Source organism: Hermetia illucens, chromosome 2, assembly GCF_905115235.1.
Source record: "Hermetia illucens chromosome 2, iHerIll2.2.curated.20191125, whole genome shotgun sequence".
In the NCBI taxonomy this organism is placed as follows: Eukaryota; Metazoa; Arthropoda; class Insecta; order Diptera; family Stratiomyidae; genus Hermetia; species Hermetia illucens.
The window spans coordinates 157,522,325-157,810,682 of NC_051850.1; the positions used below are offsets into that span (position 1 = coordinate 157,522,325).

At 41.9% G+C, this 288,358-nt stretch overlaps 8 protein-coding genes across 11 annotated transcripts; 6 read left to right on the top strand and 2 right to left on the bottom strand.

The window, feature by feature from the left end:
- Positions 1 to 66,407: 66,407 nt before the first annotated feature.
- Positions 66,408 to 147,328, top strand: LOC119649914. 3 transcript variants are annotated; one of them, XM_038052313.1, is made up of 6 exons: positions 66,408 to 66,494; positions 66,702 to 66,707; positions 110,425 to 110,497; positions 116,584 to 116,673; positions 133,541 to 133,567; positions 146,581 to 147,325. In XM_038052313.1, exons 3-6 carry the CDS (start codon positions 110,449 to 110,451, stop codon positions 147,156 to 147,158), a joined length of 744 nt encoding a protein of 247 aa, XP_037908241.1. In that variant the 5' UTR covers positions 66,408 to 66,494; positions 66,702 to 66,707; positions 110,425 to 110,448; the 3' UTR covers positions 147,159 to 147,325. The 3 variants fall into 3 exon arrangements, with proteins under 3 accessions (XP_037908241.1, XP_037908242.1, XP_037908244.1); XM_038052314.1 differs by lacking the exons at positions 66,408 to 66,494; positions 66,702 to 66,707 and adding an exon at positions 127,088 to 127,136 and having other exon boundaries at positions 110,451 to 110,497; positions 146,581 to 147,328; XM_038052316.1 differs by lacking the exons at positions 66,408 to 66,494; positions 66,702 to 66,707; positions 133,541 to 133,567 and adding an exon at positions 127,088 to 127,136 and having other exon boundaries at positions 110,451 to 110,497; positions 146,581 to 147,328.
- A 10,809-nt stretch (positions 147,329 to 158,137) lies between these two features.
- On the top strand, positions 158,138 to 160,052 carry LOC119648098 (kelch domain-containing protein 4). The gene is made up of 4 exons (XM_038049598.1): positions 158,138 to 158,352; positions 158,411 to 158,716; positions 158,798 to 159,218; positions 159,282 to 160,052. Exons 1-4 carry the CDS (start codon positions 158,239 to 158,241, stop codon positions 159,971 to 159,973), a joined length of 1,533 nt encoding a protein of 510 aa, XP_037905526.1. The 5' UTR covers positions 158,138 to 158,238; the 3' UTR covers positions 159,974 to 160,052.
- A 101-nt stretch (positions 160,053 to 160,153) lies between these two features.
- LOC119648097 (melanotransferrin) lies at positions 160,154 to 178,201 on the top strand. The gene is made up of 9 exons (XM_038049596.1): positions 160,154 to 160,324; positions 168,160 to 168,587; positions 168,652 to 168,785; positions 168,856 to 169,016; positions 169,074 to 169,597; positions 169,680 to 169,844; positions 169,902 to 170,568; positions 177,293 to 177,464; positions 177,530 to 178,201. Exons 1-9 carry the CDS (start codon positions 160,249 to 160,251, stop codon positions 177,762 to 177,764), a joined length of 2,562 nt encoding a protein of 853 aa, XP_037905524.1. The 5' UTR covers positions 160,154 to 160,248; the 3' UTR covers positions 177,765 to 178,201.
- Positions 178,202 to 198,209: 20,008 nt separating this feature from the next.
- On the top strand, positions 198,210 to 216,435 carry LOC119648288 (phosphoacetylglucosamine mutase). Its single transcript, XM_038049944.1, has 3 exons — positions 198,210 to 198,927; positions 214,306 to 215,761; positions 215,825 to 216,435. The coding sequence occupies exons 1-3, from the start codon at positions 198,827 to 198,829 to the stop codon at positions 215,930 to 215,932; spliced, it is 1,665 nt and encodes a 554-aa protein (XP_037905872.1). The 5' UTR covers positions 198,210 to 198,826; the 3' UTR covers positions 215,933 to 216,435.
- An 8,299-nt stretch (positions 216,436 to 224,734) lies between these two features.
- On the top strand, positions 224,735 to 226,858 carry LOC119649206 (eukaryotic translation initiation factor 2 subunit 2). 2 transcript variants are annotated; one of them, XM_038051261.1, is made up of 4 exons: positions 224,735 to 224,894; positions 225,078 to 225,498; positions 225,839 to 225,874; positions 225,945 to 226,858. In XM_038051261.1, exons 1-4 carry the CDS (start codon positions 224,877 to 224,879, stop codon positions 226,466 to 226,468), a joined length of 999 nt encoding a protein of 332 aa, XP_037907189.1. In that variant the 5' UTR covers positions 224,735 to 224,876; the 3' UTR covers positions 226,469 to 226,858. The 2 variants fall into 2 exon arrangements, with proteins under 2 accessions (XP_037907189.1, XP_037907191.1); XM_038051263.1 differs by lacking the exon at positions 225,839 to 225,874.
- A 5,261-nt stretch (positions 226,859 to 232,119) lies between these two features.
- Positions 232,120 to 233,339, bottom strand: LOC119647860. The gene is made up of 3 exons (XM_038049129.1): positions 233,220 to 233,339; positions 233,037 to 233,159; positions 232,120 to 232,981 (listed from the first exon to the last, which is right to left on the bottom strand). Exon 3 carries the CDS (start codon positions 232,967 to 232,969, stop codon positions 232,208 to 232,210), a length of 762 nt encoding a protein of 253 aa, XP_037905057.1. The 5' UTR covers positions 232,970 to 232,981; positions 233,037 to 233,159; positions 233,220 to 233,339; the 3' UTR covers positions 232,120 to 232,207.
- Positions 233,340 to 233,447: 108 nt separating this feature from the next.
- LOC119647858 (putative uncharacterized protein DDB_G0277255) lies at positions 233,448 to 282,619 on the top strand. Its single transcript, XM_038049126.1, has 3 exons — positions 233,448 to 233,580; positions 257,037 to 257,282; positions 278,078 to 282,619. The coding sequence occupies exons 2-3, from the start codon at positions 257,140 to 257,142 to the stop codon at positions 281,619 to 281,621; spliced, it is 3,687 nt and encodes a 1,228-aa protein (XP_037905054.1). The 5' UTR covers positions 233,448 to 233,580; positions 257,037 to 257,139; the 3' UTR covers positions 281,622 to 282,619.
- LOC119647859 (cardiomyopathy-associated protein 5) lies at positions 249,006 to 250,923 on the bottom strand. The gene is made up of 2 exons (XM_038049127.1): positions 250,672 to 250,923; positions 249,006 to 250,221 (listed from the first exon to the last, which is right to left on the bottom strand). Exons 1-2 carry the CDS (start codon positions 250,681 to 250,683, stop codon positions 249,094 to 249,096), a joined length of 1,140 nt encoding a protein of 379 aa, XP_037905055.1. The 5' UTR covers positions 250,684 to 250,923; the 3' UTR covers positions 249,006 to 249,093.
- Positions 282,620 to 288,358: the final 5,739 nt, after the last annotated feature.

A 288,358-nucleotide genomic window follows, 5' to 3' on the forward strand; every position in this document is an offset into this window, starting at 1 on the left:
ACGAAACTTAAATAAAGTGAGTCTACGCTATGCTAACGCAGAGATTGTTGTGTGCTGAAGTGGGTGTTGATCGCTACTTAACAACGGAAGCGACGGAAGGCTCCCCTCAAGGAGGTGTGCTACCGCCATTTCTTTGGAGTATGCTAATCAACTACTGTGCGAACTGCAAAATCTGCCAATAGACGTTGAAGATTATGCGGATGACGTGGCTGTGCTGGCTATCGGTCGAAATCTCGGAATGGTGTGTAGAAATACACAACGCGCCGTTGATTTGAATGACAGTTGGTGCCTCAGGCATGAACTTTCAGTAAATCCAAATAAAACGAAAATGGTATTATTTACAGAAAGGAGGGAACTGAATAGTCTTTGCCTTCCAGAGATGAGGAATACAACTCTTCAACTCCCCGAAGGAATGAAATATCTGGGAATTATCCTAGACAAGAAGATTCTTTGGAACAAATATGTAGAGGTAAAGATGAAACGAGCTCTCACTGCTTATGGGCTGTGTAGGCGCACCTTTGCCTCGACATGGGGACTTAGGCCTCAGGTAGTAATGTGGATATATCTTCTTCTTTTTCTTCAGTCTTTGTTCCGTGGATATGTGTTGCTATCACTACGCCGATGTTCGCTTATGCATCCGTAGTGGGGTGGGTTAAGGTGAAACAAAAGAGTTTCCGCTGAAAACTTGTCACAATGCAACGTACTGTGTGTCTGGGTATCACTGGTGCCATGAGCACGACATCCGGCGCAGCTCTGAATGCACTACTCAATTTGCAGCCCCTGGATATATTTATTCAAAGCACTGCAATGAGAGCAGCTCATGGACTAATTCGATTAGATCTATGGGAAAACAACGGATGTGGGGGGCACAAAGCATTGGAAGAGTCATTGGGAGAACTGAATCTAGTTTTCGCAATGCCTTCCGATTCTCCGATCCCCATACATCTGTTTGGTAGGAGATATGATGTTATCTTGAAACGGAAAGAAAACTGGGACGAACCAGAAGAGTCTACCTCTCGAATAAAAACGAGAAGTGGGTTTTTCTTTGGGATAATCCACAACGGTCTTTCAGGCTGAAGTGTATGTGGTCCTAAGGGCGGCAACCTGGATGATTGACGAGCGTTTGAAGTGCAGGCGCATCGCAATCTGTAGCGATAGTCAAGCTGCATTGAGGGCGTTGAGTAGTACTTTGATCACTTCAAAAATCGTTCAGGAATGTAGAAACCGATTGAATTCTGTTTCAAGATTCAATACAATAGACGAAGGAATCGAGTACAATGGACCACTAAGGTCTGAGTGCTCAGAGACTTTGCCTCTCCTCCACCTCAAACACATACACGTCCCTCAGCTTCTTCATAACAACTCTGGCTTGTCGGTCAGAATCCTTTTAATACGAAGTGAATACGAAAATCGTGGAACTGTGAAGGAAAGTCTTCATATATGGAAGGGAAGTGAAATTTATTTTCGCCAAATTTCGCCATGTGAGATATCAAATGAATGGTCTTGATTAGAGGCAGGCTTTTAATGTTGGCATCCCTTGCAAATAGGGGAAAGGGAGTTGGTAGACCAAAAAAAGGTCACTCAAATTAAGGAAATTAAGGGTTGTAATTTTTTTTTCATCCAATATAGTCATGTGGGGTATCAAATTAAAGGTCTTGGTAGGTACTTTTCGAACCCGATGTTAGTTTTCACATTTCTTGGAAACGTGGGGAGTGCGGGGGGTTGAAAATCATCATTTCTTTAACGAACCCATTCGCAAAAACTACCCAACCGAAAAACCTGAGAAAAATCGGGGGGGCTGCCACTATATAGTGCCTAGGCTCTGAAATACCCTCAGTACCGATACCAGTTCAAATAAAGTTAATAATAGTATGTTACTAAAATTGTCAGTAATTGGCTGCAGGACCCACCTTAAATTCATCCTAGCACCACGAAATTTTACAGAAATGTAGTCTATAATATAGAAATTCAGAAATATAGGCTATAATATATCCTACTAAGTTTGGTGGAAATCGCACTATTAGTAACAAAGTTATAATAGGTTAAAGTTGTCACTTCTTTGGAAATTCAAGATTTTGAATGTCAATATCCGCCGAAAATGGATATTCTCACATAATATCTGCATATATTACGTGTTAGGTACTAATGGGACAAAATCACACTCAAATGTCTTTATAAAAGGAATACACAAAGCCGTAGCGTCCAGCTTCCCGTTTCCCGGCTTGTTCCTCTTAAGCGCCTGCTGATTATTTAGAAGATTTCCCTCTTTTTCACGTACTCGTTTATTTCGCCGTGATTCGATGGTCACTTGGGTCGCTTATAACACTGTTAGCGCAGCGGGGTTCGGCATATCCCTATTATTCTTTTCCTCCATCTGCGATCTATTATAGAGGACTCTAATAGCCCTAACCATATTCTTTATGGCTTGGTGCACGTTGCGCTTGTCCTTGATAAACTCGGGCAGCTCAACCATTTTTGCCCCAAGCTGGGTGAAGATTAATTTCTCCGGATCGGGACTCTACTCCCTATAAGCCCCGGTAGGGTTACTCCTTTTATACGTTCCTTCACTTTTGGCGTTTATTGACCTTGCCTGTACTTTATCCTTCATCGTCTTTTGCATTGGTGGAGATCTCAAAGTTGACTAGCTTCTTTTGAATGGATCCCTTCCTTGTTCCTGGAACACCTCCTGCTGTCGCGCATCCTGAGCATGTGCGGTGGGTGTTGTCATGGTTTTTATCGTCCAAAAATCTACCTTTAGTTCATATTTGCTTTATCTTGTTACTGGTGTTCTGGGTAACGTCGTAATTCGCTTGAACACCTCCTTCTCCAGATCTAAATCTCTTGTAACATTATATGCCAAGGTGATTGTCCACCACCGAAACACTGCGGTCGAGGGATATCGACGACCGGGAGTCCGCTTGCTCACTCCCAAAAGCCGCCAGTACTGGGGTTCCGAGCCCATGCACCGTAAGTTTCCTCCTTCTGACGTCTTCCCTAGTGGTTTTATCTTCTGGGTATCCTTCCCATAGCCATTTCGGTCCACGCACCAGAGATGAGCAAACACTAGCCCATGCACAGTCAGAAAAGAAAAATGCATGAACAAATATTTACACATCGCTAGGTACGCCTCAATCCGCCAGCTGGGGTTGCGCCTGATGGGAGATCTGGCCACTCCTCACAAGTCTGTCTGTCCGTCTGCCACACGCACTTTTCTCAGAAACGGCTATACCGATTGACACGAAATTTGCTGAGAAGGTGGGAACTGTGAACGCCCAGATATGCAGTGACTGGTATCCTTCTACGTTGAGATTTATGGGGGGCCCCATACATGCAATAGGGGGATGCAATTTTTTTTTTACCAAATATAGTCATGTTGGGTATCAAATGAAAAGTCTCGATGAGTATTTTTCGAAGCCGGTGTTAGTTTCAAAATTTTTTAGAAACACGGGGAGTGGGAATGGTGGAAAGTGATGATTTCTTTAACGGACCCATTCTCGGAAACTACCCAACCGAAAAATTTGAAAAAAAAAATCATAAAACAGCCTCTATATGATGTCCACGCCTCGAAATACTCTCCATATCGACATCTGCTCAAATTATGTTAATAATAGTATATTGCTGTATTTTTGGGGAAATCGAGTAAAAACCCCCCTTAAGTTTATCCCAGAGCTATAAAAGTTGGTGTTAGTACAAAATAAGAAAGTTACAGTAGCTCAAAATTGACTTTACCATGTAAATTTACTGCACCTAAATATCAATATCACACTCAAGTGAGTAGTCTGGCATGCATATTTAATTATTTATTTAATTTAATTTAACGAACAATAAACAGATAAAACTCCAATTAATTATTGTCCTCAGGAGGAGGAGAAAGCAAAAAACTTATCCTATGTTTAAAACTACTTAAAGTAGAGAAGTTCAAAGGACCAAGCTCCTCTGCGTTGTAATTTCGGCAAAGCCTAGGAATGGGGGAGTGAAAGTAGACTTCGAACTCTGCGAAGGGCACGTTGAAAATGTCTGCGTTATAAGACGCAAGACCGCAGGTGATCTCGTCAGCGACGGAGCAGTCCATCATACCCGAGGAAAGTTTAAACAAGTCAGGAAACCGGAAGCTAGACGCTTCAGGTATGAAAGGTTTTGTGTATTTCTTTTATAAAGAGATTTGAGTGTACATTTGTCCCATTTTTTTCCTGTCAATTACTAAAAATTATAGTAATGTACTATTATTAACTTTATTTGAACAGGTATCGGTATGGAGGGTATTTCGGAGCCTAGGCACCATATAGTGGCAGCTCCCTGAGTTTTTTTCAGATTTTTCGGTTTAGCAGTTTCTGAGAATGGGTCCGTTAAAAAAAATGACCACTTTCAACCCCCCGCACTCCCCACCTTTTTAGCAAAACTCAAAACTAAGACCGGCTTCGAAAAGTACTAACCGAGACCTTTAATTTGATACCCCACATGACTATATTTGATGAAAAAAAAATGTTCACCCCCCTTTTGCATGTGTGGGAACCCGCCTTAAATTCGTCGTAGAAGGATATAACTCACTATATGCGTGAGCGTTCACAGTTCCCACCTTTCTACCAAATTTGGTGTCAATCGCTATAACCGTCTCCGAGAAAAATGCGTGTGACGGACAGACAGACAGACAGACGGACAGACAGACAGACAGTAAACCGATTTTAATAACGTTTTGTGTTTACACAAAACCTTAAAAATGCACACAGATCGAGATAGGATCTACGCTGTTGTAGGAAGGGAAGGTTCAGAAAGCAATGGCGAGAGGGGTAGTCCACACGGGGGAAACTTTTCTTAAAGAAGACGGAACGGATGAATTTATATTGGCCATTTTCAAGGGCAAGACAATCACCGTTACAGGAGGGAGACCAGATCCGGACCGGAGCAATACTGGAGGGTATTCCTCACGAGGGAATTGAAGAGAGCTGGGGAGGGTTGGATGGAGTCAAACTCAGAGGAGGAGCGAAGTACAAAGCCTGACAATTTTGCAGCTCGGTTGATGACATCGAAGCAATGGGTGTCAAAGCGGAGCTTATTTTCGAAAGTGACTCCGAGGTCTTGAGTAAAATTCAAGCAGGGTAAGGAATGCCCATTAAAAGAGTAGGAGAAAGGAATAGGTGAGGATTTTAGGGAGTAACACAAAGAGTGACACTTTTTGACGTTTAGCGCTAAATTATTAGTCGAGCACCAACGAACCAGAGTGTCCAGGTCAGATTGAAGTGAAACACAATCCATAGGCGACGATATAGCGGAAAACAGCTTAAGGTCGTCTGCATAGAACATACAGGGACAAGTAAGGAAGGGAGAAGTATCTTGTGATTTTGAGTGTCGAAGGCTTTAATGAAATCAGTGTAAATGGTATGTGCCGTGAATTTAGACATTTGGCGACAAAGTTGGTGAAGTCAAGCAGGTTGGAGGTAGTTGGCCTACGTTTAACGAAGCCATGTTGCTGTTTCACTATGTGTTGGCCAAAGTGGACGGACAACCAGTAGCATATACATAACGAGCTACGTACAAATGGGATAGTTCTGCACTCAAATATACTCACAGAAGAAGCAAACAAAACCTTTCATACCTGAAGCGGCGAGCTTCCGGTTTCCCGAATTGTTTTTAGACATATATTGGAGCTGCTAGATTCCTACTAGTTCACCCTCTCGAATATGAATTCTATTTTTTGGACCTTGGCTTTTTAATTTGAACTGAAAAGACTTTAATAGTATTTTGCCTTTTTTTAATTTCCATTCCGGTATTGTAACTAAAAGGGCACATTAGCAATGATAGAGAGTGTAAAGTTAAAATTTATGAAGAAGCCAGATAAAGGTTCAAATGACAAAAACCTATGGAGAGCCTACGGAGAACTCCAACGTAATTTAAAAGGAAATTGCATGGGAATTCCGAAAAAGGTTGCACTAACTTGTCCAATGACGAATTATCTAAAAAATGTTAATGTAACAAATTTCTACTTAACCAGAATACATTTGCTTCTTCAGTGCTTCTTTAAGTGCCGCTGAACACCTAAAGTCCATTACAGTGGTTCTTTATCAAATTAATTGATTTTGTTGTATAATAACTGCGGAAGCAGAAAGCGAAAGTGATGGCATATTTTGGACATCTTGAAAAAACACAAAGTGATACAGACACATGATCGGCGTGTCTTCATTAAAAGCGGTTCTGTAATCAATCATGGCAATCAACTTCCTGGTGATCAAATTCCACAGTGGCGTAATTATTCAACGCCGCGGCAAGAGCAATTAAATGGTAGCCGAGGAGTACATCAACACTATTCTTTGGGATCATTTAGTGGCTTCCACGCATATCATCCGGGACCTCTTTGAATGCGTACGACTACGTAGTATTTGCGGAACGAATCCATTAGCCGCGAAATCTGTCTACTCGAGTTTCGTTTTCAATCATCCAGGCCATAAATTCTCGTCGCATCATGACCAAGTATGGCTGCGAAATGCTGCTGCCTCGGTCATTATAAAGTCTCATGAAGATGGAAAATCATTAATAATCGCATAATCAAACAAGGCATCAAAGGAGACCCCAACCAGGCACTGAGGTTCATAAGCAGGAAAAATTGAACCGCAGCAAAGTTGACCCTCGGGAGTTAGAGCGAATACTCTGAATGGTGAAAAGTTAATAGGGTCCAGATATTTCGGGACATCTTCAGTTCTAATATTGGCTGCATCTAATAATAGAAAGTTATGGCTCATAAGGCTCTAAAGAGGGATGCAAATTATGCACATTCAGCTGTAGATGAAGCAATGATTAAACTTCTCGGGAGAGATGCAAACGACCCAATTAGGAATTTCAATTCAAAACTCCTCAATATTTTCAACCACGGTATAACCCAATGGGTACCTAAGCCACCTTACTCTTTTTCGTGGACCATAATGTTGTGGATGGATGGTCGACTTGGGATCTAAACACGAAACCTACGCACGAAGATCTTCACCAGCGTCCAGGTCCCGGGGCATCTTCTGCTTGTCTTAAGATCTCTCACATCTATAAATCCTAATGATAGTGGGCGTATAAAACTGTTCGCTATAATTAAAAATTTAAATCAAATGGACTTGTCATTTGTTAAAGTTTCTGGATTTGTTGGCTTTTCTTTGTGTTCTTGTCGTATACCGACATCTCGCCAAGGAGTCCTGCAATGCAGAGATGAGAAGAAGTCGTGTGCCACTCAATTTTTTAGGGAGTAGGCTACGCCTGGGGAGATAAATGCTAGGTTGAGTTCTACGGAACCTGACTCTTTTATAATAACTGTTTTAGTTGACCGCGTATGTTAGTGGGCTTCATAGTTTCTGAAGGGAGTTTAGTTATTAGGAAGCTCTCAAAAGCCTCATTTAAGCCCCTCTCGCCCTTATTCTAAAATTTCAGCTCTTTGGGTGCCTAATTAGACGTGTGACTCCAGAACGTTAATCGAATCTACGTACTTGATATAGCTTCCAACCCAATCAAAAGTACTTTTACTGAACTTCAAAACGAGTTTCAAAAATGCGAAATTTTTAACATATTGTAACTCTCCATATCCTTAAAACCCATCCTTACCTCGTCAGTCATTTGTGATTTCCATTTTCATTCTCGTATTGCACAACTCAACATTTTCAACTACGACTGACGAAAAACAACGTAAAAAGCCATCACGCGTATGTACACATTGTGGAAGACGTCTTGGGGCTTAAAATGCACCCCACGGTCTTTGGACCCCCGCAATGATTATGACCGCGCATAAGTCATATTAATTTTGCCGATTTATTTACATAACTAGACAGGATTCGATATCGCTGCGATTAGGTGTTGAAAGGAATATTATGATAATAATATGTTTAGCCATTCATGGGATTCGAACCGGGGACTGGTGCGTTTGTGGAATTTATGATGGTTCAGTCGCAACTAATTGACCCCTTTTATTCAGATTGTGGTGTACGAGGGAAATAGCACCTTCGCACTGATTAGACTGGCAACTATTTAAATTAAAACATTAATTTTTTGATGTGGAGTTTGGGAGTTTGCTAGATGAGACTGGAAACACCCTGTTGTGGTAATTAATGATCAGGGCTTTGATAATTTTGTTTTGAAAATAGTAATTTTTGAGAAAAATTATAGAGTCCGAGATGATTTAGAAAAGCAGGTGAATATATTAACCTAAATTGGTCGTTTTCGAATAAACTGAGACGCCAACGTTAATAGCTTTCGGATTTTTCAGATACAATATAGATAGTAGTTATTAAAAAGCAATTTTTCTTCTTGAATAGAGGCGGATTTCAGTACTTATTTGGACGAAAATATAGACTGCATAGAGTGAACTTTGTTCGGGCGAAGACATTAATTCATAAGGGGCAATGTTTAGGTAGTTTATAATAACTTGGAACAGTTATTCTTCGTTTAAAATTTAGTAAATTATTTTATCGTGGTTCTCATGGATCAACCTACTTTGACCCTTGGTGATAGACCATCATCTAAGACGGTATCTCTATATCTAGACGGGCTCCCGGCCGCAGTGCCACAGTAGTGGAAACCTTAGCTACTGTGGCATCAAATGTCACAAGCGCGATGAATGGAGAATGGAGAACTAATTCTATTGGCGGACCCGTTCAGAAGAAGCTCGATTCTTCGTAGATCCCCACCCTTACAGGCACAAACCCCCACGGATGAAAATGCTACTCCCAAGGGGGAGGGTGTAGCGAGGTACGGGAAGCGGGAAACAATGCCGGATAATTGCTTGAGCGACATAAGTTGCAACAACAAATCAGGAGCTGTCCTCATTGCACTAGGTAATAAAATCCTAGAGGTTTGAGAATTCATCAAGGAATACCGGAGTAGCCATCAAAGTATAAGGGCCATTACTCGAGGAGTCAGGTTAGCGTACAGCAAAGCCCAGGATGAAAGAGTAGTGAAGGCATCGGTTGAAAAAGTGAGCCAGGCAAACATAAAAAAAAAACTCGGGAGAGGAGAAACCGGCATCACGAACGGTTGAACGAGACAACTTTTCAGCAATCCTCTAAGACAAAAAAGGGCTCAACTCTAAAAAAAAGTGGTAAGTAAGGAGGACTACTCAAGCTTCTGGGGAATCTCATATAACCGCAACTTCGGGGAGAGGCTGCGATACCCCTAAAGAAGATGCGGAAGCCTGGAGAAAGGTGGCTCCTCAGAAAAAGAGAGATAAGAGGAGGATACGACCGGAGGTTATCATCATCTCCAAGCGTGGGAAAACGTCATGCGCTGATATTCTCAAGAGAATGAAGACAGACTCCGAACTTACCACTTTAGGAGATAATGTTAGCCGCATTAGACGGTCTCAGACACCTTATGCTGGAGTTCTAAGAAAAGAGTCCAAGGATATAACGGCGAATAAATTCTTGATTCAAATTGAAAAGTCCTTGGGACAGGAAGCCGAAATCAGGGCTAGCAAACCAAAGATCTCTATAGTCTGCAAGGAGGTCACCAAGGAAGAGGGGGTTCTTAAGACTTTGGAAAAAGAGTTCGACCTCATTGGACTTCAAAAGTCAGCTGTAAAAACGCTACGGAAAGCCTACGGTGGGACACAAACCGCATCAATCTACCAGTGAAGGTAGCACTCAAATTATTGGCAGCTGGAGAGTTAAAATAGGCTGGGTTATGTGTCGCAAGCAAGTATCGCTGAAGCGGTGCTTTAGATGCCTTTTCTTTGGTTATATCGCGAAGGCATGTTCCAGGGCCGCTGAGAGGACGAAGCTATGCCGGAAATGCGGAGCGGAAGGTCACATCACCAAAGACTGTGGAGCAATCCCAAATTGCCTACTATGCAAGGGGAAGGAGGGGGTGGACCATCGGCACATTGCGGGGAGCAGCAGATGTCCGGAATACAGAAGAGCCCTCAACGTAAGTCGCAAATGCAAATCAACTTCAACCACTGCAAGGTGGCGCAGGATCTACTCTCGCAAACAATCCGCGAGAAAAATGTCGATGTGGCCATAATTAGTGACCTGACAGACCAAACTGGTCAAGCAGCGCTATCGGCTTCATCAGAGCGAATGTGAAAAGCGTCCACATCCCCTGCTGCTCGAAGTATTCGCGGAGTTACACGTGGTACTGGCGAATGTAGGGGCTCGTACGCTTCGGAAGGGACCTGGGGTATATAGTGAACTTGACATACGTGAGTACCACTTTAGCCAGTATAGTCGCTTGGCATGTCAGTGAGGACTCACAACGACCACTAGGCAATCTGTACGGAAATCAAGGGCGGATCGAGCTCGAAAAAGAGTGCTAGCAGAATGCCTGGTTGGACGCTGAAATCTTTTAGGGGCGACACATTTTCCGCGTCACTCAAATCCGACATATTCCTGAATGATACGGTTAGAGAAAAAGCCACGAAAATCATCCGATGGGTGACGGAAGTATGCGACGCTACTATGCCCAGAAGGGGATTGCTCCCCATCCTCAGTAGGCAACCCGAATACTGATGAAACAAAGAAATCGCAAGTTTGCGAATCGCATGTTTCCGGGCAAGGAGGCTTCGCGAGAAAGCGGTCGAGACGAGGTACAGAGGAGGAGCAAAAAGAACTGCTTCAAACAGTTGGCCATGCCGACATAAACCTTTGGGGCAAGACCTACAGAGTGGTAATGAAAAGGCTGCGGAAATCACTCAAGGTGACCTGCCCCACCTCCTGAAACAGATTGTTACCACTCTCTTCCCGCACCACAAAAATAGGGGAAGGCAAATGGCTTTCCAACTAAATGAGGGCATAATACCTCCAGTAACTGTGGAGGAGCTGCGGGAAATATGTGGTAGGATCGATGACAATGAAGCCCCAGGTTTGGATGGCATCCCCTGCTGAGCTTTGAAACGACTGTGAAGACTAGACTCGACCTTTTAGCCAACATCTTCGAGGCGTGCCTAAAAGAAGGATTATTCCCTGTCTAATGAAAAAAGCAAAAGTTGGTGTTGCTTCCGAAACCTGGCAAGCCTCCTGGAAAATCAGTATCGTATCGTCCTATCTGCCTGCTCGATACAATAGGGGAGAAAGTGAACAGAGTCATCTACAACAGACTCCTACCCATCGTCGAAGCCAGCAATGGCTTGTCGGAACGCCAGTTTGGTTTCCGACGTTTAAAAGGTAGTAAACCTGCCAAAAGATGCACTAATTTCTGACGGCTGCTGTGCCGTGGTGGCGGTAGATGTCAAAAAAGGATTCAACTCGGCCAACTGGAACAGAATTAAAGGGGCGCTGGCTGACATAGGTGCTCCCGGGTATTTAGCGAATTTGGTGGAAAACTACCTGGCACGGGAAGGATGAGGACCCCAAGGAGTACATTGTCGCAGCCGGGGTACCACAGAGATCCGTACTTGGTCCCCTGTTGTGGAGTATCATGTATAATGGGGTGCGTGCTCTTCCCGTCAAGGTTTGCAATGGAGAGGATGAGCTTAAAGTGTTGGACAGGAGCGTGAGCCTGGAGAACTTAGTTGCGGAGATGCTGAGGTGCAAGTAGAGTTGGCTTACGGTTTTTTCCGCAATCGTGCAAATACAGGAGGAGTTGCTGACGCAGGGCAAACCTACCCCGCGAAGTAACACCTAAATGGTGGTCCCGCGGGGCTGAGGCTGGAGGGACCGGGGGTTTTTTTTAGTGGGTGCGAATCCCACAGGCGCCGATTTACTGTGCTGATAGTCTACTAATTGTCGCCTTCTTCAGTGCTTGAGTTCGAATGGAGATGCCAACCTTCAAGGGTCACTCCCAAGAGTCATCACATCAAATTAAGAACGTCGTTCGATTGCATTAAAGTAAGAAATATAGAGAACGGAATCTTATCCCACAATATCACATGCCTTAGATCAAAGCTGAACAACAAGAAGCTTTTCCCTTATTTCTCAACAAACACCAAAGTGAAAAGATGCGAAATTCAAAGCAAAAAGAAACTCCTCGAAAAGAGAGTTAGAACTCTAGAGAGGGAGCAAAACCCGAGGAGATTGCCCGAACCTCGTGCCCACTAAATCGATAATTTCGCAGTCCCTCACGGAGCACCAGTTGAAACTTCTGAACAACAGACTAAATTTTGCCGTCCAAGGTCGAACAATATTCCACTTCCCATCACCGACATAGAGACTGCAATCAATGCCTGTTCCCCGGAATCAGCAGTCATTCCGGAACAAAGAGAATGCATCAGGACAGCAACAGTAGATGCTGTCAAGAAAAATAACATTAATGAGACCTGGAACACTCATAAAGCAAAGAAGATAATCAAGGACCTCAGAAGGTAGTCGGTTTGCTACATCAAAGCAGATAAAAGAAATATACTAATCATATTGGACAAAGAGGACTACATAAGCCGGATGACGGATAAGTTGGAAAATGAACCGTATTGAAGACCCAGGACTGATCCTCTACTGCAACTCGTAAAACAGGTGGACAGCGTTATTAAAAAATGCCTACCTATCAGACACTGTTGCCCTGTGAGCTGGAACCTAAGAATATGCTCAAAATGTTTGCTGCTTGTCGTAACAAACAAATAAAAGGGATGGAAAATTGTGGGGCAGCACCTTCAAATTTTGAAACTTTAATGGTACCGAAACGCCAACAAAGCCTCGGGAAGGGACTGAACTCACGACTTCGTCTTTTGGCTATCGGAAACGGACTATAATTGTTTTCTAGAATATCGCTCCTCGATACCGATGCTCGCTTTCTCCAACTTGAGCAGGAATTCCAGCGATATAGGTTGCACATTCAGGACCTAAGCGAAGTAAGATGGTGGCACTCTGGAGAGTATTCCTTTCCCTTTTGCGGCAATGTGCTTTTGTATTCTGGAATGCTTCTTACGGCAACGCAAGATACACTCGTTTGACCTAGGAACTGGTTTTTGACAGACTTCTAACTGCAAGGTTCCGGTCCAGATTAAGAAGCATCACAATTGTACAATGCTACGCATCAACGGAGACTTCCGATTTGGTGGAGAAGGATGCTTTCTACGAGCAATTGATCGCAGTTCAGGGAAGGCTTCCTAAAGATGACATTGTGATCGTGATGGGTGATTTGAATGTCAAGGTGGGCTCTGACAACGCCTTGTTCGGACATGTGATGAGGAGACACGGTTCTCGCAACTGTAACGACAATGGTGGGAAGTTCATGGATTTCTGCAGCTTCCACCGCCTCGTCATTGGTGGCATATTGTTCGAGCACAGAACCTGTCATAAGGTCAGTTGGGTTTCAACTGACCTACACCGCACGAGCGATCAGATCGACCGCTTTGCAATCAGTAGTAGGTTTAAGAGTTGACTCCTATATGTCCGTAACAACAAAAGTGTTGAAGTTGGCTCCGAAAGGCATCACCATCTGATCGTCGCTTACGTTCGCTTGCGTATTTCGTTCGCCACTTCCCGCACGGTTGGAAAGCTGCGACCTCCCAAGTTCAACATCGATCGCTTATATGATCCAGCTGTCGCTCGACACTGGGAATGCTATCTTGCTAAAAGGACAGGTATATTGAATAACCCAACTGAGATTATCGATAATCATTGGGCCGCCATAAAAATACTCTCTTCTCAGGTGCTACGTAGGTCATTGGCGTCATAAGATCCGACTGAGGACGGACTATTATCAGAGCGACATATGATAGCGCGGAAGTTAACGTGCTGCGCCGAGATAAAATCTTGAAGGATTTTGAGGTCCAAAGCAGAGTTTGCCTGAGTTGCATGTTTTCACCGAGTTATTACTTCATTTTATCGATTCATGCTGACATCTTTCCTCAAGCACCCCGACTACGCTGATGGCATCTGCTTGCTTTTTCATCGGGTCATGGACCTTGGGCGAAGTGGCTTAGCTTTTGGAAAGAGGCAAGTAAAGTTGGACTGAAGATAGACACCAACAAAACCAAGGTTCTTCTCGGGTCGTCGACCTTGACAGCAGCAATTTTGAACTATAATACTTAATCTTTGCTATTTATGTAATTTATATATCTATCTATTCTTTTTATTAAACCGTTCTTTTTTTCTTTTTTCATGTTCGATTTGGATACGATGGCTTTGAATTATGGGAACAGTATGTGAGTATTTCTTTTATTATCAACCATCAACCATCTTTTGCTATAAACTTTGTTTATTTACATTCAAAACTAAGTGCCATTTTAAACCAACATAATAAACTAAAACTATAGTAATGCAGAAGTATTTTCGGGCCATAACAGATTAACGATGTCACCAAATTTACACCCACTTTAAACCATCCTGTGTACCCCTGATCCGCGCTGATAACTAATCGCTCATTTTGGAGGAAGTATCTCCCACATTTTTCGTGCACGGTCTCTCCTTTTGGCAGCACCTAGCTGCTACTTCCAATCATGGTATTCTCAGGGCCGAAGCAAGACACCGTTTTGTCAGAACACAGTTTCTAACGGACACCAGGAGGGAGATCATGTGAGGGTATAACCTGACTGGGTTGACCCTGCATGAAGCGCAACTAGTATTGTTCCAGAATCCGTAATGAAAGAAGGAATTCAAAGTGGGGAAGAGGAGAAGAATTATACGTGACATTAGTCTAAATTAGAAGTATTGGAATGGAAAAGTCTTCATTGATTTCGAATCAAAGATTGGTCTCCTCATTGATATGCATAAACAAGGAGAAGGAAATACGTGCAGATACACCCACGCGCTATGGTTGTCTTCTCGTGGAAAACCTTATTAAAATGAGCTCGATGTCTGTCTGTCTGTCTCAAGGATGGCGGAAGCTACTAGCACAAAATTCAGTGAAAGGATGTATTTGTAGTCTATGAAGTCCTTTGGATGCAAGAGTGATACTAAGTTTAAAGGAAGCTTTCTATACATGCAAAAGAAGGCGTAAATATTTTTTTTGAGAATAGTGGGGTCCTAAATCCGCATCAAATTATTGCCGGACCGGATCAAATAGAGAGCAACTTACTCCCTCTTTTTTTGGTCCATGGAACCCTCGTTTAGGGCTTAGCACCCAAACTTCCAAAATATTAGGCGATAACGTACTTACGGTTTCTGACCAGGGCAGAGGCAAATCGTCAGACGCTGCCTCACCGCAGGAGCCCTAAAGGGGTGGATCAACGTGCGAGACCAGATAAAAGCAGCAGGATCACTTTTAAGACCATTCGACATCAACAACGATCTACGACAAGGGATGCCCTATCATACGTCTTGGGCCTTAAGAAAGTGATCCGTGATGCTGAGGTAAATGCAAGAGGTACGATCCTCTTTAAGTCCACCCAACTACTAACCTATGCTAACGATATCGACATCATGGGAAGAACGACCCGAGACGTACAAACTGCCTTCATCCAGATCGAGCAGGCGGCGTGAGATCTCGGGCTGCACATCAATAAAGGCAAGACAAAATATATGGTGGCAACGTCAGCACCGAAAACCAACCAACCAACAACATCAAACCGCATTGGTCAAACAGGAAGTATAAAGATAGGAGACTACAGCGTTGAGACCGTTGATAATTTCTCCTATCTAGGGTCGAAAATCACAACCAATAACAGCTACAATGATGAAATCCGCCCACGGTTGCTTGCAGCCAACAGAGTCTACAAAAATTGTTTCGCTCGAAACGTCTCATCATAGGGTCGAAGCTCTTGCTGTACAAGACAATGATCTTGCCAGTCCTCATATATTCCTCGCAGACTTGGATTCTTAGCAAGAAAAATTGCGAACTCTTGGCCGCGTTCGAGAGAATAATCCTCCGAAAAATTGTTGGCTCCCTACATGAGGATGGACGATTCCGTAGCCTACACAATGACGAAATCTATGAGCGATATCATGACCGTCAGGTTGCGGATAAAATCCGACTCAATAGATTACGGTGGGCGGGTCGCTTAATCCGTGTGGATGAGGATGATCCAGCCCGGAAAGTTTATAAGGGCAATATCTATGGTAGAAAAAGAAGACGAGGCAGACCCTGCCTGAGATGAAACGATGGCGTAAGTCAGGACGCCAGACAGCTTTTAGGGATATCGAATTGGTGGACCTCGGCGCAAAACCGGGATATCTGGAGTTCCTTATTAAGGGAGGCCTAGACCAGATACCGGTTATTGCGCCGTTGATGATGAAAATGCCAATGACGAAGTAGTTGAATGAATCCCCAAGGATCGGTAAACATGTGCCGATTCGCTTTAATTATCTCAGAGGCTCCGAAATTTTGACTTCCCTGATGCTAACGGCCGTAGTAGAGAGCGGCATGCAAGCATCCTGCTTAAGAAAGAGTGATGGATATAAGTGTATCCGATACTTGGCTGGACAAACTAACGAACGATTGTGTGGCTATTTCTATCATGCAACGCTCGAAATTTTCATGGTATCTGGCAGAGTGAGCAGCGGCAGAAAAATTGCACTTTACTTTGTCGAAAAAGATTCGCCCGTTTATAAAGAATTTTGTACGCTCTCAGTGTCTCCACAATATTTCAATAATCTCCACCAATTTATGAACAGAGAGGAGACAAATTTTATGCAGGATGGAGCTCGAACGCAAAGTTGAACTTTAACAACTTATGAAACGATTTATGAATCCCTCGCGATTATTTGAACAGATGGGCCTGGCAAATGTCCCAACTCCCTATAGAAAATTTATAATCTTTCGAGCCTCAGAGTCCAAGCCCAAAAATAGGCAAGAGTTGATTGCAGGAATTAGCACGAGTGAGACACAATCTCGACAAAGGATCTGAAATTTTCGTGTGAACGGTTCAGACAGCAAATTTTAAGCTCAATAAAAAAATTGAGAAAATCACACTTATTTCCAAATTATGTAACCCAATTCATGTTCTTTATAGCAAAATTATAAAAATCAACTTGTCTCAAACAAAAGATCTAGAAACTCATTCATCACCCTATAATCAACTGGCCCACCCATTAATTGTTTGATATCAGTTATATTTACCCTCACTTCCTTCAAATCCAATCATTCTCAGTTTTGATCACTACCAAGGGTGTCCCAGCCAATCCCTCGATGTTCACGGCCTTCCTCAAATCGTTTTTTTTTTGTGAGCCTCCACCAGCAGAAGCACACGAAAAGTTCAGGTAATTATTATAGGTCTTGGCTCAGGCGAACAAGAATTAAGAAAACCTCAATCGGCTTTTTACCAGCTCTCATCCCCACATCAACCTGCAACCCTCCAGCTAAGCCTCTGGCTCATCCAAACCAATGACTAAACGACCAAACCCCATCCACTTTGTTAGTCCAAATATTATCGTGACACCGATCGCGGTCCTTAGACATAAGAAATCGGTTAGGCTCAATGAAATCCCATCCGTAGTTCGAAACAAGTCGGGAAACCGGAAGCTAGACGCTTCAGGTACGAAAAGTTTTGTGTGTTTTGTGTTTCTTAGGACGTAGCACGTAATATATGCATATATTATGTGAGAGTATCCACTTTCGGGTGATATTGACATTCATAGTCTTGAATTTGCAAAGAAGCGACAACTTTGACGGATTATAACTTTGTTAATAAAAGTGCGACCAACTTGGTAAGATCATGTTCTATGTTATAGCTTATATCACTACGAAATTTCGTGGTGATAGGTTGAACTTAAGGGGGTTTTGCAGCCAATCACTAAAAATTATATTAATATACTATTATTAACGTTTTTTGAATAGATATCGGTGTGGAAGGTATTTCGGAGCCCAGGCACCATATAGTGGAAGCCTCGCAGATTTTTCCGTTAAGTAGTTCTGAGAATGGCCCCTTAAAGAAATAATCACTTTCAACGCTCCTCACTCCCCATCTTTCCAACAAATGTCAAAACTAAGACCGCCTTCGAAAAGTACTAACTGAGACCTTTAATTTGATACCCCCACATGACCATATTTGATGAAAACAAAATTTACACCCTCCTTTTGTATGTATGGGGACCCCCTTTAAATTCAACATAAAAGTATGTAACTCACTGTATGCGTGAGCGTTCACAGTTCCCACCTTTCTACCAAACTTGGTGTCAATCGCTATAACCGTCTCAGAGAAAAATTGGTGTGACGGACAAACAGACAGACAGACAGTAAACTGATTTTAATAAGGTTTTGTTTTACACAAAACCTTAAAAACTGCTCTCGAACATTCCTCAGCATCTTCAGCCACCCTGTTCACTGTGGTCATACCGAAACTAACTTCTCATCCAAATCCTGCAATACGCGGTGCCCGTTTGCACATTTGCACTAAACACATTTCCCGATTCGTATGAATTTTTATCTGGATGTGCGTTGGGAATTTTCCTTAAATTCTCATAAATGTTAGGCAATCATATTCTACGAAAACATGATATTGACACTGGAAATAAGAAACCACATCACAAACCCCATCATTCAAAATCCAGATCCGATTCGAACACTCCCGCATTGGGGTAGCGATGAACTTCTGCCTCCGCATGTACCTTATATTTCAAAGGATTCACACCCCGAAATGGGTGCTTTCAAATCGCTGTATCTAGTCCTAAAATACTGCCCAGGTAACAGCAATCATTTTCTTTTGCACCACTTGTGATGAATCTTAAAAATTTGCTATTTGGCTAGTATTTCATAGACGCGAAATTTATATTAGAAATCCTTCTTCTCACGGAAGTTTGAGCATCTTCTTCTTCTTCTTCAGCCATTCTCGCGTTTAGAAGCGGGGTCGGCTCATCTTGATCAGTTGCGCGATTGTGCTCGGTCAACCCCTAATCTGGATGAAGTCGCGATGATTTTAAATCACTATAATTCGATATTTTGACCAATCTTGGCAACTCAATGACGCCTCTCTCGCAATTTTTCCACGATCAACCGCTTCCGATCGCGTTTCGGATATCATCATGACGTGTCACGCCATTGGTCCAAAATTTTCGTCTTCATTACCGCAAGGCGCCATTCATTGTCCTTCATAGTCAACCAAAACTCAGAATCATAGAAGGCAACACTGCGGAAATTTTTTGATCGACACAATTTTTTGATCGACAATCGTTAATGCGAGGATCACACGGAATGACAGTTATGGAATTCCACTTCATTCAGTTGCGCTGCTACGTGAAGCAATTTCGTAACGCAGTTTACCGTTGGCTAATAGCTTTGATCCAAGATATTTAAATCGGTCAATTCTGGGCAAGTCACTGCCACTGATAATAAAATTGCATGTTTCACTGGGGTCGAGCATGTAAACTTTGTTTTATTCAGGTTCAGCTTTTGACATTTTTATTTCGAAGTTAAGTATCTTTCGTCCCAATTTCTCTCAAAATTAAGCTATTTTGTTACAAGCAGCTTACTAGTCCCTTCCCCATATTCGACTTCATATATTGGTCAGATAGCTCCACCTTTCAAATAGGAGGACTCCAGCTTGGAGGAGAATTTTAAGACAATGCTCTAGATTTCCCTCTGAGGGAGAACTATCAGAGGATATTAGAGACATGAAACTCAAGCATTTTGAAAGATTTTGAGAAGTCTATAGAAATACAGCCAACTATAAAAAATGGTCGTGATCCATGCTATTCTCATTGTCCAAATTACCATAGATCAGCACAGACTGGCAACTTCAATAGGGCATCAATCGATCACCAAAGAATCACAACCCTAGAAAACCGATCTTGAAAATCAAAAGATCCAAGACTTGTAGCGCTCTGTTATCGACTTTTTAGAATTTTCCGCTTGGGCTAATTGATCATTCCTGAATAACCACATTCTTTTATCACTAATAATTTTCCTCTATCCTTTTCCACTAGAAGGCATATCCAGGATGCTAACCTGCGGAAGGACGTACAGTTTATCACCTCTTCAAATTCACTCGATACCACCCAGTCTTTCCCAAAAAAAAACCTGGAAACTAAATTTCTTCAGTTGGCGAAGTAGCTGATATTATCATTCGAATACTTCCCTGCACATATGCTTTCCCCTTTCCCTGAAACTGAATACCCACTTTCGCACTTGATAATTCCACTCAAACAGAAACCACTCAAATTATTCACTTAGTACGCCGTTTACTTTTGTGCAGCTTGCCCTGCGTTGTGGGTGAAAAAGCCCGGAAAATTCCGCCTCTAATGTGATTTACTTTGATGTTCTAACATCTTATATTTCTGCTCGGTCGTCCGTCCATGATCAATAATCACTCACTATTGTTTAAATGATCTTCGAAGGTTATCACTAAATTTCTGACCCACCTGATTACCTTTTCCGGCAAACAAGCAACCTAAATGCCCCACTAAGGAAGGAATAGCTGCCTCAGTGGGTGTTCTAATGCAAAGAAATTCAGTAACGGTGTCACCTCTCCAACAGCACTCACGTTTCTTCCATTTGTCTGGTTGACCATTAACGCTGGAACTATCCTGTGTAGGTTCTGGAAACCTTTCGTGCGCTGCTTATTCACTAAAAGCATCGTCTTGCTTAACAGCACATGTTTTTCACGCCCCCTTCAAAAGAATTACAGCCTCTTAACCGCAATAAATGTCAAGGATGTATTTTATTGTTTTCACTATTTGCATAAGCTTTCCTTGAACAAGTCAGTTCCATAATTATAATGGATTCATCGCTAGATGGGTTCCTGCACGAAACCACTACAAATCATCTATTTGCATCACGCTCCATCCTTGGAGTGGTGAAGTCTATTTCCGGCATCTGCACTGCCCAGTATCTTCCTCATTTCCCAGCACGGTGCCCGAGCAACACGAGTTTCTTTGGATTTCCATCTTTTATGGGGATCTAACTCATCCTAAGATACCGTTTCCCATATCACTCAGATTCGCTCCCATTTCAGCTCACATCCATTTTTCACTTTTTCCAGCAAGCGTGCATAAGTGCAAACGTGTTAACATGAGATTATAATTACCGTCTTAGCAACTACTGTAATTTGTACGTTTGTGGGGTAATGCAAGCCTACGCACTCTACGTATCCAAGCAAATCATAAAGACATAAAAAAAGATAAAATAATGCATTTCAATTGCAACAATTGTGCAGACTGCAGAAGGCTAATAAATGACTCTGTTATTAGCTGCAGTGCCCCCTTGTTTTCTTTGCACATTTCCATTATACTCCTTGGTCGATTTAGATTGTGCACCTACATATGTTTGCGATTTTTTAATGTGAACAAGTGCGGTGGTAACAATGCTGCGTGCATACGTACACCTGATAATTTAATGAAACGCCAATTCCCGGCACGAATGCAGAAGCGCAAATGGAATAAATGAAACTAAATTGTGATTAGTTAGGGACCATGCATCGCGCAATTATTGAAGGCAGAAGAGTTTGAAGGAAGAAACCTGCATGTAATTGGATACCATTCCATGAATTGGCTTTTCATGTTCCTGCAAAATCCCTGAACTCAGGCAGGAATTGCATCTTCGCTCACCTGGCCCCCACTGATGAGCCTCTACTCCTACTAAACTTGATGATTCAACAGACACATGGATCTCAAGTTATGTCCTGGATAAATCACAACCGGACCATTTATCAAAAAATCCCATAAATTACCTGCTCCCATATAAAGCTAATAAACTGGACATTTATTATCTGTAAAATTTCAGATACAATTGAGCACAAAAGAGAAATGCTTGGTACAATGATGCCCCTAACAAATAGCGCACCACAAAGCTCGGAGCCCTGCGGGACGCCAGGCCAAGCGATACATTCGAATAAATGACACAACAGAGTCGATAACAAAAATTATGATAATCCCTTAAATTAATAACTTTCTGCCAGTTAATAAAAACGTTTCCAGACCACACCACCTTCGTTCCCGGGACTCATCTCCGAATTGGGCCCGTTCCCGGAGATCTCCTCAAGATTATTCCACTGGAGAGAGCCTGTCGCAATAAATAAACGCGCCTTTATAAGATCGTTCAATTCTTACAAAAGAATAAGTAGCCCGTAAAAAGGCGGTAATAATGGGATTAAGAGCTATTTATGCTTTGTGATCACACACTGATAGATTTAGATGCTTCGGCAAAGTCGTCTCCCCATCCACTGTTGCGTTCAGTTCCTCCATCTTGCGACCAAAACGTATTGTTTGCCTTAGATTGAAGGACAATGGGATAAGATTAAGGCGAACTGATCGTATCACAGAAGAAGTGAACTCCGCTCCGTAACGTGCTCGGGTTAATCGGCCAAAATCTATATATCATTGAATGCGGTATACCTGTACGTATGCCGGCCGGTCAAACAGATGAATCGAATTATTGTCTAGATGCAAAAGAGATGCCAAGTATCTTATTATATTTATTACAATGTCTCTAAGTGGACGGAACAAACAAGGAAGCACTCGCGAGGCGGGACTTCAAATGAAATTGTTATGGTTAAGTGATGGGAAATTAGTTTCAATGAATGAATGGAGGCAGGGCAATGAATCAATTGTTAAGTCGAAGAAATGGTATTGGATTTCAGAGGGCTGCATTGTATTGAACACATGCATAAGTTATATTCCCATTTAATTGTCACAGCCAGGGTTCAGTGCTGATGTCCCTCTTCATTTCATCCGTGAGCTTCCTATAATTTATATTGATAACTATTTCGGCTTCTCTGCTTGCGAGAATAATTCTTGTGGTATCTTCATATCCAATAAATTCTCCTTTCAAGAACTGCAAAATGCAAAAAAGTTTACGAAAATGCAGTGATCCTAAGTAAGTATCTGCCGGGTAAACCTGAACGCTCAACCCTTTTTGGATTCGCAACTCAACATATTGGGCCACGAACGCACGAACGAGTGGCTTAGACAGTGCTGCTCCTCCTTCAACGATTTGTGAGAGGGTGCGCGTCTGACCCTGAAGAGGGTCTTCGAGCTACCATCGTTTAAAAAATGCTCTCTGGCTTCCAGAAGAGGAGTGTAATGGTGCTGGGGCGCAGCAGAGTTGTTATTTCGACTGACAGATGCCACCACCGGGTAACAGGTCATCAGGACAACCTACGGACCGAAACATTTGTTGGTACTATCGCAAATTCGGCGAAACAGCTACCAGATGTATGTTCCCGTGTAAATTCGCGCCTACCTAAAAAAAAAACTAGGTCCACGGAGGGTCCTGGCAACGGCCACCCAGAACACAGCGCCACGTCGCGTAACAATTTATAACCCTCTCAGCAGGCGCAGTTATCTTGCTGGTACTGGTGCGGAGGTTTCGATTCTTCCCGTATCCCGACACCATCGGCTATTCCGTCAATCTTTAAAACTTCTTTGAAAATTCCTCGCGTATTAACACCTACAGTTACAGGCCAGTGGACGTGATACTAGGCGCAGACTTCTTGTATCACTATGGGTTGCTGGTGAACTTGCAGAACAGGTCCCTTATAGACCCCAAGACTAAACTTAATTCGTCAGGCCGAATCTCATCTCACCCCAACAACAATCTTTCCGTACTTTTGGAGGACATTACTGACTCTCCTGTTCGGGCACTCTTCCAAAAGTTCAATCACATTACTAGCAAATGTAGTCTCTCAAAACCAGTGAAATACAATGTGCATCACCACATTAACACCACTGGTTCCCCGATCTTCTCAAAGGTACGTCACCTACCACCCCGGAAGCTGGCTATTGCACGGAAAGAATTCGAACAACTTATCCAACAGGTTATCTGCAGACCTTCAGACAGCTGTTGGTCTTCCCCACTCCATATGGTCCCTAAGTCAAACGGCGAATGGCGCCCCTGTGGAGATTATGGAAGGCTAAAGGCACAGACTGTTCCGGACCGATATCCCATTCCACTCATCCACGACTTTGCGTACCATCTCGGAAACTGCTGCATCTTTTCGACGGTACTCACTACTACTCACTACTAGGATATCACCAAATCCCTGTAGCTCCAGAAAACATTCCAAAGGCGGCAATATCACACCTTTTGGACTCTTCGGATGACTTGCGGGTTGTGCAATGTGGCGCAAACCTTTCAAAGGTTCATTCACTCGGTCCTGCAAAACCTCGACTTCTGTTTCGTGTACTTGGATGATGTTTTGGTTCCTTCTTCCTCAGAGTCTGAGCACTTAATCCATCTTGAGTACATTTTTCAACGTCTCCTTGAGGCCGATTCAGTCTTAAACGTTGGGAAATGCAAGTGCCTCCAAACACAGATGAGATTCCTCGGCCACTTCATTTTCCCTGACGGAATACAGCCGGGCCCAGACAAGGTGCAAGCGATCCCAAGCTTCCCGCGTCCGAAAACCATGAAGGATTTGCGGAGGTTCTTGAACATGCTAAACATCTATCGTCGTTTCCTGCCCAAGGCCGCCCAACACCAGTCCGTTTTGAGCGCGTACTTGTCTGGCGTCAAAGCAAAAGACACACGAGAGATTGTGTGGTCTGAAGAGGCTGTCCGCGCGTTTGATAAATCCCGACAACAACTGGCTGATGCTACACTCTTGGCATTTCCTCGACAAGATGCACCTCTAGCCACTTTTGTTGATGCCTCTAACATCGCAGTAGGTGCTGCTCTTCACCAAAAGATAAATCAAGTCTGGCAGCCGTTGAGCTTCTTCTCTAGACAGCTAAACCCCGCTCAACGGAACTACAGCACCTACGATCGAAAACTGCCGCGTAATTGAGCATTAAGTAATTCCGCTTCTCCCTAGAAAGCAGGCCGTTCACAGTGTTTACGGACCATAAGCCTCTAGCGTATGCTTTGAAACAAAAGCCCGACAAAGCGTCAGCTTCGACAACTGAGCTTTATAAGCCAGTTCACGTCCGACATACAGCACGTGTCCGACAAGGTTGCTGGCGCTTTGTAACGTGTCTCCGAGGTTAACATCCCCGCCACAATCGACTTCTCGGCTATCGCCAAGGCGCAGGAGGATGACGTAGTACTTCAGAGCCTCAAATCCAACCTCAAATACAAATTTCGCCTTGAACCTCTTTCTCTGCTGCGAATACTCGGAAAAGGGACCCTGGCCATACATTCTGGCCACCTTGCGCAAGGAAGTGTTCCACGCAATTCACGACTTAGCACATCCAGGCATCAGGACAACAAATCGGTTAGTCACCGAGAAATACTTCTGGCCCTCCATGAATAAGGACATCAACTCCTGGGCAAGAGAGTGCATCGCATGCCAAAAGTGTGAAGTCACCAGGCATGTAAGGAGAGAAGTGGGCTTATCCCGCCCCCCCCCCCCTACCAAGCAGTTCCACACCTTACATCTCGACATCGTAGGCCCTTTGCGAGACCCGCACAGTTTCAAGTATTGCCTCACAATCATCGACAGGTTTACGCGGTGGCCTGAAGCAACACCTCTGAAGGATATTACGGCGCAATCTTGTGCCGAAGCCCATTGTCGAGAGTGGATCCCTCGCTTTGGTGTCCCTGCAATGATCGTCACTGACCAGGGAATGCAATTTGAGTCCACCCTTTTCTCGGAGTTAGGCAAACTTCTTAGATTCAAACGCCAGCGGACTACAACATACCACCCAGAATCCAATGGGATGCTAGATCATTGGCACCGAACGCTGAAAGCCACCATTATGGCCCGTGATGATCCGTCCTGGGCTCAGGTCTTTCCTCTCGTCCTACTTGGCCTCCGAACAACCCACCTAGAGGAATTTGCTGTCAGCCCCGCGGACCTGATATACGGGGAGAAGCCAAGGCTCCCAAGTGATCCGGTCTTCGACAAGAGATCGGGTCTCACACATTCGGGATTGCTGGGCCTGCTGAAAGACAACCTTTACCGCATGAAAATCACACCTCCCACCCGACACACATCCGTACCTGCCCGCCCAAGGAACTGGACGCGTGCACGTACGTCCTGGTCAGGACGGATGCTGTCCGGAAGCCGCTGCACCCTTCATACGAAGGCCCGTACCGTATTCTCGAGCGACGAAAGCATTTCCTCCAGCTCGAGATCGGAAGACACAAAAAAGCTGTCTCCTTATCCAGGCTGAAGCCCATGTGCGCCTCAAAATCAACGTCGCTTCGCAAAGTGGTTGTGTGTTCAGATCACATCGTATTACTAAAGTCCTGAATTCCTCGAACAACTTGGCGTCCAAAATAATCTCGACACCTCCACCTGGATGCTATTAATCAGCAAAGCAGGAGGAAAAACCGATAGGCCGGGAACTTTCCTCACTATCGACGCTCCTGAACCGGATATTAAGATGGTTCGGGAACAAACGAGTTACCGGTTCTACTACGGGTTTGGGACCGTCACATTACAAGTGTCGGATACTAAAACCATCGAAGGGGACGTGCAGCCCACGGCATCTTCATCTGAACCGTAGATTTTGTGTCATCTCTCAGATAAATCTGCTGCATTGTAAAGTAGCGGCTGCACTTATCAGTCATCGGATCAATAGCTGCAAGACGTGTATATACCTCATGCAAGAACCATGGGTTGTTGATAAGGATATTAGAGGCTTGAACATTCGACATCTGGCTTGTTGTATGCCAATGGAAATTGTAGATCCCGCTCCTGCATAATGGTTTCAAAACACCTCCTAGCTGTCTTAGTTAACTACCTATCTGGTAGTGACACCACAACACAAATGACCATAAAAAGCCAACAGGGAGATAAGGAGATTCTATGGTGCTCTGCTTATTTGCCTTATGACATAGAAGAAGTTCCCAATGGAACATTCACCGGAGCTAACCAATATACCAAAAGTAAATGCATGAGAATAAAAGCTGAATATGATGCCAACGCCCACCATATATCCTGGGTTAGTTCCAACTTCAACGCGAGAGGATCGAGACTACTGGAGTATTTGGTATGAAACGAATTGCAGATCCTCAAATTGGATAATGAACCTACTTTCTTCAACGTGGTCAGGCAGGAGGTCATTGACATTACGGTGGCATCCCCTGGCATTGCCGTTCCTGTCATCAAACGATATCACGATCTCGGATCACGGGCGCATTGATTTCGTAATGGGCATGGATGCACCTCCACCTACTCCATTTCGGAATCCACGTAAGGCAGATTGGACAACGTACAAAACAAAACTGAGCGCCCGAGTTACGATCCCCGGGAAACCAATCAAATCCATTGCTGGAATTGATAAATCAACCGAGATAATCACAATTAATATGATTATATTAATTTCAAAGAGAGCTGTCCACTCATGATCCCAAAGAAAGGTAAAACCACATGGTGGAATTCGAATTTGACGAAACAAGGCTATTTGTTTTTTGATGATTAAGTCCATACCTTGGTCCCACGAGTAGTCCGGGAAGAATGTCCACCCTGGCTCACCAGAGTAAAGTTCTTATTTGAAACTGAAGGTGCCCAAGGTAAAACCAAGCATCCCATTGGCTACGCAGCCTTCGACGTATGTTGTTCCATTTGCTTGGGACCTTCTTCACTGCAGGGAGGACTATCCTTGGGCTCTTCGGCTCACCGCTCCGCCAGGTCCACTTGCCTCTAACACATGACCGGTAGGCAAACAAGTTAAACAGATCCCCATCTGTTGGATGAACCTCCTCCCAGCCGGACACTCATGGCCCATCCGAAGATGGTTTCAAGCGACCACCATGAGAAGGTCGTGTGAGGACTTCCCCATTTTTAACCTGAAGCATAATCAGACCAGGTCACCCACCGAGTGGTAGAGTCAACCACTTCGAACGCGATATATTTATAGCCACTTGTGGAGAAGTCCTCCAGAATTCGACCACCGGCGAAACCAGTGATTCCATCCTGAAGGTGACATCGGGAATGGTACCTACGCTGTGTGGAACAGTTAGCACAGATCCGATGTTTGGAATTACGAGCCTTCTTTTTAATGTCATTTCGAAAATTGGTTTCCCTATGGATGAAGCATGCTCAATTCACCTGCATTGGCACTGAAGTTACTTGCAAGCAGGACCCGCTTCTCCGTATCCAAAGCAGCGTCTTCCAGAGCATCAATCCTGCGTCACCTCATTTGGTGTTAGATAGAAGTTAAAAATTGTTCTCTCTAAACACCGAACCCAAACAAAGTAATCCATTCGAACTTGACCAAGAACACTAAAGCGGGTGCCGTTTCGAACCCAGATGGCAGCGGTACCAATAAGTCGAGATGCTTTCATGCTGGATTCTTGTTCCGGTGCTGTTCACTGATGAGCATTGGATCAACTTTTACCTCCGCAATGAACTTCAATTGCAATTCATGAGCGGATGCACTTCGATGCATGTTGATTTGTAGGATGCAGATCATGTTAAGGCCCAGCTCTTCCCAATTCCGCTCTGAAGACTGGGCATCGCCCCGAGTTCGCAGTATTTGTAATGCTCTCACCCGACACGTCACGAACCCTGTAGATAACGTAACTATCATTTTGTTTTCAGGTATTCGCTTTGTCGCTTACTTTGTCGCATCTACGGCATGCTGCCCTCCTGTCAGGTCACCGGCTGATTGCAGACTTGTGCCTATAATCTAAGCATTTATAACAGTTGGTGAGGACTACCCGAATTTGTATCCTACCTACTATCCAACCAGGTCTGACTTTCCCTCCATTAAAAAGTTTCTTCGCGTAATGGGCAGCAACTTCGACCAACGCGAGTTTTTGGCCTCGAGAATTGACAGATGTTATACCTGGCCGGACCTCTGGACGTTCGCCCTTCTATCTTTTCTGTGAAACGGTCAAGGTCTTGAATTTCTAGCGAATAGTTGGGTTCTAGACCAAAAAGTGGTTCCTTGACCGCCTCACAGAACATACCTTCCTTTATTGTTTCCGACCTAATTTCACAGGGACACCTCCCCCCTTCCTTTTCCGAAAAGAAGAAACTACGGTCCTACTCGCTTCCGGCTTGATCTTATAGCGAATCTTGCTGATGACTTCCGCAGTTTAATAAGCAATGCTGGAGCTGCGTCCCTACTATCTCATCAGTTTCATAATTTCTATTGCTCCATAAAAATTATAGCAGCGCAAATTGTACAAGGTAGCGGGCTGCAATAGTCAGAAACAAGTCTACTCTCAAGGACAAAGCCCTGACGCCAGTTCCCCGAGGCCTGACTTACGCTTAGATGATCCCTGAACTTACAGACAGATCATCGTTCGCTCAAGTTACACGATCTACCAACTAGGGACCCGAAAGTCCTGGTTCCTGATACACGCAACGACTACCGCTTGGCAGAGCTAGGCCTACATCACCCCATCGACGTTGACAAAGAGTTTTCGGCGGCTCCGGGGACTCCCAGTTTGCCTCGACGTTTATGAATCACTAGCGAATCGCTGTTCACCGAGAAACTTTCTCAAGACTGCTACCTAGAACGTAGTTATAATGGCAACTAGAGGTTTAGAATTACTTGATCGGGCACCTAGATGATTCCCCCCAAATGATAACCGGCCTGTTAAGGATCATTGACTACCCTTGAAGGACGACTACTTTATAAGGAAATCACATTGAATCCCTATCCACCTCGTCGACTAGCTCCTGAAGCAGTGAGCTTTGCTTTTATTTATCACGCTGCAGAGACTCCTTCTAACTACTCTGCTCTCTGTCATTGTTGTGCTCTTTCTGGTCACTTGAACCTAATGGCAAATTGTGGAGCTTATGACACTCTTTCCACAGTTCGGTAATTTCCGCCCTTGAAATATAGCAGGCTTGGAGCGGCCGGGTACTTTCCGGGGCATGAGAGTACCACAGACTGACGTCACCTGGTTCATAACTGGATTCATGACAATGTCAGCTCCAGTCCCTCCTCCCCCCAAAGTGTAGCCTAGCGCGACTCTCTCTTCTAAAAGCTTCGTCAAATCACCGAACTACTTCAAGGGCATTTTAGAAAGCCTTTTGTCCCTTTTGTTCCTTTTACGTATTTGGAGAATTAATTGGTGTCACTTAAAAGTTTTATTTTATCTGCACATATTTCGGGAAGCAGTTATTCTCTTCTCCAGGACGAGACTTTCAGAAGGAAGACCAAGGGTTGAAAATGGGAATATGTTCTGTGATTCGCTGTCAAATTTCGAATATAGGCTTCTAGCAAATGTACTCCATATATCGGACTTGATGAAACATCTGAGAATGTGTAACATTTCGGTATCTGAAAATGTCAATGGATTAATTTCCGGTGAATCCGAAGCCGTATGGGCTTCCTATTCCATTCCAGCTCTTAAAGGGTCCGAGTTAGGAGAGCCACTCCACAGCTTTATGGATCCTTTCATTTCAAACACTAGCCTAATATACCACTATCGATCCTTTCACATTTTTTCACCTTCCGTTGACTTTTTCCACGTAAAATTCATCTAGTGACTGAATCAAAATGAAATTCTTAACTAAAAACAAACAATCGCCTGACATCGTATCGCCAAACAGTTTGCAAAACATTGAATGTCGGATACAAATGGAAAACGAGCGAATGTCGAAACATATATTTATGATGCTATAGAAATGTCCATCGAACAGATATCCTATTTGTTTTCGATCCAATACGCCATGTAACAACAAAACGATCTAAAGGGAGGTGGCGGAACTCCTAAAGGACGTGTTGCCATATTAATGGTGGTGACGATGGCAGGCAAACAAGCAGGCGGGCGCAGGCGAGCAAGTAAGCGAAAAGAAAGACTTTTATTCGATGCGACAAAAACGTTCAACTCTGTGTTGACGTAATGGACGCTTCGATTGGAATGGAACAGGAGTAGCAATGGATATTGTGTGTTTGTCTGTTTGCCTGTCTGCATGAGGACTATATTTACAACCAGCGAAGTTTAGGGTAGAAGGACCGAACGGGAGACATGAGTGATTTCTATCATGCATTCTGGAAAGGACGACCAGGTATGCTTCCTTGAACCGACTTTGGATATATACTTCAGTGGTAATATTCTCCCTTTCTATAGATTCAAAGTATCTAAACTTATGAACGTTAAGCTTAACGTTGCTCCTATGAGCGCTCGTCGAAAAACGCTCCTGAAGCAGCGAGGTATATCGAGTATTTAGAGGGCTGAAAACTGCAGTCAACGAGCTTCCAATGCTCCCAACTCCACGACAGAAGTCAGCATTAGAATGGATTAGCAGTGCCAGAAATTATGCTTCAGGAGGATACTAATAGTTTCTGATACCATCCAAATCCACCACCTTGCCTTTCCCTGGACTCACGGGAATAAAAGGCTGAGAGGCTGGCCAAGAATTCCAAATCGGACAAAGAATTTCTATTGAGCCCATTGAACTAAAGATTCTGCAAATAGCTATTTTCGCACTAAAAATTATCCATATCCACTAAGCAATAAACTATGTATAGAACGGCAACCATCCTTGCCAGCAACAATGGTGAGATAACAATGCAAAAGAGTAGTTCTTTCAACGAAATGTTGTCTCATTGTCGTCGTCGTCGCTGCTGCCGCCACCGTTGTTGTTATATGGAGTCTGACCATCGAGGAACAACCAAACTACACATGTTTCTCCTCATATGGACGCGTGTTTCCATATAGTAGACATCTTCGAGCCACTAAATCAATGTGCTATTTGGTCCCTTGTCACATTTACAATGTCGCGTTTTTGTTTGTCTTCTTACGATGTCGCAGAGGCGAATTTTTCACAACACCTTGCTATATCGAACATGGGACAATAAATATCGAATACTCACTCCTGCTTGAATCGTAGGTGTGGGAAATTTATTTGTCTATATTTTGTTGGAGAAGTCGAGCGCTAAAATGGATGATATTAAATCGACCTTGGATATCATCCCTTCACGGGCGAAAAATTTTTACTCACCTCATTTAAGTGCTAATTCAACCTTTACAAGTAGACAGTGGAGAACCAGCTCAAAATGGGCACAAAATTAATAAATCAAACGAAAAAATGACCCCCAGCTTAGTTTACAATGGAAATTCATTTCAAAGGATATACGTGAATATCTTGCTGTAACAGCATCCTGAAGGACAACAACTAGTCCAACTGTAACCGCAAAACAACGAACAAGACTATCCAAGCTCCCATAAATCCTTGTTGTGATCTAAACCAAGCTACAAATCCGTTGATATGTGATGCGATTAGTTTCTGTGTCCTAGGGGACAGTCAGGAATTTTAAAGCGCTGCAAACTATTACTACACGTGCACGTCCGTGTTGTAGGGGCTCTAACCCCACTAAAATCTAGTGCTTGCTGTTCGTAAGGATGTGGATTAGATGAAGACGTTTTAATCTCCAGAAACATGAACAGAGAATAATTGTGTCTATTGTGAGGTTCACTGTGTGATTTTTGTGAACACTAAAATGCGTGTATCTATTTACATTATTTACCTGCATACTTACGAAGGGGATGATATAAAAAGGACATCATGCTTATTTACCTAATATAATACAATCCGGTCCCTGAATCAATTTATGTCTGTTATAGGCTGAATTATACACAACGAAGCTCTGAATAAGAAAATATTCGCAGAAGAGTAAGCTAAAAAGATTCCGAACAAGGATGTCTATTGTGTCTCTTAATTCTATTGTAAATCTACATCTATCACTGGAGGTGAGAAGCATTAAAATCGCATGTTTGAAATAGCGAATTCTACTCTATACAAACTTACAAACAAAGATTGCATGCATCTTATGTGAACCCACTTTAGGTCCCTTATATCCTGGATTTTGCCAAAGATCTCCACCAGAAATTGTCTTCATTTGTTTGTCAATTTGACAGTGATTAACTCATTGCCAGCATATATGGCAACCTAAGTCCGTATCTATGGCTTGTGTTTGTGCCTAATTTTGTCGACCATTTCGAGAAGATGAGCAGAATCTTTGTTACCTAGGTCCTAACTCATTTTGACCTTCCGTTGAGATGGACTTATACCGCCCAACTCGAAACCGAGAATAGGAATAAAAATAAATGTCTGCATCACGCGTACGTAGCCGTACACTTACCTAACCGGAATAACCGAACAAAGTAAGTTATATCCTCGTTCGATACTCCCTCACTCTCAGATAAAAAGGAAAAACGGCCTTTGGAGCTAGCAATCTTTGTTAGTATCTCATCGCCTTCAAACTTCCGAGATAAGCATAGCAATAATAAATTTTGATGGGATACTACGAAGAGTAGGGATGGGAAAGAAAATTTTATAAGATGGGATAGAAATGAAGCAGCGGGTCGGCTCCTACGTCTGAGTAACCAGCTGATGTCCCGAAAGTTAAAGATGAAATCAATACACAGTGATCAAATCCCAAACCAGGGTCATGTACTTGGGTGATCACAAGAGCCACGAACGCAGAACTGGACACTACGCGACGCCTCGTTTTAACAAACCTTGTTTCGCCAAAAGGGGCTGCGGAAATGGACCTATTTTCCTTAGTAAAACAAAGGCCATGGCAACGAAAAATAAAAGCAAAAATTAAAATTAAACTTCGACCATGACGATCCAACTGTAAGTGAAGGTACAACCGTGAACTCAGCGTTGAAAAACCTCCTCCTTCCACTAATTCAATAGTCCAATCCGGATCGGGTCCCATCTGTTAGCACTTCTGATCTGGGCTTCAGTCGACGGCACATGCTGGGGCCAAAAGTCTTACCCACAGATATCTGTAGGTAGAAAACTACCTCCGAGCAAACCGTGTTCAAGCGGACTGCTTTCGGGCAAACCAGAATGCCTAGTACCACGGTCAAAGGGCAAAGATCGTGTGAGCATCTATTGATAAAAACAATCTGAAGCTGCAGCGATTGTCTAATGAACTCAACTTATAAAGCAGAATGACAGCAACGAAAGCTCGATCGGGGAAGAAGTCAGCAACTGGCTGCCGAAATACGTAAGGGAAATAAACTTAAATCACCATGAGGAAAGTAGAATCAGTTTGCCTATTCGGACAAAGATTCAGTCTTCAAATGCAACCGAGGCTATCGAAGCCAGCGTATGGATCTCATATGACGAAACCAATCCATCCGCTAATGAAAAGTACGAATCGCTCAGGAGACATCATCATCATCAACGGCACAACAACCGGTATTCGGTCTAGGCCTCTCCTTAATAAGGAACTTCAGATATCCCGGTTTTGCGCCGAGGTCCACCAATTCGATATCCCTAAAAGCTGTCTGGCCTCCTGACCTATGCCATCGTTCCATCTTAGACGTTTCGAGCGGAACAGTCTTTGTACGCTGAAATAGGCTCTGTTGGTTGCCAACAACCGTGCGCGGATTTCATCATCGTGGCTGTTATTGGTTGTGATTTTCGACCCTAGACAGGAGAGATCTCAAAGTTGTAGTCTCCTGTCTTTATTCTTTCCATTTGACCAGTGCGGTTTGATGTTGTTGGTTGGTGGGTTTTCGGTGCTCACACTGCGACCATATACTTTGTCTTGCCTTCATTGATGTGCAGCCCAAAATCTCGCACCAATCAGCGCCTGCTTGATCTGGATGAAGGCAGTTTGTACGTCTCGGGTTATCCTTCCCACGAGGCTGATATCGTCAGCATAGCCCAGTAGTGGTGGACTTAAAGAGGATCGTACCCCTCGCATTTACCCCAGCATCATGGATCACTTTAGGATAGGGCATCCCCTTGTCGTAGACCGTTGTTGCTGTCGAATGGTCTGCAGAGTGATCCTGCTACTTTTATCTGGCCTCGCACATTGTTCAGGGTTAGCCTAGTCAGTCTTAAAAATTTCTTCGGGATACAGAATTTTCTCATGACCGTGTACAGTTTTACGCTGGCTGTGCTATCATAGGTGGCTTTAAAGTCGCTAAAAAATGGTGCAACTGTCCATATTCCAACAGTTTTTCTACAACAAATGATGCCTCTTTGCCAGTTGTCAGGCATTGATTCGCTGTCCCACACTTTGAGCACATGTTGAAGAACCACTTGGTGTAACTAGTGGCCTCCATATTTAATCAAATCGTCTGTAATTCCATCGGCTCCTGGCGACTTATTTTTAAGCCGATGAATTGCACGGACTGTTTCTTCTATACTTGGTGGTGGCAGTATTTATTTGTTGGTCGGCTTCAGTTGGCGGACCTCCAACTCGCCGATGTTCTGGTTGTACAGTAGCTCATCTCCACCCATTGCTCCCATTCTGTCGCAAATCAGATTTCCCCCTTTGTCTCGACAGGATGAGCATCGATGTGTGTAAGGCTTCATCCTGCTGACTTGTTGGTAAAACTTCCGCGCCTAGTGCGGTTTCTCCCTGTACTTTTCGAATTCACAGACCTGCTGGTTCTCCCAGGCTTCGTTTTTCCGTCTGTGAAGTCGCTTCTCCGCTCGCCGGAGTTCGTGATAAGTCTCTGCGCGTGCTCGCGTTTGTTTAAAATAGTCCCGTCTGGAGAGGCCCACGTTTGTTTGTGGACCGCTTTCCACGCAAACCAGGTACTTCCAACAACCATTTCGGGTGGCACTGCTAATTGAATAATCCGCAGTCCGTTATGATTTGTGATTTGATGTAAGCTATGTGAGCTAAGGTATCGCCTGAATACGAGCTCCGTCCCTACTTGGCTGTTAAAGTCCCCAAGTATGATTTTGATATCATATCTGGGACAGACTGCGAAGGTTCGTTCTAGTGCCTCATAGAAGGTATCCTTCTCCGATTCTGCAGTCTCCTCTGCAGGGGCGTGAACGTTAATGAGGCTTATATTTCTAAATTCGCCTCGCAAGCGCAGAGTGCATAGCCTTTCGTTTATGTTTTCGAAACCAGTAGCAGCAGATTTCATTTTTGGCTGACTAAGAAACCTATTCCGAGCACATGGTTTACTGGATGACCGCTATAATATATGGTGTAGTGGCTTTTCTCCTGGAGACCGATTCCTGTCCAGCGCATCTCTTGCAGCGCTATTACATCAGCCTTATATTGGAACAGACTATAGACTAGCTGCTTGGCAGCCCCATCTCTGTACAGGTAGCGCACGTTCCATGAGAAAATGCGCAAATCGTTATTCCGTTTTCGTTGCCGGGTTTGTCCTTGTAAAATCCGTGAAGGGTTGTAAGCCCTACCCAACCCCCAACCTGGATGACCATTTTGTACAATTTGTCCCGTTTTTGGACGCGGAGACTCGCCCTCATCCTTCTCCGTCTGCAGCTTTTCGTTAAGAAAGAGCTCCCAGTGGTCACCACGTAGAGGTGGAGATAGGGTTTGGTAGTAAAGCTGTTGGTGTTGGTTCAGCAGGCGTTTCCCAGGTTTTATGCTCCATCGTAGGTACCAATCCACGTTTCGCCCTGGGACCTATACTACTGTTTGTTCAGTAGCCAATTAAGTCTAAACTTTGCGCAGGAAAGTATTTGCGATTGATTCAGGCAGTACAGTACCTTCGTCAACATTTTTTTGAAGAAAAGCTTTGAACGAGTGTTTCAGACATGCGTCTTTAAGAGTAATGTTTGATCTAGCGTAAATCCCAAATATTTGACCTCTGTTTCTGGTTTCACCTCGATGACATGCAACCTGCAATGGTACTATGGTGGCTTTGATTGGATCGATATGCAGTCCGGTCTTCCTGCATCAGACACTAGTGACCTTTGATCCAGTTTGGATTCTATCACATAAGGTATCCTCACATTTGCCCTACGATTAAAACAATGTCGTCCGCGTAACCCTGGACCTTTATTCCAGTGTTTTTAAGCTCGTCCAGAAGTTCTTCTACTACTATACTCGACATAAGCGATGATAGTACCCCGATCCCTTCACAGAATTCCCTGAAACTATTTCGTGCTCCTTCTCTGATCGCGTTGCTATATACAGTCAATGCATTTTTGTACCTCGGCCAATCCCCGGTTTGTTTTGCGCGGTTGAAGAGTTTTCGTACCTCCGTTCTCATTCCGGTTAGGTTCCTATTCCACCAGGATACATCCCTTGATGACTCAACTGTTTTAGCCGGACAGCTGGCCTCATATACGTCAATGACGACTTTTTTGATGTTTGCCACCATTCTAGTTCCACTTCGCTCCTGATGTTGCCGTCCCCTTGAAGGTGACCCATGTTGTTGTTCAGGTGCATTGCAAAGGAATTCCAATCCGTTTTCCTGGAATTCCTTATTATTCCTTTTATTTTGGAGTTGCGCTTAATGTCAAATCTGATTATTCTGCGATCAAACATAAAGGGCTCATCTGAAACTCCAATTTCTGACCAACCCGGTCATTAAGAGTCATTAGAGTTATTTCTAGTAGCTCTTGTCTCGTGTTGGTCACGAATGCTGGAGTGTTCCCCATATTATATATTTCAAACTTATTGGTAAGAATAAATTCGAGAAAGTACTTACCTTTTCGATTGATGTCGCTGTTTCCCCAGACTTCGTGATGGGCGTTTCATCGCAGCGCCCTTTTCTCACAGCACTTCACCAATTTAGCCACTACCTCCGGTGGATCCCGAATGTCGTCTCATGAGAAGTCACCCGATGCCACGACTGCCTCTCGAGTACTCTCCCTGGCTTGCAGTGAGGCTTGGATAACCACAAGGTCCTCCATGAGGAACTCGGAAAGACATATACATTTTAAATTACATTTAAGAATTATGGAAGCTCTTGGTTTTTCGCAGGAAGAGCCCCAAATTACCTTGCAGGCCGCAAATCTGGGTCCAGTACACCCAGGGCTCCTGAACCAGCATTATGTTCTCCTTGGAACTTGCCCTTGCAAATACCGCAGACGCAGCTTTCGCATGGTGGAGGTTTATCTGGGCTATCTTAGTGCTGCCCATTGGTTTCGTTATTGTTTGAAGCTCAGAGTATTGCCCTCCTCCTCCGACACAGCGCTTTCCTGCGCGTCACTGTCCACCCTAAGTCCTAGCAGATTTAGATCTAGGTCGTCCAGCTTCTGCTATTCGCTGGGCAGCAGGTATATTTCCTTGACTAATCCACTCTTTTCCATCTCTATGGCTTACGAGGTTCTTTCGGGGATCTTCGTATGCTTTCCACCCGATGTCTTTTATCGGCTTTTCCTTGTGCACGTGCTATGTTGCCAAATCAATAGTTGATATGGTAACTTCGTCGTTTAATTATCATCTACCGCGATCGTGAGGAGTCTACCCTTACTCTCCACCTAACTTCTGAAGACTCTCCATAATCGCGTATGGAGATCCCATTCTGAGCGATTAGGAAAACCATGAGATCTTCCGTCTCTATTGTTTCGGCTTTCGTGAAAAACACTGTCACCATGAGTGCTCCTGGTATATCATCCCCAGCACATGTTGACAGTTCTACTCCTTCCAAGCAAGGCAATTTAGGAACTATGGTCCTAAGCCACTCTGAAGCGTGTTCATCCGTATATTACCAGTTCGAAAGCGTACCCCGGTGAACACAAGTTTCGTAGTCCATCCCCTGCACATCTGCCTGACGACAAGGTCTTCGATAGTTTCCTGCTCCTCACGAGTGAGTATTTGCTCCGGAAACATTTTTGGTAGTATGGCCAGTCGAATGCCCTTGATCGCACTAGCATAGCTAATGACGGAATTCCTGATTCCTACCTTCATCCCTGACCTACCCAGGTCTTTTCCCCTCTTGAATTCAGGGTTTAATTTTTTGGGAGCATTCTCCCATGCGGACTAGTTCTCGCTGCTCCCCGCTTTCTTGGCTCCGATAAAGATGGCTTAGGTCGGTCCTGAGTTTTCTTAAGGATCTCTTCCAGTTTCATGCCTTCCTTCAGATAACGCTTGTACCATTTAGCACCTGCGCCAATGAGACCAGTCTCCTTCCTAACGTCTCATATATTTGTTTGTTTGTTTTGCTTGTTGTCCTCGCAGTATACCAATGTTGACTTTGGATCTACTGGTTGACGTCCCAGCCTCCGCCTGGTTAACCAGTTTGTGTGTGGTGCGGTGTTACTCATTTGATTCCCATTAGTATGAGGGTTAGAAGGTCCGCCGTGCCATAGCCCCCGTGACACGCTAAGGTCAAGCTTACTCATTAGTGAGGCTTCGTTCGTATACAATCAGTTCCCCCACTGCAAACTATCCAACGGGCACGGTTTGCATGACAACAAAACTCCAATCCAGGGATTTGGGCAGGTGTTTTTCGACTCCCCAGTCTAGATCCGTAGCATGTTGTTAATATTAGGGTTACCTCGTACAAGGTGTGGGAATCATCACTCACTAACGGTCTTGGTAGACGAGAGGATTGGCCCCTGGAAAGCCACACATCACCCTAGAGGAGAGACAACTCACTCTCAAAGAGAGATAGGCAGCTGTATTCCGCGTCAGTCTATCCTGCAGTGCACTGCTTGAACCCCACGGTCTGTTTTTCATTTCGTAGTAATTGGAGCATTTGGTACCCATCCAATTGGCATACAGAACTAAGCGAAATATGTTAATTGCAGGGAGGGAGGTGCCACCTTTTAGTTTTAATGCAAATAAAAATTTCGTCATATCCACATTTTGGAGGTTCACTCCTGCTATTAGTCACCCATTTGTCAATACACCTAAGGCCACTTACAACGAAGCGTAGCAGCTGAGATCTCATGTTTCCAATAATTATTGCATTACCCGATTTTGTCGTCAAGATAAGAGCGCGCTATTACACGAACCGCCATTACAACCCAATTACTAATCCCCGTCATTAAGTTTGTATTTATCGATAATCGATTCCGGCGACAATTGAGTAACTTCGTGTCGAGTTAAGCAATACAAGCCCAAGTAGCGAACTCTACTTGCCCGTCCATATCAGATGGGGGAGCATCCATTAGCAGGCTGTGACTAACTCTGCAATTATCATGCAATGATTTTTTTTCCAACGGGAAACCGTCGCAATGGATGTAGTAATGCCTGCGAAGCGTTTCCAAGTCAGCCTGTGTAGTATGCACTTGCACCACTTGCATAAAAGTGCAGCAGCAAAAGAGTGGTTGTCCATATTGAGAGTTCGATGGCATAGTGCTGCGTGCATGCCTATCAAATTATCACGCAACATAAACTGACCATTCATTTAATGCAAATTGTAGTGCTGCCGCGTTATTTTGTGCCTAATTTTAGATTTCAATTTGTTTTCGATCTCGTAGTTGGCAAAGTTGTAGCTTAACATGCGAGGCTATTTGGTAAAACAGTTTTTCCCTTGGCAAGGTTTATGTGTTAATGGGGGAGAAGTCCATCGGGCGTGGAGTGTCGTTAACTGGAGAACACCTGGAGCCCGTGGATTTCAAGCTAGGAGATGATAGTACGATTCTATCCCGAAAGATATTCGAACAATAAAATTCATCCTCCTATGTCTCTTCCACCCACGGAAGATATCTAAAATTTGTTCTTAGCGTAGTTCTAAGGATTCGCATTAGCCCGTCGCAAGATACAACCAAAACCAGGAACACTATAACATGGCAAATGACTTCTTAGTGTATTTTCGCTGTTTTGCAATTTGTTTGAATTTCACACCCCAGTTTTCCGCATATTTTCACCCCGAAAGCCGTTTGCAGACACACCGAAGCTGAGGGAAACACTCGTCGCCGCGGCATGGCTGATGCTTCGTTACCTTTTTGTTCCTCATTTGGATAATAATGGCCGTGAAAGAAGTAAGTCATAATAACTTTTCAGCAAGCGCAAACGATTATGCTTATTAGGAGCTCTCCTTCCCAAACAACGATGAGTGCTAAGTTCATTAAGAAGCGTTAAAGATGCTTCGCGAAGTAGTATCTCGAGTTGGGATGAAGCCAGCGGAAAGATGCTTTAAGACGGGGTTGGTAGCGTGCGGTCTTGCTAGCGGCTGGTGAGCATTTTCGAATTAAGTACTTTGTAAGTCAGTATATTTCCTTTAATAGGTTGACTGGCGATCTGTGTTTTAAGTAAGCGGATAAGGCAGCCGATGTACACTAATCGGAACAGTCAGCAGTCAACCTGTTAAAGTTATTCTCTCAGATACAGAATGATTGCTACGAAATTAGAAACTGATCCTTTCCAAACATGAATTGAAGTACGTATTATTCGCCTACTCCATACCAAAGACCTTTCAATGAAAACACGGCAGCGCTCCAGGATTAAGAAAGACTTTTCGACCCTCCGACAATATGCAGTCACTGTCGCGTAATATATGAATATACGAAAGCGCGTATGGGGACTCATATGTCTTTGAAACAGTGGCATAATGCTCCCTTCGCTTTCTTTGCACACTTTTAATTAAGATATTAATTACCGGGCAAATATATGGTTAGAAAATATGGCAAGTGTGCGTTTGGCGCCATGCGAGCAAAATGCATGATCCTCTTCTGCGTATTCCGCGGGTGCATCGCGTCATACATGGAGTCGCGTTGTGCCACCGACAGATGTGATTTAATATAATTTCTTTAAGACCCATTCGTGTCACAAACTGCCATTGGAAATTGCTAGTTTGATGCATCTTGGAAGTGTTCTTTTTTCGACCTCATTAGATGGAACGGGAGCAGTTCATCTTCTTTGGAGGTCGTTACGGATGTTGGTGACGTATTTATTAGGGAAGATCCTGGAATTGATTTATATGTGGAGTGCCTACTCGGAGCTTGAGAAACTGCAAAGATTATTTACATTTAGTGATTAAATAATAATCGGTTTCAAAAAAGTAATAAAATACTTTCCTCCTCCAAGGTTATTTTCATACTGACAAATCTGAATCACTATTAATCTTTGGGTTAAGGGAACTATTTAGCTCTTCTAAATTGTACATTCTACGTATGCATAAGAATAAGTTGAAGCTCGATTGTGGACAAATAAGGAACCTGAGATATATGGTTGCCATTTATCCCTTGGTGAGGTATAGTATGAGAACCACACGTCAGCACCATTGCTCGCGGTTACCTGAAATACGCTTCAGCTCACCCCATGACTTGAAGAGACGCCCGCCCTCCTTCCCTACTGTTCTGTGCTAACCCTTGGACCGACCCGCTCGTCGGCCATCTTGGGAGAGTGGATTCTAGGCTTGGCGCCTTCGAATGACAGTTGCAGTCATTTTTCATGTGCTAACACAGAAAGAACACTAGCACGGAACAACCTGAACATAGCAAATCTAGCACTGTTAATGCGTCGGATAACGTCCAGTAGGGCGCCACTGTGGCAGGAAACCACGCTTCCTAGATATACAAATTAATCGACGCCCTCGATGCTCAGCCCGTTAGCGCGAATAAGGTGAATATGATGACTATCCAAACTCAAAACCTTAGTTTTGTTGGTGTTTATCTTCAATTCAATTCCACCTGCCAAAGTCCATAGCCTTGTGAGAGAGCATACAAATGTCATCAGCGTAGTCGAGGTTTCTGTGGAAAGATGTCATAGTCCATTAAATTCTTACAGATCCTCCGGACAACGCAACCGAATCCCGTCACCGATAACAACAAGAAATAATATCGACATTGACAAAATGCGACCTTGGCGGACTCTGCTTTGGACTTCAAAATTCTCTGAGATTTTACCTCGGTGCAGCATGTCACATTTTGCGCCGTCATATGTCATTCTGATAATAGCTATTGGTTTCTCCTGCATGCGCCTTCCTCGTAGAGCACGCCAGATAATCTCCCTGTTCACGCTTCGGAAACTTCCTCGAAATCGATGAAAAGCAGATGCAGCGAAGATCGAAGCTTCTCGCAATGTTCCAAAATCATTCGTAGGGCATTGATTGGTCAAAGTAGGTGGATCCGGAGCGGAAACCAGTCTGCTCTCTGTCGATCCAGCTTTCGTAATATTCCTTGATGCGTTGCATGATTATTTTAGCTATTATCTTTTCGAAAGCAGGGAGCACGTAGATACCCATCCATTTGTCACACTCAAAACAGCTGTCCTTCTTTAGAATCTTAACGATCACCCCCTTCTTCCACTCTTCGAGAATGATCTCGGATACCCAAGATTTCCGTACGATAAATAATTCTGCGGAGAAACTGTCGAGCCGTAGCAGCCGGGAACAGAGCCCAACGGTATTCTAAGCTAGATTACTCATGGTATTTGCCGTCCAATCAGCAAAATATTCCTTCCACACAAACAACAACTTGGGGAGTGGCATCTCTGCAACTTAGTCGGAAGTAGAGGATGCAATTCGTAAGCGACCATCAGACTGGGATCTCTTTCGAGGCCGATGTCAACACCTCTTATTGCGCACATCCAGAAAACAACTCCTAAATATACTGTCGATCGCGAAGTGATTTATCTGATTTCTCGTACCGTGTCGGTCAGGTGAAGTGATTTTATGGCAAGCTCGGTATTCGGACAATATGCCACCAATGGCGAAACGGTAGAAGTTGCAGAAATTCACAAAGCTCCTCCAGGATTACACTCAGATACTTTACATTGGAGGAAAGAACCAATCTTTGTTCATACGGCCGCGGGAGGGGGAATTCAGGTGTCCCTGCCTTGGTGGTGAATAACATCAATTCCTTTTTGGTTTCCCAATGTTCCTTTCATGATGTCAGTCATAATGGAGGACAACACTCCTGACAGTAAAATCGCCAAGTCGCCAGAATACGCCACCACCTTCATCCCGCTCCTGTCCAATATCCATAAAACTTCGTCCATCACTGGGGCGTGCCTGTGCTGACAGTTCTAGTCAAGGGGCTACCTCCAAGATCAGACTGGATTATCCTGGTTCTGGATATTATCCAATGCGTAAGATACACCTACCAGTAGCTCCAGGGTTTCAACTGAAGATTCCGTCCAGGAGCTTTCCAACTTCCTGAGCCTCGCAGATCTGCTTTCAATGTTCTGAAAATAGTCTAACCAGGACTGCCTCTTGAGAGTCTTGATGGCCAACTTGTACTTCTTCAAGCAATCCTTGTATGGCTGCAAATATTTTTGCCTGTAGCAAATATTAAAGATCTCCCTGGTCAGCTCTCTGAGGTTGGACAGATTTTCATTCCACCACGATGACAGTGTCTTCTTGCTGTATTTACCAGGGGACGAGACTTTAAAGCCGGTTCCCAATGCCTTCTCCAGAGCCTCGACTTTTGACTCCCGTTCGTCCTCTAATCTTACCAATTTCGGCACCGGAAAATTTGTTCTTGATAACTTGACCAAACTTCCTCCTGGGGTCTGTGGAAGATTTAGTGACTTCCGTTGCGCGATCTGGACTGAAAAGTATCCAACGCTGATCTGAAAAGAGATTCTCATTGTCAGTGTTAGTAGGGTGATACCAAGGACCTTTTCCCAATCGTCACAGTTCTCCGAGCTGGGAAAATGGAAAACTGGCGTACTATCCCCGTTATACCCGCCGTTTTCGAGCTGGCTTCTATTGGCGTCGCATCTGTCAACAGGTTGGCTTTCTTTGGACGCCAAATGTTGCAACACTCCTAGTGCAGCTGGTCGGTAAATGAGCCATGTAAACCACTCCTGTCTGACCAGCTAGCCCCAGTCCACGACTACGTCGTTGAAACTCGAGGCTGGACACAGAAAAGCGCGCGGATTCTTCCTCACAAGAATACATGGTCTAAGTCTGCCCCGATCAGCGTCTTTTGTGCTGTCGAATAAATTATAATGTTTGCTTTGTAGCCCATTGATGGTTCGGCCGCCTTCTGTTCAGGGCGCCAATGCTAGTGCGTCGTTGTTGTCTTTCTCAGGGAGAGAGACAGCCAAATAATCCGAGGCGCACTTCGAGTGCTGAGATTTATTTGCGCTACCCTCAGGATTTTGAAGGCGTAGGGATGCAATAGCTTGTCCTTATCTATACGAACCTTCGGTAACCAGATACGAGCGACCGGTCTCCTGATCTTAGCACGGAACGAGAAAGTCTCTGAAGAATTGGTCCTCGCATGCTATAACGTGGGCCAATGGACCACCTGGGAGGAATCAAAGCAGGGGATGAATCCCGTGTGTTCGCCGAATCCAAGGCGCTCGATGACCATCTCCAACAGGTTGACCTCAACACTGGTACACAAATCCGGTGCTAGTTTGCTGCTAACGGAATTGCCACGCGCCTGCACCTATTTGCAGAAATCGCTTGGGGTCCGAGCCCTTGCACACCCTACTCCGCTTGTATTTTTGTTCAACCTTGTCTTGACATCGATTGGCCTGGATCAGAGTTTATGCTGCACTCATGTTAATATTCGTATTTCTCTGGTTAATTTTTCTGCCTAAGCTTCTTATTGATAGCTGCCATCACCCTTTCGAGTTCGGTCCATATTCCCTTTGATTTCAACATATGCTCCACTATATTTTCGGGTGTAAGGTGCTCCCCGGTTGTAGCTTCCAATGCAGCCCTTTGAACTGCGAATCTCCGGCAATGAAATGAAACGTGTTCTGCGACCTTTGCAATATTCGGCCACTTTAGGCAATATGGCAAATCATCATGCCTAAATTGATCGAAATATGCTCGATGACCTCCATGTCCCCTCAAGAATCGAGTTAGGTTGAAACCTACCTCGCCGTCACTCGTTCCATTTCCAAATATCCCATATGATTCTGTGAGTCCAGTGGCCTTTTTCTGACTCGTCCCATTTCTCCTGCCATTCTGCGATAGATTCACTTCGTGTGAACTGCCACCGACGGGCCGGACATTTTCCGATGAAATGCGCTCGATCGTAAAGTTGTTTTCTTTCTCTCGCCGTAATCTGAATGCGGATCATTTCTGCTATCATGCAGGCTGCGCAATCCAATATTGTTCTGTAAGCGCAACATGTTCGGAGTGCACTACCGCGATACGCAACTGCAAAAATAGCAATGGGATCCAACTGACCACCCTCGAAATGAAGAGTCCTTGGCCTTGGGTTACCCATATTTGCTCGCAATCAGGCCTTCAATGGTATATGCTTTGGTTTTCCGAATTAAGCAACCATAACCTGAAGCATAATTAGACCGAAACACCAATATATGCAGATTCCGTAACGTTTGTGGGTGAAAAGTAGATTTATTATAAAAGTTCAGTGGTTCTGATACCTTCAGATCATATAGTTTCCAGATGAGACATCGTTTGGACATACTCTGTCTGCTTTAGGATAACGGATATAATAAGTTTGCTCCGCCAGTCACGGAGGTGATTAAACTCACGCCATTCGAATCAACTCCAATTATCGGCGTCATCTGGTCTACATTGAAAAACCATGTCAAGCCAGTTAGTGCCGAGGTGCCACCGGTTTGTGCTTAAACTTGGTCAGTGAAACAAAAAGTTTCTTATGTGGGCGCTAGAATACTTGAACACCGTTGTGAGGGTGATGCTAGTAAACTAGCGGGCGATGACCTGAGTCTACAATAGTGAGACAAAAACTGATTTCTCAAGTTACGCCTACGTATATTCTAAACGGCGAGATCACAATCATCCGCGCATCCAAACGCAGAAAATTGAACTCATACTGGCTAGTGAAGATCCTTTACTCGGCTTCCCGAAATTTGAAAAAAAGATACTCCCAAGAATTTGCACATTCTCCGCATTTCACAAAAAAAAAAAGTTTTTGTGGGACATGACATGACAAGCCCACTTCAACGTTCACTGATTGGTAATGGCAGCAGCCCGTAATATAACGCATGGAAAAGGAGAATGCATCACAATTCAATCCTTTATAAGTTTCCGAAGGATTAAGGTGATTTACTTTATTTGTATCTACTGATTTCAGGTTTCAATCAGGCACATTGATGTAGGGATGATCTACTTCATGTCAATGCAATTCGTCCCTTTGTGAAATGCGATTTTTAAGCCAGGAAGGACGAAAAAACGGGGACTCTCCTTCTATAGTAAAAAGTCCATACTGCATCCATCCTCTACACGATATTCGAAGATCGTAAAATTAGAAATTATGGATCAATCAAACCCTATTAGAACTTGTGATTCATTAGAGCCTGATCAAAATTTCAGTCACACATATCCTAGTACCACCAATAATTGCTCGATAGCCTGCAATGCAATCACCCCATTGATTGCTGGATCGCATGCATTACCGTCGTTAAAACAAATCCCAACTACTTTAAAATGCAACTCTTGAACCAACCGAAAATGTTATTCTCCTTCGATCCTTGCTTCACTAGCCGACCATAAAGAAAAACAGTCGGCACGAGTTTCATGTAAAGACCTCACATTGTACGGCTCGAATGGGGGAAACATGTCGCCAGGGCCTCGATCCCAATTTTATACGAAAGAACTTCTTGAAGCTGAGCTACATACATAAGTGAGAAAGGCAACCATAATCCCATGGTCGGAACTGGCTAACGTCATAAGAACCTGCGAACGTCTTCGGTGGATCGTTTGAATAACAACACGGGAAAGGATCACGCTCGATCACCTACGTTCTCCTCATTAATTTATTGACAAAAATTAAAAGATCCGCCAACGGAGATGTAAGGGACAGCGGACGAGTAATTGTCTGCCCCGCGTTGTGGTGATCTGGTGATCGGCATCGATGATGACAATGACGCGGATGAGGCTGATGATGACGACAGCAGTGATAGCAACGACAATAACGATAGGCATCATGTCAGGCGATTTGAAGTGGATACACTTCTTTCTTGTAAGGGTGGTCAGCGATCAGTCTGGTGGGAATCAATAGATAGTTTCTGATACTTTTTTGAGAAAACAGAGCCGAGTATACTTCTCTTTATTGAAATTTGAATAGTCTTCATTAGAAAATTCAATTTTACATAGTCTAGTAGATATCGATGATTAAGGGTTGAAATTTCGAATTCGTTTGTTGGGCTTAAAATATCCCAATTATTGTGCGTACCTCAATTGCGAATGGGCATCAACAGCGTTGCGTATTTACCTCGGTCTTACCGTAGGGGTCGTCAATATCCTTAGTCAGTCCTTAGTACTTAGTCAGCATCAATTTCCCATCTGAATCAAGAATCGCCCCTTAAAAATGGCATAACTATCTTCTGATTCCTATCGCCTTCTTCGAGTATGTGTGGCGGCAAGAGCTTGAAGAACAGTACAATGTCATTAGATATTCAGGAGAAGTGATCGATCAATTGAGTTCGGGATCATGCGCTGACGTCTTTTATTGTTTCTTAAGTAATTCAAAAGAAAGTCAAAAGAAAATGTCTCTCAACCACCCCCATGTTTTCTCTTGCGCCTATTTAAGAATTGCAGAGGGGTCCGAATTTGTTTCCCTAATTTCAAGGACGATTTTGCGAAGTCAATAAAAATTGGAGATAGGCAGGAAGTCTTAGTTACTTCTCTATTCCAAACAACCCCTAGGTAAGCATATTTAAAATCAAATAGCAAACCACAGGCAAGGACCTTCTCAAATAAACCTCCCTTAAACCGCATTTGAACTACCTTGAAAAGCGTGAACTCGTGCCACTCATTACGATCCTATTAACACACAAAAGCCCTTGTATCTGCCGCCGAAAGTCAATTGTTCTCCTCTATTTACGTGGATATCATTACAATCGGCGGAGAAATCAATCGAAAGTAGAATTTCTGTTTTCGAATACAAATTATCCTCGTGGACTGAACAATTTCGGTTGTCAACGTGTGACATCAGACACGTGGTTTTTACTGTCGCCCAACAAGACGTGATTAGATATTTATTAGTTTTTGACGAGCCTTCGGCGAGGTGTATTGATATTCGAAAAGGATATCCCCTGCTGGCAAGGAATCATTGTGATACGGATATCCGCTTGAATTATGCATTAAGCATTGGCCACCCTCCTGTTACTGGGGTGTGTTTGAAGGATATCCGTGAAGGTAATTAAATATTCCTGTATTGTCTTATCTGAGTAAAGGTCTAATTGCCGAAATTTCGGTTAGAATAGCGTGTGTGATTTTGCTTTGATTTTATCGCAATTCATTTTGATAGTTTGCCCGCATGTTATAACTGATATGAAGGATTTGGATCGGTAAATGATTGATAATGTACCTTCGGGTGACATATTTTGTTTATTCCCCCGTCGAATGCTTATACATTTCATGTCTAAAATAGCGCTGCCCGCAATTCGACCATTCTCTTCCGGAAGACAAAAAGGATATGTGCAAAAGCACTGCATTGATGATTTTTTTAAATGCCGGACTATACTTTCAAAACTTCTAATAATGCAGGGAACATAAAAATGGGAAATTCCCAATAATCCTCGATAGACCTTCTGACCTTCTAAATGCTCATCTGCTGAGGAATTGACAATGAATTCGATGCAGTGTGGAGCCGCTAAGCAGAGATTTGTCCGAGCTCCACACCAAAGTAGCACAACCAAAAAATAAAAAGAATAAACATAATAATGCTGGTGAATTACTTGCTGACGGAGCTCACCTTAGGTGACCGGTCCTCGAGCCAACTGCTACGTGAGAGGAAGCAGTTGGACGGGGATAAGGTTGGGATTGAACTTCTGAAATCCCCAGGCCGTCTTGGCCTGTGAGGACTCCGGATCGTTAGAGATGTTACATTGCTACAAAACACACACAAAACAGACTGTGGACAAAATCCACGAGGACCATGCACGCCCTATGGGAGTCTACGGTCTAAATTTCCGAGCTTTAACAGACGGTGACAATCATCGCGGCGATCCCGCTATCTTTATGGTACGCTTTGGTTAAGTGCAAGTCCTGTAGCTCCAGAAGATATTCCGAAAACAGCAATATGCACCCTTTCGGACTCTTCAAGTTCATACGGATATCTTTTGGTCTATGCAATGTGGTACAAACTTTTCAGATGTTCATCCAAACCACCCGTGATTGCGTGGTTCAAAGACGCCGTCCATGCATTGGAGCTAACCAAACGGCAGCTTACGGACGCTACACTCCTAGCATTCCCTGCATCAGATGTACCCCTCGCCGTATTCGTCGATGCCTCAAACATCGCAGTAAATGCTGCCCTTCACCAAAAGAAATTGAATACAGTTCAATACAACTACAACACCTACGATCATGAGCTATTAGCCGCGTACATGGCAAAAAAATAAAAAAAAATAAATAAATAACCTTCGGCACTTAAACTTCATAAGCCAGTTTGTCCGACAAGGACAATGTAGTTGCAGACACTTTGTCTCGCATTTCAGAGGTGCCACCGTTAATTTTTCGAAAATCGCGGAGGCACAGAAGGATGGCGCAGTGCTTCGGAGCCTCAGGGACAACTCCAAATACAAATTTCGGAAATATCCCCGCTTCGGCTTAACCTCCGAAATACTCTGTGATACCCCTGAAAAGGGTTCTAGGCCATATTTTCGGGTCACTTTTTGGAAGAAAGTATTCCATGCAGCACACGATCGTGCACAACCAGGCATTCAGACAACGAATCGGCTGGTCACAAGCAAATATGACGCTCAATGAATAAGGATTTTAACTCCTGGGCCAGACAGTGCATCGCCTACCAGAAGTGTAAAATCATCAAGCATGTACAGAAAGATGTAGGCTCATTCCCTCCGCCTACAAAGCGTTTTCACACGATCCACATCGGCATCATTGGTCCCTTATGAGATTCGTATGACTTCAAGTATTGCCCCACAATCATCAATAGGTTCACGCGGTGACCTGAAGTAATACTTCTGGCCGACATTTCTACACAACCGTGCCTCGGGACCCTTTGTCGGAAATCAATCCAACGATTTGGATTTGCAGCCGAAGTCATTACTGACTTAGACTGAAGACTTTGGTCCTATTAGTGTTTATCTTCAGTCCGACTCTGCTTGCCTCCTTTTCCAAGTTCGGAGCTTCCGCTTCCTTTTCCTAATCCAAGGCCATGGGTCCTATTAGTATTTATCTTCACTTCGACTCTGCTTGCGTCCTTTTCCAAGTCCGGAGCCATTTGGCCAAAGTCCGGGGTTCAGTGAGAGAGCAAGCAGATGTCATCTGCGTAGTAGATATAGCGAGGAAAGGTAACTTGGTCCATTGAACCCTTCTCCGTGCAGGTACGTGCAGACCTGACGAGAAGTGAATGGATAGGGGGAATCCCTCCTGGGCCCGGAGTTTCATCAGGAGCCCGGGATAGAAATTCTAATGAAAAAAGGGATAATAAAGGAGAGCGCAAATAATGTTCACTCCAGATCTGTATAATTTCCACTCCAACTCTGTTTTTTCGAATAATAATAATCGTTGCCGCAACAATCCATATTGAATCAGGGCCTTGAAGTGTGTTAGCACACTTCATTCAAGGCCGTAACGGTACACTACAGTACACTGTAGGAGGCCATGTGGTCAGCATTCTCGCGCCCGAGATTATTACCCTGAATTGACTGAGGCACTCATTCACAGCTGAGTCGACTGATATTCGACATGCAGTCAAATAACAAACCCCTGCCATCAGTGAAATTTGAACCGCGGCCTTCCGCTACGACAGCCCTGCGCTCTAACCATTGAGCCATCCGGACACACGCAACCTATTTAGCCGGATTTTATCCACAATGAGACGGTCCCATGACCGGTATCGCTCATAAATTTCATCATTATAGAGGCTATGGAATGATCATAATAAGTAACATAAAACTGGCCTGAACACCAAAGTAGACGGAAAAGAACCCAATTGCCTACTGAAATGGCGATAGTGTATCACGATACGATAGACAATGATTTGAAAACTTTACCACTTCAGTTTACAGTAGAACTAGAAAAGCCGCTTCAGACGAGCCAACTTTGCTATCTAAGGCTTCCACGGCTGAACAATGGTGATTGTTTGTTTCATAGGAGTCTCTTCATCATTTCACTAATGTATTCATTTCTTATCCAGTTAGATAGTGTCTTCTTTGTCCTTGAGCACTGTTCGAGAAGTCTCCTATTAGAGTGTGGTTCGCACCCAAGTCCAGCCAAGTATCCAACTTGGCGCGCTTATCCCTTGGGCGCGATGGAATCCTGCTTCTTTTATCCCTCGCTGTCAAGTGAGGCTGTGGAGAGAACTAAATTAGGGTCTTACCAAATTGTTTCTCAAGTTCCAGCGAAACAAAGACACAAACACTCTTTTCGGGTTTCTTGAATATTTTATTTACTTTATCACTAACTTTCTACCTTAAACTTAAATAACCGAAAAATCTCCAAACAGAACTTCCGACCCGACCCGACTCCAACGCGTATGACTCCAACCACGGCTCCACTCCAACACACCTGACTTCTCAACGTATGACTCCAACCACGGCTCCACTCCAACACAGCTGACTTCTAAAAACGTTTCCGCGTTGCTGCAGTTTTTTATATGGAAAGTCCATTAGTAGCAACCCGGAACTTAAGTTTGTTGGAAAAAGTCCAATCAAACAAAAACTGCACACACAACAGTCAACCGTTGGCCGAGGTCGTCAGAATATTTTCCATATGTTATGGTGCTGGTGACGACATCGCCCAGTAGCAAGCCGGAACACGGAATCGCTTGCATTTTGCACATTAGCACATGTGCATGTTGTATGTTAGCACATGGGCAAGGTTGCTGTTGTTTATTATGATATGGAATCAGTCAGCAACGTACGCTGACCTTGCAGCAATCAATACCGATGATTGCTGACGCTGTTGATGTTAACTTACAAGATCGATTGATTGTGGGAAATCGCTTAAACATTCTCCCACCCGAGAAAACTTCCTGCTGAGGCGGAGCATTTTGTTGACGGTCATAATAACTTCGGTTGGTCCTGATGATCTGCTTGTGCCAGATGAGTAATCTGTGGTCGTTGAACTTATTACCTATTATTACAAAAGATTTTCTTCTTACGAATTACATTACGAATTACAAGATGTGTACATTTTGCACTTATTTTCTAATGTTACAAAGTTATTTCTTACGGAATATAGTTTTATCTAGTTTACAAAAAAAATCTTTACATGATGCTTATTAGTTACGGTAATGATTGCTTTAAAAATTTTTTGTTCATTAATAGCTTCCTTACAGTTTTTTTTTTTTTTTAATGGAAGCTACTTTACAGCGTAACAACAGTTTCTATTTAACTTGATTAGTAACTTCCTTACAAGATTTAGATGGAAGTAACTTTACAAAATGTTAATTTAATTGAACTTACTAGTAACTTCCTTACAAATATTTCTTTTTTTTTTTAAAATGGAAGTTACTTTACATTTTTTTTTTTTCGTAATTTTTCTTGATGTAAACATCTACATATAGAAAGAAGTTATACGTTTGTATTGAAAAGAGACTTTCATACTTGACAATGTTAGTTTAGTAAACTATTACTACTGTATTTTTTGTTAATCACCCAATAACAATACTAAAATCATGCATGCATTAAATTAAACACAGTAAGGATCATGAATCTTAGGACGCGGCATGGGTTTTATTTACATTGCCGTGAAAGCTAATTCATGAACCTTAATTCGTAACATGGAATATATTTACATTGCCGTAAAAAAAAACTAGATACTCACTTCAACTACTATATTTACAAATCCAATACATATATACAGTCCACCTTCTTGGTCAATTTTCTTATACAATTGAAGTGGTGATTCCTTCACCCCTGGTGTGTTCCCCTGACTCTCGCCAACTCCCTGGCCTTCTATCTTCCAAGGATAGGTGACTCACAAAGCTAGGTTCTTCTTCCGGTTTTCTACCTCGTTTTTTAATTACCCAAATTAAGCCACCGATAATGATTGCGATTAACGACAAACCTCCCCCAATTAATCCGTGCGGGATGTATTGCCGAAATTCTGATTCCAGTCCAAGTGTTGCTTCTAATTCCTGCCGCAAAATACTAATATCCCTGTCTACAGAAATGTTTGCGGCCACTGTCAACTTATCTAATTGGTGAAATCGCGGAGTCACTGTCTCAAATTTTGCTGTCCAATTCAATACTACGGTATGAGGAGTCCCTGTGATATTGAACATGGCCATATCAAGTGTGCAGTGAGCCAAGTCTATCAAGGACACTGGAAACCGAAGCTCGTAAGAAGTTTCACTACAGATTATTGGAATTTCCTTCACCTGACCCTTAAACACTGCCCCAAGTTGTGGTTTTAAACGTGCCACAAAAGTGCCATTACTCCACCTCCTAAGAGAACACCACTCTCGCGGATTTTTTGTTCCTTTTGCAATTTCACGCGCGCAGGACGGTCCTGATCGAACAAGCTTAGTTTCAAAGAATCCGGGTAGGATCTCCACTGCATCTTCCTCAAAGAAAAATTTGTCATTTTTCCCAGGCCCCATGAATAAACCCCGAAACGGGACAGCCGTCCCCAAATCCCACGTAAGGCTTTGATGATCGGGGGTAGTAATTACTGCTACGTGGGCAAACCGTTCTTTGTAAGCCAGAGGGATTAAAAATTCGATAGTAATTAAATCGTCTTTTACCCATGCAGAAGGAGGATGAATGTCAAAGATGCTCTCCGGATGCTCCAAAATTGGTAAGGTCATCCCTGGAACATCCTTATTTATTCGCTTTATATATTCTGTAAGCTCTCCTATTGGTCTCAGTTTACTCAACTGTTGATGCTTGGCCCATATCCCTGCTATTAGGGATTGTAGTTCCATTGAGTATTCTGATATTTCCTGTTGGAGCATTGCTACTTCCTGTCGCTCCACAACAGCATTAATCTGCCCCTCAACCTGATGATACTCGAGATCCGTGATATTAAGCATCAAGGATGCGATTTTAGCTTGCTGATTCTGCAAGCTCTGTATCTCATTACCGATCATGACATCTCGATAGCCCATGTATACCATTGCCCCCGTGCCGAACACAGCTGGCAAGTACTTAACCCCTAGTTTCACAGCCTCCTTTACCATAAACGGAACCACGCTTGGGGCCCGCTTAGCTCGATTGGGTTTATAAGCGGCAATAAGGTTCTGGTTTACGTCCTTAGCCTGTTGCTCGTTAGCGATTAACAGAGTCCCGCAATGTTCCTGGATGTCCTGTTTGACTTGTCTGGCGCATATTTTTTTAAATTTTTCCATTTGATCTGCTATGACTTCTAGATCGGTGGTTAAATTTACTGAGGTTGCTACCATGTACTTTAACTCGAACACCTTAACTTGAACATCGCCTAAGTGAATACTCTTTGATTCTAACACCGGCTCCACCGATGAGGAGGCCAAACTGCCGGGTAGAAAGAACAAACACAAAATCAAGGCAGCTCGAGCCAGAAAACCTCCTTTAACCTTTACGGCTCCACGGGTTCTAGACGCAGGACCATCGATTGCTGCTTTGTCTCCCGGATTAGGCCTGCTATCTGCCGATAAATCCGGTTGCAGCTTACCATCCTCCGGTAGTAATGGGACAAGCTGATGCACTGCACGGTTCACGTTATCCCGTTCAGTTGTTTTTAATCTTACTTGCCTCACCACACCGTTGGGATCCGGAAACGTCTCAACCACCCGTGCCGCCTTCCAATTCAGGGGACTATGATCCTTTTCCTTTATTAGAACCAAATCCCCCTGTTCTAGCTGGCGCCCTGGATTTTTCCATTTGTATCGTTTCTGTAAATGGCCCAAATAATCTTGTTCAAATTTTACCCAAAACTGATGCTGCAATTCCTGGACCTGCAGCCACCGCCTTGTTGCAGGAAGATCTTCCCTGAGACCTTTCCCCATCGGAGGATTTAATAATCCCCGCTGGATTAAAAAATGTGCGGGTGTCAGCACCTGCAAATCGTGACTATTATCTGATAACGGATATAATGGTCTACTGTTAAGGATGGCTTCCCAAGTACATACAGCAGTATGGAAATCCTCATATGATAGATTAACAACCGCTGGCATCCTTCTCACAAAACGCTTGAAGCTTCCCACTGCAGCTTCAAACAACCCTCCGAAATGACTTGCCCTTGGCGGATTGTGGTGCCAAACTATCCGTTTTTGTGCTAAAGTTTTCCCGACTTCGGCAGATACCTGCTGCCAGGCATTGGTCAATACTTTAGCTGCGCCGACCAAGTTCGTGCCATTATCTGACCGAACCGACCTCGGCTGTCCCCTTCGACTCACAAATCTACGGAAGGAGGCAAGGTAGGCATTGGTGCTGAGATCGGAACAAATCTCAAGATGGAGAGCCTTGGTTGCCATACACACAAACACAACCACGTATACTTTGATTGTTTTTGAATTTCGCAACGGACCACTTTTGATTTGAAATGGGCCACAGAGATCAGTCCCAACGTTTTCAAACACAAATTCAGCTGCTGTCCGTTCTACTGGGAGATCTGCCATCCTGGGGGTAACTGTCAGACCTCTCATACGGATGCATTTGGTACACGTCCTTATCCATTTTTTAACCCTTTGCTGTAGAGCAGGTATATAATAGATTTCTCGAATTATAGTCATGGTGACTCCAACCCCACAATGATCATTGCCCTCATGAACCTGTCTAATGAGGAGATCCACCAAATGACATTTTCCTAAAATGATGGGGTGCCGCTGCTCAAATGGTAATGGAGCGTTGCTCAACCGTCCTCCCACCCTGAGAAGACCACTTCCTTCCTCCAAGAAGGGGTCGAGCGTACTTAGCCAATGATGTCTTTCCACGGGTAGCCCGTGTGTCAACCTCGCAATTTGCTTTCCAAATAGCTCCACGCAACGGTGTTGATCAGTTTAGTCAACGACGAGAACCGGGTGCTAAAATTGATAAAGCCCTTCGATTCCCCATAATCTAAAGAGACGCAACTTATTATTGAATTTTTTATCACAAAGGGAGTGACAGGTAGATCCCCTTGCAAAAAAGGAGGACCTTCAAACCATAGCTTATGGTTTACAAATTTCCGGGGGAGCATTCCTCTTGATGCACAATCAGCCGGGTTTAACTTTGACTGTACATAATGAATTTCGGAAGGAGCGAGAACCTTTCTAATTGATGCGACCCTACGCTTTACAGCCTTATTTTCAATTTCCTTCTGACTTCGGATCCAAGCGAGGGCTACCTCAGAATCAGTGTAGGCTAAGCACTTTAGTGGAATTGCCCCTAAGCTTTTTTTGACATCCCTTAATAATTCGACTAATAATACCACGCTTTCCAGTTCGAGCTTGGGAATGGTACAAAGCCCTTCGGCTTGACCAACCCGGGCCTTCAGAGGCGTAACTCGCCCTCTTGATGCAATAAGACGGACAACGTACCCCCGATGTGTCTTGACTCTGCTATAAATAACGGCAGCGTATCCATCCCCCGAAGCATCACTGAAACCAACTAACTCAGTTACGTGGCTCTCATTACCGTACCCAATCCATCTAGGGATTTGGACCTGATTCAAATCTCCTAATGAAGCAAACACTTTTTCTATTTGTTCTTGGGCAACTCCTGAAATCTCTTCATCCCAGCCATAACCTTCTTGCCACAACTTCTGAATTTCGATTCGTAGCTTCATAATAACGGGCAATAGCCAGCCAATGGGATCAAACAGAGATGCACTCACACTCAGGATGTTTCTTTTAGTGAACATAGTAATTTTTCTTATCTTGATACTATACTGAAAGCAATCCTTTTGAGGATTGTAGTGCAACCCCAGGATCTTTAAGTCACTCTCAGCCTTTTGCAATTCTACAAAGGAATCAATTTGTCGCGATCTATCTATGTTTTCCAAAACTTCGCTATGGTTACTGGACCACTTCGTTAGAGACATCTTCCCCTTCTCCAATGTTACCGAAATTTTTTTAATAATTTCCTTGGCAGCACCAATGCTTGTTGCCCCATACAACAAGTCATCCATGTAGAAGGCGTTTTTTACTACCCATTTTGTCTCCTCATCGGGTGCGTTGTCCTCGGCTACCTGATGAAGTGTCCTAATCGCCTGCCAAGGAGCGCAATCAATCCCATAGGTCACTGTTTTCAGAAAATACTCCTGAATAGGTTCCTTCGGGTTAGATCTCCATAAGATTCTCAGTCTTAACTGGTCCTCTGGTTTCAGCAAAATCTGGCGATACATTTTAGTAATATCACTGGAGAAGACAAACTCAAATTTCCGACTACGGGTAACAATATCAAAGATGTGGGTTTGTAACTTTGGCCCAGGAAGAATTGCTTGATTAAGACTAACGCCATTCGACGTTGGACTGGAGGCGTTAAAAACATTCCTGAGCTTCGATGTGGTAGCATCCTTGCGAATCACACTCAGGTATGGTATGTAATAAACGTCTCCACTAGTATCACCTCGGAGTTCAGTAGGGACCTCTTCCATATGACCCAAGTCCCGATATTCTGACATGAACTCGTCCGATTTCGTTTTGAGTTCGGCGTTCTTTAACCACCGTTTCTCCTGGCCGAGAAAATACTGAACTGCCTTGTTAAATGAGTTTCCCAACTGAATATCCTCCTGACGCCACGGGGTTGGTACAACATACCGACCGTCTTCAGTTCGATAGTGCTGTGATTGGAATAAATGTTCACATCGCTCTTCATCCAATTCAACCCTATCATTTTTGTCAATGGGCATGTCCCAAAAAGACCTTAGGTTTTGCTCAAGTTCCTCCAAGGAAACATATGAGGCCGTAACTTTAGAAGCAGGCAATGCTGCAGAACCAGATACTACCCACCCAAATCGAGTATTTTGAGCTAAAAATCCTTCCACAACTTCCACTCCTTCCAAAAATAATTGAGGAAGGACATTGGAACCTAGAAGAACCGGAACATGCGAAGCGTGATCTGTAACTGGATCTGCCAGCCTCTTGCCTGGGAACAATGAATTTATTCCCCTAGGTGGACGAGGAAGACCCCCTTTGGTAACTCGCTTGACTACCAGCGCCTTCGTTTCCACGTTTGAGCCATCCTCTAAACTAAGAGTCAACCCGACAATTGAAGACACTCTTCCTGCGGATACTCCTCCCACTCCGGATACTTCCACATTGGTTCTCTTCTTAGTTAGTCGCAGCCTTTGAACTAACTCCTCAGTGATATAACTGCTCTGGCTACCCTGGTCGACCAAGCACCGAACTGAAATTACACTTCCATCCTTTGCCTTTATCTTTATTACAGCTGTGGGCAATATAGTTTCGGAATGGGCAAGTTTTGTAGAGTTTTCTGCGTGATGAGAAATACTCCCTTGCATGTATGACCCGCTCGATCGATCTTTGCCGGGATGCAATACTGTTTCATGCTGCCCATGACAAAGCTCACATTTCAAAAACTTACGCCTTTGACATTCCGTACCATTTTTGTACTTATGGGAGGCACAGAAGACACAGATACCATAATGCCGGAGAAGATCCCCTTTGTCCTTGCTGTTTATTAACCGTGGACATTTTAATACCAGATGATCTTCCATACAAATGTAGCATGGAAACCGCTTTATTTTTCCCCCTTGTGCTTTTGCGGCAAGGGAAATTTCCCTATGCGGTTTTTTTCGACCACCTAAGGTCTCTGCCTTCTTAGCAACGGAATGTTCTTCTGCTTGAACCTTCGCGAGTCCGCCCAACCCCTCCCAATTGGGAGACATAACTATGTATCTATTTTCCAGGAATAGATCAATATCATCAATTGTTACGGGAAGTTTTGGCTGTTTTAGCAATGAGTCAAATTCCCGTCGGGTGGAGACATCCATTTTACGGGTAAGGATAAAAGGTATGAAAGGTACACCTTGATCACAATTGAACCCAGCCTTCCTCAGGTTTTGAACCACTGAGCGCATTGTATCAAGTGCCCTTCCAATGGTACTGGGGTCTTGTAATACTATCTGGGGAAGATCTATGAGGGCCTGGATCTCCTTTTCAACCAGCGCCCGAGGATTACTGTAGCGTCGTTCCAGAAGTTCCCAGGCCTTAGCGTAGTTTTCCCCATGCACTCCTAAGTGCTCTACGACTCTCCTCGCATCACCTTTTAATTTGCTCTGCAGCATCATTAGCCTTTCAGCTCGCCCAATATCAGATCCTTCATAGACTGATTGAAAAATACTACGGAAAGACTCAAAGTGACGAAGATCCCCATCAAACGAAGGAATATCAGGGACTGGTGGACAAGGACGAGGTCTATGACCGCGATTCCAATAAGGAATGCCTTCGGTCTCGGAGCTTCTTAGCCCGAAGCCTCTTGACGGCAACGGTATGTCACCAAAAGGTATGTTCAAGTCATCGCGAACCCTGGGAAACCATTCTCTAGAGAACAAGTTTTCCGGTTGTTTTGTCGCGTCCTCCGACTCCCCTTGAGCTTCATTAAGCTCGACTGAAGGTCCGGGGCGTGGACTTGATGTTACCCTTCCACCTGTGATTTCTATATCGACGGGAGAGCCTTCGGGAATGAGATCGCGATGAACACGCCCAATCAGCTCCTTAGTAGCATTGTAAATACCGATCATAACGGATAGTTTATTTTCTCGGAAATAGACTATGTCCTTAGAAGCGTTTTGGCGAAGAAGTTGGCTGTGGCCGGCGAGGAAATCCCAATAAAGCTGTTGCACTTCTTCCCATGCCGCAGCAAAACGCTCTCGCGTCCTTTTTTCTTGCCGGAGTTTGACTAGGGACTCCCGCACACTCTCAAGTTTTGCGACCCTTTCTTGCTGGGCATCAATAATTGCCTGAATCTCCATTCTGGCTAAATTTAAATATCGCGATAATACCAAGCTCCGCGGCGATAGTAACTTTGCGCCTTTAATCTGGGCGCCGCAACGACAATAATTTTGCGCCCTAAGATTTAGGCGCCGCAACAATAATAATTTTGCGCTCTAAATTTGAGCACCGAATCGATAATTTTGCGCTCTTAAGTTTGAGCGCCGCAACGATAATAATTTTGCACTCTTAATTTGAGTGCCGCAACAACAATAATTTTGCGCCCTTAATTTAGGCGCCGCAACAACAATAATTTTGCGCTCTAAATTTGAGCGCCGCAACAACAACTTTGCGCCCTTAATTTAGGCGCCGCAACAACAACTTTGCGCCCTTAATTTAGGCGCCGCAACAACAACAACTTTGCGCCCTAAAATTTAGGCGCCGCAACAACAATAATTTTGCGCTCCTAATTTGAGCGCCGCAGCAACAATAATTTTGCGCCCTTAATTTAGGCGCCGCAACAACAATAATTTTGCGCCCTTAATTTAGGCGCCGCAACAACAATAATTTTGCGCTCCTAATTTGAGCGCCGCAGCAACAATAATTTTGCGCTCTTAATTTGAGCGCCGCAACAACAATAATTTTGCGCTCTTAATTTAGGCGCCGCAACAACAATAATTTTGCGCCCTAAAATTTAGGCGCCGCAACGACAATAATTTTGCGCTCCTAATTTGAGCGCCGCAGCAACAATAATTTTGCGCTCTTAATTTGAGCGCCGCAACAACAATAATTTTGCGCTCTAAATTTGAGCGCCGCAACAACAACTTTGCGCCCTTAATTTAGGCGCCGCAACAACAACAACTTTGCGCCCTAAAATTTAGGCGCCGCAACAACAATAATTAGTGATTTCCACTCCGCAATGGCAATACTCTGAACGGGGCACTGAATACGTGGGAAGCGCAACACTGTAAGGATCTATCCTTTGGTCTGAACGCGCCCACGTAACAACAAAATAGTGCACTGAAAACGTAGGAGACGCAACACTACAAGGATCTTTCCTTTGGTCTGAACGTTCCTATGTTGTTCCAGCACAAACAAAGCACCGATAACTTTACCGATGTACTATATGAACCGTTCAGTATTGTCGCGGCGGAACACTAACACGTTTGTAAACTACGCACTTATTAACAACAATTTGCACAAGAAACTTTATAAAAATTCACTGTTTTATAAATTTTAATTTACAAATACTTACTTGAAGGATCCAGAATCCGGCTCGACGGACCAATTGTTCGAGAAGTCTCCTATTAGAGTGTGGTTCGCACCCAAGTCCAGCCAAGTATCCAACTTGGCGCGCTTATCCCTTGGGCGCGATGGAATCCTGCTTCTTTTATCCCTCGCTGTCAAGTGAGGCTGTGGAGAGAACTAAATTAGGGTCTTACCAAATTGTTTCTCAAGTTCCAGCGAAACAAAGACACAAACACTCTTTTCGGGTTTCTTGAATATTTTATTTACTTTATCACTAACTTTCTACCTTAAACTTAAATAACCGAAAAATCTCCAAACAGAACTTCCGACCCGACCCGACTCCAACGCGTATGACTCCAACCACGGCTCCACTCCAACACACCTGACTTCTCAACGTATGACTCCAACCACGGCTCCACTCCAACACAGCTGACTTCTAAAAACGTTTCCGCGTTGCTGCAGTTTTTTATATGGAAAGTCCATTAGTAGCAACCCGGAACTTAAGTTTGTTGGAAAAAGTCCAATCAAACAAAAACTGCACACACAACAGTCAACCGTTGGCCGAGGTCGTCAGAATATTTTCCATATGTTATGGTGCTGGTGACGACATCGCCCAGTAGCAAGCCGGAACACGGAATCGCTTGCATTTTGCACATTAGCACATGTGCATGTTGTATGTTAGCACATGGGCAAGGTTGCTGTTGTTTATTATGATATGGAATCAGTCAGCAACGTACGCTGACCTTGCAGCAATCAATACCGATGATTGCTGACGCTGTTGATGTTAACTTACAAGATCGATTGATTGTGGGAAATCGCTTAAACAAGCACTTCTTTTGACTATATTTACTCATCCTTGCTTTGAATGTTGTTAATCGGTAGAACCTACCGAAATCTACTGTCCCCTAATACCTGGTATATATTTTCCTCCCACACCGGTGACTATCCTTAGGATCATCCTGTGATAGGGGATCCGAGATTTCATCTCTCTCTACATCACAATGACCAGGTACCCAGAGTAGTTTCACCGTATTGAATCGAAAAACAGAATTCAATCGGTTTCTATATTCCCGCAAGATTTTTTAAATGGTCAAAGCACTGCTCAACGCCCTCAACGCAGCCTATCGCAAACTATCGTTACGGACTGCGATGTGCCTGCCCTTTAACCGCTCGTCAATCATCCAGGTTGTCGCCCTTAGGATCCCATTCAGCCTGAAAGACCGCTGTGTATTGTCCCAAAAGAAAAGCCCAATTCTCGTTTTTATTCGAGAGGTAGACTCTTACTCCACAACCATTTTCTGTCTATGAGCCATCGGTTTAGAAGACGTCAGTATATCCTGACCCGCATTCTTCTGGTTCGTCCCAGTTTTCCCTTCGTTTCAAGATAACATCTACCAAATAGATGTATGGGGATCTGAGAATCGGAAGGCATTGCGAAACCTAGATTCAGTTCTCCAAATTACTCTTCTAATGCTCTGTGCCCCCAGGTCCATTGTTTTCCCATAGATCTAATCGAATTAGTATATGAACTGTTCCCATTGCAGTGCTCGAAATAAGCAAGTCCAAGGGCTGCATTCAGCCCCGCGCCGGATTTGGTGCTCATGGCGCCGGTGATACCCAGACACACAGTTCTTTGCAGTGTGGCTAGTTTACAGCGAAAACTTTCATTCAGTTTCCTCCATTTTGTAAATAATACTATTGTGGTTTTATTTGGATTTACTGAAAGTCCATGCCTGAGACACCAACTGTCAAACGTGTCAAACTTGTATTGGCAGATTTTTCAGTTTGCATAGTAGTGAGTTGATCAGCATACTCCATAGAAGTGGCGATAGCGCACCTCCTTGTGGACAGCCTTCTGTCGCTTCCGTTGTTAGATAGCGATCAACACCCACTTCAGCAAACAAAAATCTCTGCGTTAGCATAGCGTAGATCCACTTTATTAGAATTTCGTCAACCCCATGCTCTCTCGCGGCATCACATAGCTTTTGGAAGGGCGCACAGCCCAAAGCCCTTCAATGTCCACGAACACCCCCATCGCATACTCACTCGTCAGAATTGCATCCCCTATCTTTGAAACCAAGGAGTGAAGAGCAGACTCAAAGGACTTTCCACGTTGGTAAGCATGTTGGTTTTCATTTAGTGGGTGCGACCTCAGCGCCTTCTCGCAAATGTGACGCTCAACCAGTCTCTCCAGACATTTCAGCGAAAATGATGCTAGACTGATTTCCCTGAAGTCCTTTGGATTTGAATAGTCATCTTTCCCAGACTTTAGTATGAAGGCTACCTTCACCTTCTGCCAAAAGGAAGGCATGTAGTCCAGAGCAAGACACCCTCGAAAAATGTTTCTTAGAAGTTGCTCTAACTGTTCTTTACCCTCGTTTAGCATCGCTGGGTAGATGCCATTCATACCAGGTGCTTTGAAGTGTTCAAATGATAGTATAGCAGCTCTCGCTTTTTCATTGGTAACAACCGCTCGTGTTGAAGAGTTTGCAGAAACCGCCAACTCCCTTCTTCCCACTTCTGAGACCTGTTTTCCCGAGTGGTGTACTTCCAAGAGAGTCTATATAGACTCGACTCTGGAGATCGTGAGAGTACTATCCGGTTTTCTAAGAGAGTTCAACTTGGCCGATTCATCCTTATTAAGGACTCTGCACAGCCTGCAAGTCTCTCCTTCACCTTGCAGTTCCTCACAGTATGCTCTATAAGAGTCTCATTTCGAACGTTTTACGATCTTTTTATATTTACGCTGTGAGTTCCGGAAATTTAGCCAGTCTTCATTTTTATTGCTTTTGCAAGCACAATTTAGAAGTCGTCTGGTAGATTTCCTGAGTCTTTGCAGTTGTAGGTTCCACCATGGAACTGTTTTACCATGTTAACCTAGCGAAATAAGACCACTTCTTTTCAAAACACACTAAAAGTGTGCGATTCAGAATTAATCAAAGGAGTCCTTAATAACCTAAGGAGCTCAAGTTTGTCGCCAAGAAGTTCATTGAATTTTATCCAATCCGTTTTCCTAGGATATCGTCTTTGTATTATAGTCTGTTCACCTGCAATAATAATAATAATCGTTGGCGCAACAATCCATATTGGATCAGGGCCTTGAAGTGTGTTAGAGCACTTAATTCAAGACCGTAACGGTACACTACAGTACAGTAGGAGGCAATGTGGTCAGCATTGCGTTCGCCCGAGATTATTACCCTGATTTTGACTCAGGTACTCATTCACAGCTGAGTCGACTGGTATCCGACGTCAAATCACGATACAAATCTCACTGCCGCCAGCGAGATCTGAACCACGACCTTCCGTATGACAACCCAGTGCTCTAACCACTGAGCTATCCGGACACCTGCAATAGTCAAACTAAATTTTAAGTAACGGTGATCTGAGAGTGAGACTTCATCTAGCACTCGCCAGTTTCTAATCAACTCTAACAACTGTGAAGTGCAGATTGTTAGGTCAATTACTTCACTTCATCTTGGAACGTAAGAGCGCAACCTACGTTCGCGGCCATAAGGACCAGGTGAAGCGATAAAATCAAAGAGTTTCTCTCCTCTAGGATTGTATTTGCGACTACCCCAACAAATATGCTGATCGTTCCCATTAAAAGTTCAACGCCACTTGATCTGCCAAGGTATTGTAAGTTGACCGCAACAAGGTCCTGGGAATAGAATTGTCTCAGCATGTTGCCTCTAACAATTTTGACATCAGAACGCAGGGCCCTCGGTCTCAAGGATCTTTCATCGAAGAAGATGCTAGTTCCCTTCACTGATCCAATACCAGAGATTCTGTTAAAAAGAACCCATGGCTCTTGAACCAGAAATATTTAAGGACAGTCCTGCAACTTTGCCAACTTTGCCGCCAGTGGATAGGAAGAAGCTTTGACATACTGCAGATTGATTTGACTAATTCTTATGTTTATAGCCATAAGTGCGGTGTAATATCAAAACCGCCGCTAACTGAAAAGTCTGCTGCGGTCAGTGTGGATCTCACGGGGATTACCAGCTTGTCCTCACCTTCCGCCGAAAGTTCCGCTTTCTTGCGTCCAATTTCTCTGGATATCGTCGCACTTGGTGGTGTAGCACAACGTCTATGTCCTCATTCCCGAGAAACTTCAACTTCTTTCACAGTTCCTTCCGTTGTCGTCGGCTGGGAGCCCTCCCAATTTTATAGTGTCCGCGCCGCATGGATCTGTTTCCGCATACCGGCGTTAGAACAGTTGCGTCCATATTAGCAGCTTCCATTTCTTTCGTTTTTTCCTGGTACAGGCGGAGGAGAAGGTTCAGACCGGCAAGCTTGTAGTTCTTTCTCCTTTGCGACTACAATTTTCTTCTTTTGAACCTAAATACGGGAAAATTTAGGAAGAGAGGCAACAGTGTCACCGACAGGCCGGTCGGAGTCAAATTTCCAGTTCCTCTCATTAAGAGAATTGCTGTACTTCTGTAGATTTCACACTGAAGTGGAGAACCATGAATTTGGTGAGACCTAAAAAAATCCATGCCTCGGCCATGACCTGATTTCTCAAAGCGGCAGGTGGATTCGAACTCGGTGACTTCTTACCACTTGTAGAGTTACAATCCTTTATTTCCATCTTCATGCGTTTTCGGAAACTACCACAGGCTTCTCCACCACGATAAGATGGTATCCGAGAGGAAGAGGTGGCAATTACTGTTTGTTTAGAACATTCAACACAAAATAATGAAATTTACAATAAACTCATTGAAGCTTCAAAATTATTCTTGTCAGTGTTGATTAGCTGGAACCCTTGAGCTTCTATCTCCCCTCTTGTTATTCTGCACAAACTTCAAAAGTAGACTCAAAAAGGGCTAACCAAGGTCCCATAAAAGAGATGAACAATTCATTCCCGCCCACGAGTTTAAGACTCAATCATTAATCCTGTCCAAGGTTCGTATCCAGCTTCGTCATGGTTGCTTGTGTTCTTCTTTGTGGTCGCTCTACTGTTCTAGGCCTGTCACTTGCGCAGTGTAACGATAATGGAAATAATAGACTGTGCCGGTGTCCTATGCTCCTCACAGGAGTGGTCAGAAGACATATTCAACAGGAAATCTTCATCAGAGACAACCTGCAAATTTCAATTTTAACTTCTTTTGTGACCAATAGTAACAATTATAGTTTGAAGTTCTACTAGAGCTAATGAGTATCTAATTGCCACTTTGGATACAAAACTCCATTATGACAAACTTAACCTGTTAACCTCAAAATTAAATTAAATCATTTTTTTTTGTGTTTTCAGACCGCTCTACATTGGGCCGCAAAACACGGTAACGAAGATGTCGTAAAGCTAATTGCCGGCACATACAAAGCCGACATCCATGCTCGAACGGTAAGTGATAAATTCTGGCAAACCCCTGAAAAAATGCACCCTGTCTTGGAGCTATCTGGAATATTTTCAAATTTTTTACTACCTAGATCTTAAATTTATTTATTTTATTCTTTTTCATGGTTCGGTTATTTGACTTTGCCGACGGTATCTTTATTGCATCTCCGGAATTGCATGGAATGGGTCGTGTCTGATTCATATCAACTTCAGAATGGGGTAAGACAGTTTTTTAATTTTCTGTAGCTAAGTTTGTATTTATAAGCAAAATCAGAACTATTTCATTTACGCTTCAATCCTCATATGACATGACTCTTTTTGTGTATTCCAATATTCCTCGCAAATTTTCTTTGCAGAGAGGCTAGGAGGGGCTAGGTTTATTCTTGTTATTATAAGTTTCAAGGTCAACGGAGAAAAATTTCTCCGATCCCAGATACTCAACGGATTGCTAATTCCTAGCTCCACTAGATTATCTACGCCAAACGAAACGACTAGCGACTTTCCATATGGAAAATGAAACATAGCTGGAAGTACTGCTATAAAAATGATCATTTCTCTTCCTAAAAAGCATCATCTGATCCTCCAAAACTAACTTTAAATATTTCTGTAACTGGATACCGAATAATCTGCTTATCTGGCACCACAGATCAAAAGGAACCCCGGGGGCTATAACAGTAGCATCTCTACCAAATGTGAAATTGCCTAAATATTTTCTCTTCGCCATATAATCTCAAGATGATTGTGAAGTTCTTTGAATTTCTCCTCGACGTGCCACATCGTAAAATACTTGAAAAAGAATTTTTTACTGGAAAGTGTCACCGTGACCTGCACACGGCAACGAATAAAAATCCCAGGGACGATAAAAAGCATGGAATTTAAGTTGAGGTATTTTTTACCATGGAACCTGTGACTGTGACTGTCTTTTTCGAGATTTTTGTTTGGGCTCGCTATAGATTGCGGTATCGCAGCTACCGTGCTTGACCCGCCGAGGTATAGCATCCTCGAGAAATTTTTCACCCTGAGACCGAAACCCCGGACTCACTGAACCATTCATCTCGCTAATCTGATCTCAAGATCTTAGATAACTTTCATCTTTAAAGAAAAGATTAAACTTCTCTCAGTGGTAGCCGAGCCTTGGAGATACTTATTTTTTCAGTTGGAGCATTTCAGCTGGAGTTACCGTTCATTCGAACAGGAGATTTTCGAGACCCTAACACTTTTACTTAGCTTTGGCTTCTTGGATAGGTCACATCTTGTTAAATATTCAATTTCCATCTTATGCTTAAGTAATGATAGTGAAGATTTCATCGCAATCGCTCCCATTATAAAGCCCAACAATTATGGTCAAATCAGAGTTCAGTATCATACTCGACACTCACTTAATCGCGGTAACACCAGGAACCAAAATCACTATTTCACCTCAACTGCCCCTTGTAGAAAAAATAATCGCGCCCCCAGGCTACCCAGAGATCAAAATAGACCAACCTGCCTGATTATTAATGGCCACCACCTAAACTGAATGAGGTCCATCATTTTCGAGCCCCATTTCGACTGAACGCCGCGCTCCAAAGAAGTCTCGCCTGTGATATGATGATGTTGATGGCCACTCCTGATTTTGACTCTTGATTTCTGTGATTCTTTTGATTCAGACCATGAATGATGCCTGAGCACAGCCATACACGGCTCGGATCAAGCTAATGATTTACCGAGCGATATTTCAGCTTAAGCATTATGAGCTGTCATTTCTCATCTCGAATATTAACCGTCGTGGCCGAAGACTGGCTACTGGTTTTCTAGTGAATTACAGGAATTGAGCTGGCATGCAGGGATGCTGTGCGATCAATGGACCACGCAGTAGCAATCAAACAGGTAGGTCTGAGAATGTTAAGACACGGTCAAAACGGTATCCATTAATATTCCCAAGGCGTGCACTGTACAAATTGTCTTTTTTTCTGTAATTAATTTTCGGAATGAGTCCCGAGTCGGTGGCTGCGCTTGATTTTGATATTTTGAAAGAGAAGTTTCTGAGTGGAGGCAGAGGTCGCCAGGAACGATGAATTGTTCTCACAGACTATTCTGAGTGGCTGATATTTATTTTCAACTCTCTGGCAAAGCCGAATTTACTGCAATCACTTTATAGTTAATGCGCAAAAACAAAATCAAGAAATCAAGAAAGAAATTCAAAACTCGGTACTTTGCGTATTTCGAAATTGTTTGACTTATATGAAAAGCTGACAATCTGATGATAATTTGTTTAGACAATCGTTATGATCTATGAAGGTTCAAAGCACGTATTTACTAACATAACGAACAGCAAAGTTTTCACATGCATTAAGGCGTCACCGGTGGACCTGCTATTTAAGAGTCCATACTGCCTGTTCGATAGGAGATCGAATGTTTTCACCCCCAGTCGCTGGACCATAATCCTCTCTAGGACCTTGCCAAGGGCCGGGAAAAGAGACGTAGCACTGTACGACCAAGGATAACCTTTATCCTTCTCTGGCGATTTCAGGAATACAACTCCCTTGGCAGTCTTCCAGAATGCCTGAAAATAACCCACGCGTAAACAACACTCAAACAGACACGGGACATTAGATGAGATGGCCTGCCAGATTGCTTTGCACATCTCGCCAGTCATCCCATCCCAGGTAAGATTTGAACCTCGCCACGTTCGCCTCGATCTCATAACACTTTAGGGAAGAAATTTCTTCCCCGCCTTCCATCAGAAGACACCGAAATCTCGGATTTCCAAAATTATTCACCCAGCGAGGTACATTCATCCGAGCAACATATTCTACTCAGTTACACCCACGCATATTTCAACGAGTCGACACAAGTGGAAAATCAACACTCCCATTCACACCTCTATTGACCAACACGACCTCAGTAGGAATATGGTCACTCAGGACAAACGCCTTTTCATACACGAAACGTTAGTATCACTGACATCTCTTGAGCTCTCGAACATATAAACATATGACAGAGCATTCAGGCAAAACACATCATGCTTAACAAACGTTTTAGACAATACTTCTCTCTCCGATGGCAAGATGTGCTCTCGGCAATCTTACTATGCCACATAGGGGAGACCGTATTCACGTCCACGCCCAATATGAATGGTGTTCTGTAAAGACGCGGAATCACCTCATTACCTGTGGATGGACAGTACATGTTTGTACAAAACCATCGTCCTAAAGGCCCCATGATTGAAACATATACACCCCATTTATTAGTAAGATTCTCAACACAGATGCAATCTAAATGCCCCTTAGCAATGAACACCAGCATATCTGCAGGCAGGTCCCTGATACAGTATGGTGACGCTAAGCTATGCTCGCGCAAGTCCTAGCCGAGATCATGCATTACGGGAGTTACTCTAGTGCACTTCAAGTGCAGCAGTGCGAGCGTCATGGCGCTTAGTAGCGGGCATTAACCCTAGCCTAGTCCCCCGGAATGTACAGTTCCGGCAGTGTACTTCATTACTGAAGGAGGAGGCCATATAGCCACTTTGCGAGCAACGATCGCGACTTGATTTTTTAGCTAAACTATTTGGCGTCCACCCTTTCGGTGCGAGTGTGCCCTCAATGACAGCGTTGTGACTGCCTCAGGACCCAACCATATTGGACGACTTACCATCTTCGCCACTTTCTTAAATCGCTCGATGCCCATCTAATCTCTCAAGTGATTCTCATGGATCTGCTGTATCAGTTCATACAAAAGTGCACATCATATACGATAGCACGGGGTCTCAACTTCTGGGCTGTGACCTTCAATCCACGAGGAGTTTGGGTTCTGCAAAACTCCCCACCCACCAATTGCTGTACTCCAAAAGTATCTTCACATAACTTCCCAATTATCTCCTTCGAAGCACTGCTTTTCAACGAAATCCTTTCTAACAGGCAAACAACAAGGATTGTTCTTCTTCACCTTCGTCGAACCACTCTTCCCCCTCTCTCCATTCATTTCTCCTCGACTGGCACTCGAGTTGCTACCAGAGGTGAGTATCATTATACCACTGAATCTTCATCTTCTTTTTAAGATTTGCCGAAAAAAGTTTTAACCGGGAGAAGGAGATTTTTTCAAGTTTAGATTTACAGCCTAATAGATGCTCAAATTTTTCTACTGAATAATTAGGGCTGCTGATTATTGTGAAGACCGTGAAGAAATCCCTCTACATCCGACAAAATCTGGATGGATCTTTTATGGTTTGTGATATGAGGGAACCAAAATCCACATCTACTTGATGTCGGACCGGTCCAAATGGAGCGCAACTTACTCTTATTTTTTTGGTCCACGGACCCCTCGTTTTGGGCTTAGCACCTAAGTTTTCAAAATAAACAACTGACGATTTCATCCAACGCATAGGCTACTTATCAAACGCTGAGTCACCTCTACCATGGGACCAACGTGACCAAGAGTAGCAACAGATGGATATCGCTCCTTTTCAGATGAGTGAGGCAGCGTCTGATAAGTTGCCTCTATCCTTGTCGAAACCGTTAGTCACCTGCCATGGATCTTTGTTGGTTGCGGTATTTGCGGCAAGCTAACGTTGAGCTTTTCTCCGCAGTCTAACTTCTCTCTTGTTGGGCCACACCATGTGGTTATAAATTTACGTACGGTATAGTGTTCCAATCGTTTGTTGTTGTTTCTTTTTTATTTCCACTCAGATGATTCCCATGATAAGAGGTCCGCCAAAGAATGGTAATGTCAGGTTTACTTACTGAGGCGACTAGATGTTAGGCTTTTTTCTCGAATACTGTGAGTTACCCCCAACTGCAAACTATCAACTATGGGCACTCTTTGCGTAACGCCCTGTACCACCTCGCACACGATGTGGCTATAACCTCGCACAAATGGTCTTACTAGAGGAGAAGCTTGCCTCCTGAAGAAGAGCGATAAATTGGCCCCCAGGGAGCTATATTCTGAATCAGTCTATTCGATTGCTTGACCCCAAGCAGGATTAATTAAGGTGGACGTAGCGTTTAAGTCCGCAATCTTAAGAAGCATTACTTCCACACCAACGGTCTATTAAAGAAAATTAGACTTCTTGATAGTCAGAGATTCCCCTGTCCGATTTTAATGCTGAGTACATGCGCACCATTAATACTTAACGTCGGTGTCGCAGAAAAAATGGGCGCGACGTTGCTGAACAGCAACTTACATCATCTACCACTCGTCAAATTAAACAGAACAAATGTAGAATAACAGGAGACAGTGACATACTTAGGAGTCACAATCGTGAATCCTATGTGCTTGCTAAACACCTGGTCGATTTCAGAACACGTTTCACTAAATTGGTGGGTACTTTGACGCGTATCAAAAAGTGTGAATGCGGTCTAAGCAGGATAGCTGCTAGATCCATATATCTTGGACTCCTTCCTGCAAGTTTTACCTAGGAACCCCATTGCTGTATGATTTTGCCATGACGGTTCAAAACAGGAAGCTGCTTGTCAGCGAGTGGCATTATTAGCGTGTTTTCTGTATTATTAGGTGTTGCTACTCTTGATATAGAAGTAGTCCAGGTGCCACAGCCTACAGAATCGAAAGGGGCGTACCTTTACTGCAAACGGATTTAGTATGTGAAGATCAAGTGAGAGTCTTGCATCTAAGTAACCGAAACTGGAACGAAAGTGGAAAGGTCGGGCCGGATGTGTGTCTGCCAGAGGAAGTTCTATCCTGGACTTCGGGCTTGAAATGGCTTCATCCTGACGGGGCATGAGTTTCTGTTCCAGCGAAAGCTTGCCTCCAGTCAGGGTAGTGTTCTGTTATGCCTACATCGCAAATTCTCACAATTAACCCCCACCTCTTCTTTTCTAATGCCTAATTTTTCACTAACCATTTTCAAAAGTCCAGGCCAAGATCGGATAGTTTACCAAACTGATAGATCTATCAAACCGCAGACCTCATATGATCTGGATTGTTCTGACCGACAAATTTGATATAATAGTGCTTTCCTTAACCAAATCAACCACAAAAGGTACCAATTGTGAATAAAATACACGGTGGATGCAGAGGTCCTAGTAAACACGAAAGTGAATTTCAGTAGTTAATTATATTCTCAGAGCCAATATCGGAGTGAATTCCGATTCAAAATATAATACGACTTCTAGTTAGTCCTGTCGAGGTGAAATTAACAAAGATACAGAGACGCATCTTGATCTTGTTAATGGAAACTTGAGAAGGCACCTGAAACGGACCCTAAATTCTCTAAGTTTCTCTGTTTCATTTGGCCACGCTAAATCCAGAGTCCATTGAAGCTTTAATGATCAACCGGTCTACTATCATTCACCACATACTCATTACCAAACTACCAATTAAAATGCTTCCCGGAAATCAGAGTAACCTTAAATAACAATAGCCCTAAAAATTAGTAAAAATACACCTTATGTGACTTGGTACAAACCTATAAGTCTATTACCCATTTTTCCGAAATTTTCAAAAAGCATTTACTTGTAAGGCTTCAACAGAGGTATGGGGAAAATTACACCATCTCACCAATTTGGGTTCAGTAAGAAACATAGAATGTAAAGACGATGAAAGGGTTGAAAAGACCATGATATCTTTCGTAAAAACCTCGACTACGCTAGTAACTTCTGGGCATACCTAGATAACTACAGGTGGAAGAGAGCTGGCTTCTCAGCAAATCTTAGGGAAGCTGAAACACCTCGCCAAGAATCCTCAACTAAGGCGCTTTGACATGATTGGCGAAATATTTTCTGTAAGAAAAATATTATAATTTTAATACTGATTAGAGTTTTCCAATGAAAACTAGATCTAAAATGTAAGTTTCCTATAACAAAATTATGATAAAGTTTCTTCTCAATTGCTCCAGTCCCACATCAAGTAGAAGATGAACTCAGGATTCCCAAACGAAAAGATAGACTCTGAGGTCGACAGCCTACCCACGGGAGATGAGTGGTTTAAATGGAACTGAAATATTTTCGTCGATTGACTTAACTCTGATGTTTCTTTCTTCAGCATTATCATCAACGGCGCAACAACCGATATCTGGTCTAGGCCTGCCTTAATAAGGAACTGCAGACATCCCGGTTTTCGCCGAGGTAAACCAATTCCAATCCCTTAAAGCTGTCTAGCGTCCTAACCTACGTCATCGCTCCATCTTAGGCAGGGTCTGCCTCGTCTTCTTTTTTTACCATAGATATTGCCTTTACAGACTTTCCGGGCTGGATCATCCTCATCTATACGGATTAAGTGACCCGCCCACCGTAACCTATTCAGCCGGATTTTATCCACAACCTGACGGTCATGGTATCGCTCATAGATTTCGTCGTTATGTAGGCAACGGAATCGTCCATCCTCTAGCAGGGGGCAAAAAATTCTTCGGAGGATTCTTTTCTCGAACGTGGCCGGAGCTCCCAATTTTTCTTGCTACCCAAGTCTCCGAGAAATAGATGAGGACTGGCAAGATCATTGTCTTGTACAGTAAGAGCTTTGACCCTATGGTGAGACGTTTCGAGCGGAACAGTTTTTGTAAGCTAAAACAGGCTCTATTGGCTGCCAACAACCATGCGCGGATTTCATCTGTCAGCTGTTATCGGTTGTGATTTTCGACCTTAGATAGGAGAAATTTTCAACGGTCTCAAAGTTATAGTCTCCTATCTTTATTCTTCCTGTTTGACCAGTCTGGTTTGATGTTGTTGGTTGGTTGGTTTTTGGTGCTGACGTTACCACCATCTATTTTGTCTTGCCTTCATTGATGTACAGCCCAAGATCTCGCGCCGCCTGCTCGATCTAGATGAGGGCAGATTGTACGTCTCGGGTGGTTCTTCTCATGATGTCGACATCGTCAGCATAGGGCAGTAATTGGGTGGACTTAAAAAGGATCGTATCTCTTGCATTTGCATCAGCATCACGGATCACTCTCTCCAGAGCCAAGTTAAAGAGGACGCATGATAGGGCATCCCCTTGTCGTAAACCGTTGTTGATGTCGAATGGTCTTGATAGTGATCATGCTACTTTTATCTGGCCTCGCACATTGATCAGGGTCAACCTAGTCAGTCTTATCAATTTCGTGGGGATACCGAATTCTCTCATGGTGGTGTACAGCTTTACCCTGGCTATGCTATCGTAGGCGGCTTTAAAGTCGATGAATAGATAGTGCAACTGTTGTCCATATTCCAACAGTTTTTCCATCGCTTGCCGCAGAGAGAAAATCTGATCTGTTGCTGATTTGCCTGGAGTGAACCTGGTATGGACCAATGATTTTCTGGGCGTATGGGGCTATCCGCCCTAGCAAGAAAGCGGAGAATATTTTATAGATGGTACTCAGCAACGTGATACCTCTATAATGGCTGGACTGTGTGATATCTCCCTTTTTATGTATGAGACAGATAATACCTCGTTGCCAGTCGTCAAGCATTGATTCGCTGTCCCGCACCTGGAGCTCAAGTTGATGAACCACTTGGTGTAACTGGTCACCTCCATATTTAACTAGCTCGGCTGTAATTCCATCGGCTCCTGGCAACTTATGATTTTTAAGCCGATGAATTGCAGTTTTCATAAAGAAAGAACTCCCAGAGATCACCACGTGGAGGTGGAGGTGGGGATAGGGTTTGGTAGCAGAGCTGTTGGCGTTGATTTAGCAGGCGTTTCCCAGGTTTAATACTGCATCGTGGGTACCAATCCACGTTTCGCCCTGGGACCTATACTACCCTTTGATCGCCAATACTGCATACAAGCAAATAAATCTGGATACCACAAAACCAGTATCCGCGGTTTTGCAGTATTTTGCAGTAAATTGTCCAATTGTTGTAATCCTGCTGCATTCTTTGTCTCCATACCAAACACGAATAATTGAATTCATATTCCTTTGCCACAGCGGTCGTCTAACTTCATGTGGTGCTGTCCTCTCATCAGAGTTGTTCTTCACTTCATTGGTGTTAATCTCATCAACCCTTGGCCCCACATGTATGTTGGCAAAATTCGCCATAATATTCATATGAACACATCACGTCCTCTTCGGGGTACACCTCTTCCTTTACTAGTATTTCTTGAAATTGTTTGCATTAAAACAAACCCTGGTGCTAAAAAAATGTCATAATTAAATCAACTTTCGCCAATATCGTTTTGAAATGTCGCAACCAGCATCCCCATATAAGAATCCAACTTCGACCCAGTTCTCATCATTCAAAATTGAGGTAGCTCTCATGCGAATTCTTTTGAATGGAAGCAACGATTACAAGTTACAACTCGAATTGTACCCCTGCCCATGCCACTCTCGTGTTACTTATATTGGCGCTGAGATGATAGTTTCGATAATAATCGGAAGACGTTTGCATCTTTCTTCCCTGCTTCCCAGACGCCACACATTGCAACCGCCAGACAGACAAACAAACGAACAAACCAACAGACCGACCGACAAACTTATGCTCTATTGCCAGCAAACTTCAATGACTTCATGAACCACGCTCTGCACTTCATGACTGCACCGAGTTGTGCTCCACTTAACCCAAACCCCAATAAGCCTTGCAAGGGAAACCTTTGACCACAGACGCTGAGGTAGGTCGTCGTCAAGAAGTGGTTTATCTTCGCGATTTACCTGACAAAATGGCATTAAGTCGTGTTTTTCCATGTTACGGTGGCTCATGAGTTGTCTCGTGAGTGGTCTACTATGCGCTTCAGTTAGATGGCCGTTTCCTCAGTAGGTTGGCTGCAACCATGACAATAACAGCGGAAGGCTGAATGTGCAATGCAATCTGCAACAATGACTTAGTTTTAATGTTTTATTGCAATATGCCTTGCTTCCATATGATGTCGTTGCTGCCATCGATATGATATTGCAACATCCAGGCTTAGGGGGTTTTCTGATCTTCGAACGTGGAAGCTCCGAAATTTCTCGTAGAATTAACGAAAAGTACTTCCAACTCGGTAAGTCATACCCAACTTGGGACCATTAAACAAATAAAAAGCCTTAGAAAAAAAACCCCGAATGATTAACATTATTTAATCGTAACATTACTCAACACAACGAAATGAGTGGTTGAGCAATGAGTCTGTCCTCGGACTCAATAGCCCCCTTACTTCACGATTCAGTTAGCGAATAATTCGTACATTCTTAATTAAATCAACATCTTTCCTTACGTTTTAAACTCGTCCATTAGCAAATTTCTCTGCAACTATGCGTAAATTTCCAAACTTGTGAGAACATCACAATGACCGAATTTCTTTTTGAAGTCCAAGTTCTCACGGCAATTACGAACTGGTGTTGTATCCGTGACATGACCTGTAATCTGTGAAGAAATATTTCTAACAATAAACATGCGTGGTAACAGAAAATGAACGATTTGCTAAATCAAATTAGATTCCAAGCAACTTGAATTATAAAAGAGGTAAAAATTGGGTAAAATATGTGCATCCACACCAGAAATGAAAAATCGCTTTTGTGGTTATCATTGGAAGATTTTATGTATCTTTTAGCTGTATTCAACCTTCAAGGACCATTATTTTCTGAGGTCTTTTCCGGAGTCAGAATCTCAGTTCCAGTCAAAGTCATTCTGTTTCCCTTTGTGCCTCCCCTTGCATAGGCTATCATCATCATCATCAACGGTGCAACAACCGGTATCCGGTCTAGGCCTGCCTTAATAGGGAACTTCAGACATCCCGATTTTGCGCCGAGGTCCACCAATTCGATACCCCTAAAAGCTGTCTGGCGTCCTGACCTACGCCATCGCTCCATCTCAGGCAGGGTCTGCCTCGTCTGCATTTCAACAACCGTATACGGATTTCATCATCGTATCCGTTATCGGTTGTAATTTTCGATCCTAGATAGGAGAAATTGTCAACGGTGTCAAAGTTGTATTCTCCTATCTTTATTCTTCCTGTTTGACCAGTGCGGTTTGATGTTGTTAATTGGTTGGTTTTCGGTGCTGACATTGCCACCATATATTTTGTCTTCCCTTCATTGATGTGCAGCCCAAGATCTCGCGCCAATCGCCGCCTGCTCGATCTGGATAAAGGCAGTTTGTACGTCTCGGGTCTTTCTTCCCATGATGTCAATATCGTTAGCATAGGTCAGTAGTTGGGTGGACTTAAAGAGGATCGTACCTCTTGCATTCACCTCAGCATCATGGACCACTTTCTCCAAGGCCAGGTTGAAGAGGACGCTTGATAGGGACATCCCCTTATCGTAGACCGTTGTTGATGTCGAATGGTCTTGAGAGTAATCTTGCTGTTTTTATCTGAGCTCGCACATTGGTCAGGGTCAGCCAAGCCAGTCTTATTAATTTCGTCGGGATACCGAATTCTCATATGGACGTGTACAGTTTTACCCTGGCTATGCTATCATAAGCGGCTTTAAAGTCGATGAATAGATGATGCAACTGGTGTCCATATTCCAACGTTTTCCCATCGCTTACCGCAGAGAGATTTGCCTGGAGTGAAGCCTGGTATGGGCCAATGATATTCTGGGTGTATGGAGCTATCCGGCCTAGCAAGATAGCGGAGAATATCTTATAGATGGTACTCAGCAACGTGATACCTCTATAATTGCTGCACTGTGTAATATCTCCCTTTTTATGTATGAGACAGATAATACCTCGTTGCCAGTCGTCAGGCATTGATTCGCTATCCCGCACCTGGAGCACAAGTTGATGAACCACTTGGTGTAACTGGTCGCCTCCATATTTAACCAATTTGGCTGTAATTCCATCGGCTCCTGCCGACTTATGGTTTCTTAGTCGATGAATTGCACGGACTGTTTCTCCTAAACTTGATGGTGGCAGTATTTGCCCGTCATCTTCAGTTGGCGGGACCTCCAATTCGCCGATGTTCTGGTTGTTCAGTAGCTCATCAAAGTGCTCAACCCATTGCTCCAATATGCCCATTCTGTCGGAAATCAGATTTCCTTCTTTGTCTCGGCAGAATGAGCATTGAGGTGTATAAGGCTTCATCCTGCTGACTTGTTGGTAAAACTTCCGCGCCTGGTGCGGTTGCTCCCTGTACTTTTCTAGTTGACAGACTTGTTGTTTCTCCCAAGCTTCCTTTTTCCATCTGTGAAGTCGCTTCCCCGCTCGGCGGAGTTTATGATAAGTCTCTGCGCGTGCCTGCGTTCTTTGAGAATGCAACGTTACTCGGTATGCGGCATTTTTCCGTTCCGTAGTTAGCTTACATTCATCACAAAACCAGCCGTTCCGACTCTTTTTTCGGCTGGCACCAAGTATGTTTGTGGCTGTATCAATGATAACGCTCTTCAGGTGGTTGTGAAGATCATTTGTTGATGCTTCATCTCCAGGACATCCGTTAGCTGCGGTTGTTGTGGCGTCCATTTTCCCCTTATAGTTGTTACGGAGGGCTGTGTTGCGAATGGCTTCGGTATTCACTCTCACCTGATTGTTAGAGGGGATTGTAGGTGGTGTCGTAATTCGAGATCGGAGCACTATGCCAACGAGATAGTGATCCGAGTCTATATTAGCCCCCCTATATGTTCGATCCTCTTCTCTTCGAGCAAGTGCCGTAATTTTTACCTAGATGATCTGCGATGCTTAATTATTAGCGATTGCTTTTAGTATCTATTTCATAGCACATCTCATAATTGTTTCTTGGGTCGATCTGTTCTTATACAGCGTTTAATTCCAAAAATTATAACTGTGAATTGACAATGCCTGTATTATTCACTGGCATACAATTGGTGGTTCTTAGCTAATGTATCGCTTATAGACATAAGATCTATTACCCCATGTTCCACCTGCGATAAAGGTTGGCACACCAACACTTACGTGATCAGTATTCAGATGTGAAAAATTCCAAATAAAACACGATTCCCTGTGGCCGTTTCTCTTCTTCTTCTTTTTCTTTAGCCTTTGTCCGGTTCACAAGCAGGGTCGGCTTATCGTGATTGGTTGCGCCACTCTGTTCTATCATTTGCCTGATCTGGATGGAGTCGCGAGACTCACGAGGCTCAAGCCGTCATTTTATCGCCCGGCCTTTTGGTCATTTACCATTGACTTCGATGTTCAGAGCAATCTTGGCAAGTGAATTCTCGTTAACGCGAATTACGTGACCATACCATCGAAGACGCTTTTCTCGCATTATTTCACGAGCGGCGCAACCCCATATCGATCATGAATATCCTCTTTTCGAATGTGATTAAAACATGTTACGCCACTGAATAGGCCAACGCAACATCGTCTTCATTACCACGAGTCTCCGTTCATTGTCTTTCATAGTCGGCCAACACTCAGAACCATGCCTTGATTTGCATGCAGGGTGCCCAATTGAGTTTCTCCCGACAATTCTTGGCAATATTTCCCTTTTTCCCTCGCCTTCATATCGGAGCCTCTCCTGTAGATGGGTATAGTTTTCCATCTAACACAAGGTATCATCTTCCTCGACGTCAAACCTGACCGTTTAGGGATTACATATGGACGTAACGCGATTAATGCGTTTCTGAATAATTCACGTATAGCGAAATTCGCGCTAAGCCGGCTTTCATACATTTAATTCACTAATAATCTTGGTGGTTTTATCATAGTATCCTTTCTAGTGATTTAGCTTTAAAAAAAAATAGTTGCTGTAAACGTACTAAAACATGAACATTGAATAAGGATTCACACTGCACAAATTTGTGACTTAGAACTAAAATGTTCTAAGGAGTCGGTGCCCGAATCGAGTCCGAACCGAGTCATGGTGGGATAGCATGTAGTAGACTGAAAGTGTCCAAGCCACATGAAGATGGAAGCAATAGATCTGCACTTAACGTCTTCGGCACTGTTGCCTAATTTTTCCAGAAAAGGGTAAGAGAAATTCAGCATAGCGAAACTACAGCCGCAAAGGAGAGGAGACTACAGGTTAAATCTTGCCAACTAGAACCTTCTCTTCTGCTCCTAACAGGAAAAACAAAAAAAAAGCCAAGTTGGTGATGTGAACGTAATCCACATTAGACAATACTTACGTCTACAACCGTACCAGTTAGTGAAATTAATCTGCAACATGAAAAGCCTCTTCCTATCTACTGGCAGCAAGGTTGGCAAAGTTGCAGAGCTGTCCTTGTATACTTCTGGTACAGGAGACATGGATTTGATTTAACAAAATCTGTGGTATTGGATCAGTAAAAAGGGCTAGTATCTGTCTGAGTCTGCGTCCTGATGTCAAAATTGTTAGGAGGCAACCACGCTGCGACAATTTCGTTCCCAGGACCTAGTCGCGTTCAGTTGGTATTGTAAGTTGGCCGTGTCTACCTCTTTTCAGAAAGTTGAGGTAGTCTTGATATCAAAGCCTAGAAAAGGTGACTATTCAAATTCAAGGAACTTCAGACAGGCTTAACATCATTTTTACTGAAATTTCTGTAGAGGCTGGATGAGTTTCACACCAACGGGAAGGCGCTAAAAGCACCAACTTCGTCTTGTCTTCGGTCAAGCCAAGACTTGATCGTCCGTATAGTCTCGTTCGCATATATCTGTATTTCATCGGGGTGGTTGGATGTTATGACCACTCCAACGTCATCGGCGAATCCGACGACAACGGCTTGTTTAACTACTGGAAGCCGTAAAACGCCATTATATATTAAATCCCATAGCAGATGGCTCTGAGCAGACCCCTGCGGAACTCCTGTCGTTATTACATACATCTTCGACCCTTCGTCCGAATCATAAAATAGCTGCCACTGTCAGAATTAATCGAAGATTATATTTAATATATATTTTGACGTTTGTGCCGCGATGAGCGCTTCGTTGATATTGTTCCATCTGGCAGAATTGGACACGTTCTTGATATCAAGAGTCACCAGTGCGCAGTATTTCCCTTCGTCGTAGGCTTTTCTGACTAGTTTAAAAACCAGTTTGGTAGCATCAACCGCTAACCGAGCCTTCCGGAAGCCAAAGTGCCTATTTGATAAATAACCGCCACTATCAATTAATGGATCTAGCCTGTCGTAGATTACCCGCTCGAGGACCTTGCCTATTGTATTCAGAAGGCAGATAGGTCGATAGGATATTGGTACACCTATCCACTTGGTGTCCGGATAGCTAAGTGGTTAGAGCACAAGGCTTATCATACGGAAGGTCGCGGTTCAAATCTCACTGGTGGCAGTGGGATTTGTATCGTGATTTGACGTCGGATACCAGTCGACTCAGCTGTGAATGAGTGCCAGAGTCAAATCAGGGTAATAATCTCGGGCGAGCGCAATGCTGACTACATTGCCTCCTACAGTGTACTGTAGTGTACCGTTACGGTCTTGAATAAAGTGCTCTAACACACTTCAAGGCCCTGATTCAATATGGATTATTGCGCCAACGATTATTATTATTATCCACTTAACTGTCTTCGGGATCAATATAAGCTTTTGTATTTTCCACCCTTCTTTTAGGCAGTCTGTAAATACCCGTGCGAATATTCTTGGTGTCATTCTCATTACCAGTTTCAGCGCCTTGTGGGTGATTCGATTGATGCCGGGGGCTGCGATACTCCGGACCCTTTTCACTGCGTCCAAGACTTCGTCTTTGGTTACTGAAGGTATGTTTTCGACTCTCATTGGTATTATTGGGAAAATTGTTTCCGGATATTAGGGGAACAATGTGGAAATTATCTTCCACAATAATCTAGAGCACTTAATAGGAGTGGAGCTTTTGCTTTTTATTGCCGACTTGTACGCTCCTCCCCATGGATCGGAGTCTGCCTCATCACAGAGTCGCTTGAAGCAATAATTTTTACTTTCCGTGATGGCCTGTTGCAACTTTTTGCGTGCCTGTTTATATTCGAGGTACCTTTGCTCATATCCTGCCGTGTTTCTTCGGCGTTGATTCCACCTTCTAGCCTTCAAGCATTCCATACGACACTTCACTATTTCAGCGTTCCATCAGTACTTAGGATTGCGCTTCCGAGAGTGTGTATGTCTTGGCATGGAAGCGTCACATGCTCGGTATATCTGTTAGGACAGCTGCGATGTTTTTTCTATGGCCGTTCCAGTAAACTCGGTGTTCCACTGCAATACCTGCTGAAATATATCCTCATCATGTGCTCTTCATGATCAATCTATTTGTGGTTTCTTCAGGTGATGGTTTATGATTTATTTATTTATAAATAGTAATATATATCACCTTGACTAGCAAATCACTTATGAAAGTAAGATCTACAACGGAGCCCAGCTCTCCACACCTTAAAGTGTTTACGCTTCCGATCTTACCCAGGGTGACGTTTAGGCTGTTTGTCTGTCCGTCTGTCAAACGCACGTTTCTCAGAAACGACTGAACTGATTAACATGAAATTTGATAGGAAGGTGGAAACTGTGAACCCTCATGCACGCACCGAATTACATTGCTGCAAATGGAACGTAAGTGGTGTCCCCTATACTTAAGAGAGTTGCAATTTTTTTCACCGAATATAGTCATGTGGGATATCAAATAAAAGGTCTCAATTAGTACTTTTCGAATCCAATATTAGTTTTGACATTGGTTGCAAAGAGCAGGAGTGCGCGAGTCCAGAAAGGGAGGATCACTTCAAGGACCCATTTTCAGAAACTACCCAACCGAAAAATCTGAAAAAAATATGGTAGTCCGAGCATAAAGTATCTATGCCTCAAAATGCTCTCCGTAACGATACCTGCTTAAATAAAGTTGATAAGGTATATTTTTGTATTTTGAAAATTTACTGAGAACCCTAAGGTTCATCCCAGATCCGTAGATAGGTTTTGATAGGAATCATCATACTGGAAAATTTGGTGGAAATCGTACTTTTATTAACAAAATTATAGTAGGTCAAAGTTGTTCCATTCGCGTCAAATAACTACTTGCTAAGAGATAAAATGGCAGTACCACGTATAATTGAATATTGGGTATATTCAGCGTATTTACACAACGAGTTATAGATAGTATAGCCATAAGTTCTGTCAAATCAAATCTTTATTTCTCACGAAGTAATAAACCAAACCAATCGAAAAGTACACCATTAGAAAAGGGAAACATAGAGCTTTCACACGAAAAAAATACTGTTCAAAATGGTCGTCGCTAGCAGCTTTACAGGCCCGAAGTTTGTGAGGCCATGCATCGATCGCTGCACGCACGTTATGAAGCGGCATTTCTCGAGCTGCACTCACGATGCTGGCCTCCAAACTCTCCAAATCGGTGTAAGTTCGATCACAGGCAGTCTCCTCTAAGTTAAGCCAAAAGCTATAGTCCAGAGGATTCAAATCTGGGCTGCCTGAGGCCCATTCATCCGCGGTTATGAAGTCAGGAACATGCGGCACTAAACACTGCTAAATTATCTTGGCTTTGTGAGCGGGGGTTGAGTCCTGCTGGAAGAACTACGGCTTTCCAGCGCATAGAGATTCACTCAATGGCTCGACTACATCCTCTAACACCTTTTCGTATACACTCGCATTAGTTTTGACGCCGCCCTCACAGAAATGAATATCAGTGATATGACACGTCTCACCATACCATGACAGAAGTCGAATGATGACGGCGTTGAACTCCCGGAGCATTTTTTTGGCTTCATAACAATTGTGAGCATATACACGATCATTTTGTCGGTTTAATTTTACCTCGATGGTAATTTTTTCATCAGAAAATAGAATTTTGCGATATTTTTTACGGGAAATCGTTGCAGAAGAGAAGCACATCGGGTTCGCGGTATTTCCTTCAGTTTTGGCGTTAACATATGGCTAACGCACCGAGACCGAGATCTTCTGGTAAAATACGAATCATACTTCGAGTTGAAACGCCCATTTCCGCCGACCATTCGTTTATGCTTGCGGAGAGGATTGTAACAGACACGCTCTCGCACAGCATGCACGACATTCGGGCGACGTACAGAGCGCGGGCGCCCCTCCCGCTGCCTGTCAACCACATCAGCTGTTTCGCGATATCGAGCTAATGTCCTAAAAATCAATCGTTCATTTACCGGCAGCAGTTTTTAACAAACTATGAATGTTTTTCGGTGTATTCTCACATTGGTGCAACGCGATAATCGCAATTCTTTTTTCGTAATTACTGAACATCATCGTGTTGTCATTCACGAGCTACTGATCTTCGGAACCTGAAAATCTGACGGAAGTGGGATATGGTTAGGTACTCTCCGTGCGCAGTGTTACCAGTTTCGGCGGCCTAAGATTTTTCGCTATACGTGGAACCATCGTGTAGCCAAATATTTTTACATAAAAAATCAACAAAACCTTTCATACCTCAACCGCAATGTATGCACCAAAATTTGTGCATAATTATTAGCAAAATGGTCGGCGAAATTTGGAGAGGGCTTTGGTGTTGGCTGCACGTCGTCTACTATTCAACCACCTCCTGCATATAATTTTCCTATTTCAGAAAATCGCTCTTATTTCTTGGAATTCTTTTTAATGTTTATAAAAATAAACCAAACATCATCAACGTATTTTTATCTCCCAATCTTTGGTCATTAGCATTACAAATTTCAAGGAGATGCTGACCGATTTCGTCATGAGTTATAGTCCACTTCTTGAGTGATCCCGGGCATAATTTGTGTTACTAATTGATATATTCCTGAATCACTTAAATCAGTAATTTAAACAGAAGTTTTATAACCGGAACCGAATTCTTTCTGCACTCGTTTCGTATTGCATACAAATGAAAACGCGTTCATGTCTTCTTATCTCCAGTAGTTCAGGAGCTAATACCCTGTCTATTAAGCAATCTACAAAATAATTTGCATTTTTCATAATCTAATTAAGATATAAATCACATAACATTCATTATGCACGATTGTATGATGTGTAGGGAAAATTGTTCGGTGGCCGTCTATGCGAATGCTCGTCAGCAACATGCGAGCGCACGAAACTGATGGGAATTTTATAGGAAGCCATTATGCGGAAAAAATGCGAAAGTAAGAGGAAAAAAATAGATGAAAAGTGTTACAATGTTCTAACTAACATGTTCTCCGCACACACGCCGTACATAGATTTCTTAATAGACTCGCGGTCATGTCTGCAGCATTTACTCTAATTAGCTTTTATGATGCGTAAAGACCCCGCCATCTATTCATATTCGTCTCTCAAAACACATGTAATACAAGTAATGGTCCTAATTTTCACCCCGACGATACGCAGAAGTTTATTCATCCCGCGGCAGAGATACTAAGATACTATATGTTCTTACTTTCCTCCTTGGAGACGGCGCGAGGAGCAGCGGAACGAAAAAAACCAGCGAATGTGAAAAGTATCTTTTTCGGTAGGTTTGAATGTAATTATAAAAGTATATTCCAACTAAAGACAACAAAACGTTGTTAACTCAACAAGTCTTATCTCATGGAAATGAATCTTGGAAATTTACATATTATTATAATTCCGAGATGAGCCGTGTTTGAAGTATGAACCGGTGGTGGTGGTTGGTCCGTTCTAAGCGCGTAGAGCTACGACGACCCCACCGAAAACGCAGGTTTCCAGGCCATGTTTCTATTTTGGGTAGGAAAATTATTATACCCACAAGTGTTACCTGCGTCTTAGCGCAAAGAGTTTCGGCATATTTAGGAAACAATTCGTATATTAAGGAACATAATGGTAATTAAGCTAATTAGAGTAATAAATTAAAAATTATATTTGCTGTTCCCAGTTGGTACTGTAAAAATGGCTATATTTGCAGAAGATGAAACATGGAACGTTATAGGACATTCCGTTTTCAATAGAGAGAAAAATGGCAAATTTAATGTACTATTGTTGGCTAACGGAGCACTGGAATGGATTCAATAGGGGACCACTATTCCCAGGAAAGCTCCACTAGCCTTTTTTTATAGGAAAGCAAAAAAAGGAAAATTCGAAATATCTATATTGTCCTCAGAAGAAAGGCTTAAGCTTAAAGTTAGTTCAGAAAATGGAATTTGGGGGTCGAACTATAAAAGTATTGTGATGCTGGCGTAAGTAGTTCCAGAATCAGCCTTTGGACATTTCAGCCCTTTCACGTCATGTACGAACCTTCAACATAATGCATGGGAATCGCATCAGAATTTGAAAGAATAATTGGAGAAATCACTAGAACGTACGCGAAGCGTAGTTAGCTGGGGGGACAGGAAAGAATATCGGCTTGATCGCACGCAAGGAGGCTGAAAACTCGAATTTCATGACGGATCACATTCTCATCTAATATCTCTCTTGCCTCGGATATAGATGACCTTACCATTTTCCAAGTATTGAATATGGAAGTGCCCTTTTGTGTATAACCTACACTGGGATGGCTTAGTGGCTAGAGCCCAAGGCTACCGCAACGAAAGGTCGCAGTTCGAATCTCACTGGTGGCTAAGGGATTTGTATCGTGGTTGGATTGTTATTATTCTGTTAACGGAAAGTCGCACCGCGTCCTTGAGGAACTATTGTGCCCCTTTTATTGGTTATAGTGTACCTATTGATCATAGTATCTCAAGCAGGCCTATAACCGTTAGGAACTTTAGTATGTTTCCCACTTCCAGATGTTTCAACTTCGCATCTGGTATTAAGTGTTCTCCCAGATGTCTCGACGTGTATAGAGGTTTCGTCATCCTCCTCAAAAAACCTGCAGGCAGTGACCGTAGATATCCCTAGCTTCCCTAGGTGATAGTTCAGCCGACAATGACCAGCGAGAGTTCCCACTATGATTCGGAGGTTCTGTTTGGTGAGGTTTAAGCAATCGTTTGTACGCATGGGTTCGTATCCCCCAATAAGCACCCTGGACTGCTCCATCCCTGGTAGGCCCGCCCAATATAGTTCCCTCAACCGTTTCTCTTCATTTCTTAGATTCATAGCCATGAAACCGTTTCCGATTCCACAGAAGGGTTCTGGCCCGGGTAAAGGCGTTCCTGCTCCCTTCTTGGCTAGTTCGTCCGCTGCCTCGTTGCTTTCCAATCCAGCATGGCCTGGAACCCAAAGTATCCAGACCTTGTTGGACGAGCCGGGTGTATTCAGTCTCTCAGCCATTCCCATACCAGTTTAGAGTTCACCTGGTTGGACCTAAGAGCCTTGATCGCTGCTTGGCTATCGGGGAGAATAGCTACGTTCTGCCCCCTGTAGTTTCTTTGCAGATTAAAGGAGGCACATTTGTCTATCGCGTATATTTCCGCCTGGAATATGTGCGTGTGCCTGGCCATTGGCTCAAAGTACATTTTCCTTGGACCAATGACACTGGCATCCGCTCCCTCTGCGGTGAGGGATCCGTCAGTGTACCAAGTCATCAGTTGCTGGTTTAAGCCGTATGTCGCAGCCACGCTCTCCCAGTTTGCCTTGTTACGCCAACGTGTTTCAAACTTCTTATCGAAGTGAAACTTCGTTGTCATGTTGTCCCTCGGTATCCGTAATTCGGGATACCGCCTAGAAAGGATATCAATCCTCCTTCGATTTAAGCAGCTCCCCACCTCACTCATACTACCGGCCATCCTGAATATTGATCTCCTTGCTTGCATCTGGATGTGCAGATGGGGAAGAGTTAATCCTGGAAGGACCTCCAGGGATGCCTCATTGCCCCACTGATACACACGCAAGCCAGCCTTTGGAACTCATGTAATTCCCTGGATTGTGTACTGAGTTGGGTTCTTTCTGCCCAAATTACCGCTCCATAGGTAATCATTGGCCTTACTATTGCAGTATATATCCAAAGTGGTATCTTCGGGCTGCAACTCCATTTTTTTCCTGCTATGGATCTGCAAGTCATCAGAGCCCTCGTGGCTTTCCGACAAGTGTTTCCGACATATGTCTTCCAGAGTAATTTTTGGTCTAGCGTAATTCCCAAATGTTTGACCTCTGTTTCTCGTTTCACCTCCATATCATGTAATGTTATGGGTCTCAGGTGATCCAGCTTTCGCCTCCTAGTGAATGGTACTATGGTGGTTTTGGTTGGGTTGATTCGCAGTCCCACCTTCCTGCACCAGGCGCTAGTAACCCGTGGTTGGATGCCGGTCACTCTGCATCTGACTGCCGTTGACAGCAGATGCTTTTCTTTCAGGCTCACAGAAAGTGGACTGCCGCCAATCTGCACCCGTGTCTACCCCAGGGAAAATTCTCACCATCGCTATCAACTGCCAGCTTTTAGAAATAGAGATTTGTATTGCCGCCAGACTGTCGCCGGACGTTGTAACACGACAACAAAATTCTAGGCACTCTATGCGGACCAATTTTCAAAATTAAGTTTCCTTTTCTTTCCCAGCGTAGTAACGACGTTTCCGACGATGACGTGAGGTCATAGTTACCCATGCCATCTGATGACAATGACTTCGAAAAACGTCAACAAATGCTTACGGAGGCCAGCGAGCTCGACGAAATGCGAGCTAAGAATGATGATGTCCTGCAGAAGACTGAGAATTAACATTCTCAAATCAAGCTGCTCACTAAAAAGGTTCAGCGAACTTAGGGATCTATGTTGACTACAGTTTTCCTGCTATGGACGTGGGATAGCAGGCTGCTTACTCTAACCAAGCCAATAGAAGTACCAGCTGACTACCCTCCACAGCGCGAGCCACGTTAAACAGAGACTTCGTCAATCCGTCCAACGCGGGAGGAGTCCGCAAGTGAGCCAAGGTAAGGACCCGAAGCAAAAAAATGTGGCTTGAGGTCGTCGACGAGGAGCAACAAGAAGTCCCTTTCAGCTCCGTCTGCGGAAAAAGCCCAAAAAGCAACAAATGAGTGCGAAAAGTGGAAGTGTTCCTCAAGTACCAAGTGTCAGTCCTTCTCTGCTAGTGCCTTAAATCTCAAAAAGGAGAAAATTCCTCCGGCATATAATATTAATGTCGCGCAGCTACTTAAATAACTAAAGAGCAAAGGCCTAAAGGCGAGCCTAAACAACACGATGGGTGATAGAATGGTGTTCACAGGGACCCATGGCAAAAATTTTTCACTCATTAAAGGGCAAGGGCTTAAGGGGGTCATCTCGTGTAAAGGCCGTTTTGTTTTGGCTTTTTTTAGAAATTTTTTGCGAAAAACTGGATAAAGATACAAATACGAATTTTTCACCATAGATTTATTAATATCTTGAGTGTGCACAGTAATTTTTCCATCCCGATCGCATAGTCGGTTATTGAAATACAGGGCAATTTATACACCCATCTCCAAAAAAGTGTGTTTTTCTGCTGCCACGCTAGAGGGCGCTGTGATCATCTTAAAGAAAAAAAAAGTAAACGGCATTTTAACGTACAGACTTAACTACAGTCCGCAAACTAGGATTATTCAAAAATATTAAAAGGTAAATTTTTGGTGCCGTGTTAAACTTTTTTTGTGAATTTTGGTGTTTTTTCATGGTTTCTTCAATGAATAAAAAAAACTACTGAACGAATCGCAATTATCCTAGTTTGCGGACCGTAGAAATATGTTCTGAACAAGTCCACAAAATTTCAAAGAATTCCGTTGGATAGATTTTAGGTTGTGGTGGCAGCCGATTTTCAACATGCAGTTTCGAGAAAAACGCGAAGGCGATTTTTGGCCATAAAACCTTAACTGACCCTTAATCTGCTATACCTTATCCATAAACCTTAGGTTACTTGAAGAAACACATCAACAGCCTTAGCTTCAATTTTTGTCGTTTTAGCGAAGTCATTCGAACGTCATTCGGATCGATAAATACGAGCTTTATTAGGGCGATCGACATAAATCTGGCATGTTACTTATCACGTGTTTAACACTATAATTTCCAAACGACATCGAATATCAAAAAATCACTTTGTCCATATATTCTACTTTATATCTAGATATAATTGATGCCAAAAAAAATCGATTCCGCGAATCCGACACACGGGATGACCCCCTTAACACTAAAACAAGAAGCCCTCCATTCCTTAGAACTCAGTCCATAATTATCCGCGGTCTTCACAGAGAAACTGACCCTGAAGAAATTATGACCGAACTCATTTCAGGGTACCCACTTCAGAAAGTTTGCTCGGTTGCAAATTTTGTGACCAAACAAGATAAGGCCCTCCACAGGGAAAATTCGTCGCTCATTATTAAATCTCAATATGGTCTTTTTATACCCCCTTTGACCTAAGTGTAGTTTTCAAGGTGAAGTACATCCTTCAGCAAAAGATTACCTTCGAAAAAGTTAAACCAGTGGAGGAAGTGCAGTGCTACAACCGCCAAAAATTCGGGTATATCGTCCAAAATGACTCGATAGTGCACAAATGCGTTAGATGCGTCATCCGCATGGGGAATGCTCAAGACCCACAACGGGAGTTCAAAGTTTCTGCAACTACGGCCAAACTGGGCATCCTACAAGCTATCGTGGGTGTCCAGTTTATAAAGAGGTGGTAGCCAGACGGGAAACTGCCAAAACCCGGAGAGTAACTGCGAAATTTTCAGTCAAGCAAACAGTGACTCAACTTTCCCAGAATTTGATCTCTTCCGAAAGCAGCGAATGAAGCAAACGTCAAGCAACCAAACAGCATTCTGAGAATTGGTTGAAGCTCTCGCTTCTATGCCCAGCAACGAGCAGCATCAATTCGCTCGGTTTAAACTTATCTTTAACTTATATAATTAAGTATTGTCACATTCAACTCCGCGTCCCGGATCTCACACGTCCCACGTGCCGCCGCCCAATCGTTAACTGACACTCTGAAGACAGACTTCTACTGCATTTTGGAGACTCACTTTAAAAGCAGGCATAACGTAGACTTCACCGGATATAACATTATTCGGAACGATAATAATTCAGGCATTGCCCTCCTAGTTCGAAAAGACTGTTTTTGCGGAAGTCGCCACCGAGAACGTGCCAACTTCTTGTACTGCGGCGGCAATAGTTAACACTACCGATGGTAGACGGATCCTGGTAGTCTCCTTCAACATCCTTCAACATATAATGCTAGAACTGAAAACTGGGCCATGACTTGCAAGTCTTGGGCAATCTCCAGTTAAAGTCAAAACACCTTCTTCTCGCGATTTCAATTCGAGGCACACCCTCGTGGGGCGACAAGGCAGTCAATATGAATTGTGAAACCCTGCTAAAATGGATTCACGTCCCTTTTTCGCTTATTAATATTGAAATGGTTTTGCCAGATACACCGACAAGACCGAGTAGTCAGACAATCCAATAGTCGAGGATAGACTGACTACTCCTGCTGTCTGACGAAACCAAACAAACTTTTCAGGTGAAATCCGATGAAACATCGCCAGGTATGTCCAACCATACCAAACTAATAAAAGTCTATGAGTTCGAATCTAATTCTTTACCCCATGATATCATATTACACATGAAAGTCAGACAAATATAGTGCAGGAACCTCCAGCGTATTTTTCACAAATATGGAAATAAAGTCAAGACTGAATACAAAGCATTGCTCTCCTGGATTAATTGCCTGAGTACAAAGATTCGGTAAATGGTGGCGAATTTCGGTAATAATGAATTAACCCAGAAATTAGCAAACATAAAACCCGGGCCTAAAATAGAAAGAAGGGAATCTCCTTCAAACCAAACAATTTCAGACCCATTTCCCTCCTTTCCAACCTAAGAAACCTTTTTCAGAGAGCCTGGACAACATTGTAATCTCAAAAATATCATTCCCAGTCACCAGTTCGGTTTCCATCATAAACACGGAACGCAACATGCACTAAGCTAGACGTTTCTAGACTTAAGGCCAACAATAAACCAACCGTAGTCTGTGCATTGGATCTAGAAAAGGCCTTTGACCCCGTATTGACATGTAGCGCAGCAGTTGCGACCACCGGTATTCTCCGCGGCGGAGTAGGCCGTGATTTTTCAAGCAAAATAATTGAAAGCAAAAAATTAATAATGAGAATTTGGGATTTGAAGAAAGAGTTGTAAATATTGATGTGAATAAAAATAAAATGTTTTTAATTTAAACTAAAGTGGTGACCCCGACGAATAGTCCGCACGTAAATTACCTTCTTCCGAACACAGATATATGACGGCTGTTGAACAGTTATCGACCTCTGGGTCAGCTCTGGTCCCGGCTCCGGTTGAGCCATTCCCGGGTACGCAAATGAAATATTTTGAATATGAAGTCTGGAGATGAAAAGGGTTCTTATACTCTTCTTTTAAAGTTTGTACCACGATTTTAGGATTACCAAACAATTTTAACTTAAAATTAGTTTTTTCCTTAAACTAGAATGAAAATTGTTTAGAGAAAATGAGACTCTTTAAAATTTGGCGCTTAAACTAAACAACGAAAACAACTTTCTCATTCCGATTATCAGAATTGCCACCAACCTTTTCGAAGGTAGGCTATTCTATGTTAACGTGGGAAAGGAATTTTTCGATTTCTTGCCAGAGTACCAAGCAAGACATTATCCAATATGCCGATGAACCCTTATTTTCGCATCAAACCTCCGCTCCAGCGAGGCCAGCAAAACAATAGAAAAATAATTCAAGGGACAATCTAGATACTCAGATTCTAGAAGTGTCCATAAAAATGCTAAACGCTTGCAAATTAAAATCGCAAATATAACAGTAAGCAATTCCCAGACGATCAGCACCTGGAGCTCGCTATGAGTAAAGAACGCGGCGCAGTTAGTAAGATTTACCATCTTCTTCTCAGTGTCAAGGGCAAACTTATTCTCTACAAGACCCTGATGAGACCCATCGTCTGATATGGAACACCAATGTGGATAACCTGCTACAACCCTGCAATGAATGCGGAGCGTTTGAAAGCCGAAAATTAAAATAGTGCACCGGCCTTTCTTATTACTATATATATATATCGACGAGCAAGAGTGAAACCACTTCGAGGATATGTTCTCACTTTGATGTAAAGGCTTTTCGAAAAAACGGAAGACCACCCACATCCATTAATTCGGCAATGTGGTAGTATACCACCATTGGCCATATTTATCGTACCCTGTCAAATTGTGATTATCATCATCAACGGCGCAAAAACCGGTATCCGGTTTAAGCCTGCCTTAGTAAGAAACTGCAGACATCTCGGTTTTGTGCCGAGCCCCACCAATTCGATAACCCTAAAGTTATCTGGCGTCCTGACCTACGCCGTCGCTTCATCGCACCCAGGGTCTGCCTCGTCTTCCTATTCTACCATAGATATTGGCCTTATAGATTTTCCGGGCTGGAGCATGAAATAGGCTCTGTTGGCTGCCAACAACCGTGCGCGGATTTCATCGTCGTAGCTGCCATTGGTTGTGATTTTCGACCCTAGATAGGAGAAATTATCAACGGTCTCAAAGTTGTAGTCTCCTATTTTTATTCTTCCCGTTTGACGAGTATGGTTTGATGTTGTTGGTTGGTTGGTTTTTGGTGCTGACGTTGCCACCATATACTTTGTCTTGCCTTCATTGATGTGCAGCCCATGATCTCGCGCCCCCTGCTCAATCTAGATGAAGGCAGTTTGTACGTCTCGTCGGGTAATTGTCGACGATACCTGGTTTGAATGGGGAGGCTGCTCAGATTCAGGAAATGCAAGAATTTTTACTCTACGATGCCGCAAACGCAAGATATCGCAGAGAATCCCCAGCTGGGAGCGCTGGCCCAAATTGAAGAAAATTCAAAATTTCCACGACCCACGGATCGTAAAAATTGACAAAAATGCAAAATCGTCGGATTTCTGTAAGCGATACCTCGTTTGAATCGGAAGCGGCCCAGCGCAGAATATTGCGGAGAATCCACTGCTGAGAAAGCTGGTTGAAATCGAAGAAAATTCAGAACAAATATGAAAATAGCCCCAATTTAGGAAGAACGGCGACCACCATAATTCTTGAAGATGTTTAGAAAGGTGATCTTTCATTTTCCTCTTACATAACATATCTGGATTGAAAATTAAGAACTTACCATTATGGTATCAGAAAGCCCCACCTCAAGTGGCCATATCTTTTTAAAGAGGGGTGATAGTCACTAATTTTCAACGGGGCTAGAAAGGAGCCTCCTCTCCTTCTCTGCATTCTTCCCTACCCTCTGTGTTTAGGATTGAAAATTCAACCTTTACCGAAGCTTCTAAGACTAAATAAAAAACTGAAAAACATAACACGAAATTTTACACCCTTCGGACCCTATAAGATCATGTCTTGAGAATTTTGTAGAACCCCCGAGTAAGAGAGAGAAACAATGCAAATGCAAACCTGCCTATTTAATTTATAAAAATTATCCGCTGCTTCTGTCTTACTACTTCAAAACTGTTCGATTTGCTGTTGAATGAACACTGCTTTTCACACTCGTGTGAACATTCTATAAACTATTATATTATCAAGTTATCTTAAATTCTAAGCTAGCTACTGGGTGGCTGTTGTATCTATAGATGAATTTTCTGGCTTTAAATTTGCTTTAATTTGATACCCTTGACTACGCTAATTTTCTGATATTTATATGTGCACAGCCATACCTGGTTGGAACAATATGGAAAGGTAAACGGTATTCTTCACTGACAGCATGTGGTATGCACCAAATATTTCATCCAATATCACCTACACAGTTCTTTCCAGGAATTGGTGCATATTCCATAATATCCTAATTAATTATTATTCAATATTCTACTCTGCTCTTCAAGATGATCTGTTTTTTCAGATCTGCCACTGATTATTCTCATGAATATTCCACGAAAATAAAGTAAACTTTCATGAAGAATATTTTTATTGAAGGAGAAGACGAAAACAATGGAAGTAGAGTGATACCAGCGACAGTTATCAAAACGCTCTTATTCACTTTAGCAGTGGAAAAACAACCCTGCTACAACCGACTAGAATCCAGCAACCCCTTTCTCTAGTCTCCATTTTTTTTTCTTCTCAAAAATTATTTTCGACATTCTTTCTCTACAAAAGGACGTCCATCACATCTGAGCCTTTGTGTGACATCTCACTTGTAACAAAACACGTGGATTTCATGCTGTTCCGGCGTGTCGTCCGCTCTCTTTCGCTGGATCCGTGTCGGACGTTTAAATAAAAATTACCATTTTAAATTTTAAAATTGTAACATGTTCAATTCGCTTCGCAGCGGAAGGATTGAATTCTGGATATATGAAAAGCCTGAAGCATTGTATTCAGATTTCACTTAGAAGCTAATAAAATGTTCTTTTGTTGATGCAATCTGTCAATCATGTTGATATCCCTGAAATATAGTGAACGACTTCCATTCCGTTGGGAAATTCAATTTGTCGCGGTCTTTGAAGAAGTTGTGGTTTGTAATTCTTGACAAATTCCTGTGAAAGGGTTTTTTGGTTTTGGAACTAATGGAAGGGGATGGAAAGGATTTGAGTGTGGAATTTAAACTGGAACAAATTGTTTCAAATAGATTTTCCATTAATATTTGATTGTACATCTTGCTTATTCGAATGATTTTCCTGTATTACTGGTGGAAAATCATTACGCTCCACTATGAGATCACACTTTTCTGCACTTCTGGTTTTTCCTTCTCTCTCTCTTACTTTTTCAGGATATTGACTTTAAGGAGCACCATCAAATCTAACACAAAATAGACGAGATTAAACAGTTTCTGAGAATATTCACTTCGGTCTACCAAATCAGTCCTTTACAAGGACAAATTCGTACTTATTCCTTTTTAATTCAACTTGCCTTCGATTGCCTGGTCTATAAGAAGCCTCAATCAGGACCATTCCTATAATACACCACGTTATTTACTCGTCTTTAACGGTTTGACGATTATATGACGAACTGGAATGCACTTTATCAGGACCTTCCTTTGCAAGAGTCGCGTTCCACCTGAGGCAGGACCTACTTCATCGTTCGCTTATAGACTTTCCAGGCAGATTCTCTCTCATCCATTCCTACCTGTTGAACTTCCTTTTTGTCGATGACTGGTCAATAACGCTCGTTATGTAGTCGTTAGCATTATCCATCTTGCTTTAGGGGTCCACAGACTCTGCGAAGGATCTGCCGCTCGCATGGTAACAATTCTTGATGTTGGTTGCTTGAACCAACTTCCCGTGAAATACATTAGAAGTTGCAAGATCATATTCTATAGAAAGGTAGTGTTAGCTGAAGGATTTTGATCAACTGAATTAGCCTCCATTGGCGGCCAAAAGCCATGCACGGTTTCTTCCCCCATTTATTCCTCGGTATCGAATATGACTTCTAACACCAAATTTACCATTTACTTAACTTCAATCAATCAGTACCCCTCCTAGTTTTTCTTGATGCTGATCCCACTACCATATACTTGAGATGTTGTGTCTTGTATGTTCCTTTAAGGTACGTTCATTCCTTTTTACATCCCTATAATCAGCAAATTGTCAAGATATGTGACGAAGGCTACGGCTAGCGTAGAAATAGTCAGAATCACCATTTGATCAATCAAGAAGGTATATGTATTCGAAAAATTTTTTTTCTGTTCGTAAACGGAGGTGCAAAAATAGTCAGTCTTTTGAGTCATTTAGGTATTACTTCGCAGAGTAAGCTTATCTTTAGGCACTTGTGCTTCTACTCCTTTCTGCCCTCCTCCTTTGTGCTTCCATTAGTGGCTCGTTCTGTACTTTTACTATTGCTAAGAAAACCGTAAGTCAGTTCTCCCTTGACCTCTGCATCGCTGAAACTATATTCTCCGAGCTCACGTTCCATCCCGGCACTTCGTTGAAGTTCCTTCTCTCCATCGCAAAATTTGGACAGCGAAACATCATATGTTCTGCATCCTTCACAATACCTCCGGATCCAGGACAGTTTGACGAATCATCCAACCCAAATGGATGCAGATACTGCCTGAAGCACAGTGTCCCGTGAAGGTCTGCCCGTGTTTCCGCTCAAGCTACACCGTAATGTTATGAATGTGTTCGTCCTGCGACCCTTCGTAAACTCTCCCATTTATGTTGCCAGAGATAATACGACTCTCACCTTACCGGATTCCTACGTTCTATGTACCCTCCATGGGTAATGCCAGGACTTTACCGCTTTTACTGGCTCCGTCGCGAAGGCTTCCACATCCTCTGGGTGCTTTGCTATAATAGCCACAACCAAGTCATTCACAAAGCCGATAAACACAGCATTTTCTGAGACGGAAAGAGTAAGTACCTCATTATACATAATATTCCACATCAGAGAACCCAATACCGAGCTCTATAGTACCTTCGCTGTGACGACGCATCCTCTCAGCCCCTCATCCGCCCCGTAACAGGGAGTCGTTTCTGAGAGATAATTTTCGAACAGGTTCATTAAATATCCGGGATCACCTATGTATGTCTCCCAACGCCCCTTTAATTCGGTTCCAATTGGTGGAGTTGAATGCATTTTTTATATCCAATGCCAATACAGCACCGTAACGTGTTTTGCCAAATTCACCACCATTCTTAATGCATCCATGGTTATTCTGTACCACCATTTGCCTTCTGTTGTTATACTAGTAAGAAAACAGAGATCAATTTTTTTCAGAATGTGTAAACAGATTACCTTGGATGATCTTCGCAGCCTTTTCATTACCATCCTGCAGGCTTCAACCTTTGGGGTGGGGCCGGCATGCTCGCAAATCTGTTTGAAATAGTGCTTTCTACTCCTCCGAATGGCCCCATTGAAGCGATTCCGCAGTTGTCTGTGCCTCTCCTATCGATCGCCCCTATCGAGCTTTTAACCGAAACTCTGTTTGAGTCTCCTTGCCCGTGTCTCGCAAAGTTTTTATAACTATTTCATTGTTCCAGAAGTTAAGTTCTCTTCTAGGAAGCAGTCGCCTTGTAGGCATAGTAGCATCGCATGCTTCCATTGCCTTTCGGGTGATTTCAGTGATTTTTTCTCCGACCGCACCATCCAAAGATTTGTCCCGCTTGAGGACCCAGCATTCTGCGAGAGCTCTTTTTCAAACGCAATTCGCCTTTGGTTTCCGTGCAGAGTGATCACTGTGAGCATAGTTCTCACTGACTTGCCAAGCAACTCTAGTAACTATATACCCTAGACCCCTTCCTCTGAAAGGATATCAGTTTCAGACATTCACGAGTACCGCATCTAGCTCCACGAATGCTTCAAGCAGAACATGTCCTCTCATATTCGTTATCCGGCTACTCCATTCAAGAGCCCATATGTTAAAATTCCCTCTATGATTTTTAGTCGACGTTCTGTCGGGTCCAGAACCAGAGTGTTCAACATCTTTTCACTTTTGCTGTGGTGAATCCATTTTCCGGATGCTCAATTATTTCCTGGAAGCCTCGTTCTCCTCAACCCCATAACGCTTCTTGCCCCGTTTGTCCTTTGGTCCACATGTCACTACCGTGTTTTCGATATGGCTCGCTAATTGTCGCTACATCGATATCCTTCTCACGGATGGTTTGCAAGAGTAGGTCCTGCGCTGCCTGGAAGTGGTTAAGGTTGATCTGTACCAACTTCATTTGTCTCTTTGCACAGTAAGTAATTTCGGTGAGCTTCACTGTCTTTGCTGACACTGTTCTCCGGAAACCTGATCTGAAATTTAAACTGGTGAAAGGCATTTAAAAATTGCTTGAATGCCACCTATTTCCTAAAGCCAACACATAGCCCAGCCTGTTTTTACTCTCCCTGCTGCGAACAGTTTGAGTGCTGCTTTCACTGATAAGATGACAATTGCGGTTTCTGTTCCTCCATAGACTTTCTTTAGGGGTTTTCCCCTGATTTCTGCAGCTTATAAGCTTGAATTGCTCTTCCAAGGCCCCACGAATCTCCTTCGTCGAGGTGAGCTCATGTCCGCTTCCTGTACTAAGGAATTTTTTATTTGACTCAAGAATTTGTTCGCAGTTACATTCTTCGATTTCTTGAGCACCAACGTAAGGTCTCCTTTCTGGGACCGTGTAATAGAACTAAGATTATTTCCACAAGTTCTGAGTAGGTTTTTACTCTCTGGAGAATGTCAGCGTATGATACTTCACCACGTTTGAAGATGATGATAAACTTCGATCTTATCTTCCTTCTATCTCTCTTTTTCCGAAGTGCCACTTTCCTTCAGGGGACAATATCATCATTGTAAGATCCACTTCCTTTCTCTAGATCTGCGGTAATGTAAGCCTCGTCGATATCTTCAGCCGTCATTTTCTCCTGCACCATTTTTTCGGGAGTTGAGCCTTTTTTGTTCCTCGGTGTTTGCTACCCTGTAGATTCGTTGTACCGTTCGGGCAGCTTCTTCCCGCGTTTCCTCCTCTAGTTTTTTTAACCTGGCTGGCAACGCTTGCGATCGCGAGGGCTAGTGCCCATTTGGGCTTCTTCTGAACCGGTCCGTCGATGGAGTGTGCGCTTGTAACATTAGATGCCGCAGTAGCGAAGATTCCCACTACTGAGGTATTGCGGTCGTTGTATATTCACGGCCGCCGATACTAGGTTTCCCAATCCCTGGACCTTAACTTTTGTTCTCCACTTCTTCTTCATACTTCGTTTATTTCTAATCCTATTCTTCCCACAGCCAATTTTTATCCACCCGGCCTGTGCTGAAACATGGTCATTTCGCGGTACGCAAGAGCGATGGTTAGCGACGGTGTTAGAACTTCCTAGTCTTCTGTTGGGGCGATCTCCACCTCGACAAGTTGACCATTAAGTTATTCCTCAATATATTCCACCTGTTGCTCCGGTGTGTTTGTTTTTTAGGGATGTTAGGAACCATCAACTTTTTCCCTATTTGGAAAAAGTTTTGGTTTTTCAGAATTTTGTTACAAGTGGGTTACGTTTTGCCTACAATTCGTCGAAAATCCTAAATGGACGGTGACTCACAACTTGTTTGACCATACCATCGAAAGACTTGGACAAGTTTTCCATGAAACAATTTACGAAATCAAAATCAGTAACGGAAGTCCTGAGCATCGAACTAACAGAGTCCTGCTCTAACGTTATTTGATCCTCCCGTACGGTCTGATTATCTGCGAGGTTCTTATCTACCATTTTAAGGTTTTCTGTAAAACAACACCTTATTAAATTCAATTCACTGTCTGTCTATCTGTCTGTCACAGGCAATTTTCTCCAAAACGGATAAACCGATCCAAACAAAACTTGGTGGACAGATGGGAACTATGAAATCCCACGCATACAGTTAGGGACATAATTGCACGTGGAGTTTAAAGGGGGTTTCCCATACATGCAAAGCGAGGATGTCAAAGCTTTTTTCATCGAATCATGTGGGATATCAAAAGAAAGGCCTCGATTGGTAATTTCTGATTTTAGTTTTGGCATGAATTGTGAAGTGCGCGAGTAAGAAGTCAAATAATAATAATCGTTGGCGCAACAATCCATATTGGATCAGGGGCTTGAAGCGTGTTAGAGCGTTTCATTTAAGACCGTAACGGTACACTACAGAACATTGTAGGAGGCAATGTGGTCGGCATTGCGCTCGCCCGAGATTATTACCCTGATTTGACTCAGGTACTCATTCACAGCTGAGTCGACTGGTATCCGATGTCAAATCACGATACAAATTCCACTGCCACCAGTGAGATTTGAACCGCGACCTTTCGTACGACAGCCTTGCGCTCTAACCACTCAGCTATCCGGACACACGGAAGTCAAAATATAACACTTAAAGTGAGACATGACTCCTTTCTTGAAACTACCCAACATAGAGATCCGAAAAATTAGGATGGTGCACTTATATGAATTCTAGGCGTCGAAAAATGTCCCATATCGATATCTGCTCAAATATATTTTCTAAAGTATATTGCCAATTTTTATAAATTGACTAGCAAAGCCCTCTTAAGTTTATCCTAAGAGTGCCAGGACCAACATACAGAACAATATCTCGCATACACACGCCAAATTTAATGGAGATCCAGCCATTAGTGCCAAAGTTATAGCAGTTCGAACTTAACAATTCATACGAACTTACTGCATCTGAAGCCATGCAAATAAGATGCTGACGTCATAATCAACGAGAATGATTGCTATTCGAGTAGAATATTCAAGTCCCATATATGAAGAAATTGCTTTTCCCCAACCCCTTCTACCCTTTCCTGCTACTAGGTGAACCCTTTTTAAGGTTTTGTGTAAAGCAAAACCTTATTCAAATCGGAAACGGTTATAGCGATTGACACCAAATTTAGTGGAAAGTGGGAACTGTGAACGTTCACGCATACAGTGAGTTACATCATCATATGTCAAATTTAAAGGAGGCTCCCCATATATGGAAGAAAGGGATGTAGATTTTTTACCAGATATAGTCATGTGGGCTATCAAATGAAAGGTCTCGGTTAGTACTTTGCGAAGTTTTGTCTTTTGTTGGAGAAGTGGAGAAACCATTCTCAGAAACTACTCAACCGAAAAATCTGAAAAAATCAACAACCTGCCATTATATGGTGCCTAGACTCCGAAATATCGATATTTATTCAAATAAAGTTAATAATGGTATGTTACTTTAATTTTTAGTAATTGACTGCTAAACCCACTTAAAGTTCATACTAGAATCATGAATCGCAGCAATAACATAGAGCATGATCCTACAAAGTTTGGTGGAAATCGCACCATCACTATCAAAGTTATAATAGGTCAAAGTTGTCGCTTCTGTGCAATTTCAAGGTCTCAAATGTCAATATCACGCGTAAGTGGATATTCTCACATAATATATGCATATATTACGTGCTATGTTTGCTAATAATGTTGAACTCCTATTGTGAATTTAGCTATAATGGATTGATCTGAGCAAATTATTTGTGCAAATAGCTGCTAGCCCAGTTGAATTTTAAATTATTATGCAAGTGCAATTGCCACGCACTCAAGGTTCCTCACGTAGGGAAACACAAAACCTTTTATACCTGAAGCGTCCAGCTTCCGGTTTCCTGACTTGTTTCAAATGGTCAACAGCCTCAGTCCCGGCAGATTTAACACTATTTTACATTGCAACCCTGTGTTTAGGTAATGTAACTCTCTAACTTCTACAGAAGGAACTATATTTTGAAATCAATGGCTGTCACGAGTTCCCGCGAATCCCATTTGACGACATTCGAATCATCTACATATGTTTTTTCATTTTCTTGTGTTTGTCTGGTGGAAAATTAAATTTTCCTACTACATGGCATTTCCATCATCCTATGTCCAATTTACTGTATGTATGTCTTCTTAACATCCTCTAATTCTTAAATTTTTTTTCCGGATTATTTTCCAGAACCGTACACCAGAAATTAACATTTTAGCATTACATTGCTATGTGTATTTCTATGTTAGCGCACAATTAAATGGATTTTGCCTAGGCGGGCCAGCTCTGCCAATATAGAAATATTTATCTATGTAATCTTATGAAACTGTTAGACGTGTTCACATGCAGGGAAGTGCAGCCTGGTAATTTCCATAGTTGCGTGCAGGAATCCCGATACACGATTGAGTATCCGAGAAAAACAATGGGTGATTCTTCGTCTCAGATGAGCCGAAAAGAAGTGGTGCAATAAAAAAGGAAAGAGGATGATGAACAATTGATTAAAGAAGTATGTGGGAAACGGTGGTTCTCTAGTGTTGAAACAAAGTTTGCTTCATATGCTAGGTGATGATGAGCCTTTTGACTCCATCTAGATCACCGGGCGGAAGAAGAAAAAAAAGATTTGCGTATAACAGTATTGCACCAAATGATGGGCTGCTCGTTCAATCTTCAGATTCAAATCAATATTTGCTTATCTGTTCAAAAAAATTCAGCAAAAAGAGCTTATCAATACTTTAATATCGATTTTCTCACAAACAAAACGCTGGAGATAAATTGCAGTTTGAATTGTTATCTATTCACCTCTCTTTGGGTATAAATTATTCGAACTGTCAATCGAATATCCGTCCTCATATCATTTATCCAAGATACCGACACCAGTTATCAATTAACAGTCATGTGTTGTATGAAATCCTAATGGGATAGCGGTTGTTTAATTGAAACCACCTTGCAGAAATTTCAATCAAACTTCTCCACGAAACAATGCATGAATGCATCACAAAATGAATGCATCAGCGTTGGCACTGCACTTCTTCCCCCACCCCTTTGCAGATGCACAAATTTATACTAACCAATTCCCTTTCGCATTCACCTAATCGCCAGATGGTCAAGGCTTCTAAGGATTCATAATATTAGGTGGAAATGGCAAAGTGAGCGAGAGCAATCAATTGCATCCTTGGACCTGTCGTAATTTGCATATGTGGTGCATGGTTTTAGAATGCACTTTAGATGCTTGTTTTGTTACAATTCAGGACGTTTGTGGGAATTCACTAACATCGTCGTAGTTTTTGGAAGATTCTTACAAAGATTTTGGAATTCAGTTGATAGATTGTATTTAAAGTAGTTTATTCGTGGTGCCTCGATTTTTTTTTGTAACCCAATTCGAGAGATAATAAATTTTCTAAAAAGATATTCTCAACTATTTCGAAAAACACGCAACCGAGTGTGGATTTAAATAAATTTCCCAGAGAGTGTGTAACTCCAATTTCAATCAAAGCATATTTGAAACTATTTCCACTTTCTGCTTTGAGATTTCAGATAGTCCCGCTTTTAAAAGAACGACGTCCTTGCAACAAACTCCCGCCTATAGGCAACAATATTTCCAGGAACGTTGCAAGTGCATCCAATTGATTTTAGAACCCTTTAATAACATCCATTTAAATTTCACACCCTTACAACACGTAAGAAGGGTTGAGTTCGCTTCCTAAACCCATTTTAATTTTAAATTGCCTCAAAAATAACTTTAATAAAATTCTCAAATTTTGAAATATTACGAGCAATAAAAAACATCTTTTCGAGGTTGGAAACAACATTGCGCTCCTTGTACGCCCGTACATTGCGTAGTGTGTGAACGTTTATTGCATTTATGAAGGATTTGATTTGAAATCCGTCGCAATTTTCAGTTGCCACAAATTTTCTTTGTGATGTGTTCTCGCATAAGTATCACAAGGCCGTTTATCATAAAGGGTTTTCTCATATGAGTAAGAACATATGCTTCGATGTTTTTCTTGGGAAAGTGAAAAAATATCAAGGATATTCGACTTGTACCTTGCTTCGTGCACATTGGGTTGGGAGACAGCCGGAAAAACAGGATTTTCAATCGCGAGAATATTAGAAAATATGAAATATTTCATATAATAAAGGTTTTCGCATGAAGAAACATATGTACTGTGACATGAAGTAATTTTTCTAATATTGAGATATTTTTCCTCGCACCCTTGAACTTGCAGATTGTCACTATCCTGAAAAAAGTCATACCCATCAGATTTGAAACAAAAGAGTTTTGGAATTTAGAAGGACCAAAAGTGGTTGCCGACATTTGGGTGGTACGCACATATTGGAATACATAAAAGAGAATAGGATATGCAATGAGAAAGGAAGGAACGGTTGTAGTACAGCAAACGCGCATATGCAAAGTCTGGAAACCTAAAATAAGTAATTCAGCTATATTGGTCACCTGACTTTAAGACACTAATTATGATTTTTAGAAAATAGAAATAGGAGCCACCTCAAAGCTTGGCAAAGGGATTTGCTACACTAAGAACTCCGCAGTAACAAGAGAGAAGGTAGAAGATTGGGACACTTAAAAAGAGGCCATGTACATATATCATCTATCCCCCAATGTCAAAGTCAAGGGTGGAACAGACTTGTTTGGCTGTTTAGTTAAAATCACTAATTGAATCCTCAGATCAACAGAGTGAGGGAGATTGATGGTGTGATATGTACATACTTTTTCGTTGATATCCTTAAATATCATGGTGATTTTCGCATTTGTACCTTATCAAAATTATTTGATGCTCTTGAGCTTCACCGAAGGGTAACATAACACCGGGTCGCCCCGACTGCTAAGTGCTCCAAATAATTGAAGATGTACTCCAAAACACCAAATAACCCAGTGTTTTCCGTCATTGATGGCATTTTATCAAATGCCCAACGTCTTGAAAGACATACGCAAGAATGCAGTCACCGCGCCATGCCGCTCGGACTCAGTAATCCAGCCTAAACAATGCAATGCACTCTGAACCAACCTCTCAGGAAGCTTCCGTTCGTGGTCCTTTACCAAGATGGTATTCTCTTATTATTGAGAAAACACGAACACCATTTACAATATCTCCAGCGTCTCCTCGAGGTACTCCATGAATCAAAACTCCAGTGAATCTTGGTGAATGTCAAGTTGTCCAACGAAAAGTAATCTTCACCAGCGATCACACCGAGAGAGGTGCCAAAATCACAAGCTTTCTTAGAGTTCCCCAGACCCTTGAACTCTTCACAGGTAAGACTTTTCCTTGAAATGCTCAACTATTATCATTGTGGCATTCCGCGCGACGACGTACTCCAGACATCAAGGATTGTTCTAAGAAGCATTTGAGTGCTGCGAGCAGGACATCTTACAGCCGCCATTTCCATCATCGTCATTGGAACGTCAGCAAATGCGTCAAAAACCCGCTGAAGGGACTAGAGGAACTACTGGACTGCATCTCCTTCTATAGGTGAACATGGACAGCAGCGGGAGCCGCGCTAAAAGCAGAAACAACCACACCTCCCGCAGAGAACACTATAAACGCCAAGTGGATTGCAGACAGCTCACTGCAAAACGAACCGGCGAAAAAGCGGAAAGAGGAAAACGCGCCTGAAGGACACTTTATCCAAGTAATTTCCAGGGCCCAAAAAAAGAAGGACAAACAAGGACAAAAGGAAGAAACACGCTACGTCATCAGAGACCCGTCTGTCCAAAAGACAAGGAGGCTACAAATAGAAAACCAGTAACAGAAAAAACTGTCGGCGCTAGCCATTAAACTGACGGAAGGCAAGACATTTGCGGAAGTTCTCAGTGAAATCCACTACAAGATGAAACCCGAAGACAATCGAGTAGAAGTGTCTTCCATACGGAAAACGACGGGTAGCGGTTTCTTTGTTGAATAAGGTACGAAGACGACTGGCAAGAGTACGTTCTGCGCAGCGCTCAAAGGGCTACTGGGGGAGAAGGCTCTAGTATCTAACCTAGAGCCTATGTGCTCTCTAGAAATCTGAGATCTTAACTACCGCATGGAAAAGGTCGTAGCAGAGGAGGCCATAAAGTGTGAATGCCCAGAAGTAGCGAATGCTCGAGGCTAAAAAACTGGCTATGGTGGAAGTTGTCAAGCAATATGTGAGGAAACTCCTTACCAGCGGTAAAATCAAAATTGGATAAATAGTATACAGGGTACGAATGCGGATAACCCGACCAAGTGCTACAAGTGTCTGCACTATGGACACACATCAGCAACTTGCAAGTGACCAGACAGGAGGAATGCGTGGTGCAGATACGGTCAGGCAGACATCAAGCAAAGATCTGCAACGAAAAGAAACGAAATTGCGTTCTCTGCAAGGTTCGTGGCCCGTCTGGGAGGTGTCCCCGAGAGAACACACTAGAACGCGATTAGTATGATCCGCATCTTACAAATCAACATGCACTGGAGTGCAATCAGCCACGAGTTACTAACACATTCGCTGAGGAGGTAAAAGCTGACCTAGTGCTAATCAACAAGCAATACCGGAACAAGGACCCGGTTTCATGGTATCTCGATTTATCGGGTACCGCTGCCATCTGGGTTCGGGACGGCGCTCGACTTGGCAAATTCTAGAAAACTTCTGGACAGCATCGCGTATCGCGTTCGAAATGGTTTACAAAAGTTCCCTGCCTGCACCAGCCCGGCGCTCACTCAGCTCTTCAAACAGGAAGAGTAACGCTAGAGAGGGTTTCAGAAGCTGGTAGTGTTCCAGCTGACACCCTCGTAAATGCAGTGGTAAACCTAATAACAACAGCCTAGGAAGCTTACATACCCCAGAAGGGCACTAGCCGTGACAAGCCTTCTATACACTAGTGGACAACAGAAATTGCCGACCTACGAAAGGAATTTCATAAGCTCCGCCGTTTGGCACAAGGTTTACATGCCAGCGAGAAGACATGCACCATAAAGACAGAGTATAGATTAGCAAAATGGAGATTCTGAAGGGCAACAACTAAAAGCCAAGCTCGTGGCTGACAGAACTTAGTCAACGAGGTAAATAAGGATTTGTAAGGACTTGCCTACAAATTTATGACACGAAAAATCGAGACTATGTGAAAACCCTGCATATTAAGTACTGAACAGATGGACCGTATTGTACAGGTAATATTCCCCAGACATCACCAACGGGTTGATGTCAACTGCGCGGAATGCGTCGAGGACTGTCCCCTTTTCACAATGAAAGAACTCGAAGAAGCAGTTTTCATCATGAAAATAAGAAGGCGCCAGTTCCCGGTGATATCCCGACCAAAGTTTGCAAACTTTCACTCCGCCAACGGCCAGACTTGATGCGCGGAACATTCAACGCTTGCTTGGAAGAGGGCATTTTTCCTTATCGTTGGAAGGTGGCGAAGCTTGCGTTAATCAGCAAAAGAAAGGTGCTGTCTGCATGCCGACTGCGGCATATACTTGACACGGCACGGAGGTGCTCGAAAAGTTCATAAAGAACAGACTCCCTGAAGCGATTCGTGCTGCCGGGGATTTATTCCCAAGGCAATTCGGGTTCAGAGCAGGGAGATCCACGGTGAAAGCTTTTATAAAGGTCATAGATGCGGTTCATCGAACCGAGGCACACCGCCTGTTTCGACGGGTAGTGGTCCTCATAGCGCTTGATGCCAGAACTGCCTTCAATTCCGTAAGATGAACCAAAATGCTTGATACATTAATTCCGCGTACCGAGATACCTCTTGCGGATATTGAGGTATTATCTCAAACATCGCTCCCTGCTCTATGAGATGTTAGACGACTAGAGCAGGATGAAGATCACAATAAAAGTAGTACAGAGATCCATACTAGAGTGGGATCTCTGGAACGCTTCCTACGATAGTCTGCTAAGACTCGATATGCCAGAAAAGTCGCCCCTGGTGGGTTATGCAAATGACGTTGTCGCACTTGTGGCCAGACGCATTGTTGTACAGGCGCAAAGCAGACTTGGCATATTAATGCGACGGGCAATGGATGACTTGTCATGGTTTTGCCTTCCGATGAAAAAAAACCGAACTAGTCATCTCAACCAGATAAAGAATCCCGACCCTGCGTCCCATATCAATCGGCAAATTTACTATAAAGTCAAAGTCAGCGGTTAAATACCTTGGTTTAATGCTCGACTCGAAGATCACTTTTTTCGAGCAAATCAAAAAAGTTTAGGCCTTAAGTCGGCTAATGGCGGATATCGGAGGCTCTATATCTACCAGGAGACATCTTCTTATGGAATTCCTGTTGCTCTCCTTGCTAAGGAACATATAGCCATCTACAGCCGCACAAGGTGAAGATTTAAGAGAGATGATGGAGGTCAACGCACACTTTTCGAGTAGCAACTCTCTTGGCAAAATGAACAAAGGGGTAGATGAACTGCGCGGCTCATCGACAATTTGGATCCTGTTTTCAATCTTATCTGCGCAAGATTGGGAAGGCAGAATCTCCTGATTGTATGTTCTGCAATGAAGTGGCAGACGACGCCAAACACAACTTTTTTTCTTGTGACTTTCGCCAGCAGCTTTATGCAGACACAGAGAAGCTCTCTCCAGACATCGTTGTCAGATAGATGCTAAGGAGCGCTGCAGATGGAGCTATATTGCCCATTACGTTTGAGTTCTTCTTATTGTGGAAAAGATTGACCTAGACCGGTGCAGCGACCGGATGGCAAGGGGTTTTCTGAACTAACTACTTCCTTCCCCTTCTCCACTTTTGTTGGTGAAAGGAATTCCCTGGCTTAAAGGCAGACTAAATCGGGAGAACGGGAGGGCTACCCCGCAGTAATGTGTCAAACGGTTCCAGGTTATTCCTCTGATGATAGGGAGGTTAGGTTTAGTTGGCCCGACGGTATACCGTTGCGAAAATCCAACATTCTATACGTAAATACATTCACCTATCCTACCAACAGTGACAGGCACGTGAAACAGTGGTGATATCGAAAAAGTGGCTGTCAAAACAGAGTTTGTCGTCGAAGGTTACACCCAGGTCGAGGATAGAGTTCAGATAGGGCAGAGAGCAACCACCAAGAGAGTAGGAGAAAGGGGTGGGAGAGATTTGAAGCAAGAAGAACCAACTTATTAACTGAAGCACAATCCATTGAGAACGAAACAAAAACAGCCTGAGGTCTTCGGCGTATAACAAGCAAGGACAATTGAGGACAGATGGGAGGTCTTTAATAAAGAATAAAAATAAAAAAGATCGTACACTGGATCCTTGTGGCACACCAGTGAAGGGGGGGGAGGGAGGACAAGAAGTGCAACCATTAAAGGAAATGCTTGAGGATCGGAAGGAGAGGTAAAAGGCAAGCCAAGTAATAAGTGATGGAGGAATGTTGAGAGAGGCGAGTTTGGACAATAGTATCTGGTGGTTAACGGAATCAAAGGCCTTAGAAAAGTCCATGTAAATGACGTGGACTGCCGAGAGTTGAGGCATTTGGCCACAAAGCTGGTGAAATCCAAAAGATTGGTAGCTGTAGATCGATGTTTTATGGAGCCGTGCTACTCCTTAGCTATAATGTGGCCGAAATGGGTGGTCATTGATGTATCTCCCGAGGATCTTGGAGCAGGATGAGAGAAGCGAAATGGGACGGTAATTCTCAGCAAGATTATGGTCACCGCCTTTGTGTATGGGAAAAATAAGGGCTTCTCTCCACAGGCTGGGAAAATGGCACTCTTCCAGGCTCTTATTGAAAATAATGCAGAGAGGAAGGGAGATGAACTTAGAGGTTATAATCGGAAAGAGGTTAGGAAGACCATCGGGGTCGGGTCCGACATTGGTATCAAGGTTGTCAATGTGATATTCCACCAAGGAAGGAGTAAGGAGGGGACTGGCAGGAGATTCAGAAAAAGCTGTGCTCAGAGGGGAGAGTGAGAAAAAGAAGAAGAAAACTATGTGCAATTTCATATTTATGGATAGCCCCAGTTGTTTCACTTCTCGGATTGTTGAGATTTTCTTGCGCGCATCAGATATTAATTAACAAATATTAGAAGCCAATTTCGCACATTTTTGGGGAGACTCAAGTTCTATTTTAACCACTCTGAAAAAAAGCAAATTAAAAATAAATTAGACAATATGCAAGTTCACTATATTTTCACTTATTCACATAATTAATAGTATAATCTAATCAACGAGCCACTAAATACAATTATCAGAAATGGACGAACTGTATCTTTAAATATCTACAGAAAACTCATTTAAACCTCGTAATCACCATAATCATACTAATTGACTTCCCTTTTATCCTAGGGCTACACACCGTTGCACCTGGCTATGCAGTTCGGAAAAGAAAATATCTTCGACCTTCTCGTCAATGTTTACAGTAAGTATTAGTGCAGTTTATTACTTTAATACTATTTACATTTCCCGAAAAAAATCAAAGAGCCAATTCAAACAGTCAATTATAATTTTCGTCCCCTCCGGATTAATCGCCAACCGGCATCGCAGTATCCTCTGAAGATAGCCACGCGGGCTCATCGATTGCATTGACGGCATTCATCGCTCGGCGCACCTTGATCCCTTAATGCCTCTCGGTGCCTACCATTAGCCTCTTCTGATTGATTGACAGGTGATATCACTGCACAAATAAAGCGGCTTTCGGCTCAAAGGAATAGAGACCCCTATTTTGAAGGGTATCGCGTTAACATAAGAAATCGCCGATCAATTTGTATTGATTCTTCACTTATGGTATCTTGATGGTGTGTTTAAGATTGTCTGGTGACAATAGCGAAGGAGGCTGGTGGTAGGAGTTGTGAATGCGGAATATTGACTATTTGGATTCGGTCTCAATATCGTGACCGCAGGCTTTCAAAGAATAAACAAAAATTCTAAGTGTTAATGTATTTGAATTTTGTGCAGTGTTATTTTGTTATCAGAGCATATAATGATGAATTTATTGTAATCTATTTTATGCAATATTATTATCGATCTATCGCTAATTCGTTATGAGCTGTAAATGTAATTGGACCTAACAGAGATATGAGTGCTTGGAGCTGCGACTCCTTCCACTAAACTAAACTAACGATCGTGGTCTTTATTCCGAAAGCGAGTAGAAAGGATCCTTTTCACTCTAAATCTTTTAGACCCATTTGTACTCAAAACATTTGAGGGGGTAGGACATCGAGGGAGCGATCGACAACACATCACACATGGTAATACGAGATGTCCTGATGCAAGGGAATGGGGCCTTTTAGATAGGCAAATAGAAATGCCGCCAACGAAAAATTCTATTGCCATGAATACTACTCAAAGTTGCCTACAGGGCGGGGTACTATCACCACTAGGGTAGAGTATGGTAGTTGACGAAATCCTAGGAGAGCTAAGAAACACTGAAACACAGGTCCAGGGTTACACTAATGAGATTGTTTCAATTTGGATTGGGCAAATATGGATGGTGCTTTCATATTTACCCCTATAGAGTACACCGAATTCTATCCGGAATACGAATCACTGTACCTGACGTAGGAAGGTGGAGCTGCGCATCAATTCACTAAAAAAACACAAGCCTGATTACCTGAGAGCTATTAGATTACATGACATGTAGGTTAAACGAATAACAGAGGTGAAATATTTGGGAATCACACTAGATCAAAAATTACTCTGGAAGGCGGATGTTGAAAACATATGTCGGAAAGCTGCAAGGGCTTTGTTGAATTACAAGTCAATAGCAGGGAAAAAAATGGGAAACACCCCGAAAATGCTGCACTGGATATGCACTGCAATAGTAAAGTCCATTTAGGGCGGTAGTCTGCACAGGCGGAGCTAAACTCAGCACAACAATCAGGTAGTTACCCAACCTTGAAAGACTTTCTCTTATGTTTACGATGGGACGATGAAGACATACCCAAAGGCAGGTAGAATGACATCATGGTGTAACAGGTCAAATTGGGAAAGCATGGCCTAAACCAGCAACTGATTCCCTGGTATACCGACGTGGACGTCAGAGTCATTGACTCATGAAAACGTACTTGGAACCGATGAGTAATCACAGTAGTATAAATATACGCCATAAATAGATATTCCTTCTTCATCCTAAAAGGAAATATAGAGGGAATAGTATTGTTGTTCTGACCGTCAGCCAACCACTGAAAGGTACAAAAGTGGAGATTTTGATGAGCAAAAAAAAACGTATATACATCACTGGCAGATACACATTTGACGGAATAACCACAGCACCTGGCAATGAATTTGTAAGAGTCAACATGATCCACCTTTGTCATCGCGAAATACTTCAATGCATGTTCTACCGAGTGGTGAAGTTCCAACCAACAGGGAATTGACATTACTGGAAGCCCTTTCGTCGCTGTAGATCGGTCCTGATAATATCGAAACTACCTATACCTGCCGCAAAATAAGGACCAGCTCCATGGTAGATATCACTCTGCTAAGTATTAGGCTGATGAGAAACATAGCCTGACAATTTAGTGAGCCCTACATCCATAATGATCATAACGCTATACCCTGTCTCTATGCTTAGTAAATTAAGATTAAGCGATCCAAGATAGATTGTACATCTCGGGTTGTTCTTCCCATGATGTCGATATCGTCAGCATAGGCCAGTAGTTGGGTGCAGTTGAAGAAAACAAACATTTTTTTTTTTCCGAAAACAAACATTTTTATTCTATCCTATAAAAATACAGTGCTAAATTAACCTAACTTAAGTACTACCTTAACAGCCTAGCTTAATCTAAGGTATAATCTATGGCTTAAACTAACTTATCGCTAAGGAATAAATGGAAAAAATACATGTTATGATATCTGGAGGAAAAGTCGAAAAAAACCTCCATTAGTTGACTTTTTTATAAAAGCGGGCGGGCGGGGAAGGAATTAGGATGTGGGTTGGGATGGGGGGGCATGCGGGAGGGGTTTAGGAAAGGGAGCTAGGAGTGGCGCTAAGGATGGGTAGGTTTTATAAACTGGGATGAGGAGTAATTACCGTTGTAGAAGATTACTCTACCGCCGGGGTCGAAAAGAAGGTTACGGGCTTGGAGAGATACGAGGATTTGTGGGAACAGATGAGTTCGTAGAAGATTCTCTTCGACGATCTCGATCTGCATGGCCTGGGAGATGAGTGGATTTGGGTGGGATCTGGATTTTTCCAGGAATTTGAGGGCATGACGGGCTAGGACTGCGTCGATGCGGGGCGTTTGAGAGGACTCGTAGAGGATCTGGTTGGAGATGTATTTGGAGCGGTCTTCGTTCTTGTAGATGTTGGTACAGTGGCGGAGGATTCTGCGCTCTTTGAGGCGGATTCGTTCCATTTGGTGAGGGGAAGTGTCGGACCAGAAGATAAAGCCGAAAACGAGGAGGGGACGGATAAGCTGTTTGTAGCAAAACAGCTTGACTTTCTGAGGAGTTGGACTGGTGTATTTTAGGATTGGGTAGAGGGATTTGAAGGCACCTGTTGCACGGTTCAGTGCCTTCGTGATGTGTTGGACGTGGGATAGGCGGGAGTTAATTGTCACCCCAAGGTAGGTGACTTCCTTGACGGTTGGGATGGTGTCGTTGTGGATTTTCAGGGATAGGGTTGAAATGTCGTTCCTCATTTTCGGCGTCATCTTAGCGGTACCATGGAATACGATGGTTTCGCATTTTTGTGGGTTCAGGGACAGTTTCCAGCGGGTGAAGTACCGGTAGAGCTCGTCCAAATAGGAATTCAGGCGGGCTTCACCGGCAGGGATGTTTCTGGTGAAGGTGTAGAGGATGAGATCATCCGCGTATTGAAGGATTCGGATTGGATTTGGGTGTGGAGTTGGTTTGGGAAGGTCTGCGGTAAACAGGGAAAAGAGGGTAGCGGAGAGGACTGACCCCTGAGGGATGCCAGCCGGGCTAGAATATGGGGAGGAGAGGTGTTCTCGGAGTTGGACTTGGGATTTCCGCCCATCAAGAAAGCTAAGAATTAGCTTACAGAGGTGCGGATGGAACTGGAGGACTTCAGAAAGCTTGTATGCGAGTCCGTATTGCCATACGGAGTCGAAAGCTTTCTTTATGTCGAGGAGACAGGCTATGGTCGGAGCGTTCCGGTTGAGACCGAGGAGGACGTCCGATTTGAGCACGAGCAGCGCATGCTCGACTGAATGTTTGGGACGGTTTGCAAATTGGAATTGTGGGATGGAATGATTGGAGTCGCAGTGCTCGTCGATGGAGACTTTGATGATCCGCTCGAAAATCTTGGCGGAGGAAGAGAGGATTGAGATAGGCCTGTAGCTATCGGGATTTAGTGGATTTTGGTTTTTCTTGGGGATAGGAACAATTCGAGCACTCTTCCAATCTGTTGGGAAGTGGGCGTTGATAAGGCAGTGGTTGATGATGGAGGACATAATGGGGACGATGCTTGGGGCGCATTTCTTAAGGACGATGGAGGGTATTTTGTCAAGCCCGACTGATTTCTTGTTTTTGGAGGCGGCGATGGCCGCCTTGACCGAGTCTGGACTGACAAAGTGGATAGGGAGGATATTCTCTCGCTGACTTGGGTCGGCGAGAGCATGGTCGAAGGGGTTTTGTGTGGGTTGGGGAATGAGGTAGGAAGGGTTGGTTAGGAGTTGGGAGATCTTTCCGTTTACCTCGTTTTCGAAACTTGGTTCACGGAAGTGGAGGGTACAGTGGTGGGCTTGCAGGAAGTGGTCAGCGAGGACTTTGACTTTTTCTGTGGGCGGGATGTTTTGGGGAAGGATCGCGTTTTGTTGGACAGATTTGCCCAAACGCGGGCAGGTTTTTCTGAGTTCCCTGTATGTGCCAGGGTTTAGCTCAGTGTTGGAGAGGCGGTTGTGGAGATATTGGGTGTATAGGGTGAGGATTCGTTCGCGAATGGACTTGTCCAATTCGCGGATTTCTGTGAGGAGGTGAGGGTGCAGTTGAAGAGATGATGCCTCTCACATTTATATCTGCATTGCTGTTCCTTTTTCTGTCTGTGAAGTTGCTTCTCTGCTCCGCAAATTTCGTGATAGGTCTGTGCGCTTGATCAGATTCTTTAAGAGTGCAGCTTTGCTTGGTATACAGCTTTCTTCCTTTCCGTAGCTAGTTTTTTACGATTTTGGCCAAGCATATTTGTGGAGGTACCAATGATAATTTTCTTAAGGTGGTTGTGAAGATCATTTGTTGATGCTTCATCTCCAGGACCTCTGTAAGCTGCGGTTATTGCAACATTCATTTCCCCCTTGTAAGTGCTACGGAGGGCTGTTTTGTGGATGGCTTCAGCGTTAACTCTCATTCGATTGTCAGAGGGAATTCGAGGTGGTGTTGTTATTCGAGCTCGGAGCACCATGCCAACAAGGTAGTATACGGTAGACGTTAGAGACGTTGGACCATCTCTCGCATACAAGCATGGGCTGATCACGGAAACATGTCCGGTTTACCGTTATGAGCCGCAAGCATTACTTCTGCATTAGTTCTGCTTACAGCATGTATTGGGACCGGCAAGTTCTAACTGATCGCCACATACCGATTCGAGCATCTTTTGATCAATGAAAATTAAGCCATATTCCAAGCAACCACACCATACATAGAACAGTTCTTGTTTGGCGACTCCGGTACACCTATCCAAATGTCAAACATCTCTAAAATATCTAATAACCATTAATGATTTGAAACAATATTGCATGCACAATCCTTCTTCAAATCAAGATAAAGGAGCATATCAACAATACGGAGCAGTAAACAAAGAAAATGAAATAGTAGCGGAATGCGTGAGGCGTTTCGTGCAGGACGGGGATGAATAGCAGACACAGAAGGATGATGAGTTCGAGTGACGATGCCATGATTTTTTATTCAAATTTTGCGCTTCTGCTCGGGAAATTCGCATGATGCTTTCCTCGGCAGACGATGTCCACTAAAATCTACATTCGTCGGACACTGCACTCGCGAAATGCGCGCAGTTGACCCTTTTTCTACTTTCCGCGATTTTCACACAACCACCGCAAAATTAGTTATCATTTCAGATTTATTGTCTAATCATCTACCCGCCACCGGCCGAAATATGGTTCTCATCCACATTCCTATCCCACACGGGCGTTCGAGTTTTTAGCGTTTTTCTCTGCTAAGCTTCTCCGTTTTCTGATTTCTTCCCATCATTCACTCGAATCTTAGCCAGAAACAAACGTTAGAAATGCATTTGATAATATGCAGCATAGTCGGGTCTATGTGAGAATAACAACAACAAATTTTTTTTATAGATTGAGGAGTCCTAAGTCTACATCCATTTGGTGTGGGGAGCAACTTACTCTCCCACTCTTTTTGGTCCACGGATTTCTCTGGACTTACCTCCCATACTACCAGCCGCGGATACTACGACAAAGTTCAAATATGAGCCAAAATATCCTTAAATAGATATCTCGCATGCATTATACATATATATATGCCGAAATTATTAATAATTTGTATAATAATCCATTTTTTTCTATAACTTTACAGAAGCCAATCGTGACATAACTGACTGGAGCGGCAACAAACCATTGGATTACAGTCGTCAAAGAACAAGTGTATCAGCATCAACATATAGCAGTGAGTATGAACCTCTCAGACCGAAGACCTATCAGAATTTAGAGCACATTAGCGGTCAATACCGTTCCTCTGTAGCTGCTGGCGGCAGTCTTTCATTACCGCGTCGAAAGCGCGAAAATCGCAAAACAGTCTTCGGTGTTAACAACAACCTCATTACAACAACCCTCGATAACACACTCAGGGTGCAGTCAATGCTGTTCACGGGTGATATGATGTCACCACAGGAGAAGTGCGAAATGTTTTTGGCCAGCGAGCGTGGTCAACATCCACCTTCTGCCGAAAACAGTTTGTCCACTAATACAACTGGAACTGGTAGCATCTCCAGTGATACTGGAATCGGAAGTAGTGAACAGTTCATACCAGCTAGTAGATTCACTACGACTCCACGCTCGAAGCGTAATGAGAGCTTCCTAGCTAAGAAGAAGTTGAAAACGTCCGCCAGTAGAAAGAACTCGACCGAGGAAAGCCATTGTTAAATATTAACCACGCCAGCTATTAACAAAATTTGATCATAATCGGAGAAAAACAGAATAACTAATCCACTAACAATCAATTGATGTATATTTGTTTAAATATCTTAGAATTGTTTTTTTTTTCTTATTTGCAAAGTGCTTGTTTTCAGCTGTAAAAAAGTTGGGAACTACATAAATCTGGAAGCTGGTAGTTTTAAAATATTTTTGATTTAACATCTAAACTCAGTTCCTTAGTTTATGCTTTCCGCCTTAAGCTTTCTAAAATTGTTTAGAACTAAATTTAGTTTGCCTGAAGTATTATTCGCTTATTACTCCAATTCCCAATTAAAATTAATAAAAAGTGCCAGCTGAAAGCAACACATTTGTGCATAAAATAATTACATAGAATTTCCGTTTGTGCATGGTAATCGTTTAATTTTTTTCTTTAATTCTGTGAACATATTTTGTATTTTTGCATGTTTTTTTATTATTATTACATTAAACTGTTTCAAAATGATTCCGTTTTTGTTCTTGGTTGCGCCTTTCGTTTCCTAGTTTCAATAACTTTCATTTGTTCGTTAGTTTTTTCTAAAAGCTTTTTGAATTTAACTTTAATCACGGGAAAATCCTGTCTGAAAACTATTTAACTTAATTAAAAGGTGGGGACGAAACTCATGCAGTCCTTGCTTAGAGTAATCATTTGAATTGAGTATTTTGTTTAAGGACTGAGAGGTCGTCGTAAGTCCACATCCACTTGATATCGGACCGGACCAAATAGGGAGTAACTTACTCCCTCTTTTTTTGTCCACGAACCCTTCGTTTAGGGCTTAGCATCCAAAATTCAAAACATATTAGGCGAAGACGGCTTTACGGTTTCTTACCAGGGCAGAGACAAATCGTCAGTCGCTGCCCCACCTCTGCGCTGGGAGCAGCGTTACGAAGCTCCTCACAGATGTTAAAAGCTCCTTTATATAATTCGCAAAACACGACATGACTGTGACTTATATTGAGCGTAAATCCGCCTATATTTTGAGCCGAAACTTGGCCAGAGCTAAACACATTTTGTTTAAGGATTGAGAGATCCTAAGTCCGTATCCACTTGATGTCGAATCGGACCAAATGAGGAGCAACTCAGTCCCTTTGGCCCAAAGTATGGGCAGATTTACGCTCAATATGATTCAAGTGACGTCGTGTTCTACGAATTATCTGAAGGAGCATTTAACATCTGCGGGAAGCTTCGGTGAGGCAGCATTTATCGATTTACCTCTGCCCTGGTGAGAAACCGTAAAGCCGTCTTCGCATAATATTATTTGAATTAAATTTACCAGATGTGAATTCATTTATCTTTTGTATCCATTAAAGATGACTGGGTCATATTTCAACAAAGACTGCGAAAAGCTCAGGAGCTTTCAAGATAAAATTATGCTGGAGGGGGTAACAATTTTTTCAGGATCGTTTGGGCTTAGTTTCCCAATTCATTCGATAATAATTATACTAAGGTTAAACGTACAATAAACTAACTGAATACAGGGTTATTGGGGAAATTCATTTGCCATCTGGTGCCATTGCCTTCAAACTTTGTTCCCGACTTCGCTTGCATGAGGTTTGGTCATATCGCAAACAGAGTACAGCCTAGGCAAATTCTGTGCTTAAAATTCGTTTGAGACTAATTTAATAGTATTGAAATTTGAACAGAGCATTGATGAATTCTGGATTTATAATAATAATAATAATCGTTGGCGCAACAATCCATATTGGATCAGGGCCTTGAAGTGTGTTAGAGCACTTCATTCAAGACCGTAACGGTACACTAGGAGGCAATGTGGTCAACATTGCGCTCGATTTCTGGATTTATGATTCGCTTAATATTTTACTTCATCTCCAAATATTCCCTGCACCAGGAAGGCCTAAAGAGCCCTTTTCTTTTCCTTTACCAAAGTCACCGAAGCTATCCTCTAATACCTCTATTCAGATGATGTTCTGCGAATCTAAACCGTTGAAGAAGCTTATGTAAGGTGTCCTTGTTCCAAATAATAAATCTTACTAGCCGGTTTTCTCCAAGTGATAATTTAAGCTCTCCTATCGCCGATGAGTTCAAAATCCTCTACTCCGCTATATGAATCCTCGCGACTTCAACTGTGCTAATCTGCCAGATGTGCCATCCACAAAGACGTTTCATTCAATCGACCGAGGTGAAGCACAGGAACTCTATACCAAATGATGTTTGCCAAATGATGTCGGTACGCTAATTTTCTCCAGCTTACTGCTAACCGGTAAAATGATTTTTCATATTTTCGGCTAGAACGAGATTTAGATGCAAGGCAATGGGTCATTTCCACAAATGACTTTTCTAGAACACGGCTAAGCCCGATCTACCTTCAATGATTGAACTACCGGTGAATATTATTGCAGCTGTGACTACCTAGAATCCATTGCTTTCTGATGATTAATAACAGAATATAAGGCAAAGCTAAATCTACAAATTAAATGATGACAACAGAGCCATTTGATTTTTACCCTTGTGTTCTGGGGTTCAAAAATCGGCGCATCGCTGAAAGATGGTAGCTTTTCCAAGCGCTAATGGTACCAAACCGTCATACGTTATTCACTGCTTTATGATACACCTCCAAGGGAAGTGCGATTTCTGTAGATTAGCTGGAAGTACCGCCAGCATCGTACCTTTGACTGCTCCAGTAAACAGCGAAGCCTTTAGATTAGATTATATAACTGCCATTATCCCCTAAATGGGGCCAAGCGCGTCCACCCGCAGTTACTCTAAGATTCTGAATTCCATTACATGGCGATGGCAGCAATGGAGTCGTCTCCCCTTGTTAAAGTGTGACGTATGCACCGCCACATCCGCCTTCTAATTAATCTTGCCCATATGCAGCCATTTTTCGATGCACCACATGACAATATATGTATACATGAGAATGGGCTTTGTCAGAGATCTGTACATTTAGCGAATCCGTTTTGATCAATCCTTCAGGTCTTATTTGTCACAGGCTTACTACATCAGAACAATTAATAAGGTTTCTTATATTATTCATGAATTTGATGTTGCACTCCAAGATATTTAACAGTTCGTGCTAGTTAGATTTTCAGTCCCGATAAATTAAGTGGGTCGGATGTCACTTAAGTTAGATTAGGTTGAGAGATTGGCGAGAGCTGCGGCTTCAAACACTCAGACCTTTCATTAAGGCCATTAAGGCAAGAGTCTCCTATATGCTGCATTTGCACACTTTTGCGAATCTGAGAACATCTTCCAGACGCAGAGCGGGCAAAAATTCTTCATTAAGGAAAACCTTTCCGATGTATCTTCGTAGGAAGACCGGGCACAGTAAATTCATGGCCGTCTGCTCCTCTTCCTCACATTGGCTAGATATAGCTGAGATCTCCACTACGGTCTTTTCCACATGTTATGTTATAGAGCATTGTTCCGTTAAAAGGCCTTCCAGATTTTATATTCTCTTTCTTAAGAGACAATGAAGATGATGCTCTGAAACCCTCGCGTTTTTTTACAAAAGGTTTCGTCAGCCAGATTTTCCTATTCGACTGCTTAAATCCTTGCAACTTCCCTCTTCAACGTGGCTTCAATAAGCTGATGCCAAATGCTCGCTCTGGTCCCAATATTTTGGAGCGAGTGCCTCGGCAAGCCAATGTGTTAGCCTCTTCATTATCGACAATGTTCTAAGTGTATTTTCAACCATCTGAAGAATGTTTCGGCCAGTTGATCCAGTTCCAGCAGCAACTCCACACTAATTGGTGAAATGATGTTGCTATTGAGTGCCAATAACATTACTTCGCTATGGAAGCTGATTCCTATTTTTGTCGCAGAGGTTATTCTGTTGCCAATAAATTTTTTTGGGTAGAGAAGTAAAATGCATTTACGCACAAAGTGCCGGGGAGGTTAAAATACGCCCTTATTACGTCTGGTGTCCTAGATGGAACCGTTTGACACATTACCTCACGCCAGGCCTGTTAAATGCAGGAGCACACAGGTCCAGGGAACCTCAGCTATCCCGATAACTCTCCTATTCGTCTGCCTCTTTTTTGCCTTTAGAATGCCTTGAGTATAATGTGACAGTCAGCTCGACGTGTCCTTGCTTTGTATCATAGCCTCAGTTATGGTATCCCACTGCCTCCTGGAGAATAACGTGTGGCAAGCATCATCCACCCCACATCCTTCCTGTAAATCCAATCGGGCGATAATGATTTCCGGATTGTGTGCAGGTAGAACTGAAAATATCCCTATCTGCTGAAGTAACTGTCAATCGCTCCATATTTTCGATAGAACCACGGCCGCACGTCTTTAATGAGATGTGCGGCCCATCTACTCCTCGATTCTCTTTCCCACGCTGAGATTGCAGACTCTCTATTCACAAGCGACGGCTTCCTATTTTCCCTCGCCTTTTCTTCTCCGCTCAGCAGCATGGAGAGAATAACTCTTTCTATCACCGTTACCTATTGAGGGGGGGCTTAATATTTTCGGGCGAGCGCAATGCTAACCACATTGCCTCCTACAGTGTACTGTAGTGTACCGTTACGGTCTAAAATTAAGTGCTCTAACACACTTCCATCCAGTATGGATTGCTGCGCCAACGATTAGTATATCTATTATCACCATAGGCGGACGCAACTCGCTAAACCCCTCACTGTTGTACTTGCGCTAGGGGCTTGCAATACATAACCTTACTGAGTGTGCGAGACCATACTTCGGAATCGTATAGAAGGGCGAACTGAACCGCCTTCACGACGCCTACTGGACAATGGACCTCCGTTATTGGGCTTCAGCTGGAAAATTTTACTCAATTCATCTTCGTTTCTATCATGATGTCGAGCTATTTCTCCACCGGTTTCGACAAGACCATGGCTTCATCAAGCTGAATAGGGAAGACTGTGAAAACTCTCTCTCCTTGACTGGGGCGACCATTTCAATTTTCAACAGAGCTAAAGAGAATCCATCTCTATCTTCTGGTTCGCCACATCACCGTTCCCAGTGTGCGCTGAACTTGTTCAATCGTGCATGCAGCGACCAATACCGCAACATTATCCTCGCATCCGACCATCCATCCTTTAGTCTTTGCAGAGTTGTTACTCTCAGTCATTCATAAATCTTCGGAATGCAACATCCTTTTCAGTGTGTGGAAGAAGGAGATAATCGTTAAGACTACTAAGAAGGGCTCTCATCTTGAGTGCAACAATTGGAGCGGCATTTGCTTCCTGAAGTAGCAAAGATACTAGCTTAAATAATCCTGGAACGCATCAAGAAAAATGCATGTGGGGAGAAACCGCAAGTTGAGAGTGGAGTCTGATTTTTGCCACCAATATTCTGTGTTCTCGTTATCGGTGGCGTCCTTCATGCTGCCTTAGCTGAAGCTCCTAGGAGTTCAATGAGCCATGTTATCTATCCTCAGACAGCTTGACTACACTGATGACACCTGCTTGTTCTCTCACTGAGTCATGGAACTTGACCAGGTGACTGTGCATTTGGAGGTGGAACCATGCAAACCCCGATTGAAGGCTTCTCATTCTGACGGGTTATCGCACTCTTCCTATTTGCATTAATGACCAGAATATCAAAGGCGTCGAATAACTTGTATATCTAGGAGTTGTTGTTTTTGTAACAGCGCTAAACCTACTTTAGCCATTTTGTTCAATATCTAGCAATGCAGTTATCTTAACACCTACATCAAATTGAATTGCTCTGCACAAATATCCTCTCTGTGCTGGTCTCGAAGAATAGTCGGGTAAAGGGCCGCCCAAGAACCATATATTGTGCAAAACTTAAAAAGATCTAGAATTAAAAAACAAAGACTAACGGTTTCGTCCATTGCTGAGACAACTCATCAGACGCTGCCTCACCTCTGCCCTGGGAGCAGCGTGACCGAAAGTGACAACCGGTGTTAAACGCTCCTTTATATAATCGCAAAAACACGACAAAGATCCGAATTATATCCAAACTAAACCGCCAATAGCTTGATCCTAAACTAGGCTAAAACTAGATTATTGTTTGGGATATGGGGGATCCTAAGCCCACATCCACATGATATTGGACCGGACCAAATGGAAAACAACTTACTCCCACGTTTTTTTGGTCCACGGATCCTTCGTTTGGGGCATAGCATGCAAACATTCAAAAACAAGGACTAACGATTTCGTCCAGGGCAGAGAGGCGTGCTGATGATGTTTTTGAATGCTTGGGTGTTATGTCCCAAACGGGGGGCCAGTGGACCAAAAATCGTGTCAGTAAGTTGCTCTCCATTTGGACCGGTTCAACATCATGCGGATGTGGACTTAGGATCCCCCATATCCCAAACAATAACCTGGGAACTGTTTAGGCACATTGCTAGGTACCGGCAATCATGGCACGTAGGTATGGTTGGTGGAGATGTTCCAAATAAATACCCGAGTTAACTCTTGCCAATGCGGAGAGCCGAGTTACCAAAAAATGCCAAAAAAATTGTGTTCAGACGTGTCGAACCTTAGTAGTCAGGCTCTCAATACTTAGTTGCCCATGGCATCCTATATTTACTCCTCATATAATAGGGTTATGACTTAACACTGAAAAATTTTACCTACACGCCTGATATCTCATTTCTGAAGGACCATATACTCTCTGTGTCTAATGTTATACCTACCTAGGTACTCATACTAGCTAGAAAGAGAGCATTTATCTGTTTCAATATTAATCTTGGCTTAATATAATACACCATCTCACAATTAATCCTATTTTCCCGTGGAAGGTTTGTACATGAAAGTTTTGACCCGCCAGTTCTGACCAACATATTATGTGGAAAAACACTTTCGTCTAATATCAGGAGGAAGTATTCTTTCCACCACTTCATCGTTGCCATCTTATCAAGGAAAGCTGTCCAGTACGCCTTATTATAGTTCCTCTGAAGTGACGCTTTGCTAGCCAGTTTAAAAATGTAGCACTTCAATCCGTCTCAGGACACTAGCAGAAACAATGTCCCCTAAACCCCGTGCATTTGAACTTGTAACGGAGGAACCTCACCATCCAGACCATTCTCCCATTTCGTGTCAAATCGATCCGATGCAAACAACGCCTGAAAATGGAAATAAAAAAATGCATACCCCTTATATTATAAAGGTGTCTGGCATTGTCAGCGCCTCTCCTGGTTTATGTGTTCATTCGCCTATACGCCTCCCACTCTGTAACTTTCCCTCCCGGGATCACCCAATACCAACATCTCCGAGGAGATAAAAATAAGACTCAACAGTAGGACTGACTTTTATTTAGGGATTGAAAGAGTCCTGAGTCCGCGTCCATTTTATGGCGGACACCAATTGAGGAGAAACCTTTCCCCCTTTTGTAGTCCCCCCCTTTAAGTTGAACATTCTTGTTTTTATAAAACTGTCAGTCGCCCTTTTAGTTTAGTAGTTGTCATATTACTTGCAGAAGGCATTTGGCAACATTTGTACTTCACAGATAAACGGCAATAGGTGATGCCTGAAACCCTTTGTTCTCATTTAATTATCGGCCTATTTGGTTCTTACGCTTCTTTCTTTCACTTTGAAAATGAAGGGAATTTAGATTTAAAAGAGTGACAACTATAAATTGAGAAAAACTAGGATACTCTAATTTATCTGGAAGGGAGGCTGGTCAATCACCTTGTGATCAATCGCCCTCGTAGTAAAATTTGTTACTAATGATAACTTGGGATACGGTACCGTAGAAAGGATGTCAATCTTTTTTAAATTTAAGCAACTCTTCGCCTCTATCTCCGCCCATTCTGAAGATCACCCTTCTTGTCTGTAAAAATGAAGAAGAAGAAATTTCAAGAGTACCTCCAATTATGCGGTTCATAAACCGATCTTTGAAGTTTGCACAACTACCTGACTATTGTGCTGAATTTGTGTTTTGTCTACCCAGATCACCGTTCCATAACTAATCATTGTCCTTTCTATTATATATATATCCAGCGTGGTATTTTCGAGATGCACCCTCATTCCCTGCTATGGACCTGCAAATCATAAAATCCCTTGTAGCTTTCCTACGTACGTTCGTGACATGTGTAATTCACCCATACATCACCTCTGTTTCTGTGCTGCCTAATATGTAGTTCTCAAGTAATCAAGCTTGTGCTTTCCAGTGAATAGTGCGCCAGTTACAAGAAATTCTTAATCTTCACATAAGGTGTCCTTACTCTTATTCCTATAGAATAATTCAATATCTTCAGCGTAGTCCTGGATCTTTATTTCAGTATTTGTTAGCTCTTCCCGGAGTACGTCGTATACTATGCTCCACATTAGCGATGGCAGTACCCAATCAAAAAACAACCCTTTGCTGTGTCGCTGAGCGTAGAATTACTGTCATCTACCATTTCGCCCATTCAGAAGGCCAGGATTCTGCATTGCGATATCCACACAGCACATAGAGCTATTTGCGTGGTATCTATTGGACTGCGTATTACATTCGACAGCATTTTCCGTGGATCGTCCTTCCCAGTAGTCACGTTGGCATGTAGTTGTAGTTGCCCAAGATCTTCAGTACAAATGATGTCAAGCAAATTGATCTGAAAAATTTAGGGTGAAGAGGATCTTTCTTACGCCCTTTCGTGATGAAGAACACTTTTCCCACTTCCATGCCCTCAGTATGAACCTCAAGCCTTCACTGCTGGGAAGATACCATCCACTCCGGGTGATTTCACTGGCTTAGAAGTTTTCAATGCTCATCTTCTAACTTCCGGCTCCCTCTTTTGCTATTTTCCTTTTTTCTCCCTCTGTCTATTTTTGGAGTGTCAGACAGAATTTGACTGTTCTCCGCCATTGGATAGGACCCCGAGGAATTTTTCCTGTTTCAGACAGATAGATTCTATCCTAGGTAGCAACCTTATATAACCTGGATATTTACAGTGGTTTGTTCAATCCCTTAACAGAATTTTTTGAAGTTATTTTACTTTACTTCTCTGATAGCTTTGTCGTACACGTCAATATGTTTTTATACCACGGCCAGTCCTAGATTTCGGACCTTTGTTCTCATTCTGACTAGATTCCCGTTCCACCAGAGTACATCCCTGGTGGAAGTGGGAGACCTTTTTCAATAAATAGTAACATGGGTTATAAATGGTCTGCACTAATATATTTGCAAAGTAGAACGGCTCGAATGGAGCGGGGGCAGTAAAGGGTAGTGCGGCGGTAGTGCAGACGAAAGTGTTTCGTTGGACCAGCGGTAAAACATGCACACATCGTGGAAAAATTACGAGAGAGACCGCTTGGATGGTATCAACATATAATTCGCGCTGAGGAGAACTCACTTGCCAAGACGGTCTGAACATCCAAATCGATGGGAAACGACCGAAATAACAATGGCTTCATAAGCTAGACAATGATTTGAGAGCGTCCCGACTCTATCCAGATCAAGCCTTTGACCGAGCAAAATGGCACATCCGACCCCGTCTGAACGGGGCAAAGGCAATCCATAATGGAGGCTTTAATAAGGTCACATAGATTGATTTTGCAATTGCAAGGGGGACCATCCATCAATTTAACCTCGGGCCCAGAATTTTCTCGCTACTGATACCTACCAGAAAACTATCACATACCGGTAAAACCTATATATTTCCAAATGTAAAACGTCAGATAATATGAGAGACCAGATCCCCATTTTTCAAAAAAGTAGCAAAAGAATAGACAAATTGTTACAATCTTAATGTATTATTTATTTATTTAAACAAATGCCATAAATGTACTTAACACTCCTTTTATACTTAATCTTAAAAAAAAAATAACTTCTTTGCGTATTTGCGTTGATTTTTTTTTACTAATCAACAATTCCTGCAACATCTTTATTAATTTAATTTCTTTCATACGTATCAAAGCTCAAAACTTTTATTTTTTGACTTGCATATTCAAATATTTAAAAAAAAATGAATCTATATCTATATATCTTTTGTGCATTCCAATAAAAAATGGAAACTTCGGATTTGGTTAAAAAGAGATCCAAGCTATGCGATTGCAAGTTATAAATGGATCCTCATCATGGAGGCAAGTGGTAGAATTGAGTGTGTCATATAATTTCGGAGTAGTTTTTGCGAAATAAATTTGTGACTTTGCTTTGCGATAATGATTGATTTTCCATTTTATCCTGATTTATTTCCTAGCTAGGTTTTGTTTCCTTTCCAAAGTTGTTTAACAGTTTGGATGTCTACTAAGCTAAGCAATATTTTTTTACTTACAATTTTAATCTAAAGCAGAGAAAGCAACTTATTAAGGTAAGAAAAGTTGAAAATCATCATATTTCATTGTAGCTAAACTGAATGATTGAGATACTAGCAACAAAAATATTCAATTTAAGTTGGGGAAAACTTCTCTCCTCTAATAAAATTGAAATTACTAGTGAAGACTGTGGACGTTCTGGGAAGACAACCAACTACATGGTTGCACCTAGTTCAAGAATACTCCTACATACAGGACATGGTGTTCGATTTTTATCTTAAATGACAAAATATCAAATTTCTCTAACTACATCATGATATATTAACGCCACTAGCTCATCATCCGCTGACATCAGTATTTTCAATTATCATTCCTCCATTGATAGAAAAACTGACTAATTAACGCAAATACTCCTGGAAAATGCAAAAGTATCTCCGGTCCTAATATCTGCTCTTAATATATCCTTGCTACACACAAACAAGCAACATATTCATACATAACATACATACCCATGTAGAAACTCGCATTTTCAAAAAATCTTGTTTTCATTTACTTCGATAAAAATATCTATAAAAGCTTTTTATGTAAATTTTCTTTAGTTCCCATCGTCACTCCATTATCACCTTATGTAGATAAATTTGAAAGCACAAGTACACATATCAAGAACATGGAAAAGTTAATACAAACCAGTTATCTCAAACATTTCCTGAAAATATCAGGCATTTGGTTGTTAATTTGATGTAAATATCCTTGACAAGTATGTCGGTAATTTCAACAAAGAATTACTACGAAACATCTCGAGACCAGCGAACAATTACTTCTCCCACATTTCTGCAGATACGGTGGATAGTTGCGTTACTGTTGTCGTAAACATTTCAAATATTTTTGAATTTTGCTAACATTATTATCGCCACTATAAAATCCACTCATTTCCATAAAGGAATAAGAATATCAGTGGGTGCTAAATATGCGCATTTAATGGTGTGCGGTGCCATTAGCGTTGCCGCCAAGGTATTTTAACTGAAAAGAGGCTTGTTTAAATCCTTAATTTAAACGCTGAATTGTTTCCTATTAATACTCCTACTCGTACTCAACCCATTTTCATAGAAACTCCATATTTTTATCGAAGAAGGGGAGTACAGTATAGAAGGGTCTAAATGAGGTCTATTTTCGAAAGTAAATAAAGCCTAAAATTGACGAATTTGGTATTTAATGTTTAAATAGAATTATTAGCTACATCTTTGGCTTCAATTTAAAAAAGGACCTTCCTAACCCTCTCTACGTCACAAAACCGTTTTGGAGTGTGAAAAAAACGGCGTCCATTAACGGACACGATTGCAGTCCTCCGCATCGGTCTGAAACACAAAAACCAAAATTCTCAGTACTCAGGAGACTTGTAATTATCGTGTGAACATCCCATTTAAGTCCCCGGCTTAGAAAAAATGTGACAAATAGGGGGTAGGTAGGTATCAGTGGCCGCTCCGAGGAGCCCCATTAGCTCTGTGGTGTGCCGTTTTGATGCCACAAACTCCTAAGACCGTGACTTCTGTTATAGGAGCAGAGAAACAGAGTCTAGCCGGCTCGGATCTTCAGAGCCAGCCCGTAGCATTCACGAAGGAAAGCAGCTCTTCCACCCTGCAGCTAGAAATCGCTGAGGTCCCCAAATAATGGTTTACCCATTCTCCGCAGCCTAACTCTAGCTAGAGCTGGGCAATCGCAGAGAAAGTGCATGAGGGTTTGCCTTCCTTCCCCGCAGCTTCGGTAATGCGAATTGTAGGATATGCCGAGCCTGGCGGCATGGTCCCCTATGGGCCACTGCCCCGTGCAGACCGCCGTAATCTGGAATGCATTTGCACACGTCTGGCACGGGAACTCTCGTGATTGGGCTATGTTATAAGCGGACCAGATTCTCCTTGACTTGGCACAACTCGTAAGCCTTCGCCATCTAAGGCCCCCGGCTGCTAGGTAGTGCGAGTAGGCTCGACCCCCGACAGCCGCCAGCGGAACACCGACTGTATTCACCGAAGGGCTGGCAAGAGCAGAGCCTCGTCTGACCAACCCGTCAGCCCGCTCATTCCCCTCTGTGTTCCTATGCCCGGGAACCCAGAAGAGGGTGACCTTGAGCGTCCCGCCCAGACGGCGGCGGCCTGATATCTTCATCGCTGAGTACAAGGTCTTGATGGCCGCTTGGCTGTCGGTCAGAATGGCTACGTTACGCTTGGGGCTCGAATCTAGTTCCAGCCATCGACAGACTTCCAATATCGTCAGTACTTACTGAATCATAACCTTGCAGCACGCTGTCGGTCTTCCACTTTGCCCTGGTTGGAAAGTCCACAGCAAAGTTTCTCGTGAAGTTCAACTTGCGTGTGGCATAGTCCGTGGGGAATGCCCAGATTTCCCGAGGTACTTCGTCTAGGATGTTGCTGTGGCCGTAGAACTTCGCTGCCAAGCATCCGAACTAACGTAGTCTGACGGAACTGCACGCTGCAACGTATTTAATGTGGAGGTCTAGATGGATGAGGTGCAGGAGTACATTGAAAGCATCTGCCGGGCAGGACTGCAGAGCCCCAGTAGCAGCGGCACACTTTCCTATGAATCCTATTAAGCTTCATCCTATTGTATTTTTTTCTGAATGCCTGCCACCATACAATAAGCCGTAAGTTAGAATCGGACGCACTACAGCTGTGTACATCCAGAGAACCATCCTCGGCCGGAGACCCCATTTCTTTGCAAAGGTTCTCTTGTAGGCATAGAAGACTATACAGGCCTTCTTAACCCTCAGAACTATGTTCAATCTCCAATTTAGCTTTGGATTCAGAATTACAGAAACTTTACATTAGAGGAAAGGATCAATCCTTGTTCATTCAGCCGTGGTAGGCGGAATTCAGGTATCCTTTTCTTGGTGGTGAATAGCATCAGTTGCGTTTTTGTTGGGTTTATGCTGAGTCCGCATCTTGCGGCCCACAGGCACACCTTTCGCAACACTCCTTCCATGATGTCGCTCATAATGGACAGAAACATCCCTGATACTAAAATCGACCTGCACCCCGTTGCTGTCCAATGTACGTAAAATTTCGTCCATTATATAATCTTATAACTTTTGGGTTGATGGCCATCAATTATCAATAGTTAGTGGGTGGTACGGTCCCTATGTTTGTCAGCGAGTATTTTAATTAACCTCGATGCACAATTCCCTCCATCTGTGTTCATTAATTTTGCCGCATCCTTTCGTAATATTTCCAAGCTCCCCCATGCGTCCAAGGTGTGTGGCTTATTCACTTGTCGTACCAGCTCCAGATTTGGCCTCGTCACAGAATGACCCTCCTCGGTGACGTGAATCGCAACCGAAGAACGCACGTGTGCTTCTCTACTTCCTTTAGGTGTTCTTGGAACCTAGTCGTGATGAGGCGTTTTGTCTGGCCAATGTAGACCATCTCGCAATCATTGCAGCTGATCTTGTAAATCCCACTTTTTTCCTCTTCCGTTAATGGGTCCTTTTCGCTCCCTTATTGTCTTTTAAGGATTGCGTCTCTGCTTGATCCGACCACTTTTATATTGTATTTTCCTAGGAAGGATTTTATTCTATAAAAGTCTTTGGATAATGGTATGCTCACCCATCTTGTATCAGCTAGAGTGCTTTCTTGCTCGAACAATGTTGAATGTTGGTTCTTCCATATCTGGTCTTGCTTTCTCCTAATCAGTTTTTCGATTATTTCGACCGTGTAACCATTCTTGATTGCTGTATCAAGTATGAACATTCTTTCTTTATGGAAGCCATCCTTGTTTAGGGAGTATGTGCAGAGACGGTGTACCATTGAATTATAGGCAGCCATTTTTTGTGTTGCGGTATGAGCCGAAGTTCCTGGTATCGTTCTTTGGGTTGCCGTTGGTTATATCTCGAATTCGAGTTTTCCGCTATTGTTTGTTACTCTTAGGTCCAAAAATGGTAGAGATCCATGTTCTTCCTTTTTTATTGTGAATTGGATCTTCGGGTGTATCCTATTGATTTCTGTTAACGTGTTGTCGACCCTGTCCTTTTCAACTATGGCAAATATATCATCGACATATCTGAACCAAATCCTCGGCATTATCCCTTTTTTTTCGATGATTGATTCCACGTATCCCATAAACATTTCCGTCACCAATGGTGACATTGGGTTGCCCATGGAGACTCCTGCTGTGGTTTTATAGAATTTTTCACGAAATGTGAAATAATTTTCAGCCATACATAGTGATGCCAATTTAGTTTATTGTCTCACTTTGGCCCTCCAATCTATTGTGTTGTTCAATTTATTCAGCCAAACTTCTAGTTGGTGAATAGCTGGTTTGATCGGTGTGTTTGGGAACAAGGATTTAACATCGAATGATACCATCATTTCGTTTGTGTTTATGTGCCCTACTTCTTGTAGATTGCTGATGAGTTCACTCGTGTTCCTTATTGCATGTTTGCTCAATGTGTTTCCCAGGGCTGAAAATTCATGGACTAACCATTTTGCAATTTTGAAAGTTGGTGAATCGGAGTCGGCGATTATCTCACGCATTTCGTGTCCTTCCTTATGTATCTTGGGCTGGCATCTGATGCGTGGTAATGATGGATTTGGGATTCTTAATTTAGTTATATCTTTAAATATCGTACTGGCTTCTTTGAGGGCTCGATCTACGCGTTTGATGAACTCGGGCATCGGGTCCTTACGCAGTTCAAAAAAGTTTCCATTTCTGAGTTTCAATGATACCGCGTCGTCGTAGTCGGTTTTCTCCATTATAGCGACATTGTTGCCTTTGTCCGCTTTCAGGTAATATACTGGCTTTTGTCTTCCTGATGCTCGTTTAGTTTTTTCTCCTCTGTCTTTAAACTAATTTTTGATATCCCACTTCGAATCTCTTCTTTAGCCTCGCTGCTAAGCCATTTTATTCCTGCTTCGATGTTGACGATGGTTTCATCTAATCTAGTTGTGGCTGATAACGCGTACCCTAGTCCATTGTTCAAAACTGTCAGTTCTCTGGGGGTAAATTCTATCGATGATTTATTAACCACGTAGTTTGCTAATATAGGCAAGGGACTTTCCTTCGTATTCTGTTTTGTGTCAACCGAGTCCATTTAATTTTATGCGCTTTCCGCTTCTTAGCTACCTCACATTCGAATGCTCTCTGGATCTACCAACATTTGATCCAGCGGGGCTCCAATTGATGTTGCTTCTTTGGCCAATTTTAAATGGATGCTATATGCCTTTAGGTTTTGTTTTGCTTGTTCAGCAAAACAAAGGTTGCTCAGTATCATGCTAAGGGGGAATTTGCAAAAAAATATAGGAATATACTATTTTTAACGTCATTTGAACAGATATTGACATGCAGGGTATTTTGACGCCAAGACATACCTATAAGGGTGGCTTCCAAAATTTTCAAGATTTTTCGGTTGGGTAAGTTTGAGAATGGGTCCGTGATTCAAAGCCGCAACTTTTCACCCCGCGTAAAGTAAAATAGTTACGAAAGGAAAGCAATGAACTACGGAATTTGGCATCAAAAGGGTGACGTTTACTATGAATTTCTGTAAGTGAGCGAAACATTCAGTACTGAACACTGTCAACAACAAATTACCATTTGGTTTTCAATAAAAGTTCTGACTTCATACTTACAGATACCAGATATGTAGCAAAAAGATTCTTTAAAAGAAAAACCCAACCATCAAGACTTACACCATTATTATTTCTGTTGTTCCCTCGTTAAAGCTACTTTAGATTGGTTCCTTGTTCTCTAGACGCCAGATCTAATTACGAGTTACAAGCATTTTTCTAGCCAACGAAGTATGAACTTGCTTCCAACTTTCCATTTTAATTGATTTATTATTAACACAGTGCAGCTGTAAAGTAACATGTTTTTAATGTATCTAGAATTAGCTAATCCACAGATCAAACAAAGAAAATGAAAGTTCATTAGGAATATAATATTACGAAAAAAAACATAACACTTCATGCCTTTTTGCACGAGCACGCCCGCATGCAATTTACAAGTTCTCATAGTTTCCCGTAAAAGTAACTGGAATTAATACACCTTTCTTAATGCTGCTTCTTCCTTACTCCCATTCCAACTATCTGCATTCCAATTAATTAGTATGTATGCATTCTATCAACTTTTTTCAATTAGTCATAGTAGTTGCGCTTCCTTTACATGAAATATCACAGTAACAAATATGACCAAATACCATTGAAAACTTATAACCATATGCGTTTTTGCAGAAATCAAAGCACGTCGAAAGCAATCAGGTAAGTCAAAATTTTGCAAATGCACACAATCATATTAACAAATTTTAATAGAATTTGTGATTTGCACGTAACCCACATGTAAAGCAGATTTATGACCGTACAATTTCAATTAGGCTAATGATTTATGATTATATCGAATGGAATACAGAATTGCAAATGCACCAATTGCAATTTTAGTTTCTCTTTCTGGTGAAGTCATAAATATTAGAAACCAAGATCCTTGACGTGGAACTACTTCGCATATATTAAACTTCTAATTGGCAATTATTCAATAAAAAGTATTGCAACAAAGTCTGTCAATCAAATTGTACACAATATGTTGCAGCTTGTTATTCCGATGCTTTTAGAAAACGTGGAACGAACAGTGGCAACAGACTGAGTACAATATCCCATGATCCCTCCCCTTATTTCTGCAGTTAATCAATGGACCACATTTACCTAAAATCACTCTTGCCTCACCTTAAACGCAAACGTCGGGAAAGTTTCCCTCAGACATCATTCCCGAAAGATTTACCTCCTACAAAATAACATTGCGTATTTTTACCAGCCCTGAATCGCATGCTTCCTCCACTTAATTCAAATTTAGTCCTTTTGTGGTGAACGTCCCAGATTCACGACAATTTCCTTTAAAAAAAAGTTAACACCCCAACTCATTCGCTTTTCCGTATATTTGGGTTACAATTTCGTCCAGGACCAAACAGACTCGCCAAAAGCTACCTCACAAACAAGTGTCTGTCTTTGCTAAATTAATCCGATACAGCATCAACTGAATGCCGGTTAAGGATTCATTCAATCAATAAAAAGAAATGATGACTTAAGTATTATATAGAACCCATTTTGCTGCCCCATTAAGGATATGCAAGTCTGCAACCTACAAAAACCCGTATTTTCAGTTAGAAAATTATAAATACTTATAGCATTTGAATCAGCGTCAGTTTTATTCCCATTATGGAGAAGGATAATTTTAAATGAACTACTGAACAACCAGAACATCGGCGAGTTGGAGGTCCCGCCAACTGGAGACGACGGACAATGACTGCCACCACCAAGTATAGAAGAAACAATCCGTGCAATTCATCCTCTTAAAAATCATAAGTCACCAGGAGCCGATTTAATACAGCCGAATTGATTAAATATGGAGGCGACCAATTACAGCAAGTGGTTCATCAACTGATGCTCAAAGTATGCCTGACGACTGGCAAACAGGCATTATCTGTCCCATACATAAAAAGGGAAATATTCTCAGCTATCTTGCTTGGCCGGATAGCCCCATACGCCCAGAACATCATTGGCCCATACCAAAGAGGCTTCACTCCAGGCAAATCAGCAACAGATTAGATTCTCGCTACGCAAGCGATGGAAAAAAGTGCTGGAATATGGACATCAGTTGCGCTATCTTTTCATCGACTTTAAAGCGGCCTATGATAGCATAGCCAGGGTAAAACTGTAAACGGCCATGAGGGAATTCGGTATCCCGGCGAAATTGATAAGACTGATTAGGCTGACCCTGACCAATGTGCGAGGCCAGATAAAAGCAGCAGGATCACTTTCGAGGCCATTCAACATCAACAACGGTCTAGGATAAGGGGATGCCCTATTATGCGTTCTCTTTAACCTGGCATCATCCTATTCAAGTCCACCCAACTACTGGCCTACGCTGATGATATTGACAGCATGGTAAGAACAACCCGCGATGTAAATTCATCAGGATCAAACAGGCGGCGCGAGATCTTGGACTGCACATTAATAAAGGCAAGACGAAGTACATGGTAGCAACGCCAGCGCCAAAACCAAAAGAACGAACAACATCGAATCGCACTGGTCAAACGAAAGCAATGAAGATAGGAGACTTCAACTTTGAGACCATTGAAAATTTCTCTTATCTAGGGTCGAAAATCACAACCAATAACAGCTATGACGACAAAATCCGCGCACGATTGTTGGCTGCCAACATAGCCTATTTCAGCTTACAAAAACTGTTTCACTCGAAACGTCTCACCAAAGCTCTTACTGTAGATCAATAATCTTGCCAATCCTCATGTATTCCTCGGAGACGTAACCGATTCCGTAACCTACATAACGACGAAATCTATGAGCGATACCAAGACGAGGCAGACCCTGCCTGAGATGGATCGATGGCATAGGCCAGGACGCCCGGCAGCTTTTAGGGATATCGAATTGGTGAACCTCGGCGAAAAACCGGGATGTCTGGAGTTCCTTATTAAGGTGTGGCGCAGCGGGGTTAACAACATTCGAAATTTATTTCGAATGTTGTTAATTCGATTGACAGTTGCCACCACCGGTGTTCTACGTGGCGGAGTAGGCCTTGATGGGTCGAAAAAAATAATGGATATTAAAAAGTGATTTTGACATTTTAGATTTTCAATGAAGGCGAACTTGAGATAGTCCATAAAGAACTTTTCAGTTTCATATTTTCAATTTCGTTTTTGAATAGTTTATTGTGTTCCGTTTTAGATAATAAAGTTGGAAATTGATTACAACATTCTATTTAATTCGGGGCAACTTTCTTCCTCGAAGGAGTGAACAGGAGACATACAACTTAAATAAAATTCGAGAGAGAGTGCTTGGGTGAGAATTTACATCGAAAGAGGACTTTTATTTTCAATCGCATCCATCGTGAAAATATTATTCCTTAATATCTACCCCTGATTTCCCTAAGATATATTTAAAGTGAAAAGTCTATAGTTTAAACGCAAGCAAATTCTAATATCAAAACATAGGTTATGCTTCAAATCGAAAGCAAGTGCTAGTGATAGTCATATCAAGACTAAATTTTAACATTTATTGAATTTCGTAATTAATATAAATTTTATAATTATTGTTCAACGCCTCCGATGATAAGGAATAACATTTTCACGATGGATGCGATTGAAAATAAAAGTCCTCTTTCGATGTAAATTCTCACCCAAGTACTCTTTCTCGAATTTTATTTAAGTTGTATGTCTCCTGTTCACTCATTCGAGGAAGAAAGTTGCCCCGAATCAAATGCAATGTTGTAATCAATTTCCAACTTTATTATCTAAAACGGAACACAATAAACTATTCAAAAACGAAATTGAAAATATGAGACTGAAAAATTCTTTATGGACTATCTCAAGTTCGCCTTCATTGAAAATCTAAAATGTCAAAATCACTTTTTACTTTCCATTATCTTTTCCAAACCGTCAAGGCCTACTCCGCCACGGAGAACACCGGTGGTGGCAACTGTCAATCGAAATAAATTTCGAATGTTGTTAACCCCGCTGCGCCACATCACTCCGCCCCCAGATGAAACCTAGGGGTTTCAGCGACTAAACCCGAAACTGCGTTCCCCATCATTCGGCGAAGCGAACGCGATGTCGGTTTGGGGCGCAAACGGGCTTCAGCCTAAACAAGGAGACAGCCCTTTTATGTTCCCCGATCTCGAGCTGGGAGAAATGCTCTCCCCGCTCGAGAACACGGTACGGGAGGCTACAGCGGCTTCCGGACAGCATCCGTCCTAACCAGGACGTGCGTGCACGTGGCCAGCTCCTTGGGCGCGGAGGCAGGTACGGACGAGTGTCGAGTAGGAGGTGTGGCTTTAATGCGGCGAAGATTGTCCCTCAGCAGGCTCAGCAATCCCGAGTCTGTGAGACCCGATCTCTTGTCGAAGACCGGATCACTTGGGTGCCTTGGGCTCTCCCCGTATACCAGCTCCGCGGGGCTGGCAGCAAATTCCTCTCGGCGGGTTGTTCGTAGGACAAGAGTCAAGACTTGAGTCCAGAACGGATCGTCGCGGGCCCTAATCGCGGCTTTCAGCGTCCGGTGCCAATGTTCTAGCATCCCATTGGATTGCGGGTGGTATGCCGTAGTCCGCTGGCATTTGAAACCCAGGAGCTTACCTTACTCCGAGAAAAGGGTGGACTCAAATTGCATTCCGTGGTCAGTGATGATCACTGCAGAGGCACCAAAGCGAGGGATCCACTCTCGACAGAGGGCTTCGGCACAAGATTGCGCCGTAATGTCCTTCAGAGGTATTGCCTCAGGCCACCGCGTAAACCTGTCGATGATGCAATACTTGCAATATTTGAAACCGTGCGAGTCTCGCAAAGGACCTACGATCTCGAGGTGTATGGTGTGGAACCGCTTGGTGGTGCGGGGAAATGAGCCCACTTCTTTTCTCACATGCCTGGTGACCTTACACTTCTGGCATGCGATGCACTCTCTGGCGCAGGAGTTGATGTCCTTATTCATGGAGGGCCAGAAGTATTTCGCGGTGGCTAACCGATTTGTTGTCCTGATGCCTGGATGCGCTACGTTGTGAGCCGCGTGGAACAGTTGCGTGCGAAAGGTAGCCGGGGTCCCTTTTCCGAGCCTTCGCAGCAGAGAAAGAGGTTCGAGCCGAAGATGGGCAACTCCCGAAATTTATATTTGGGGTTGGATTTGAGACTCTGATGTACTGCGTCATCCTCCTGCGCCTTGGCGATAGCCGAGAAGTCGAGTGAGGCGGGGATGTTAACCTCGGGGACACGAGACAAAGCGTCAGCAACTATGTTGTCCTTGCCGGACACGTGCTGGATGTCTGCCGTAAACTGGCTTATAAAGCTCAGGTGTCGAAGCTGACGAGGGGACGCTATGTCGGGCTTCTGTTTCAAAGCATATGTGAGAGGCTTATGGTCCACACTGTGAACGGCCTGCCTTCTAGAGCGAAGTGGAAGTACTTAATGCTCAAATACGCGGCGAGCAGTTCTCGATCGTAGGTGCTGTAGTTCCGTTAAGCGAGGTTTAACTGTCTGGAGAAGAAGCTCAACGGCTACCAGACTTGATTTACCTTTTGGTGAAGAGCAGCACCTACTGCGATGTCAGAGGCATCAACAAAAACGGCTAGGGGTGCATCTTGTCGAGGAAATGCCAAGAGTGTAGAATTAGCCAGTTGTTGTCGGGATTTATCAAACGCGCAGAGAGCCTCTTCAGACCACACAATCTCTCGTGTATCCTTTGTTTTGGGGCCAGACAAGTACGCATTCAGAAAGGACTGGTGTTGGGCAGGAAACGATCATAAAAGTTTAGCATGCCCAAGAACCTCCGCAAATCCTTCACGGTTTTTGCACGCGGGAAGATTGAGATCGCTTGCACCTTGTCTGGGTTGGGCTGTATTCCGTCAGGGGAAATGAAGTGGCCGAAGAATCTCACCTGTGTCTGGAGGAACTTGCATTTCTCAACGTTTAGGACTAAACCGGCCTCAAGGAGACGTTGAAAAATGCACTCGAGATGGGCTAAGTGCTCAGACTTTGAAGAAGAAGCGACCAAAACATCATCCAAATATACGAAACAGAAGTCGAGGTTTCGCAGGACCGAGTGAATGAACCTTTGAAAGGTTTGCGCCGCATTGCACAACCCGAAAGTCATCCGTGTGAACTCGAAGAGTCCAAAGGGTGTGCATATTGCCGTCTGTTGCCGAATGTCTTCTGGAGCTACGGGGATTTGGTGATAGGTCTTGTCGAAAAGATGCGGCAGTTTGCGAGATGATGCGAGTCGTGGATGAGTGGAATAGGATGTCGGTGTGGAACAGTCTGTGTCTTTAGCCTTCTGTAATCCCCACAGGGGCGCCATTCGCTGTTTGGCTTAGGGACCATATGGAGTGAGGAAGACCAACAGCTGTCCGAAGGTCTGCAGATACCCTGTTGCATAAGTTGTTCTGGGGTTGTAGGGGACGCACCTTCGAGAAGATAGGGGAGCCAGTAGTGTTAATGTGGTGTTGCACATTGTGCTTCACTGGTTTAGAGAGACTACATTGTTGTTAGGAAGAGATGAGATTTGGCCTGACGAATTAAGGTTGGTTGTGGAGTCTATAAAAGGCCTGTTCTACAGGTCCACCAGCAACCCATAGTAACACAAGAAGTCTGCGCCTAAAATGGGTAAGCTGACATTCGGCAAGATGAATCACCACGGGAACGTCCTACTCAAGCCAAGACTCACGTCCACTTGCCTGTACCCGTAGGTGTTAATACGGGAAGAATTTGCCGCCGCAAGTTTCAAAGGTTGAGGGAATAGCCGATGGTGCCGGGGTACGGGAAGAACCGAAACCTCCGCAGCAGTATTATAAGATAACTGCGCCTGCTGAGAGGGTCATAAATTGTTAATTGGGTTCTGGGTGGCCGTCCCCAGGACCCCCCGCAGACCTAGTTTGTTAAGGTAGGCGCGAATTTACACATCTGGTGGCTTTTTCACCGAATCTACGATGGTACCAACAAATGCTTCGGCCCGTAGGTTGTCCTGACGACCTGCTACCCAATCGTCCTTTTGGAGCAGAAGACCGCCAGCGAACTCGCGACCTGGCACCCGAACGCTGAGCGTCCAGCGTCGCCCTCATCTCAGCCATACTGGCCACAAGCGCGGCCATCTCGCGCTTCAACTCGCCAACTTCGTCAGAAGGCTGCTCAACGGCCGCTATAGTTGGACGCGCGTGCATCTCATGCACCTTATCGGCCGCAACTGCCAACGGCTCCAAAGGCAGGCCTAGACCGGATACCAGTTGTTGCGCCATTGATGATGATGATAATTTTAAATAAAAAAAAAACATAAAATTACTGAAGTGCAAACTATACAGGGTGTCCCGTTCACGATGGTAAATATTTGATTGGTGGATAATACTACTTGTTTGAGTAAAATTGATCCATGGAATGCGTACTCAATCTTTTACCTTTACAGAGTTATAACGTTTTTCGTGAATAGTGTCAAAAAGCTTTACCTTCTCAACAAAATCACAATTTTCCACTCCCTCAAACTTTTAATCCCAGGTTTGATGAATTTTTTCAATTGCAAAGGTTGTGGCGGAACGAGCAACTTGCGTGTCGGCCAACAATTGTGAATCGTGGTGGCCATGACATCGAAGAACAATTTTTGACAGCGAAAATTGTTTTTCGGTGATTTCTTTGTAGCTATCAACATCAAAATCCACCACCACCACAAGAGCAATACCAGCCACCTTCAGCACAACAACAGTAATATCAGCATCAAAAAGTCATCTAGCAACAGGCTACATTTTTCTTTTAAATGTAAATATTATTGACTTGTGTAAATTTAAAAGATTTAAGGTAGTGTTAAAGTGAAACACGTCAGATCGCAAGAGTCGGCACTGCCTCTTTCTTTTTCCAAAATTATAAACAAGTCGGGAAACCGGAAGCTAGACGCTTCAGGTATAAGAGGTTTTGTGTTTCCCTATATGGGAAATGATGAGAACATGACAGTTCCGTGTGTACATAGTTAAAAACTCAATTGCCCTCTCCCACACAAACAATCTGACCTATAAAGCACTGTATTCATAGCAGTCAACCTCATACGCTTCACACTAGGAGTTGAATATTATTCACAAATGTGAAGAAGACAACCTACAACATCATCATCATCAAGGGCGCAACAACCGGTATCCAACCGAGGCCTACCTTAATAAGGAACTGCAGATACCCCGGTTTTGCGCCGAGTTCCACCAATTTGATATCCCTAAAAGCTGTCTGGCGTCCTGACCTACACCATCGCTCCATCGCAGGCAGGGTCTGCCTCGTCTTCTTTTTCTACCACAGATATTGCCCTTATAGACTTTTCGGGTGGGATCATCCTCATCCATATGGATTAAGTGACCCGCCCACCGCAACCTGTTGAGCCGGATTTTATCCACAACCAGACCGTCGTGGTATCGCTCATAGATTTCGTCGTAATGTAGACTACGGAATCGTCCATCCTCATGTAGGGGACCATGATTAAGAAACCTACTCCGAGCACATGGTGTACTGGATGGCCACTATAATATATGGTGTAGTGACTCTTTTTCAGGAAACCGTGTGGCTTCGTAACAGTTTGTTTTCCATATAGGGTTGTCAGCCCTACCCAACCCTCAACCAGTTGATACAGTTTGTCCTGTTTTTAGGTGCGGAAGACTCGCCTTTATCCTTCCCCGTCTGCAGATGTTTGTTAAGAAAGAGTTCCCAGCAGTCACCACGTGGAGGTGGAGATAGGGTTTGGTAGTAGAGCTGTTGGTGTTGGTTCAGCAGATGTTTCCCAGGTTTTATGCTCCATCGCGTATACCAATCCACCTGTTCACCCTGGGACCTATACTACCCTTTGACCACTCTCGTCTACTGCTTTGCATTATGCAAGGATACCAGTCTGAAAGCGAGAGCTGTACTTGGCAGTAGGACTGTAGGTGCATTACCGTGTCAAATCTGCAAAAACATTTCTACTGATTGAGCTGCAACTCCCGTGTCGATTCGAAGCTTTCTGTGGAAGTTGAGTCAGCCCTTTCAGCATCTTTCGAAGCCCGCTGTCGACTATCACCTGGCTAACAACTGACTTTCTTCCTTCCTCAGTGCTTACAATCTGATTGTAAGTACTGAGGAAGGTAGACTGTAAGCGCTGAGGAAGGGAGCACCTGGTTCCCGAAATATCAATATCTGCCAATAAATACCATATGGCTGTCCCTAATCAAAAAACAATCTTTTCGTTTCATTCGAATGATCATGAATTTCTTTCCTTTTTAATAAAACGTTTACGAATATGTCATTAATCTATTTTCCAGCTGAGTTCCATAATTTTCAACTTTTTCGCGTCTTTTCGGACTCTAAAGCTCTTACCCTCCAGGAAAACAGTGGTCATGAATTTCACTTCTTTTCCTTGAATTCTGCTTTTCATTATGAAAATATCAAGTTCCCTGATTCCCCCCCTTTTCGCCATGCAATCCTACAATCAATATTCTATAGCCCTTTTTCCCTTAAAAACCAGTGACTATGAATTCCGCTTCTTTTCGCGGAATTCTGCGTATTTGTATCGTCCCTTTCTCCGCTTCTTCGCTAGTTCACTTCGAAAGCGATGAGCACGAATTTCGCTTATTTCTGCCAAGATCTGTGTATTTACGAAGATTTTTCATCTAGAATTTTCCATTTGATTTTCTGCTTTTCGTTATTTTGCGTTACTTCTATTCTGTTTCCCCCAGAACCAATGATGCCTGATTTTGCCCCCTTTTTCCTGAACTTCACATGTACATTCTTTTCCCACCAAAAAGAGTGATCACGAATTTTGCTCCTTTTAAGTGAATTTCAGGTATTTACGAAGATATCGAAGTTATGAATTCTGCATCTCATTTTTCATCTTTTTATTAGAAATTGCGTCACTACACTTGGAATTTTTCTGCAGGCAATCCTTTTAGAACCCATGTAACGTGGGCCTAAATTTTTTCAATCATGTCCCAAAGTTTCTCTCCGCAGATCCCTTCAAGCAAGGCAACCAAAAAGTCTGCTAGAGTCAACTCAGGACCCAGGAAATCGTTGACAACGAAAGCACAGTGGTTCGGGACGCTGTAGTTACGAAGTGTCCACATATTCTTGATGTCACTGCGATAGCGTGCAACTTCTCTTTCTAGTCTTTTCCGCACTCTTGTATCTCCGAATCACACACTATAGTAAAAAAGGAAGACGTGGCAGACCCTACCTCAGATGGCGTAGGCCTGGACACCAGGCAACTTTCAGGTACATCGAACTGCTAGACCTCAGCGCAAAACCGGAATATCTGGAGCTCCTTACTAAGGCAGGCCTAGACCGTATACCGGTTGTTGCGGCGTTATTGATAATAAATCGCGAGCACGTTTCAAAGCAGCACGCCTGCCCCTCCGACATAAACTGGATTTAATTTATCTGCGTCTCCTCCACAGTATCGTGTCACCTGTATAAGACCATCATCTTCCCTTTCCCGACGAAACCACGTTTCCCCCTCTGCCGGCCCTTATAACCATGTTACCTTATACGTCATCCCGTATAGCATACACCGTTTATGGTTTCCTATGTATATTTCCCATGTACTTGTCCCTCCCATCTGCGCCGTCTCCACGTACTGGAGGAGTTGGAGGTGATCTGGTACAATAGGAACCGAGGTGGCCCTCTAAGAGCATATGCTCTAAGCGAATTCTTAGGGTATGTGTTCTCGGCCTCCTTGTGGAAGTTTCATGGTGGTTGTGCCCATATCGCGGGTAGAGCTCTTTGCGGGGTCAATCGTAGAATTGCGCTTCACAACTCAGGCGCCGTACACCTTAGTTGCGGTAGAGGTGTTAGATAGGCGCCGCACCCACTGATGTCAATGCTGAGTATAAACCAGCAACGCACTGCCAGTCACGGCGGAGTTCTGGATGTGGTCTTCAAATCAATTCGTGTCAGAAGGATCCCCTGGGAGTATGCCTATACGGCAGGTACCCACGTTAAAGCCAAGGATTTTCATCTCACTCGTATCTGAACCGAAGTTCGTTCAGGTGCGTGAGTACCTGTCGTATAGTTTGTATAAACACCTAAATGCAACATTCATCTCCCTTCCCTTTTTCCTCTACGGTGATTTTAACCTAGTTTACCACTCCTTTCTTTCATGAGCACTTGTTCTACTCTTAAATTCAACCTTATCAGGGACCTCATCCGCTCTCTCGATTTCATTTCTCTCCAAGTTTCATGAGCGTTACCTCTTCCTATTGCCTTGTACATCCCCGTATGTCAAAACAAGAATTACCAGCCAGTTCTTGAATTCCTTTCGCAATACTATCGATCAAACTTCTTTCAAATGGGATCGCATCCTATGGAGCAAAACATGCGCTAAACCTCTGAGAACTTTCTACGTCGTCTTATCTCATCTGCTTCCCAAACACACCTCTTTTTCCCTCAGGTGCATGGTACTCCTATCCATTTTGGCTCACCACAGAAATCGAGAAAAACCATTTCCCTGAAACAGTGAGAAAGAAATTTCTGTCTTCCGGTAATCTAATTCGCTTTGTTCAGTTCCGTGAAACCTGTGATAAACAAAGGACATAAACAATACGTGGTCTGCTCTGAAAGCAGTAGAACTCATTTAAAAAAAAGATTATTCCTGAGAACATTAAAAACGATTAGAATCTTTCAAAGTGACACCCCTCCGCATTTACACACTGCTGCCAGGAACGCCTGGACCGGAATGCTCTTTGTCATGGCCTGTTGAACTGCTTCTACCGAGCCAGAGGCTTCATGTTGAGCATCGATTTAATTGTCGGGAACAGAAAAAAGTCTGACGGGGCCAAGCACAAAAAGTCGAGATCCTCACTCATATAATGAAGAAGATCCTGGCAGATCACTTTTCGATTGGGCCTTTGTTCCTCTGCCAACATTTGCGGACCAACTTCTCGCATTCTTTCCTAACGGCTAAATTTCCTGTCATGATCTCAAAAACTTGAAATTGAGGAATACTCAAAACATCAGCAATCATTCTGATACTCATCCTATAATAACTGTTCAGTAAATTTTCCATTCGCGAGACATTTTCGTCGGTTTTGCTGGTCCAGGCGTCCGGAGTGGTCTCCGCCTTCCACTCTTTCCCTGCTATTCTCGGAACAGCTTGTACCACTCAAAAGCACCCTATCTATCTACGACAGCATCACTGTAGACCGCCTTAATCTTGTCATGAGTCTCTTTATTCGTTTTACCAAGGTTTACACAAAATTTGATCGTGTATCACTGCTCCAGTAAACTCTCCACGATTCTCCATAGCGGGGCGTTTCGACAAGGGTTCACAGTACAATCGGCTCGCTCTCTTCAACGGGCAAGAGCCGACTGTCGATTTTTCCTAATTTCCCCCTCCAGCGATACTGCGCACGGAGACCGCCTCTCGTCCACCCGATCACCCAGGAAAAAGGCGGTCCTACTACTTTCAGAACAGACTCTGCACTTGATAATCGTCGGGACCAGATTTCATGCTGCATTGGCATTACAATTGCAACTTCCGCTATCCTACTCAGCCCTTTCCAATTTACATCATTTCCTCCAATTACCCTACAATTTCTTCATTGGTGTGTAACTCCTCATCTGGTTCCTCATCTATTACCCCCTTATCCCTGCCTTAGTGGAGTTCCTCGTGAGCAAACTTGATATCAATATCAGATCTGGTCCCAATGGGTTGCTTATCTTTACCTACTAAATACTAAATAGCACATCTCTCCTCTCTAAACGTAGTCTTTAATAAGAATCCTGAAAAGTATTACTTAATAATCCTTTGGAAATAGGACTTCATCGACCACCTTTATTTGTCGCATGACCCTACTTATGTAATCTCTTTTGATGATTCCACGGAGGATATTGCTCCTTACTGTTCCTATTTTTAGTCAAGGATCTTCCCTGTTTCCTTGCCTACTCCTGCTTGCTCTACACTGATTAGCTAAACCTATTTCGCCTCTGTAAATAAGTCGACCCTAAAGGTCATCAAATGCCTCCCGTCTCTGGTGGCCTTTATTAATTGCGCCCTTTTCGAATCGATGAACTTATCGTTTAGGTCTTCTCTTTCGCTTTAGAGTAGATTGTTTCCTTGATTCGATTGAAAATCTGGGAAACCACCTTAACCTTGGTAGGCAATACTTCCATTACTACTAACCGAACATTTAAAATATTTGAAGGTTCTTTGCTTCTTTTTCCAAATCAACACGATGCAAATCCACGTCATTTGATCCAACCGCTCCGTTACAAAGATACTTAAATATCGTTCTGAGATCTGATCTAATAGAAATCCTGAGCTATCCCACGAAACATATCTTCCAACTTGGAGTAGCTAATCGGTCTTCCATTCTAAATACTTTTTTGCAGAAAATATTTTTCCCCATTTCCAGGACTTTGAACAGCTATGTGCATTTCCTTCGTTTACCGATTGAGGGTCGTTCAACATAAATCTATCTTTCTAAACTTCATATTCAAATTTTCCAAAATTTACACCTAAAATAGGAGGACTACTCCCATGGGTACGAGGGGTTATTATCAGCTTATTAGGATCAATAGTTCTATTGAGGTGAACTCGAATTAGCAACGTATGAGTCTAAGACCTCCCTTCACTATCCATGCGAAATAGTTCCAGGATCAAGTCAAACTATTTATAATTAATTTTTATTTTGCTTCTCTTTCTGACTGTGAAATGAAATGCCAACTAACCACCATATTGCTCCCTGCACCTCATTTACTTAAAACCATCTCATCCAAAATTTTACACAGAAAAAGATTTGGGATTCCTACGGATTGGTTCTTTGAATGTGAGAGTGAAGAAAACAACCGAAGCATTCAGCAACTTCTTGGGAGTGGGGAGTGGCAATACGACATCGACTGGGATCACGACCAATCACCATCACCCAACCCATCCACAAAGTGGTATGATGACGACAGCGACGGGACAGGCGAAAATGAGGGGTCCAGGACACCACCACCTCCCAGCCCATGTGAGAGCAAGTGCTCCGCCGACGGGGAGCCTCTTCGATCCGACTAAAATCCATAAAAGTTGGGGTTCTGCTGACAACATTCCGAATAAGGACAAGGACATGATGCCACCGCCCAAGGATGGATCAATGAAGAAGCGACGTTCGAAGCGGAATGCAGATAACGAACAAATCTTGGCTGGTTACAGCAGCATGCCAGCTACCCCAAATCAACTACGTTCACCCATTGGAAGCCTTTCGGAGCAGCCAAGTGACTCTGATTCCGACTCAGCATGCGGATTCGATTCAAACTGGTCGGTGAATCGAGCTGGTACTACCCCTACCGGTATTGTCTTGCAGAAACCTCCTACTTACATCTAATAGTAAACTCGCGGGATTTGCATTTATTTAAAGCATCACACATTTTAAACTGCTTTTAATTGAAATTATTTTGACTCGAATATTTGTAGAATCTCTTGTTTTAAATTTTGTTCAAATTTGACAGTGCTTTGCGCTGTTTTTCAAATATTTAACTGTCTTTTAAAAATATACTTTCAATGTGAAAAAAGGATTACGTTTTTTTACTTCAAAATTCTCCCAAACTGGCTGATCCTTTCATATATCAAGCCTTCCTCCTGAGAATACTGATGAGCATTGAGCCACAATCAACAACGCCTTTATTTGTGACACGAGTGAAGTTGTCAACCACGTCCAAAAAGGACTTATGAAACCTGACTGATTACGCAAAAGCAAGGAGCTCTGTTGATCGCAGGGAGTGTGATGGTTTCAGCACTATGCGATGAAGGAATTCATCAGGTAAGCAGGAGTTTATTATGAATATCGGGTGAAGTTCCACCTCTTTTGGATGATATACCAAGCCACGGTAATATACGCGTTTGCAGGAGCGGCCAGTATTCGTTAAATCATCTTTGACGTCAACGCATTCAAACAAAGTAAAATCGCCGATTTTTATGGTCTCCCTGGGAAACTGTTCACTGCAGACCCTGCAGTCTCCGCAAAGTTGGTACTTTCACTCATTCATAAACCCTGAAGATTTGAGAACTTCTTTAGTGCATCACTCAATAGAATTATCGTTAAAATTCCGAAGAAGGTCACCTACTTTGAGTGCGATAACTGAAGGAGTATTCGCGTACTTTCTGATGTCGCAAAGACATTAACTAAAATGAAAGTTGATCTACAGAAAGCCGATTTCCGCTGTGGATCCTCCCAAGCCGATTCCAGTAATACTCTTCGGATCATTATTGAGCAGTGCGCGGAGTTTAGATCTCCGGTCCACTTATTTCTCCTCGATTTCGAAAAGGCTTTTGATAGTAGGGATAGGAGCGACATCCCAACTACATCAACTGAAGTTGACATTAAGCCTGCTCTTTAAATGAGTCGCCAGAACGGAGTACAAGTTTACTTTTAAAGAATCAAACAGAACTTGAGCAGCGGCGCTTTGGTTCCATATGAGATCAGGGCCGTGAAGTGTGGTAGAGCACTTCATTCAAGACCGTAACAGTACACTACAGTATACTGTAGGAGGCAATGTGGTCAGCATTGCGCTCGCCCGAGATTATTACCCTGATTTGACTCAGGTACTCATTCACAGCTGAGTCGACTGGTATCCGACGTCAAATCGCGATACAAATCCCACTGCCGCCAGTGAGATTTGAACCGCGACCTTCCGTGCGATAGCCTTGTGCTCTAACCACTCAGCTATCCGGACACGCGCGATACTTTAAACTAATTTATCAAAAGCACTAGAGAAAGGGGTGAGAATAGAATGGACCGTAATTTCAGAAAGAGATTCCCAGGCGATTTGAATGTAAGAAACATTTGGTTTGACTAAACTTTGAGACATCTGTATCCCTGTTTGTCAGACACGTGTCTTATCGCTTATTTTTTCGCTTTGCTACATTCCCTTATGGCCAGCAATAGCTGTCGGGATGACCTCTTTCGCGAGTGTTATGTTTCGGCTGTAGATCTTGAACATTCCTCAGGAAGGACCTTTTTTACACTTAACACACCTGTGTGTAAACGAATATTATGCGCTTAGTTCTGACAGTTAAAACGCCGTACTTGGCAAGAACGATATTCTGATAAAATATATCATTCCGAAAATATTATTCAGCTCTTAAGAAATTTGAAAAGTAGCGGTGAACAAATTCCATCGGAACTTTATGAAGAGCGAAAGACTCTCAATTTCCCTCTTGGTCACAAAATTTATAGCCGAACGTAATTTTAATTAAGAATTATCCTTGTCGTGTAATAACTAAATGTAGACTGGTCGATGGTCAACAGGCCATGAGGACTAGCCGGAGTCGACCTAATCTGGACAGCTACCCTAAGAACCTAAAAAGTTGACGAAAATTACCGTGAAGGTCCGCCCACAAATATTGTAGCCTCGTCGACACGCGCTTGCATGCCTGCTAGCTAGGCTCAGGAATGTGGTAGAGGTCCTTTGAATACTTACTATCGCACGAACCTACCACAACATAACACGAGAGCTAAAGCTTAAAATAAAAAAAAAAGTCTCGATCGCGCGTGAACTCGTGCAAGTCCGGACCCAAGTACCACTATCAATGCTTTTCCTACCTCAATCGAAAATTTTTTCCACAGAATATGGTCATATAAGGTTTTGAATGAAAAGGCTCAATTAGTTCTCTTCGAAAGTTACCTTATCTGATATCGGGTGAAACATAGAGGAGTGACGGCTCAAAATGTATGCTCGATTCGTCCAGCCTCTGGTATCCCGAGGATAGTATAGCAGCTTTTACTTTTGACTCGTAGCCAATAACATTTTGCTGAAATCCACAACTGTCGCCCTCTCACTTGTGTCACCTGTTTTCCCGAATGGTGTCCACTGAAGAAAGTCCACACGGACTCAACACTCGAGTTCGTTAAAGTTTCATCAATCGACCAACAATTTGGAAGAAAAGACTTAAGAGACCAGTAATGAAATCAAATAACTTCCCTTGGCTAGGATTGCATTTGCTACTACCCCGACAAAGATGTTCACATCACAACCTATTGAAAAGTACACAGGGGCAATTGTCAGATCTCTCCTCTTGCCATTAATCTGGTATTGTACGATGACCGCAGCTAAGTCCTCGGTACAGAACAATCTCGATTTGATTGTCACTAATAATTTTGGCAGCTATACGCAGGATATCGGTCTTGTGAGTTTTTCATTGTAGGAGATCCTGCGCTCCTTAACTGTACCAATATCGTAGATTTTGTTAGATCAAATACATGGCTCTTGCACCAAAAGGATATAAAGGATTTGACAAAACCTTTTGTTTTTTACATAGGCGCACCCTCATATTTAATAGAAGACCTTTAAGGGCTTTTTCCATGATCAATTTGGGCCCCACTGGTGTCATCGGGTTTTGCTCACTCTCTACCGTTAAAGCTTCGACCCGCCTATGATCGATTCTTCTGAAAATTGCGATATTTGGCATTTTCTCACATTTGTATGAATCAAAGACCATCTTTTTCGCTCTTAAAATAAAAATGGCGCTCTGCAGTTTCCTCATATAGTTGAATTTCAACCTTCGCAGGGAAACTTGAAGGATCATGTGATGACTGTTCCCGGACACCTTAAGATTCTTTTTTCTTCGAGTTCGAACACCAAACTAAAACCGCTGCGCTTCCTTAAGCTTTCCCTGTTTAGCATTCATGAATCTATCCTTCAGTGTCCTAAATCCATGCCGAGTTCTGTTTACCAAGCATATGGATGATATTCCATGACTTCCTTCAAAGGCAGGATATCCAACAACCGACATGCTCTGCTCTGCTGGCTGTGTACGAACTTAGACCGGCCGCCAGAAATACCACATTAAGGTAGCCTCATCAGTGCACCCTAAATAAAGAAGCATATCACGAAAACCTTGATTATTAAACCCTAGCTCAGGTCTAAGCTCCAACATTTATTTTCACGGCAATCGGAATGGAGATTGTTAGTATCCCTATGGGACGGACCAGCATCATGGAAATGTTGCTCACTGATTTGCTCACTTCCAAACTCACTGATTGATCATCTCTAAACACACCGGTCCTAGTCCTCACAAAAACCACAGAAATAGCCCCAAATGCCTAGAAAAGATCTGACCCGTTACTGTTTTCCCTAGAATGAAGCCTGTTTTCTATGGCCGATGATCTTCTAGTCGTATGAGACTATCTGACCTAGGGAGATAAACAGTGCTCAGCAACGTGACACCTGTATAATTGTAGCACTGTTTAATATTTCCCTTTTATATATGGGTTTGCCCTTCACTCCTAAGTGGGGTACAGCGCATCAACCGCACCTACGCGTCATTGCTTGGGGTTATGTGAAATGCCCTTCAAGTCCCCCACGGCTTCCCGAGTCGCTTGCACTCGTGTTCTACTCTTCTGCGCCAAGAGCCCTTGGGGCGACCCAACCCTATAAGAAGTGGCGGACGCAACATCCCAGCGAACGTAAGCAACCATCATATAGTGATCCCTTTCGGCAGTGGAAGATTGCAGAAATCCACGAACCTCCCACCATTACCGTTACCGCTGCCAAGACCGTGCTTCTTCATCACATGTCCGAGCAAGGTGTTGTCAACCGCGTTTAATTACTCGTAGAAAGCACCCTTTTTCACTATGGCACAATTGTGATGCTCTTTAACCTGGACCGAAATTAGAAGTCTGTCAGAAACCGACTCCTAGGTTAAGAGAGCGCGCCTTGCGGTAGCCGTCAAAAGTACCCCGACATCGGATTCTCGCCTGCTATCATTTAGCTTTCCAGAGTACAAAAGCATATCGCTGCAAGAGGAAGATGAGTACTCTCCAGAATCCCACCGTCTTAGTTCGTTTAGGCCAAAAATGTCTAGTTTATATCGCTGAAATTCCCGCTCAAGTTGCAGAAAGTGAGCCTTTTGAGGATCCTCGCTACCGTAGTCGAGAAGCGTGTACACATTCCAGAAGCCAATCATAGTCCGTTTTCGATAGTCCAAGTTCGTTGCCGTGAGATCAGTCATTATCGGAGGCGTTGTTGACGTTTCGATAGCAATAGAGTTTTTTAGAATTTGCAGGTTACTAGCCCACAAGTTTCTGTCCCTTTTAGTCGCCTCTTACGACAAGCAGGGGATGCTTTAAGTGTATTCTTAAGCTCCAAGTTACAGGGCAGGGTATTGGCTCATGATTTTTAAGCCGATTAATTGCACGGGCTGTTTTTTTCATGGTTGATGGTGACAGCATTTTTCCGTCATCTTCAGTTGGCGGGACCTTCAACTCACCGATATTCTGGTTATTAAGCAGTTCATCAAAATACTCAAACCATCGCTCTAATTCGGTCGAAAATCAAATTCCCCTCAAATGTTAAATATTGCATATAAACCAATGTCGAGATGAGAATTAGGAAATTGACAGGAGCATATTGGGACAACCAAGGTTAACATCCTTTGGGGGTGACATTCAGGAAAGAAAAAAGGGAAATATTACATATTATTAAATGCATTCATTTTTAACATTGTCCCTGGAAAGTCGAATGAAATATTGCACGTGCCGCAAAGCCGTGGACACTACACGTTCTTCTGATAGTTTCGAAGATCATTTATTGATGTTTCATCTCCAAGTCCTCTGATAGCTGCAGTTACTGCGGCCTCCATTTTCCCTTATAGATGTTATAAAGGACTTTGTTATGGACGACTTCATTGTTCACTCTCAATTGATTATCCGAAGAAATGCAAAATGCTATTGTTATTCGAGCCATGGGTCACAATGACACGAGATAGTAATTTGAGCCTATACTGCCCCCTGAGAAGTGGCGGCATTCAGTTAGCACGTGGTCAATTTGGTTAAAGTATTCCCATCTGGAAAGATTCACATTTATTTATGGATCTCTTTTCGTGCAGACCAGGTACTTTCAACAACCATTTCGTACGACACTGCTCCCCGTTAATAATAATAATAACCATTAGCGCAACAATCCAATTGAATTGGGACCTTGAAGTGTGTTAGAGAACTTCAATCAAGACCGTAACGGTACACTACAGGATTGTGTTAACCTATAGAAAGCAATGTGGTCAGCATTGCGTTCGTCCGAGATTATTACCCTGATTTGATTCAGATGCTCATTCCCAACTGAGATGATAGGTACGTCAAATCTCGATACAAGTCCCATTGCCACCGGTGTGATTTGAACCGCGACCTTAAGTACGATAGCCTCGTGCTCTAGCCACTCAGCTACCCTGATACACACATTCCATTGTCTTTCGTAAACTTATGCAAGCTATAGGAGCCGACGTATAGTCTGAATACGGGCTGCTTTCCTGCTTGACTGGTGAAATCTCCAAATATAATTTTGATATCATATCTGGTGCAGGCTTCGAAAGTTCGTTCTACGCGTCATAAAAGATATCCTTCCCCAACTCTGCAATCCCCTCCATAAGGACATGAACGTTAATGAGGCTTATATTTCCAAACTTGACCACTTGACAACTTTTGAAAACCAATAACAGCAGATTTCATTTTTTGACAGACTTGGAAACCTACTTCGAGGACATGGCTTACTAAATGGCTATCCAGCGAATCTCTTGTGATGATACACCATCAACCTCATATAGGGATAGACTAAAGGCTACTTAGCAGCTCCTATTCTATACAAGAAACGCACGGGTTCGACAGAGAGTGAAGCAACTCCTTTCACAGCGTGACGATGATTGGCTCAAAAAGTAACGAAACGAAAATAGTCCTTTTGTGGGGCGCCATAACTTTTCAACGAGGGACAATCGCCACAACTATTCAACGGTGTTAAAAAGAGAGGATCATCTTCTTCCTCTCACATACCTCCTTTGTCCCCTCCTTCTCTGGGACTAGCGAATAGAACTTCATCCTGATGATATCAAAATACCCCCCATTTGAACCGCCATAACTTTTTAAGAGTAGGCGACGACCTCGATTTTTCAACGAGCTTTGAGTGTGAGGACCTCCCGCGAAATTCTTTTTATACCCTTCATATCCCCTCAAAGATGAGATTTAAAGTCAAACGCTACTGTTATGACACGATTTGAGGCGCTATAATTCTTTAAGGGGTTCGGGAGCGGAGACCTTTCCCTTTCTCCTGCATACCCTCACGGGGTATTCAAATTTTACTATGATAATATAAAAAACCTTTTATAGCCGGGAAGAGGGTCCATAAACTCCCTACCCCTCCTGGGTGATTTGCAAGCTTAATCTCTTCCCAATGCAGTCTCCAACCTGGAGGCCCAGTTGGTACAATTTGAAGTCGAGGAAGACTCATCTCCATCTTTCTTCTTTTGAATTTTTTCCTTAAGAAAAGACTCCTAGAGATAACCACGTGGAGGTCAAGATAGTCGGCGTTAGGCCACCAAGTCTCTCCCAGGTTTTGTGCTGCATCGTGGGTACTAACCTAAGTTTTCGCCCTAGGACCTGCACTCTTTTTTAACCAGAGAATTTTCCTTTAAATATTTAATCTTTGTCGTACAGTTTCGCCAAAAGGGTGAACATAATAGCGAACTACTCCATGTTACCCCACCACATCAAGGTGGTGTCTGGGGGAGGTTGTAAACACTCCAGTACACCTGTGTGTGTGTGTGTGTGGTGGGGGAGAAGCTTCTGAGCACTCACATTCGTTAACGTATCCCAGGATTTCCGTTAGTGGATGTGATGCTACCCGTCGCAATTGGAGAGCATTGGCATCGAAAATCTTATATCTGATGTGTCCATAGCAGGGGCATTCACATAGGAAATGCTCCGTGGATTACCGTGGATTTCATTACAGGAGGGGCACGTATCATCTTGAATAATTTCTATTCTAAACATATGTCCAGCTAGTGAATTATGGCCTGTCAGACTGCCTGCAAAACTTCTGGAAATCCTCTTGCTTTTCGGCAAGATAAACTTTGTGATACGTATGTTCGGTTCTGACAGGAAAAGTTTGGTGTGTCTAGCAGCATTTAGGCTCTTCCACCTGTCATTATGGAAAGCTTGTTCCCAGTTTTTGAAGACAGCCTTAGCCAATTGCTACTTCCGGTCCTAGCATGGGGAAGATTAAACCCTCTTTTGCAAAAGCATTTCATTTCCCTCTACGCCACAGTGACCAGGTATCCAGAGTAGTTCCACGGTATTGAATCTGGAGATAGAGTTTTCCGAAGTGATCAAACTACTCAACGCCCTCAACGCAGCCTGGCTATCACTTCAGGTTGCGATACGCCTGCCCTTCAACCGATTGTCGATCACCCAGTTTGCCGCCGTTAGGATCGTTGAATATTGTCCCAAAGGAAAAGCCTACTTCTCATTTTTATTCGAGAGGAAGACTCCAGGGCCTTGTTCTGTTTTTGAGCCATCGGTGTAGAAGACGTCCGTATATCCCGCCACGCGTTCCTCTGGGACTTCCCAGTTCTTCATAGCTTCTACCAAACAGATGTATGGGGACCCGAGAATCGGAAAGCATTGTAAGAGCTGGATTCAGTACTCCCAGTAATTCTTAAAATACTCTGTGCCCCTCCCCTCATCTGTTGTTTCCCCATAGATCTAATGGAAGTAGTCTATGCGCTATACCCATGAAAAGGTTAGAGCTGCCATACTGTCCTTTGAACATTTCAAAGCACCTGGCATGGATGGCATCTATCCGGCAATGCTAAAGGAGGGTATGGAGCATTTAGAACGACCTCTAAGAAATATTTTTCGAGGATGTCTTGCTCTGGGTTACGTGCCTTCTTCTTGGCAACAGGTTAAGGTAGTTTTCATACCGAAACCTGGGAAAGACGACTATTCTAATCCAAACAACTTCAGACAGATCAGCTTGACTTCATTCTTGCTGAAAGGTTTGGAGAGACCGGTGGAGCATCACATTCGTGGAAACGCACTTAGGTCACACCCACTTAGTGAAAACCAACATGCTTACCAACGTGGGAAGTCCTGTGAGTCCGCTCTTGATTCTTTGGTCACAGAGATAGAGGATGCAACTTTGAATGGTGAGTACGCGATGGGGTTGTTCGTGGACATTGAAGGGGCTTTTGACTGTGCGCCTTTTCAAAAACTTTGTGATGTCGCCAGAGCGCATGGTGTTGATGATGCTTTAATTAAGTGGATCCATGCTATGCTAACGCAAAGATTGTTGTGCGCTGAGGTAGGGGTCGATCGCTACCTGACTACAGAAGCGACGAAGGACTGCCCCCAAGGAGGTGTGCTTTCGCCGCTTCTGTGGAGTATGCTGATCGACTCACTGCTATGCGAACTGCAAAGTTTGCCAATACACGCTCAAGCTTATGCTGATGACGTGGCTGTACTTGCTGTTGATCGGGATCTTGGAACGGTGTGTAGGAATATACAGCGTGCCGTTGATTTGATAGACAGCTGGTGCCTTAGACATGGTTTGTCAGTTAATCCAAATAAAACCACAATGGTTTTATTCACAAAAAGGAGAAAACTGGATGGACTTTGTCTCCCTGAGATGGGTACTACCCTTCAACTCTCCGAAGAAGTGAAATATCTGGGGGTCACTCTATATAAAAAACTTCTTTGGAACAAACATGTAGAGGTAAAGATGAAACGAGCTCTCACAGCTTATGGGCTGTGCAGACGGACCTTTGCCTCGACATGGGGACTCAGGCCTCATGTGGTAACGTGGATATACGTTACCATCATTAGGCCGATGTTCGTATATGCATCCGTAGTGTGGTGGGTTAAGGTGAGACAAAAAGGTTTTCACCGTAAACTAGACGCACTGCAAAGAACTGTTTGCCTGGGTATCACTGGCGCCATGAGCACGACATCCGGCGCAGCTCTGAATGCACTACTCAATTTGCAGCCCCTGGATATATTTATTCAAAGCACTGCAATGAGAGCAGCTCATAGGCTAATTCGATTAGATCTATGGGAAAACAACGGATGTGGGTGCACAGAGCATTGGAAGAGTTACTGGGAGGACTGAATCCAGTTCTTACAATGCCTTCCGATTCTCGTGTCCCCATACATCTGTTTGGTAGAAGATATGTAGTTACCCTGAAGCGTAGAGAGGACTGGGAAGACCCAGAGGAATGCGTGGAGGGATATACGGAAGTCTTCTACACGGATGGCTCAAAAACAGAAGAGGGTTCTGGAGCCGGAGTCTACCTCTCGAATAAAAACGAGAAATGGGCTTTTCCTTTGGGACCATATGCAACCGTTTTTCAACCGAAGTTTATGCGATCCTAAGGGTGGCAAACTGGGTGATTGACGAGCGGTTGAAGGGCAGGCGCATCGCAATCTGTAGTGACAGTCAAGCTGCACTGAGGGCATTGAGCAGTCCTTTGATCACCTCGAAAATCGTTCAGGAATGCAGAAACCGTTTGAACTCTATGTCTAGATTCAATACGGTGAAACTACTCTGGGTACCTGGTCACTGTGGCATAGAGGGAAATGAAATCTCTGACGCTTTAGCGAAAGAGGGGTCAATCTCCCCTATGCCGGGACCGGAGCCAGCAATTGGGGTATCAGTAGCATTGGCTAAATCTGTTTTCAAAAACTGTGAACAAGTTTCCCATAACGACAGGTGGCAGAGCTTAAATGCTGCTCGACACACCAAACTTTTCCTGCCAGAACCCAACATACGTACCGCAAAATTTATCCTGTCGAAAAGCAGGAGGACTTGCAGGTCTATTGTGGGTGTTGAATTCTTTTTGATACTTGCCTATTGTAATATTTTCTCTTTTCTTTACACATATAACTTGAAGTCTATGTAATTGTAATCAAAATTTTTGCTTGCATTTTTCTATAAGTTAGTCTGAGCTAAACTCCCGAACCGCATATATCGATAACCCATAATATTTCATTTTCGCTTATATTCTATTCTTAGTTTTAAATAAAATAATTGAATTCAACCAATTGTTTTAAAAGTGGGCATTCTGACAGGCGAGTACAATGGGCCAACACGGCCTGAGTGCTCAGAAGGTGTAGCTTCTCCCCCACCATACACACACACACACAGTCTACGCGCTGCTCCCATTGCAGTGCTTTAAATAAATATATCCAGGGGCCGCAAATTGAGTAATGCATTTAGAGCTGCGCCGGATGTCGCGTTCATGGCACCAGTAATACCAAGAAACACAGTTTTTTGCAGTGCGGCTAGTTTACCTTTTAGTCTCCCCTTAACCCACCACACTACGGATGCATAAACCAACATCGGCACAATGCTCCTTACTTCTGTAACTTGTAACACGTAACATCAAATTCCTATACCCAAGCCCAATTTCCTTTTTCTATTTTAGAAAATTTTCAATCACTTTCCATTCAACCTGTTCCCGCGTTTTTGCTATAAAATCGAGTATCTAGTATTTCGACAACTTTTAGCACTTGCTTCTAGTACATTAGTACCACGTGCTCGAATGTACACAAAAGCTGAGGCGAAATGTCAAAATAGCCGACTGTCAACTGGAGTGAGTTCCCACTGTCCTCATTTTTCGAATTATAACTTCGCAAATTATTAAAAATGGGCAAGAAAGACAAAAATAAGAAGAAAGGCAAAGGCGCAGAGAAGACTCAAATGAAAACCGACAAAAAGCTAGCAGCAAAGCAGAAAAAATTACTGGCAAAACTTGGAGAAGTGTGTTTACCTTAAACCGTGAAAACAAACGTTAATTTCAATATCTAAATCGTTTCAGGCAGATATCCAAGAAGTTGTAGCGAAATTAGAAGCTGAGGAGCAAAGGCTAAAAGAAGTGACCGAAACAGTATGTCCTCCCCCGTCGGCGCGGTCGAGCTTTTCCTTTTGCGCTCATCCCGAAAAGGAAGAACTGATCCTGTTTGGAGGAGAATTCTTCAATGGACAGAAAGTTTGTGTTTACAACGATCTTTACTTTTATAACATCCCGAAAAATGAATGGAAGCTAGTCAAGTCGCCTAGCGGTCCGGCTCCGCGAAGTGGCCATCAAATGGTTACGGTTGCTGCTGATGGTGGACAGCTTTGGGTGAGTTTTGGATAGAAATTTTGGTGAAACTGTGACTCAACCAATAGCTCTGATCTTTGACGTGAATATTTAATCTTTCAGCTTTTCGGCGGCGAATACGCAAGCCCCTCACAAGCACAATTCTACCATTTCAAAGATCTGTGGGTCTTCCGGTTGAACACGAAGAAATGGGAGAAGGTAAATGCTCCCAACGGGCCTTCAGCGAGGAGTGGCCATCGTATGGTGGCTGCCAAAAAGAAGCTTTTCATCTTTGGAGGATTCCACGACAACAACACTTCGTATCAGTACTTCAACGACGTCCACGTCTTCTCCCTGGAGAGCTACGAATGGCTAAAAATCGAAATTGCGGGAGCAATCCCACCCGCACCTCGTTCCGGTTCGTGCATAGCGGCGGCTCCCGATGGTCGGATTTTGATCTGGAGCGGGTACACAAAGTCCAAAGTGAACAAGGAAGTCGATCGGGGGATAACACACGCTGATATGTTCGCACTTACACCGGACAGTAAGTGAAATTCTTCTCTCGCAACCAACTGCTTTGTTTTCTCATGCCTTCTTGCCTTTTTAGAATCAAATCCCGCCACAAAATTCAAATGGGTAAGCGTTAAACCAGGCGGCTACCGACCCCATCCGCGAAGTGGTATTGCCTTCACAACAGCACCAAATGGCAAAACCTATTGCTTCGGTGGCGTCATGGACATCGACGAAGACGAGGAGAACATTTCTGGGCAATTTGGCAACGATTTGTACTACTTAGATTTGAGTTCGACCACTTTCCGCCTCGTCGAGGTTGTGAAGAAAGCTGGGAAGTCATCTAAGGCTGGCGACGGATCCCAGGAAGTTGAAATGGCAGAAGACGCGCCAGTAGCTGCTTCTACGACTGTAACTACTGACGGAATTTTCACCGTCACAGTCGGCGGAAGTTCGAGTAACGCCAGCAACAAAGGTAAAATCGCGTCCTTGTTTGATAAACTGAAACCGAAACCAGGTCCTCATCCACGAATGAACGCTGGAATGACCATTTGCAAGGGAACCTTATACCTGTACGGTGGCATTTACGAGGAGGACAAGAAACAGAGCACGCTTGGCGATTTCTATGCATTGGATCTACACAAGCTGGACGAATGGAAAGCTCTGATTTCCGACACTTCACGCTCCCATGAATGGATTGATTCCGGCAGTGAGGGAAGCGACAGTTCTGGAAGTGAAAATAGTGATAGTAGCGATGATAGCTCGGATTCCGAAATGGATACTGATTAGACGATGTTTGTTGCTGTATACTCTCGTAAATAAGTCCGTTTTTATAATAAATCCAAATAAAAGTTGATCTGTTCTGCGAGGCGAAGTATTTCCGTGGACTCAAACCCATTGGCCCACAACTCCTCAAACTTGAGTCAGCTGTCACCACGACGCTCCCATTCTAGTCCAATTCAAACAAACCCGTTGCCATGTTCATGGGCGTGTCTTAGGTGTAGTGTGTCATGTCTTGTTAACGTTGAATTCTTATCTTTTTCGCGAAATATTATCTGAAAACAATGTTATCAAAATCTGATAACATGTTCAAACTGTGCCTTGTGTTTATAGTTATCTGTGCAATACAAAATGTTCATGGTTAGTGTGTGATTTCTTAGATTATTTTGAATGAAATGTATTTTGGGTGTTGGACCAGTCTCGGCAATTAGGTGTTCAGTTTCTTGCGTTTGCGATGTTCTAGCGATGAAAACTTGGATTACAAAGTTTATCCTGAGCTGCGATATTAACTTATTTTAAGTCAGGACGACCCAATTACTCCTATTTCAATAAAAACTCCGAAAACAATTTGTTTGACAGATGTCTTCGAAGGGAGTCAACAGGTGTCAATCTTACCAACACAAGAAACATTATTTGGAATTGGATATGTGTCATCGGTTTTGCGGCGATGCTTTGTTTTGTAAACAACCGCGAAATTGTGCCGACAGATTTATCTCCAACTTAATCAATGATAAACTATTAAAGCAACATTGTTGGAATCTTCCTACGTGCAATACTTAGAAATATTGTTTAGTTGCTCAGAAGATATGGACGCTGAAAGGTGACTAAAATCACAAAATTGTTACAGTGAAAAGAAACAGTAGTTGTACATATTCTCATAATGTCAGCATCAACTGAAGTGGCACGTGGAATCAGTGCTGAAAGTACATAACTATGGAATATAATTAGTGAAAAAAACTCATGTCAATTCAATGCAAAAGGCTAGATCTCGACAAACACCAAAAGCGCTCTACGCGAGGTACGGATGGGATTAGCTACACATATGTCCAGTGTCTGGAACAATCTCTCAGGATGCACGAGACAACGGAGATCAAACTAGTCCCGTCGCCAAAAGGGGTAAATCTCAAAATGATCTCAACAACTTTAGGTCGATTTCCCCTCTCAACATTTTCTTCAAGTTAACAAATGCCATGGTCAAATCCAGACTTGTCATAGCTCTGGAGGATCCCGCCTGCTGCCAGAGAAATGTTTTGCTTACAGGGAATACAGGTTTACCTCCTCGTGTCTAAATTATTTTGCTACTTCACATCGCCATTGAAAAGAGAAACAAAAACATGGCCTTGGCCTATCCCTGGGCATCAGCAAAGCCTACGAAAGGGTGGACCTGTCGCTCCTCATAGCAATCATGGCTGACAGGCATGTTCCACCTGACATCTTTGTTCTCTTCAGCCTTTGTCTCGTTCACAAGCGGAGTCGGCTCGTCGTGATCGGTTTCGCCATTTGACTCTATCAAATGCCTGATCTGGATGCAATCTCGAGGCTATTAGATCCCCATCCAGCGTATCAAGCCACCGTTGTTTCGGCCTGCATTTTGGTCGTTTACCATCGACTTCGATGTTCAGACCAATCTTGGCAAGTGAATTCTAGTTAGCGCGATTTGCGTGACCACACCATCGAAGACGCCTCTCTCGCAATTTTTCCATGATCGGTGCAACCTCATAACGATCGCGGATATCCTCATTTCAGATGTGATCAAAACGTGTCACACGGTTCATTGTCTTTTATAGTCGGCCAACACTCAGAACCGTAGAGGGCGACAGGACAGACGACATTGCGGTAAATTTTAGATTTGACACGTCCGTTGATACGCCGATCACAAAGAACATCAGTTGTGGAACGCCACTTCGTCCAGGTTGCGTTAATGCGTGAAGCAATTTCTTAACGCAGTTCTCCATTGGCTGATAGCGTTGACCTGAGGCATTTAAATCGCTCACTTCTGGGCATGTCACTGCTGATGACAGTGGTTGTGTCTGTTTCATGGGCATCGGTCGTCAAAAATTCAGTTTTATTCAGATTCAATCTGAGACCGTGTTGCATGAGGCGATCATTCCATTTTTTGGACAAATTGCTCGAGATCATTTTTGCTATTAGATGCTAGGAAAAGTTCATCTGCATAAAGCAGTGTATAGAGCGCTGGACGTTGGATGTCCCGTGTGACGGTGTCCATAAAAAGAACAAAGAGGAGTGGTGAGAGGGCGCTTCCTTGATGAACACCAACAAAGAACGAAGCGGTTTTGATATACCCGCGACACTTCGAACTTTACTTTTCGGATCGTGGTAGAACAATTGAACCCAGCGCACGAGTTCCTCTGGCACACGGTCAAACGCTTTCTCTAAATCCAGAAATGCAATGTAAAGAGGGCGATGCTTCTCATAGTGTTTCTCCATGAGTAACCGGGCAGCATGTATTGCACCAGTAATTCCGCAGTTTTTAACAAAGCCGGCTTGATTCATGGTTATTTCAACGATTTCGCGAATACGGTTGTCAAGAATGCATTCAAAAATTTTCATGGTATGGATAAGTAACTGGATCGGACCGTAATTTGAACATTTTGCTGGACTACCTTTCGTTTTCCATGTTGGAACAGTTGTACTTTCTTACCAGTCAGATAGTGTTCTTCCTTCCTGAGCCACAGTGTTGTGTCCCAGCTCTTCGCTTTCCAGAACTCAGGTACGATGTCGTCAGGCCCCCAAATTTCATTCGTTTTATTGCCTCCTCGACTTCAGTTGCGCTGACAGTTAAGCCCATGGTGTTTAACGTAGGTACCTGTCGTGGAGACTTAATCCTACGGTCCTCTTCAGGCACGGATTGATTTTGTGACCACAATCAAAACCCCGCTGAGACAAGCAACAACGGTACCAGTCTATAACAATTGCATGGCTAAGCATTCACACTGGTGGATGCAAGAATTACCTAAATCTCTACCGAACTATGGATTACGGCACCCGTGTTGAAACGCAACACCACGCCGAGGCCCGAAGGTCTCTTCTCGCTTGAGCACAACCACCATGAAACTGCAACTAGGGGGGCCAACCGCAAACCGAGCTGTACTCACATACAACGTGAGTTCACCCGAAGTATGAGAGTCCAGGGACTATCCCGGTTCCCATGGTACCAGTGTACCCCTGGTAAGGTTTCGTGACCAATTTGCCACTTCAGATGAGTCCCCGTGCAGACTCGGGTCTTATCACCCTAATTAGGCTTTTGGAGCATTCGCCTACTGCATCACGGCCGGCAAACCAAAGTGAGTACAGCGTCTCCCGGTGCCACCACTATAGAGATTCTCCTCGGCGACTTGGTTTTGGTTTGGCCGACAGGGTTGCCGCCCCGTCTTCCTCACCGCCATGTCTGAGCACCAGTTCCGCTGACAGGTGGATGACAGCGACCGCTTTCTTTGCTTACCGGTTGGCATTCTTATAAATTTGTCAATTGGCCAGTGTTTAATCGTCGAGAAATTTGTGGTAGAGGCGTTTCTTTTCACGGACCTTTATTTAAACATCGTCATTCCAAAGTCAAGCATCTCGGTTGATGTATCGTTTACCCGGCTTGGTTACCCCGAGGGTTGCAGAGGCCGCTTTATGGATCGTGTCTTTCATTTGGTTCCACGATTCTTCCACATTCGTAATGGTTGGTAATTGGGTAAGTGGGGTCATTTCCTCTTTCTTCTCACGAAATCGATACCATTTAATGCGCCGCGGGCTAGTGCGTTCCTCACGCTGTTTTATCGATGGTTTAATTTGCAGGACAGCAAACAATGCCCGATGTTGAGGTGCGATGGTCTCATGGGGAACGGCTTTGCAATCAGTGACAGTGGTAAAATGTCGGCGTCTTATGAGAATATAGTCGATTTGCGTTTTACTGTTCCCACTATAAAATGTAGGAAAATGAGACAATTGCCACCCTCATTGCGCGCTCCGAACCCCTTTCCGCCAAGGCACCTATTACCGTCTGCCTTTTCGCCCACATGACCGTTTAGGTCGCCGGCAATGATGATGTAGTCGTCAACAGGCATGTGACAAGTCTTTTCATCGAGAAGTTGCCAGAAGGCATCTTTCTCGGCGTCAGGTCGACCTGTCTGTGGTGCGTACGCGGTGAAGAAGTGAATAGCGCGATCAGCTGATATAGTGGTGGGCTTCATCAGCCGATCATCAAATCATTCGACTTCTTTAACGGCATCACGGAAACTCTCTGAGATAGCAATGCCAACACCATGTTGAGTGTGTTGGCGTTCGCGTTCAATCTCGCAACTTTTGGCACCAGACCATCAGGTTTCTTGCCGAGCGCCGATATCAACGCGTCTTTTCCGCAGGGCTCTTGCGAGTTCCTCGGTTTTCCAGTTAGGGCGCCAACATTTAGCGTGCAGACACGTATTTATTTTGTTCGGACTTACTTGCTTACGCCTTGACGCCGTCCATGCGTCAAGAACCCTTGCCCAGTTCTCGACAGGACTGGGGCCCGTCCTGCCGCGTCAATTGTGGTGGACGCCCTAGCATTTTTCCGAGGCTTGTTTCTAACGACATTGTATGCATTTTCCTGGTCGGCCTGTCACGGGACCAGTCACCAAGAGAGATCAGGTAGGATTTAACATAATGGAATAACTCCAACTATACTCTATTTATCTCTTTACCTGATCTCAGCACTTTATTTTTGTTTTACTGAGGATAGCACAAAGTACATTGCCTCAAACCCTCCCCCTTTACCTTGGCTTGGGGCCAGCATCCTATGTTAATAGCATGGCGGAGTTATGTTCCACCTAGCATCATCCTATGGATATGGAACATCATGCATAATAGAAAGTTAACCATGCATGATCATCATGTTCTCATAAACGACAGCATTCCCCAAGGATGTGTCCTTAGTCCAGCAATCTTCAACGTTTATACGATCTCTCTTCACAAGAAATGCTTCGGCAAAGTGGAAATGTTCAAATACGATGATGGCTCCATAATTATAGCCTCATGGGATTCCCGGGAGGATGCAGAAAGCATTCTTCGTTATAGGCAGATCTCTTCATAAATCAATGTAACTTCCTAAAACTTCCCGTCAACCTAGGAAAGTAATGCACGATTGCTTTCAATCATTCTCGGCTCGATGTTTTCAAGCTCAACATCAACAATGTCTATCTTGAGCATAAAAAGTTAATCACCTTCCTGGGAAGAATCATCTCTGCCTCTCTCACAGTCAAGGAGCACATTAAATACATCTCGGATAAGGCCAGAAGGTGATCAGAGTTATAAATTTTGCCACCGAGGCCAGCTGGGTGCTTCACCCTAGGGAAGCTATCAAGTTATTTAGAGGGATTCTTAAACCAATCCTTGACTATGCCCCTTCAGTATTCGCTCCCAAATACCTTGAGAAGAAAATCAATTCTCTTACGGCGGTTTCTCTGAGGCGTTGTCTTGGCTTGCATGTTATCTCTACGCTAGCAAGCGTGCCTCCTTCCTCTTACAGCAGATTTTGACTAGCATTGAAAGAGATTCTCAATGACAAAATGTTCAACCCCTCCTCTTATGCCCTCATCAGGAACAACGAGTTGTGCATGTTCTCACGCAACGTGCGCTCTCTGTGCAGAAATGGAGCTGCCAAGCACCAAGCCGATACCCTGTCCCAATATAGTACCGATGTAACAGCGTTGCAGGAGATACGTTGGAGAGGGACCGGCTTCCTTAAGGTCGCGGGTTGCCATGGACGAAGCCTCGACCGACTCAGGCCTGAAGTTACCAAGCGGTTTTCAACATCAATACATTCCATACCCATGACTTGTTATGAATTAATGTAAAAGGGGTCAAATAACACCCAGTAAGCACTTCAGTTACGCTGCTCCCAGGGCAGAGGCAGAGTCTGATGAGTTGCCTCTGGACTGGACAAAACCGCAAATCTTATATACCATTAGCCCTTTCTGATATCACCTGAATAATTTTTACTTCGATGTGCATTGCTCATCAATGGAGCTTCTCTACTTTCCGCATCCAATTACCTTGAGAGCTCTTTAAGGAAGAGAAGGCGCCAGGGCTTCTTCCGTTGGAGGGTAAATTTTCAATTTTCACCCTAGGTAACCCCAACCAACGCATCCCAATTGAAAAAGCATCACAGGAACAAAAGGCCAAGTATCAAGCTAAGAAAACAATTAGGTGTGCGGTACGCACCAGACAAACTCTGACTCACATATAGACTGAAAATTTCAAGTCGGCAAATTTCTCTCCACATAGGCAAGGTTTATTCTGATAATAGCTTACGGCATTGGCAATTTGACGGGGCTTTTCGTTTTCAGCAGTTACTTTTGAATGTAATGTTATGAAAATCATACAATTAAATGCCACTAAAAATGCACATACCTCCGGCTTAAATTCAGTTTTTATGAAAGATAACGGAGGAACTGACATCAATAATTAGCACTTACAACTCAAACAGTATCTCCCGCATTTCTCAAAATGAATTCAGGCAAATGAATTACATTCAAAAGTAACTGCCGAAAACGAAAAGCACCACCAAATTGCGACGTGTGATGTGTACAAACTGTGCTTCATACAAGTCCGTGTAATGAACTTCATTTGATAGCTCTCTCACCGTGCACGCACATATATTTTCTTAGATGTAGTTTAGTTTTTATTTCCGAGGGTTTCCTAAATACTGTTAAAGAGTGATTAGTTTCGTTTTGATGAGTCATAGAGGTGGTGCATCTCTGAGAAACTAATAGCTATTAATAGAGTGACTAAATGGAAAAAAAATTGGCACTTTTCTTTTAAAGTATCTGAATGTGATCCAGGATCCTAAGCTAAGTTGAAAGCTAAATATGGAGCTGAGAGTAAAGTAGGCCTACAAGAGGAACCTCGTAGGGAAACAAAATCCCGGATCGAGGATAGTTCTTTCGATGTACACAGCCGTGGCTCCCCCATCCTAACGTATGGATCGATTGTTTGATGGTCCGCACTAAGCAAAAAAATATAACGAAACCAAGCTTGATATTGGGCTCTACAACCTTACCCGCAGTATGTCAGAAACTCTGAGCATTCCTTACGGACTACGCCACACCCAAGCTGAACTTCAAGAGGAACTATGCGAATTTCTCAACCAGGGCAGAATAGAAGACCGCCGATATCTTGCGAGGTTATGGCAAAGTATTCTTTTTACCTAAGGATCAAAAATGGTCTGTGGAGTCGGTGTTGTGTTATTCTCGGGTGCACACCGTGCAGTGGTACGGACTATGGGGGGATTCTTCAGTGTATTCCAAGCGAAGACACTGGCGATACTGGAAGCCTGTGGATTGCTGAGGTTATAGTCGAAACCCCAAGCGTAACATAGTCATTTTGGTCGACAGCTGGTGGAGCCTTGCAGGGTCGTCTTGGCGGCGGTAATGAACTGGCCAGACAGAAGTCTGCTCTTTATAATTCGTCAGCGCATTTTGAGGTTGCGATGAGGAGAGAAAAACCATCAGGCACTTCCTTTGCGAGTGCCCTGCTATAGCTAAGGCCAGGCTGCGAACACTAGGTTAACACATTTTTGGGGACCTCAAAGAGATGACGATCTGAATTGGCTAAATTCTGCCCCCTTGCACTTCCCTCAGAACCCTTGGCCATAGGAGTTTGAGACATCAAAACGGCGCATTAAGGCGCTAATTGAACTCCTCGGAGGGAACATTGAAGCATACCCATCAGAGCAGCATGTGGCGACGAAAAATATCATTTGCTACCCGAAGGCAAGGTTTCGAAGGAATTAGAAGTTCAAATGGGAGTACACCCGAGTTGCATTCTTTTACCAATACTTTTTTGTTGTTATCAGCGCCATGGACCTTGTACAAATGTGTGTGCATTTTCAAAACGAATATCTGGGCAGCGTTGTTAAATGCAGGTACTTCAACATCAGCATCAAGTTGAGTTAGTTTCCTGTCAATGTTCTCTCTGTGTTGCTATTTGAAAGTTGCCTTGGTACTCGAAACCTCCCAAGTTTTCCTCAATAATTGTCCTGCAAAAAATTAAATTAACTCAGCATCTATACTGTTTTAATATAATAATAAAGAGCCAGCTATCCAAAGGTTATCGCTAAAATATCTACTGCCTTTCTACAGGTTCAGGACATATTCAAATTTATTTCCACCATTAACACATTTATTTTATTTAAAAAAAAAAATCCTTAGCACAACATCATTTCACCGACTACAAACCAACGACTATGACATGGTGTACAAAAAACCTACCAGAGTTCTATAAGTGCGGGAATTTCACACAGAACATTGAACGCGACAAAGGGCTCTTTGACGACGACTTTTTGGAAGTAAAATGTTTACGGGCCTACAATGCAGACGAATGCATACATCACATCGATCGGGAAGAAGCTCACATCACAACATTAGATGCTGGCGATATATTCACCGCTGGTCGCTTTAATTCACTGATCCCCATCATGCGAGAGCACTTTGATGGTGGTTTCGCATATTACTATGCTGTAGCTGTAGTAAAAGCCGGAACAATGAGTGATGTCTTCAGTTTGCGAGATCTACGAATGAAGAAAGCTTGCTTTCCATGGGTCGGAAGCTTGGCTGGCTGGATAATTCCAATTTATACGGTAAAATGGTTATTGAAACGGCGATCTAAGAAATTTGACGAAGTGTTTCTTTATACAAAAACAGCTGCAAAAGGAAGGAGGAATGGAAATTGTTGACTGCAACAATCATGTAAAAACTGCAACTGCTTTCTTCAATAGTTCTTGTGCTGTGAATTCTTTGATTGATAAATATAATCCCATCGGAGACAATTCCGATAGGTAGGTCCTTCTTTCGGAACATATTACCCCAGAACAAGTATCAAATTATTACAAATGAAATTGTCCACAGACTTTGCGCTTTGTGTACTGGAGTAGTACCCGGTGGAAAATGTACTCCCTCGGATCCCTACTATGGCTACGACGGTGCCTTCAGATGTTTGCTTGAAGCTGGTGACGTAGCGTTCTTAAAACATTCAACAGTTCTCGAAATGGTGCAAGGAGACGAATTTAGTACGTCGTGATTCGTTTCATGTCAAAGGACCATTATGACTTTATTGTTACTTTCAGAAAGCATTTCAGCAGAACGATTCGAATTACTATGTAAAGACGGAACAAAACGTCCTCTCTCTGAATATCGTTCGTGTAATTGGGGAAAGGTTCCTTCAGATGCCATTGTTACATCATCCGGAAGGCATTACGAAGAGAGGAAAAAATACCAAAAGTTCTTCGAGAGGGCTGTGGAGCTTTACTCGCACAAACCTAGGAATCACAACTCAACTGGGCAAAACCGATTCGGGGATCAAAACTATAATAATTTCGGCGGTGGTGGGGACAACAACTATAACAATCGCTTTAATAATGAATACGATCCTAATCGGAATCTGTATAACACCAACAATGACCCGAATTATTACAATCAAGATCAATACAACCAAAACAATCCTTACAACGACAATCGATTTGGCAGGCTGGATAACTCCTTTACCACTTCAACTGGAAACCCACTTGAAGGAGATGTCAACGGAACGCTCTATGAAAAATTCGAATTGTTCGAGTCGAATAGATACGGAAAATTGAACGCCTTATTTCAGGTAGATTCGTTTATTGTACTCTCAATACTTTCCATATGCTAAATATTAACTCCAATCTCTTTGCATTATATTCCACATTCAGGATAGCGCTCGATATCTTACACCAATCGAAATTGACGACCAGTCGCACACCACATACTTGGAACATGCCCTTGACTTCATTTATGGAATTCGCCAGTGTCCAGTCGGAAAAATGGCATTATGCATTACATCTGATCCAGAAATGGAGAAATGCATAAAAATGAGGGTAATTGATTAACTGAATTAAGTTGCAAAACCAAATAATCAAATCGGACCATTTCAGACTGCTCTAAAAGCTCAAATCATCAAACCCGACCTATCATGCTACAAAGCCCATTCTCATATCAACTGCATGCAAGCAATCGCCTCAGGTCAAGCAGATGTTGCTGTCTTTGATGCTGGCGATGTTTACACAGGTGGACTGAAACACGACCTGATCCCAATCATGTCGGAGATCTATAATTTGGGCGAACCAGAATACTATGTGGTTGCAGTTGGGAAAGAAGAAGATCCCGACACTGAATTAACCTACCTAAAAGGAAAATACACATGCCACACAGGAATAAACACGGCTGCAGGTTGGACATATCCAATGGCATATCTGATTTCGAACGGCTGGATCCGACCATACGGTTGCGATAGTGTACGAGCAGCTGCAGAATATTTCACGAAATCATGCGTTCCGGGTGCCATTAGCTCGGAATACAACACCGGTGTGCCTTATGATACCATGTGTGATTTATGCCACGGACAAAGCTCGAAATATTGCCGACGAGATGCATCTGAAGACTACTATGGTCATACGGGCGCGTTTAGATGTTTGGTAGAAGGTGGAGGACATGTTGCTTTTGTTAAACATACGACTGTGAGCGAAAATACCGGCGGAAAAAGGAAGGAATTTTGGGCTAGAAATACTTTGAATGATGACTTTGAACTGTTGTGTCCTGATGGTAAGTAATGATTCTCAAAACTTAAAAAAATATATGAAACCATTTGGGGAGCGTCTACCTTGGTTGCTGGTTGGTTATGCTGTATACCTTTAGCTTAAGTTCACAATGAAACAGCAATTAATCTTTTTGTTTATTTACTGGCAAGCAGAAAAACATAATTTCGCGAAAACGAAAAATATTGGAGATGGGTGGTAAAAACAAAGCAAAAGAATACGCTACAAACTCCTAGGACCGCTAGAACTGAATTCCAAGCAAAAATCTCGCGCGGGACCAACGTTTTCTTGCACCGAGAGCGCTGAGCTGGTGGCGGGAGCTTTGGTAGTGCCACAACTATTCCCTCCCCAATGGCCGGAGAAGGAAGTAAAAATATGATTTTCCTCTTGGGGAACGCCGTGTAACCGAAGGCACAATGGAACCAGCTGTAGATCCGAAGGCTGCGGTATATGATTGCTTCTTGCTGGCATCGATTCAACGGAAAACGCATTCGCAGGTAGCTAAATCCTTGAAGACCGAAGGATGGTGGTCTTGGTTTTTACACGCTGGCATCGGTCGAATAGCTCTAAAGAGGCCAAACAGGTCTTTGGGGCTGGTGGCTGGTTTATTCTGGGGAGCAATGAACTCGCATGGAATGTGGAGCCATGAGCTGAAAGCTATTTCTTATAAAGTGGTACGTAGTCCAAGGAAAATTGCTGGAAGCACTCGGAGCCATTCACTTTAAGGCGGCTTTCATAGTGCAGTGCATCTGTTCCATAATTCCGTTGGGCTGGGGGTGATATGGACGCTCTCACGAGGTGGTTGAGCTGAACGAGGAGAATAACGATCAACGACGATATACACAGTCGTATCAAAAAAGGAGATATAGTGGTCGAATATGGCCCATACAATGGTGGGGGCGGTCGTATCCAGGACTGGAATTGGTTGTAGCCCCCGTGTATATTGGTATATAATGGACTCCCGTAGCCTTCGCAAAGAGGAAGCTTGATGAGATCGACATGGATGTGATTGAAGCAAGCGTCAGGCGTTTTGAAATTACTAACCTCTGCTCTGTTGTAACGGTGTACCTTTGAGAGCTGACATGGCACTCATTGCCTGGCCCAGTGCAAGATGTCCTTGCGCAGACTCGGCCAAGAGAACCTAAGCGCTCCACGTTTGTTTGTGACCCGGCCGCTGCAGTTTGCCACTTGGTGAACGGTCTCAAAAGACTGGCGACGAAGGCGCGGGTTTCATACTGGTCGATGAAGTCGAGCTCCCTGACCTGATGTGGTGACACATTATGAGCGCACGGTGGACAATGTACATTACGAACTGGCGTGCCTTCAGGATCTGTTAAAAATACTTGGCGCCAACCAAAACAGCGAGATGCTCGGGGTCATAAGTGGAAAAATGCGGCTCAGCCTCCGACGGCTTCTAGAAAAAAAATCTAATGGAGCCAATGTGCCATCTGCTGATAGTCATGTTGAAAGCGTCGGTGTGCAAAGCTCAAACGCAGTGTCAGCCTCGATTGTCCAACTGATTTTGGACATTTTATTCATACTGGCCTTGGGTAGCTCAGTTAATGGGCCCTAGAGCTCAGTTGCACGCGGGACGCAGCGGTGATAATATTTAATGACACCACGTCTTAGCTGCGAGGAGGTTATAAACATCGGGAAATCCGTGATGGCTTGGATTTTGGGCTTTGATGAACAGAAACCGCGCTTACTGATGTGGTAGCCAGCGAATATGATCTCAGACTGGCCGATTTGGTATTTGTCGGCTGTTTTGCAGGCGTCCTTGGATCGTTCGCGATCGGAATCTGGTAGCAGGCTCGTTGTCGATGACCGAGAATACCGAGCCGCTAGTCTCCTGGAGCAGACCTCTATTATGGGCAGGGGGTACCGATTCGAGCGAATAATCGAATTTAATTGTCGGTAGTTACCCGTAGTGCTCCACTTGCCACCAACCTTGGCCACCATGTACAGAAGGCTGGCCTACAATGTCGCTCTAATGATAACTATTACTTTCTCTGAATGCCTCTTCTGCGAAGAATATTCTAGATGCATTGCCTTTTAACGCTATCAAAAGCATTTTTAAATTCGATGAAGAGTAGGTGTAGTGGGGTTCTAAATCCACACGTTACTCCACGATGATCTGAAGGGCATTAATGTGATTACAACAAAAGAATTTAGAAAGGAAGTCAACCTGCTCTCTGTTGATCAAACTTTTATGATGTTCTTTAATGCGCTTCAGAATAATTTTAACAGGGTCCACGCAAATATCCTTCCAATTGCTGTACTCAAAACAGGAGTCCCTCTTCGGGATCTTAAGGATGATCACCTTCTTCTACTTCATGGGAATCCCCTTAGATTCCCAGGAAGGGGAAGTAGCAGGTCTAAAAAAATTGCAACATGTGCAGGGAACAGTTCTGCGGAGAATACGTCAAGTTTACTCCGCCATCGCGTTTACTGCCACGTTTCCGTTGTCAACGGCTCCTATTCGGAACGTGTTTGTCATCTCGACTACTGTCATAGGAACAGCAACATAATTGTCTCACCGGGTCAGTTGGATCATACAAATGGGCTGCGTTGAAGTCGGTGGAGTTGAAATCACTTCCTGCCTACAATGCTCACAGTATTTTGCGAATCTGAGAACATCACCACTTCTCGTGAAAGAAAACCGTCCGTGGAGGCTGAGCAACTTCATATGAAATGCAAGGCTGGTTTTTCGTCTTCCTCATATTACCTGCGGGTAATTGGGACCACCACCCTGATTTTCTCAATCTGGCAATCTGGCATATTTCCCTCCATAGAAGATAATAAAGTTGCCGATATATATATTTGCCTCGGGTTCTTTCGCAAAGGTTTCACCTTGCCAACATAAGTTTAAATTCTTCTATTCGAATATGTAAACCCCTCACACCAAAAGTCGATTTTAGTCATACTATAGTGGAGTCAGGTGTCCGGATAGTTGAATGGTTAGAACACAAGGCTGTCGTACGGAAGGTCGCGATTCAAATCTCACTGGTAACAGTGGGATTTGCATCGTGATTTGACGTCCTGACGTACCTGAGTCAAATCAGGGTAATAATCTCGTGCGAGCGCAATGCTGACCAGTGCTCTAACACACTTCAAGGCCCTGATCCAAAATGAATTGTTGCGCCAACGATTATTATTATTATATATATATATATATACACAGTTGTATTGAGTTGGGCATCTTGGGCGAGCGCAATGCTGACCACATTGTCTTCTACAGGGTACTGCAGTGTACCATTATGGTCTTGAATGAAGTGCTCTAACACATTTCAAGGCCCTGATCCAACATTGATTGTTGCGCCAATAATTATTATTACTATAATGGAGTCAGATTCTTGACCAGCAGATCTGTCACTTTCCTTACTGTCAATTCGACTGTCCTTGCACCCTAATCATGAATGTTTCGTTTAATAACCTAACTTCACACCTACTGACTTGATATGATCTTACAATTAAGTACTGACAAATTCAAATGATGCGTCCAAGTCAGCTGAGTCGCAGGCATAATATCGCCGTCACTTTTTCGAGCTGCTAAACCAGTTCCCAAATTGGACTTCACAAAAACAACTCTAACTGACCCGTCGGAGAAGATTATTATGACCATAATTGCAAACGACCCGTGGCCGCGCCGATCATTCATCTTTTTTTGTTCATTATCTCGGATCATATCTTTTGCCAGATCAGATTTTCTTTCTGCGGCAAGCGATGGAAAAACTGTTGGAATATGGACACCAGTTGCACCATCTATTCATCGACTTTAAAACCGCCTATGATAGCATAGCCAGGATAAAATTGTACAGGGCCATGAGAGAATTCGGTATCCCGACGAAATTGATAAGACTGACTAGGCTGACCCTGACCAACGTGCAAGGCCAGATAAAAGCAGCAGGATCACTCTCAAGACCATTCAACATCAACAACGGTCTACGACAAGGGGATGACCTATCACGCGTCCTCTTTAACCTGGCCCTCGAGAAAGTGAGCCGTGATGCTGAGGTAAATCCAAGGAGTACGATCCTCTTTAAGTCCACCCAACTACTGGCCTATACTGACGATATCGACATCATGGGAAGAACCACCCGAGACGTACAAACTGCCTTCATCCAGATCGAGCAGGCGGCGCGAAATCTTGGGCTGCACATTAATAAAGGCAAGACAAAATATATGGTGGCAACGTCAGCACCAAAAACTAACCAACCAACAACATCAAACCGCACTGGTCAAACGGAAAGAATAAAGATAGAAGACTACAACTTTGAGACTGTTGATAATTTCTCCTATCTAGGGTCGAAAATCACAACCGATAACAGCTACGATGATGAAATCGGCGCACGGTTGTTGGCAGCCAACAGAGCCTATTTCAGCTTACAAAAACTGTTCCGCTCGAAACTTCTCACCATAGGGTCAAAGCTCTTACTGTACAAGACAATGATCTTGCCAGTCCTCATGTATTCTTCGGAAACTTGGGTTCTTAGCAAGAAAAATTGCGAACTCTTGGCCGCGTTCGAGAGAAGAATCCTCCAAAGTATTTTTAGCCCCCTACATGAGGATGGACGATTCCGTAGCCTACATAACGGCCAAATCTATGAGCGATACCATGACCGTCAGGTTGTGGATAAAATCCGGCTCAATAGGTTACGGTGAGCGGGTCACTTATTCCGTATGGATGAGGATGATCCAGTCCGGAAAGTCTATAAGGGCAATATCTATGGTAGGAAAAGAAGACGAGGCAGACCCTGCCTAAGATGGAGCGATGGCGTGGGCCAGGACGCCAGACAGCTTTTAGGGATATCGAATTGGTGGACCTCGGCGCAAAACCGGGATGTCTGGAGTTCCTTATTAAGGCAGGCCTAGACCGGATACCGGTTGTTGCGCCGTTGATGATGATGATTTCCGCATTCAGATCACCATCCCAATAACCCTGTTCGCAATGCTCTCCAGAATTATATTAAATTTCATATTGAAACCCTTTTTCTTTTTGTAGCAGAAATCTCCTTTGATTCGTACACTGTACATTTAAGATGCTCCTCATTCTGGACCAAAGTCTCCCAGCCATCGTTTCAGGCCATAATGATCAGCCTTTCGGAGGCCTCTGGCACTATTTCAATCATGCATTCACACTTACTTCCAGAACGCGAGAGACCGCGTTTGCTGTGTCGGGATACTCATTTAAGAAAGCGAATATTCTGAAGGCCCCAGATATCGTTGTTGAGGAACGTGCGCACATATAGAAAATAAAGCCTTATACAATAACTGAAGTCGTAAGAGATAAATTCGTCTTTATCCATCATGCTAGCCCAGAAATTTATATCTCGTTTAATTGCCTTTTACGAAAAGCGAGGGTCTTTCGATCGAATTCTTGACCAAAAACTTGCAGGGGTAGAATTTTTCGTACACTGGCATACAACGTCAATTTCCACAAAATATAGATTGGCGGTCTCACGAAAAAATCTAAAACAACGATAAAGTTATAACTCAGTGAATGTTAATCAGCATTGGCGTAGCAACTGGCTCCATGGAATGAACTGATCACTTGTTCCTGCACATGTAAGGAGTTAATTTTGAAAAGGTGCATACTGAGGACAACCAATACTTTAAATGCAGTGAACTTGGTACTTGATGTATTATCCTCCCAAACTATCATGTACGTACTTAGCAATGAAAAGTAGTACGGATTGTAAACATAATGAAACGAAAGTTGTGGAGCTAGTAAATTTATCTCGCGTTATTTGAGGAAGGGGCACTAATGGCCAAATTCACTCAATTTGGGCTTATTTTTACAGAAAAAAGGCTGTCTATGGATGTAATGGAATTCACATGTCTGAAGGTTTTATACAGATTTTCTTGGTTCCACTACACAAATCATCCACAATTATGATAGTCAGTTCATCCTAGCTGAAGGAAAAAATATATTTCATAGATATGTCGTGTTTCATGATTAAAAAAGTTGAGTGTAAGTTGCCTGACAGCTTACTGCGAACCTTGCTACTTACAGCACCCGTGTTGCTGGTCGAAACTGCCAATTAAGGTTTCAATTTGAAAGGTTGACCTCAATCCTTTGTATAGGGTAAACTCGAGCGGTCTGCTGAAAATCAAAGACAGTGTACAGTAAACACTTCAATTGTCGTTGTAGTCGATTCGACATTTTGAAAAAATAACTAAATCATTGGAGATAAACTACTTTTGGAAAGACTGGTAGTAATAATTAAGTCAACAACAGATATTTGGGCAAACCCTTCCGACTTCCCTAAATATCCTGCAACTCTCATAAGGTATTGATTCAAACGATTAAGAAATGCAACATTCTTGTGGGGACCCCTGGCGAACTTCTTCATAGCGCTACCGTGAGCTACCAAGCTACCAATCCGATCCTAATCACACACAGCAACCAATGTCCATAATGGATAAAATCCGGCACAAGCCGAGACTATAATGGCTCAAAAATATACTATGTATACTGACAATTTAGTATAATATGAAAATCTAAACAACGGCGCCTTTTGACATGATGTGGGTTAGTCATTTCGATATTTGCAGCTAATTCAAGTGTGGAGTGTAACGACCGAAAATATTTTCTAACAATTAACACACTCGCAACTAAATATGGTTTATTGTTCAGAAATGAATTGTCGGTTCTCATGGCGTTATATGATGACTCATATTACAAACTGGGCATAACAAAATTACTAATTAAAATTCACATCATTCACCAGGAACGCGTGCCGAGCTATACGAGTACCACCGCTGCAATCTTGGTAAGGTTAAGGCTAATGCAATCGTGACTCGAGGTGGTGAAGCGTACAACGAAACCCAGATAAATGCCTACATTAATTTATTCTCATACGCTCAACAATTGTATGGTCGAAAAGAAGTCGACGCATTCAGGTAAAATTAATAACAGGTGTTTAAAACTGACTTGAATATTCGATGGTGTTGATTTTTTTTTGCAGCTTCAGCATGTTCTACTCACCTCCTCCGTACTATGATCTAATCTTCCAAGACGCGACCCGCCAGCTGCAAGTTATCAAACCAGAAAAGCGTCGCTATGACTTATATCTTGGAAGCAACTTCATGCGCGCTCGTCGTATAACCGATTGCCATGCAGGCGCCAATTCATTGAATCTTTCCAAAAATATTTTAATTAGTATTAGCATAATTTTAATTAGTTACGTTATTGTATTTTAACATATTGATCAGCATTCCTTGTCTCACCGTAGCCGTAAGTACAAAGATATTAGAACCTCTGAATGCTAATTGCAATCTCAGACAAAGTCACGATTCCGTCCATTGAAGAAACTACTCATTGAGAATATTTTAAAGCAGATCTATTGTAATATATTGTTGAAAAATTAATCTTAAAGCAATCCGTCCACGCAGTCTTGATTCCTTGTCAAGACGAAAGTGTATTATAATAGAGCTGTGTATTCTAGTTAGCAAATTACCCTCGAAGGAATTAATTTTTCGAGATATCCGTCCATTTTGTACGTAGTTGTTGTTTTTTATCGATTTGGCACTGACTCGATATGAAATCTATTGCGTTGACACTTAGTACTAGCACTTACATATATAAAATTTTGTACGGAATTCAATTTAAAGTGAAATAAAGACTTTAGATTAGTTGAGAAATATTTTTTATTAATGATAACAATCGTTAGCGCGACAATAAAATTTGACCGAGCTTTGAAGAGGACTAAAGCGCTCCATTAAAGACCTGTAACGGTAAGCTACAGGATTACGGTAGACATACGCCAGCACCGAAGTATACCTCTACTGAAATCTCCCGCCGGCACGCGTTACATGCATCTGCCCTAGTCGACCTCAGGAATCTAGAATTGGGATCCTTTCTGGACATTTCGGTGCTCCTCCCGTCAGCCATAGTAGACAGAGACAACAGAAACATCGATCGAGGATCAGATCCGTCATGTGTCTTCTCTCTTGATCGCGGCATTGGGGTCACAAGTCTTATGGCTCCATCCGCGGGCGAACCAGTTTTTTTATTTCTCCATTTTCAGCTATGCAATTAAGATGTTTATAAAATGTCGTGCGACATTTTGTATTTCAGGTTCTGATATGATCCCACGTATCGGCTGATCGGAAAAAGAACGGCCGATCGATCGATGAACGAAGAAAATTCAAGATCTGAAAGCGGACGATTGTTAGAGACCAAAGGAATGAAGTTTTTGTGGTGCTTTGAAAAGATCTCATCGGTGAGTTTTAAAATTGGTTTCATTTAATTTCGGTTATGTTGATTTCTAATGTGAATTGAACTAGAAATTGGTAAGTCATGAGTCATACGAAAACGAAAAATACTTCAACTTAAGATTGTTTATCAAAAGAAGTTCTTTCATTTTATTGAACTACAATTCTAGTTAGGTTTTTGCTCCATCATAGGCCTGATTTGGGATAGAACTCTCTACTCTAGATCCAGAAATGCAGAGACGCATATAGTTTCCACGGTTTTCTACGTAAGTAACTGTATAGCTTGTATTCCGTCAAAACCTTCACAGTTATTGAAAATCCCGGCCTGGTTTACGGTTATTTAAACAATATCCCGAATACGCGTGACTAGAATAGACTCGAAAATCTTCATGGTGTAAGACAGCAACCGGATCGGACCGTAATATGAACATCCTGCTAGACTACCTTTCTTTTTCCGTATTGGAACGGTGTGCTTTCTTACCAGTCCGATGGTGTTCAACCCTCTTCAATAACCCGATTAAAGAGCTCAGCGAGCCACAGTGTTAGATCCTAGCTCTTCGCTTTCCAGAGCAGGTTCTGTCGATTTATTCCATACCATTCGTTTGAATGCTTCCTCGACTTCAATGGGACTGACAGGTAGAATCGATCCAAAAATCGGCAGTGTTGGTGGAAGCAGAAGATGAGAAAAAATGTTTGTTGTCTTCTTTTCATAATGTTTCCGAAATCTGTACGTCGCGGCTCGTATCATGCTTGTCATTAACGCAACAGAAGTATTCGATATCCTGTATATATTGGTATTTCCTTTGGACAAGGCGATACAGTGTCCAGTTTATCGGAAAGTAGTAATGGACCGCTCGGATGCCAGTGATCGTTTTCCTTGCTCCCCGGTTCACATTTTTATAAATTTGCCAATTGGTCAGTATTTTATTGACGAAGTAACTTATGAAAGAGTCGCTTTTTCACAACATCGCCATTTCAAAGCCAAGTATCATGGTTGATGAGCCGTCTATCAGGTTTAGTGACCCCAAAGCAAATAGATTGTATACAGGAAAAGCAAATCCAGCGGCAAAGGGCACGGAATGTCATTGTGTACCTTTGGGGTAGGGACGAGGTAACTAACTAATCCTTGACCCATTTGGTTAACGTGTGAGTGTGCCTATAGCACTTAAATGGTTTTTTCGTGTGAAGTGAAAAGCCGTAAACAGCTGTGCAATGGCACATGCAACCACCTGGGCACACAATAATGCACTGCATCATATAGGCATCAACACCAGACCTTACGCGCGGAATTTTTCTCCCACAATTACTGTCGAGATTGAAGATGCGCTGGGAATTGAATCTCCTGTATACAGTCTTCTTGCGCCAAAGGTTGCATAGGCCGCTTGGGGGATTATGCTTTTACGTTGAATGCTCCTCCGCGAGTCTGCGATATTCATAATAATTGGCAGCTACGTAAATGAGGTCACTTCTCTTTTCTAACGAAATCGCCACCATTCAGTTCGCGTTCCTTACGTTGTTTAACTGGTGGTTTGATTCGCAGGAGAGCAATCAAAGGGCGAATTTAAGGAGCAATGGTCTGATATGGAACGGCTTTGCAGTCAATAACGATGATAAAATGACGGTGTCTTATGAGAGTATAATCGATTTGCGTTATACTATTTCCACTACAGGATGATAAAAATGAAACAATCGTTAAATAAACAATTTAATGACAAATACAAGGTCATGAGTGTTCGCAAAATCCTAGTTACCGGAAGGTTTCTTTCTCGGCATTGGGTCAACGGGTCTATGGTGTGTATACGGGGAAGAAGTTAATCGTACGAGCTGATATAATAGCTTCGTCAGTTAATCATTAAATCACTCGACTTCTTTAGCATCGTCTCGAAAACCCGCAGAGATGGCAATACCGACACAATATTGGGCTACAAAAATAGAGAAGTTTATAGCTATTTTTCCGCGTTTGCGTTGTATGTCGCAGCATTTGGCCCCGCTCCATTAAGTGTCTTATAGCGAGTTCTATGACGTGCAGACACGAACATATTTGGTTCGGTATAATTTACTTACGATCTACGACCTTGCGTCAAAAATCCTTGCTCATTTCTGAACAGGACCGGAACACGACCTACCTCAGGTACTGAGGCGAACACATTTCTTCGAGTTTTTTCATTTAATGCGATAATTTTTTTAACGTCATTGAATGCGATTTCTTGGTCGGCCTGTCGCGGGACCACCAAGAGATATCAGGATAGCATAGTGGAGTGACTCCAACCATAACTTTATTTACCTCTTTCCCTGATCTCAGCGTTTTATTTTTATTTTACTGAGGACAATACAAAACAGGTCTTTCAATTTCCTGATGAGCTTATAACTAGGGCGTAAATAATGTTTTAAAATTTAGCTCGTGTTCGAACAATGACTAAACAAGTCGGAATACCGGGAGCTCGCGCTTAGGGTATAAAGGTTTTGTGGTCATCTTATGTAAGAAATTTCAACGCACATTTTTCTATTCCTATAAAGCTACAAATCCAACATACTTCTTCGTATGTTTCCAAACTACAATACATACATATTACAACCATAGATATTATCCTCAACCTAAACAAACAAACTGCCTATTTTCGAATACTGTACATATATAGTATAATATATGGACGTATATAAATTGATCATACCCATATTTCCGATTTACTTCGTGCGCAAAAGCATACATATGTACATATATAGTACGTATATAAAATGAGGCTGGTTTAATGTACAAATATATCTATCTGAATTAGACACTACCCGCAAACTTCATTAGCACGCATATACTGTATGCCTACATACACACATGTTTGTTTGGAGTAATTGATATTCATATACAAATGACTAAAAAACTAAAACAAAATAATTCTTTGCGACCTCATTCATATGAACTCACTTCGACTGACTGACGAATTGATATGTGATGATGACGTCATACACGTTGTAGAATGCATGAAATTCACAAAAAATGGCAAAGTTTCACCCCCTATAACTTTGTTAATAATAGTTGGATTTTCTTCAAACTTGACCAAATTATACATAATGTTATCTCTTACACGCCAAATTTTGTACTTCTGGGATGGACGTAAGGGGGGTTGCCGGGTAAATTTCTAAAATGTGGAAATATACTGTTAACTTTATTTGTGCAGATATCGGAACCGAATATGTTTCAACGCCTAGATTTCATAGAGATGCACCACTGTGATTTTTTCAGATTTTTCGGTTGGATAGGTTCTGAGAACGAGACCGGTTATACTTTTTGGGGGTCATATTTTGAGCCTTCACTTCCCTATGTTTCTCCCGATATCGAATTTGGAACCAGTTTTGAAAGGCACTAATGGAGCCCTTTCATTTGATAATTATAATATTTGGAAGCAGCCAACTTATAACGGGGTCTCCTTCTAATCAACTCTTATAACAATCTGTGAGTTAAAGTCAAAGATAAGCATGCCCCATGATAATTCCAAGACGATGCTTTTCCTTTGAAGATTTTGTGTAGCCTCGAATATAAGTTCTTATACCAATACCAACGGCACTACTAACAACACAATAAGTAACCAGAACACGGCATGACTATGAATTATATAATGTCCGGTTTCTAAACAAAATATTAAAATAAGGAAGGGACTTCCTTCAAACTTTCATTTAAAGGATTGCAAAGCGGCTTACTCTCCAGTCCACAGATATCTCCTTTGAATGGGGGGGCAGGGTAAAAGCAAATTGGAACAGAAAATATGGTGCATTTTCAAATTCCTAGGAAATAGTCATTTCTACTTTCAATATTAACGAAACCAGTTGAAGGCAAAATTTAACAAATATTAATAAAGTAGCACAAAAGCCTGACGACCTTAAAGTATCTAGAATTACAATGCAACAAGGAGGGCTAATAGTTTCATCTGGTGAGCAATTCTTATCCGCTGATGCACCCTTAAAATTGAGTAGCCTTTCCCATTCACTTCAAGCTATTTCTAGACCCTTGTTTATATTGCGTTCAAAAATGATTCACTGTCCTCCATTTTATCCCTGTGAAGGTTGATTTCGCTCCATTCAACCCAACAATCAAACTAATTATTTTCAGCACGCAATCAGATTCAGACAGCGATTCTGAGTTCGATTGACAAAAAAGACCCATTGGCAACATATCATAAAGTGGTGCAATATCGTTAATCGATTGAATAAAAGTTTAATTGAGTTCATTCTCATATTTGCTATCTTATCTTCTCCGAAGAAGTATGTCAGACTGTCGTCACATATGTACGTATTCGGCCGGCCTCAATGCTTAATATATTTTTCGAATTTTATTTTTAACCATCATTTGGTCACGCTATGATTTCTGAAAATATTCTAGCTAGAATAGTATACTGTACTTTCCACTCACGTAAAATGTGTGAATTATATTTTCGCCAGTGATTACTTCTTCTACTTCAGAACAAGAACAAGGTGCTTGACCTCTTCACTTCCATTTAAATATATAGCTTTATGCATTTTCGACACAAACCAAGCTTGGAAAATGGGATTCATTGCATAGCACAGTCAGGAACATAAAACGAACAGCTATGCTTTCTATCCACATGTGCTTCACCAACATGTGTTTTTTCATTCAGTATTACCTTCATCTTGCATTCTTCATTTGAGTATTATCCTCTCGATATCGCACTCCACACTTCGAACCCTGCTTGCATCTTGCACATCATGGACTGTTCTGATAACGAAACTGAATCTTGTGGCTGTGAAAAATAAGATAAGAAGTCTTGCAGTCTTCCAGTCTTGCAGATTACTTACTGAGGAAGCTATCAGCACATCTAGTAGTTAAGTATAAAATGCACTACCAAAAATGAGGAGAAGGAGAATTTTAAGGTCCGGTACGGATAACCGGTGGGAGTCGTGTGACTTGGTGACTGGGTCAGGCTCTCATAATGGACAGCTCGGCGTCGAAACCGCTAATCGTGGGGCGGCTCGACATCTAAGCGCCACGAAGGCCAGGAGTGCTGCTCGGCCTGCTGTAGCTGTTTCGCCACAATCTGGGATGACCACTTCTGCAGGTTCGCATAGGCAGCGGATGAAGTGGACTGAAGAAATAGACCTCTTCATCATCCGCTCCTGCTACGAAATAAAGGCGGGGGCGGGTAAAACATCTTACCGCCCCTTGTTGCACCAGAGATTCGTCGAGCGTCCAACTGAAGCCTCCGCTGAGGTTCGAGCCGAAATCCATTAAGGCAGAACATTGCTAGGGTGATTCAAATCAGCAATGCCAGCTGATAGGTGAGAAATAAAGTGCAAAGGGTTTACAGAAACTATGCCATCCCCAGTGAAACACTCGTATTTAAAATTCCCTCAACTGGCGTATGCACTCGGAATATTGCCGTGGATGAAGATCGATGCAGAAAACATCCAGCGACGGATACGGACTTTTATGTTCAAATTCCGAATGCATCATCAAAACTCTGCCGTGGAGCGGATGCACCTGCCTCGTGACATCGGGGGTATGGGCGTGGTTGGCGTGACGGCACAACATCACCGCCAAGTCGACTAGCTACGCGATTATTTTTACAACATAGAACGAGTCCTTTGCATGCATATTTGTAAGGCAGATTGTGGATTGACTCCACTTAACTTGAAGGATCGATCTTTCAATCCACTGATTGGGGTGAAGTGAGACCAAGAGTGGAAGTCGAAGGCAATGCACGGTAAACACGTGAATTGTCTTTGACAGTCATTTGTCGAACAGATGGCTATGTGCTGAAGAGCTTTTTTTTGAGACGGAGGGATTCATGTATGACATTCAGGACGGCGTGGTCGTCACCCGAGCTTATAAAAAGTTCATAATGAAAGAGCGGGTGGAGATCGACCAGTGCAGAATGTGTGGTTCGGGGTTCCCGACGTTGGATCATCTTATTTCGTGCTACACTGTTATGGCACCGGTGCAATACACGAACAGGCATAATGCTGTATGTAAGGTGATCCATCGAAACCTTGCATATTAACATGGGTTGATCACGAGAACATGTTCGGTATACCGATATGAGCCGCAAACAGTACTTGATACTTACAGTATGTATTGGGACCGGCAAGTTCTAACTGATCGCCACATATCGCACAACAAGCCTGACGTGCTGTAAGTTGACATAATGGGTTGTTTCTCGTATATTATTGATGTTGATATATCCCACAATAGAAAATACGCGGAGAAAAAGGTGAACTATGAACCACTGACTCGGGAAATCAAAGAAATTTGGCGTCTCGAGCGGGTGGTTTCAGTTCCTATAATATTATCAGATACAGGTATTGTACCTAAATCCCTCATGGCTTTTTTTCATGAAAAATTTCTAATTCACTGTCACTGCGAGTTCATTTTCCTGAAAGAATCAGCGACCAATAATTTTAGCTAAGGAAATTGTACACCACACTGTGAATTTAGATGAACGAAAACGCCTTTGATGTAATTTTCGGGGATTGATGTCAGCGCATGTTTTGTTTGTTGACAAAATAGGATTGCGATGGCCAAAAGACTATCCTGAATAGCCGGAGACGACCAGGATCCACACAAACGAAGTGGACTTCACCACTAAAAACCTCATACGCGTTCATCCGAGAATTGAAGTCACGCTCAGAAAGTTCTTACAAAATCGTTATCTTGTAAGGATGGAAATGAAGATGATCATAAAGAATTCTCCTCACAGAAAGATCGGAAAGTCCAAGGGCAGACTGCAACATTGAAGCTCTCACTGCCTCAATGCTTTTAAGTAATCTAATGCGCCGGGAAACTTCAGTTCTTCGCCTTATAACGCTTACAGTTTGCCTGAGCGTAGCCACCCAGGTAACAATTGATTTTGGGTCCAAGAGAGGGACCAACGGGACTAAATTAAAGCGATTCCGAAAGCGGCGCTGAGTTGTCATCACAGAACATCCACTCGAAAAGTAGCGCAGCGGTTAGAGTACTAGGCTCCCGTACGGAAGATTTCGGTTCAAATCTCACTAGCGGCAGTGAGATTTGTACCATGACTTAATGTCGGGTACCAGTCGACTCAGCTGTGAATGAGTACCTGAATAAAATCAGGGTAATAATGCTGGCCACATCACCTCCTACAGGGTACTATAACCTTGCAGTGTACTGTTAAAGCCATGAATGAAGTGCTCTCTACTTCAAGGTTCTGATCCAATTGGATTATCGCGCCAACGATTATTATCATTGTAAATTATGCTGCTGCACTCTGTATAATGCTGGATGTATTCATGACTGTAAACTATGATTTAATAAATTCGTACTTGAAATAGTGTTAGTGGAACCGCAATTTACCTTAAACGTTTAACCGTTGAAAGACCTTCGATTTATTTCAAGAAGATACCGTTATTTAGGATATCTTCAAATCTAAACCATCATCATGTTTTTTTGAAATTTTTTCTGGTGGATTATTTGTAAGAATGGATCCTTAATTTAAGTGGCGGCTTTGTCATACACCCCCCGTCCCTCGTTTTTATGTGCTGCTTTCACCTTGTAATGAGAAGCCGCTTCCTCTGTCCGACATAGATTTTTTCGCAAACAGTACACTTGATTCGGTAGACACTGCTCGACTCAGCTGTTGTCAGCACACCTTTTTCGCTCGTTGGATTTCGGTTTAATTCCGACTGCTTCCCTTGAATATTAAACAGTGTGATTTATGTTGGTAAAAACTGTGGTATATTGCAAACTTCTCCGCCATCCGCCTTGATCGTTCGATCGAACAATTTAGAGTGCTCGTTTCTATTAGACCTGCAGATCTTCCTTTTTAATCAATCGTTCAATTTCTTAAACTTATCGTCCATTTTGGACTCCAGTCTTGGTTATGTATAATTTTTCATTTTAGAATCCTTGGGCCCTCAATGGATACCTGATTATTCTACGAACCGTGCAATTATAGGCTGCTATTTTTTTTTTTTGTATTCGTAGGTATGGTTAGATGCCGCTGGAATGGTTGTTTGCGTTCAGGTTAGCTTCTATACAGAGTGTCCCGTTTATGATTGGACAAATTTCAATGGTGGATAGTACCACTTGTTTGAGGAGAATTGGCACTCTATCTTTTGTCTTTACAGAGTTATAGCGTTTTTCGTGAATAGTGTCAAAAAACTTGACCTTCCCAAAAAATCATTTCCCACTCCCTCAATCATTTAATCCCATATTTGATACCATTTTCGGAAACTACATAAAATTTCTTAAAAATGAATATTTGTCAAATTGCAGAGTTCATCATCACTTCGAAAACATAACCGGTCAAACTTTAAAGAAATTTCAAAATGCAATATCATAACGATGTTTACAAACCTGCAAAGCTGATAAAAGTTGCCTCATTATGTTAGCTTTCACATGACATGTAAAGATGGGCTTAATTATGGAAAATTTGAGAATATTACGCATTAAACAGGAGAAAACGTGGTCCTGATATGGGACAAATTCACTTAAATCTGGTAGTTTTAATGCGTCAAAATATTAGATATATTTGAATGAATTTGCTCCATATCAAGACGTTTTCTTCCATTTTCAGCGTAATTTTCCTAAATTTTCCATAATTAAGCATATCATTTTTAAGATTTTGTGTGAAATACCTTATTAAAATCGGTTCAATGTCTGTCTGTCTGTCTGTCTGCCCCGATTTACTCGGAAACGGCTAAACCAATGGTCACGAAATATGGTGAGAAGGTATGGTCTGTGAACCCCTTTACGTATGGCAAGTGGCGTCATTTCATAATTGAAAAAATATCGATTTATAAGGCTGAGATTAAATGAATCAAGAAGTGGGAGATTTTTTATTTTTCTGGGAAGGTCAAGCTTTTTGACTATTCACGAAAAACAATAAAACTCTGTAACAACAAAAGATAGAGTAATCATTCCATGGACCAATTTTCCTCAAATAAAATTTGCACCATCATAGACGGGACATCCCTTATATATCGAGTTTAAACTTCCCGTTCGCCTTCAGTATTTTGAAATCTAGAAACAGAGTGCTTCCGTTAGATTCTCTTTAGACGGTGAATGTTATGTAAGGGTGAACAATATTGTTAATGGCTGAAATTTATTCTACCATCTTATTTTTTATCACCACGAACATATCAACTACATACCATACCGTCGAGATTGTCCGTTTTTCCTTAACGACTATTTCGATCTCTGCCATAAATAGTTCCGAAAGCAGCGGGGGTAGTTTAATCTTGCAGTATTCCCCGCCGAATGTAAAAACTTGTACTTTTTCCAGTGCGGGATGCTTTCCAGTTTGTTGAACTAGACCACCTGTTTGTATATCGCTTGGTGCAGTTCACAGCTGGTGCTTTTGTGATCGACAAATTAATAAACTTCTCGCATCCACAATTTACTGCAGTGTCGTCCATCCTGTCTTCATCTATGATTCTGAGTGCTGGCCGACTTTCAAAAACAATGAGCTGTGCCTCGCGGCAATGTAGATAAAGGTACGGGCGCCGGACCAATGGCGTAACATGCAATACTCACGAAATGGGGACATCCACGATCAATATAGGGTTTATCAATTATGGAAAATTGCGAGAAAGATGTGTTCGATCGACTCGCTAGTTAAAATTGGTCTGCGAATCCGCATCGATGGAAAACGACCAGAAAGCCAACCGAAGCAAAAATGGTTTCAGATTCTATATGGTGAACCCCTCGGTTCGAGATCAGTCGTATGACCAAGGATCGTAACCCTCTTTGTGGATCTTGGATTGAATCTCCAAGATAAGAGCTGCTTCTTTCTGGGTTCTTTCCACTTGTTTGATTGAATTCGAAAAGGGATCCATTTGTATCTTAAGAAAATTTCCATTTGATAATTTATCCATGAACACAACATTGTCACCTTCGTTAGCCTTCAAGTATCAAACGAGCTTTTCATTAAGCTGGCATAGCTTTGGAGTCATTTCTGGGCCATCTTATGCCTGCTTCAATATTCACTGTTGTTTATTCCATTGAGCGTACTCATTTTCTTTACCATGAAACTTATAACTATGATTTCCAAATCATAGTCATATATCATCAGTCGTTTATCATTAGCTGCCTAAGATTATGCTTTGCCAGTGCCAAAGGGGGTGGGTTGCAACGCCTGATAAGTTGCAGTCAAAATACTGGTCGAAACCGCCAAGCCAAAAAAAAAATTTTAATAAAAGGCGATTAAAGTTGACCGATATAAAAATTCAAATAAACATTCTAAATATATTCGAATAACGCTTGCCTTAGTTCAAAAAATTCCATTTGAATGCTTGCAATATTTGCCACCTCGAATCCATGCCGCTTGTATGACACGTTGTCTGGCATTGCTTGAATCACAATGCCTGCAGCCGGGGATACTTTCTCGATCTTGTGAACATGTGGAAGACATGAACTTTCATTTATCGTCTGTAACAGGTGTACTCCCATTGCTGAGGAACAGCTTATACTTGCAATATGGAACCAAATACGATGTGGTGATCCACTAGATCCCATAACATTCTCGCTGTTTGTTTCTGCAGCGCGACCAACAAAATCTTAAAAGACATTAACCCCGCCAAAATAAGCGGTCATCGTCGCCCGATGAGCGAACGGGCATATATCATCGCCTGAAAATAACTCCCGGCGAAAAGAAATTTATTTTTGAAAAAATCAAAAACACATTCTAGTTGCCGGTAGCCCCGAGTGCCAGAAGTATGGAGATCTTCGGCACCGCACTCAGTTCGCAGCAGACTATCCCCAACTTAGTACTGCCTTCTTCCATTTATTGCCTGCAGAATCCACCTTACTAGCACTCAGTACACGTTTCGATTGTCAGTTTGTAGCGCATCATTCACGAAAAGCGACGAAACGATGGTTTTCAATTAGCTTTTCCAGAAATAGATTTCCATATTTCACATTTTCCACAAGTGCAGACAATAATTTGTTATGCGCCGATGGGGTTGGTAAATGATGGGTGATGTATGTATGTATTCCGTGTGGAATTCACACTCATCAATCTGTAATCCTACAATGCTTGTTATCTTTCCTGTACTTTGCGTACAGATATTATTTATAATTATCCAATTCTGGAAGATTTTACTGAGAATTCGGTTGAGGGCGGTTGTACATTTTTCCGAGGAATGCGAGCAATTTTCTTTAGAGTATTGGGAAATGCGATTTTAAATATAGAAACGCGAGCAACGTGGATGTAGTAAGTTCCGCTTTAATGTGGCCAAATGGATTTGTTTATTGATAAAGTCGCTGCTATGGAGAAAAATGTATTGAGTTGTTTTCCTTGGGAAAATATTTCAAGATCAATTAAGCATGTTGAGTAGTTACACTTGTAGTCAGCGAGCAATTAGCTGAAATGATATTTAAGATTAATATGTTCGCTGCTAGATAGTAAGTGCTTAAGTGAAATTGAAATTTTACATTGAGCCTATTTGCCACTAAAAATGCTGTTTAAAACAAAATTGAAGAATTTGTAGTGAGGAAATGTAGCAATCAATCAAAAGTCAGCCAATTCGGCTCTCAATGTGCCAACAAAATTTAATGCTTAAAAAAACGCAGCCGACAAATCGCACTCTAAATTACTCTCTAATGGTATTATCAATGAAAAGGTTTCAAAATGGTAATTTTCCAGGATTCAAAGAAAATTGTATAGTTTTAAATGGTGAAGGGGAGATCTAAACTCCTGACACTGCTCCAACATGATCCGCTGAGTGTTGATGTGGTCAGTGCAGGGGGATTCAGAGCTTAAACCAATCCGCTCTCTGTAAATCAAGCTTGCGATGTTTTCTATTATGCGTTCCAGGATAATTTTAGTTTAATAATAAATTTTGTTTATCTCAGTGCATATTATGCCGAAATTCCCGAGATTTCTCATAGTACTGGAGCTCGAGCGCTTCATGCCTGTCACCACCCGTAGTGATCAATAGAAGCTTCATTCTTTACGTTTATCAATCTATGATTTGGCACTCAGACAGATCTTGTGATCCTTTTTTGGGTGGTATCGAACGAACTGAGTAACGCCCGAGAAAACAGTATTTTCAATGGCGACTCAATGCTCATTAATATTCTCAGGCGGAATATCCAATCAGCGTTGAACGATAGCGGTTGGTGTGAAGGTCGTTTTTCTGCCTTTTTTGAAAAATTATTTTGGAGGACTGGATAAAGATAGAAACGTGATTTTTTCACCATATGTTTATTGATATCTCTAGTATATGTCAGCTTCAGCTTGATATCGTAGTTAGTTTTTGGAATACGTGTCAATTTCTGCACTCATCTCAAAAAAAAGGTGTTTTCCTGCTGCCACGCTGGAGGGCGCTGTGTTCACCTGAGCAAAAAAAACTAAACCGCATTTCAATGTGGACAATATTCCACGGTCCACAAACTAGGATAATTGATAATAATAATAATAATCGTTGGCGCAACAATCCATATTGGATCTAGGCCTTGAAGTGTGTTAGAGCACTTCATTCAAGACCGTAACGGTACAATACAGTAGACTGTAGGAGGCAATGTGGTCAGCATTGCGCTCGCCCGAGATTATTACCCTGATTTGACTCAGGTACTCATTCACAGCTGAGTCAACTGGTATCCGACGTCAAATCACGATACAAATTCCACTGTCACCAGTGAGATTTGAACCGCAACCTTCCGTACGGGAGCCTAGTGCTCTAACCACTCAGCTACCCGGACACACTAACTAGGATAATTAGAAAATATTAAAAGGTAAATTTTTGGTGGGCTTTTAAACTTAATTTTTTGGATTTTGGTGGTTTTTTACGGCTTTTTTTATGAATAAAAAAAAACGACCCGTCCGATTGCAATTATCCTAGTTTGTGGACCGTAGAAATATGTATTTAAGAAGTCGTGAAAATTTCAAAGAATTTGGTTGAATAGATTTTGAGCTATGGTGGCAGCCGATTTTCAAGATGCAGTTTCGAGAAAAACGCATTTGAAAATTTAAATGTGATTATCAACAGTAAAATTTTAACTCACCATTAATCTGCTATACCTGGTCCATAGAGAGCACCTTCGGTTTCTTCAAATAAGTCTTGTAAGACCGATTGTTGCTATCTGGTTTCAATTCTGGCTCTTTTAGCGGGGTCAGTCGATCGTCGTTCGGCGTTCATTATGGCGGTCGACATAAACCTGACATATGTGACCAACATGACATCCCATTGTCACTAGGATTTTGAGAACACTATTGAATCCTTCATTGAAAATAATTACAGCTAGAAAAGTGGTTATTTCTGCGACCTTGGCCCCAGAATGAAGGTGTTTAGGAGCGAAAGTCCAGATCAATGCATTTAACGACTCATTGTTATTCTGGGTCTCTGCTCCTAAACATCTGTTCAAGAGATCATCTCGTGGCAAATTTTCGTAGATTGGTTTGATGACTGTTTGAACTTCTTCAGTCAAAGGTGCCTTCTCGTGGTGGAAATTATCCAGTTCTCCTTTAGCTTCCGATTTGCACCATTTGCACCAACTGTCCTCGCCTGCTGGACAATTTTGATGCAGAGGATTTTCGTCTGCAGAACATTTATGGAAGAAAGTTGCCCAAATTTCTTGCTTCATTCCTTCTATCAAATTTGCGTGTCGACGAATAGCTAACCCAAAAAATGTCGCGAGGTCGTTAATAAACTTATCAGTAAGTTTTCCAGCTCCTTTTCCACCAATGCCTTTGTGATTCTTCTTTGCATTTCTAAGCCGCGTTCCCATTCTTTGCTCGACATGTCCTACGCATTCCTTTTTTACTACTACGTATATTTTATTATTTGCAGAAATTTGCAGAAATACCGGAGAAAACTCCAGCAAAATGGAATATACAATATACAAAACTTGTCGCAATTGGAACATCCAAGTTCATGCTTGCTAAAAGTTTCTTTGCTGATGTTGATGCGAAGTCCTTTTTTCTTCTCTGATAAGTATCGATTCCCATGAAATACTCGTTTTTTAGTGCGATCATGACGTTGAACGTTAAAGCGATCTGCTTTCGTACAATCCATTTAAAAAAATCACTGAACACACAAACAGCACAATAATTACAACAAAATATAACTGAGTATAGCTTGAAAGCCTTTCAATGCTCACTCTAGACTGGATTATCCTTTTAATTCCAAACAGCAAATAAGTTTAGACAATTGATTGGTTTTCCAACTTTTTATATTTATACCTTTGTTCGAATTTATAAGGCTCAGGTAGAAAACTAACAGGTAAAAAAAGATTCGATGCTCGTTCTCATCGAGTACTCTAGCCGCGGCTGCAAACTCCTTACCTATTTAACACTGTAATTTCTGAACGACTCGGAATATCGGAAAATCCCTTTGCCCAATTTATGCAAAAAAAAATCGACTTCTCCAACCCGACACACGGGATGACCCCCTTAAGGGGTCGAAGCTCTCTAACCCTGCGAGAAACAGCGGACGCAACAGTCAAGCGACTACCAAATGGTGATCCTTTTTAAGGCTGGTATCAGTGCCCTTCTTATTATGCACGTCCAGAATTCACCGCCTGAATCTACTGTTAATCACAATGTGATCAATCTGATTACTCGTATCCTACCGATCAGTTGAAACCCACCCGACCTTATCGCAAGCTCCGTGCCTTTCCAAACCTTTCGGCAGTAACGTCATCAAGACGGTGTTTCCCGATGATTGGTTGTCAGAGCCCGCCTTGGAGCTCTTGGATTACCAATCACGAACACAGTGTCATCTTCAAGAAGTCCATCCTGTACGGAATTCAGTTGCTCATAGAGAGCCTTCTCCTCTGCACATTTTTACCCTAACTATGATAGCATAAGCAGCTTAAAGTCGTTCAAAGTTTTGGTGTAAAACAATACATTATTAAAATCGATTCAATGTCTGTCTGTCAGTCTGTCTATCTATCACACTCGATTTACTCGTAAACGACTGAAACTATAATATAGTCACAAAATTTGATGGAAAAATGTGGTCTGTGAGTCCCTTTATATGCAACGAGTAGCCACCTTTCGCACTGAACTTAAGGGAGGGGCTTCCCATAAATGCTGAGGGGGGTATACATTTTTTCTCAAAATATGTTTATGTGGGGTATCAAATGAAAGGGCTCGATTAGTACTAAATGAACCAGTGGGGAGTGAAGGCTCAAAATGTGTGCCCCAAAAAGTGTAACAGATCTCGCTCTCAGAACTTATGCAACCGAAAAATCTAAAAAAATCATAAAGGGAGTATAGAATCTAGACATGAAAATATATTCCATTCCGATATCTGCTCAAATAAAATTAATGATAGCATATTGTAGTACTGATGAAGGGAAGTATAGGAGAAACAGTCCGTGCAATTCATCGGCTAACAAATCATAAGTCGCCAGGAGCCGATGGAATTACAGCCGAATTGGTTAAATATGGAGGCGACCAGTTACACCAAGTTGTTCATCAACTTGTGCTCAAGGTATTGGACAGCGAATTAATGCCTGACGATACATAAAAAGGAGATATCACACAGTGCAGCAATTATAGAGGTATCACGTTTTTGAGTACCATCTATAAGATATTCTCCACTATCTTGCTAGGTCGGATAGCCCCATACGCCCAGAACATCATTGGCCCATACCAAAGAGGCTTCACTCCAGTCAAATCAGCAACAGATCAGATTTGCTCTCTGCGGCAAGCGATGGAAAAACTGTTGGAATATGGACAACAGTTGCATCATCTGTTCATCGACTTTAAAGCCGCCTATGATAGCATAGCCAGGGTAAAACTGGATACAGCCATGAGAGAATTCGGTATCCCGACGAAATTAATAAGACTGACTAGGCTGACCCTGACCAATTCGCAAGGCCAGATAAAAGCAGCAGGATCACTCTCAAGACCATTCGACATCAACAACGGTTTACGACAAGGGGATGCCCTATCATGCGTCCTCTTTAACCTGGCCCCCGAGAAAGTGATCCGTGATGCTGAGGTAAATGCAAGAAGTACGATCCTCTTTAAGTCCACCCAACTATTGGCCTATGCTGACGATATCGACTCATGAGAAGAACCATCCGAGACGTATAAACTGCAGATCGAGCAGGCGGCAATTGGGGCGTGATCTTGGGCTGCACATCAATGAAGGCAAGACAAAATATATGGTGGCGGAAAGTCTATAAGGGCAATATCTATGGTAGAAAAAGAAGACGAGGCAGACCCTGCCTGAGATGGAACGGTGACGTAGGTCAGGACGCCAGACAGTTTTTAGGGATACCGAACTGGTGGACCTCGGCGCAAATCCGAAATGTCTGGAGTTCCTTATTAAGGCAGGCCTATACCGAATACCGGTTGCTCCGTTGTTGATGATGATGAATATTTGTAAAGTTCAACAATTGAAAGGAAAGACAAGTAATTGGCCATACAAAAAACACAAAGCAAAAATAAATTTAAAACTATGTAGCTTTCTCCTACTACAATATATTTCAATAATTAGTAAATACGTATTTCGAGAGCTACTTGCTTTTTTCCTTTTAAGCTACCTATTTAGAAGGACTACAAGTATAGGAACGATAACTATTTTTTACAAAGCAAAAATGTTACAATAAGGAGAAACCCTTTAATGCGTGAGGTAATGAGATGCAATTTCATCACACTTAGACTTCAATAGGCCGGCTGCAAATAGAAAATACTTGAGTCGAGAACACTCAAAAGGGAATTCAATCGGGAATCCGCTACAAATGACTGGAGAAGCGAGGCAACACATACAAATTCATCATTGCTGGGTAAAAGGATGTACTTGTTGAAGCAGTATCCTGTTAAAAGCCCTACTAAGGTTTTCATGTCCCACTTCTTAAGGGACAACAAAAATGCCGCTCTCGTGACCCTCGGCTCTTTCACAAGGATTTTCGCCTGCCGGCAAGAGTCCAAATTTCTCCACTCGGCTGCGTGAATCTTGCAATTTCACCCTTCAGAGTAGATTTGACAGTGGATGGCCCCACCTGACGTTCCTAGTGAACATATCTAGTCTAGTCTTCCTAGCGTTCACCGTGAGTCCACTGCGGAGGCGCCAACAGCAGGATATCCATTACCAAGAGCCATAACAGTGAAAATAGAATCCCTCCCTGTGGGCAGCCCCTAAGACATCCTGCTTCAATAGACTTCTGGCCGACCAATATGTGGATTTTTCTCCACTCTAGCATGTGCAGGATTCAACTGATCAGCAGCGGTTCGATTCCATGCTGTCTTGTCGCATCACAAATTGCCGCGAATGAGGCATAATTGAAGACACCTTCGATCTCCATGAATGCGCCTAAGGCGTATTCTTTTTCGAACATCGCCTTTTCAATTTTTCCCGTAAGTTCATGGAGTGCTGTCTCTGTGGATTTGCCTTTCTGGTAGGCGTGTTTCATATGGTGAAGTGGCCACTTAGCATGTGTTATGAACCGATCTACTAGTCTATCTAGTACTTTTAGTAGAAAATACGTTAGACTGATCGATCGGAAGCTTTTTGCGTCTGTGTAGGTGGGTTTCCCTGGTTTGGGAATGAATAACACCTTCATATCACGCCAGTTAATTGGAATATAAGCATGTACTAGCCATGTGCAATATATATTCCGAATATGTAGCCCAGGGCATCCATTCCTCCTATTACTAGCGCAGGAATGATGACATCCGGACCAGCAGACTTATATCTATGGAACAAGTTAAATGCCCATTTTACTCGCTCCAGTGATACTACTTTGCATGCCAGATTCCAGTATCTCGGTTGAGGGCTGTATGCACCTGTTAGCCCCGAGATTAAATTTTGGATGCTGCCTGGGAAGTGCACTTCAAGCAAATGGTTTGCCGTTTCTTCATCGCTTTCAGTGCACCTCCCGTTCTGTAAACGTAAATAACCCAGTTTCTGGCTACGTTCCTTGACCAGAATCCGATTCAGCTTTGAGGTTGCCTCAAGAGAGTTAGTCTCTTCGCAAAAGCGTCTCCAGGATGATCGTTTAACCGATCTTATGCTCTTCTTTAGAGCCTTTTGTGTCTCTGTATAGCGATTCCAGCTAGCGCCGGAATCACACTTCAGGGCACGACTGAGGAGCTTCCTTGTCGTTCTTCTCTGTTTTGCCCAATCCGAGTTCCACCATGGTGTTTTGACTTTCTTTGGGGTCTTGAGTGGACAGCTTTCTTCGGAAGCTTCTCTCATGCTAGATGTGATCACCTGAGTTGTCTTCTCAATTCTAGCAATTGATTTGATGAGCTTCCCAAGGATCGTGACTCGGGCGCTCAATTCTATTTTATACGTCACCCAATCTGTTTTCCGCGGATTCCGAAATGTAGTGGTTGGAGGTGGATCCATGCCCATTACGAAATCAATGCGTCTGTGATCCGAGTGTGATAACGTTTGATACTCTTCACTCTCTGACCAGAGCCGCGATGTCAGGGGATGCCACCGTGATGTCGATGACCTCTCACCTGACCACGTTGAAGAAAGTGGGTTCATTATCCAAATTAAGGATCTGCAAATCGGTTCCTACTAGATATTCAAGTAGCACCGATCCTCTTGCATTGATGTTGGAACTTCCTCAGCATATGTGGTGAGCGTTGACATCACATCCTGCTATTACCCCCCGTGCCTTTACTTTCGGCATATTGGATAGCTCTGATGAATGTTCCACTAGAAGCGTCTTCGGCGTCATAGGGGAAATATGCCGAGCACCATAGTATCTCTTTATCTCTCTGTTGACTTTTTAGTTTAGCCGATGTTGTGTCGCCTTCACATAAGTCGTTAACCAAATTAGCCTGGAAATCTTGTGAGACTACCATGCAGGAGCGAGGTCGATCATTTCCATTGGCATACAACAGGTGAACATGTTGGAAGTTTAGGCCCCTGACTTCCAAATTCCTCTCAAAGGTAATTGATAAGTTTTTCGGAAGATTGTGTTGAGCCCATGTTCAACTGAATCCGACAGTTGGAATTAATGTAATTTAGTTAGAGAAATGCTTTATCTCGTGGTGTTCTATGTTCTCCTAAACACATTGTACGTTTCCGTTTGACATACTCATCCAATTCTACGTTGAAAATAACCCCAAGTAAAACATTCAACTTCCAGTTTTACACAATTTTCTTTTGGCTACGGTTCATTGACTCAAGCTGATAAAAGCTAATCATAGTGGATACTCCCTGTCGCCACAAATTACCTGATAAACACCCGAAATGTAAACTGTCCCCCCAATTATCGCAAGTCGAAAAGGTTGCTTCCAACTTTCAGCAAAGCGGAAGACATTTCAGTTATTTAGGAGTATTTGATAAATTCCCGCAAACTGCTGACCCCATACAAAATCGTTATCAAATCAAACCAACACAAAAACGTCGAAATGCTTTCTAATCGAGTGAAATTATCGCAGTTACCATGGCTACGAAGCAAATCGTTCGCTGATAGAACAATACGCTTGGTGTCTCACATAACGGTTAAATAACGTCGCGTCGAGTCCAGCCGCAAACTTGGCAATTCATTTGTCTCCCTTCGCTCTGCCTTATGCAACCAGATGAAAAACTCGTATCGCGGCCACAGCAAGACCACTATTATCCAATTCAATATCAAGCTCCTTTGTACCTGTGCTTTGGATAATTTAAAAATAGTGGACTTTCACTTTTGAGTACGACCATCGCGGCAAACACGGCGTCTCTCTCCCATGCCACCCGCACCGGTTAAATCAGAGCGAGAGGAAACGCCTAGGTAGCCGCCAGCAACGCACTCCATCGTATTCTTTCACAATGCGTTACTCACTGGATCGACTTTCTGACAAACCGAAACGTCAGAGTTCTCATAGGAACCTAGTCTTCAGTCTTATTGGAATCGTTGGGGCGGGTGTGTTCTGTCTGGCGGTTTGAGTATTTTCGCGGTACTGGTGGGCACTGAGCGGTCGTTGGTCTTCGTTTCATCTCGGCCTTCCAGCAGAGTTGCGGTTGCTCGCGCAAAGACTGGTTTTTTATTCGGGCTCGACCGTTGCTGGGGCAAATCAACTTTTTTGGTGAAACTTTGTTACAAAACGTGCCCGTCGCGTGTGAAGTGCATTTCCACAGGTTCCGATAGTGAAAAGTTATAAAAGGCCAGTGCACCTGTCGCAATCATGTCAGTCAATTTGCGGACAGTCTATGCGTTTGCTCGAGAAATGTATCCGAAACGGGTCAACAAAGATATCCAGTACGGAACGGCCGGCTTCCGTGGAAAGTGAGCATTTCATTGATTAGAATAAGTTGTGTAAATTGCATTGCAGAAATTTTTTGCTTCCAAATTTGACGTTTCGCTGAGATGCCCTATGGTCTAATGCGGAAGTGGAAACGTCATCACACCCCTCCGTGTTTTCGCCCTTTCTCTTTTCGTCTTGAAGTGCATGTGCTTTCGCGGCTCGCCTCGCTCCTTTTAAGAAAGGCACGTTCCTTCCATTCCAGAATCATGAGTCAAGTTCTCGGTGTATGTGGATGTGTGTTGCTCGTATTACAGCGGCTCAACCATAGTGCGTTTATTGAGTGAGGCCCCGCCATTCAATTTAGATGTTTTAAGGGCATTGGGTCGACTGAAAAGTGCAAGCGAGAAGGCGATCAAATCATACAAAATAGAAAGATGTGGGGAATGGTGTGATTGAATGATTGCATTATTATACATTATTGCATTAATTTTTTCAGCCTGTTAAGTTTACATGAAAACAAGTTGCGGCAAAATGCGGCTTTAAAAAGAATCATAAACACAAAAAGTGTGTGGAAAGTTTTTATCGTTCGAAAGGAAGCGGCTTCAGCTGATACTAGAATGCAATTCAATGGGGCTTATCAAGTGACAATTACATGTGACGAAGCACTTGACTTCACTTAATAGGCAATCTTGATGTTTGCTGGAATAGCCGTGCGGGTAAAGTGTGCTTTGTTCTTTATTGGAACGTTTTCGAGGAAAAGTGTTTGATGCAGTAGGGGGAGCATATTGGGGACTTCAATGTTCTATTCAATGATGCAGCAAACAACCATAAAGTTCGAATTAGTTGTCAAGGGAACTAGAGGGAAATTTATGTTCGTTTTTCTTATTCATAGCAGGCACAAGATAGAATAGTATATCTAAGCGGGATTGTAGAACCACTCCCTTCGTCATTACAAGATTTCGAGAAAATCAGATTTCCGAAGTTAATAAGGAAGGGTCGTTCCTTCTTTCTGGGTATTAGTGTTTTCTGTTTATCCTATTTTGAAAACCTTTTTGATAGCCAGAATTTTTGCAATAATTCGTTTAATATGCAGTCCCACGGAAAGGGTGCAGACTTCCATGATACGCGTATGGATCTTCCTATTAATACAGTACAGACTCAAAAACGTTGACACTCGGGAAAGTTAACTAGGTTTCGGCCACCGCATGAAATTCTTCAATTTGTTCTTGTCCTGATTGTCACTGTTTGGATGTTCACAAGAAACAAAACAACGTTAATGCAAATGTCCACTTGGATACCGAGACTTCCGTACTCGGACTGGTTTACATAAAACCATCCCAAAGCGATTTTCATCGCACTGCCCACCGTCTCAACTAGTTCGTTCCGAACAAGATTCGCCGCTGTTTGTCTGGTGTCCTAAATTGTGTTAATCTCTTCAGGTGTTCTAATTTCACTATCGTTCGGCTTTGTCACTTTGTTTAAATTAGTAAACGACATCATGAATTTCCTTAATTTCCCAACAAGGTCTTCCAGTTCTATGCACTTGCGACTTTAGTGTTTTTCCCTTCTTGTGGTGTCAACTCTGAATCAATACTTGTTAATCCTCGAAAGAGCCAAGAGAACTGGTTCTTATATTGATTGTCTCCTATTACTTGGAGGATGCAATTTCTATTTACCGCTGACTGATGACGGTTTAGTTAGTCTTTTAGTTAGTCTCAGCCATAAAATTGCTTTCGAATGTTCTCCGTTTCTTCGGTCCCCTTGCAAAATCATGTTATTCAGATAATCTTACGCAATCTGATCCTAAACATCTACTCCCATAGAATTGACCCTTCGAGAAAGTTTTGGTGACATCCAAATGATTACCACTTCATTATCATTATTGTTTGGAATATGGGAGATCCTAAGTCCACACACACATGATGTTGGACCGGACCAAATGAAGAGCCAGTTGCTCCCACGTTTGGGGACATATCACCCAAGCATTCAAAAACAAGGACTAACGGTTTCGTCCAGGACAGAGGTAACTCTTCATCCGCTGCCTTACCTCTGCCCTGGGAACAGAGTGACCGAAAGTGGCAACAGGTGGAAAACACTCCGGTTTAACTCGGATATAATTCTTCTAAAGTGATGCCTCTGCCCTGGACGAAACCGTTAGTCCTTGTTTTTGAATACTCTATTATGCTCAACAATCAACATTTTTACGAACTTACGAATTTCATTTTCTGAAACTTTGAACATGTATCTATTTACTTGCTGAAGATTCCGCCGTTCTGTACCATAAGTCTTATGTACTCAACCTTTGATCGCTCTTTTGTACCGAATTCGTCTTTCGTTCTGCTCCTGTACGTTAATTTTCTTTTCTACTTTTACGTCATTACCATAGTCTTACCGTACTTGCTTCAAAGCCAGCTTTCTCCGCTGTGCCACTCAACTGATAACCCGATCCTTTTACCTATCACTTCGCTTTCTTCTCAGTAATTATTCCAAAACTCTCTTCCGTCTCCATTTATCCATCTCTCTTCATACATTCCACTTCTGAAGACGCTTCTTATAATTCCGTGTTACGTCCCTTCCTCTATTTTAATTATAATAGCCGCTTCTAAAAATGCGCATAGGTTTTATGCTCACCAATTTTATAATCTGGCAAATTATTGCTTTTAAGTCACAAAGCAAAGCACGCTTTGCTAGATTCCTCGCCCTCCGACATTCAACTGCTGCTACCTCTCATTTGAAAGATTTCATGTTTTTCTGGTTCTTCTGCCGGCTTGAATACTCATCTCCTCCGGCTTTACACTGTCTTACCAGATTTTTCCCTCTGTTTCGTGCCTTCTCGCATGGGCTCCTGCCATTTTTGCACCTTCTCTTGTGACCTCCTCTTAATGGTCTAGGACTCACCTATGCATGTAAAGGCCACTTTCCTATACAATTTGGACTTCTTCCTCCATTTAGATTCCTGTGTCGTGATCCATTCTTCGAAGAAATATAGGGCTGCTTCGTCGGTACGCTTGGGAACAGCGCTTTTACGTCGAAGGATACTAACATTTGATCACTTTGTATTCCCCAGTCCCGTTGAGTCAGGCAATGAGTTTTCCCACTGCCCGCTTTTCTATTTTAAGGCCGGACCTTTTGACTTCTTCCAGGGGCCACTTCGCAATATTTTGGGCTGGTGAATTCGTTGTTTCTTCTTCTATTATTTTTCTGACATCGTTGCGTTCTTTATGAGTTATGGGGAGGCATTTGATTTTAGGCAGAGAGGTTAGGCATTCTCAGTTCAGCTGCTTTCTTAATGATGGGTTTGCATCCCGCCAGAGAATTTTCCACTCTTTTAACGGAGTCTGGCAGAGAATACTTCCTGCTGATGTGAAACTTACATTCTTCTAACTTTTTATGTACCAGTCGTCGTATGCTTCTTTGTCCATGATAAAACGCAGTGATCATCCAAGTTAGAACAAATCTTAGAAAAAGCAATTCAACATCAAGTACAAAAGTGTCAGGCGATGACGGCTTTACGGTTTCTTACCAGGGCAGAGGCAAATCGTCAGACGCTTCCTCACCTCTGCACTGGGAGCAGCGTGACCGAAGCGGCTCGCAGATGTTGAGTGCTCCTTTATATAATTCGCAGAACGCGACATGACTACGAATTGTATTGAGCGCAAATCCGCCTTATTGACCAGAGTTTGGCCAGAGCTGAAAATATTTTTTTTTGAGAATTGTGGGGTCCTAACTCCACATCAACTTAATGCTGAATCGGACCAAACGGGAAGCAACTTACTCCCTCTTTTTTTGGTCCACGGACCCCTCGTTTAGGGCTTAGCATCCAAACTTTACAAAAATGTCAGGCGATGACGGCTTTATGGTTTCTTCCCCATTTGGTCCGGCCCATTTTCTTATGAACGCAGTTTTTAGCGTTCTGGCCTTAATATTACTAACGTGAAATCATACGTGACACACCACTTGTAAACCTTTCCTAGTACTCCTAGAGGAATGTTTTAGAATCGAAATAATTCTGCGCTGAGATGGAAAATCTGGTGGGACTATTCCGCTTCAAAACATTAATGGACTTTTGATTTTACTTTCATGAAAAGGTAACTAGCCTCACCATCCCCAAGAGATGAAACATCACTGGTTATAATACAAATTAAAATCGTGACGGAGTACTTCCTTTTTTCCTTTGAAAAATGCTTATGACCGGATGTTGGTGTTTCTTCCCTAACATTCTCATAGGACCATCGAAAGATTTCTTTTCTTCACGGGGTATATGGAATCACGAGCTTTTTACAACAAATTGTTCTTTCTTTTCTAAGTGGTATACATATGTTTATATCTGGTGGTGCACTACATTCTGGAGGGTGAAAGGTGTCCACATTTTCCCTCAATGAGGGTGTCATCGTATTTAATGGTGTGAAAGTGATAAGCTTACAGCAGCAAGGCAAGCCCAAAGATGAACGCAAATGTCCTAACATGCCATCAACTCAACCATTGTGACAAATTCAGATATTATTCATAATTCCTTTATTCCGCCTTCTGGCAGAAGGTAGGTCGCAGTTTATTTTTTCGGCATGATTTTGCCCAAACCAGCGTGCCAAGAAGATTAGCTGTATTTTTGATCGTGGACACCAGATTGGCACCAAACAAAGCTATTTGGGAGGCTGTTTTAAATACACCTTTTGCCAGATTAGGATTTGATTTTTTTTACTGTACTGACTAGCTTGCATCAAAAAAATGTGATATCATCAAATATTTCTATTTGAAAGCCAAACACTACTTCAAATTACAGAAAAAATGGAAAATAGTCAAAGAGTGGATTTCCGAATTTAAAAAGGGTCACTCGACTACAAATGACGCATCAAATTCAGGACTCCTGGTTAAGGTCACAATTGTTAAAATAATTGAAATTGAAAATTCCATAAAATCATGGTAGATGCAGATTGGAAGTAAGTAAGATAGCCGAGACAACTGGAATATCAAGAGAACGGGCGCTTAATATTTTGTATAAACATTTCTGCATGAAGGAGCTCTCTGCTAGCTGCATGCCACGCTTGTTAACGCTCGGTCAGAAGTTGAATCGGAAAACTTTTTTGATCGCGAATTCGGCACTCTTCAAGCGAAATCATGGCGTAGATTTATAATCGTGGATGAAGGTTGGGCTTACCATTACATTTCTCGAACAAAACAATAACAAATAATGGATTAGACAAGTGAACCAACGTCAAAGAAGCTAAAATCTTGATTGATTACCCTCAGAAGAATAAAACCATCACTACCGGTAAATACTATGCAAGGTGTTTGTAGCGTTTGAAAGATGGAATACAAAGCAAACGACCACATTTGCCGAAGAAAAATTTTGGTTTCTCCATGACGCACTCGTCCATACGCTGATCGTTGCAATGGCTAAAATAAACGAGCTTAATTTTGAACTGTTCTGCCATCCAGCATATTCACTAAATTTAATCCCCAGCAATTATCACTGGCTTCTTAACCTCCAAAAATTGGAAGGAGGTAAAAAAAATTGGGAACAACGAGGAAGTTATCAGTGCTGTAACTGCATTTTTGACGAACTTGATGATTCACACTATAAAAATGGTATCACTGAATATGAGTCCGTTATGAAAAATGTATAAATTTTCATGGAGATCACTTTGAAAAACAAAATGAAAATAACTCACACAAAACAATGTTTTTCTTTATCAAGCTGAAAATTTGTCACTCGCCCTCGTACAATCATTCTTTATCGCTTCTAAAGTCAAGGCATTTGGCACGTACCAACATATACTATTTTCATTGGCGAACTTTACCTAAAGAGCCTGACCTTCGTTTCTCTTTCTTTAGAGTTCAGATTATATTTTTTACATTTACATTTACACCTCAAGGTAAAATCAACTTATAAACTTCAAAAAATGGTGGAAATTCTTTTTTTTTTTTGCTTCCTGTGTTTCTTCTTGGTGGATCTATTTCGTTCCTTTCTGTAAAGTTTCAGCAAATATGCTCCACATAACCAAAAAATAACACCCTTAATACACTATTTACCTCAAGATCGTCTGCGCTGGAAAAGAAAAACGAACTACTATGACAAATGGATTTTTACTTTATTAACTTATAACAGTAGGGCCAATGCGCGTTATACTAATAGTCCAGTCACCACCGTTTTCCTGGAAGGTTAGAAACCGTTTTGACATACTAATAATTAAATTTTTGACCAATGTTGCTGGCAGGATTTTGCAAATAGTACGAATATGATATTACAGCTGCTTAATTCTTCTTACACACTTCTGACGAAGCTTAAGCTTCATGGCAGCCCACACTTTTTCAATCGGATTCATATCTGGTGACTGTGCGTGCCATCCTAACATTGTGATGCCATTTTGTGCTTCCGTTCCGTGCATGACGGCTACAGTGTTTCGGGTCGTTATCCTCTTGAAGAATCCTTGCGCTCGGATCTCTGGCATACCATACGGGTAGACTTCAGGAAACACATCTGATAAATTTCCTACATCCTTTCCGCGCTCAGAGTGCTGGTAAACAGGTAAAGCGTTCCGAACCCCTGCTTACTAAAACATTCTCAAATATGGACGCTTACAGGATGCTTAACAGTGGATGTTTGGTTTCCCACCACGCTCGCTTGTTGGTACTCCATGCTTCGCCTGGCTGTCGCTAAGTTTTCATCGCTGTACTGCGATATCCTTAACCAGAGGCAATCGGTCTTCGTTTTATAGTAATCCGACCGGAGATTCCTTTTCCCTCTAGCAAGGATTAAGCTCGACGCAACGTTACCGTAGGATTCTGCTCTAATATTCGGACGATTACCGTGACCTCGGTTTCGGTAGTTAATTGTCTTGAATCTCGACCATTTTCGTCTTGTTATATCGATTAATCCACTTGCAAACGAACTGATTCGACTTTTTTAAATATGGCGCTTCGGCAGAAATGGACGTTTTTGGTCCCTTAGGTTGTAAACACAAGAACCTAGTTTCAAACCGTTTTGCGTACATTTCTCTGCAATATTCATTCCTTCAAACAAAAATTGAAGTTGAGGAATAGATCCTTCCTAGGGAATTCTTTTGTTTTTGCAAGATGTAAGTATCCCGGTAACATTAATGCTTTTGAAAGCCCTCTGTTTCCTTGCTTCGTTTGACATTAGCTGTAAGGAGGAAGTGGAGTGCGGACGCTAACTCCTTCACTTTCTTCTCACGAATGTTAACTGTTTATATATAAGCCACTATCAATTCCGTTAAGGGGAAGTCAAATTGCAAAAATTTCGTCTAATCAAAGTATTGTATCTTCTTTGTTTGGCCGAAAAAAACTGCACCGCATTACAGTAGTCTCAATGAACTTGCCTATTGCGAAATAGAAAAACCTATACAAGCAGAACCGGACTCTCAAACTGCATAAATACTCGCAAATTTTATCATTTGGCATAAATAATAAAGTTCGACGGAATCCGATCGAACACCCACGAAAGAATTCATATAAAAATGAAAAAGTGAAAATCATTGGCGTCAGACCGACTGAAATGCACGTCAAAACTGACGTATGGAAAACTAGCATATATGTTCATTATACTGAGACTAAGGAAGAGAATAAGATACAGAACGCTATACAGAAGAAATGGACTTCATGAACTCCAGGGTCTCACTCCTTCGCCCACAATTCATTTTCTCAAATCTTCACTGACATCCTCGAAGACTTCTTTGCCTGCTCAAAGCAAATCGTTGTGGAAACATAACAATCTGTCTTGACTTTGCTCGAAAACAATTTTGGACTAAGTAATTTTCCTCACGATTTTTGAAAGTAGGACGCTATCTGCGATCTAAAATTTGAGAGTAGCTGTCGCTGTTCACAATGAATTCGCAGGCTTGGTTGTTGATTTCGCCTATTTTTGACTGCATACAATGATTCAATTCTATTTTAAAAATCTGGTAAATGAGAATGTTTCAAATCGCTGAGACGATGATTCGGCAAGTCTCAGAAGCAACTATATCGATAATAACAACGGCATCGTTAAGCTTGATGAAAGGCATCAGACTTCAAATGAATGAAAATGATGATCTAGAAGCAAAGATTAGTCAGAGAAAGCTTGGCATCAGATCATAATAATTTCGATCAAGTGGGCAAATTGAAATTTGAAACATCAAATAATCAAAATAGAATTCCATCTGCTAAGAAGTGATTTCAGCAGGAAGTTTCTTATGCAATATAGTGTTGCATGTATCCGATGAGCTTCAAGCCCCCAATTACCACTGAAATTCAAAATCATCGATCATTGCAGAAAGTGAGACAAGACCAAAATTTGTCAATTCCAACTCGTTCTCAGGAATAAGGCATTTCTCAAACGACTTTGTGCCGTATAATGCTTAAGGACTTACATTTACGTGCCCATAAGTTTGCTTTGATATAAGAACTCAAGCCAGCGAGACTATCAACAGTGACGAAACTTCTGTGATTGGCGACTAAACATGTTTGTTTGTGGTTCTGATTTTCATCGTAAAAGCGAGCGACAAAGCTGGTCAAATGGATTCGTCAATAAACAGAATTATCGGTTTTTGTCAAGTGAGCATCATGAAGCAATCCATGAAATGTTTTTTTATTTACAAAAATTAACGGTTCGGTGCGGATTTCAAGCTGGTGGCGTCTTTTTACGATTTTGTGTAAAAGAAATCGGTTTACGATCTGTCTGTCACACGCATTTTTCTCGGAGATCGTTGTAACGATTGATACCAAATTCGGTGGAAAAGTCGGAACTGTGAACGGTCACGCATACCATGAGTTACATCATTCTAGGTCAAATTTAAGGGGAGTCCCCATATATAGCCATGTGGGGTATCAAATGAAAGGTCTCGATCAGTACTTTCCGAAGTCGGTCTTAATTTTGACATTTTTCGGAAAGGTGGGGAGTGAGGGGGGTTGAAAGTGAAAATTTCTTTAACGGGGCCATTCTCAGAAACTACTCAACTGAGAAATCTGAAAAAATCAAGAGGCTGCCACTATATGGTGCCTAAGCTCCGAAATACCCTATATACCGATATCTGTTCAAATAAAGTTAATAATATTATATTGCTATAATTTTCAGCAATCGGCTTTAGAACCCCCTTAAGTTCATTTTAGCACCATGATGCAGCAATGTAGGCTATATTATAGAGTATAATCCTACTAAGTTTGGTGAAAATCGCGCCATTACTAACAAAGTTATAATAAGTCAAAATTGTCACTTCTTTTTAAATTCTCACATAATATATGCATATATTAGTGCTACATACTAACGGGACAAATGCACACTGAAATGTTTTTATAAAAGAAATACGCAAAACATGACATATTTCCAGCCGAAATTACAGGAAGATAATGTGGACTATATTTGATTTTAACAAAATGATGAAATTTGCTATACAAACAATCGACTTATTTAAGTCGAAATTTGGAGATCGCTTTATCTCCAGAAGCGGCTATCTTAATTATGCATTTTAAGATGCAATCAATGTACTTTAACCCAGAATAAAAATTTCAATATCTCAAATATTTGTTCTTTTATTGAAACAAAAACTTATTAGAAGAAGAATGTGATCAGGTGGGGTATCAAATGAAAGGGCTCAATTAGTACTTTTTGAAACTGGTCCATATTTGATCTCGTGTGAAATGTAGGAGTGGGGGCTCAAAATATGACCCTCAAAAAGTGTAACAGGTCTCGTCCTCAAAACCTATTCAACCGAAAAATTTAAAAAAAATGCCAGGGGTGTATCTAAATGAAATCTAGGCCTCAAAATACATCCCGCTCCGATATCTGCACAAATAAAGTTAATAATAGTATATTTCCATATTTTAGAAATTTAGACGAAAGCTCCCCTTAAGTCCATGCTAGAAGTACAAAATTTGGCACAAGTATAAGGGATAGCATAAGGTATAACTTTCTGAGTTTGAGTTTTGACATTAACAAAGTTATAGAAGGTGAAACTTTTATATTTTGAGTGAATTTCGTGCATTCTAAAATGTCTATGACGTCATCATAACATACCAATTCGTCAATATCACAACAAAGTGAACTCATGCAAATGGAGGTCGCAGGGAAACATTTCGTTTTAGTTTTTTATGTATGTATTTATATGTATTTTTAAATGATGCTTTGGGGTAGTGCCTAATTCAGATAGATATATTTGTGCATTGAACAAGCGGTATTCAATAGACGTACTTTATAATATACATATGTATACTTGTGTCCGGATAACTGAGTGGTATAGTACTGAAGGTCGCGTTTTACTCGTGGCAGTGGAATTTGTATCGTGATTTGACGTCGGATTGAAAAAAAATATGAAGGGATAATTTGGGTTTTAGCAATATACGTATGGAAAAATGTGTGTAGAAAACTTCTCACATAAGATTAACACAAAACCTTTATACCCGAAGCGCCAGCTTCCGGTACTCCCACTTGCTTAATGAATGAAAATGGTCAACTTTTGTGTTGTCAACACATGTTGATGACAAACGTTCCTGTTCTAAAGTTCTCAAGAAAAATTGTAAATAAATGTCTAGAATCGTGTTTTCATTTTAGGCAGTATACACGAAGAAACGCGCAGGGGGCGGGGGGGGGGGGGGGGGGGGGATTGGTCTACTCTTTTGAAGATGTCAACAAAAATTGGCGACTTTTTGGAGATCTGTAATCGGTTGCGAACTCGTTGGCAATTTTTTCAGTGGAAACGCACCATAATAGATCAAATTTAAATTTTCATCAGAAGTCCCATCAAATGAATTATGTGAAGCAGATTCTTCATTTCACATCTATGGCTCCTTACTTTTCAGATTTGCTGAGCTAAAAATTTAAATTGCCACTGACTATCAACAATCAAAAGCTCCTAATTTTCTCCTTCTCCACAGTTATTTTTTCTTCGCTATTGTCTAAAGTGTCTGTTTACATTCCAATTGAACAAACGCAATAACGAAAATGATGATTCCGAACGTATTGCGCTTTAATATCTGCAATTTATAGATACTAGACCATAGGAAAGAGGAGATAATATTTTTTATATTTTAGTGGTTTCGTTAAATATTTATTCGCATTAACCGTAAGATATGGATATTTATTTTAGATAAGATTACTTATTTATCTGCTATAATTCGATTTATTAATCAACAGTTAAATCATTCAAAATGTTTTCCTTGTGAAAGATTTTATGAGTTTCTGTGGTTGGTTTGGTTTGGGCTTTTGATCGAACAAAACTTTGGCTTCCAAGTTAGATTGTTTATCGCATTTTCTCATACTGGAATTTTACTCTGATTCATTTTCATTCAAAATGTTTCTTTACGATAACTGAGGAATTATGTAGACCGTTTGCACCTAAAAACGAAGTTGGCACACAAAAACAGAATAAACAAGATGGCAAAATGGGGCTTCTGTTGCAATTTTACGGTAGGTATTAATCATTTTGAAGGTTTTTCGAATTCCATACGGTTGGGATACCGACGTGTTCTTCTCTCATCAGCTCATATAATCAGGGCAGATCAGAGACTGAATGTCTGGGTCGAAGTTTAGATACGATGCATTTTATCCTCTTTTTTAACCCATTGCGTCTACGGATTTTCCTTATGTAAACTTTTCCGAAGAAGAAAGGAATATGCCTGGTGTGTGTTATGATGGTCTTTTGTCTTTAGGATTTGTTCTATTTGAAGCTTTAAGATAATGTGAATGTTATAGATTCCATTGGACACGCTCACGGATTAATTTTGTGTTGGCCCTTTCATTCCAAATTTGCATATTTTGAAAAAGAGTGTCGCAAAACATCTAATTTTTGTATAGTTCAAATAAAGTCTTACGCTCAGTTTTACCTCTCTACAACTACAACGATGACTACTTCATGAAAAGCGTGGTAATACATGGCCTTTCTTTTCAGTTGTTTTAGCCTTTTTTCTGTAATGCTAGTTTTTCTTCTGGAATAAACGGCAATCTGATCTCGACATCCCATAGTCGAGATAAGATTGCCGTTTATTCCAGACATCATTGACATTACAAAAAAGTCAAGCGATGACGGCTTTACGGTTTCTTACCAGGACAGAGGCAAATCGTCAGACGCTGCCTCACCTCTGCCTTGGGAGCAGCGTGACCGTAGCGGTTCGCAGATGTTGAGTGCTCCTTTATATAATTCATGGAACACGACATGCCTACGAATTATATTGAGCGCAAATTCGCCTTATTGACCAGAGCTGAAAATATTCGTTTTGAGAATGATGGGGTCCTAAGTCCGCATCAACTTAATGCTGGACCGGACCAAATGGGGGGCAACTTACTCCCTCTTTCCTGGTCCACGGACCATTTGGTCCGGTCCAGCATTAAGTTGATGCGGACTTAGGACCCCATCATTCTCAAAACGAATATCATTGACATTGTTTGGGACTTTTCTCTTCAAACACACAAATAGCAAGCCCACTACCACTACAGTTTTCTTAGTCAAAAAGAAATTAGTTTTTATCTGCTAGGACCTCTCGTTGCTGACACGTTTTGCAGCCTGATGACGCGGCTCGGAAAAAGGACACCTCAAACATGTGAAATCGTTCCAGATCTGACAATTTTATTTATCACTAAGAAGGACAGGCCATTTATGTGAAATTATGATTCATTGCTTTCGACTAGAGGATCCCAATCATTAAAATCTTGAAATTGTACTTTTTTGGGGAGACCTGAACTTTTTTTTGGTAGAGGAAGAAAGGTGTATGTTTGGTTGACGCACTATATCCCATATAGGGATTTAAGGTATTCATATATATATTCATTGTTCGGATTGCTGGTGGTTAGAGCGCAAGGCTGTCGTACGGAAGGTCGCGGTTCAAATCTCACTGGTGACAATGGAATTTGTATCGTAATTTGACGTCGCATACCAGTCGACTCAGCTGTGAGTACCTGAGTCAAATCAGGGTAATAATATCCGGCGACCGCAATGCTGACCACATTGCCTCCTAGTGTACCGTTACGGTCTTAAATGAAGTGCTCTAACACACCTCAAGGCCCTGATCCAACATGGATTGTTGCGCCAACGATTATTATTATTATTATATATATATATACAGTTGTATTGAGTTGACCATGCTGATTGATCCTTATATTTTCGCTCAAAAGTGGCGATCGGTTTGTCCAACGCCTTTGTTAACGTCCACGTTTTCCATATAGCAGCAACAGGTGTATTATTAAATTGTACACTCGTTTTTATTTCTGTAGATCATCCCTAACATCATAATGACTGGACTGCGTAAATTGCACAATGAATAGCTCTTATCTTATCTCCAGGTTTAAGAATATGGAGACATGCTCCATTTCTCCTCTGGGTTGAAATCGAATCAATTCATCATGTGTCATCTAAATTATTGTTTGAGGAACAATTCCACTGTCTATTAAACTCCTCCACATCCTGCAAACAAGGTAGCATGTTATACGTCATAATGAAACCATCAGAAAACAGTATTGACAAAGCCCCAAATGACACATTAAATATGCTACAAATGGCATTTAGAATGCCGCTTAATATCACTAAAATGTATTTCCCTATGTTAATATTTCTGCAAGCAACTGTGCACTAGCAGTAAGACCCATCCCTAATTCCTCAATGTTGTGACTCAAAAATTTAATATTTGAACAAAGTAGGCGTTGTTCCCACTCGAAGGTTGTTAAAAAATAGAAAATTGTTATTGGGCACACCAGAAGGGTCTGTTGTCCCACCATATATTAGAGCGGTACGAATCGAAAATCTGCATTTGGCAATCTCAGCGGTGAAAAATCATTTGTTCTTTAGGAAAACCAGGTCGGAACGTTTAAATTTGCCGTAGAATGACGGTATTGCCATCGCCACCGCTAACGTAAACTACGAATAGCGCGTGTGTCGATGACACGTGGATATTTTTTTTGTGTATGTTTCCCCATCTTATGCATCACATATACGACACCAACAACATCAAAACGATGCGCACAACTTTTCACGCGCAAGTGATTGAAGAACGTTGATCATTTGCAATGCTTTTCTATTAAAGAAATTCATGCAATTCTCCGGGAGACGAATCTCCTGCATGTAGCCTTTTTGATCATGGCTGTAAAAAAAGAAACTGTAGGTAGTCGTTTGGGCGCAGTCTATTGGATAGGAGTTAAAACAGCGCCGGTGTCAAACGAATATCCGTTGCCGAACTTGGAAAAGGTTTTCACATCGCTATGTTCAATTGACTCTCGTTCGGAGTTAAAGCAGCTCAAACTAAATTTCAATGTGTCAAGGCTCGGACAGTAGCTGGTCTTCCGGTAAAAATTTCATATGCAGTCCGTTCGTTATCTTAATTTCATCATCGATGCCAATGGTATCAAATTTAAATCAATCAGAATTTGTACAATCACAGAAATCACAGGACTTCGGAGATTAGAAAATTAAAGCAGTTTGCTTTGAAACAAACAATTTCATAGGCTCAAAGCGAAAGAACTAGCGCTGCCAAAATTTCTCACATTTTGTCAAGCCCGTTCATTTTAACTCATTACAACCCGACTTCTTCTTTTTCAGCCTTTGTTCTTTGTAGTGAGGTTGATTCATCTAGATCGAATACATCGCTTGTCTTGGTCGTAGATTTAGTCACTCTTAAACCATCTATCATGTCAAGTTATTGCTACTATATTCGAAACTAGGGTTGTTTTTATCTACTTTCATATTCAGACTCATCTTAGATGACGTCTCTTCCGCAATTTCTCCATGGTAGGTATCAATTGCGGACGTCCTCAGTTCGGGGGTGATCACGGCCTTTTCTACCACTAATCTGACACAACATCTCCATCTCTACTACCGCGAGGCGGCGTTCATTGTCTTTGGTAGCCGGCCAACACTCGGAATCATAGAGGGTGCCAGGGTGAAAGACGTTACCGTAGATTCTGCGTTTGAGACGATGTTCAATGATCGTTTAATCGATGCAAACAAACATTGAGTGGAGACAAAAAAGCAATTTGATGCATCATATCAGTTTTGAACTAAAAGAACCGGTACAATTGCAAACGAATTCCGGGACAAGTTAGTGGCTTTGGTAGCCAATCAATCCTTGCGATCAAAGCTGGAAGACATACTTATCGAAATCAAGTCTTTAAACATATTTTAATTAACTTCAACGAAGCAGGAAACAAGTACCTCTACTGGAGAAGGTCTCTCAAGTCATATTGTCACTTAAACAGTATTCAACGTAATGAATGAAACCCAAATTGTGTGAATGCCCTATGTTCTTTAGAGTAATGAATCGAGGACAAAGTATTGAAGGAAATATAGATGCTCCTGAAACAAACTCCCTACTGGAATGAAAAGATCACCTGAAATAAAATTGAAAAAGCGTTTTCTGTAAATTATACTGATTACACAATTGTAAACAGTTTAACTTTATAATTTCATACCAAAAATATTCACTGGTTTTAACTTTCTTTTCAGAGCAGAAGACCTAGACTATGTGATGTATCGGATGGGTTTATTGGCCACCCTAAGATCACGTCAAACGAATGGCCAAGTGATTGGTGTCATGATCACTGCTTCACACAATCCCGAACCTGATAACGGAGTAAAACTAATTGATCCGAAGGGTGAAATGCTTGAACCTCGCTGGGAAAAACTTGCAACTGATCTGGTCAACGTTAGTGACTCTGAATTGGAAGCACATGTGACCAAACTCATAGCGGATGAAAACATTTCAATAACGCAATCTTCGCACGTATTTGTCGGCATGGATAATAGATATCACAGTCCACGGTTACTGAAAGCTGTGGCAGATGGCGTTATCGCCTTGAAAGGATGTGTTAAAGAGTTCGGAATCCTTACTACGCCTATGCTACACTATTTAGTAGTTTGTGCAAATACAAGATGTGCCTACGGTATGCCTACAGAAGAAGGATACTACAAGAAATTGATAACAGCTTTTGAGGACTTACGAGGCGACACTCTTGATAATGGAAACTATAAGAACCTGCTTCTGTTTGATGGTGCCAATGGAGTGGGAGCACGGAAAATGTTGCAATTTCTTAAAAGAATGAAAAACTCACTAAATGTTAATGTGTTCAACAGCGGACAAGGGAAAATCAATCATGAATGCGGCGCAGATTATGTAAAAGTTCAGCAATGTGCACCATCTGGAATGCCAATAGCAGAACCAAATACCCGCTGCGTATCTGTGGATGGTGATGCGGACCGTGTTATGTACTTTTTCACGGATGAGAACGGCGTGTTTCATCTATTAGACGGAGATCGAATAGCAACACTCATTGCCGGCTATCTTATGGATATGGTTAAAGAGTGCGGAATTGAATTGAATCTAGGGCTTGTGCAAACCGCATATGCCAACGGCGCCTCGACAAACTATATTGTGAATGAATTACAAATACCCGTCTCATGTGTACCCACCGGTGTCAAGCATTTGCATCACAAGGCGCTCGATTACGATATCGGTGTCTACTTTGAAGCAAATGGTCACGGAACAATTGTCTTTAGTGAAAAGGCCAAGCAAGAAATCAAAGATGTAGCAGAAAACAGTGAAAACAATCAACATAAAGCAAGCGCATCACGATTTCTCAAAATTATTGATTTAATTAACGAAACAGTTGGAGATGCCATATCAGATATGCTTCTAGTCGAAACTATTTTACAGGCCAAGGGCTGGGACCTGAAACAATGGCTTGCAACATACACGGATCTTCCAAATCTACAACTTAAGGTTAAAGTGCAAGATAGAAATGTTATAACGACAACCGATGCGGAGAGGGTCTGTGTCACCCCAAATGGTTTACAGGATGAAATCAATAAGGTGGTAGCGAACTATAAGAAGGGAAGATCTTTTGTGCGACCATCTGGAACGGAGGATGTTGTGCGAGTGTATGCTGAAGCTGCAACCAAAGATGTAAGTGAACCTCAGAGAACTTCCTTTAATATTTTTTTAATAAATTTGTACAATTTTTCATAGGAGGCGGACCGACTGGCCTATGAAGTAGGAGTCTTAGTTCATAAGATGGCAGGCGGAGTAGGTCCGGAACCAGTGCAACCCGAGAAAAAAATTATTGCTCATATTTAATTCAACTGTAAACAGAGAGATGTTGTACTTGACTTAATCAAATCATTATTAGGAACAAAGTAAAAAGTGGCTTCACTACGTGTTTAAAAACTATCTACGCATGAATTTCATTACCAATTAAAATTAGATTTTATTATCAAAACCAAGGAGAATTTAAAATATGAAATTTCGACACTTTTTTTTTTTCTATTTTCTACTTAACTATGTTTATACTTAATAAAATGAGATTAGCCAAACCCAATAACTTATTGATTATTGAATATTGAATTTTATATCAATCTATTAGAGAACTGCTATTTAATGATTGTTGAATTTGCATTCCACTGCCAAGTGTAGAATTTTTGCAAAATGGAAAATTTAGAGAAGACATTTTTGTAATTAGCAGACGGAGAGTGATCGTTTTAAAGTGTAACCAGAAATGGATTTGTATTTATGATATGTTTCCATGGGAAATGTGGAAAACAATGATGGACAGCAACAAAAATAAATTTATAACAACAGAACTACTAGAATATTAATTATTTAAATATTTGGAACTCCCTCCTTTTTTCGGGTGGAATGTGTTACAGGAATAGGCAAAATATCGTTTTTAGACTACTGATACTTCACTGAGGAGATAAGGTAAGATAAGTTTGCATTCTTTACTAACGGTAAATGCGTGTATGTATTTATTGTTCATCACTTCAACATAAGAGTTCTTGATGTAAAGCAGCTATTTTACAGGATTATTCGAGTTTGTAATATTAAGTCCATTAATTGAGCCGCTACCGTGTTATCAGATATTCTGATTTTTCATCTTTTAAACCTCGTCGTCTCCATACAGGACGAGGTTTAAAAGATATACCAAAGGCGCTAAAAAAACAAGTTGATCGGGCGATATATTATAGAGTTAGAACTGCAGCAAATTTGAAAAATATGGTTTTAGGAAAAACGCGATTAAAGATAAAAGTATTGATTCCATTGTCGATAAATATAATATACAAAGTAATATAAGCATAATCCCTAATACTATTTTGATTATTTACATTGCCCGCATAGCCCGAGGGACGACCGCTCAGGTAGCACACATTTATGGCCAGCGGGTACCTACTCTTAGAAGGCTGTAATTTAAAAACTATTTGAGATACTTTTTTGCTTGGGATGCAGGAAGCTCTAAGTCCGCACTTGATGATGGACCGCTTGGGAAACATCGTACTTCTTCTCCACGGACCTCTCTTTTTGGATTAAATAAATAAGTTTTTCGAAGTTGACTGACGGTTTCGTCTAGGGCAGAGGCAACTCATCAGACGCTGCCTCACTTCTGCCCTAAGAGCAGCGTCAGCCACCCTTGCCACTCACAAAGCTTCTTCGTATTACTACGAAAAAAAATAGTATCGTGTGCGTTTTTGGACATCAAAGAAGTGTTCGGTACCGCATCGCACACAGAAATACGAGATGCCCTGCTCCACAAGGGAGTGGGAAACACCCCGGCCTTCTGAATGAGCAGAATGTTAGAGAGTAAACAAATAGAAATTCAGACAGGTACAAATCCTATTGTCATGAACACTCAAGGTTGTTCAAAAGGTGGGCTATTATCACCGTTACTGTGGAGAACCTCACTGGAATACAGGCTTTGGGTTACGGTGATGTCATCGTTTTAATCTGTAGGGGCAAGTATGAGGGTACCCTATGTGACAGAATCCAAACTGGACTACGAATCATAACTAACTGGTGCAAGAAGATGGGAATGTTCATCAATCCAGCCAAGGCCGATATAGTACCATTCACTACGAAGCGCAAGGTTGATCACCTGAGGGCCTGAATAACAGAGGTCAAATACTTGGAGATCAGACTAGACCAAAAGCTACTCTGCAAGGCAGATGTTGGAAGCATATATCAGGAAGCTGCAAGGGTTCTGATAACTTGCAAATCCATAACAGAAAAAAAATGGGCATGCACCCCGAAAATCCTGGCTAGATTTGCACTGCAATAGTAACGCCAACGATTACCTTTGTGGTGGTAATCTGGGCAGACAGAACTGAACTTAGCGCAACAGCCAGTTAGTTACAAGAAGTTGAAAGACTAGCTTGGCTGTGTATCACTGGGGCAATGAGAAGATGCTCAACGGCATCCTTAGATGTCCTTCTAGGATTGACTGCTCTCCATCTGTACATACTAATGCAAGGAGGGCAGTCTTCAGAATGTCCGGGAGTAACAGTGAGGCGGAAGATTGACATTCTTTCGAGACGACCACCTGAATTACGGATACCAAGTGATAGCATGACAACGAGATCACTCCGATAAGAAATTGAAAACACGTTGAGGCAATAGGGCAAATCGGGAGAACATGACGTTGACATACAGCTTAAACCAGCAACTGATTACCTAGTACGATATCGGACCCTTTACGGCAAAGGGAGGAGGCGCCAGGATCATTGGTCCAAGGAAAATCTACTTTGAGCCAATGCATATATACAACTATAATTTCATCTATGCTGATGTAGAATCCCAGTGCTATAATTAGAGAAATACTTCCTTGCTCTGTGGTTGCAAAGGTAATAGTTTAAATTATGCTGGACTGTATCAGAGAACATCTTGAAGGCTTCATGGGCAGAGTGCAGGCTGGTTCCCTCTCTGGTCTCTCCTGCACTGACCACCTCAACACCTTGTGACGTAGTGTGTGAAATTCAGATCGCTGCTTCACCTACTCTGCTTCGGCTTCGAGAAGGCACCCACACAAAATATCGCCAATTGGCTGCGGGGTAGGTTTAAAGAAGTGAAAGACTACACGCTTTAAAAACCATCAGGGATAAGGAAGACCTCAACAGGAAACTAAGGGATATGGAGTTTACAACGCCGGTTGATCAGCTAGTAGTATCATTCGACGTGCCGGCCTTGTTGTAAAGCATCCCGGTGAAGGAAGTGGAGTGGTTACGAAGAAAAGATCCCACATCCTTGACATTAAAGTGAGAAAAGAGTGGAAAATGGTGAACCACCTTAGTGACCTGTTAACGAATGAGAAAAGTCAGTGCAATAAAATCTGGAAAAGGTGTGTAGAATACATTTTTACTATTGTTTATGAAAACAAATTGGATGCTGGAGGTTCTGACCTAGGTGCATCGCAATTTACGGTTTACAATGGAAATCAGAGACGATGGGGACAGGAATTATGAGGAGGGAAAATGAGATCTGGAAGTTCAGAACAAAGTGCATCGGAATTTTCGGTTTACAAAGGAAATTGAAGACCATAGGAAACTTCCATTTCTAGACAAGAATTATTAGAAGAGAAAAGGGAATTTCCTTTCACATTTATAGGAAGCAGTACGGACGATTCCCATAAACATAAAATAGTTCCTGTCCATGCAATAATCCATAGATTGTTCCCCGTTTCCCTCAGTGCCGAAAAATTTATAAAGGAGAAGAAATACATAATCAGTGAAAAAAAAAAGGCGCTGACATCCCTTGCTAACAGAAGTGAATAGAAGAATAGGTGTCGCACACTCTGTCGCTTCGCCGAAGCTTAAAAGAATGACGAAAGGGTTGAATATCAACATGGAAGGATGCACCAAATCGAAACTAGGATACCCGAATACCGCAAATTAAAATACGAATCCAGTGGAACATACAAAGTAGCGTGTTCAGATTGAGAGAAGAGCTATTATATATAGGACAAATTAAAACCTTGGTTTCGATACAAATTCCACAAAATAATTGTTTTGGGTGTGTAAAAATAACTAGTGCGGTATGACTTTTCTTAGTTGGATAATTGGTTGAACGTTCTAAAAGATTTTGACACCTTTCAACAATGATCGATTTTCTAAGTGCTAACAAGTCCAAGACTTGATGAAGGGAACAAGTGGTTCCCGAAATATAGGTATTTGCAAAATATAAATCAACACTAGCGAATAAGAAAAACAATTTTTTAATATTTCAAATAATTAATCACTGGAAATACTGCGTAATTACACTCAGAAAAATCCCATAACTCTAAAAATAAAATACAAATTTAATATTTAGTCAAGCCGCCTTTTGCTGGAATCATAACTCTTACTCTTCATGGCATACTTTGAATACATTTAATGCACTTTATTTTTCTGCTTCTGTCAGTTGTATCTTATTCAGTATATTTTTCTTGGAAATTCTGTGTTTTTCACTGATGGGGTTAAGTTCTCGTGAATTACCATTTCGATCAAAAGCTCTTGTTTGACTTTTTTCTAAAAAAAATATTTTGTTTTTGCATGAAACAGAATCGTAGACAAATATAAAGTTGCCATTTTGATAACAATTCGTGTACTTTGAATATCATTCTGGTTTCCAAGACCTCCTATATTTGCCCTGCCTCATTGTCTTTTGGAGAATTTATGGGCGGCCTGTACTTTTGTTGCAATCACTGACTAGGCTACTGAATGGATGTTTGACCCTTTTTAGGATGCAATCATTTGAGTGTATATATGCGGTGTTTTCAACGATTAATTATTTGAAGTAATAAAAAACTTGTTGTTTCTTTTTTCGTTGGTGTAGATATTTATTCACTTGTTGTAGTGTCCGGATAGCTGAGTGGTTAGAGCGCAAGGCTATCGTACGGAAGTTCGCGGTGACAGTGGGATTTGTATCGTGATTTGCCGTCTGATACCAGTCGAATCAGCTGTGATTGAGTACCTGAGTCACATCAGGGTAATAATCTCGGGCGAGCGCAATGCTGACCACATTGCCTCCTACAGTGTACTGGTAGTGTATCGTCACGGTCTTGAATGAAGTGCTCTAACATGCTTCAAGGCCCTGATCCAATATGGATTGTTGCGCCAACGATTATTATTATTACTTGTTCCCTTCATCAGTGCTAACAAGTTTGCACATGCAATCATTTTTAAACTTTTTACCAGGCCTTCTTCTCACAAAACCTGATTTATCAGTCGATGCTTATACAGAGGATTCATCAGGAAAGTAAACTTGAAAAAAATTAATGAGTTTGGATTTTGCATATCTGAGCCTATATGAAAGCTAAATGGCTGAATATTTTTAATCAATGCGCGTTCGCAGTGTTTCTAGTGAAAAGGTTTAAGGAATTAAAACGTAACACCGTCTCCGTCGCCAGTAGTGATTATTTTATTCAACATATATCGGGAACAACTTGTTCCCTTCTTCAGTTCACCGGTGTAGACTCATATATTTTTATTAAAAGGAAGTCTAGTCACCTTTTTCTAAATGTCAACAATCAAAATCAAATGCCATTTGCATTTTTTTAATTCACTTTATCATCGTTGCAGGGATAAGAATTGGTTTCTTTAATGGACGTCGACATGAAAAACTTAAGAGGTTAGATATTGTCTTCTATTTGTAGTTAAGTCTAAAATTGATAGACCAGTAGCTTACTCCAAACAACCATTTTATTTTATTATGTACTTTATGCTACTTTAGTAGCTTTGTACTGATGAAGGGAGTAAGTTGCTCCCGAAATATATATATACATAATAAAATAAAATTGTAGTTTGGAGTAAGCTACTGGTCTATCAATCAAAAACCTAATTCTTTTACGCGACAGCGAGCTGACCTTACTGTTACTGAAATGATGGCACCCCGAATCTGTCCCATTATGGGCATTGAAGGAGCTTTTCCAAATTGGAAACATCTCTTATTTTTCGCTTATCTCTAGGCGATGTTAACCTTTTACGGCCCCACTTGCCGTCGGATTTGGTGTTAATTGTAATTTTGCACCAACTTTCTGTTTGATTCTGTCCATACTGCGACCGGGAAACGTTTGATATCATTGTAGTTGAGTTATCATTACTAGTTATCAACTTTTTTACCAAAAAATCAACGTTTTTATCTCAGAATTTTTTTGCTGAAGAGATCTTAATTTTCCTTCATAATAAAAACCTATAAAATTTAGAATATAAATAACTGCGTCATACATAAATTAATTCAAAAAATAAACTAATTTTACTTTCCTTTTTGTCGATGAATTTAATTTGCTTTACTTCGGCAGCCACTTGCTGCCTTAAATTCGTTGATGAAAAGGAAAGTGGAATCAGTTTGTTTGTTCGGACGTGAATTCGGTCAATGTAAATATGCCGGACGCAACACGCGATACCATCCAAAAAATAATTGACTAACGAATAAATAGGTACTTAACACGGCGTGAAAATTACAAAATTTAATTAAAATCAACCTAAATTATCTGAAAATCAATGTAGAACACGTACACATCGAAAAGACTATTATATCCTAAAATGGAAAGGCTTACTATTAACTACGTTAAAAAATGCATTGTCTCCAGAACATTGAAAAAAAGTATAACAAAGTATATTAGAAACACATATCTTTCAAAATAATAACAGCAACTAAATAATACATACTTAATATAAAAAAACATATCATAATAATTTGTCCACCCTCTGTATATGCATCATTTCGTTTGATTCAAAGAATTGTGACAAGTTGCAAAAGTTTGAATATTCTGCACATTTTTGCAGTGTAAACAACTTTCACTTGCAAGCAAGTGTCCAGGGCCTCATTCAGGGAGACAGTGACGTTTGGATCTGTTTTTGCATGAAACAGAATCGTAGACAAATATAAAGTTGCCATTTTGATAACAATTCGTGTACTTTGAATATCATTCTGGTTTCCAAGACCTCCTATATTTGCCCTGCCTCATTGTCTTTTGGAGAATTTATGGGCGGCCTGTACTTTTGTTGCAATCACTGACTAGGCTACTGAATGGATGTTTGACCCTTTTTAGGATGCAATCATTTGAGTGTATATATGCGGTGTTTTCAACGATTAATTATTTGAAGTAATAAAAAACTTGTTGTTTCTTTTTTCGTTGGTGTAGATATTTATTCACTTGTTGTAGTGTCCGGATAGCTGAGTGGTTAGAGCGCAAGGCTATCGTACGGAAGTTCGCGGTGACAGTGGGATTTGTATCGTGATTTGCCGTCTGATACCAGTCGAATCAGCTGTGATTGAGTACCTGAGTCACATCAGGGTAATAATCTCGGGCGAGCGCAATGCTGACCACATTGCCTCCTACAGTGTACTGGTAGTGTATCGTCACGGTCTTGAATGAAGTGCTCTAACATGCTTCAAGGCCCTGATCCAATATGGATTGTTGCGCCAACGATTATTATTATTACTTGTTCCCTTCATCAGTGCTAACAAGTTTGCACATGCAATCATTTTTAAACTTTTTACCAGGCCTTCTTCTCACAAAACCTGATTTATCAGTCGATGCTTATACAGAGGATTCATCAGGAAAGTAAACTTGAAAAAAATTAATGAGTTTGGATTTTGCATATCTGAGCCTATATGAAAGCTAAATGGCTGAATATTTTTAATCAATGCGCGTTCGCAGTGTTTCTAGTGAAAAGGTTTAAGGAATTAAAACGTAACACCGTCTCCGTCGCCAGTAGTGATTATTTTATTCAACATATATCGGGAACAACTTGTTCCCTTCTTCAGTTCACCGGTGTAGACTCATATATTTTTATTAAAAGGAAGTCTAGTCACCTTTTTCTAAATGTCAACAATCAAAATCAAATGCCATTTGCATTTTTTTAATTCACTTTATCATCGTTGCAGGGATAAGAATTGGTTTCTTTAATGGACGTCGACATGAAAAACTTAAGAGGTTAGATATTGTCTTCTATTTGTAGTTAAGTCTAAAATTGATAGACCAGTAGCTTACTCCAAACAACCATTTTATTTTATTATGTACTTTATGCTACTTTAGTAGCTTTGTACTGATGAAGGGAGTAAGTTGCTCCCGAAATATATATATACATAATAAAATAAAATTGTAGTTTGGAGTAAGCTACTGGTCTATCAATCAAAAACCTAATTCTTTTACGCGACAGCGAGCTGACCTTACTGTTACTGAAATGATGGCACCCCGAATCTGTCCCATTATGGGCATTGAAGGAGCTTTTCCAAATTGGAAACATCTCTTATTTTTCGCTTATCTCTAGGCGATGTTAACCTTTTACGGCCCCACTTGCCGTCGGATTTGGTGTTAATTGTAATTTTGCACCAACTTTCTGTTTGATTCTGTCCATACTGCGACCGGGAAACGTTTGATATCATTGTAGTTGAGTTATCATTACTAGTTATCAACTTTTTTACCAAAAAATCAACGTTTTTATCTCAGAATTTTTTTGCTGAAGAGATCTTAATTTTCCTTCATAATAAAAACCTATAAAATTTAGAATATAAATAACTGCGTCATACATAAATTAATTCAAAAAATAAACTAATTTTACTTTCCTTTTTGTCGATGAATTTAATTTGCTTTACTTCGGCAGCCACTTGCTGCCTTAAATTCGTTGATGAAAAGGAAAGTGGAATCAGTTTGTTTGTTCGGACGTGAATTCGGTCAATGTAAATATGCCGGACGCAACACGCGATACCATCCAAAAAATAATTGACTAACGAATAAATAGGTACTTAACACGGCGTGAAAATTACAAAATTTAATTAAAATCAACCTAAATTATCTGAAAATCAATGTAGAACACGTACACATCGAAAAGACTATTATATCCTAAAATGGAAAGGCTTACTATTAACTACGTTAAAAAATGCATTGTCTCCAGAACATTGAAAAAAAGTATAACAAAGTATATTAGAAACACATATCTTTCAAAATAATAACAGCAACTAAATAATACATACTTAATATAAAAAAACATATCATAATAATTTGTCCACCCTCTGTATATGCATCATTTCGTTTGATTCAAAGAATTGTGACAAGTTGCAAAAGTTTGAATATTCTGCACATTTTTGCAGTGTAAACAACTTTCACTTGCAAGCAAGTGTCCAGGGCCTCATTCAGGGAGACAGTGACGTTTGGATCTGTCATTTTCCGTGGCTTCGTGCATTAAATTTCTGATGCAATAGTTACCAGGTGGATTTTGCCAGAAAATCCTGTGAAAATATTGTTGAGAGCGGTTTAAAATATATAAAAATCATGGCAGAAGATGATGCTGTAAGTATTAAACCTAGTTTCTGTGTATATTTCGAAAAGTGCTGGTGAAATCGTGTCCATGCTTCTCGATCCGAACAAATTGAGGTTAAGTGATGCGGGCTGGACGTGGACGTCAGTGTCTGAATATGTGACCTGGCAAAAATTTCTAGAAAGTAGTCATGAATTTTGACTTCCTTTTTCTAGACTTTTGACCCAACCTTGACGAAGAAGAAGAAAAAGAAGAAGACTACCTTCGATTTGGATGCTGCTCTTGGTGGCGATGAAGACAACACCCTAAAAAACCAGCAAGACAACGACGAAAATGCCGACAATGAAGTCAAAGACCTGGACGACGACTTAGACTTGGAGAATTTCGGTAAAAAGAAGAAGAAAAAGAAGAAGCCATTCAACTTGGACGATCTGGACAATGCATTGCCGTCGAAAGAACCTGCCGTGGACGACTCGGGAATCGGAGATGGAGCCGGCGACGAAGCAAATGCCGATGAGGACTTTGACTTGGATATGGACTTCTCGAAAACGAAGAAAAAGAAAAAGAAGAAGAAGGATTTGGATGAGTTGGTAGCGGCTGCAGTGGAGGATGACAAGTCCGAGGATAAAGAGAATGGTAGGTAGTCATTGGGCGTTTAGCGCTTCTGTTTCTTGCTTCCATTCCTGCATATAACAGTGGGGGTACTGAAGTATGTTTAATGTCAGGATCATTCCATTCTCCTTGACAAACTTGAGGGGTTTTGTTATTCTGATTTTTGGGAGGTTCTGTCAAGGACGAAGGTTACTTGGACCGATTTTATTTGACTTAAGTAAAAGGCCCAAGTGGCTGTTAATTTTATGTAATCTTATCAAACATTGTTCCTTTTGTTTTTTTCTTTAAACCTATGAAAATGAATTAGTTATTCATAAACCCCAACTTTTGCTTTAAAAACTCACAAAAATTCATTCACTTACATGCCTTACCGATGTGGACGCGAGTATTTGCGACTTTGGTAACGATCACCACCTTATTTCATGCGCTTTCTTGACTAGAAATTGTTAACATTTTCCTTTGACTTTCAGTGGACGAAAACAGTTCCAGTTGGGCCGGCTCCGACCGTGACTACACCTACGAAGAGCTCCTTAGTCGTGTATTTGAAATTATTCTTGATAAAAACCCAGACATGGCGGCTGGTCGAAAACCGAAATTCGTGATGAGACCACCACAAGTGCTCCGTGTCGGCACGAAAAAGACATCATTCGCGAACTTCACAGATATCTGCAAAACGCTGCACAGACAGCCGAAGCATTTACTCGATTTCCTGCTTGCTGAATTGGGTACGAGTGGCTCCATGGACGGTAACCAGCAGCTGATTATCAAGGGTCGCTTCCAGCCCAAGCAAATTGAGAACGTGCTGCGACGTTACATCAAGGAGTACGTCACGTGTCACACGTGCCGGTCGCCCGAAACTATCCTGCAGAAAGACACCCGCTTATTCTTCTTACAGTGTGAATCGTGCGGTTCACGGTGTTCGGTAGCTAGCATCAAATCTGGTTTCCAGGCTGTCACGAGCAAGCGTGCTGCAATACGTGCGAAAACCGCCTAAGTTTCTGTACAGGAGGGGATGATTTCGAAGATATATTTCAAATTATTAGTTTCATCGTGATTCTTTTTTATATGGTATGATTACAACTTAATATAGCCGATTTTATTCAAGAAATGCTCCACTCCATTGTTTTTACTTGTCTGTTCTAATTTGCTGATATCAACACCGTGAAATGTTGTTCAACTTTGAGTTATTTAAATGGATTTAGTAAGAATTTGTGTGAAGTCGGATTTATTTATGTAAGAATTAAGGAAAGAGACATTTTCCACTTAGCAAAATACTAAACTGTTGAATGAAATAGAGAAGCGAACAAAACAAACTGAAACTCCGAATACGCGATTTTTCAATTAACACTACAGTAATCGATTTGGTTAATAAAAATTCATAAAGTTAAAAAAATGTATGTTTGGATTTCGTTATTCGGACCGTATGTACGATGTCCGGATAGCTCAAGTGGTTAGAGCGCTGGGCTGACCTCACTGTTGGCGGTGCAATTTGTTATCGTGACTGGATGTCGGATACCAGTCTACTGCGAGCCGTAAACCGTTACGGTCAGGAGACGAGGGTGATTATCTTCTGTGAAGCCATCCTTAGCCTTAACTGTAGACTCACAAAGTGGTCTTGTGTTTTGAAGCATTGTCATGAGGTAATTTTTTTTGGAGTAGGGTAGATGAATGCGTTTACGCACAGAGGGTTGGACTCCTCCAACGGCACGCTGTCGGACTACTAACTAGACACCTCTCTGTCATCAGTGAACTAGCCTGGAACCGTTTGACACAGGTTAGTTCTCAAGCTCCCCGGGTTTGGGAGTCTTCAAGTCAGGGAATTCCTTTCACCAACGGGAGGGGAGAGGAGGAAGGGCGTTTTCAGTTGGGGAACCCCTTACCGTCCGATCCCTCTGTCGGTCGAGTTCAATCTTCTTCGTAATAAGGAGAGTCCTAACATAATGCGCAATACGATTCCAGCTGCCAGTGCTCTTCGGCATCTCTCTGACAATGTTGTCTGGAGAGTACTCGCCTGTGTCTGCATAAAGCTGCTGACGAAAGCCGTCCCATCTCTCGCAAGAGAAAATGGTTTATTCAGCGTCGTCCGTCACTCCATTGCAGAACACACAATCGCGCCTTCCTAATCCTGTGCTGGTAAAACTGGAAACCTCCATACCCACTTAGAAGTTGTGCTCCTTGGTACGGAGTGCAACGGGGATCACTCCCGCGACTCACCATCACAGTCGGTTCGGAGACAGTGCGATAAGCAGACGCCACTCGCAAAGTTCACCGCCTCTGCACTTGAGCAAGGCGTTTACGATGCACCTCCTTGTCAAGGACATCAGCCCATGCCTCCGCTCCATAGAGTAGAATCGACAACGTTGCTCCCATAAGGAGATGTCTCCTAGTTGATATGGGGCCCCCTACATTCGCCATTAGCCGACTCAAGGCCGCGACTCCAACTGCAGTCCTGCCTGCCGCTGTTTTAATTTGCTCGAAGAAGCTAATCTTCTAGTCGAGCTGGTTTTGACTTTATAGTGAACTCGCCGATCGATATGGGACACGGTCGGGGTTGGGTATTTCCAGCGCAAGGCTAAAACCGTGAGCAGTCGTCCATCCCCTTACCCGTCGCATCAATATGCCAAGGGTGCTTTGCGCCTGTTCAACAGTGCGTCCGGCAACAAGTGCCGCAACGTCGTCTGCGTAACCGACCAGGCGCGACTCAGGCGGCCCTAGGATGGATTCCTGTGCTACTCCCGACGTGTTTTCCATCGAGCGATCTTTCAGATAATCCCTCAACATCCGCTAGAGATGGCTTGGCACGTGAAATGAGTTTTCTAGGGTGCCTAGCATATCTGTCCATTTTCCGAAATTGAAGACATTTCTGACATAAAGCGTTATGAGGAGCATTATCCATCGAGATCGGCGGCTGTGTGCCTCGGCTCGATGAACCGCATCTACAATCTCCATAACAGCATATACTGTGGATCTCCCTGTTCTCAACCCGAACTGCCTTGCGGATAAGCCCCCAGCAGCACGGATCGCTTAAGCGAATCTACTCCTGACGAGCTTCTCGAGCACTTTTCCGGCAGTGTCAAGCATACACAGCGGTCGGTATGCAGACGGGAGCTCCGGGTCTCCTTTACCCTTACTGATCAACGTGAGTCTGGCCACTTTCCATCGACAAGGAAAAATGCCCTCCTTCAAGCAAGCGTTGAACGCTTCAAGCAGCAATTCTGGCCGTTGGCGGAACACCAGTTTGTAAGCTTCCGCCGGGATGCCATTAGGGCCTGGCGCCTTCTTGTTTTTCATAGTGAGAACCGCTTCTTCGAGCTCTCTTATTGTGAAAATTGGGCAATCCTTGACGCTTTCCGCGCTATTTACATCAACCCGTACAGGGTGTTTGGAGAGCAATGCCCGCATAATGGAGTCCATCTGGTCGGTACTTAGTATGCAGGGTCATGAGGTAATAGCCCCCTTTCGAATACCTCCTCGTCTTTTTTTTCTACAATACTCGCACGCGACAGTCGTAGGAAATTGCTCTAATAAACCCCGTTTGCAATTGGATTATGTCCCTTGAAATCTATTAAAAGTATTCCCTCACAATCGCAAAAAATTGTAACGATGTTCTTAGCGCCATGGGCGACCTTATTTTTTGTTGGTACTGATTCCCCGTTTTAATTTCATTAAACTCCTCTTCGACGTTAGATCTTACTTTCGACACATGTGACCACAGAGTGAATAACAGCTTTCTAGTTCTCGCGGTAAAGTACCCAGCGACCCAAAAAGATTCTTCAGCTGCCACGATAGCAGGCGTTCGGTTTATGTGAAACAAAAGTTGAACTGTATTTAAAACTGGAATATAAAGGGACCTAACTGAATATCGCAAAGCACACTTTTGGAACCTTGTAATTGCTATCAAAATTGACTTTCTGAATATTTAATCATAATAAATACAATCAGAATGTAGAATCTAATTCATTATGAAGGTTTTATCATAAATACATAGTAAATTAGACTCCTTTAAGAAATATTTACTTATATTGCCATAAAACAAGTCATAATAGATTGATATAAATTTTTAATATTTCGTTGGGTCACCTTTTATTAAAAGAGCCTCAATTCGGGGTGGCCTGCTGTCCTGGAGATTTTTTTCGCGGATAATGATTTCACGTTTGGATGATTTTTTTTTCAAAAGCGATTTTGATACCATTTTCAGCCGTTTTCCTCTTAATCAGCTCCCAAATGCTTTCGATTGAGTTCATGTCGATACTTCTACCTCCCGATCCAACAAAAGGACATTTCCTTTACAGACCAGGCTGTGTGATAAGAAGCTCCAATTTGCACGAAAAAGAACGGTTTTGTATGCGGAGGACATTCTTTGATTTGCGATAGCAGTCAGTTTTGTAGGGCTTCTTGACGTTGGTCCTGTCTTATTGTGCTTCTCCACCTCCACTTGGTGATCGCTGGGAGCTCCTTCCTAACGAAAAGCTGTAGAAGGATAAAGACGAGTCTCCCGCGCGGACTGGATTGATAACACAACGACGAACCGGGCAACGTACAAAGAAGGAGCTGCCAAGTAGCTAGTCGATAACCCCGATAGGGTTGATGTAACAGCGTTGCAGGAGACGCGTTGGAGAAGAGCCCCTTCATCATATATTATAGTGGTCATCTAGTAAACCATGTGCTCGGAGTAGGTTTCTTAGTTAGCCAAGAAATGAAACCTGCTGCGGGAAAACATAAGCAAACGGCTACGCACTCTGCGCTTGCAAGGCAAATTTAGAAATAAAAGCCCCATTAACGCTCACGCCCCTACAGAGGAGAATGCAGAGTCGGAGAAGGATACTTTCTATGAGGCAGTAGAACGAATCCTCGAAGCTTGTCCCAGATATGATATCAAAATCATACTTGAGGATTTTAACAGTCAAGTAGGGACGGAGCCCTTATTCAGGCGATACCTTGGTTCCCATAGCTTACACCAAAATACAAATGATAACGGATTGCGGATTATTCAATTAGCAGTGTCGTACGGAATGGTTGCTGGAAGTATCTGGTTTGCGCGGAAAGCGGTCCACAAACAAACGAGGGCTTTCCAGACGGGACCACTTTCTACCAAATTGACCACGTGTTGGTTGAACGCCGTCACCGCCTGCTCCGAGCTCGGATAACAATACCACCTAGAATCCCCTCTGACAATCAGGTGAGAGTTAATACTGAAGCCATCCACAGCCCAGCCCTCCGTAACACCACCCCCTATAAGGGGGAAATGAATGCCGCAATAACCGTAGCCAACATAGATCCTGGAGATGAAGCATCAACAAATGATCTTCACAATCACCTGAAGAACGTTATCATTGATACGATCACAAAGATACTTGGCCTCAGTCGCAAAAAAGTCGGAACGGCTGGTTCGACGATGACTGGAAGCTAGCAACGGAACGGAAGAATGCCTCATACCGAATAATGTTGCATTCTCAAAGAACGCGGACACGCAGGGAGACTTATCACGAACTCGGTCGAGCGGGGAAGTTCTACCAGCAAGTGAGCAATCTTCAATATCATCATCAACGGTTCAACAACCGGTACCCGACCTAGGCCTGCCTTAATAAGGGACTCCAGACTTCCCGGTTTTTAGCCGAGTTCCACCAATTCGATATTCCTAAAAACTGTCTGGTGTCCTGACCTACGCCATCGCCCCATCTCAGGCAGGGTCTGCCTTGTCTTCTTTTTCTACCATAGATATTGCCCTTATAGACTTTCCGGGCTGGATCATCCTCATCCATACGAATTAAGTGACCCACCCACCGCAACCTATTGAGCCGGATTTTATCCACAACCTGACGGTCATGATATCGTTCATAGATTTCGTCATTGTGTAGGATACGGAATCGTGCATCCTCATGTAGGGGCCCAAACATTCTTCGGAGGATTCTTTTCTTGAACGCGCCCAAGAGTTCGCAATTCTTCCTGCTAAGAACCCAAGTTTCCGAGGAATACATGAGGACTGGCAAGATCATAGTCTTGTACAGTAAGAGCTTTGACCCTATAGTGAGACGTTTCGAGTGGAATAGTTTTTGTAAGCTGAAATAGGCTCTGTTGGCTGACAACAACCGTGCGCGGATGTCATCATCGTAGCTGTTATCGGTTGTGATTTTCGACCCTAAATAGGAGAAATTATCAACGGTCTCAAAGTTGTAGTCTCCTATCTTTATTATTCCCGTTTGACCAGTACGGTTTGATGTTGTTGGTTGATTGGTTTTCGGTGCTGACGTTGCCACCATATTTTTTGTCTTTCCTTCATTGATGTGCAGCCCAAGATCTCGCGCCGCCTGCTCGATCTGGATGAAGGCAATCAATATAGCAACATTAATTAACTCAAGTAATGATTATTAAATTATTTCACGCAATGTGCCTCCAAATAATCAGAAGATTTTCCGGGGTTCTCAAGGAAGCAATGGCGCGGATTGCTGTTTTCACCAGTGACAAGAGGGATCAATCGGAAAGTTGGAAGCAGTTTAAAGACTACCTCAATGTTCGCAATATTTTTTTGTTAGTTCCGGAATAATACAGCGACGATAGTAATGAAGTTGTAGTCTGGAATGCTTAAGGTTACCATTCTCTGGTAGAACCTTTTCTGCTTTCCTAAAAACGTAATGAACAGAATGATAAGATTTTTTTTCTGGTTTATTAAATTAGATAACGTCATTGGCTGTAACTTAAATACAAAAAGATCACATGTATTATTTACTTTATATTACTTATCACGACTCGTCGCTTCATTTGTCTTGTAAACATTTTGATACATTCTAGCCAAGTTTCTCTTGAAACAAATTTCCTTACTTCTATCTTGGTCAATGTCCTCAGTGATTTCATACGCCCAAATTTCAATGTCGCCGTTTCTAGCGCGATATGGGTTCCCAACCACTGAGACCTTACTGCCGCGTCGATAATACTCATTTGGCAAGTATATTTGCTTTTTAATTCTACGTAAAAGTATTTCCATGCAGTCTACTATCTCCTGACACTCCTTACCCTTAGGATCAGCATATTCCTGGCCCAATTGTAGGTAACCATTCTTTTTAACATGCATCACTTGCGAGTTCAAACCATCTATTTTCCTGGCCAATTCTGTGCGTTCCTTAGTATATTGATGGTGAACGGTTATCGATCCTGTCCCGTCGTCAATTGAATAGATTCGTTCGTTGTTGTTGCATTTAAATTTGAGCGGAATCAAATGGCCGTAGATCATTATCCTTCGAAATGGTACCCCGAACACTGACTTATTGGTTTTGGAACCCAGCGGAAATGCAATGTTAGGAATGTCTTCAATGAGAAGGGGTACACACTCTTCGATATGAACGAAAGGTGTAGTTTTCTTATGAGGTACCTCGAAGGTTTTGGACTTTTTTTGATGTTTAGGTGAATCAATTTTAAGCGTGTGCGAATCAATCTTCGCTTCGAAGTCGATGAGAGGGATTTCAGTGGCATTGTCATTTTTATCTGTGAGAGCTGACATATGATTGGTTGCCTACAAAAGGAAGTCTTCATTAAAATCTAAACTTAAGCGAAGGTGGCAGACTTACTGGACTAATTCGCAGGTAAATAACTTCAATTTGTCCTTGTCACAATAGTTCACCCTCTACAAATTTGAAGGACTCGGCCCGTTACCACATATCCCGAAAGCGTCGCTCCACTGACGTACAACTCTGAAAAATTTATTTCAATTGAAACTCGTTCGATTTCCCTCCAATATACCGTCCCTCCACACACGAAGCAATCATCTTTACATTTGAAAGATAAAAAATAATACAGCGGCTCATTTCTACCGAACACAGCTTCTAAATGACAAGTGACACTTAACGAACTGCATGACCCATATGCAGTCGAGTACGTTTTACTTTCAATTGTGTTCTATTCCGCGGCATTCTCTCTTGGAATTGATTACGGGGCTGGCGTTTGTTTTCGCGACGTGGGATTAGAAAAAAGGATTTTTCTAATAAAATAGTTGATGTTTCAATGTTATTTCAATCTGCAAAGCAATTATAAATAAAAACAGAAGATTTTTGTGAATATATTGAAAAAGTGAAGATAAGAATTTGGTTGATTTTAGGAGTTTTTGTTTGTGGGGTAAGTTGGCTGTTTGGTTCCGTGATTGCGTTCTCTGCGAATTTTTCACAAAATGGTTGACAAGTGGATGATTTGAATAAAGGAAATTCGGTGGAAGTGGCGATTCAATGGGTTGTTGTGAGCACGTCGTGTTGAAATGTTTTCATAGAGTTATTCGCGATTGAATTGGAGCAATTACTGGGCAGAATATCTTTTCTGCTTGAAAATGAAGAGTTTTATCAGTGCGAAGGCAATCGACTAGAGTTGCTTTGAAAGCGGGTGTTTCGCTTTATGTGAATCGTTTCCCGCAAATTTGGTGATTGCATTACACTTGTTTTGAACCAAATTATGAGTACGCACAATAGAAATATTGAGGGGTGCACTTGCAAACTCTCTCTGTGTACAAAAATTCCACTTTTACACATTTCATTGGTACGAGGTTGTGATGTATGATTATTTGCGGTTTTGTTTGAAAAGTTGCAAGGGCAAACAAGTTGGGTGAAAAAGGCAAGAGTCAGCATAACGATTTGCTGACGAAGCTGGTGAAACATGAGTGAGACTACAGCTGGGATCATTACTTTCACTAATAGTTTAGTAAACTGGCGATAATGGCATTTATGGAAGGTCTAAACCGACCAATTTCGGATTCATTCATATGGCCATATATTGTACTTGACTTAAAGCAGGTATTGGGTCAAAGTTTGTGTAGATTGCATGCAGAGTGAGAGTATTAGGTTCCAAGGCGCCCAATTAATAAAAAAGGAAAATTGTTTTCGTTAAGTTCCTAAGTGTAGATCCAGTGGGGCAGCGTCTAATGATTTGCTCGAATACAAATCAAGCATTGTTAATTCATTGAGCGAAATCAGTTGTTACCCCCATCTTGATTAACGTCCCCGATATTTTGCTCATTAAGATAAATAGGGTGAACGCCACGAACGTTCTATTGAGATTCTTGGCTATGTTGGTTTCAGTTTTCAGCTCGACATGTCCAAATTCAGAACTAGGTCATGGTCTACAATTCGTGAGATGCAAGCGGATGTCATCAGCCATATCGTGGTCCATTGAGGCGCTCCCCTTTCCAGCGCAGGGCAGCATAAAAGACACCATCAATAACTGAAAAGGAAAGTACCGGTGGCAGGAAGCAACGGACTGTGGGCGGACTCCGCATTGTTATATGATTTAATTGTCGCATTCAAGGCGGTTGTCTTTCTTCGGGACAATGTTCAATGGTAGAATCTCTCTCGTTACGGCGCGCGCTACCCTATACTTCTGATTCTTTGTCGGGATAGCTTTATTACGCTCCGCCCACCGCTGTGCATAATTAACAACGTTTTCAATTTTTGCGTTTATTAATCTCCTCTAGATTTCCAGATTTGCAACAGCGTCGTGCATCCCCAATATAGATAAACCACTCTTAATGGTGGGCTAGTGTTCATCAATATTCTTGGGCGTCAATTCTTAAATCTACTGTTGATGGGATGTAGTTGATCTGATTAGATGTCCATCGCAGGTCAGTCCAATTCCAATTGCCCTTATGGTAGGTTCTGTATTCGAACAATGGAGGTATCGGATTGAGGCCTACTTCCGCCAGGTCCAATAGGTGCAAAACCACAATGCCACAAGAGCAGTCAGCTTCAGTTCACTATACGATTTCATAAGAACCTCGCATTTTTCCTTCGCGAATTACCCGCCGGCCATACTGGGGTAGTGGAATCAGCTGCCCGACATAACTGACAAAGAAGTTTCTCAACTTGTGCGATATCGACTGCTGTTTCCGGCTTCGAATCAAAATATCTATGGGTATTGAGTCTACCAGGTGTCCGGATAGCTCAGTGTTTAGAGCACAAGGCTGTCGAACGGAAGGTCGCGATTCAAACCTCAGTTGTATCGTGATTTGACGTCGGATACCAGTCGACTCAGTTGTGAATGAGTACCTGAGTCAAATCAGGGTAATAAGCGCAATGCTGACCACATTGCCTCCTACAGGGTTCTGTAATCCTGTAATGGACAGTTACGGTCTTGAATGAATTGCTCTCACACACTTCAAGGCCCTGATCCAATATGGATTGTTGCGCCAACGATTATTATTATTTCCGAGTTATCACAATCCCGGCAGATGCCGGATTTTACCTAATACTAGTACTAAGTGGCAAATATTTGGGCTCGGACTTAAAAACTAAAGGAGCGCTGTTGGTGGTGGCTGTTGGTAGGTTAATGAGAGAATCCCTCGAGAAATCCCCGCAACATCGACCACGTATGCAGAATGGTGTACTTCTGCATAGTTTGAACCAGACTGCGGAACTCCCAGGACATCAAGGGAAGCCGTGAGGGATTTAGGTACAACAACCACCGGCTCGAGACGCCAAATTTCTTTGATTTATCGAGTCAGTGGCTCATAGTTCACCTTCTTCTCTATGTATTTCCGTTTGATGTTGCTATTATGGGGGATACCAACATCAATAATATACGCGGAGCGACCCATCTTTTCAACTAACAGTTCTTCAGACTTGTTGTGTGGAGCATGGCGATCAGTCAGAACTTGCCGGCCCCAATACATGCTGTAATCTGAACTATCAAGTACTGCTTGCGGCTCATATCGGTAAACTGGACATGTTTCCGTGATCATGCTTGTATGCAAGGTTTTGATGGATAACCCTACATACAGCATTATGCCTGGTGATGTATAACACCGGTGCCATAACAGTACAGCCAGAAATGAGATGGTCCAACGTTTCTAACGCCGAACCACACATTCTGCACTGGCCGTTTTCCACCCGTTCTTTCATGATGAATTTTTTATAAGCTCGTGTGGCGACTACGCCGTTCTGAATGGCACACATGAACCCCTCCATCTCAGCAAAGAGCGACACTTGTCTAATCCAAACTCGATCCGAATATCACAGCTGAACATTTCTACTATACGCAACAGACTTTTAAGATGGTCGTCAGTACTAGCATACAGCTTGATGTATTATAATTATTTGGTCTATACGTGAGAAATTTCTTATTTATTATTGCTTCGAGCCAGAATATCCGGATGACAAAACGCAAACATGATTGTTGAAAGATTGAAACTTTTTAGCGATAATAGTGATCACTTTCCATTTAATACTTCCATATAGCAGCACAGTTAAACGTTGCCTCAGGATAGCCTCAACTTGATGGTGTTGAGATAATTACATTTTCAGATTTTGGATCAAATAGCGGAAGTGGATTTAGCGTTCTGATATCAAGTTCTGGGTCATTGTCGGTATGACAAAGTTACCACCATATGCGAACTGTTCAACGACTTCGATGTTCTGCCCCTAGGAAGAGTTCGGTTATCAGTGAGAGAAAAACATTGGGTTTTGTTGGTTTTTATCTTTAGTATCTTCAGACTCTGTTCGTCTCTTTCCTCAGTTCCAGAATCATTCGACTAAGATTTCTGACTGAGCCAAGGAGCAAGCAGATGTGTCATTATTGTAGTTGAGGTATTCGGTATGGATGCACATTCGAGATACTCATCAAAGTTTTTTGATAATTAAGATTATCGCCGTTAGGTTAGTGTCTATCCGAGACGTATTTGACGTTTCAGAAGCAAAATATTTTCAAATTTGCAGATTTTTATCCTTTTCAGTCGGCTTTTACGACGAGGAGAGGATACTGAGTATTTTCTTGAGATCCAGCTCAATGTGCCCGGTGTCCTTGAAAAAAATAATAATAATGGGCCTTGGAAGGGTGTTAGAACACTTCAATAAAGACCGTAACGATACACTGCAGGAATACAATGTAAGGAGGCGATGTGGTCAGCATGGCTCTCGCCCGTGATTATTACCCTGATTGGACACATTCACATCTGAGTCGACTGGTATTCGATATTCAGTAACGGTACAAACCAGACCAGAGAGATTTGACCCGCGGCTTCTCGTATGACAGTGCTCTATCCACTAAGTCATCCAAACAAAAGGGTGTAACCAGTAGTTTTTACCATTTAAGCTAACGCTGTCCGTTAGGCAGCTTCTGATGATTTGCCCGAAGTCTGATTTAGCGCTGATCATACGTTGAGTGCCATCAAATTTGTCGGTAAAGGCAACAGTGCCTGGATATAAAAATTGTTCAACGCCTTCGATATTCTGCGCGTTAATGCAAAAAAAAGGATGAGTGCAATGAGCGTTCCGAGAGAGAGTTTTGGCTTTTGTTGGTATTTATTTTCGGTTCGACTTTGTCCGCTACTTCTGAATCTAGAACCGTATAACAAAGGTCTCGCTGAAAGAGTAAGCAGATATCAGCAGTGTAGTCGAGCAATTTGAGCGGAGATGTCATGGTCCATTAAGCCACTCCACTTCTCCAGCCAAAGCGGCATGAAAGACATTACCAATAACGGGGAAAAAATACCGTTGATAGGAGGCGACGGGCAGCAGGCTGATTTCGTTTTGTGATGTACAATTTAATTGTCACACTCGAGGTGGTCTCTTTTCTTCGGCATCACGAACAATGGTGGAATTCCTTTTGTTACGGTGCACGCTACACCGCACTTCTTATACTTTGTCGCGATAACGCTTATCGATCTGCCCCTACAATTCCGTAGTTTGCCAGATCTTGCAAAAGTCTTTTCAGACTTCGCCTCCTTTTGAGTTCTGTAGTGTCTGCTATAGTAGCGAGATGCAACCTAATGTAAGCACCCATCAGATGGTGATTTTCTTCGAAACTAACGTCAGTCCTACTTTGGCTACGCTTATTCGGAAGATAACTTTTGAATCTACTGTGATCGCGATGTGGTCGATCTGATTAGATATTCATTGCACAATTTCGCTCGGACATTGTGTGGACAATACCGGATTGGTGTCAACCATCGCTACACTGACCACAGTACAAAAGCACAATGCTTCAAGGAGAGTATTATAGAGTTCCATCATCTCATTGGCATTTTACATGGATGAAGGTGAAGTTCTTCATTTGTTATTTTCTTAGGCCAGAATACCTGAAAGACACAACGCAGATATTAGTTGAGGAAATACTGGAATTTTCGAGCGGCAGTGGTGGTAATTTTTTATGTGCTACTCTCATATAGCAGCGCACGGGCGGGATTGGTGTCAAAGAGCTTCAACTGATTTTGGTTTGGTCACAACGCTTCCAAGAAATACGGATTTTTTCCACGCCTTCGATTTTGTGGACGTTAATACAAATAGGAAAAGTGCGATGACCAGTCAGTGTGAGAACCTTAGTTTTGTTAATGTTTATTTTCGGTCTACAACCATTTGGTCAAGGTCCATAGCTCGGTGAGATAGCAAGAAGAAGTCATCGGCTTAGTAAAGTTGGTTAAGGAAGGAAGGTATTTCACGTCCCCCAGCCAAGGTAGCATGAAGAACTTCGTCATCTGCATCTCATTTCCCTTAGGCACATAATATGCAGGTAATATTATCGGAGTTCTCGTTGTTGAACAGTAGTTGAACATTTTCAGAATTTGCAGGCTGCTGGTCCGTAGATTTCTATTTCTTTTAGTTGCTTTTTGTGACAAGCAGGGAAGTAATTAATGTATTTTTGAAGCAAATAATGAGCAAGTCTGGATACGGTGTCCTTAGAAAAGAACGGTACACCACAAATTCTCAACAGAATCTTCTTTGAGCATTAAGCTATTCTACTGTATTGCTTTCATATTTTTGCGAATTTTGATATTTTCGTCAAAATTACCGTGTGTTTGTATGTATATCATGATGGAGAGACTTTGTCCCTAATCGCTCAGTCTGTAGTGATATATTGTACTCGACGCAGTTGGAGTATGGATATTCCTGCATATTTTACTGTTTTTCAAAAAGGTATGATTCTGACAGAACAAATTTTGTGTGTTTAGCAGCATTTAGTAGTGGGAAACCTGCTCTCTATTTTTTATAGTAGCATTTGCCAATAATACTGATATTACGATAGTTGTAAGGAGAGAAATTGTGGGTTGCACAAAATGATAACACTGCGAAACGAGAGTACCTACACATCTACTCTTAGACGAGTTTCAGGTTCCGCGAGTCAGTAGTTCCAGCCGTCACGATGAAGTTCCAAAATTGAGAGAAAAGAATAGCGATTATTACGTCGCACTCGCCTCAAAGAAGTCAGTAAGTTTTTAAAGAAATGACCGGTGACCGAACGATTCATGTTTTGTACATTGTTAAGGTACAGGGAACAGCCGACATGGAAGGCATCCGCGGTGTGTTCGACGGCCGTGTTGTGCACGCTGTACGTGGATGCATTCGTTGCAATCTTCTAAATAATTAGAAGCAACTAACAGCTAGCATGTCTACGCGCAATATAAGTCGTATTTTTTTTCAACTTGTCGCCCACATCCGATATTAACTCGGTGTACTGCACTCCTCACACGTTTTTGCGGGGAAAACATCGTGATATTCTGTTTACCATCGAGGAAATATTCATAATCGAAGAAAATATTAATAAACAAACGCCCGAAGTTATTACAAAGCGAAAGAGAAATTGCCGCGAATCCAGCGTGGTCACCACGACACTAGCATAATGGTCTGGTGGAGAGTTTCTTGTCATGGGGTTACCTATATTTACTTCTGTAAAGCTGGCGAAAAAACCAATTCCAGCGTATACCAAACCATGTTGGAAGAGGTTGTTGATCCACTAAACGATACCCCATTCGCCGGGTGAAATTGGTGCTTTCAGTAAGATTCACCGCTGGCGGAAAAAGCCAAGTGAATCCAACAATGGCTGACAGAGCATGTTCCCGATTTCATCTCCGCAAATGAATAGATGATAGATAGATAGATGGAAGTCCCGATTTTCTAGACTATTGAGTGTTGAGGTTGCTTACGCACATCAACATGCGACTTTAAGTGGTTTGGAAGCGAGTGTAATGAAGGCTGCGCGAGAAATGCCTCCCTGTGCTGTCCGGCGCTAGGTCCCAGACACTTCAAGCTTATATGAACGCGGATTTGGTCATTTTGAATGATTTTTTACATGAAATGTTTATGAACTTTATGTACAACTACTACTACAACTACTGCCATGCATGCCTCTGGTCCGTTTCAGTTTTCTCTACACTTCCATATCTCTTACCAATCAGGGAATTATAAGGTTATAATACTTTATAATAGAATTGAATGCACTTAAAATCACCACTACATAATGGAGTCAATGATTTTAATTGATACTTCTTTACATTAGATGATTAATTCCGCTTAGCAATGGCGTGGTATACTAAAGACAGTAGATGGAGCCACGTTGATTTTGAAGATGGGAAAACAATCTGATTGGTTGCTGTAAGCATTGAAGGGTTAACACATCCCCTAAGAACGCATTTCATGGTATGGTGCTAAGAGTTTGTTCCTAAACCCCAGCGCTAAAATGTCCAGGACAGGCTCTAGATGCTATGTATTTAGTTTTTTAATTGAGAAAAAAGTGAGAAGAAAAATAATTGATAATTTTAAGTTGTTAAGGAAGTTGCATTTTTTATTAGTTTGTGTGAAACCAATACAATCATTACACACACTTTTGCTAACTCATTAGTTTTTTCCAGTTAGATGATGTTTGCAATTTTGGTGGCGATAAATATGTTGACGGTATTTATGACATCACCGTGGTCTCTGGAGGATTTTTGGAGTAGGCAGTTTCCAAGATGCTTGAAAAGTGATAATCCGTGGGCGAGAACTGCCTAAAATCCTTCAACTTTGGTTGGCTGTAGTATCAGTTCTTTTTTGCCAAGCATTGTCATATACGCTGCAGTTTCCTAGGTATCTTGCCGATTTGTTGGCAGTACATCTCCATCATAATCTTCCGCCTAAATTAACGAAGCTCTGAAGAAAAAAAACGAGCCGCAGATCATGTCAGACGGTTCACCCCAATTTTCTGTTGATGTAGTTCGCTTTCGTAAGACTCATTTCGCACATATGGTCCCATTCGGTTTAGTTCACTTTAGGTTTTGGTCTCTGCTAACAAGTGTGAAACAGTGTTTAGGTTTCAATTTGGCATCTATTCGGCACCTAATTCACACCGAATGCCCCCCACGACAGGGATAGGTTTTATCAGGTCTGAACACGGTTCGAATTCGTGTGCAGGGAACAAAAAGCAATCAAGGCTTTCACACTAGCGCGGTTCAGTTTAGGTTTTGACCTCATAGTGAGTGGATTTGAATTATGAATTGTCAAAAGTTTTTGGATTTTATTTGGGTGAGATGGGACTTGGATTGGAAATCGTCCGAAAGATTGTGTGCAGATGACTTGGACTTATATTTTCAGGTAATTTTTTTATTAACGTGTATTCGCTTCTTGACTCGGCACGTTTCTTTTCGATCTTATTTGATCTGAAACAAAAATATGTCCGGATTTTGCTGTCTGTTCTTATTGCATTAAACATAAATTCATATTAAGATACAAGGAAATTCGAGAGAAAACTCGTGTCTAATGTGAATATTTAACTCAGGATTCTATTTAAAAATTAGTTCTATTGCGGTACCTGGTGCGAGTTATGCGATTTTGCGGCCGCAAGCAACGAGTTTAGGATAATGAATTAGTGAGAGCAAAAAATACGCTTTAATTGGCCGGCCCTTGGCAGCTGGCATTTAGGAAAGAAGATTGCAGGGAGTATTACTAAGATACGTGACGGTTTTGCATGGGTCAACTAGATGTAACTTCGAGATTATTAGGCTCCACGTGTCATGGAGAGAACAGGTCTTTTGTGCGGTAACTTTCAAAGAATTACCAACAAATTTCACATATTTGCACGTTGTTTGCATGCACATTTCAAGGACAGATCTTGAGATGCTCCAGAGTGATCAGAACTGCCTTTATCTCGGCTCGTGACCATGGACCGGATTTGGATTTGTCATTTTGATCCAGAGATCAAGCAAAGGTCGGGAAGTGACCATGATCAACAACATGAAAAAATTGAAGACTCCGACCGTTTACGTGACGATTACGGAATCTGTTTTGTGGAATGCACAGTGAATGATAATTAGATTGGAAATTGAGCCACTGAAACGGGCTCCTTCAAAGCACCACAGATTAGGTAACACCAACCGTCCAAGATCAAGGCAAGGAAAACTGCGAGTTGAAGTCCTCTTTCCTCAGGACAACGCACACAAAAGCTACGACTTGTTCTCCACTTTTGGGCTCCAGCAATTTCTCTTTATTCGACTCAAGAAGTCGAATCGAGAAAAGAATTTGGAGATAAAAGCTGGTTAATTGCTACTGTAGAGACAATTTTTCATGCATAAGATAATGCACTTCTTAATTGGTGTTAAGACTTTAAGAAGAAGATGGACTAAACCCATCGACCTGTTCGAAGATTATGTAGAAAAATAAATTTAAAATTTTATTTATTTTATTTTTATTATTTAACTAACCCTAACTTTTGGGTCTCTCCGGATAGCTGAGTGGTTAGAGCATAAGGATGTTCATAAGGAAGGTTGTGGTTCAAATCTCACTGGTGGCAGTGGGATTTGCATCGTAATTTGACATCGGATACCGGTCGACTTAGGTGTGAATGAGTATCTGAGTCTAAATCAGGGTAATAATCTCGGGCAAGCGCAATGCTGACCACATTGCCTCCTGTACGGTACTATGATTCTGTAATGTGCCGTTACGGTCTTGAATGAAGTGCTCTCACACACTTCAAGGTCCTGATCCAATTGAATTGTTGCGCCAACGATTATTATATCGAATGCCAGAAAACGAATTAAGCTGCGCACCTTCGTTATGTTGATCTTAAGAAAAGAAAGCCAGATACTAAAAATCATTATCGGAAAATTTTCGGTACAGGACGTCGCAAAAAGTGCTGGCAACGTTCTGAGAAGCTGTGAATTTTTTTCCCCGAATGTTGTGATGTGGAATGTATCAAATGAAAGGTCTCGATTAGCACTTTCTAAAGTTGGCTTCAGTTTTGACTTTGGTTGCAAAATGGGGAAGTACGAATTAGGAAGCGGATCATTTCTTCCAAGGGCCCATCTTCAGAAATTACTCAACCGAAAATCTGAAAAAAAAAAACATCACAAAGCTGCCACTATATGGTGTCTAGGCGTCGAAATATTCACATCATATCTGCTTAAATAAGGTTAATTATAGTATATTGCTATAATTTCTATTGATTAAAACTACCCAGTTCACGCTAGAATCATAATGCCGGTTCCACAGTTGGCACTTGCCGCAAGCTCCAAACTTCCACAAATGTTTGGCGGACCATCGCTCTTCACCCTTGCGAAAGTGCGTTAGTGTTTTCTGAGCAGGCAAATAAATTCCCTCTTCAAAAAACCGACATTCGAACAGTTCGCTGCAAGTGCTTGCAAGCCTACACAAACCAAATCAAACACCTTATCCACAAGTTTGCGATGGCTTGTTGAGGCTATAATGCAGCATGATACTACAAAATTTGATGGAGATCACATTATTACTAATAAAGTTATAATAGGTCGAATTTGTTGTTTTTGGGTAAATTTACTGTAATCTAAGCCTTTGAATGTCAGTATTACGCTAAAGTAAAAATTTGGCATAATATATCCATATACATTACGAGCTAGGTGAAAATGGAAGAAATGTTTCATACTTAAAGCGCCCAGCTCCTGATTTTCTATTCGTTTAAGACTAGGCGGAGTTTCTGTTATGACATTTATTCGTAGTTTTTTATGGGCAAATATTTCAAGCACTCATCTATGTGACTTTTGAATTAGCTATTGGACTGAATCTCGGTAGTGTATATAAAAGTAAGATTGGAGGCTCTTGCCTTTCAAAGATGAGGAATGTGACAAGTATAAAATTTTCATTATTTAAAAAGGTAGAATTTTTTGATTGAAGAATTTTGATCTACGATAAGATAAGCCTCAAGGTCGAGTGTCAGTGATATGTCGATAACTCATGGATAAATTTTAGCCTACAAATGTCTTGTATTGAAGGATTGGTAGTATTATCTGGATATGCACTGAAGAAGGGTGCATCTGAAATATCGGTTTATGCCAATAAAATATATAAAAAACTACAAACCATATCTGTTTATAATTTACATCGAATAAATTCACAGCAAAAAATAAAGTGAGCAGAATCTGGTTATCTTGCCAAAAATATTTACGTATGTTTGGAAATGTTTATCGTGAATATGGCACTGATGAGTCAAGCTCGGAAACTAAAGTAATTCCGCACTTAGAGTGAATTTTTATACTATAGAAAAATAAAAGGTGGTTTTTCCTTATGCCAATTTGTGGTGTTGCTTTGAATCACTGAAATCAAAATTTTGGTATCTGCTGATTTATTGATTTATTGTTCAGAAATACAGAGCTCAATGATTCTCTCAAATTGATTTTGGATTCGCATGGACTGGAAAAGGATGGAATTTTCGTGAAAAGTTTTACATATTGATTAATTCGATTTTATAGGTGTCTTCTCTTCAGACTAGGTATCAAAATGTTCTTGTCGTGTGTATTCAAAGAAGGTTGTTTAGTATACTAACAGAAAACAATCCACTAGGACGAGGTGTGGAACAAGGAAGAACGACTCTAAACTGAACCCTCCCTGCCACGTTTGGTGAGGGAAGAGGCTGTTTACCTCCGGGGTCTGGAGTAGAGACTTGGCTTTAATGCTATAAAAGGGAGGTAGGGGCCCGTATAATTTGCCCCACGGGTTCCAGATTTCCTCGTTGTGATTCTGCTTGCTCATAAGCAAGCCAGGGAGATTTCAGCAGAGTAGAGTAGACTTATATAGAAACCTAGCTTTAGTGATATACGTATAATTTGCTCTTCAGGCTCCAGATTTCCTTGGAGATGGCAGATTTCAACAGGAATTTGGTAACAGGGGCCAATGATAGCCTGAGTGAATCATTGCATTACATTTACAACCAGGAATACCTCGGCATAGGGCACTAATTGGTCAGAGTGAAAAGTTTATTTTAACATTCTTTTATCTTCAAAATGAACTTGTTTAAATTTCTTACAATTAAATACTGAAATTACCACTCGGGTGGGTTAAGGTGAGACATGAGACGTGCCATGAGCACGACATCCGGCGCATCCTTGGATATATTTATTCAAAGCACTGTAATGAGAACAGCTCACAGACTAAGTCGATTAGATCTATGGGGAAACAACGGACGAGGGGACTATGTATTTAAAGAATTATTGGGAGTACAGTTCTTAAAATGCCTTCTAATTTTTGGTTTCCCATACATCTGTTTGGTGGAAGATATGAAGTTACCCTGAAACGTAGAGAGAACTGAGAAGTTTTAGAGGAATACAGGGCAGGATCTACGGAAGTCTTCTACATCGGTTCCTCAAACACAGAATAGAGCTCTGGAGCCGGAGTCTACCTCTCGAATAAAAACGAGAAGCGGGCTTTTAATACAATAATCATTGGCACAATAGTCCAATTGGATCAGGGCCTTGAAGTGTGTTAGAGCGCTTCATTCAAGACCGTGACGGTACGCTACAGTGCACTGTAAGAGGCAACGTTTTCAGTATTGCGCTTGCCCGAGATTATTACGCTGATTTAACTCGGGTATTCATCCATAGCTGAGTCGACTAGTATTCGACGTCAAATCACGATACAAATCCCACTGCCTTGTGCTCTAACCACTCAGCCATCTGGACACACAAGTGAGCTTTTCCTTCGGGATAATATCCAACGGTTTTTTAAGCCGAAGTACATGCGCTCCCAAGAGTGGCAAACTGGGGGATTGACTAGCTGTTGAAAGGCAGGCGCATCGCTACCTGCAGTGATAGTCAGGGAAATGAAATCTCAGATGCTTTTGCAAAAGAGGGTTTAATCTCTCCCATGCCAGGACCGGAACCAACAATTGGAGTATCAGTAACATTGGCTAAGGCTGTCTGCAAAAACTGGGAACAACCTTCCCACAATGACGGGTGGCAGAGCCTAAATGTTGCTGCACACACCAAACTTTTCGTGTTATAAACGTGCATACCACAAAGTTTATCCTGTCGAAAAGCATTAGGACATGCAGGAGTGTTGTAGGCATTCTGACGGCACATAATTCACTAGCTGGACCCATATTCAGAATAGGAATTATTCAAGAGCTACGTGTCCCTCATGAATGTCCCGCTTATGGACGCGTCAGATATCAGATCTTGGGTGCCGATGTTCTCCAGTTGCAACGGGTAGCATCACATCCACTAATGGAAATCCTGGGATACGTTAACGAATCTGGAATCTTCCGTTAGTTGGGGGAGTCGAGTACAATGGGCTATCACGGTCTGAGAGCTCAGAAACTATAGCTTCTCCCCCACCACTAGGAAAAGGTCCATCACACAAGAATACATTTTTAATAAAAAAAATCTGCGGTATTTTCCTGGAAACGTTCAAGCGGACTCAGTCTATAATAAATGGCAATCATTTTCAGTTACGTTCAAATTTTGATTTGGGCTTTAGTATCGCCTTTAGTGATTTATAGGTGGCTCGATGGGGTCTTTTAAGATTTTGTTTGTAAAACAAAACCTTATTAAAATCGGTTTAACGTCTGTCTATCCGTCTGTTTGTCACACGCAATTTCTCAGAAACGTATATCGATTGGTGGGCAGGTGGAAAGTGAAACCCACACGTGCAGTGAGTTACATCTGACTATGTTGATTTTAAGAGGTGGTCCTCATACATGTACAAGCGGAGTGTACATTTTTTTACCGAATATGGTCACGTTGGGTATCAATCGAAAGGTCTCGGTTAGTATTTTCCGAAATCTTAGCTTTGACATTTGTTGGAAAGATGGGGGGAGTGCGGGGGTTGGAAAGTGATCATTTTTTCACGAGCCCATTCTCAGACTCTATGCACGAAGCGTCTATGTGATGTCCAGACGTCAAAATACTCTCCATACCGATATATCTCCAAATTAATTTAATAATAGTATATTACTAAATTTTCGGAAACTTGACTAGAAATCCCCTTTAAAAAAATTAACTGACCGGTTCGTCCAGGCCAAAGGCAAATCTCAGACGTCTCATCTCTGCCCTGGGAGCAGCGTGACCGAAAGTAACGACAGGTGGTAATCGCTCCATTTATATATAATCGCAAGCACGACATGAGTGCGAATTATATTGAAGTGGAATCCGACGTAAGTTCAGACCTAAACCAGGCCAAGGTGATTTTTTTTGTTGAGGATGCTCGGAGTTCTGAGTCTGCACCCACTTGATGACGGACCGGACCACTTCTGAAGCAACTTCCTTCGTTTTTTGTGGTCCACTTACTCCTCTTTTTGGGTTAAACACACAAGTTTTTCAAAAAAGTTGACTGACGATTTCGTCAACCTTTAAGTTTATCTTAGATACAACATCATCATCGTCCATCCTCATGTAGGGGGCTAAAAATTCTCCGGAGGATTCTTCTCTCGAACGCGGCAAAGAGTTCGCAATTCTTCTTGCTAAGAGCCCAAGTCTCCGAGGAATACATGAGGACTGGCAATTTTTGTAAGCTGAAATAGGCTCTGTTGGCTGACAACAACCGTGCGCGGATTTAGATTAGATACAACAATATAGACTAAAGTGCAAGTATGAAGCATGATATCCCCCAATTTGGCCAAAGTGGCACTATTATTGACAAATTTGCATTAGCTTAAATCTATTTCTTCCGTGAAAATGCACTACCACCCAAAATATTAAATGTCAATATTACATTAAAGTGAGTAGTCGGACATGCTAAGTGCATATACATTACGGACTACGTCCAAATGGAATAGTTCTGCACTAAAATATACTTTTATAAGAAATAAAAAAAAACCTTTCGTATAAGAAGCGTCGGGCTTCCGGTTTTCTTCTTGGAAAGATCAGTGATGTATTATGAGTCGCTGAGAAAATTAAGGATTTAAATTTTGCAAACAGGTAGTTTTCTCAGTGATTCCTGTTTTCACTTTCATTGAGCTTTCACTTTCGTAAAAATGATCATGATAAATTTTTGGAAGGTCCAAGATAATTACAACAACGTTGGGGGATTTAATTAGATTCAATATCTTAATTTTCATGGTTCATTATGCGTATATATTCCAATACTTATTCAAAAGTCTAAATTCGACTTTATTAAAAGTTATTTTAATTCTCTATTCCAAACTTCTTGGAGACAACTTACTGGGTATGTACATTATCGGAAGCAAGAAGTAACATTCTGTTAATCATCACATGTGTGGCTTGCTTTCATCTTAAAATTTCATGTCAATTGAATCAAAGGTTCCCAAGCCAGTTGCGTGCGTTTTTATTCGCTACCAAATTGCAGGTACGACTTTATTAGAGTAAAGGGATTACCTAGAGATCAGAAACTTTTTAGACATTTATTAAACGTTGGGAAAATTGCTTGAAGTTGACGGGTATGTTAAAAGTTATATGACGGATCGTCAATGAACTTAAACGAAGTCGTCATAATAAGTTTAATGGTTTGTAGTGATGTAAAAAAGACTGCAAAGGTAAGTCTAGGGAAATATTCGAAGGTAATTCTCATTGAGAATATTATAAAATGCCCGCAAGTTAATAAAATAATCTTTAATATATAACATTTCAAACATATACTGTCTTAAAATTAATTATATTAATATTGCGTACATATTTGCTTTATAATAGTATGGCTTTAAACACTAGTATCGCACCCCTCTGAATCGTTGACCTTGATATTGATTATTATTGAGGGTTGCGGCTGTGGGTCTTGGATCTTCTGCCAAGGTCACAGGCCTTATTGTTGAGTACATCTTCCTTATTGATGGCGCCAGGTAAGGTTCTGGCGTGGTAGCGACTTTTTGAATGGCCTTATTTTCAAATTTATACCGCGATTGTTTTTTATTTGGAGCTACATAAGGATTTGGAGGGACATTTTGAGATGATGAATATGGAGGTGGTGCCTTATTGGGAGCAATATAAGGATTTGCGGCAGTTGTGGTCGGAGTATATGGAATGTGTGTATATTTGATATTCGGATAGGACGTATAAATTGATTGAGCTTTTGAACCATCACCATTGTAGAATCTGTTGTAGTTTTGACCTGGATTCTCACTTGTAGATGGATAAGATCTATACTCTTTTAGACCTTCCTTTTCGGGGTGATAGCTTTTAAATCTTAATGCCTGCGATTTGGCGCTTTGTTCAGCTTGCTTTAAGCTAATCGGACCGATATCAATCAACTCAATATCGGCAGGAAGCTTCTGAATAACACGACTTCTTACTTCTGGTTCTTCACTCGAACTTTCTACTGCTTCCTCTTCTTTCTCCTCCTCAGCAGGGACAGTGGATTCTGGTTCTGATTCTAATTCTGGTTCTGTTACCGCTTCTAGCTCTGGTTCTGGTTCTTCGTAAATGGGGATTTCCTTAGGTTGGGCGACCTCTACAACTTCTACTTTCGGTTCCTCTTGCATTACTTCATCTTCCGCAGAAGTGTTCATTTCAGATTCTCCGCTTTGTTCCTTCTTGAACACATCAGGTATGTCTGGTATTTTGCCAAATTTATCAAAATTATCTCGGAATGCGGAACCCCAATCATCATGCTTGTGTAATTCTGGATCGATTTTAAGGGTTTTGTGTTTCTTGCTGGCTAAGTTTTTAATTACTGTAATAGTTTTTATTCGCGTTCCAGTTTTAGATCCGATATCTGTTGCTGCAAAACTATAACTAAGTTCCTCCAAATGTCGTTTGCTTAGATTTGCATTGAGGGGTTTAATTTCATTTGATGTCACTTGAGAGCATGTGAATAGTGTGGTAAGAGAAATGAGGATCTGAAAAGAAATGTGGAATATAAATTAAATCAATGATCATGAGTGATTACTTTTTTTGGAAGCATTTTCTGGTATTTCATAATGTGCCGAACTATTCAATATTATTTTTATGGATATTAAATATATCAATTAATTGTGCTGCAATTCATTCTCATTTACGGGAAAAAGTTTTCGTAGATTTTTAATTCTGACGGCAGAAATCCCATTTAGATGACTTTATCATTTTCTTTTATCGTAAAAAATAAGTTTTTTTTTGGAATTATACTTTTAATATTTTGGTTTCGGGTATTAATAAATAGGTCCCTAGTCAACTTGCACAATAAATCCACTTATTTATATAAACTTTAAACACATAATCCAAGGGAATTATCGAAAAAAGAAGTAATCCAGTGATATTGATTGTCACGGCACTGCAGATCTCGATTTAATTTCACATTATTATCAACTTACTAGCAAATTCATAGTTCCAATATATTCACTTAAAACACGTCCTCGCGTATCGAGTTGTTTAACGGATTGTGGTGAAAGATACTTTAACGATTTTTAAAAAAATCAAACGACTTTTATATGGAAGCATCATCTTGAACCCTACCATCAGTAAATCTATATCAAATACGATGTTCAGGTTTCATACAAAACTTACACTTTCTTCCTAGATGGGTATTTTTGCCAAACGTGTCGAACCAAGTAAAGTTGGTATCGACTTAGCTAGACATACAAGATAATTTAGAAACAGACGACGATCTTTGTAATTTACAAATGAGAGTTCCGAGTTTTCATTTGTGGCGTTGTTTTTCAGCCATAATGAACATAAAATGCAGCTGCCAAGCTAATAGTTGGCATCTGATGCGATTGGTTATTATGAATAGTTTGTTTGACTTTGATTGAAAGAAAGTGTACGCATACTGGTTGACTAAACTGGACACCTATTTAGCAAGATTTGTTTGAAAAGTGCATTCAATTCTGGACATATCTTTTTTATATTCTTCACTTGTTAGTGCAGAAAATAATTTGTGAAAATATGCGTAATGTGTTAGAATTCGTAAGTGTAGTTTGATTAAGTAAAAGTGAATATGGAAATTGAAATACTTTATAGATACCTAGGTAGAATCAGATGTTTTACTGATCCGAAACAAAGTATATTAATTTACATAATTTCGGAAGCTTCTAAGAGATGTAGGTGCTTGCTTAAAGGCATGCGATACATCTAAGTAATCAGGAAGGGATCTTTCCTTTAAAACTTTTACGTGATAGAAGTGTTGAGCTCTCCTTCTAATTATCTAATTTAATTCTTCTAAACTTTATCTTGGATGCTCTACTCTTGATTCTTCGCCATTCCACAAAGGATAGACATTCGTTTTTGTTTTTTTACACGCACTTCAGAATATTGAGGGCTTTCTAATTTCTCGTTTTTACCAATTTTAGTGAGAGTTCGATTGGTGTGGTCTGAACATTTCGTTTATTGCAAAGGGCGTTGGTACTGGTCTAATAAGAGATCATCATGCGGTGGTCATTCATCCTACAAGTTGCCAAACTAGGCAGTGCATAGAGATCCAAGCGATAATGTACAGAGCGATGCAAATTGATGAACACAATTTGGCGAGGGATTGAGTAGTCACTTCGTACGAGAAATATAGTGACAAAGTGTTAGTTATTGTTGAATGCGGCTGAAATTTTTTCGATAATCCCATTTGCTAGACGATGACGTACAGCTTCAGAGTTTTTAACTACAGATATAAATGCACATTTTTCCGGAGTTTATAGATAACTTCCTGCTGAGAAACGAAATTGAGATATGTAATTACAAATTACCTTTTTTAAGGTTTGGTGAGGAACAAAAGGTAAATTAACATCGCTTCAATGTCTGTAAGTTCGTCTGTCACATGAGATTTACTCCGAAACGGCTGGAGCTATCGTCACGAAATTTACGTGAGTGAGAACATGTGGTCTGTGAACGGCTAAACAGGCAACTAGTTGTATCATTTTGTGTTGGGTTTAGGGGGGAGGGAGTATGGATATGCGAAAAGGCGGAAGAATTTTTTTTTACAGAATATGGTCATGTGGGGTATCAAATGAAAGGACTTAATTAGTATTTTTCGAAAATTATCTTATTTCTGATATTGGATGAAAGGCAGGGGATGAAGACTCAAAATCTTCTTTTTCTTGAGCCTTTGTCCGGTTCACAAGCGGGGTCGGCTCGCCGTGATCGGTTTCGCCATTTGACTTTATCAAATGCCTGATCTAGGTGCAATCTCGAGGCTTTTAAATCCCCATCCAGCGTATCAAGCCATCGTTGTTTCGGTCTGCGGTCGATGGTAAACAGACCTCGATGTTCAGACCAATCTTGGCAAGTGAATTCTTGTTAGCACGAATTACGTGACCATACCATCGAACGCGCCTCTCTCGCAACTTTTCCATGATCGGTCTAACGCCATATCTATCGCGGATATCCTCATTTCGGATGTGATCAATACGTGTCACGCCACTAGTCCAACGTAACATTTTTGTCTCCACTACCGCAAGACGCCGTTCATCGTCTTTTATAGTCGGCCAACACTCAAAACTATAGAGGGCGATAGGACGGACGACATTGCGGTAAATTTTCGATTTGAGACGTTCGTTGATACGTCGATCACAAAGAAGACCAGTTGTGGGATGTCACTTGATCGAGGTTGCGTTAATGCGTGAAGCAATTTCATAACGCAGTTCTCCATTGGCTGATAGCGTTGACCCGTGATTGTGCTTGTTGCATGGAGATCGGTCGTCAAAAATTCAGTTTTGTTTAGATTCAATCTGAGATCGGGTTGCGTGAGGCGATCATTCCATTTTTGGACCAGTTGCTCGAGATCATTTTTGCTATCAGATTCTAGGAAAACATCATCTGAATAAAGCAGTACGCAGGGCCCTGGACGTCGGATATCCCGTGTGACGGTGTCCATAACAAGAACAAAGAGGAGTGGTGAGAGGGCGCTTCCTTGATGAACACCAGCAGAAACACGAAGCGATTTTGATACACCCGCCACACTTCGAATTTTACTTTTCGGAGCGTGGTAGAGCAATTGAACCCAGCACACGAGTTCTTCTGGCACTAAGTGTTACCGTAAAGCATACCAGATGGATTCGTGTGGCACACCGTCAAACGCTTTCTCTAGATCCAGAAATGCAATGCAATGAGGGTGATGCTTCTCATGGTGTTTCTCCATGAGTAACCGCGCAGCGTGTATTGCGTCAGTAGTTCCGCAGTTTTTGACAAATCCGGCTTGATTCACGGGTCTGTCAACGATTTCTCGAATACGGTCGTCAATCGTGCTTTCAAAAATCTTCATGGTATGGGAAAATAACTGGATCGGACCGTAATTTAAACATTCTGCTGGACTACCTTTCTTTTTCCATATTGGAACAGTGGTACTTTCTTGCCAGTCAGATGGTGTTCTTCCTTCCTGAATAACTCGATTAAAGAATTCACTGAGCCACAGTCAGCTCTTCGCTTTTCGGAGCTCATTCTTATAAATTTGCCAAATAGCAAGGATCGTGTCTTTCATTTGGTTCCACGATTGTCCAAGCGATGGAGAAACTAGTGAAATATGGTTATCAGTTGCGCCATGTTTTCATCTATTTCAGGGCCGTCCGCGATAGCATGGCCAGGGTAAAATTGTACACCGACCAACCTTGACCAAAGTGAGAGGTCATATAAAAGCAGCAGGATCACTCTCGAGACCTTTCCACATCAACAACGGTCTAAGATAAGGGGATGCCTTTTAATGCATCCTCTTTAATCTGGCTTTGGAAAAAGTGATCTGCGATGCAGATGTTAATGCGAGAGGTATCATCCTCTTCAAGTACACCCGACTACTGGCCTATGCTGACGATATTGACATTATGGGAAAAACAACCCGAGATGTACAGTCTACCTTCATCCAGATCAAGCAGGCGACACGAGATCTTGGGGTGCGCATTATTGAAGGCAAGATGGAATATATGTTAGCAGCGTCAGCACCTAAAACCAAAGAACCAACAATATCACATGGAACTGGGCAAACGAGACCGTTGGTGATTTCTCCTATCTAGGGCCGAAAATCATAACCAACAACAGCTATGATGATGAAATCCGTGCACGGTTTTTGGCTGCCAACAGAGCCTATTTCAGCTTATAAAAACTGTTCCGCTCAAAACTTCTCACCATAAGGCCAAACCTCTTACTGTACAAGACCATGATCTTACAGTCCTTATGTATTCTTCGGAGACCTGGTTTCTTAGCAAGAAAAGTTGGAAACTCTCAGCCTCTGACAGAGTCTGCCTCAGATGGAGCGATGGCGTATGCCAGGACGCCAGACAGCTGTTAGGGGTATCGAATTGTTGGATTGCTAGTCACATATTCTCTGTAGGAAATGCCCAGAGGTGAATGTAGCGCCCATAGCCCATTTAGTCAGATCTCACACCACCAACAATTCGAAAAAATATATAGCGAGTAAGAGATTCGAAAGCTGAAGTAACTAGGACTTTCCTATTAACTATTCATTATCCATGTAGAGTAACACCGGCGCTATTTGGCTTTTACACGCGTGCTCTAAGGTGGAAAGCTCTTTGTTTATACAAAAAGTGCTTTAAAATCTGACATACTGCACACTGCTCGCACCCGCGACATTTTCTAATATACGCACGCTTGTTTCTATTTGTAAGGATCGAACATTTTGTAATTGAAAGGACTCGAAGTTAAGTTCTTGTTTTTGGCTGTTCAGTGGCTGGTATCTGTAGTAATTTACCTCAAAGTCTCAGATAATTCGATGAAACCGTATTTTAAAGTTGCTTAATATATTGAGAATGCGTTTGTTCCTCAATCCGTTATGGTTACCATCGTGCTAAATTATCTTGTATCGCCAAACTGCATCCAAAACCTTCGGTTTGGGAACACGGAGCCAACTTCATATTGACGTTTTCTCAGTTCTAAAATAGCAGAACGTTTAAGGCATTATAAAAATACCTAACTAATTATTATCAAACCAGAAAAACATTGTTCTTTTCTATATGCAATAATGGGTCGGACATCGAACGTATTGTATGCTTACAAACTGATGTATTTGCTAACGCCGACAACGAAGTTGATGTCCCCAAGGCGTTAGCAGCGTTAAATCTGCTTTCACTGTTTTGTCTAAAGCCTGAAAATGCAGTTATCTCTACATCAACATTTAGATGATGGCGCAATATGCTCTCTGTGCTACTATCATATATTGTGGCACCTTACCGCACTATCACTGGAAAACTCTGAGCTGTCATGTATACGTGGTTTTATCGGGATACGTTGACCTAAGGCAATATCGAATGAAGAACTATAATAACATATAAGCTAACTACTCGAACACGTGTTGATTAGAAAGAAGTCGCAGTAGATGGGGTCACACATTGTAGGCTCTACATATAATGGAATTTACTACCCCAGAACGAGTAGGTCGGTTTAACATTACGTAATGCAAAATTGATGCAGCATACAATGTATATGCTGTTAGCAGGTCAGACTACTACAGGATAAATTTAAGGGCGGTATCAACGCCATTTCCAAAAAATATAGTAATATCCTATTATTAATTTTATTTAAGCAGATAGCGGTATAGAGCCCTGGACATAATGTTGGGGCAGCTTTTTTTCAGTTTTTTGGATTGAGTAGTTTCTGAGTTTCCACTAACTACTACCACAATTAATATTAAAACTAATATAGGCTTCAGAAAGTACTAGTTGATGACTATATGATGACACATAACTATATTTGGTTGAAAAAATTATACATCCCCAAAACTCAACGTAGGACGATGTTACTTACTGCATGCGTGGGCGTTCGCAGTTCTAACCTTCCGACCAAATTTCGTGTAAATAAGTATAACCGTTTCTGAGAAAAGTGGGTGTGATAGGCAGACAATGAGCCGATTTTAATAAGGGTTTCGATTTACCCAACACAGTCATACACATTTTAAGTTATTAATGAGGATGAGGGTGGTTTTCAAATATATTTCTCCATGGGACGCTATATCGACTGACGGGGTCTGGTAATGGTCGCTAAAAGTTAGTTTCCTAGAGTAAAAGAGCTGACTTCGTTTTTTCCTAGCGCATGTGTGAATTCGATTTACCCTGTGCCCACACGTAAGATGTCATTTTTTCTGAATCGTAGGAACCCTGTTTTTGACTTATCCTTTTGAGGATGTTTGTCTAAGTGGAAATATCTCAACAGAGCTCTTGGATGATCAAAATAAGAGGACAAAATTTCATACTTTTTGCTGAATTTTCTCGAAACAACTCAACCAGTGTAAGAAATTCAGAAGAATAATATTGCAATTCCATTATTTTTAAAAAATTGGTATTATTTTGATACTCTTTCGTATTTTTAGCAATTAAGGGTTCATTGTAATACATACACGAAAGGCATGAAGGGTAAAGTGAATTATGACATTTACATGATATACTTTCGAAAGCAAATGAATGAGTTTCACTTCCCTATTTCCTCAACAAATAAATCAACTTTCGATATTGATGGAAATTGACCACGTCAGATCACTTTCACTTGTTATTTCTTGAATAATTTATAGTAGATTTATAACAAACAATTGGACTAAACGTGCCGGAAAATATCTTCGATGTCGGTCATTACTATTGCAATAAAAGTAAAATTAAGTTACTATTTGATCATCTGCCAATTTTGCTTTTCAGGTTGAATGCTAAATGGCTAGTGATTGATTGATTTCCTATGCACATACGAGATTGTCCACCTTTTAAGTAATAATAGCCGTAACCCTCATGGTCTTAATAAGTTTTTTTTCTCTATTCAGTTTCAGATTCCCAGCCAGAATCTTGCGCACGAATGTGTCTGTGCCTGAGGCTCAGCGAGCAATAAGTTTTTCTTAGGGTTCATCGACAGATAATCACATCAAGATGAGTGTCATAATACGGCTACAGAACCTACCATGGTCAGCAAATGCTTTGGATATCCGGCAATTTTTTCAAGGACTTTCGATTCCTGATGGCGGCGTTCATATTGTAGGAGGAGAAATGGGCGATGCTTTCATCGCTTTCAGGTATAAATAGTTTTCTTTATTTTTTCCTTTTATTATTTGATTTTAGGTTAGTAGTTTAAATATTTTGATCTCATGTTTCTTTCATCGGAGAAACGACGTTAAAGATGTTTCATGAAAGAAAGTTAGAGATTTAATAAAAGAAGAAAAAGAATGTGATTTCTGTTTTTATTGATGTGGAGATATTGTACTACGAAAACAACCCCGTTTTCCAAATGATTTTAAAGCACATCATGATGATCGGCTTGTAATTTGTTAAACATAATTTTATTAATTTTCAGTCACACAAATTTTATTGACTGATTTGCGATAGAAAAAAAAACGATGATATCAAAATGTATTGAAACGAAAGTTTTTTAGGTTCTCAAGGATTGCACTGATATGCCATGATTTTTCAAATGTGCCTTGCAAAGAATATTTTATTTAGATTTCTAATTTTAACATTAATGTATATAAAACAACCAAAGGTGCGGTGTTAGGAATCTGGAAAGAGGATGATCGACTGAATTCACAATAAGAGTCAATCGTTTATTACTTCATTTGGTTTGCTGTCGTGGCTGAAAATAGTAGGTCTTATTTGAAGAAATTTGAGTTTATTCATGAATCCGCATTTAGATGTTCGAACATATATTTACTAGGGTTGTATCAAATTATGTCTCCAAATATTTAGCATCATCATCAAACGCATATGTCAATGATATTCACCTCTTGAAGCAGTATTTCATGGGAGACTTATGTTTCTTAAGTTAAACTAGCCACTCGAAGTAATGCCTTTTAGAAGGGTGTGAACGTGAAGTTCTTATCAATTAGGATCACATTTTTTGATGAATTTTCTGAATCTTGGTGGACATAGTCGTCCAGTGCAGCCGGTGCTTATCTCTTATCACATGTTAACAGGGTTGTAGTATACAGAAATCAAACATTATTCCGCACTAAGATCCGTGACTTCACTACTTTCTGAAAGCGTTTATTAAATCAACTGTTCTGTGGTGCTCGTTTATATATGAGTAGAAAATAATGAAATGGACGTAAATGTCGAATTTAATACACATATATTTTGTTGGCATATACTACATTAAAATTTTGCGATTTTAACAAATTTTTCGTTCACTAGAGATTTGATGCTTTCTAGCTTGGTGTTACAGAGTTGAAAATGGTAAAAACGAAAGTTTGTATTTTACAATTTTGTTCTCAGTTTTGATATACTGACGTTTCCTTTTAGTTTCTTTTTTTCAATTGAATATGAATCACATCGTTCTTGAATATTTACAAATCTCTATTCTTAATTTGACGTTATCACATTTCCTCGTTGATGGCTTATGGAGGTGGGGGGAATAGTTTGGCAGATTTCGTGAAAAACTCCCGACAATTCCGGATTTTTTTCTATCCGTTACTAATGGAAACTTCTGTTTGGAAGGAAAACATCCCAAACCAATACTTTTTTGTGTCAGATTTTCAGTTTAGGGTAAATATGTTTGTTAGTATCAAATTTTAGACATCACAAAGTAAATTGATAAAGGCGTTCAACAGTAGTTGATAATAATGTATCAATTTTCTTAGAAAACATGGAGAAATGCGGTAGAGGTTTTACAGAACTATTCATTTGGAATGTACATTCATCAGCGGTGGGGCGCTTAGATGTGATATTAACAAAATTGAAACATAGTCTCATTAAACGTGAAATAGGAAGAAATAATACTAAGAAAGAATGGACTATATTAGTGCTTTCCTCGCAACAACGGAGTGAAGAGGAGACACAAAGGTAAAATAGATAAATTACGGTATTAAGAGTCTCCAAAACTCCTGCTTTCTGCACTTAGAGCGAGTATGTCGCGATGCCAATGAAGTTCTACGGATAGGCAATGTGTGCTTCGAAAAGAGTTCTTTCCTTCCTCCAGAAGTAATGCGCTTTTTATCTCTTTGGTAGTTGGTCGTAGAGACAATTTCAATACCAATAGTGGTGATAGGTATGTGATTTGTGCAACTTCAATTATAGTACCTTATTCAAGGAGAAAGTAACGAAGTTAGTTGGATGAAATTTTACATCAAGCTATGTTGAAGATAGATTGAAGAACTGCCTTTTATTCTTTTATTGCTCACCTTCGTTTGCAGGTTGCATCCGTGTTAACTTGCAGGAAGGGGACTATGCCTCTCAAGACATGATTTGGCGATTCAGTTGTTTAATAGGAAATGATCATGCCATACGATTTCTAGAAGCATAGAGCCGTTATAAAAAGTGTATTTTTCTCTAGAGCAAATCAAGTTGTGGACGAAATGTAGGACTTGTTTCAAATGACCGAACGTGATTCGCTAGGACCTACGATACCGCGACAACGACCTAGAAATAAAGAGGAAATAGGGAGTGCATTTTGAAAGAATTTGCTAAAAATAGGAATGCATTATGAAAGAATTTGATAAGTGGTCTTGAATTTTGACGCTGTCATACAAGACGATAAATCGTCAAATAGGAATGCATTATGCAATTATATACTAAATGGTCGTGATTTTTAGATGGTCTTATTCACGGCAAGATACCGGCTTAAGGAGTTGGAAGAAGCTGGTAAAGTCGATAGATTTAGCCGCTGAATAAAAAAAGAGATGGGTGCCAATATTCCGGAAATGGGCAATCGCCTTTCAGTGCTCCTGGTAGATAAAAGAAAATTGCTCCTTGATCTTGAAAGTTAGATCAATCATGAGTAATAAGCTAAGTTTTGCTGCTTCATCAGTTATCTATCGATGACATCACCAAGTGAAACCGTGAACAGAGAATGCATTTCAAGTACTCCACACAGAAGGCACATTAAAGTGAAACTCGTAGCTTTCACTATGTTGACATAGGATAGGTCTTAAAAAGAGAGCAATGACTTCAATGAAGGTGATGATGATCGTGCCCCCGTTATGGATATTTTTATTATTTCTCTAACTGAAGCAGTACAGGATCTGCTGCTCCAGAAGTATCAAGGCAAACCAGGTTTTGGCTAACGAATATATTCGCCTGGGGATAGCGATAAGTGATCAAGTGTGGTGTTAAAACTCGGCTGTTGGCAGGATGTTTATAATTAGAAAAACTTAGGGGGATAACGCCATGATTAAAGCATGATTTTACGATTGGTACAAGCAGACCAAGACGGCCGGGAGGACGTCTACAACGGAATGCGCTTCGGATGTCCACAAATGTAGAAATGAAGAAAATGTGGGCAGAATGGAAAAACTTTTAAGTGTCAATAGACGTTTGAGTGTTAGAATGGCAGCAGAAGAATGTTATGTCCCGAGGAATGTAGTTGATCGTATTTCGACAGAAATTATGCCAGAAAATTGTTCGTTGAACTGTCATGAGTTGCTGAAACACACTGAAAATTGCCTCTCCTTTTTTCAGACAGAGAAAATTTGTTAATAGAACAGGGATTTTTGAATAAGATCGTGAAACAACAACGCACCGAATGATGCACGAAGGCTTTTTTTTTGTGTCAAAAAGCGCGTATGAGCAAATCCATGGTAATTGTAATGCTCACTGCCTTTTTTCGCACAAAAGTCTGATTTACAACGTGCTTGTGTCTCAAATGTGAAACCACTGCACTGGATTTGGTTTTGCTTCCGAGAGCAAAACGGGACATTGCAGGTGGTCATAGAGGCTTTGAAGACCTGCCAACAACCTCCTCAGGGCCTAAAGGGATTAAGTGACTAAGGGGTGTGTAAATGTTAAGGAGGGGTAATATTTTAAATCATTTTTAGTTTTTTTAAGTTGAAATTTAATAAAGCTAAAGATAAACTGACGTTTCGCTAGCAATAGAATTTCGGGATTTGCGGTTTGCTAGCCCCTCGAATTTTTATCGCTTGCATTCGCCTATTACGACAAGCTACACTAGGTTGCGTAGAACAGTGGAGGAGCAGTGCAAGCTTCTCGGAAATTCCTGAGGTAGCTGAAACACTTTGTCAGAAATCGAAAGTGATGGCAAGTATGGGTTTTATGGTAACCATCAAATTTAATCTGAATTGTCTCTGTTGATTACCTCCCTTAAAAGAAGTCTACGTGCTTTCTTTCAATCCGCTTTAGAAAGTTCAGTATCCACGCTGCAATTGCGTGGCGCAGTGATTTGTTTCGAGGAGTTATGCTGGAGCTGGTACGGTCGTAATGAAATATATTTCTGTGATTAGACCTGACATTAAATTGTAGATGTAATCTCTTTCTCGATATTACTCGAATTTACATTGATATTTTTATAGATTTAACTGATTATGGAAAGGGGGAAAGGGCCCTGACGCAGTTTTACGAGGGCTGTTCAAAAAGCAATGATAATGGTCGCAGGGAGGGAAATTGGGTTGGGTTGAATGCCATAATGTTCAGCGTTCTTTTAGTTATCTTTACCTGCAGTTTCAAGATGATCGGCATGGAAATTGGTCATCGGTGGCAGTTTTCGTAGTACATGTTGAGTATTCTCCTCCAGGAGTTGAAATGGATGATGGTCGAAGTGCCGATAAGGTAAAGATGATAATCATCTTCGATTCCCATGTTGCGTGATTTAAAGAAAAAACTGTAACATCAAGGAGGCGGTAAAGACTGTGAAGGCGCAATGTAAGGAGGTTGCAGAAGACGGTTTAAAATTTTGCATTTCAAAAGTGGCAGGAAAAATGATGAAAGTGTATATCAATTGGGGGGGTTTACTTTGAAAAAGGACATGTTGAATTCAGTATTTTTATCATTACATTTTGAACAGTTCTCGTATGCTTTGTGTGTTTTCATGCTTACATTTATTTTTTTTATGGTACCAAAATCACTTGCTATCATGCGGACACTGAATATGTTAACGGATGGAACAATTTTATACTTGCATATGTAAAGAGTATTATTCCTAATCATTGTGATCCCGAGGTCGATGCAGAGCCTGAATATATTTTTGCTCTTTAACTTTCCGCTCCAATTTGTTTTTTGACAATTTGGCAGTCATTTAGGATAATCGAGAGAGAGACCGAATAGAAATTTCATGAATGTAAAAATATTTGAATAAATCGAGTCAGTAACAGCTCTAGTGATACATTCTAATTTCACTATCAATATCCATACAATGTCGGAGAACGCACTATCTTCGCTTTCTTCCATCTTTAATGTGAACATTGCCTGTGGCGCTCGTTTCGGTGATATGTTCTTTTTTTGCCTCGCCGACGACCCCTCAGTCGGATTATAATGGGAATGGAAAATTCTCCTAGGGAACCCCTACACTAGTTATTCTTGAACCCCAGTTTACTCCCGATATTTTTAGAGCACCGACCACCCATTTCGGGCAATTAACCACCTGGGCTAAAATGTGCTCTTCGGTCACCCTCACGATTAGCGCTATCCATCATCAAGTAGATCAGAACTCAGGATCAATTTACACCTTCAAACAAATTATTTGTCTAGGCTTAAGCCAGCCAAGGATAAAACTTATCGGTGTCGTTCGATATAATTTATATTCACATTGTTTATGAATCAATATATTTGGAGAACATATCAGGCGTAGTCGCTTTCAGCCCGCCTGCTCCACAGTTATCTGTTATGTAACGGAACCGTTAGCTATTCTTCAATTTCAGAAAGTGCTGTTTCTTGGTTTTCAAATATTGTTCCTAAATATATCTCAAACATACCCTTTTGAGCGACGATAACTAGATGACAGTGGCGGTGGTCTCCGTGAAACTAAATTGCGGTTGATACGATTAGATAAGGGCAAACTTCATCCGGAAATCTAAGTGGTATACTTGGGACAAATACAAAGTGTGCAGATCATATTTACCTCCTAGAAAATATTTGAAATGTCAACATACAAACTGAAATGAGCGATTTTAGATAAAATTCTAATGAAATTCGTGCTGAGTAATGAAAGTAGGGCACGATTTCCAAATTTTTGATTGCTCTAGACGATTATGCTAAACATTTTCAAATGGTAGTGCTTATGTGGTTACTGTAACACCTGCGAAAGGCTTAGCACAGTAAACGCCCCTCTACATCATAGTTTCCTTGATCAGCCCTTTTAGAGAAGTTTACACTCTTTCTCAACGATCTCCGCTATGAAGTTTGGCATTGCACTGAAGATGAACCCTGATACAAAGCATAGCCATGAATAAAGCGTTGTCTTTCCCAATATGCTGTCCCTCCATTGTAAATTTCGGTTTCAAGTAATCCACGGAAGCAGAAAAGCTCCTCATTGGAAGCCTCTTAGAACACTCGGATGGTGTGCCACAGACTACATTTGGTAAATTGCTTCAAGCTCTAAAGTGAGAATTGCGGTACCTTCAACAGAAGAATGGGAAAAAAAACAAGGATTCGTACAGTTTGTGGTTCAACCGCTGATAAGTCATCTTTGTTTTGAGTTTGCCGTTCTTAATGCTTTCAGAAAATCACCAGAGATATGAGTGCGATGCTTAGATTAATAATTGTATTCGTTTATAATTTATGGGACTTGGTCGGTGTAAATGATCTTGCAAATCGATTGGGAAATCGGCTGTGTAAGTAAGGATGGGGCTGTGGAGTTTATATCCTTTTTTCTTTGAGGGATCTGAAGAACTAATATGAACACAATAATTAATTGTTTTAACCATTGTAAAGAATGGTGTTTGCAGTCATATTTCTAATAGTTTTTAGAATTGGATCAGTTGAAATCCAATCTTGGGTGCTAATTCAACCATAAAAACTGCGACCACTTATGTGAATCTACGTTTTAAACTTCGTAGGTAAATGGAAGACAAATGGAGACAATTAGAAATATTTGAATTTGATTTCAAAGTTTTGACACAAATATAGACAGCATTTGACAAAATGCATAGAAGAGTCAAATTAAATACCATAGTGTATGTATAATGTTAAGAGTGAGAATGACTATGAGATGACGTGGTGAAAATAATGCAGGAATATCTGTACAATGCAATATTATAAATAGATTAAATTCAAAGAATGCTTTGGAATATGATCAAAAATACGGGGCACAAGCAGAGATCGCAAGTAACTCAATTAGCTTTTCTAAAAACGTTCCTCTTATTCAGAAAATGTGCTGTATTATGTATTGAAATTGCCTTCTTTACGTTAGGTAGGTTATGTTGATTTATACATGTTACTACACATATTTTTCTAGATCAGTATGATTAAATTCCAACGCCATATTTAATATACTTGCTTTGCTCACTTAGGGAACTATATCATGGAATATTTTTTTTCATTTTTGTTCAAAAGGTCCACTTGGGGAAATAATGATTTCATATTTCGGAGATATACTGAATATTTATATCAATCTCAATGTAGCCCTAAGCTTCGAATGAGTGATTAGGTCGCATATGCAAACAAGCGACCTCCATGAAACTTACAATTTCCTTAAATTATGTTGGTAAGTATCATTCCTACTGGATATGATGAACAAATGTGTAGGTTCCTCAGGTGAAATCAACCGTTTTAGGTTGCGACTTCAAAGTAGTATTAGCATTTACTTCCTGCCCTAATGTTGCGATAGCGAGGGCTGAATAATTGTTTGTCAGAATTTTATAGCTCCTTAATACTGATCGACATGAATTGAATGTAGGCTTCGAAATCAAATTTCAGTGTCGATCGTAGGACTTCTTGCTTCTTGGATGATCGCAGTAAATATAGGTTTACCCCGGACTGTTATTCATCATTTTTTGTAAAAAGCTTATTTGGGCTTTTTGGTAAGTATCTCTTGAGTTCAGTTAACTAACTCTATGCGCGCAATCCTATCTAATCAGTATGTGGCAGCCATGACGGCCTTAGTAATTTTGTAGACGATCACATATTCCAGAGTTACTTAATTTTTTTCTTGCTTTTGGGAAGGCTCCTCAAAATTATTATTAGAACCCGTTTTACCCGCATTGCGTCCGCCTGTGATTATTACCCTGATTTGACTCTGGTATGCATTCACAGCTGAGCCGACTGATATCCGATTTCCAGTCATAAGAGAAACTTGTCACCAATGAGATTTAACCATTAAAAATTACAAAAAGGCACTCCGGGTAGTCGTCGGTTGATTTATGAATAGCGTTTAGAGGAAACTTTTGACCGTTTTCTTACGCTCGGCGACAGTTTTGTGCGATTTTGTGCAGACTGTCGACTCAATTTGTGCCCACAAAGAATAATCGAGTGGATTCATTCCTGAACTACCGCTTCTCCACAGATATAAAACGCGGCAGATTTCCAGCCAGGCCTGAGTTGGTGGGGTCTTATGTGCTGGAGCGGAGTTTTTCTGGAAGATCCAGTTCTTCTCTTTGAAAATTTTCATCGTTTTAACAATTTTCTCTCAACATTTTTTGATATATCATGGCGGATGTTTTTACTCCTTTCTCACGAAAATGAACGCCGGTTAGACCGTGCCGCCAATTGATTCCGAGCCCCCGACCATTATATTCGCAGGATGGTGTCTGCGTTGGACACACCACTTTCTCCTTGACACCTACAGATGATCGAACGTATATGCGATCGTTTTGTTTATTGAATGCCTGTAACGCTTGTACGCTGAGAATCCTGAATCATCAGTAAAATACGGTCATCATTCTCGGCGCGATTTGCATAATTTTTTTTCACCCACAGCGCGTACCACTTCTTCGTTCAGGCGCCACAAGGCCACCCCGATCTCGACCGATCAGAGACGTTTCTTTGCATCTTGATAACGCACGAAACACCAATCGTTCGTTGATACAGGGTGGACTTCGGTGGATCTTCGTTAACGGAATACCAGAACAATGTAGCCGGGCTGGCTATCTCAATACGATTCTCCTAGGCATGGTGACCATAATTTAAAGTGTATACTCTTCCTTTTACCAGTACGCTATTTTCCTCTTTTTTTTTCGGCACGTTTGAATATTACTTACAAAACCTTTAGGCGTGCTATGTAAAACTATTTCGATGAATTGATTGGTGGCTTGAGTTAGTCTCCCATATGTAGTCATTTCACTCCTATCTGAGGGCGATCTTCCACAAATATTAGAAAGCGCTGATGATTGATATGCACCAAAAATGGATACGTGTACCTTTGGTCTTCTGCATTCCGAAAATATTAAAAAGGCTGGTGGGCAAAGAGCTTCGTGTTTTTATTATTAAAGAAAATATCAAGCATCAGGTATCTTACATACGAGGGAATATCGTCGAGTGGAATGTTTCCTCTTAGGGGAGCACGACCCCTTTATAAGTCAAAAATTATATGCCTTTTTCCAATATGTGCAAGGTTTTCTTAGCCTAGGATAACGATTGGAGATAAAGAACCGTTTTAGACTTAAGATGTCTCAATTATTTACGCCGTTCCGAAGTTTCCGAAGATAACCCCATTTTGAACGGGTCTGAAACGAACAAATAAGGATTAATAGTCCTTCTAGTCTTGAAGCAAATTAAAATTGGGACGGATACATGTGAAGCAGGCTGAATAATAAAGTTTCGTATGGCGATATCGATAGCAATAGACTTGGCGAAAGGTTTTGATTATTATCGTTTATATGATAGAGCTTTTTTTCAAAGGTCGACGGTGGAGTGGCCATATTTGTCGGTCGCTTTCCACCCGGGCTCTAGCTCCTCAATCATTTTTTGTACCACCATTATTGTGGCGTTTAGCACGATCCAGATGTTTGATTTCAGCACCTCATGTTTAAATTCGTGGTGTCAAGCAGCCCCAAATAATAGGATATCACGTGCTTCGAGTCCTCAGATGTATGCCATCGGGAAACGCTCAGATGTAGCTGTGCATTGAGGACTAACGGGTGAATCATCCAACCTATCGCGATTGGCAGTTTGGATTTCTTTTTCAGAGTGATTCATTGCTACTATTGAATGGTGTATAATTCCGTCCTAGTGGATAGAATTATGTTTTAGTTAATATTTTATAAAATTCCGTCCACTATGACCTAGGACCGTCCAATTAGACGGAATTATGCATATACATTATTGCTACCAATATCCTATGGATTTGTTCTCTTATTCTCGTAAGGATAGTGGACCTCAATCGCTAGAAAGTTTTCTGGAATCATCCCCGGGATGATGTACATTGCTTCCCTCCTTTGATTCGCGGTCATAGAAAATGCTGATGTTAGCCATAATTTTTGTTAAACATGAGCCACCTGTTGCCGCCTCCTGCTTGGCAAATTCTAAATGCCCTCTGAAACTCACCTGACGTCGATCATCGTCGCGAGTTAGTTACCCATCGATTTCGAGACGATCTTGCGGTCTCTAACCCGGATATTGACAATAGTGTTTCCTTGCGATTGGTTATAACTGTCCATATCGTTTTCTATGCCATCATTTTCATCCTTTGATATTATAATATCAATTCATTTTCGGTATCGTTCATGACTACAACCCCCGGCAAGTTCTCTACAAAACCGACCGCTTTTGCCTGCCTCAAACATGAAAGTCAAGTTCTTTATCGCACATTACATTCCATATAAGAACTCAATGTGAACCCCCGGCTACCTATCGAGTTGACTTAAACCCACGGTCTTCTTGATTGATTTTGTGATCACAATCAGAGCCCCACTGAGACGACAAAAACGGTACCAGTTTATCCTGAGTGCTTGGCTCAGTTTATTCATACTGCTGGTTGCAAGACCTACATAAACCTCTACCGAACTTTGGAGCACGGCATCCGTTTTGAAACGCAACACCACGTTTCAGGCCCGAAGGTCTCTGATCGCTTGGACCTGACCACAACCCCCATGAAACTCCCACTGGATGGCCAACCACTATAACCGAATTGAATGTACATGAGACAGGAATTGTTCTGAGACATGCGAATTCGTGGGCTATCCCGGTTCTCATGGTACCAGTATACCCCTGCTAAGAATTCGTCATCTAAATTCTTGAGAGCGTTCGCCTACTACATCACGGCTAGCGAACCATAGTGAGTACAGCGTTTCCCGATGGCATCACATGGAGTTCCTCCTCGGAGGAGTTGCTGCTCCGTCTTCCTCGCCATCACCTAGTGTACTAAAACACACCATGTACGAGTTGGGTTTACCCGGAAGATTGTTAAATAAAGCAGCACAAGAAGTTGACCTAACAATAAATGATAAGAAAACGAAACTCATGATACAAAGGAGAAGGCGGGCCTAAACACGACCACACTTGATAATCGAGGTCTTTAGTAAGAAAAGGTAGGCTACATCGTTTACCTAGGAGTAAAAATAGCAAAGGATAATGATGAGAAGATTGAAATTCAAGAGTGAATAACAACAAATTCCACTGCTCGGTCGTAGAGGCAATGAAAAGCAAATTGGAAATTTACAAAAAAGTATTAATACCTGTAAGGCGTTGATTCTGATGTTTTCATTCGTGAACATCTCTCTGCGACGTATCATCGAAGTGTGCTGGCCTGATTCTATTTGAAACAAAGAGCTTGGTCGTTGCACAGGCGATGTGATAGGAAAGCGGAAGTGGCAATGGGTAAGGTCACACATTAAGGTTTGTCGACAATATTCCATTGCTGGCTACGCCGTGCAGTATATCCCACTGTCCCAAGATGGTCGATAGGTGATTCGCCTCAAGAGCACGCAGAACAACAGAGGATGAGTGTGGATGTCTCGGGAAGTCTTGGGGGGAAGCTGAAGCGCATCTAGCGAATCGCGAACGATAGCGAGTAAGTATGGTTGGCGCGCTACACCCTACCAAGGGGTGAATGGTAACCATTCTTGCTGATCCAGCAGCATAGATTATTGCAAAACTACGAAAATTACTGTGTACCGGCGAACGAGTGGCCAACGAGCGGATACCTAAAACAGTGTTATATATGGTTGCCGTATGATGTGGTTGCGTTCACAGGATAGTTCATCACTTGTTATTGTCTCAGGGTAGAGTATGCCGAAAACATGACGCAAAGTTGAGTTGATGAAGCCTGAAGCTTTCGAATAACAGTCGCGGTCACTCTGCATGTGTTACTCCCACATATAGCAGCACAACGAGAACACTGGCGTGGAACAGCCTCAACTAGATGTTGACCTTGAGATAGTGGCATTTCCAAATTTTGAGCAAAGTAGCAAAGGCGGACGCACTGTTGATATATCGGGCGACATAAAGTTGAATGTCGTCGTCGGCAGAAATGATGTTTCTACGTCCTCAATATTCTGCGCAATGCATTGATTTTTCAAACTGAGGACTTTGGCCTTACTGGTTTTTATCTTCACTCAGTCTCTGCTTGTCCTCTTCTTCAAATTTCATGGTTCATGGCTCTGTGCGAGAGAAATCGGATGTCATTAGCCCAGCCAAAGTGTCTGGAGGAGGATGATATTGTCCATCATTGAACACCACCATGTGCACCAGCCAAGACAATAATAAGAAACCGGTGATAAGACGCAAATTCCTCTAATGGATTTTGTGGCGTCATATATCACACTGAAAATAGCTATTCCTTTTTTTCGGAATGCACATCCTGTGTAGCGCATTCTAGAATACTCTTTGCTGATATTATCGGAATCGTCTTCTCAAAATCGCTTTTCATCGATGGAATGAAGATCTGAACTCTAATACTGCTCCGTATTTACAAGATCGAGGTATTTTGATGGATACCATGGCCGTCAAGGATCAATGTGGCCTATTGTGCCATTGAAAAACAAGAATGTGTACTACCTGCCGAACATAATTTCTTCCCGAATTAGATCTGCAACCGTTACTATCTCATAGTCTTTAGAACGGGCTCACCGAAATCTATATTTCAATTACTGCGTTTCGACGGGAGTAGAATATTTCATATCAACCCTCTTGAGCATCCTTTCCATGTTGTCTTAAAGATAGATAGGATGATATGAAGAGAGGAGGTGAGGATGATCCAGCATAGAAAGTCTATATCTATGGTAGAAAAAAAGACATGAACAGATCCTGCCTCAGCAGAGGTGGTGCTCTCTGGCAAAGTCTTCTCGTTCGACATGGTAATATCGCACGTCTTGGTTATACGTTGAGATCAATGTCTCACCTTCTCTCCTGAAATTCCTCCTGGGTTTGGTGGATTCCCAGTATCCAATGTTGAGGGAGGTAGCCTGTGTTCACTCATCAGATTATCCATCTCAACGAGGAGGTACTGGCGTTAAGTCGACCAGAAAACCTATTCTTCTTTCTTGGAAGAGGAAAACTTTCAAAATGTAGGTCAATACCAGCTTTCCAAAGGCTTCGAGTGGGGTTCGTCTCTTGGTGGACATAACTCTGTTTATTTAAAGATTTCAGGGATGACAGAATGTACAGAGCGTTATAAAATTATGTATTTATTAAATGCTATACAACTCTGGATTTCAATTATGGGAGTTAAAGGATAATAAATAAATTCCAAAATGACTGAGCAGTCTTTAGAATGAAAGCTAATATTCACCGATAACTCGGAAAATAACTAAAACGCTCATTCAGGTACTCACAGATAACACTGAAAATGATGAAGATGCCATGAAAGATCTCATAGCACTCAGGTTAGTGTGTAGTCAGGAAAATAAAATAAATTTCAGCTTGAAAATAGTTTGGAGTTGTTATTTCTAGTTTTGGTCAAGAGTATAAAACGCCATATATGCTTAGAATAAATGATACAAATCCGCTTCGGTCATAAGTCACGCAGGGATTTTTATACCAGGAGTAGATAATTTAATCCATAATAACAATTTCTTTTTTATATTTTTATGTTAGACTTATGCTTCTAGGGAAACGATTCACACGATAGTTATTCTGCGTAACTTATTTTTATACCCTGGTCTTCAGAGAAAGGTCAGGTTCATTCCCCTTTCTTCAAAACCTGATCGGGCATTTCTCCTCTATTTATGTTGCCGCTCGTCTAATTACGAAGCGTTTTATAGATCAACCAATTTTTCAGGATCTTGGAATTGCTTACTGTTCTTGGCTATATCCACCTATCCACCGCTTTAGTTTAGAATAGCCGAAAGCGCTGGTGGTATAAAAATCCTCTTTTATAGTGCATTGAGATTCTCACAGCAAATGTCCTCCTACGTGCCGTCATACATTCAAAGTCTTGCAGTTAGGGCCGCCAATGGAACGGCTCCCAGATCGTCAATTCACACTTTGCAGATGTTTTTAGCATCAACCAGATAGACGACTCTGTTTCACTTTCAAAAGTATCTGTCACCGCAAAGAAAGAAATCTTCAGACAAAAACTATTTTACCTCATATCAATCAATATCGAAAGCGAGTTTTTGAATGAATGGAGAAGTTTGAATGAGTCTAAGGGATGAAGTAGGCATTGAATGGACAATAACCAATGGCGTGAGCAGAGATTTTTCATTTTTAACTAATATAAAACCCGATGATCTGGCCAGAGGGTCGCTAGAGGATCATATGGCCTAGAATAGTTACTGACTGGAAATTTTTAAAAAGAACTGGATCGTTATCGTAGCTGTAGGCCTATCACTTGCGCGGCATTCATTCATTCAAAAAATAAGAAATAGACTGTGTAGATGCCCTATACTACATAAAGGAGGGACCCGTTAAGTCCTAGTGGTATCACGTGAGTGCCTGTCGTGTCGGTCTAATCTCACGGTCATTTTCGGCAATGGGCTGATCTGGGGCCCCGGTGTGATTAGCACAACGGTAGCAGTTTATATTGAGTGCAGGCTTAGCATCCGTATTAGTGGATGCAAGATTTACCTGAAGCCTTTACCCCAACTAAGGCGTACGCATCCGAATTGTATAACACCGTTCCATGTTTGAACCCACAATGAGCTCTGCCGGGGGTGTTCGGACAACCCCCACAAGGGGCTAACCACAAATAACCGAGCTGAGAACGCATCCCCCAAGAATTCCCCTGATACATATGAGCTCGAAGAGCTATATCGGTTCCTATGGTACCAGATAACCTCTGGGTTTTTGGTCGGGGCCTCTTCAGATGAGTCCTGGTCAGACTCGAATCTAATCGCCCTAGCTAGGCCTTGGAGCATTCGCCGATCACGACCAGTAAGTCAATAGCGTTTCACGGTGTTACAATTTGGGTTCTCCTTGGCCAAATGGTGTTGACTCAAGCGACAGGGTTACAGAATGGTAATAAACCCGGCAAAAAGTGACTTTATCTTCCATGTGATAAGTTATTTGGAGAGTACTGGATAACTGGGTGCCATTGAAAAGGAAGAGTGAACAAATCTTAGCAAGGATAAAGGGTAATTGCCAATAGTCAAGATCACTTGTTTTCTAACAATTTTTCTAGATTAAGCAAGAATTTTGTGTACGGTTACTACCATTTTTTTTCACTAAAATGTGTTTTGTGTCTTCACTTCGAGATTTTGATGGATTTCAAAGGCTATTACGGAGGTACGACGTTATACAAATACGTATTCCAGAGAATACGATCAGAAATTGTACAAATTCTAATCGACTTCACGGCCATGAGAGCTATCCTTATAAAATTGATTAGACTAAATGTGTAAGAGGGCAGATCAAACCCGATTACTGTCGGCAGCAATCAACAATATTAACAAGAATGTATTATCATGGACCCCATCTTGTTGGAAAAAGTGATTCGAAACTCAACATCGGCTCATCCTCATTAAGTTCATTCAATTACCGGCCTATGATGATATTGATATTATATGTAGGAACGAAAGTGTCGTGAAGGAAGCTTTCGGTCAGATTGCGCAGATGGCACATCTGGGAATGGAAATGAGATCAATGGAGGGATGAATGTTGATGTCATCAGCATCAAGAACACCGACGAATGCAGATAGGAAAATTAGTTCGAAGAAATTAAATAATTTTCCTTTCTGGAGTAAGAGGCCATAGTTGATAAAACATGAACGAAGAAATTTGAGCACAGTTGTGGTAGCCTTTCAAAATCTTTTCGCTCAACATATTTCCCCATCGGGTCAAGATTTGGTTCGGTCATAAGCAGTAAAATTCATTACTTGAAGCTGTATTCGAGAGGAGGATCCTTCGAAAAATCTCTCTCCAAACAGGATGGACGATTCCGATTCATGTATGAGATGCTAATCTATGCGTTATATCTTGGCTGTCTAGCTATCAATAAAGTTAGGTTCAAAAGGCTGTGGTGAGTGGGTAGCAGGATCCAAATGAAAATCAAAGGTCCTGTCTGGAAAGTTTGCAAGGCTGATATCTATAGGAAGAGATGCCAATATTGACCCTTCCTTGATTGAAGGGATGTCATACACCAGGATACTCAGTATTTGTTTGAAGTACCAAACTGGTAGACCTTGGCGTAAGGACAGAGCTTCTGGAATCTTCGACTGATGTAAACCTTGATCAGACAAAGTTTGTGACATGGTTGATGATGATAATATTTTGACGGTAGTGAGACTTGGATTATAATAGTAGCTTTATCATGGTCTTTCTTGAAAATTTGATAAATTAAGGCCCAGGTGCACGCAATAATAAGGGCGAAAGATTTCTATACTTATGGATCATTTACAACATCTGAAGGTTGATATTAATTAACTGGATAATCTGAGCAAATCTATGAAATCTAGACGCTTGTATGGCCTCAGCTCGAAAACAAGTTTCGATCATGCGATATTTGCCTTTTCCTTTGTACTTTCCAGCAGCATTAAGTATGATAACAATAAATCTGAAGCATAGCTTTATTAAAAATAGATAATATATGGACACCATACCCAATGGTTTCTGTAGCAAATGCCACTGAAAATGTTTGATCTGGAAGTTTTATTCGACTGGCTCTCAAGGCATCCGCATAGAATCTCAGAATCGGCAATATAGGAAGTACGACCCTCTTGTTGGTTGCGCAATCCATTTGTCACTGGCCATTTTGCCTGCAACTTCATCGAAAATATGCCCCTAGCATTATTTAAGTCTATCCATATGACTATCTTTGGGAGCCCAATTGTGTGCTACAATTTTGGAGCCAAATACGCAGTGTCTTGATCCGTAATGCGAGTAGGTGAAGCTACAAGTCTGCAAGGGCTTCAGATCTACTACCCTTAGAAAACTCTTAGAACGAACCTAGATGGATTGCTGTTAAGCAGAAAGGAAGATCCACGATGGCAGCCCTCCGCAATGTGGGGATCATGATTGAGAGAACAATTCACTATAAACAATATATACTTGCGATCTTCTGCGGCATATAACGAGTTTTTAACAGTATATAATTTCTCCTATCTACGGTCGAAAATCACAACCAATAACAGCTACGACGATGAGATCCGCGCACGGTTTTTGGCAGCCAACAGAGCCTATTTCAGTTTACAGAAACTGTTCCGCTCGAAACGTCTCACCATAGGGTCAAAGCTCTTACTGTACAAGACAATGATCTTGCCAGTCCTCATATATTCCTCGGAGACTTGGGTTCTTAGCAAGAAGAATTGCGAACTCTTGGCCGCGTTCGACAGAAGAATCCTCCGAAGAATTTTTGGCCCCCTACATGAAGATGGACGATGCCGTATCCTACATAACGACGAAATCTATGAGTAACACCATGACCGTTCGGTTGTGGATAAAATCCGGCCCAATAAGTTACGGTGGGCGGGCCTCTTAATCCGTATCGATGAGGATGATTCAGCTCGAAAAGTCTATAAGGGCAATATCTATGGTAGAGAAAGAAGACGAGGCAGACCCTGCCTGAGATGGAATGATGACGTAGGCCAGCACGCCAGGCAGCTTTTAGCGATATCGAAATGGTTGACCTTGGCGCAGGTCTGGAGTTCCTTATTAAGGCAGGCCTACACCGGATACCGGTTGTTGCGTCGTTGACTATGATAATGATTAGTAACGACAGGTTGTAATAAATATTGATTTGGAGGGCTGCTAAAAACGAAAAATATTGTGGTTAGGGAAGACCCAACTCATTAAAAATTCAGCAGAGGAATGCCCAAGGAGAAGTCAAAACTGGATAAAATCGGCTTGAAAGGAAAGTTTACGCGAACGATATGATGATATTCGTTACCAGAATGACAATGATTGTAGGTTACGAAGTGATTTGTTTTCATACACATAATCTTTCCAGCATCGATTCAATTTGGTGAATGAATGCGAAGACCAATCGAAATAGACTCAATGAAAAGAAATGGGATCCTTAAGAAAGTATGTTAACAGAGATATCTCCCTTGAAGTATGCCCTGCTGTAACCGCAGGTTTGGATAGCTTTCCACAGCTGGCATTTTACATACATAAAAAATTTTACAACTTTGCCCGACATTGAAGACTAGTAATGGAAGCTGCGTCACTGTCTTCATTCTCTAGGAAACATGGGCTTTAATTGGGAATGTGCATCATTGCTGATTATCAAATTGTGAAAGGAATTAGGATTTTCTCTTGCGTTTTACCGAAAACGAATGATATATTTGAGTCATGTATGTACAAGCTGGATTTTGTATGGAAATATTATGCTTAATCCATGTAAAATTCTCTCGTGATAATCCAATTAAAATCGAAAGTCTCCTTGTTGAAATTTTTGGACTTATACATTCATCCGACGGAAGATGAACGTTGTCTTCCAGTACCAAGGTTTTTAATTTTCCCTTATTGCCTATGATTTACAATGGTGTTGCTCATTGTTTTCACTGAGGATCTAATCTGCGCCTTAAAAAATAGCAGCGACATTTATGATCTTTGAATTTCAAAATCAAGTTCTATGATTTTGGTTCATTGTTCCATTGCCTCTGTGTCGAATTTTGGATGTCTTATCTCAAAAACCGAGAAATAAAATAAAATAATAAAAAATAAGAAATTACATACGATTCAAATCAAAGGGGGGGGGGGGGGAGGGCATCCAAAGTGAACTACGGCATCAGAGTGGAGGTCTATGAGCCTTGCAAGTCAAATTCGGAATTTTTCAAACTAATTTTAGAAATTTCCAAACTACCTTCAAACTTTTCCAAGTAAGTTTCAGAATTTTCTACTTCAAATTCAGACTTTTCCATTTCCAATTCAGACATTTTTCAATATTTTACTACAAAGCTCTATAACGACTTTGATAGACTGACTGATAGCAAATGGATGAGCTGCCCAGATTTTTTTTGAAAGAACCCGAGCAGAAAGTTGATATAGAACTTGATATTGATAATAGATGATAGAATATTGCAAAAATTCTGAAATGGAAAAATCCGAATTTGAAATGGAAAATTCGGAAATTGATTTGGAAAAACCTAAAGTTAGTTTGGAAATTTCTGAAATTAGTTTAGAACATTCTGAATTGGTTTGAAAAATTCTGAATCAGACTTGCAAAACCTATTCGAGGTCACATAGATTCCAGAAGTCATTTAATATCCCCATTCTGCCAGTGTTTTTTTCAGACAGAGCTAATAACAACTTGGGGATCGTGTTAATTGCTAAAACAGCATGGAGCTCTGAATGAAATATGCCAATTTGTAGAGACAGCCAAATGAATATAAAGGCCCTTAGAGTCCACTACTTTATCATCTGATCAGGAGGCACTTTATCATCTGAGTTATCATCATGGCATCACACTGAAATGAACAGTTTAAGTGAACTGTTGAGTTTCATCGTTATCTGCGTTCCCCGCCTCAGGGGCGTAATCTATGTCTATTGAGCAGGTCGGAGTGATGCTGAATGCCGGAAGGGATGGAATTTCCTCCCATTTCCTAATTGTAGCCAATACCAGCTGTCTATCTTTATCATATCGTGAAGGATAGGGCCATCACAATACTCAACGAAAAATTTATTACACTTACCACGCAAGAGTGCCCAATCCTTTGGCCCATAAGCGACAACCCCTCCTAAAATGGATCCATGTCATAACAACATTGAACATTATCGCAGTTGTAGAGAAGAGGGAAAATCATCCAGCATTTCGTCCGCGAATGTCTAGCTTTTGAATCAGGATCAGGCAACGAATCCTAGGCTAAACATTTATGGACGTCTAAGGTAACACGATCTTAGAACTTACTAGAACGCTACCAAATGCGTCTGAAGGTCGGAAACAAGAAAGTGTTTCTGATAGATTTGAAGTCACCACATCGTTGTGCCCGAAGGCTAAATGGGTTTGTGGGTTTAACACAACCCAACAAAACTACCTGAACCTCCTTAAGCTTTTTGCCAAACGACGACCTTTGTATTATATCAAAATATTTAGGTCGGGGGAATGAGAGATATTGCTCGTAGTGTTCCTGTTCTGTACCATTAGCAACAACTGGAAGTTTAAAATAGATATTCCATTTTCTGTTGCCGAAAGCAATCGATTTTTAAGATTTAATCAGCAGTTCCTCTTTTGGTTAACAATCTCCAACTTGGAGACCCGGTGAGATCAGTAAGTTTTATACGAGCCCAAAATTCGTTTATCTTTATGGAATGCAACTTGTTTTTCTTATCTACTTTTAATTTGCCGTCCCACAATGAGACTAAGGGTGAACGATAGAAGATACAGAGATACAAAAGTAGAAGGAAATATTTACCCAACATTCTACTCGCATTGACCTGAATTATTCAGGCAAATTTTTCATGCAACCATTTGGTAACAAAAATTTATAACTACCTCAGGAATGTTTAATTTTTTGTGCCTCTTGCCTACAAAATGAAAAAAATCCCAACATAATGTAAATACACTCTTGGAATCTGTTGCATTTGTCGCGTATGTGTTACTTATTCGTTTTATGGCCAGATAGAGTGGAATTAATTCTCTAATGAGCTGTTGCATGGAACCAGTTCAAGTCATACTTTTGATTTCATTATCATTTTCCTACAATTCGATCTCAAGTAGAAAACCGCTCTTTGATAGCTGCAATGATGCCAATTATTTTTAATAAGATAAACCCGTCAATCTCAACATTTCTTTAATGGAACATCTTTAATTAGCCGATACTTATCGTGAGATCGTGTTTTTTTCCGGTTTTGCCTTATTTTATATTTATTTTTGTTTCTATGGTTTTTTTCCCAACAGCACGGACGAAGACGCTCGACAAGCAATGATGCTTGATCGCGGTAAACTGAAAGAAGTGCAAATTCGTTTGCTACTTTCATCTCGAGCTGAAATGCAGAAAGTAATTGAAACGGCACGCCAACAATCGTTAACAATGATGCAAGCAGCAGTCCAACAGCAGCAATTGCAACAGCAACAGCAACAACAGCTTCAGCAGCAACAGCAACAGCCAATTATTAGTAAACTGCAAATAATTCCGCAGCCACCGGTTATCACACCGACGTCACTGAACAAGATTCTCCATCAGCAACCCCAGCCAATCAATGAGAACTCGATGCAATCTTATCAGTCATACACGATAAATGATAATTCCATGGACTCGCGTGATAGCAAAGATAAAAGCAGTGATCGGGATCGTGGAAGTAGTCGACGGAGTCGTGATAGATTTGGCCGATCACCTAGGTCACGATCCAAATCGCGTGAACGCCGTCGCTCAAGATCACGAGAGCGCAGCAGCAGAAGGAGACGTGATCACAGCCGCAGTCGGAGTAGAGACCGACGAGATCGTCGACGCGACAGGAGATCAGTAAGCGACGATCGGGATTATGATCGGAGTGATAATCGGAATGGTAGCCGAAGCAATCGGGATCGGAGTTCAGCCCGTGCGACTACTGGTTCACCCAATAATAGTGCTACCTTGAAAGCCGAACCCAGTGATGTAGGATCTACGGGAACTGCAGGGGTAATGGGCACTATTGGCGCTTTGGGGAATGCCGGCATGTGGGGTGTATCTGCAAGCCAACCGGCTTTTCAAACAAATCTAACTAAAGGGTATAGCACTGTAAGCACTAATCAAAGTGTATCAGCTGCCGCTTTCCAAACAAATCAAAGTCTTTACAATCCACCTCAAAAAGCGCAGCAGCAACCAAATCAGGATCAATTTCGTATCCAACAACAACGACAGCAGCAACCGATTTTCTCGAGCAATATGCAAATGTCAGCATCCAAAGCTCAAGATGGTACCAATCAAGACAAGCCAATTTACAATTTTCAAAGTTTCTTCAAAACCAACTACAATCAGTCTAATTCCAGTGTGCTAACCACAGGAGACAATATAAGTGGTGGTTCTAAATCGATCGCCTTCCAAAACCCGTACACAGCTGCCAATTCGTCTGCCGGTAAGAGCGGTGGCAGCAGCTTCTCAGGTTTGTTCAGTAAATCAGGCGATTCGAACAAGGATGGATCGAATACAAATGAAGGCGCTATCAAATCGGAAGGTAGCGCAAGTCCTGGAAATCGCGAATCTCAAAGTGATTCTAAGCAAACAACAGAAATTAACTACGATGAACTTGTTGGAAATTGTATAAAAATTAGCAATATGTGCTGTAGCACAACGTACAGTGAGTTGAGAAGGTTCTTCTCCGGACTCTACATTGCAAACAACGGAATTAAAATGATTAATGATAAACACGGGTTACGGATCGGAGTGGCCTATGTACGTTTCGTTAAGCGTGAAAGCAAACCAAAGGCTTTTGCTCGGAATGGGGCGTTACTGAAGACTAGACACATTGTTATTGAAAGTGTTACTGAGGAAGAGTTCGAAAAAGTCGTTGATTCATTCAAGCCGACTCGACGTTTCGGAAGCCGATTCGATGATGAAAAGAAAGACTCTTTCTCGAGTAGTAGAAATCGCGAGGATTCACCAACTCATCGGCGAAATGATGACTCGAAAGAATACGACAGACCCTCATTCAATAATCTTCTTTTAGAGGATGTTCCAGCCTTCGCTAAGGAGCAGGATATAATGAAAATGTTCTCTTCGTATACGCTCACAGATATCATCTTGACTACCGATGAGGATAACAGGAAGCAGCTTCTTTGTTATGTAAAGTTTCACAGAGCTGAAGATGCAAAAAAGGCACTGGAGGAGAGTGGCACTCATGTAATTGGACACAAAAAGGTATTTGTTTCACCGTGCAGTGATGAGAGGTTCGATAAAGCCAAGGAGAAGTACACTATGCAAGATGTTGAAGAGGAGCCAGAAGATATTGATCGGGATGATAACGATAGTGATATAAAAGATAAGTCATTAGAAATCATAGAGGATGACTATTTAACCAAAGGCTTACATGTTCATAATGATGAGTCTAATGACGATAGTAAGCAATCACACGATAGAGACATAATGACGATTGACGATAGACATCCAGGTTCAGACACAGATTCTATCAAAAAAGATCTTAATTCGAATGATACTAATTCCAATGGAGACATTCCAAGTCTATTCAGTTTAAATACATGCCCACCTGCCACAGAAGGACCCACGGATCCTAGAAAACGGAGTGGACGACAGGGTACAAGATTCAGTCGTCCCGAAGATAATCAGAACAATACAACTTATGCCCTTATAAAAAATTGCGACTACAAATCATCGAAACGTGATTTTATGCAGTTTTTCTCAAACGCAGGAATCCCGCCAGTCCGAATTGAAATCTTGATGAATTCCAGGAACCAACCATCAGGCGAATGTATCTGTCAGTTCAAAACTAGCGGAGAGGCCGAACGAGCATTATTCCAAAGTGATTACTATTTAGGAAATCGATGTGTGCGGATTGAATTGATTACACCGCAGGAGGTTGCTAAACGATTAGGTGATGGCTTCTTAGACGAAGGCCCCAACATCGACAACGTTGACATGGAAATGATTGCAGCAAACATGAATAATATGGACAACATGAACAATATGGGAAATATGAATCCTATGGGAAACATGAACCCCATGGGGGGCATGAACAACATGGGTAACATGGGCATGAATAATATGGGCAATATGAATGGAATGAATCCGAATATGATGATGAACAATCCGGGAATGGGGATGAACTCAAATTTCAATCCCAACATGATGAATTTCAGATCTAATAGTAATAATAACAACAATAACAATTTTGGTGGTAATAATAATGGAGGAGGTAATTTCAACGATAACTTCAACTTCCCACCAGCCCCAACTAATCCTTTCAGGACTAATGGTAATAACATGGCACAAGGAGGTAACATGGGCTCCGCTCCTAGCAATGAACGTTTTAGCGGAAGAAGCAGTCGCAGTGGTCGAGGTCCACGACAGTCAAGGTTTTCAGATTATGATGACAAAGGACCTATTCCAAATGACATGAACAATATGAATATGGGCGGCAACATGGGAAATATGGGAGGCGGCATGGGTAATATGGGTGGTGGTGGCATGGGTAATATGGGTGGAAACATGAATAGTCCACCCATGCCACAAGTATTGGGCGATACTTCAGTCGATCAATTTGGCCAGCCTGGGTGCGTCATTGGAATGGAAAATGTGCCATACAAGGCGACAATTGAGGATATTATGGACTTTTTCAAGCAATTCAATATCCAACCGCACAACGTCATAAGACGATACAATGACGACGGCACACCCACTGGTGATGCGCGCGTTGCCTTCAATTCACCGATGCAAGCACGAACAGCTCTGGAAAGTAAACGGCATCAGAAGATTTTAAATAGAACTATTTACCTTGCAATAGTTTAAGTTGGATGTGTGTAATCGCTGGGCATCGGTTGCATATGAGTATAGTAATAGTATAAAAAATGAGTTTCATTCACAGCTTCACCAATATCAAGTTTAGATCTGTTGTTATTAATGAAGGAGAAAGGGGACTTTTGCGTCGAAATATGATATTCGAATTATTTCGAGTGTTTGTCTAGGTAATGGAGATAACATTTTATTTGATATAAAATGCAATCGATTGGTGGAGCTGTGGTTTGAGTCAAGCACCAAAGGAAGGATCTGAATGAGGTCCATTTAAAAAACTTCGTGGGCCGAAGTGCGAAGTAAGGAAACCCCTTGTACATAAGTAATCCTAAGATATTATATAATGCATATTTCAAATAAAATGTCGGCGATATGCCAGACAAAGTTGAATGTTCACATTTGAAAATTCCTTATTTATATCAAGGATTTGTTATTCCACTTTTTGAAATATTGTTAATTAGGATTACAATTTGATAATAAGAGATATGATATATTGGAAACCAAATGAATTGGTTTGATAAACCAGCTCCGACAACAGAGGCAGGAACAGAGCTCCTACCCTTCTAAATTATAGCTTTACTTTATATATCTTTATATGAATTAACTTTTAATTTATTCGAATATTCATGCAAGAACTACTATCTATTATGAGTAACGTTCTCTTGCAATCCCATGGAGAATTAAGTCCAAATTTATATCAGGCAAAGTTGAATTTGTATTGAATTTCACGGATTTGAAGGAGCCGAATCTGTCAGTAAAAAACTAAATATTGTTTTGCCAATTTAAACTGTTCATCCTGCATACGTGTGTACATTATTCACTTACATTTGTTGATAATATGCATAAGATTCACATTAGTTTAAGTTTTTGTATATTTCTGCACTTGCATTGTGTGATGGAATGAATGCTAAGGTTATTTTAATACTGGATTATTTTACAGTTGATAAGATGTAGAATTTAGAAAGATGAACAGAAAAATAAAAATTATTTTAAAACTAAAGACAATTTTGTTTGCTCTTGACTTGGTAAATGTTCGTCTTAGTTTCTTGATTGACGCAGGCTGGGAACAATAATTTTCTTTAAAAGAAGTTTGCGATTTTCATTTCGGCAAGAAGACTTGGGATGATACTTCTTCTTTTTCTTCAGCCTTTGTCCCGTTCACAAGCGAGGTCGGCTCGTCGTGATCGGTTTCGCCATTTGGCTCTATCGAATGCCTGATCTGGGTGCAATCTCGAGGCTTTCAAATCCCCATCCAGCGTATCAAGCCACCGTTGCTTAGGTCTGCCTTTTGGTCGTTTACCATCGACTTCGATGTTCAGACCAATCTTTGCAAGTGAATTCTCGTTTGCACGAATTGCGTGACCATACCATCGAAGACGCCTCTCTCGCAACTTTTCCACGATCGGTGCAACCCCATAACGATCGCGGATATCCTCATTTCGGAAGTGATCTAAACGTGTGACGCCACTAGTCCAACGTAGCATCTTCGTCTCCATTACCGCAAGACGCCGTTCATTGTCTTTTATGGTCGGCCAACACTCAGAACCATAGAGAGCGACTGGACGGACGACATTGCGGTAAATTTTAGATTTGAGACGTTCGTTGATATGTCGATCACAAAGGACACCAGTTGTGGAACGCCACTTCATCCAGGTTGCGTTAATGCGTGAAGCAATTTCATAACGCAGCTCTCCATTGGCTGATAGCGTTGATCCGAGGTATTTAAATCGCTCAGTTCTGGGCAGATCACTGCCGCTGATAGTGATTGTGCCTGTTTCATGGGGATCGGTCGTCAAAAATTCAGTTTTGTTTAAATTCAATCTGAGACCGTGTTGCATGAGGCGATCATTCCATTTTTCAACAAGTTGCTCGAGATCATTTTTGCTATCAGATGCTAGGAAAACATCATCTGCATAAAGAAGTGTGTAGGGCGCTGGACGTTGGATATCCCGTGTGACGGTGTCCATAACAAGGACAAAGAGGAGTGGTGAGAGGGCACTTCCTTGATGAACTCCAACAGAGACACGAAGCGGTTTTGATACACCCGCCATACTTCGAACTTTACTTTTCGGATGATACTTACAATGAGGAAATTATACGGTACATATTTTTGTGGGCAATACAGATATGGGAAGTGTTATAGCTTTGAAGCTGTAATGAATAGGATGAGACTGGAAACTCTTCTGTACCAGGTAAAAGAGAGTAATTAATAATTGAATGAATGTCTTCATATTCGGCGCGGTTTGTAATGTAATGTTTTAAACGTTAATAACAAAGCTGAAAGTTTCGTTCTGAATCCTATTGTATTTAATAAGAGTCTTTTTGAAATGTACACTCTGAAAAGGAATGCGTCGTAGAAGAACAGATTTGAAAAAAATCGGCTAATGTGGCTTTTGACCTTATGTGCTTATCTATGCCTCTAAATTTTTTGTTCAATTAAAATTATTCTGTTAGAATATCCGAAATCTAAGAACTAAGTTAATCGATCGTAATTTGCAGAGAAGCGGAGGTAGACTCGGAATATGCTCATTAAGCTTCCTCTGGTTACATTTCCGTGCTGGTCGCAGTTAGCCTATTCTGCTTTTAAATTATATCGCTGAATGTTATTTTGATGTAAATATGATTCCACCTACGAAAACGAGCTGAGAACAGGACCGAAAAGCCGCTAAAGTGGATTATTGAGTTATTTAGATACAAAAAAACCATAGGTCTACGAGATTTCCAGCAAGTTGAGGTTTTTCTGAGCGACTATACTAAATTATTTGCTTTAGCCACCGCCTTCGAGGTCGTAAGTAGCGAAAAGTATGTTGGCGGCCTCATTTCTTCAATAGAAGTGTTAGAATTAACGCCGAAAGGGACATTGACATTCTGGATACATTCATCATGCCTTGAATGATCGACGTAGCAGTAGAAAGGATCTGTGATCCTCAGTAGCACCCAGCGCATTAGTAAAAATAGGGTTGAATTTTCTTCTACATCGGGACAGAAATCAAAAATTCGAGCGTCAGTAGCATTGACTAAAGCTGCCTTCAAAAACTGGGAACAAGCTTCCCATAATGAAAGGTGACGCATACTGTCAAACTTATCCTGTGAAAAAGCAGGAAGACGTATTGTGGGGTAAGCAGTATTTTGGGGCATTCTAACTGGCCATAATTCACTAGCCAGGCATATGTTCGCAATAGGAATTCTACAAGATGATATATGTCTCTCCTGTAATGAGGAAACGGATCTATGGAACATTTTCCATGTGAATGCTCCGCCTGTGGACGCGTCAGACATCAGATCTTTGGGGCGTTGCGACGCGATGCATAAATGTATCTGGGATATTTCGTGAGACCGGGGAGTTGAGTAAAATAGGCCACTATGGTTTGAGTACTCAGAAGCTTTCCTTCTTCCCTACCTCAAACCCACAAGCATTATTTAGTACCTGTTCACATGATGAGAAAGACTTCGGTTCGATTTCACAGCAGCTTGCTTTATCAATGATTCTAGTTTTGTGGCCATCATCTACCCCACAATGTATTACCCTTGCCTGCTATGTTATAAGCGCAGTTAAAGCAACGGTCATTGCAAGCTGGTGTGGGTACGGTGGTCGAAATGGTTGAGCGCCAGCCTCTTGATATCGTTTCTCTGGGTTCGAGTCTCGGTCGCCTTGGATTTTTGTGTTTGTAATCGTGCATGCTTAAGGCTTATCACTTGCACAGCATTAGGTGTGATGATAATTAAAAAAGAGTGCATCGATTAGAGATGGGTAAGTAGTGTATGTAATATCACCTTAAAGTGTAATATCACATTAACATCACCCACCGCAATTCAAATATGACCGAACATTATAGTATGTAACGTCATCGCGAGACCAAAGTGATCATGATTTTACGTAAGTAATGTTTTGTAATGTTCGTGCCGATATTCAGAAAGTTTAAATTCAGTATTATTTATCAAAATCGTTGTGATATGGCATTACGAAACATCGCCAATTAGCACCATTCTTCGTAGCAATAGAGGCAGTTCCTGGGGGCGGAGTTGATGCGGAGTATCGCTTATTACGATTCCCTGTTCTTTTGGCTGACTTTGAATTGCTTGGTTTTAAGTAAATTATTGGTTTGTAATATTATCGGGGTGTCAAGTGGCCGATTATTCATTGTGAGACTCGAATCCGAAATTTGGAAAAAAAATTGAAAAGACTTGGCGCCCCAGAAAAATTGATTGATGAATTAAATATTTATTAAGGATTGGCAATGTGAAGAGAGTTTAGGATCATATACGGCGAGCAACCATATCAAGATAAATGCCTACCCAATGCGGCGTACCTGAAACTTTGCAGTAGCTACGAACGCTCTCGATTCATATCATTATAAGCCAATCAATATTGAGATTTTTTAAGCTTTCTTCTGATCGCTTCGGGCGGTAAATTGGTTTTAGATACAATTTTCGGTATTGCTGTGTGTACTTTTAATGATGGCCTAATAGGGTTATTAGTATCATGAAAATTTTGAAAATTACCGGAAGGTTATTTCTTCGGTTATGTGTGTCGTTTTTTTGCTTATTTTGTAATGAAAAAAAAAAAGATAAATTTTATTTTTTAAATGCCGAATTGTGAGTTTTTCATTCCTCATCTGCCGGTATTTCGAGAACCAGTTGTCCTCTTCCTCAGTGAGTTTTTGTCTGAACTGCTTATGGTCAAGCTTGTCCTTATATATCTAAATACAGACCTTAATTGCTAGTTAATTTTATTACCTAATTAATTCAAAAACCCAACTGTTGACCTTTCCTAAATCACTGTTAATTCTTTTTTCCTCCCGTATCGTGTGGATAATGAAACTCTCTTATGCGTCCAATTTGCGGAAGTCATTAATCTCCTTAATAACCCTTAGCTTATTCTCCGTTATTGCATGTTTCTCCTTAATGATGTGTCTAGCTACCAATGATTTGAGGGCATATGTTGATCTGGTTTTTACTTTCGCCAGATTTGCTTCCCTTATATGTTCATTGAACCTCGTTGTTATTAATCTTCTAGTTTGCTCTATATAGAATTCACAATCGGTGCAGGTTATCTGATAGATTCCGCTTTTCTGGCTGTCTGCCTTCGGGTCCTTGACGGTCTCTAATTGTGTCGTCAGTAGATGTGGCTGCTGGTAGGTGTCACTTCGATGTCGCGGTTCCTTAGGATGTTTTTCACGTGGTAGCTAATTTGGGAATGGATGATAGGAACTCGATATTTTTTAGATAGTCCCGCTTGTGTAAAAAGTCGTGTCGACAGGTTATTCCTTTCCATTTTCGTCATTTTTTACTGATTATTCCTTCTATGGTCTTCCTGCTGAACCCGTTCCTTTCCGCATATTTGTTTAACCGCATTTATGCTGGAGGGCATAAGTACGAAACTCTTTTGGAGCTGACAATTGCCATTGATGGAAAGTGGAGAAAAATTGAGAATATACTACACTATACTACATTGAATATACTAAATTCAATGTAAGAAGCAGAATAACCTACTATTTTAATAAAAACTTTTAAATTAATCCCCTTTTATTTAGAAATGTATGTTAATTTATTTTGGCTTGTTTGTTTCTCGTTATTTTTTGTTGTTGTATATTATTATATTATTTTAATAAAATAAGTTCTTATTATTTAGTGTCTTTATGCTCTCATTGCGTAAATAATTGAAAAAAAGGAAAATCAATGAAATGATGAGCGATCATAGTTTAAATAAAAACCCGAAACCCTTTCCTTTTGCTTTACTAAAACTACTATAAGGCCTACAAATAAGTTCTGTCGGTTTTTTCTTTAAATTTGAAGCTTTATTGTGAAAAATCGGTTATACATTCATTGTTCAAAGTATTGCCCATCGCTAGCCACAATTTTCTTCCATCTTTCAGACAATTCATAGTTCAATGGTAATCAGAAGGAGCAATGTCTGGAGAGTACAGCGGGTGGGGTAGGACTTCCCATTTCAACGTTTCTAGATATGTTTTAACGGGCTGTGCAACATGTGGACGAGCATTGTCATGTTGCAAAATAACTTTATCATGCCTTTGCTGGTATTGCGGCCGTTTTTTTCTTGAGTTCGCGGCTCAAACGCATCATTTGACGTCGGTAGAGTTTGCCCGTGACCGTTTCGTTCGGTTTTAGCAGCTCATAGTATACCACACCCAGCTGGTCCCACCATATACAGAGCATGATCTTCTCACCACGCTTGGCCGTCGATGATGAGGCATGGCCGGGGTATCCCCACGTTGCCCGACGCTTGGGATTATCGTAATGGATCCCCTTTTCATCGCCAGTAACTATTCGATGCAGAAAACCCTTACTTTCTTGTCGTTGGAGCAGATGTTCGCACGTGAAAAAACGGCGTTCGACGTCTCTTGGCTTCAGTTCATACGGAACCCAATTTCCGACCTTTCTGATCATTCCCGTTGCTTTTAAACGGTTGGAAATGGCTTGCTGAGTGACTCCAAGTGTTTTTCCAAGTTCTTCTTCCGTTTGCGATGGATCTTGGTCGAGCAATGCTTCTAATTCTTCATCTTCAAAAATTGTTGGCCGTCCGGCGCGCTCTTCGTCTTCCAAGTCAAAATTGCCACTTTTAAACCGTCAAAACCACCTCTGACACGTTCGTTCAGATAGACCATGGTCACCATAAACTTCCACCAAAATGCGATGATTTTCGGTTGCTTTTTTCTTCGCATTGAAATAATGAAGTAGAACTCCCCGCAAAAACACATTATTTGGTACAAAAT

What these genes read in the sequence shown, in the direction of transcription:
- LOC119649914 (XM_038052313.1), top strand. Translation starts at nt 110,449, where the DNA reads ATGCAGTTCGGAAAAGAAAATATCTTCGACCTTCTCGTCAATGTTTAC. An exon ending in ATCAGCATCAACATATAGCA is followed by an intron (nt 116,674 to 133,540) that starts GTGAGTATGAAC and finishes GCGTTTTTGCAG; the next exon opens with AAATCAAAGCACGTCGAAAG. An exon ending in AGCACGTCGAAAGCAATCAG is followed by an intron (nt 133,568 to 146,580) that starts GTAAGTCAAAAT and finishes AATTTTACACAG; the next exon opens with AAAAAGATTTGGGATTCCTA.
- LOC119648098 (XM_038049598.1), top strand. Translation starts at nt 158,239, where the DNA reads ATGGGCAAGAAAGACAAAAATAAGAAGAAAGGCAAAGGCGCAGAGAAG. An exon ending in CTGATGGTGGACAGCTTTGG is followed by an intron (nt 158,717 to 158,797) that starts GTGAGTTTTGGA and finishes TTAATCTTTCAG; the next exon opens with CTTTTCGGCGGCGAATACGC. An exon ending in GTTCGCACTTACACCGGACA is followed by an intron (nt 159,219 to 159,281) that starts GTAAGTGAAATT and finishes TTGCCTTTTTAG; the next exon opens with AATCAAATCCCGCCACAAAA.
- LOC119648097 (XM_038049596.1), top strand. Translation starts at nt 160,249, where the DNA reads ATGTTATCAAAATCTGATAACATGTTCAAACTGTGCCTTGTGTTTATA. An exon ending in GGATAATTCCAATTTATACG is followed by an intron (nt 168,588 to 168,651) that starts GTAAAATGGTTA and finishes ATACAAAAACAG; the next exon opens with CTGCAAAAGGAAGGAGGAAT. An exon ending in AAAGAAGTCGACGCATTCAG is followed by an intron (nt 177,465 to 177,529) that starts GTAAAATTAATA and finishes TTTTTTTTGCAG; the next exon opens with CTTCAGCATGTTCTACTCAC.
- LOC119648288 (XM_038049944.1), top strand. Translation starts at nt 198,827, where the DNA reads ATGTCAGTCAATTTGCGGACAGTCTATGCGTTTGCTCGAGAAATGTAT. An exon ending in ACGGCCGGCTTCCGTGGAAA is followed by an intron (nt 198,928 to 214,305) that starts GTGAGCATTTCA and finishes CTTTCTTTTCAG; the next exon opens with AGCAGAAGACCTAGACTATG. An exon ending in CTGAAGCTGCAACCAAAGAT is followed by an intron (nt 215,762 to 215,824) that starts GTAAGTGAACCT and finishes AATTTTTCATAG; the next exon opens with GAGGCGGACCGACTGGCCTA.
- LOC119649206 (XM_038051261.1), top strand. An exon ending in GTCCGAGGATAAAGAGAATG is followed by an intron (nt 225,499 to 225,838) that starts GTAGGTAGTCAT and finishes ATTCACTTACAT; the next exon opens with GCCTTACCGATGTGGACGCG. An exon ending in CGCGAGTATTTGCGACTTTG is followed by an intron (nt 225,875 to 225,944) that starts GTAACGATCACC and finishes TTTGACTTTCAG; the next exon opens with TGGACGAAAACAGTTCCAGT.
- LOC119647860 (XM_038049129.1), bottom strand. Translation starts at nt 232,969, where the DNA reads ATGTCAGCTCTCACAGATAAAAATGACAATGCCACTGAAATCCCTCTC.
- LOC119647858 (XM_038049126.1), top strand. Translation starts at nt 257,140, where the DNA reads ATGAGTGTCATAATACGGCTACAGAACCTACCATGGTCAGCAAATGCT. An exon ending in GATGCTTTCATCGCTTTCAG is followed by an intron (nt 257,283 to 278,077) that starts GTATAAATAGTT and finishes TTTTCCCAACAG; the next exon opens with CACGGACGAAGACGCTCGAC.